Source organism: Meles meles, chromosome 4 (assembly GCF_922984935.1).
Source record: "Meles meles chromosome 4, mMelMel3.1 paternal haplotype, whole genome shotgun sequence".
NCBI lineage: Eukaryota > Metazoa > Chordata > Mammalia > Carnivora > Mustelidae > Meles > Meles meles.
Genome location: NC_060069.1, coordinates 52,529,532 through 52,817,889, shown reverse-complemented (window position 1 = coordinate 52,817,889; position 288,358 = coordinate 52,529,532). Strand labels below are relative to the sequence as shown.

General features: G+C 44.3%; 2 protein-coding genes and 1 long non-coding RNA gene across 11 annotated transcripts; 2 read left to right on the top strand and 1 right to left on the bottom strand.

Moving 5' to 3' along the window:
- Positions 1-6,068: 6,068 nt before the first annotated feature.
- Positions 6,069-16,891, top strand: ADIPOQ (adiponectin, C1Q and collagen domain containing). Its single transcript, XM_046002690.1, has 3 exons — positions 6,069-6,117; positions 13,473-13,694; positions 14,599-16,891. Exons 2-3 carry the CDS (start codon positions 13,481-13,483, stop codon positions 15,117-15,119), a joined length of 735 nt encoding a protein of 244 aa, XP_045858646.1. The 5' UTR covers positions 6,069-6,117; positions 13,473-13,480; the 3' UTR covers positions 15,120-16,891.
- A 69,082-nt stretch (positions 16,892-85,973) lies between these two features.
- On the top strand, positions 85,974-207,248 carry ST6GAL1 (ST6 beta-galactoside alpha-2,6-sialyltransferase 1). 9 transcript variants are annotated; one of them, XM_046002743.1, is made up of 9 exons: positions 85,974-85,992; positions 113,764-113,907; positions 146,321-146,385; positions 172,782-172,917; positions 177,322-177,940; positions 184,661-184,758; positions 200,355-200,453; positions 201,764-201,938; positions 204,368-207,248. In XM_046002743.1, exons 5-9 carry the CDS (start codon positions 177,355-177,357, stop codon positions 204,607-204,609), a joined length of 1,200 nt encoding a protein of 399 aa, XP_045858699.1. In that variant the 5' UTR covers positions 85,974-85,992; positions 113,764-113,907; positions 146,321-146,385; positions 172,782-172,917; positions 177,322-177,354; the 3' UTR covers positions 204,610-207,248. The 9 variants fall into 9 exon arrangements, with proteins under 9 accessions (XP_045858699.1, XP_045858700.1, XP_045858698.1 ...); XM_046002744.1 differs by lacking the exon at positions 85,974-85,992 and adding an exon at positions 86,277-86,538 and having other exon boundaries at positions 177,305-177,940; XM_046002742.1 differs by lacking the exon at positions 85,974-85,992 and adding an exon at positions 86,278-86,538.
- Positions 207,249-237,460: 30,212 nt separating this feature from the next.
- Positions 237,461-247,547, bottom strand: LOC123940203. Its single transcript, XR_006818047.1, has 3 exons — positions 247,477-247,547; positions 241,341-241,398; positions 237,461-240,543 (listed from the first exon to the last, which is right to left on the bottom strand). It is a non-coding gene; the product is annotated as an uncharacterized LOC123940203 (long non-coding RNA).
- Between the last annotated feature and the right edge of the window lie 40,811 nt (positions 247,548-288,358).

The following is a 288,358-nucleotide window of genomic DNA, read 5'->3' as shown; positions in this document are numbered from 1 at the left end:
AGAGATTCCTGAAATAGACCCCCAATGCATTTGAAAAGTGAATGTATGAAAAAGACATTTAAAATTAGAAGGGAAAAAATATGCATTAAGATGGGTGTTGGGTTCACCAAGAATGAATATATATATATATAATATATATATATATAAAATGTTTATATATATATTCTCTTTTATATATTAAATTACAATATATATTATATTTATATTAACACATATAATACATTTATGAATATATATATTATATATGAATAAGTATATATTTATAACATATATATTAATATATGTTATAGATACACATTATATATATTAATATAGAACATATAAAACATGAGGAACTGCTTACTCTAAAGCTGAGGACCATATTTTCTTCTGGTTGAAGCTGGAAAGCCCAGGTGACCCTATCCAGTCTGGAGAGCCTCCACTTATGTACCGGTTGGTAGGAACCTATCAAAGATTGACAAATGTATTTGAAAGCCAAGCATAACACTTTTCCTGCTTCCAAAAATCCCACCTTATGAGAACCAGAAAACCCCACCTTAAGACATTCTTACCGAAGGCTGTTTCAAGAGTTCCTCCTTTCAGTATATAAAGGTCACTGTCCTTTCAACCCTTTTCCAGTCTCTACTGGAATAAAAGATGATAGTAGTGACTCCCTTCGAATTGTAAGTTTTGACTAAACAGTCTCTGATTGGAAGTTGTTGAGACTAGATCTTAAGTGTTCTGAAGTGTATAGGTGGTCTTTGTTCATTTGACAAAGTAATTACAGGCTGGTCAAATAGTGAATTAAGAGAAAAAGAAATCATGAACATTCTAGCAAAAAACCCCCACCATATTTTAAAGAATAACTTTGGAATGGGAGGAATCTTTAGGCAAAACACAAAATCCAGAAACCAAAAGGAAAATGTTTAAAACTAGGTTAAACAGGAAGCAAAAGTTTTTGCATAACATATTTCTTAAAGGCAAAAAATAAATACATTTTCAAAACATATAACAAAGGACTAATTTCCTTAATATACAAAAACCTTTCAAAAGTTAATAAAAATAACTCAATAGGAAAGAACGGACAAGGGAAATAAACACAAGAGTTGAACACAACACAAATAATACACAGTAAAAGAAATACAAATAACCAATAAATATGTAAAAATATATCCTTACACATAATCAGAGAGACATAAATTAAGATAATTCTAAAAATCTATTAGGGTGTCAAATATTTACTTATCTATTTAGAATGTCATATATTTATTTTTTCATGTTTTAGTGAGGGAGAGAGAATGAGACAGAATATCTTTTTTTTTTTAGTGTGTGTTTCTTTTTTTTAAGATTTTATTTTATTTATTTATTTATTTATTTATTTGAGAGAGAGAGAGAGAGAGAATGAACAGGGGCAGGGGAGAGGGAGAAGCAGGCTCCTTTCTCAGAGCCCAACTTGGGGCTCAATCCCAGGACCCTGAGATCATGACCTGAGCCAAAGGCAGATGCTTTAACCAACTGAGCCACCCAGGTGCCCCAAGAGAGAGAATATCTTAAGCAGCCTCCATTCCCTGTGAGGAGCTGGACATGGGGTTTGGTCTCACAACCCTAAGGTTATCACCTGAGACAAAATTGAGAGTTAGATGCTTAACCGACTGAGCCGCACAGGCACCCCTGGAAAATAAAATATTTTAAATGTTTGACAGTATCTGATATTCATAAGTGGTATAGGAAACAGGTACTCATACCATATTGGGAGTATAAATCACTATTGAATTTTTGGAAGTAAGTTTACAGCGATCAGAAGTTAAGATGTGCATACATCTTGATCCTGCAATTCCACATTTTATCCCAAAAATTTACTCACACAAATAAGCAAAGATGTATATGTTCAGGGACAGACAAGTAGACAAGTTTTTAGGTATAGGTATTTTGGAGGGATGAATGCACAGGAGTGACTGCTGTTTAACTTTTTAAGAAACTGTTAAACTATTTTCCAGAGTGGCTGTACCATTTTCCATTTCTATTGGCAGATTATGAGTGATCTACTTTCATCATGTCCTTTCCCAAATTTAGTATTCTCACCATTTTTTGATCTTTAAAAAACTCTGTGCTCTTTATTTTTCTCACCTTTAAAAAAAAAGTCACCCAAAGTCCATAGTTTATATCAGAGTTCACTCTTTGTGTTGTACATTCTATGGGTTTTTACAAATGGATAATATCTATCCACCATTATAGTATTTCTTACTATTGTTAATTTTAGTCATCCTAGTTGGTGTTAGGGATATCTCATTGGTGCTTTCAATTTGCTCTTCCCTAGTAGCTAATAATGTTGAACATCTTTACAAGTGCTTATTTGTCATCCACGTATCTTGTTTTATGAAATATTTTTTCATGTCTGTTGCCCATTTTCTAATTGGATTTTTTTGGTTTAGTTTTGAGATTTCTTTATACAATCTAGATTCAAATTGTTTGTCAGATATATGGTCTGCAAATATTTTGTTTCAGTTTGTAGCTTGCTTTTTTTATCCTCTGAACAGGGTTTTTCACAGAGCAAACGTTTTGATTTTGGTAGAATCTCAATTTCCATTGTTTTCTTTAATGAATCATGTCTTTGGTGTCATCTGTGAAAACTCTTTCTCTAACTCTACTTATCCGTATTAGTTTCCTAGAGGTGCCATAACAAATCACCACAATCTTGGTGACTTAAGGAAGAGAAAATTATTTTCACCTCCTACCAAGGCAGAATATTCACAAGTTATTTTTATGTATGCCATTTCTTGTCATCTCACCAACTATAACAATTATTCTTAAGTTCTGCCCCCTTTTGCCGCTACTAGCTTTGTTTCCTTGGGTGTAAGTTCTTCTATTTGTTGAAGATGTGACCTGTGTCAGATTATGTCTGTTGGTACTTAGCTCCGTATTCACTTTTTTTTAAATTTTATTTTTTATTTCTTTATTTTCAGCGTAACAGTATTCATTGTTTTTGCACCACACCCAGTGCTCCATGCAATACGTGCCCTCTCTATTACCCTCCACCTGGTTCCCCAACCTCCCCCCCCCCCCCGCCCCTTCAAAACCCTTTGGTTGTTTTTCAGAGTTCATAGTCTCTCATGGTTCATCTCCCCTTCCAATTTCCCTCAACTCCCTTCTCCTCTCCATCTCCCCATGTCCTCCATGTTCTTTGTTCCATATTCACTTTTAAGTAATTGCCTTTATCCCTGAAGCTGTGTGTCTGAAATGACATATCCCAGACTCCCTTGCTGGAGAGGCCCCAGTGAGATTCTGCAGAGGGTAGACAGTTGGGTAAGATCGAAAGGGGTAAAAGGGAGAAGCTCTTGTGTTTCTGGCCGCGTCCCTGCCAGTGTCAGCATCCCTGGGGGCTGTTCAGTACATCCGTGAAACCTCTAGCAGTACAGACACTGAGTGTAGGCTTACAGGATATGGCCGGGTGACAGAGGCGATTCCTCATCTCTGGGCAACGCCATCTCCTTTCCTGTGCTACTCCAGCAATTCCAAAATTATTGTGGGAAATCCTTTGACTAAAACAGCATTTGTTACCAGGTGTGGTCCCAGGACACAAGTTCTCAGAGATAGGAAACTAGCATTCCTTACCAGAACTGACTTCCTTGCCAATGGAAGGGACTTACTGGTAGTCCAAAGTATGAATGGCAAAAGAGAGACTTAAATTAGTATCTGAGAAAAAAAAATTAGTATCTGAGATTGCCTTGGATAAAGTGCAATTGTAGCCAAGTCTTTTTGCTTTTACAGCCAGGAATGTTTTCCTTTCTTGTCATTTGTAGGGATTTGGGGGCTGTAGGGTGTCCTTACTCTGCTGTCTTGCTCCAATATTTTGGATTATTTTTCAAAACCTAGTGATTATGCTTCATTATTTCAATTAAGATTATGCTTTAAAAATCACAATTAAACAAAAACATATGGCAATATTTAGCCAGACTTATGGGAGACTTAGTCATGTGGCCTGCTGGTTTAATACCCCAGTTCCCCAGCTCACAGAGGATTGAACTGCAGCTGTCATACCCTGGAGGAAATGATCACATTTATTTGAATATTTCACTCTACGTAGTAAGAGCTCTGTCCTGGGAAAAAAAAGACAAGCTTCAAGGCATTCCTGGCTGAGTGCTCTTGAGTGACAGTCTCCAAGCCAGTATGCCACAGAATTGCCTCTTTCCACACAGTGACCTTTGTGGCAGATGGCAGATTTCCCTGAGGTCTCAAAAATGACAGACTTTCACAATGTTGCTGGCTGACAACCAGACCCAGCCCAGTCTTGGTGTGTTTTGGGGGCTAAAGTCATTCCACCTTGCACAACAGTTAAAGTCTGCTGTAACCATCTGTGTTCCCATAAAGTCAAGAGAAAATACTTTTTTTTTTTTTTTTTTTTTTTTTTTGGCCAACCCCAAAGCTATGCTGGAGTGCAAACATGAATCTTAGGGTCTCCTACTCCATCAGGAGAAGTGAGAGGCATGAGGTATTAGAAAGCATACTAGGTTTGTAGTCAGATCTGGGTTTGTATCTTAGATCTGTGCCTTGGACAAGTCACTTAGCCTCACTGAACTCCAGATGCTTTATTTGTAAAATAGAAGACAGCTGTAGCTATCTTCAAGGGGAGATTAAATATGATCACTTACCTATTTATTGATTCAACATTTTTTATTGCCCAGCTTATATGAGATCATATTCTAGGGGCCAGGGGATACAACACAACAATATGGTTTACCTGGTAAACTATATTAAGTCTTGTTTTCCCTGGCCTCTTGGGCCTAGGTAAGGGATTCATGACTCCAATCTCAAAGGCCTATGTGACTTCTCTAGAAAGTCTGCATGTTTCCTGAAGGCCAAGGCCTTAGACAAGACTTTTACTTTACCTTGCTCTGGCCTTCTGGGCTTCGCATGGCCAGCAGAGGTGGTGTTTGGGGGCAGACACACACTTGCCCAGCCTCTGCCTGAGAACATTCTGTTTCTGAATGTCTTATGGAAGTTGTTGCTGGGATCTTGAGCTCTTGCTGGGGTCATGATTTAATGCCTCAGAATTTGTGGCTTGCAGGAACCAGCTCTGATCCTGTGTTTCAAAAACAGAACATGGGTTTGCCAAGAAAGGGCCCAAGGTGATGAAAGTTGCCATTTCAAACCTCAGCCTTCTAGGAACACCTACGTGGGTGGCAACCACTGGTCCTCCAAGTTGCTCCAGGCCAGAGTTGGGTTCCCCACTAGGTAGAGTAGGCAATATGCTTAAGGGACTGACAAAATGAGGGCTCACATACCCACAAAAAGTTAGTTTTCAAAACCTTATTCAGAATTTTGGAATCAGAAAACCTTGAGAGATGGTGTTCTAGTATCACATTTTATGGACATTTTCTTTTATGTCGAGTTTGCATTACATAGGGTTGGGTGCTTCATAACATTTTGGAATGCAGGGGCTCTAAAGGTCTTACTCTGGCTCTGCGCCACATCACCCCAGGAACTTCCTTTCGCCTTGGTTCTCAGAATTAACACACAAAGTCCTCCTCAAATTTGGGATCCAGGCCAGAGTGTGGAGGATCTGTTCTAGTTCTTGTTTTATTGCCACTCTTCTGACTATTCCCCTTTCTAAAGTGCTCTGTCTGAACCACACAGTCTCATGCTTTGTCATGCATAGTGAGCAGGATCACAGTGGTGGTGGTCATCAGTGTCCCTGACTTATGACAGCAGATCTATGGGGGAGAGGGGGGGTCTCCTGCACCACTGGACAATTCATTTTACAGGAGAAACCTTCTCCCTCAGATGCAGAGATGGCTTGTTTTCCTTTTTCTGGGCTTCACCCTTGCCCCATCTTCTCTTGCTGTTGTAGGATGCAAACCTAAGAGCCAAGGGAATGTGGATGCTGTGACTTAGGACCCACTTGGCTTCCCAAGCCCATGGGGGGTTGCAGCGGGTTCCCCAGAGTGGAGACCTGAAGCAGTTGCCAGGGGCAGGGTGCCTGCCCACTGGCCTCTGGCCCTCACAGGGTTAGGGTTGGCCAATGGGAAGGGACAACTGTGGGGTGGGGACGGCCTGTCCCCCTGTGTATCAGGCTGCTGAGGCTGGATCATCTCATTTCCATCCTGACTGCACTTTGTGGGTCCGATTCTACACTTGAGGGTAAGAACAAGTTGATTACAGTCCCACGCTGGGGGGTGGAGGTGGCTGTCTTGCAATGGAGCCTCTGGCTGGGGTTTGCCCAGGCTCTCTTGTCATAGCTGGTACAGATGGGTACAGGCAAAACTCTGGCCAGGACAGCCCTGATGGACGTAGAGAGACCTCAGGCTTCTTCCTTGATTCTTCCACAGCTCAAAGAGAAAAGGAGCTGTTCCTCTGATCAAAATGCCTGGGGCATCTTGAATTTTGCCCAATTCACTCTGTGGCCAGATGCCTACGCAGAGAAAAAATTGGGATCGATGAGGAGGGAAAGATGGCCGAGCGATAGAGTTCAATTAAATAAGAAGAGAAGGAAATAATTCACTTCTAGCTTGACCAGGTAGGCAAAGAAAGAAGCATAGGGAAAGGCAGCTGGGGGACAGCCTGAGCTCTAACCTCAGGCTGAGTCTGGAACCCAGCTCCACCACTGGATTCCTCTCAGCAAATATTGATCGAGGAGATTCGATAAGGCCAGACACTGGGTGGAGTTAGTGAGATACAAAGATTTGAAGGAATCTGTAAATACGGGGCTATCTGCACTGATGTGAGAATATTTCACGGGATGATTGAGATACTCAAATGAGATAAACTGAGCTTGGGATATACTGAAAACTTATAAAAATCTTATTTTTAGATGACATTTTCTGTCAGAAACCAGTGGGTCTGCATGGCTTTCTGTCAGAAACCAGTGGGTCTGCTCTGTCTTGCTCACCCCGGTGAGCACTGCGCCTGAGGCATCTGATTGTTTTCAGTGTAGAGGCAGAGGTCAGAGTGGGAAGGATTTTAGAGATCAGCCCAGCACTCCTGTGTCAATGGGTGTAGGTCCCGGTCTAGAGAGGTTCTGGTTTTCAGATCAAGCTTCATAGGGGATGCAGCCATCTCACTCCTGGTGACTCCCCGCATTAGCAGAAAGGTGAGCTCCTCCAGAGAAAGTGGGGAAGCCTGGGAGCCCTGTGTGCTGGTAGAATGTGCCCCAAGGAGCACGAGGGGTCAGCTTTGTTCTTGAAGCAGAGAAAACACAAACAGCTCAACTGGTAGTCCTTGCTGGCTCCCTCCCTTAGCTCCTGAGGAGCTGTAAAGAGAGACACAGGACTTGCTCCTTGTCCTTTCTGAGGTGGGTGTGGGGACAAACTTTCCACCAACTCTTTGTCAAAACAGGAAATTAATGGCCCCACTTGGCTGAGGTCAGGAGGTAGAAGCTTTGGAGAGCAGAATTTTCAATAAGAATTTTTTCACATGAAGAGAGACTGATCCTGAAAAATGCATTGGAGGGATGTTCTGTTTTACTAGTTCCTTGAGATTTGAAGCATGCGCTTGTGTGTGTGTGTGTGTGTGTGTGTGTGTGTGTGTGTGTGTGTGTATGTGTGTGTGTTGGACATGGGGATGCTGACAGCTCTCTTAGGGTTGAGTGAAGGTTTTCAGATAATCCTCCTGAAAGCCAGACAGAATTGAGTTGATTCCTGATTCTGTCATTCATCATTAGGTTGAACCATGTGAAATTGCCAATATTCTACCATTTTTAACCTTTAAAAATGGCAGTTTCATAGAATATATACAAGAGTTGCACGATCTTTCTTTCTTTCTTTCTTTCTTTCTTTCTTTCTTTCTTTCTTTCTTTCTTTCTTTCTTCTTTCTTTTTTTCTTCCTTCCCAGCCACTCAACATTTCTAAGAGCCACATGATCTTAAATCAGCACCTTGGTCTCTTCAAGTCTCGGATTCTTCTCTATAGTGGAATCAAGAGCAGGACTATGGGGGAAATTACATGAAATAAGCATTTGAAAGTACCTTATGCAATTTCTACTCCAATGTACCTTTGCCAATTTCAGTGTTCTCATGTCCCTCATCTTGTGTGATCACATTTAGCGGGTTAGGAAGTTGAGTCTGAGGCTTTTTAGAGGCCATGTAACGTGATGGGAAGCTCACCGGGTTGGAAATCAGAACAGGAATGGCTCAGGGGTCATAGCCTTAATCTCTCGCTTTCCCCATCTCTAATGTTGGGATTATATTCCTTGCTTCATGGAGTTCTTATAAAGATTAAAATAAGTAATAGATGAAATAAATAATGGGTAAAATCTCCCAGTGTGGGAGCTGGCCTCCATGAGGATCTAATAAACACATCTTCTCCTTCTCCTTCACCTTCCATTTGTAAAGGCAGGACAGGGTTGAGATAACTTCAGGGTCCATTCTGGCTCTCAGGGACTTAGTGATCTGTGCTTTAGTGCCCTTTCCTGCTGGAAGCGTTGGCACCAGATTTTGTGGCCTTTCCCCCACCTAATGCTCTGTTTCTTGCCAGTCCCAAAGGAGACCCCATCTTGCATTTCACAAGATTCCGCTGTTGTTTCTGAAATTCCAGCAGGTCAAAGTGGAATTTCTTTTTTTTTTTTTTTTTTTTTAAAGATTTTATTTATTTATTTGACAGATAGGGATCACAAGTAGGCAGAGAGGCAGGCAGAGAGAGAGAGGAGGAAGCAGGCTCCCTGCTGACTAGAGAGCCTGATGTGGGGCTCGATTCCAGGACCCTGGGATCATGACCTGAGCCGAAGGCAGAGGCTTTAAACCACTGGGCCACCCAGGAGCCCCATCAAAGTGGAATTTCTTATATATTTTAACGCATGAAAATGAGAGATCGTAATACAGTCCTTTAGGACCCAGAGGACATCATGGGCATCTCCTCATATGATTTTAAAAATGAACGAATCCATGCCTATACCCAGTGTATCATGAAAGCCAGTTCAGTACAAAGAACTTGGGCTTTGGATTTTAAATTGTGCCTCTGCATGCTTTTCCTTGTTATGGATGGGCGGAAGTTACTAACCGGCTCTGGTCCTGGGATTTCTCTTGTGGGAGTTGGGTCCCACCTGCTGGAGTAGTAGGGGTGAAATGAGATGAAGGGCAGGTGGATGTAGAGTGGGGATCTGTAACAGGTGGTCCATAAATATTCCCTTGTTTCCCTTCTCTTCACTCACATATGTGATTTTTACTCATTTGATTCTCACAATAAGATCGTGAAATAGGCGAGGTAAGGGTTAATATTAATAATCACATTTGCAGGCAAAGAGCAGGAGATCCAGGAGATGAAGTGGAGACACTTAAGTCACCTACCGTTTTCGTGGTGGAGCCTAGACTAGAAGCCAGGACACCTGGCTCATGATCTGGAGGGCTTCTCGAGCTACTTTCCCTTATGTCCCCATCCCATGGAGTGGAACATGAAAAGACAGATGTGTGATCCTGATGCTTTTTTCCCCCCTCCTCTGAACTGTGCCTTTAAAAGTCCATTTTTGGACTTTGGAAGACTAGAATTTGATTTCCAGCTCTTTTACATTAAAAAGCTCTAGGATTGGGCACCTGGATGGCTCAGCTCTCAGCTCGCCATGATCCCGGGGTTCTGGGATCAGTCGGGCTCCTGGCTCAGTGGGGAGACTGCATCTCCCACTGCCTCTCCCCCTGCTAGTTCTCTTTCTCTCTCCCTTGCATAAATAAATAAATAAATATCTCACTAAAAAACAAAAATAAAAACGAAAACAAAAAAACCCTCTGGGATCTAGGATGAGTCACATAACTTTCCTGAAATTCACTTTCCTCCTCTCTAAATGGGTACAGTCGGGGCTAGCATTTGCTAAGCACTGACACGTGTCACGCACTGTTCTAAGTACTTATAAGGATTATGCCACTTAATCCTCTAACAAATGCATGACGGATGCATGTTACAGGTAAGAACAAATTAGTCTCCCCCAAGCACCAAGATCATAGAGCATGTGATCCTCTTCTGCTTCACACTGTCTCTCAAAATGGTTGTGAGGATTAAATGAGACATTAAGTGAGGTAAGGACTTTACAAATGGAGCTCGGCAGAAATAGAATTATGAGTGGAACTTGGGGTTTAGCTTCAGGAGCCATACAAAGGTTCTCTTTATAGCCACTGTGGAGTCTTGGATTACAGTTTCATTTAATAATGTTTTCCCATGTAGAAACAGAAGACTTTCCAAATCAAAGTGTAACAATTGCCCTATCCAAACAAAGAGCACAAATAATTTTGGAATACATTTTTTTGGTAAGTGGCGCCTCTGCGCTGACCTTCAGTTGTTATCCATTGCTGATTTTTCCACCCAGAACTGGGTTAGAAGACAAGTTTCTTCTGCAATCAGAATCTGTTCTTAGCATCAGAAACTTCTGAGGATTGTGTACCCGTCTTCTCCCCACCCCTCTTCTCAGAACCTCCACCCCATGCCACTGTCAGGGAACCCAGACTCGTTGTCCCTGTCAGTGAAGATATCCATATCCATAATACCAAAGTGCTGAGGACAGAATGCCTTCCTTTGGGCTGGGAGAAAAGAATCTTGACTTTTAAAAGAGGAGGAGGAACCACAGAACTCCAGAGACCTTTTGACTTCACAATTCCCCCAACAGTTTGGAGAAAGCCCCCAATCTCCTTCTATTTTGGGGTCCCTCTGTAGCTGTCCCCACCAATTCTTATGTTCTGGACGCTCTTCCTATCTCCCTGTGGAAAAGGGCACAGCCTCATAGATTCTGCCCTCTCCTCATTTTGGGAGAAAGCAAGCATATCTCTCAGAGGTCTTCTTGGGACTTATAATGCTAACCCTTGGAGACAGGAGCAAGGTGATAAATAGTGAGAAACTTTGGATGCATATGAAGTCTTAAAAGCCTCAGAACAAGTATTCTTCCTAAATATGAAAGGGGCGTGGCTGGTCTCTCCTTCTTGGTTTCTTTCTTTTTTTTTTTAAAGATTTTATTTATTTATTTGACAGACAGAGATCACAAGTAGGCAGAGAGGCAGGCAGAGAGAGAGAGGAGGAAGCAGGCTGTCCACAGAGCAGAGAGCCTGATGCAGGGCTCCATCCCAGAACCCTGGGATCATGACCTGAGCCGAAGGCAGAGGCTTTAACCCACTGAGCCACCCAGGCGCCCCATCCTTCTTGGTTTCTAATCTAACTCACCTCTTTCTTATTTTGGGACCAGCCAAGCCTAAGACTGTGTCTCATTTTCCCCACCTGTTGACGTCACCCGCCTGAGCCCTTGAAATCCAGTAGAGGGCGACAAAGGTACACGTAGATGGTAAGAGGCGCCTCGGCCAGCGTCACCACCAACAGGCAGTGCCTGTTGCTGTGTCCTGTCTCTCTGCCCCTTCTTGTATCAGTCTATCTCATTCTCAATTCTCACTTTACTTACAAGATCATGTTAAAACTTGGTATTTCCCAAATGATGCAGAAGCGCAATGGAAGGGAGAGATTAACTAAAGGCGTCTTTAAACAGCTAGAGAAATCATTTGAGTATTTTAGAGCACAGTTTACACCAAAACAAAATATTGAAGATGAATTGTGAAATTTAAAATATATCAAACAACAGAAGATAATAAAATAGAATATTTACCAAGACCTAGAAGGGCTAGGAACTGTTTAAAACTTAGAAGCAAAGAAAAATATCAACAGAGTTGACTATAAAAACTAAAACTTCTATCACTTAAAAATCAGGGTAAACTGGGGCGCCTGGGGGGCTCAGTGGGTTAAGTGTCTGCCTTCGGCTCAGGTCATGATCCCAGGGTCCGTGGATCGAGCCCTGTGTGGCAGGCTCCCCGCTCAGTGGGGCATTTGCTTCTGCCTCTCCCTCTATTCCTCTCCCCATCTTCCTGTTTATGCTCTCTACTCTCCCTCTCTCCACCTATCTCAAAAATAAATAAAACATTTTTTAAAAAATTAGGGTAAACAAAAGAATAGTCTACAGAATAATCACCAGAGAAAATAGTCATGGCATAGATGATAAAATGTCCGCATAAAGAGCTCACAAAAATTGATTCAAAAGTACATTGTGTGGGGCGCCTGGGTGGCTCAGTGGGTTAAAGCCTCTGCCTTCAGCTCAGGTCATGATCCCAGGGTCCTGGGATCGAGCCCCGCATCGGGCTCTCTGCTCCGCAGGGAGCCTGCTTCCTCCTCTCTCTCTGCCTGCTTCTCTGCCTAGTTGTGATTTCTCTCTGTCAAATAAATAAAATATTAAAAAAAAAAGTACATTGTGTATCTAATAAATTCAGTGACAAAACCACTAATGGATGTATCATGAAGAAATTAAGTTAGGAAATAGGCCTTTAATAAAGTGTACAACTCACTATTGATCAACGTAGCAAGGTGTCATTTCTTTTGTTCACTAAACTAACAACAGCAAAAATAGGTTTTTTAAATTTTGCTGGTGAGAGTAGCTAATAGGGTCTCTTACACACTTACAAACACACTACTAGTAACAAACTAGTAACAGTGTAATAGTGTTATACAGATTGGTAACAAACTAGACCTAGTAACAGTGTAACAAACTACAGTTTGGAAGTACACATCCAGAACTTAAAAATGTCCATACATTTGGCCCAGTAATTTTACTTCTGGGAATATGTCATAATGGAATATAATTTGGGGATAAGCTATATGACTAAGGATATTAGTTATGGATTTTAAAATAATACTTTAAAGTGGAACTAAGCTAAAAGTTCAACAAAATCGAAATGGTTAAGTATATTTTGACTACATCCACTTGATGAGTTAGCACACACACATTTAAAATGATGATTATGAGAACTAGAAAGTGACAAAGCAAAAATAGGGGAATGAAATTTCTATGCAAATTGTGTTTTTCATTATGTTTAAAAATAAACAGAGAAAGCCTTGGGACTGGGTATCCTTGTTTTCTGTAGTTTCCAAAGTGTTTATGTTACTAATGTTATTGAATACATGTGTGTGCATGTGTGTGTATTCTACATCTATATATATATACAAAAGATGAACATCTATGAATGAATGAATGGATGAATGAGTGAATGAATGGTGAGCTGGTTTTGTCCCATTGAGAGGGCACTATAAAGCCCAGGTGATGGGGCATAGAGGCGGGATTCTAGACACCATGCACATCTTGGGGGTAAAATTGCCAATCAGAGGCTTTCCTGCATCCCTCACAGAGAAGCTGTATCCTGAAGCCAAACCCAATTCTGGAGGCTTTCTATAACTCTGAAAAACAAACAAACTGATGAAAAATAGTGAGTCTTTGGAGTAAAAAAGTACATGTGGACTGTGTTTAACTTAGAATGAGGTTCATGAGATTAAGGAAATTATACACAAAGAATAATGCTAACTATTGCAAAGTGGAGGGTGGAAAGAGATCAAGGTGGGTGGAAATAGACAAGTCTTCTAGAAGAGGTGAGCGTGGAGAGAGCACGTCTCAGAAGTGGACACTGCTGAGGTGGCCCAGGTCCTGCATAGGTCTGGACAGAGTGAGCTGTGTGGGGCTGCTTGCATGGCTGACAAAGTGTATCTGGGTTTCAGGGTTCAGGATGCTGTTGCCACGAGCTGTTCTATTGCTACTGGTCCTGCCTACTCATGGCCAGAACTCTGTGACAGAAGGGCCTGGAGTCCTGCTTCCCCCACCCAAGGGGGCCTGCGCAGGCTGGGTGGCAGGTATCCCAGGGCATCCTGGTCACAATGGGACCCCAGGCCGTGATGGCAGAGATGGCACCCCTGGCGAAAAGGGTGAGAAAGGAGATCCAGGTAAGAACAGGTTTTTGGCTTCCTCCATTGTAGACTTCTCCTGGGTAGAGGAGGGCTTCTGGAACTATACAAAGGCATTAGCTATTGACAAAGGCATAGACACAGGAAGGAAGCAATTTTCTTTTTCTGTGACCCATAAGCAGCCTGAAGTGAATTTTGGGTTGGTCTTCTGGTCGTGAGGATAGGTTGTACCTGTAAAACCAGTACTTTTGATTCTGTTCTATCAACATCACGTTGCCTGTACCCCTTCCCATCCTGCCTCATCCATCACTCTTCCCAGTCCCTTCACATTCGTATTTCCCTTCATTTCCACTTAATTCCCATTCCACCCAGTGACGTTCGTACTCAACGCATCCTCATGGCTCACAGTCCTGCTCCTGGGGAACTTAAGAAGATATGTCTAAAGTACAAGGCTGTTAAGGATTACTACAAGAACGTCTATTCCAAATATGCCTAACTGTATGTGGGCAAGTGTCCAAGGTATGGAACAGAGAGAAAATGCTCTCAGCGAAGATCTAGATTAACAATGAAGACTTTAAGAAGAGGAGGGCTTGAGTTAGGCCTTGAATAATGGATAGGCAGGAAGAAGGAGGGAGGGCATCCCAGACAGAAGGGATCAAAGAGCAAAAGTATGGTTGAAAAGAGTTATAAAGGGTTGGCAGGATGGAGGGTCTAGGATGGAGACTTACAAGATATGAGGTTGGAGATGAATTTATGGGAGCCTGCTGGGGGATGTAGAAGGAGAAGGTATAACTCACCTCTTTGGGTGCTCCCTTTGGTTCCTTGCTCCATAAGTCAGGCAGGTAGGTTGTGGGTAAGGACCACAGGGACAGTGTTTTAGGTTAGAACTGACCAAGGCAGGAGGTCTGTTCCTTATGGTCACTGAGGTTTTCTCTTTCTCTAGGTCTCGTTGGTCCTAAGGGTGACACTGGTGAAGCCGGAGTCACCGGGGCTGAAGGTCCCCGAGGCTTTCCAGGAACCCCTGGCAGTAAAGGAGAACCTGGAGAAAGTGCCTATGTACACCGGTCAGCATTCAGTGTGGGACTGGAGAGCAGGGTCACTGTCCCCAATGTTCCCATTCGCTTTACCAAAATCTTCTACAATCTGCAAAACCACTATGACGGCACCACTGGCAAATTCCATTGCAACATTCCTGGGCTCTACTACTTCTCCTACCACATCACAGTCTACTTGAAAGATGTCAAAGTCAGCCTCTACAAGATGGACAAGGCGATGCTCTTCACCTATGACCAGTACCAGGAGAAGAATGTGGACCAGGCCTCTGGCTCTGTGCTCCTCCATCTGGAAGTGGGCGACCAAGTCTGGCTCCAGGTGTATGGGGATGGGAACTCTTATGGGGTCTATGCAGATAATGTCCATGACTCTACCTTTACAGGCTTCCTTCTCTACCATGACACCAACTGATCACAACTAACTTAGAGACTCCAACAGCCCAAACAACCCAAAAGTGAAAGAACAGTCCATAGATTTTGATGAAGTTAAGAGATTCATTTTGTTATCTAGTTGGAGGGCTCTGAACATTATTTGTTCATTTATTGATGCATTCATCAAGTACCTTTTCAAAAAAAATCATATACTATGTTCCCTGTCCTGAAGAAGACATTGTCCCTGGCCTCAAAAGTCTGTTACGTAGTAGCAATGAAAGGTTAATAACATTTCTTGGGGTACTTCACATATATGGTGAGGTAGCAAACTACCAGAAAGTATTTGACAGTGCTATTCTGTGTTCACTAGTTTTCCTCATGTTCGTGCTAATCCTGGGGGGTTCACAGGAAAGATTTTATTCACCTCATTTTACACTTGGGTCCTGAGCCTGAGAGAGTTAAGTGAATGCCTAAACTCACACAGGTATTAAGTGGCACAGTTTGAAGGCAAACCCTGGTCTGTAGACCTTCTCCCCAAAACTTGCTCCTTTTTAGGAGTACATGGCCTCTTGGGAGTGCTGGGTACAGGAACTATCACCCAGCTCAACTGAAGGCCTCTGAGTGGTCTTCATGGTGAGTTAAGCCTTTCCCCAGTAGAGTTCCCTCAGAGGCGATTCTGTGACTAGGTCCATCCCAGCTGGACCACTAATTACTCTGTACTTCTGCTTCTCTGTGTCTTTCTTCATGCTCTTCTCTCCAGCTCAGAAATCTACCTCCATCTCCACATGCTGAAATCCTCCCTGTTCTTCAAAACCACCTAATCAGGAAGCTTCTCTGATGTGAAAGCTCTTTCCTGCAAACCTTCCTCATACACTGTGCCTCTCTATGTATTACGGTGGATGAGAGTGCTGGGTATGAAAGACATCCTTATACCAGGCCAGCGACAACTGCCTAGAAAGGACTGTGCTTCCTTCATCTCTGAGTCCCTTGGCAGGTCCTTGATAAATGCCTCATGAAGACCAATCTCTTGAATCTCATCTCTACCCAGAATTAACTCCAGTTCAGTCTCTTCATTTAACTAATCCTTATCTACAAACACATTTTTCATTTTAGAACTCCCTGAGTTTAAGCACCTAATCCTTGTTCCACTGGATAGTTGGAATCTTTTCCACTGAGGTTTGGGATGACTGTGCTTTCCAGAATGCTTAAAGAACTTTCCCTGAAGGAGGTAGCTTGAGCCTACAGTGCAAACCCACAAAGGAACTTGGAAACCATTCTTCCCTTGAGTACCAACAGGGTCTGGAAATACCTGGACCTTCTGGATCTGTTCTTGTGCTTTAAGAATTTAAAAAAAGAAGAAGAAAAAGAAAAGAACTATCTGAGGTGATGGATATGTGAGCTAGCTTGATTGTGGTGACTATTTCACCATGTTTATCTACAGCAAACCATCACATTGTACACCTGAATATATACAATTTTTAGTTGTCACATATTTGTGAAAAACAAACCAAGCAAACAGAAGTGTAGGTGGTTGATGGTGGTAAATATCCTCCCAGGAGACAATGGCTTGAGTAACACTCTTCAAAGTTTTTAGCAAAAGCAGAGTTAATAGCATTCTGTATGAACAGAAATGGGAAACTTTTTTCTTTTGCTCTCAGTTTTAATTCTGAATGACTCTCTTTTGTATGTGTCTTGCTCGTCATTAAATGGTTGTTATTTCTTAATACCAAGCTTCATCTTTTACAACACTTGCACATCATCATTTTCTACAAGTAAAGATACTCTTCAGCATTAAAAGTAGAAGCACTTAAATCACATGCCTTTTGTTTTCATTTTTTTGGGGAAAGACATGGAGTTTAGAGAGGATTGAAGGGGTAAATTGCATGTTAGGACTCTGTTATGAATGACAGAAAACCCAGCCCCACTTGAGAGGGGGAAAAAAATAGAATTCCCTTGCATGATGGAAGCTACCAGAGCAGCTATTCCGTCATTAGTTAAGGCTTGAACCAGAGGCTTAAGGGATATCAAAGACCCTTTTCTCTCCGTCGTTCCAGTCTGCCTTCAGCTGTGTAGACTTAACACTTGGGTTCTGCACAGTAGACTTCTGGGCTTTTTGTCATGATATCAAATGGACTGGCACCTTGCCAACTGGTATCCTCCCATCACATCCTCTTTTCTGGTGGTTCCCATGGAACTTCTTTTTCCAGAAGTCTCAGCAAATATATCCTTGCATCTCACTGGCTCTCGATGGGTTGTATGCCCATCTCTGACCAATCACTTTGGTCAGGAGGACGGACTGTACTTACTGACTTGAGATGATTATGGCTCAAGCTGGAGAAAGGGTATTTTCTCTAACACAAAACTGGACACAATTACCAGAAGTGAGAGAGTGGATGATGAATGCGAAAACGAAAGAAAACACCTGTCCACCATAAACTCTTAATGTTATGTTTGAATTTTTTTAGGTTTCTTAGAGATATTGCTGGAAGATTACTACTGGTTTTCTCTAAAATCTCAACAAGTAGCTGATGTCTGGTCATATTCGCAGTCCTACATCTGGGTAGGGTTGCCTCTTCACAGCTCTGGACATGGAGTCACTCACTTTAAGCTCTCTGGAGCAGGGCCAATTCTTTGTGGAAACAGAGAGGGCCAATCTGCATAGCCCCTCTTGAGAGGAATTGTAGTCAAGATTTTAGGATTAATGGTCCCATGATATCATCGTGGTCCCATCACATCTTCAAATATAATTATGCGTTTTTTTATTTCTCTTCAGTTCTGCCAGATTTTGCTTCCTGTATTTTGGAGCTCTTCAATTAAATACATACTCATTTAATAACTATGCCTTCTCAGCAAATTTATTCTTTTATCATTATATAATGTCTTTCTTTTTCTCCAGTAATTTGCCCTATTCTGAAGTCTACTTTGTCTGAAAGTAATATAGGCACTCTAGTTTTCTTTTGATTACTGTTCACATGGTTTATCTTTTCCTATCATGTTGCTTTAACTCTTTCTATACCATTGACTCTTGAGCAATGTGGGATTTCAGGGCACCAACCCTCCACATAGTCAAAAATCTGTGCATAACTTTTGACTCTCCAAAAACTTGTCTACTGTTGACCAAAAGCGTTAACAACAACATAGTCGACTAACAAGTACTTTGTTTATTATATGTATTATATGCTATTTTATTCTCTTCCCTAACCTCTTTCTTATTATTTGACTATTATAAAATAGTTATCTTTATTTATTGAATTTTTGGCTATGTCTTGGTATTGTTTAGTAGTTGCTCTAAGAATTACAATGTGTATATCTAACTTTTCACAGTATATTTAGAATTAATATTTTACCGCTTCAAATAAGGGTAATACAAGCCTTATAATCAAATAGCGTTCTGTGTCTTGATCCCTTTATGCTGTGGTCGGTGTATATATTCCATTGAAATATTACAATATTATAATTTTTGCTTTCAACATATTTTAAAGAATTTAAGAGGCCCCCGATACTCTATTTATCTAGATATTCATTATTTCTTTTGTTCTTTCTTCCCTCATCCCAAAAAACTTTCTTTGCCATTTCTTTTAGAACAAGAATTTAAGAGGCCCCCAATACTCTATTTATCTAGATATTCATTATTTCTTTTGTTCTTTCTTCCCTCATCCCAAAAAAGTTTCTTTGCCATTTCTTTTAGAACAAGTCTGCAAGTGATAAATTCTCTTAGTTTTCCCTCATCTGAGAGTATATTTATTCTGCCTACATTCTTGAAGGATGTTTTTGTTGGCTGTAGAATTCCTAGTTGACAGTTCTTCCCTTCTAGCACTTCTTCTTCTTCTTTTTTTTTTTTTTTGAAGATTTTGTTTATTTATCTGAGAGACAGAGATCACGAGTAGGCAGAGAGGCAGGCAGAGAGAGAGAGAGAGAGAGAGAGAGAGGAGGAAGCAAGCTCCCCACTGAGCAGAGAGCCCAATGAGGGGCTCGATCCTAGAACTCTGGGATCATGACCTGAGCTGAAGGCAGAGGCTTTAACCCGTTGAGCCACCCAGGTGTCCCTCCTTCTAGCACTTCTTTTTTTTTTTTTTTTTTAAGATTATTTATTTATTTATTTGACAGACAGATATCACAAGTAGGCAGAGAGGCAGGCAGAGAGAGAGAGAGGGGGAAGCAGGCTGCCCGCTGAGCAGAGAGCCCGATGTGGGGCTCGATCCCAGGACCCTGAAATCATGACCTGAGCTGAAGGCAGAGGCTTTAACTCACTGAGCCACCCAGGCGCCCCAAGCACTTCTTATGTTTAAGTAATCTCTACACCCAACGTGGGGCTTGAACCTCGAGATCAAGTCACATGCTCTACCAACTGAGCCAGCCAGGCGTCCTTCCAGTACTTTTTATGATTATGTATTTATTAATTTTTCTTCTAGCACTTTAAAGATATTCTCTCACTGTCTTCAGGGCTCTGAGGTTTCTGATAAGAAGTAGTCATAGTTTCCCTTATGTGTAATGTGTCGTCATTTGTTTCCATGTGCTTTTAAGACATTTTCTTTACTTTTGGTTTTTACAGTTTAATTATGATATATCTGGATATATTTTTTTAACTTAACCTGATAGGATTCACTGAGCTTCTTGAAATTAAATAGATACATTTCACCAAATATGGAATGTTTTCTGTTATTATTTCTTCAAATACATATTCTGACTCAATCTCTCTCTTTTTCTGAGATTTCAATAATATGAATGTTAGGTTCACAAGCACCTAAGGTTACATTAATTTTTTCAATCTTTTTCTCTCTGTTCTTCTTATTGTATAATTTCTCTCTCTTTTAAAGGTTTTATTTATTTATTTGACAGACAGCGAAATACAGAAAGAGTAAGCAGGCAGAGGGAGCGGGAGAAGCAGGGGCCCCCCCAAACAGGGAAACTGATGCAAGGCTCGATCCCAGGACCCTGGGATTATGACCTGAGCCGAAGGCAGAGTCTTAACCAAGCCACCCAGGTGCCCCTGTATAATTTCTCTTCACCTATCTTCAGGTTTTCTTTCCTCTGTCATCTCCATTCTGCTATTGACCACATCTGGTAGAACTGTGAATTTCAGATATTGTATCTCCTAGTTTAAAAATTTCCATTTAGCTAAAAAAATTGGTTTTCTTTCTCTGCTAAGAACTTTATCCTCTTATTTATCTCAAGAATGTTCATCTTTACCTCATGGTTATAATGGTGTTATCAAGTCTGTGTCTGGTAATTCCAGTCGGGGCCATCTGTTGATTACCTTTTCTCCTGAGTGCTAGTCAGACTTTTCTTGTTCTTTGTGCATTCAGTAATTTTGAATTCTATCCAGAACATCTTGAATATTATGTTAGGAGATTCTGGAGTCTATTAAAAATCCTCTAAAGAATATTAAATTTTTTTTGCTTGTGTTAGTGGACAATCAGTTGGCTTAGGTCCAGACTGCAAGTTGTACCTCACCTTTTGGGAGTGGGGACTTCAATGTCAGTTCAGTTTTCAAACCTTTGCTATGGAATTTGGGTCAACCTGTCATATACACAGCTCTGAGTTTTGCCTGGGATGAATTCTTGAGCTCTTGAAGCCTTTGCTACATTGCTTTGGGTCTGCCATGCATGTGTACAATTGGGATATTTTAGGTATTTATTTTTTGCATTTTGTCTAGAAGTTCTGGTTGCAATCAGTGCACAAGATAGACTATTGTTGGCTCATTGCAACTTGGCTGGCACTGAACATCTTGTGTCCTGTGATACTCCTGAAGAAGGAAAAGGAGAGGAAATAGCAAGAACCCCAAGAAGGCACGGAATTTACCCTGAAGTTGATAGAGTTCGAAGAAAACAATTCCAATCTTGAGATAGACCCTTGTTAGAGAGAGAACATGGAAGGTACCAAAAACTCCTTGACCATGGGAGCCTGGGCCAAACAAGGTTTTGATTGTAATCCCAACCTCTGACTTTTACTGAGTGGTAGATGATGCATTCCAAGCTGTGCAGAGACTAAAGAAGTTAGCCTGACCCCACCAACAGGGACCAAAGCAGAAATATTTACCTCCAAATTCAGAAATCTTATTCTACTTAGTTTTTTACTAAGTAAAAAACTTTTTTACTTAGTAAAAAAACTAAGTGTTTTACTTAGGAATGTTTGGAAATATCCAGGTTTTTAAGAACGTTTAGAAGGAACTAGATTTTTTCCTTTTATCTTTTAGTTTTTACTTTTAGTTTATACTTTAGTTTTTACTCAGGTGTTTTACAGTGAGTAAACATGATTTCAAATAAAATTCACTATGTAAAAACCACATTTTCTCAAAAGGAATTGAGCCAAGATCTCTTCACTTTCTCATTTATGTGTGTTTCACAGTGTCACTGTAAGTGGAATTCCTGGGCCAAGGTTATTAATGTGCAGCTCAGTTTGTGGTTAGGATTAGGGCTGTGACAAGTTAAGGGTCAGTGTGTGGTAGGGGCTGGGTGTCCTGGACCCTGCTGCCATTTCTTCATGCAAGGTGGGCCTCCCCCTGGCTCTTTACTCCAAGCCATGAAGGTAGACCATTCTGTGGTCCGTTCTGATCCCTTTCTCCTAGAGGCCATTGAATGGAAGAGGGCAGATGCTTACTCTAAGCCAGGCAAACCAGAGCGCCTCCAGGAATATGAATTAGGATGGAGGCAAACATGTGGATTCAAGACTCAGAGGTGGCCATCTTCTGCCAAGCAGTCTCGAGAGAGAAGAGGCTCGCCTTGGAGAAACAGTTGTAGAGAAACAGAACTGAAAGTTGGAAGGAGGGGGAGAGGGAGAGAATTCTAGTTCCCAAAAGCTTTCCTTTTTTTTTTTATTCCATTCTTTCTTGACACTCAGCTATATCCCTGCCTATGTGTCCCACGAGAGAGCAGTTCCTTGATTTTTGTACAATTTCTTCTTTAACTTCAGCTAGCTTAAGTTGATTTCTGTTATTTTCACCCAAAGAGTACATGGGGTCAGGACTAGTTTGTGAATGTGCTCAGGAACCAGGCTGAGATCTAGATCTGTTAGGAAGAATACTTAGGAACAATGTAACAGAATTAGGTCACTAGATTAGAATTTAAAATAAAATTTTTTTAAAATAAAATCATTTTTAAAATAAAAATTTTTTTTTTCAGAAAAAAAGAAGAGGTTGCTCAGCCTCATGAAATCAAACCTAGAACTCAGTTTTATCTAGATTTATTTTATTAGCAATTAATTTACTCACTGGCAAATCTCTCGTGGGCATAGACTTTCTATTTCATCTCTGAATTTTTATAGAGATCTTTTATTCATTCAATAAATATTTATTATCTAAGATGTGTCAGGCACAAATTTTTTCAAAAAAATAGCAACGATAACAGTATCAATAATCATCTTGGGGTACCTGCTTGAAATGCATTTTTTTCATTTAATTCTTGCAACACCCTGTAAATTAAATATCATAGACCCAGCTGTCCCATGAGAAAATTGGTGCTTAGAGAAGCTAAGTTGTGGTTCAAAGCCACGACTAGTGAATTGCAGAGCCAGAATTTGTTCTCAGAGCTGCCTGACTCTAAAGCTTACCTTTGTAGAATGAATGAACCCCAATTTCACCAGCTTTTTCTTCTTTCTAGTTTCTAGACATTGGGAGGATGGGGCATTTATACAACCTGTAGCTCTGTGTTAGCAATCCTGTAAATACTAATAGTGGAAAAACTTGTCTTTGTAAAATGAATCATTACATTTGCTGCATGACAGAAAGTCTGGTTGTTAAAAGGAAATATGATGAAATGTCTCACTCATCATTCATGTGGACAAGTTCTGAGGACTGCACTGAAGTTCTTTGTAAGTGTGGAACAAGAAAAAAAAGGACCTTGCAAAATAGCTTGTTTATGCCAACTGAAATAGGTTGAGTCAGTGTTCAACCATTTGTCACTGAAGCGTTTTGTGAATTAGAAATAGAATGCCATTTCCTTAGCATGATAAAGAATAACAAATTCTAAATAGTGTCTCGCATTATAATAAACAATGCACACCAAATATGTCCTTATCAAAACTGGGTGCAAAACAAGAACAACTACTTTTTCCCTTCCTACTTAACAATGTTCTGAAAGTTCTGTTGCTTTATCCTCTTGTCGTTGAGCTCCCTCTTTTTTTTTTTTTTTTGGTTCCCTCTTATTTTATTCATGTTTTCATCACAGTCTTCCATTGAACACACACACTTGGGAAGTATTTTTTTTTTTTAAAGATTTTATTGATTTATTTGTGTGTGGCAGGGAGAGAGCATAAGCGGGGGGTGTAGTGGGGGGGGGCAGAGGCAGATGGAGAAGCAGACTCTCCGTTGAGCAGGGAGCGAGGCAGGGCTCCATCCCAGGACCCTAAGATCATGACCTGAGCCAAAGGCAGATGCTTAACTGACTGAGCCACCCTGGTGCCCCAGGAAGTATTTATTTTTTTTAAATTTTTGCTTGGCTTCTATTTTTTTCTCCCAGCCTGGGTTCTTGGCTCCTCTCTGCCATGTCCTTGATAACTATCTGATTAATCAGCTTGTTTGTGTTGAATGTGGGCAGCCATTTCCAGACCTTCAGCTCTCCCTGAGACAGTGAGGATGAGCTCTCCATGACTTGCATCCCCGACATGCATGTCTCCCCTTCAGACTCCAGGGTGGGGCTAAAGTCTCGAGTTCTATGGGCTCTTCTGAGACCGAGGACGGAGAGGGTAGGAAAAACACTCTGCTGGGGCTGTGTGCAGCCTTTGCTGAGTAACCTGGGTTTGAGTCTCTCTTCTGAGATCATGTTAAATATCTGGTACCAGGAATTAACCTCTCATGTTGGCCATGCATCCCGTCCTCATAGTAGAATACCTCTGGGTTCCCGAGAGTTTCCTAGGGCCTTTCCTGTGTCCACTGATTGCTGAAGTTGGGGCCTTTACTCTGATGGATGTTTTCTTGGGCTGCTTGCTTACCTCTGAGTCCGTTTTCCTCCGGGTGAGGCAGTACTAGTGAGAACGCTCAGGAATTTGTCCATCTTCTTCTCTCCTCAGGCCCATTATGGTGGGTAGGAGGCTGCAGTGGGATTAGAAGCCAGGACTTGCTCTGACAGAATCTTTCATTTCTTTCTTCAATAGCCACATTTTGAAGTTTCTGACTTGTAGTTTTACTCCTTTTCTTATTTTGTTGCGGCTGGTGAATTTTCAGAGGTGTTAGTTTTCTTCTTTTGTGGTAATCACTTGAAAGAGCAAACAGATGAGATGATATGAGAATAAAATTTTAAAAATAAAAGCTTACAAGTGGGAATGGCAGCTAGCCTCACTAGTTGTTGAAGCACGTTACAAAAACACAGCAGTTAAAGTAGGATATTCCAGGCATAAGAGGAGACAGATTAATGGAAGATAAGGTCGACCAGAATTAGACCCTAAGATATGCATAAAGAAGTTTTATGCATTTCAGTTGTTTAGAACAAAAGAAAAATCATAGGCTTTCCCTCATATATGCTTGAAAAAGATTGCACATAGATTAGATGAACTTAAAGTAGAAAGTAAAACTATTAAAAATACTCTAAAAGTATGTAAAAGTGACTGCCAAGACCCTAACTGGGAGAGAGAAGACTCTTGAGTTTAAAATGAGAGGAACAGGGGTGCCTGGCTGGCTTAGTCAGCAGAGCACTTGACTCTTAATCTCTGGGATGTCAGTTCATGTTGGGAGTAGAGATTACTTAAAAATAAGTAAATAAATACACTAAGAAAAAAAGGAGAGAGAAAGAGAGGTCAAATTGGTAAGAAAAACACAATATCCCCAATAAACATGTGGGTAGGGACAAGAAGAGACAAGCAACAAAAAGGAAAAAAACAGATGACTAATAATTTTATGCAAATGCATTTCTCTCTAATAAATACAAATTAAAACAACAAAGTTATGCCATGTCATTTTCAACCATACAATTAATGAAAGATCGTTTTAAGTGGTAATATTTAATGTAGTCATCAGTTTGGCATCTTCATACACTTTTGCTGAGGTTATTAATTATACAAAGCTTTGGATATAAAGTTGTCACATTTTATCATGGACATTAAAAATGTTCATATGTTTTGCATGGTAATTGAATTCCTGAGATTATATATAAAGGAAATAATCCTAAAGGCAGGAAAAAAATCTCTGGGTGCAAAGATATATATTGTAGTATAATTCATAATGGAGAAAAATTGGAAAGAAGTTCAATATCCAATAATGGAAGGATTATAATTACAGTATGTTTGCATGATGAGATTTCCATGAACAGTGACATTTGAAAATAATTTTGAATTACTCAAGAAATGTGTCCATAATTATGTTGTTTTTTTTTGAAAAGGATATAGAATTGTGGTATATGATTATTAGTATGCAGAGAAGAGTGGCATCAAAATGCACAAAAATCCAGTAGTTTTTTGATGGTGGAATTAACAGTACCTCTTTTATCCTTTTATACTTTTCTGTTTTATTGTCGACTCTTGGTTACAAGTAACAGAAACCCAATGCCAGCCAGTAGGAGCAAAAATAAACATTTATCAGTTGCATAACCCAAAATCCCAGGGATAGAGCACACTTCAGTCTGATCCAGGGGCTCCAATGACATGGTGATGAGTCTAATTGTCCTCTCATTTCATTTCATCCCTGTGGCTTTTAGTGTATCAGTAGCATTTTCCTTGATACAGATGGCTTCTTTTGTGAGACCGGAGATGATGGCTGAAAAAGATGTCTTCTTCTGTTATTCTCATAGCTCTGTATTCCAGAATGGAAGACTCTTCTGATGTCTGTATGTCAAACTCTCCTGAGCACAAACTGGTGGTTGCCAGAGGGAAGGGTTGATGGGCAAAATGAGGGAAAGGGAGCAGGAGGGAGAGCCTTCCAGTTATGGAATGAATAAATCGTGGGAGGAAAGGCACAGCATAGAGAATAGAGTCGATGGTATTGTAGTACTGTTGTATGATGACAGATGGGAGCAGAACTTGTAGTGAGCACAGAATAATGGAGTGTTATGGAATCACTACGCCTGACATCTCAAACCAATGAAACATTGTGTGCCAACTATATTTCAGTTAAGGCGAAAACAAAAAGCCCTGCAGTGTGTGATTACCCTTGTTAGGTCACATGGCCACCTCGTTCTAAGAAGCACACGCCCACTTCTGTTGCTAGTACTGGGGGAGGGGGAATGCTTGCATGGAGTCAGTCCCCCGAATCACTTTTGATGGGAGATCTGCAGGAAAGAATGCTTCCAAAATGAGGGGAAAGAGGAAAATACAACAATATTCTACAACAAGCAAGTATCACATATAAACGGAAAAAACAAACCTTATTTTTTCTTTTTAATTTTAGTTTTTAGAGGACAGGGTGGTAGAGGGGCAGAGGCAGAGGGAGAATCTTAAGCAGGCTCCACGCCCAGCGCAGAGCCTAAGGCAGGGCTCTATCTCACAACCCCGAGATCATGACCTGAGCCGAAATCAGAAGTCAGATGCTTAAATGACTGAGCCACCCAGGGGCTTAAACTTTATTATTTTTTTTTTTAAGTTTTATTTATTTGAGAGAGAGAGAGTGAGTGAGAGAGAATGGGGGCGGGGCAGAGGGACAGGGAGAGAGAGAATCCTCAAGCAGACTCCCTGCTGAGCACAGAGCTGGATCCCAGGACCCAAATCATGACCAGAGTCAACATCAACAACTGGACGCCCAACTGACTGAACCACCCAGGGGAGCCTCCCAGACCTTACTTTTTTTTTTTTTTTTAAGATTTTATTTATTCATTTGAGAGAGAGAGACAGAGAGCACAAGCAGGGGGGTAGGCAGAGGGAGAGGGAGAACCAGGCTCCCCACTGAGCTGGGAACCCGATGTGGGGCTCAATCCCAGGACCTGGAGATCATGACCTGTGCCAAAGGCAGGTGCTCCCCAAACCTTATTTTTTTTTCCATTTTATTTATTTTTTCAGTGTAACAGTATTCATTCTTTTTGCACAACACCCAGTGCTCCATGCAAAACGTGCCCTCCCCATTACCCACCACCTGTTTCCCCAACCTCCCACCCCTGACCCTTCAAAACCCTCAGGTTGTTTTTCAGAGTCCATAGTCTCTTATGGTTCGCCTCCCCTTCCAAATTTTTTTTTTTTTAAATAAACATATAATGTATTTTTATCCCCAGGGGTACAGGTCTGAATCGCCAGGTTTACACACTTCACAGCACTCACGATAGCACTTACCCTCCCCAATGTCCATAGCCCCCTCCCCCTATCCCAATCCCACCTCCCCCCAGCAACCCCCAGTTTGTTTTGTGAGATTAAGAGTCATTTATGGCCCAAACCTTATTTTTAAGAGTAAACTACCACCATCCACGTACCTCTCCCCAACCCTTCACCAAAAAAGGAGAAAAAAAAACAACACAAACCTCAGCATTACTCAGATTTGACTGCTAAGAGTGTGTCATTTCATTTAGAAACTAAGTGAATGAATTAAAAGAAAAAAAGAAATAATTCTTATAATTGAAAGTGACACACAGTTATAAATTATTGGAAACACTAAGCCTAGCAATGAAGTGAAAAGCTATTTTGAAGTAAAGCTCATACTATTGGAGAAACGGTATATATTAAGTCCTGAGTTATGATATAGAAAATCAAGTTTCAGGGCGTCTGGGTTGCTCATTCATTAAGCATCTGCCTTCGGCTCAGGTTGTGATCTCAGAGTCCTGGGACTGAGCCCAGCAGCGGGCTCCCTGCTCAGCAGGAGGCCTGTTTCTTCCTCCCCCCCTCCTCCGACTTATATTCCCTTCTTTGCTGTCTCTGTGAAATGAATAAATAAAATCTTAAAAAAAGAAAATAAAAGAAAATAAAATTTTGAGTTAAAAATGCTGTCCTATCCCTCGAAAGACCTCAAAAACCAAAACCAAAAAAAAGAACTCAAGTAAATAAAACCATTAAAGACATGAGAACTGGCTTCTAACCAGCAGCAAAATGTTAGAAACTCTGATGAGAATTTGGGGACCATCCCACTCACAAGGCTTCCCACATAACATTTTCTCATAAAGGGAACTATTCTCATGGGAACACAGTAGCTGAAGGCTTCATAGGTAAATAAGCAGGGGTGAGGTTAAGACTCAGGACCGTCTTACCCAACCCCAATCACTCATGTTGCCTCATGCCTTGGCAGTTTGTTTTTCACAGCTCCGTGATATTCCGTTGTGTGGATGGAGCACAATTTGTTTAGCCATTGATGAACATTTGGGGTTTTTCCAGTATTTGGCTATTATGAAAAAAAATCAGCTATGAGCAGTTTGTACAGCTCTTTTTGGGGGCATATGTTGCTATTTTTCTTGAGTAAATACCTCGAAGTAGAATTCATGGGCCAAATGGTAAGAGGAAAATTTAACTTTTAAAGAAGCTGTCAAACTCTTTTCCAAAGTAACAGTACCATTTTATATTTCCTCTGGCAGCCTATGAGAGTTCCAGATGCTTCACATCCTTGCCAACACTTATTATTTTCAGTCTGTTTAACTGTTAGTTATTTTAGTGTATGTGAAGTGAGATTTCATGTTGGTTTTGGTGTATATTTCCCTGATGACAAATGAGACCTGTTAAAAATTTTTAAATGTGCTATAATGAGTATTTCTACATACTCCTTTGTGAAGTTCCTGCTCAAATCTTTTGCTGATTAAAAAAAAAATTAGAGAGGAAGGTGCAGAGAATTCTCATGTTCTCCCCACCACAAAATTATTAACATCCTCTGGCAGAGTGGTACATTTATTACAACTGATGTACCTACATGGATACAACATTATTATGCAGGTTCATAGTTTATGTTAGGGCTCACCCTTGGTGTTTCATATTCTGTGGGTTTGGACAAATGTATAATAATATTTGTTCTTGTTCTTTTAAAAAATGTAACATTCGGGGGCACCTGGGTGGCTCAGTGGGTTAGGCCTCTGCCTTCGGCTCAGGTCATGATCTCAGGGTCCTGGGATCGAGCCCCACATCAGGCTCTCTGCTCAGCAGGGAGCCTGCTTTCTCCTCTCTCTCTGCCTGCCTCTCTGCTTACTCGTGATCTCTCTCTGTCAAATAAATAAATTAAAAAAAAAAAAGTAACATTCAGTATATATTAACTATAGTATCCCATGGAGTATTTTCACTGCCCTAAAAATCCTCTGTGCTCCACCTGTTCATCCCCTGACTCTAAATCCTGGCAATCACTGGTCTTTCTACTCTCTCCATAATTTCACAATTTCTAGAATGCCATATAGTTGGAATCATACAGTAGTAGGTAGTCTTCTCAGATTGGCTTCTTTCACTTAATAATATGCAAACTGTCAACCAGTTAATGTTTTTATCTCTTACTGCAAAATTGCCTTATGGCCAACTAGTTATGTGATGAAAAGTCTTGTAGTAATGTCTATGGCAAAGATGCTTATGGCCAAAGTACCTACAACCAAGTTTTCATTTCAACTATTGTTATTTTCCAATTTCTAGATGTTTATTTGTTTTTTACATTTTGCATTTCTGATCTCATTATGTTGTTTTCCTTTATATCATTGAGAATGTGCAGCATATTTGATAGTAGCTGTTTTCGTGGCCCTTGTCTGTCCTCTTGCTCCACCATCTCCAGCATTTCTGCATCATTTTACGTTGAGTAACTTTTCTTCTGGTTAGGAGTCATGTCTTCCTTCTTCTTCATAGACCTAGCACTGCTTGGTTGAATTCTGGACATTGTAAATTTTAGATCATTGGGCTTTGGCTTTTGTCATATGTCTTTAAAGAATAGTTTGTGTGTGTATGTGTTTTGTGTGTGTGTGTGTGTGTGTGTGTGTGTGTGTGTGTGTGTGTGTGTGTTTGGTTTTTGTTTGTTTTTGTTACGCAATTAAATTAAATTATTTCTGGATTCATCTTCTAGGGAGGGTCTAGAATAAACTATACTGTAAAGTTAATTTACCCCTACTCTTAGGCCTGGACCTTCTAGAGTCTCTTGCAAAGGTCCTGTGTTGCCTCTCTACCTAGAATAGTGGGGATTTGAACAGTTCCTGGATCTTTTTAGGATCCAGTGAATTTTTTGGTTTTCTTTCTCTAGAAGTCATTTTTTGATGTGGGATTTCACCCTACCATGTACAGACTGGTTTTTAGTGAAATATTAAAAGGAATTCTTATTCAAATTTCTGGAATTCTTTCTTGCATTATTCTCCTTTCAGGAATTATGACCCATAAATCAGCCTTTTCAGCCTTCCAGAACTCCAGTCTTCCTCTCCTCAGGTCAGTTTGCATGCCCTCATCTGTCCCACAGCTTAGACATGGTCCCTAGGTGGAAAGGTTGGGCAAGTGGAGGGCTTACCTCATTTCCCTCCCCCTTTTCTCAAGGACCATAAGCCTATACTACCTATTGTCCAATATCCAAAATTCATTTTTCCAATGTTTCCTCCAGTTGTCTACTTGCTTATGGTGGAGGGATAATTCCAAACTCCATTACTCTGGCCTGGTTGGAAACGCAACCCCAGAATTTAATGATACTGGAGAATTATCAGTTACAGTTCCAACTTATAAATTTTGGGCTCTTTTTTCTTTCAATTCTATGAACCAACAGACTTTAAAAATTAGTAGCATTATTATACATTTGATATTTCTTTGTTAATGAAATATAAAGGCACTTGCTTTTATGTAAGTTGCTAGTCATTTATCAGTGGCCAAAACATTTAATAATATATCTGGATTTTTTTCTGATTACAGAGATAATAAATTTTCATTGCAAAACAATTGGGAAGTACAAAACAGTTTAACAACAACAACAAAATTCATAATTCCAGTTCCTGGAGACTGTTACAATAGACATTTGATTCTATCAGTTCTTTTGCATATATATATATATATCTTAAGTTCCTGTATTGGGGAACAAGGTAGGGTGTCACAGGTAACCTCCAAATTATAATTTTTTTAAAAGCTTTCTTTTTTTTTTAAATTTTATTTATTTATTTTACAGGACAGAGACCACAAGTAGGCAGAGAGGCAGGCAGAGAGAGAGGAAGGGAAGCAGGCTCCCTGTCGAGCAGAGAGCTTGATGCGGGGCTAGATCCCAGGACGCTGAGATCACGACCGGAGCCGAAGGCAGAGGTTTTAACCCACTGAGCCACCCCGGTGCCCCAATAGATTTATTTATTTATTTTTAATTTTTTAAGAATTTATTTATTTATCTGACTGAGAGAGAGAGATCACAAATAGGCAGGCAGAGAGAGAGGGGGAAGCAGGCTTCCCTGCTGAGCAGAGAGCCCGATGTGGGGCCCGATGCGGGGCTCGATCCCAGGACTCTGAGATCATGACCTGAGCCAAAGGCAGAGGCTTAACCCACTGAGCCACCCAGGTGCCCCTCCAAATTGTAATTTAAACAAAAAATTGTCAGAATATTTTAGAATACAGTTTGGAGGTAAAATAATTCTGTTTAAAGCATTTTTAACATTGAAACAGCTTAGGCTACAAATACATATAGCAAATCATGCTGTACACAGGAAACTAATATAATGTTATATGTCAGCTATATTGCAATTAAAATAAAACACGGCATTAGAAGAATGAATGTTAGCTTTTATGCTAGTACAAGGGTTGATAATCTTTCCCAAGAACAGGCTGAGTTTTCATTGGTTCACTCACTCAAATACTGAAAGAATTGTGGGCATTGTTCTCAAGAAATTTAACCAAGCGTGTTGAAAAGATAGCTGATTCTTTTTATACTATTCTTGGTCCCTCTGAATAGAAGGTCAGCAAATCTAATAAAAAAAATTCACATCAAAGTGACAAAGAAACCCAACCCCACCCTAGATCTGTGTTCTCAACAGTTTTTGATTTATTGCATACATTGAATTCTAGGAGTTCTGGCAGCAGTCAAGAAGAGTTTGGTGAACAAGTTAATAATCACTCCTGCAATAACAGTGCCTCCCAGTGTGTATAAAACACCTTAGCTAACATACTAGGTATTGGGTTGCCTTACACACTGCTTCGCAGTTTGAGAACTCTGAGTTCCTTGACTTTGCTCTCATATATAGTTTCCAGTAAATGGACCTCAGGGTGGAATGAATCTTTGTTTAGGCGGTGGCATTTTCCAAAATGCATAATTTTTACAGCAGAGAAAAAGGCATTTGAAAGAAGGACAAACTTCAGGATAAGGGAGTCCAGTTAAGAATGGAATTATTCCTGCAAGGGATTCCTGTGCTGGGATTGACTTTGGGGGCTTTTGGCAAAAGTCATACTCTGAGCATTTCTTTAGGTTTGCTCTTCTTACGATGCTGTAATTTCCTTAATTTTCCTGAGCCCTTTATCATAGACTTCTGTGGTGGGGTTGGGGACAAGAAAGGAACAGGGCAATCAAATAAGGTGAGGCTTGCCTCACGTCAACCACTGATTTTGTGGAGAGGAGGGAGTGAATTGTGAGGTCAGCATTCTGTAGAGTCCGGTGGGGAACAGGTGGTCTGCGGAAAAGCTGGGAGAAGCTGCCGAGCTGCTCCACTCATGCAAGGGTCACCTGGCGTGACCTAAGACAGAACCTTTGCTTTTCCAGTATTTTTCATGGAAGAAACAAACCCTTAAAAGAGATAGGAAGAATAGGAAAGTTGGGGTACACAGCATATTTGTTAAAAAAAAATTGGGGCCATAAAGAATATCCAGCATTTGCCCTGCTTTCTCAGATAAGTTGAATGTCATATAATATGGTTTGTAAATGTGAACTTTTTGTTTGTTTGTTTGTTTGTTTGTTTGGAGACCACCAGAGCATGGGGGAAGGGGCAGAGAGAGAAGAAGAGAATCTTTTTTTAAAGATTTATTTATTTATTTATTTGACAGACAAAGATCACAAGTAGGCAGAGAGACAGGCAGAGAGAGAGGCAGAGAGAGAAGAAGGACAAGACCCTGGGATCATGACCTGAGCCAAAGGCTGAGGCTTTAACCCACTGAGACACCCAGGTGCGCCGAGAAGAAGAGAATCTTAAGCAGGGCTCCACACTGAGTGGGGTTTGATCTCACCACCCTGAGGTCATGACCTGAGCCAAAATTAAGAGTTGGTCATTTAACTGACTGAGCCACCCAGGTGCCCCCATAAACGTGATTTTTATATGGATGCATATTCTTCCATTATATGGATGTTCCATAGTCAGTCTGGTCTATTGTAATAGAATATCATAAACTGGGTGACTAACACAGTAGAAATTTATTTCCCAGTTCTCGAGGCAGGGAATTCTAAGACCAGGGTGCCAACACAGTCCAGGTCTGGTGAGGACTCTCTCCCTGGTTTGCAGACGGCCATCTTCTGACTGGGTCTTACTTGGTGGAGAGAGAGAGTGATCATCTCTCTTGGGTCTCTTCTTATAAGGGCACTGATCCCATTCACGAGGGCTCTACCCAACTACGTCGCAAAGGCTTCACCTCCAAATACCAACACATTAGTCATTAGGCTTCAATAATAAATGAAATTTGGGGAGGGGACACAAAATTTTAGTTCACAGCAGGGTGTCACAGTGATTTGTTACAATAATGTTTATACCCAGAAATGAGACATGTTGGCAGATGTGTATATAGACAGGGCAAAATGCCTGACTATTGGTTATTTTGGGGAATGGTGTGTCAGAGCACAAAAAACTTGGAAATCTCCATGCGGGGCTGTTTGGCTGAGTATTAATGACAGCTGGAGGATGGAGATGAGGAGAAGGCCTCCCAGACTCACAGATGAGTTTGGACAATGTTGTTAACAGAGTAAACTGTAAAACCCAGGCTTATGAAAGCGTAACTGTTTTCTGTAACTTGAATTTGTAGAAAACTTCCTTAATATTCTGGTCATGTGTACACACAGGTGTTGACTCGCGGAGGTCTAGCAAAGGTTGAGTCAGGGCTCAGTTAAGAGTTGAAGTAGCAAAAAAATAAAAAATAAAAATAAATTGAAGTAGCAGTTTTTTCTCAGATTCACGCATTCCTTGTAATGTATTCACAGTAAGATCTTATCTGGTTCATAGTCTTAATTACTTGGCAGGCATGTTTATTTTGGTAAACAGGAATACATTACATCTGAATCCTGAAGACAAAGATCTTACTGTCTTCCTTACTCATGACAAAATCCCAGCCACAAAAAAAGGAAGCATGACTTCTGGTATTCAAATGAAGAAAAGTTCTATTGAGTTGCTTTCCCACCCTGGAAAACTTTCTCTCAGAGAATAATTTCATGATGGGTAATTCTGTGAGGAATAATACAATGCTGCAAATGTCCTCATGCCAAACTGCTTTCAACAAGGCAGTGTTTTCTCTGGAACTGGAAATCGTGACGCAGCTCAGGCAAGAGCTTACTCCCTGTCTTCAGTCATAAAAGAGAAGGCACATTGAGTGGAACTCAGGTATAACAGAGGTTTAAGTTACTCATAAGTAGCAACTGGATCAAAGATAAGATGAAGATTTGTCCTGACTTCCCCTATTTAACAAAAGGACATATCATTACACTCCATCTTTTCCTATGATGGAGAATTCTCACACAAACAAAAAATCTGCACTTTTTGAGAGAGAGGGCTTCAAAATGTGTAGGAAATTATGGTCTCCACAGTGAACATGTGAACCTGTCATTTCCTTTGCTGTTCACTTGTCTTTCTTAAATGTGAGTTTCTCTCCTGAGGGTTAGTATTACAAAGATAGGTATTTCGCGTTTTATAAAGATAGGCATTTTGCATTCAATATAGCAAATTATGGCAACTATTTTGTGTATATTCAAAATTCTTTTTAAAAAAGATTTTATTTATTTATTTGAGAGAGTGTGAGAGAGAGCATGAGAGGGGAGAAGCAGACTCCCCATGGAGCTGGGAGTCAGAGGGAGAAGCAGACTCCCCATGGAGCTGGGAGCCCGATGTGGGACTCAATCCTGGTACTCAAGGATCATGACCTGAGCGGAAGGCAGTTGTTTAACCAACTGAGCCACCTGGGCACCTTATATTCAAAGTTCTTAGAAAGGGTGGTTAAGGGTAGTTCTAGTAGATTTGGCTATTGCCTAAAGCACTGTGACACAGAGGACTGGAACGCCCTGTTATTTGCCTTTGTATTCTTTGTATTCTTGTTGTTAGGTTGGCCCCATGACTAGGTCCGGGCAAGGGAGCAGAGACAGGGTATCCCTTCCAGGCTGAAGTAATGAAGTGTCTGTTGTGTCTTCCCACACACTGGACTCTCCTTCCACAGGGAGAGGGGAGGCCAAATGTTAATAATGAATCATGGGAGTCACAGGATGAAAGGACCCTGCTTGCCCGAGCCACCTTCGGAGGAGAGCCTCCTTAGAGAGCTCCTCAACTTACATCAGACTGCGACATGTACACGAAATAAACCTTTGTTTTGTTAAGATTTATTGTGTTACAAAAAGTCTGGGATCATTTATTATTATTGCTAGCATTTCTTATCCTTTAGAAATCATCTTCCCACCTGCACTGTCAGCTGTCAGATAAACTCAGTTCTCTATCCATGCTTTCTCAAGACAGAGCACACTAGTTCCTGGTTGCAGTCCTGGAAATAAACATGTAATTGTTGAAGAGCCCATCTGAGGTCAAGGTTTTTCATTCAAACTCTCAGCTTCAAGTTTTTCATAAATTGGTAAGAGGGTTTATCCTGCCAAGAAATGATCTTTAAAATACTTCATGTATGATTTTGGGGAGTAATATGGAAACATTTCCTGATTCTTGAATTATATAATTAAATTAAATATATCAATTTCACTGGGCTCTGAAATGAATTCTCTCATTTTCAGGTGCCTCCTAGATACATTTGGGAAAACTTCTATTCTTTCAGGCTAGATTCTAAGGCATGTATAATCACGAGATGGCCTTGAAATGTTAAACATTTATATTGTTTCCATCCATCCATTAGCCATTCAACAAAAACGTATTGATCACTTACTATTACACAGGATCTGTGGCGGGCGCGTAGAACTGTGTTGTCCAGTTTTGAAGCCACTGGCCACATGTGGCTTTTTAAAGTTAAATTCAAATTAATGTAAATAAAATAAAATAATTTGATTCTCATGTCACACTAACCACATTTCAAGTACCCAATAGCTACATATACTTTATTGGACAACACAAAAGAACATTACCTTCATCCAGAAAGTTCTACTGGACAACACTTACCTAGAGGGAAGACAGACTTTTAAACTCATAATTTCCCTTTTTCATAATAATTGCTTCCTTAAAAAATAATAAAATGTGGTTGAAAGTTAAGAAAAGAGGTGCTTTAGGCTAACATTTGAACTAGATCTTAAAAAAAATGAGAAGGAATTTACTAAACTGAGGAGCAAGGGAGGACATTCCAAAAGGAGTAAAGAGCAGATACAAAGTTAAACAGCATAAATAGGCTGAAAAGGCGAGGTGAGAAATTCAATGTGACCGGAAAGAAACATATGTAAGAGATGAAGTTGGGTATGGCAAGCTCAGGAAAAGAGACTAGTAGGGTAGAAAGTGTTCAGACTTCATCTTTGGCGAGGGGAAGCCAAGAAAAATCTTTTAAGCAGGAGCATAATACGATCAGACTGACACTGTATTAAGGTCACTTGCTGGCATAATTGCTGTTGAAAGACCAGATTAGAGGCTCCCTGTTAGGAGTCCCAGCAAGTGAAGAGAAAAGCAGTAGCGATTGAGTTGAGGCGGAAAGACCCCATTCTAGAGATACTTCTACATTAGAATTATAAATTTAAGATATAATCATAGCCTAGTTTTTGCTGTTTCATTCATTTGGAGTGTATGATGAGCCAGGTAAGAGAAGTGTGGGTGTGTCTTAGGTGAGTGTCTCAGCCCCTACTCACAGGGAACCTATATAGGATTTACACACGTCTCTATCCTATGTGTCCTTGAGAAAGTGGTATGTATATGAGTTCAACAGGGAAACTCATGTGTGACCTTCTTCACCACTGGACATTAACAGAAGCCCACTTCCTCCTATGAAATGTTTCACTGAAGGGACTCTTTGGATGTTATCTCTGTGTTGAGAATTACTACCTTTTAATGAATTTATTCCATCATCTTACATTTTCATAATGTACTTGGAGTTATTTTAACACGAGGCTGCCTATATTTCAAGGGATGAATTATGGGTAGCAGGAGGTGAAGTATTTGGAATTTATATGAGTCTTATGAAAATATCTTCTCAGCCTGACAGGTATCCTGTTTGTGAAGAGCTTTTAGGAGTTGATCAGAGTCGACAGGAGCCTGGTTCTTCAATTATGACGAGATTTCTGATTCGCTTTTTAGTCTAACCAAATAAACTTTCAGGTCACTTTTGGTTTCTCAGAAAGGAATAGGAAGTATTTATAGTGGAGCCAGTTGTCATATTAACCAGACGTACCACTTCCCTTTGTCAGTTAATCACTGAGCCCTGGTTTCCTCCTCTACTGGGTAAACATCCTTTTTATATCCCTGTTTTCCCTCGAAGTCAGCACTTGCTTAATGATTTCCTGTTTCTGAGCAAAATCTTCCTAAACTCAAACATGAAATCAAGCAGGAGAAATTCATAAGGCTGCCATGAAGAGAGAATTTGAAGTCCTAGAATTTGTTTAGATTATGAGAAGTTCAGGAATTAGAAGGTGGAATGTCAGGGGTCCTCAGCCTGTACCCATTCCCTTCCCACAGGACTGTCTGCAGTGATAGAAGGCACCAAGGGACCCAAATCTCTCCATGAAAGTTTCTTTATATAACTCTGTGGAAAAACAGCATTTAATCACCTCTTCCTCTTCTCTCTTCCTCCTCCTCCTCCTCCTCTTCCTTATTCTTTTTTTTTTTAAGACTTTATTTATTTATTTGACAGACAGAGATCACAAGTAGGCAGAGAGGCAGGCAAAGAGAGAGGAAGGGAAGCAGTTTCCCTACTGAGCAGAGAGCCCGATGTGGGGCTCAATCCCAGGACCCTGGAATCATGACCTGAGCCGAAGGCAGAGGCTTTAACCCACTGAGCCACCCAGGCGCCCCTCCTTCTGCTTTTTAAGATTTTATTTATTTGAGAGAGAGAGAAAGAGAGAGCATGTGTTGGGGGCAGAGGCATAGGGAGAAACAGACTCCCTGCTCAGCAGGGAGCCCAAGGCAGGTCTCCATCTCAGCACCCAGAGATCATGACCCAGTTAAGCAGAGGTTTAACTGACTGAGCCACCGTGGTGCCCCTTGAGCCCCTCTTCTTTAATGTAAAAGGATTAAGTGAGAAATAAATGTTTCTCACTGAAGAATGTCCAGCAGCTTCTAATCGGTGTAGGGCTTATATCTAAGATTGAAGGCTAGAAATGCTTGAAAGGGAATATATTTCTCTTGCCTCCTTTATGCTGTGGTAATTTTTCTTGAGCCAATAACAATGTTATTAGGGGAAGAAACTTCTCCTAAGTGATCATAGATTCGATAGCTTATTTTGATTATACTCAAAAAAAGCCTTTTTTGTTTCTTTTGACTGTTTTTGTTACATTGTTTATATTATTATGTCACAGCTCAGTATCTAGTAGGAAAACTGATGATGAATTCAAACTATATTCATCAAAGTAAAATGCTATGGAATAATTTTACTAATCCTTTCTTAAAGCTGCCTTGTATTAAAACCTATCAGAACTCAACCTACCATGGAGTTCAGATGAATACTTTACTTGGTCACCTTCTTCTAACAGGGGAAACAAAGTGATTCTGGTAGTTTTCCTGAATATTAAATACAATGGAAAATCTTTGCTTTGTTTAAGTTGTTTTGACAGCCCACAAACCATCCTTTCCTCAATTCCTACAAAACACACAGTAACAGCCTTGGTCTTACTTGCTGAGACAGGATTATTACAGAGGGAATGCACAAAGGCTGGCTTGCTGTGGGCACCAGAAATACTGTTTTGCAACAAGCTCCCGCGGGCATGATCTGGAAATACCCACCCTTTCTTCATGCTCTCCATCTGTTCACTGAGCTACTGTGCCCTCGTTGAGGAATCCTGGAGATGCTGCACTGCAAGCAAGACTAGCAGGTAGCAACGCAGGGGTGAAGACCAATCAGAGATTGTAGGGAGGTTTACCCCCACTCTTTAATAATCCATTCAACAATGGATGGGCCTGACATTGCATTGCTTGATAGAAATAAAAAAATGAGATTCAAAATATGACATGGTTCATGCACAGAGAGACAGTATTATAAAAATCAAAATTGTAAAAAAAAATTATTAAAAAAAAATCTCAAATTGATCTACAGAGTCAATGCGATTTCAATCCCAAAAAGGTTTTCATAGAACCTGACCGGAGGATTCTAACATCTCTATAGAAGAGCAAAGGGCTGAGAAGAGTCAAGATTGTCTGAAAAAAGATCATGGTTAGAGAATTGGTCCTTCCAGGTAATAAGACTTATTATAAAGCAAGAGTAATTAAGACAATGTGGTTTAATTCAGGAATGGACAAAGAAATGGAACCAGATATGAACCCATGCATATATGAAAATCTCATTCATCACGAAGGCTGCTTCACAGATCAATGGGAAAATAATGGGTAATTCAGTAATTGATGCTGGGATAGTTGGTTATATAGATTTTAAATACCATGAAATCGAATCTCTTCCTTGCCTCAGATGCATTAATGTATTCTAACAATAAGTTAAAGACAAATATGAAAGAGAAAACTTTAAATTTTTAGGAAAAAAATATGGATAAGAAAGGATATATAAACAAGACTCAAAAGGCATAAAAAATGAAGAAACATATTTTCAATCTTATTAGAGTAATATTAAAATCTTCTATTAATCAGAAAATGTGCCTAGAGAAAGTGAAAGGGACAAGACACAAATTGGAAGAACTTATTTACACCATATATTACCAATGACGAAGAATTAGTATTCAGAAAATATAAAAAATTAAAAAATAGTCCTGTAAAAACTGAACAAAAGTATGAAAGAATACGTAATTGGTTAATACATGAAAAGATAATTCTTTTTTTTAAGATTTTATCTATTTATTTGATGTAGAGAGAGACATTGAGAGAAGGAACACAAGCAGGGGGAGTGGGAGAGGAAGAAGCAGGAGAGGGAGAAGCAGGCTTCCTGCGGAGTAGGGAGCTGGATTCAGGGCTCCATCCCAGGACTCTGGGACCATGACCTGAGCCAAGGGCAGATGCTTAATGACTGAGCCACCCAGGCACCCCAGAAAAGAGAACTATTCTTATTAGTAATCTAGGAAGTTAAAACTAAAACCACAATGAGATGCCATTTTAAATACTATTTGTAATAATATTGAAATATTTGAAGCTTCTATGTTTAATATTATAAAACATGTTGGAGCACTTGGGTAGCTCAGTGGATTAAATATCTGACTCTTGGTTTCAGCTCAGGTCATGATGCTGTGGGTCATGTGTTCAAGCCCTGTGCTGGACCCTGCTGGGCGGGGAGGCTGCTTGAAAGGTTCCCTCCCACTGGCCCTCCCCCAACTCGTGCATGCGGATATGTGCACTCTCTTTCTAAAATAAACAAATAAATCTTTAAAATTACAAAACATGTTGGTAAATTTAAAAAAATCTAAGTAAATGGCAAGATACATCTCACTCATGGATTGGCAGTTTCAATACAGTTAAGGCGGCAGTTCTTCCCCAACTGATCTATGGACTCAATTCAGTCTCCACTGAAATCTCATCAGGCCTTTTTGCAGCATTTGACAAGCTGGCTCCAAAATATATTTGGAAATGCAAAAGACCTAGAATAGCCAAAACGATTTTGGAGTTTTATACTACTTGATATATAAAAATATATATCAATATATATTTATATATATACTATATAAATATATAAAAATATATTCTACAAATTAATATATATAATATATTTTATATACTGATATATAAAAGTTGGAGATTTATACTATTTGATTTCAAGCCTTGTTATTTGGCTATAGAAATCAAGATAGTGTGCAATGACAGAAGGATAGTCATGTAGATTCATAGATTAGAATAGAGAATCCAGAATAAGACATACACATTAGAATCCTCACAACTCAATAATAAGACAGATAGCCTTATTATTTTAGAAGGGACAAAATATGAACAGATACTTCACAAAGGTATATGAATGTGCAGTAAGCTCATGAAAATATACTCAACATCATTAACAGCAGAAAAATAGAAGTTAAAAACATGGGGGAGCCTGGGAGGCTCAGCCAGTTGAGCATCCAACTTTTGATTTCGGCTCAGGTCATGATCTCAGGGTCAAGGGATGTAGCCCCACGTCGAACCCCACATAAGTCTCTGCACTGGGCATGGAGCCTGCTTAAGATTCTCTCTTTCCTCTCCCTCTGCCTCTCCTCCCCCCCTCCCCGCTTCTCTCTAAAAAAAAAAAAGTAATAATAAGTTAAAATCATGAAGAATGCCTACTTCGTGAGCACCAGAATGGCTAAAATGAAGCAGTATGACAAGCCAAGTATTGCTGAGAACATTGGGCAAGTGGAAGCCTCTGATTTTGTTGTTAGGACTATAGAATGCTATGACCACTATAGAAAAGCAGTTCGGTAGCCTCTTTAAAAAAAAGAGAGAGTGAGATAAACGTTCATTTATACCACACCCCAGAGAAAAGGAAAAGAGCTACAAAAAGAGTTGTATGGGAACGTTGTTATGTCAGTCTCTGATGTTATGCTTTTTAATTTTAGTTTAAGTGCCTGACATTAGCTTTTGATGGCCATGGCGTCCGTTTCAAAATCCTCCATCTTGAATAAACACATCACCAGCCGCATGACACAACTACTAGCGAAACAAGCACCCATGAAGTCCTTTCTTCGGAAAGCCCTGGAGAAACTAAGTAACTGACCACTGGAGTGACCCCATTTCTCCCTTCCTATACCGGTTCCCCTCTATTCTTTAAATTAGCCAATAAAGAGTGAACCATTGAAATTCTAGACATCCCTACCCTGGGACCTCAATAAAGGCAGAACTCCAGGCCTATTCTCTCTCTCTCTCTCTCTCTCCAACCCCCAACCCCAGCTGCCACCCAATTTCCTTGCTGTGTGGACTTCGGTTGTGCTGTGTGTCGTCTAGGACCTGTGATTAGTAAATCTTGTTGCCCAGAATTCCCTGCGGGGCTCTGCTCAAGTATGTCCTGCAAGAAGAACCACAGGGCCTGGTCCAGCTGCAGCACGGGCCGGTTGGGGAGACATCTGTGGAGGCTCGCTACAAGTAATGTGGGCTCGGGAAAGTACCTCAGGGTTTTCTAGCGAAGAACACCACTATCCATAAACTGAGACCAACACGAGTGTTCGTTTCTGGTTTAGCCGTAATTCCTAATAGTCACAAACTGAAAATAACCCAAATCGTCCACTACAGATGAAAGGATAACCACGCTGTTGTACGTTCAGTCATGCAATAGACTACCACTCAGCAGTCAGAAGGAATAAATTTCGCGTTATTTGCGACAGCATAGCTTGACCTAAAATGTGTTATGTCGAGTGAATGTTATGTTGACCAGAATTGTAAATACTGTAGGATATTCCATTTATAGGGAGGTATACATCAGGCAGAACTATTTTGTAATGGTAGAAATCAAATCGGATGGTGGCAAGGGAGGAAGGACAGCAAAGGCCCCCAAGGACAATCTGTATTTTGATGCAGTGGTTGCTCCATGAGAGTACACACTTTTCAAAACTCACTCCCTCATATGCTTAAAATGTGTGCATTTTGTTGCATGTAAGTTTTACCCCAGCAAACTTGGTTAAAAAGTTTATATACCTCAGTAAACACTGTGAATGTACTTAATGCCACGTAACTGTACTCTTAAAAATGATTAAAATGGTCACTTCTAAGTTATATATATTTTACCACAATAAAAAGATACAACAAGGTATATTTTTCTTAAAATTTTAAAAGATTTTATTTATTTATTTGGCAGAGAGTTAGAGAGAGAGGGAGCACAACTAGACAGAGCAGCAGGAGGAGGGAGAGGGAGAAACAGACTCCCTGCTGAGCGGGGAGCTCAACTCGGGGCTTGATCCCAGGACCCTGGGATCATGATCTGAGCCAAAGGCAGCCAGTTAACCAACTGAGCCACCCCGGCACCCCTATGTTTTTCTTAAATTATAACATTTAAAATTTCAGACACACACACAAAATGTAAAGAAAGTGTAATCATCCCCTGTATATCCTCTGTGTATAATCAAGGTCTAACCATTATTAAAGCAAATATAGTGAATTTTAGTTACATAAACACCCTAGAATAAGCTTAACTTTGTAATTATATTATTTTGATTATTAAGTTTATTAATATTTATTGTATTTATTATACCTGAGTAAATTAACAAAAATTCATTAATATCATTTTTTATCTAGTCAAGTTTCAAATTTTCCCAAGTGTTCCAAAATTCATCCCCAAATTTCTCTTTTATAGTCTTTTGTCCCAGTTAAGATTTAATCAAGGTGTATGTTTTGTTATGTCATTTTAGTCTCACTTAGTCAAAAAACTATTTTCTTCCTCCTCCATGATATTGACTTCCTAAAGGCACCCAGCCAGATAGGGAGAGTCCCATATTCTGGATTTGTCTATTTCCTCATGGTATCCTTTCCCTTGTCATTCAATTGCTTTTACTTCTTGTGACATGGCAACTTTGCCAAACACTTGATTAGATTCAGGCTAGTATCTCTGGCAAAAACTATTTGTAGATAAATTTGTATAGTTAATGCTGCATCATATCATGGGACTCACGATATCAGATGGTACCACTGTTAGTGATGCCAAATTCAGTCACTCAACTAAGGTAGCGACAGCCAGATCTCTCTGCTGTAAAGATGCATTTTTCTTTTTGCAATTTACAAGCAATGGTTTTAGTATGTGCTAAAGATCTCTGATGATCCAGTGTTCCTTTGGGGGTAAGAAACCATTCAAATCCCAGTATATTGGCAAAAATGTAAAAATCTGGTATTGCCAATGTTTAGTGGGAGTACAAAACCCCTAGATCTCTTACTCACTGCTGATGGCAGTGTATGTTCATTCAACCACTTTAGAAATCAAGTTGGCATTATCTGGTAAAGCTGACGATGCTGATAATTTATAAACCAAATTCTTTTTCCTTTTTATCTCTTTCTTAGGAGAAATTCCATACCAGTGCACAAAGAGACATATGCAAGGCTTTTCAAAGTAGTATTGTTTTGTAAGAGCAAAACTTGGAATGATCCAAATGTTCCTTTAAAAAGAATGGATAAATAGGAGGAGTCAAGATGGCGGAGAAGTAGCAGCCTGAGACTACATCAGGTAGCAGGAGATCAGCTCGATAGCTTATCTAAACATTGCAAACACCTACAAATCCAACGGGAGATCGAACAGAAGAAGAACAGCAACTCTAGAAACAGAAAATCAACCACTTTCTGAAAGGTAGGACTGGCGGAGAAGTGAATCTAAAACGACGGGAAGATAGACCGCGGGGGGAGGGGCCGGCTCCCGGCAAGCGGCGGAGCAACGGAGCACAAAATCAGGACTTTTAAAAGTCTGTTCCACTGAGGGACATTGCTCCAGGGGCTAAACCGGGGTGAAGCCCACGCGGGGCCAGCGTGGCCCCAGGCCCCGCAGGGTCACAGAAGGATCGGGGGTGTCGGAGTGTCGGAGAGCTCGCAGGTATTAGAACGGAGAAGCCGGCTGGAGAGACAGAGCCGAGGACTAAACTCTCAGCTCGGGGTTACCTTGAACTGGTCGCGGGCTGGGTGAGCTCGGAGCGCGGCTAGAGGCTGGGGATACGGGAGTGATTGGGTGCTGTCCTCTGGGGGCGCACTGAGGAGTGGGACCCCAGGCTCTCGGCTCCTCCGGGCCGGAGACTGGGAGGCCACCATTTTCATTCCCGTCCTCCGGAACTCTACGGAAAGCGTTCAGGGAACAGAAGCTCCCAAAAGCGAACCCGAGCCGATTACTTAGTCCGGCTGCCGGTAAGGGCGGTGCAATCCCGCCTCGGGCAAAGACACTTGAGAGTCACTACAACAGGCCCCTCCCCCAGAAGATCAACAAAATATCCAGCCAGGACGAAGTTCATCTATCAAGGAGAAAGCAGATTCAATTCCTAAGACAGCAGAGCAATTCCAGAGGAGGAGAAAGCAAAGCACGGAACTCATGGCTTTCTCCCCATGATTCTTTAGTCTTGCGGCTACTTCAATTTTTTTTTCTTTTTTCAATTTTTTTTTCTTTTTTCTTCTTCTGCTAATTTTTTTTTAAACTTTTACCCTTTTCTTTTTTAACATTTTTTGACTAGTTCATCTAAATATATATATATTTTCTTTCTTTTTTATATTTTTTATTTGTTTTATTTTTTAAATTTTTTTCTTTCTTTTTTTTTTTTTCTTTTTTTTTCAGAAGCTGTTTTTATCCCCTTTCTCCCCCCCACAATTTGGGGTCTCTTCTGATTTGGTTACAGCGCATTTTTCCGGGGTCTTTGCCACCCTTTTAGTAGTTTATTTGCTCCTTCATATTCTCTTATCTGGACAAAATGACAAGGCGGAAAAAGTCACCACAAACAAAAGAACAAGAGACAGTACTGAAGGCTAGGGACCTAATCAACACAGACATGGGTAATATGTCAGATCAAGAGTTCAGAATGACGATTCTGAACATTCTAGCCAGGCTCGAAAAAGGCATGGAAGATATTAGAGAAACCCTCTCTGGAGATATTAAAGCCCTTTCTGGAGAAATTAAAGAACTAAAATCTAACCAAGTTGAAATCAAAAAAGCTATTAATGAGGTGCAATAAAAAATGGAGGCTCTCACTGCTAGGATAAATGAGGCAGAAGAAAGAATTAGTGATATAGAAGACCAAATGACAGAGAATAAGGAAGCCGAGCAAAAGAGGGACAAACAGCTACTGGACCATGAGGGGAGAATTCGAGAGATAAGTGACACCATAAGATGAAACAACATTAGAATAATTGGGATTCCAGAAGAAGAAGAAACAGAGAGGGGAGCAGAAGGTCTATTGGAGAGAATCATTGGAGAGAATTTCCCTAATATGGCAAAGGGAACAAGCATCAAAATCCAGGAGATGCAGAGAACCCCCCTCAAAGTCAACAAGAATAGGTCCACACCCCGTCACCTAATAGTAAAATTTACAAGTCTTAGTGACAAAGAGAAAATCCTGAAAGCAGCCCGAGAAAAGAAGTCTGTAACATACAATGGTAAAAATATTAGATTGGCGGCAGACTTATCCACAGAGACCTGGCAGGCCAGAAAGAGCTGGCATGATATATTCAGAGCACTCAACAAGAAAAACATGCAGCCAAGAATACTCTATCCAGCTAGGCTATCATTGAAAATAGAAGGAGAGATAAAAAGCTTCCAGGACAAACAAAAACTGAAAGAATTTGCAAACACCAAACCAGCTCTACAGGAAATATTGAAAGGGGTCCTCTAAGCAAAGAGAGAGCCTAAAAGTAGTAGATCAGAAAGGTACAGAGACAATATACAGTAACAGTCACCTTACAGGCTAATAATGGCACTAAATTCATATCTCTCAATAGTTACCCTGAATGTTAATGGGCTAAATGCCCCAATCAAAAGACACAGGGTATCAGAATGGATAAAAAAACAAAACCCATCAGTATGTTGCCTACAAGAAACCCATTTTAGACGCGAAGACACCTCCAGATTTAAAGTGAGGGGGTGGAAAACAATTTACCATGCTAATGGGCATCAGAAGAAAGCTGGGGTGGCAATCCTTATATCAGATCAATTAGATTTTAAGCCAAAGACTATAATAAGAGATGAGGAAGGACACTATATCCTACTCAAAGGGTCTGTCCAACAAGAAGATCTAACAATTTTAAATATCTATGCCCCTAACGTGGGAGCAGCCAACTATATCAACCAATTAATAACAAAATCAAAGAAACACATCAATAATAATACAATAATAGTAGGGGACTTTAACACTGCCCTCACTGAAATGGACAGATCATCCAAGCAAAAGATCAACAAGGAAATAAAGGCCTTAAATGACACACTGGACCAGATGGACATCACAGATATATTCAGAACATTTCATCCCAAAGCAACAGAATACACATTCTTCTCTAGTGCACATGGAACCTTCTCCAGAATAGATCACATCCTGGGTCACAAATCAGGTCTCAACCGGTATCAAAAGATTAGGATTATTCCCTGCATATTTTCAGACCACAATGCTCTGAAGCTAGAACTCAATCACAAGAGGAAAGCTGGAAAGAACCCAAATACATGGAGACTAAACAGCATCCTACTAAAGAATGAATGGGTTAACCAGGAAATTAAAGAAGAATTGAAAAAATTCATGGAAACAAATGATAATGAAAACACAACAGTTCAAAATCTGTGGGACACAGCAAAGGCAGTCCTGAGAGGAAAATATATAGCAGTACAAGCCTTTCTCAAGAAACAAGAAAGGTCTCAAGTACACAACCTAACCCTACACGTAAAGGAGCTGGAGAAAGAACAAGAAAGAAACCCTAAACCCAGCAGGAGAAGAGAAATCATAAAGATCAGAGCAGAAATCAATGAAATAGAAACCAAAAAAACAATAGAAAAAATCAATGAAACTAGGAGCTGGTTCTTTGAAAGAATCAATAAGATTGATAAACCCCTGGCCAGACTCATCAAAAAGAAAAGAGAAAGGACCCAAATCAATAAAATCATGAATGAAAGAGGAGAGATCACAACTAACACCAAAGAAATACAGACAATTATAAGAACATACTATGAGCAACTCTACGCCAACAAATTGGACAATATGGAAGAAATGGATGCATTCCTAGAGACATATAAACTACCACAACTGAACCAGGAAGAAACAGAAAACCTGAACAGGCCCATAACCAGTAAGGAGATTGAAACAGTCATCAAAAATCTCCAAACAAACAAAAGCCCAGGGCCAGACGGCTTCCCAGGGGAATTCTACCAAACATTTAAAGAAGAACTAATTCCTATTCTCTTGAAACTGTTCCAAAAAATAGAAACGGAAGGAAAACTTCCAAACTCATTTTATGAGGCCAGCATCACCTTGATCCCAAAACCAGACAAGGATCCCACCAAAAAAGAGAACTACAGACCAATATCCTTGATGAACACAGATGCAAAAATTCTCGCCAAAATACTAGCCAATAGGATTCAACAGTACATTAAAAGGATTATTCACCACGATCAAGTGGGATTTATCCCAGGGCTGCAGGGTTGGTTCAACATCTGCAAATCAATCAATGTGATAGAACACATTAATAAAAGAAAGAACAAGAACCATATGATACTCTCAATAGATGCTGAAAAAGCATTTGACAAAGTACAGCATCCCTTCGTGATCAAAACTCTTCAAAGTGTGGGGATAGAGGGCACATACCTCAATATTATCAAAGCCATCTATGAAAAACCCACCGCAAATATCATTCTCAATGGAGAAAAACTGAAAGCTTTTCCGTTAAGGTCAGGAACACGGCAGGGATGTCCATTATCACCACTGCTATTCAACATAGTACTAGAAGTCCTAGCCTCAGCAATCAGACAACAAAAAGAAATTAAAGGCATCCAAATTGGTAAAGAAGAAGTCAAACTATCACTCTTCGCAGATGATATGATACTATATGTGGAAAACCCAAAAGACTCCACTCCAAAACGGCTAGAACTTGTACAGGAATTCAGTAAAGTGTCAGGATATAAAATCAATGCACAGAAATCAGTTGCATTTCTGTACACCAACAACAAGACTGAAGAAAGAGAAATTAAGGAGTCAATCCCATTTACAATTGTACCCAAAACTATAAGATACCTAGGAATAAACCTAACCAAAGAGACTAAGAATCTATACACAGAAAATTATAAAGTACTCATGAAAGAAATTGAGGAAGACACAAAAAAATGGAAAAATGTTCCATGCTCCTGGATTGGAAGAATAAATATTGTGAAAATGTCTATGCTACCTAAAGCAATCTACACATTTAATGCAATCCCTATCAAAATACCATCCATTTTTTTCAAAGAAATGGAACAAATAAGCCTAAAATTTATATGGAACCAGAAAAGACCTCGAATAGCCAAAGGAATATTGAAAAAGAAAGCCAAAGTTGGTGGCATCACAATTCCGGACTTCAAGCTCTATTACAAAGCTGTCATCATCAAGACAGCATGGTACTGGCACAAAAACAGACACATAGATCAGTGGAACAGAATAGAGAGCCCAGAAATCGACCCTCAACTCTATGGTCAACTAATCTTCGACAAAGCAGGAAAGAATGTCCAATGGAAAAAAGACAGCCTCTTCAATAAATGGTGCCGGGAAAATTGGACAGCCACATGCAGAAAAATGAAATTGGACCACTTCCTTACACCACACACGAAAATAGACTCCAAATGGATGAAGGACCTCAATGTGAGAAAGGAATCCATCCAAATCCTTGAGGAGAATGCAGGCAGCAACCTCTTCGACCTCAGCCGTAGCAACATCTTCCTAGGAACAACGGCAAAGGCAAGGGAAGCAAGGGCAAAAATGAACTATTGGGATTTCATCAAGATCAAAAGCTTTTGCACAGCAAAGGAAACAGTTAACAAAACCAAAAGACAGCTGACAGAATGGGAGAAGATATTTGCAAACGACATATCAGATAAAGGGCTAGTATCCAAAATCTATAAGGAACTTAGCAAACTCAACACCCAAAGAACAAACAATCCAATCAAGAAATGGGCAGAGGACATGAACAGACATTTCTGCAAAGAAGACATCCAGATGGCCAACAGACACATGAAAAAGTGCTCCACGTCACTCGGCATCAGGGAAATACAAATCAAAACCACAATGAGATATCACCTCACACCAGTCAGAATGGCTAAAATGAACAAGTCAGGAAATGACAGATGCTGGAGAGGATGTGGAGAAAGGGGAACCCTCCTCCACTGTTGGTGGGAATGCAAGCTGGTGCAACCACTCTGGAAAACAGTATGGAGGTTCCTCAAAATGTTGAAAATAGAACTACCCTATGACCCAGCAATTGCACTACTGGGTATTTACCCTAAAGATACAAACATAGTGATCCGAAGGGGCACGTGCACCCGAATGTTTATAGCAGCAATGTCTACAATAGCCAGACTATGGAAAGAACCTAGATGTCCATCAACAGATGAATGGATAAAGAAGATGTGGTATATATACACAATGGAATACTATGCAGCCATCAAAAGAAATGAAATCATGCCATTTGCGACGACGTGGATGGAACTAGAGCGTATCATGCTTAGTGAAATAAGTCAATCGGAGAAAGACAACTATCATATGATCTCCCTGATATGAGGACATGGAGAAGCAACATGGGGGGGTAGGGGGATAGGAGAAGAGTAAATGAAACAAGATGGGATTGGGAGGGAGACAAACCATAAATGACTCTTAATCTCACAAAACAAACTGGGGGTTGCTGGGGGGAGGTGGGATTGGGAGAGGGGGAGCGGGCTATGGACACTGGGGAGGGGAGGCGAACCATAAGAGACTATGGACTCTGAAAAACAACCTGAGGGTTTTGAAGGGTCAGGGGTGGGAGGTTGGGGCAACCTGAGGGTTTTGAAGGTTCAGGGGTGGGAGGTTGGGGGAACAGGTGGTGGGCAATGGGGAGGGCACGTTTTGCATGGAGCACTGGGTATTGTGCAAAAAGAATGAATACTGTTACACTGAAAAAATAAATAAAATGAAAAAAAAAAAAAAAACCAACAGTTGGGGTACCTGGGTGGCTCAGTTGTTAAGCATCTCCCTTGGGCTCAGGTCATGATCCCAGGGTCCTGGGACTGAGCCACACATCGGGCTCCCTGCTTGGCGGGAAGCCTGCTTCTCCCTCTCCCACTCCCCCTGCTTGTGTTCCCTCTCTTGCTTGTCTCTCTGTCAGATAAATAAATTAAAAAAAAAAAAAAAGAATGGATAAATAAAGTGTTGTATAGTCAAACAATAGAGTAGCATAAAACAGTGATACTGAATCGCCTAATGCCATGAACACAGGTCTGGTGAATCTCACAATCATTACACACACACACACACACACACACACACACACACACACACACACACACACGTTTTAGGAGAAAACATGCAGTACTTTCTATTAAAGATGATGGGATTGTGTGCCTGGGTAGCTCAGTTGTTAAGCGTCTGCCTTCAGCTCAGGTCATGATCCCAGGTCCTGGGATCGAGCCCTGGTCCTGGAATTGAGCCCTGCATCTGACTCCCTGCTCAGCGGGAAGCCTGCTTCTCCTTCTCCCACTTCCCAGGCTTGTGTTTCCCTCTCTCGTTGTGTGTCTCTCTGTCAAGTAAATAAATAAAATCTTAAAAAAAAAAAAAAGATGGTGGGATTAACATGTATATCTATCTTGGCTCTTTCTCCAAATCCCACTAAAGCAAAGCAAAATTTTTTTAAAGCCATGTTTGCACAAGAACAAATAGGAGTATAGGTAGTAGGAACAAAATCTATAAGGCATACAAAGAATGGTAACTGATATATTGGACTGGAACATTTACTCTTAAGCTGTCAGGGAGAATGCAAAGGAGCTTTTAATTGTGTGCTCTGAAACACCCAATGGGTTTAGGAATTGGTGGAACCGAGTATCTTTTGAAGCCTGATGTGGTCCTGCCATGCGGTGAGGCCAGGTTCAGGCCTTCTGGTTGGTAGTCCCGGCTGAGCCTGGCTTTCCAGCTCTCCCAGCCCAGTGGCCAGAAGTAGGAGCTGAGGAACCATACTGCAAGTGCACCCTCCAACCCGATCTGTTGCAGTGCTCAGTCATTGGAGTCGCCCCCAGATGTCGGCATCAGCTCAGCTGAGGCCCTAGACATTGTGGGGCATCTTAAACTCATGATGCAGCAGAACTTGTGAGCTTAATAAAATGTCTCATGCCACTAAGTTTTGGGGTGATCTGTTACACCGCATTGGCTAACTGGAACAACCATCAGGTCTGCAAGGGACACGATACAACAAATGACAGCCAAGTTTCCAGGGTGGGAGAGCGGGTCCAGTGGGAGAGGCAGGCAGTGAACATGGATGGAAGGGTCTCCAGAGTGCAGGGAAATCAAGCCAAGGCAGAAAACACCTTTTGTTCCTTGTAGGTCAGAACTGACTCTTAGGAGCTTTGTTGAAGTGACTGAAACTTTGAGAAAGATGGCTGTACATGAAAACTTGAGAATCAGATGTTGTGAGAATCAGAATCCTATACCCTTTGGTAATTTATCACTTTTTCCTAAGTCCTCCCTCCTGAAGTCTTCGTTCGGCTATGAATGGCTATAGTACGAGGTATGGGAACATTAGTACCAACACCCACTGTCATGCTGTCTCCCCCTAGGACTGTGACAGTGCATCTTCTCGTCAGGCACTGACAAGGCTGGGTTCCTCTCTGGAACTAATACTTCTATTTATGTCTTTGCTGTATATGAAGTTCAAGGTGAACTCTATCCCAGTCAAGATGGGGAAGTCCGCTGAGTAGGGGGAAGGATGGAAAGAGACTGATAGTTCAGATATGGACAAGGTGATCTGAGGACAGGATATCCTGAAGAGAAGAGTCTGGGGAACCTGAAACCTCACAGATGTAACCAGAGACAGGACTCAGGGTAAAATTTCTTCCTTGTAAATAGGCTGAGGCTCCCCTTCCCTCACTACCTCTGACCTCATCAATATCTATCTCCTTGGAGCTCCCATCAACTGTGATTATCGTCATGATTACTCAAGATAGCCTTGGAACATCCCTGCCACAGTGGTCCTGAGCTGTTGTTGAGGTAACAAGTTGTTGCTCTGATTTCCAGCTAAATCACAAGAAGATTGCCCTCCAGTAATATGCTCATTCGTTCATTTGGCTTAGTCCATTCATCAGTACAGACTTGAGTGCAGTAAGGACTTGAGAGATCTTTTTGCCCAGCCTCCTTCTTTTACAAAAGAGGAAGCTGAGGCTCAGATTGGTGGGGTGACTTATAGGGACTTACAGTAGGATCGACAGGGGTAGATCTTGATACTTGGCAAAATGTCAGTTACGGATGACATTGAGTATACTCGATATCCTTAATGATTAGATGAAACAGTGTAAATTTTTCCAACGGCAGGAGTCTACAGGACAGCAGAGTAACCTCATGGACACACTGCAGTCAGTCATGTGGCATAGCAGATGAAAGGGGCTCTTTTGGGGCACCTGGGTGGCTCAGTGGGTTGGGCCGCTGCCTTCAGCTCGGGTCATGATCTCAGGGTCCTGGGATCGAGTCCTGCATCGGGCTCTCTGCTCAGCAGGGAGCCTGCTTCCCTCTCTCTCTCTCTGCCTGCTTCTCTGCCTACTTGTGATCTCTGCCTGTCAAATAAATAAATAAAATATTAAAAAAAAAAAGAAAGGGGCTCTTTTATAACGTACACCAAACCTAGAGGGAAGCCTGCAGCCTTTGGTGGTCTCAAGACGAAAGATTGACACTTCAAAGAAAGAGCAAAGGGAAATCTTTCAGATTCTAACTTCATAAAAACTCAGGGCAGAAAACATTACCTATGATCTTCTTAGCAACATCCCCATTTTTAAAAAAAAGATTTTATTTATTTATTTGACAGACCACAAGTAGGCAGAGAAACAGGCAGAGAGAGAGAGAGGAGGAAGCAGGCTCTCTGCCGAGCAGAGAGCCCGATGCAGGGCTCCATCCCAGGATCCCGGGATCATGACCCGAGCTGAAGGCAGAGGCCTTAACCCACTGAGCCACCCAGGCGCCCCTGCAACATCCCCATTTTTACCCACTGAGAGGGAGGTGCTGTCCAGTCTGCACCAGACAAACTGGGAGATTTGGGGATGAGGATACCATGAGGAATAACTTTCACAAATTGAAAATTATTCCAGAAAGGAGGGAGGCAAATGAATTTGGACAATGACCAGAAATTGTCCTTTCCTGAGAAGACCTGGTTAGCCTGAGGTCAGTCCAACAGCCAACTGATTAAGCAGAAAATAACATTACACCAAAAATATAATAATCTTGATGTACATAAAGAGATAAGGTTGCTCACTGTAGCAAAGTTTGTAGAATAACCCAAGTGCCCACAAAAGAGAATTAGTCAATGAATTCTGGTAGCCCTAACAGAATAAAATACCATGTAGGCAGTAATCAGGATAATGTCATTCTATGTTCACTGGCATGAAAAATTTCCATAATCATTTAATGAAAAATATTATATAATTTACATGAAATACACATTATATGTGTGTGTGAGGTGTGCGTGTGTGTGTTTGTGTCTGTATTTAGGGAGACCTTAAAAAAGATTTCCCATAAAACTTCTGAGAGTTATTATTTTTGTTCTTCAAAAAATTTTTTAAATGTACTATAATCAGAAAAAAAGACACAGCTATGTTAAAATCATGAGAACATGTTGCTTGGAGAAAGGAACCCCGGAAAGGAAAGTGGAGTGGCGTGGAATTAGAGGCACCTGTGGATGCCAGCAAGCAACCTCAACTCTAAACCACAGCAGGTGTGGTTATCCCCACTTGCAAACCTGTACAAGGGAGAGGAGGCTGTCTAACCACATTCTTCCTTTCCTTGTGGTGGATGTCCTGCTAGACTACTTGAAGTTCCAAGCATGCAGTGTTTCAAACCATATGCCTTTTTATTTGCCTAGAACGGCTTCTTACATGGCCAACTTTTCTAAGTACTTCAAGGACCACCTCCACTTTGAAGCCCTACTGGGTTCCTCCAGGTAGCTACATAGCAAATATGTGCTTATGTTTCATCTGACTGAGCTAGATTGTGGGTGTCCAGCAACAACCACGGTGCTGGTGAGCATCCTCAGTGATGTGTCCTGGGGTACTGAGAATGGTAAATGCTACAGGAAAATAGGATTTGAAATACTGCAGAGAAACAAACATCTGGGGGCAGGTTAGTGGTTATGTGCCCAGACCTCCATGCAGGGTGGGAGAAGAAAAATGCTGAAAATTTCAATTCTGAAGTTCAATAAAATATCTAAACATGTGAAAAGTCACTTAACTTTTTCTATAGTAAGTATAAGATACTGTTTTTCACCCATTATATTGGGTGAAAGCAGTTTTATGATACCACATAAGGGCTATGTTATGGATAAACAGAAGCTTTTGCTGACTGGAGGGTACATTTGTACTTTTTGGAAGATGATTTGGTAATATCTGCCAAAATTTTAAATCCATTTATTTTCAGCCAAGTGGTTCTACTTCTAAGAATCTATATCTACTTCTAAGAATCTGTATCTTTGGGATAAATACCCAGTAGTGCAACTGCAGGGTCATAGGGAAGCTCTATTTTTAATTTCTTTTTTTTTTAACTTTTTTTTTTATTCGTTTATTTGTTTATTTACAGCATAACAGTGTTCATTGTTTTGGCATCACACCCAGTGCTCCATGCAGTACGTGCCCTCCCTATTACCCACCACCTGGTTCCTCAACCTCCCACCCCCCACCCCACCCCCGCCCCTTCAAAATCCTCTGGTTGTTTTTAATTTCTTAAGGAATCTCCACACTGTTTTCCAAAGTGGCTGCACCAACTTGCATTCCCGCCAACAGTGTAAGAGCATTCCCTTTTCTCCACATCCTCTCCAACACGTGTTGTTTACTGTCTTGTTGATTTGGGCCATTCTGACTGCTGTAAGGTGATATCTCAGTGTGGTTTTGATTTGAATCTCCCTGATGGCTAGTGATGATGAACATTTTTTCATGTGTCTGTTAGCCATTTGTATGTCTTCATTGGAGAAGTGTCTGTTCATGTCTTCTGCCCATTTTTTGACATGATTATCTGTTTTGTGTGTGTTGAGTTTGAGGAGTTCTTTATAGATCCTGGATATCAGCCTTTTGTCTGTACTGCCATTTGTGAATATTTTCTCCCATTCCGTGGGTTGCCCCTTTGTTTTGTTGACTGTTTCCTTGAGCATGTGACTCTTGATCTCAGAGTTGAGAGTTCAAACCCCACATGGGGAGTAGAGCCTAGTTAAAAAAAAAAAAAAAAATCCACATGCTGAAAAACTCTGGAGTCTTTAAAAAGAATAAAGCAGCTCCACGTATACTGGCCTGGAGTGATCTCTAAGATGCAGTTTTACATTTTTTTAAGAAGATTTTATTTATTTAGAGAGACAGTGGAGTGCATGCGTGCACACACACAAATGGGGGCAGGGGAGTGGACAGAGGGGGAGCGAGGGAGAAAAATCCCAAGCAGATTCTGTGCTGAGCACACAGCCCAGTGTGGGGCTCTATCCCACAACCCCGAGATCATGACCTGGGCCGACATCAAGAGCTGGATGCTCAACTGACTGAGCCACCTTCATTTTAAAGCCACTTTCATTTTAAACTGCACTAAGATGCAGTTTAAAATGAAATAAAAGCGAAGTGCCTAACAGTATCTATAATCTGTTAAAACTGTGGGAAAAAAATACATAGTTTAGTCAATTTGGGCTGCTCTAACAGAGCACCACAGACTGGGAGGCTTACGGAAACAGAAATGAACTGCTCACAGCTCTGGAGGCCGGAAGTCTGAGGACAGGGTGCCCGCATGGTCGGGTTCTGGTGGGGACACTCTTCCAGGTTGCAGACTGCTGACTTCTCATTGTTCTCTCACATGGCTGGCAGAGGGTGAGCTAGCTCTCTGGCCTCTTTTTATAAGGATACTAATCCCACTCACGAGGGCTCCACCCTCCTTTTTGACCTAATCACCTGCGGAAGGCCCTAACTCCACGGAACACCATCACCTTCGGGGTTAGATTTCAACATGTGAATTTTGGGGAGAAAATTCGTCATAGATGTAGGTATGGGTATAGATACAGATACAGATACAGATATAGATATAGATACAGATACAGATACAGATACAGATATAGATATAGATATAGGTATAGGTATAGGCATAGGTATGTATCTCCCCAAGATATACAGAGATGTATTAGTTTGCTAGGGCTATGGTAACAGAGTACCATAGACGACCTTAAACAATAGGGGGCTTCTACTGTGAGGTCAAGTTGCCCCGGGTTTCTTCTGAGACTTTTCTTCTTGGCTTGCAGACAGGCACCTCCCCACTTTCCTGGTCTTTCCTCCTGCCCGTCTGCATCCTAATCTCCTGTTCTTATAAAGACATCAGTTTTATTATATAAGGGCTCTCCCTCATGACCTCATTTAACCTTAATTACCTCTTAAAGATCCTACCTCCAAATGCAATCATCTTCTGAGGTACTGGGGATTGGGACTTTGGCATATGAATTTGGAGCGTGTTACACAATTCAGTCCCTCACAATGAGGGGCACACGTCTTCTTGTATGTACCTTTAAGAGGCTACGCTGCCAATGGCCAACATGTTTGCTTCCATGGGAGGGGAATGCTGGACAGACAACAGGTAAAGGAAAAGACACACGTCCATCCTTTGTAACTTTGTAAGCAGCCTCTGTAGGTAGTACCTATTTTAAAATTTGATTTGGTAAAAATAAAGGAAAAAGTTTGCCTCCCAATCTTGTTTTTTTATCTTCATTTTGAACATTTCTTCTTTTCTTTGCTGAAGATGAACAGTGCATGCATGAAAATAAGCCTGAAAAGTCTGGCTCTGCCTCCTTTTGAGTTTCTCTAACAGAGGAAAGCACTTGCTTTGAGCAATGCCTGCCAGCACCTGCTGGGACTTGTTCCACATAAATTTAGTACCTATCTGTCTGGGAACAGGTTCCTTGACAATTCCTTTACATCAACTCTATAGAGCGGTGGTAGGAATTCTTCTTATGGGTCTCCCATCACAGCTGGTATAACCCTTTTAACAGTTAGATAATGTCACTCTTCTGTTCAAAACCCAGCAAAGGCTCCAGTTTCACTCAGAGCAAAAGCAAAGTCCCGAGAGCAGCTACAAAGCCAGTGTGATCCGCGTCTCATCCTTCAAAGTGGCCCCTCTGTGCTCTCTGCCGCTTGCTCACTGGCCTAGCTGCCCTGGTCCCCTGCTGTCCCTGGAGAGCCTGTTCTGGAAGCCTCCATGCTCTTCTGTAGCTACAGGACTGATCCCCACCATGCCTCCCGTGGTCCTCACCTGCTCTGGCTCACTTCCTCCCACACCCCACCTATCTTGGCCACTGTATTTACCTTCACACCTGTCTCCTTCCCTCTACCCCACATCATTCCCTCAGTCCTGATTTCCCTTCATGCTCTCTTTTTGGCCTTTCTTTTTTTCTATAACATTCATCATCTCCTCATATACTGTGTGTTTGAATTATCTGCCTTCTCCACTGGAATGAACGTAAGCTCCATAAGGGCAAAAATCTTTGCCTGTCTTGTTCACAAATGGATCCAAACCATCTAGAATCAGTCCTGGTACACAGTAGGCACTCAATAAATTATCTTAAATGAGGGGCACCTGGGTCACTCAGTGCGTTAAGCTTCTGCCTTCGGCTTGGGTCATGGTCTCGGGTTCCCAGGATTGAGCCCCACATTGGGCTCTCTGCTCAGCGGGAGCCTGCTCACTGCCTCCCACCTGCCTACTTGTGATCTCTCTCTCTCACTCTCTGTCAAATAAATAAATAAAAATCTTTAAAAAAAAAAACTATCTTAAATGAATGACTGAATAAATGACTGGTGACCACGTGCCTTTCTTTTGTGCCTGAGGAAAGGACCTCTCTGTTCCAGACTTCGCTGGCCCTTCTCTTCTGCCATTCCTCCTCTGTGGAGAAACACAAATGTCTGTTCTGATGAACAACCAGAGTCACCTCACCTCAAGTGACAGGTGGGGAGGCACTTCACTGATTACCTCAATGCTTATGACACCTGGTAATTTAGGCATAAAGAATGTGCTCATTTTGTACACTTATAAATTGTAAGTCACTCACTCAGGGTTATCCACAATTGAACAAGAGCCCAAGAGCTTTCATGCAAGACTTTCTCTCATAAAGTGAGATCAGAAGCTATCTTTCTGGAAGCACCTCTGTTCTTCTCTCGTTCTCTCTCAGTCACCGACTGGCCGCTTATCCATCTTCCTAAAAATAAAATCTGCTTTCCCCTTTAACAGGTATTTAATGAGTGAGGGCAGCAGAATGGTTGACTGAGAGCCATGTTTATGCCAGATACGTTTCATGGTAGAATCAGATTTGTGAAGAAGGTTCCTTTGACAAACATTTTTTGGGCTCCTGCTAGGTACCCTGCAACGTGCCAGTCTCTGGATTCTTTTTTTTTTTTTTATATTTTTTTTATTTGATAGTGAGAGATATCACAAGTAGGCAGAGAGGCAGGCAGAGAGACAGGGAAGAAGCAGGCTCCCTGCTGAGCAGAGAGCCCAATGCGGGTCTTGATCCCAGGACCCTGAGATCATGACCTGAGCCGAAGGCAGAGGCTTTAACCTACCGAGCCACCCAGGCGCCCCCAGTCTCTGGATTCTTAAAGTGACCTCAAAGGGACTTGCAGGTAATCATACAAGTTACTCCTCCAACCCAGCCTCTAGTTTAATGTGAATTCTCCTGGGCAAGGGCACACTTGGTCAGTGTTAGCCTCAAACCCACATGAGCCAGAGTGTGTCCAAGGCTCCAGAAGCTCCCATCTTCTTGATGGTCAGCACTCCTGATTTTAGACTAATTCAGGTGAGGGTGGAAGTCAGATATAATTTTGCACAGCAAAAAAAAAAAAAAAAAAAAAAAAAAAAAATCCCCAAAATGTCTCTTACCAGGGAATTGCTATGCTATTTCTTTAGAAGTAAATTTGCTTTCCTAATTATGGATGCCTGGGGCTATAATTACAGATAAATAGCATTTCCAAAACTTCACATTCTTCCTGCTTCCTTCTCCAAAGCCTTGCTGGCAAACTTCCTGGGCTATCAGATCCTGCCGAGGTGGGAGAGGAAGGCTGGAAGGTGCAGGCCTGACCAAAAGTCCTGAAGCTCCAAAGCTGGGGTGGGGGGGAATGGGTGGGGAGTGATGGGCAGTCATCATGCAGACCGACTGTCTACACCCACTCCAAGGGAATCCTGGCCACCCAGCTGTAGGGGGCAGTCAGCTCTGTCAGACTCTGCCTCGGCTGCACAGTGGCCTCATGGGTGATCACACCCTTCCTGCACAGCCTGTGACGAAGAACAGTGTGAAATGAGGGACCTCTGTGCCCCATCTGAGGCCCAATGAAGTCCTCACTGCAGAGCTACCCACCAGGTTCATGGAGATTTTGCATGGGGTTCTCCTTGTTCCTGGGCCTGGTCCTACCCTCCTCTGCCTTCCTTTTATAGATGTTAATCCCCAATAAACATAGCGCACCATCCAACTCCAGTAGAGTGTCCACCAGAAAACCCAAGTTGTGATGGAGGGTCAGAGGACAAGGGGTAGGCCCAGCTGCAGACACAAGGAAGAAGGTTCATGATCAGGGGAGCCCACTGTTGGCTTTAGTGCGCTTCTTGGAAGAAGGGGTGTTCTATTTTTTTTTTTAAGATTTTATTTATTTATTTGACAGAGAGAGAGAGACAGCAAGAGAGGGAACACAAGCACAGGGAGTGAGAGAGGGAGAAGCAGGCCTCCCACAGAGCAGAGATCCCGATGTGGGGCTCAATCCCAGGACCCCAAGATCATGACCTGAGCCGAAGGCTGACACTTAACCGACTGAGCCACCCAGGCGCCCCCTATTTTTTTTTTTAAGATTTTATTTTTTATTTATTTGACAGGCAGAGATCACAAGTACGCAAAGAGGCAGGCAGAGAGGGAGAAGCAGGTTCCCCGCCAAGCAGAGAGCCCGATTCCAGGCTTGATCCCAGGACCCTGGGATCATGACCTGAGCCGAAGGCAGAGGCTCAACCCATTGAGCCACCCAGGTGCCCAGAAGGGGTGTTCTAAGTGGGGAACAAGAGCCCAGACATGCCAGCAGTGCCCTGAGCCCCCGATGTCTGTCCCTCCCACAGCTTTACTCTGTAAGGGTGGCTCCTCTTACCATCACTCTGAGCGCACAGGCTTGCCCTCTCTCTCCGGATTCTTTTTGTAGGCTCCTAATTTCTCAACTCCTACCTGACAGATTGCTCTGAAACCTAGATCTGATCATACTAGTACCTTGCATACAACCCTTCAAAGGCTCTTCACCGACCTCGGCATGACAGTCATGTGAGTTAGCCGTGCCCTGAGGTCTGGCCAGGTTTGCCTCTCTGGGTGCATCTAGTATAGCTCTGAGCTCAGCCCACACCTCTCACCGGCTGAGGGGCCTTCCCTGTTGCTTCAGGCTCTAGGGCCCACAGCTGAAAACAGCAGGCTGTAGCACCCTCCCCTTGTAAAGAGGGCCACCTTCCTGGGGCTAGCTGAGAGGTGACAGAACCAGATCCACCCCTCCAGTGATCACCACACTCTTGCCCAAGCCTGAGGAGGGGGGAGGGCATGGGGAGAAGGGGGTTGGGGATTGTCAAAGGCAAACAGCAAAGCATTCTGCTCATGATGGTGAAGGTCAAGTGGACACAGCTTGCTGGCACCTGGCCTTGGAGGGCTGAGTATGGGGCCAGGTCACCCATCAGAGGGGCAGGCTCTGGGTGTGGGCAGCAGGGGTGGGAGGGTGTGGAGAAATTGAACGAGCTCCCATCTGGGGTCCCTCAGAAGAGTGCTCACGGGAGCCTGTGACTGACCCAGCCTTTAGCCATCTGTCACACAGAGGACACTGGGCCAGCCAGCCAGTATTAACCAGAGAGGCAGCTGCCACCGAGGAGAGGATTAAGACCCTGGTGGGTCAGGGAGAGCGGCATTTCCTCTTCTCCCTCTCCCTCCTGGCTGCCCATCAGTGGAAGTGCTGCCCATCGTGACAATCTCGGCTCCAGCCCGTAGAGGTGAGTTTGAAGTTTTAAACCACTTTGTAATAAACCAGAAAGGAGGATTTGAAAGACCGTGGTTGAAGACAGGGATTGAAGAAGAAAACGATTTTGTGTCTATGTCCTGCTGAATTCTATTTTAGAATTTTGCCACCCTCCTTAAACTCAGACTAGACCACCTGCTGCCTCCGAAGCACCTCCAGAAAAGAGTAGGGATATGGGGCTGGAGCCACATCTGCTCTGTCCCTCCAGCCTACGGACGTCGATGGACCAGGGACCCTGTCATTTTCCCATCCTTTCTGTTTCAGGGTAGCAGCGATTGGTTAAGTATGTTCCATCTGGCAGGCAGAATTTTAAACTCTTGAGGTGTTTTAACCTAAGCTATCTTTGTAAACAACTCTTTAAGGTATATACTATTGCTTTTACAGAAGTTAAGTAGCAGAGAAGTTAAGTAGCTTGTCGATGCCTTATTTAGGTCTCCGTTCCTGTTGCTATACCAAAATGTCATAGACTGGGTGGCTTAAACGACAGATGTTTATTTTTCATCATTCCGAGGCTAGAAATTCAGGATCAAGATATTGGAAGATTCAGTGTTTGGTGAGAACCTGCTTCGGTTTGCAGACAACTGTCTTGTCCTTGTATCTTCACATGGTGGAGGGATGGATGGGGAGAGAGAGGGAGAGAAGCAGACTCCCCGGTTCTTCATTAAAAGGCACCAATCCCATTCAAGAGGGCTCTACCTTCACTTGTGATCTAATTATCCAAATACCATCTGAGGACTGGAGGGGGTTAGAGTTTCCAGGTATAACTTTTGGGAGGTCATAAACATTCAGTGCTTAGCCCTTAAGCAAATGACAACAGTAAGATTTGAATCAGGTAGTTTGGTTCAAAAGCCCTCCCTCCTGGGCTTGCCTTCTATACCCCGCTGTCTCCTGAGCTCTGGAAAATCTTCTTCCGGACCTCCAGCTCATTACGTAAGAGCAGACCATACCAGGTGCCTCCTTGATCTCCCTTCTTCCTCTAGAACTGCTCGCAGCTCATCAGTACTGACCCTGTTGAATTTCTTTAGAGGTTTTGCTGCTACTGACCCCTTCCCTGCTCGAAAGTTCTGCTTTGCTTGTTTCTGTGACATCCTTCCCTGTAAGGTTTCTCTCCCCACTTCATACTCTTTTTCTGACTCAGACTGGTTTCCAGCCGGCTCTCCTGCTATGCCTTAACATTGGTATAACCCTAGAGTCCATCCTGAGCACTGTTTTCAGGGCAATTCTCATAGAGAATTCTCATAGAGAATTCTTCATAGAGACATATTCTAGTAGTGTTCCTCAGGTGACCTATACTCAACATTTCCCAGATTGAAACATCTTTTTTTAAGAGCCTATTCTTGACATAATCCCTATCAGGAGAGTAGTTCTGGAACAAGACCAAGACTGGTCTCTTGATCTCCACCAAACATTTGCTCAATCCTATTGTTTTTATTTTGTAAACCAGTAAAACTTTTGGTCTCTGGATTCTTGTAGACTCTTTAAAAAATATATATATATAGATATATCTATCTATCTATCTATCTATCTATCTAATTTGATGGGGGTTGGGGGATAAGCAGAAGGAGAGGGGAAAGTGGTCTCCTCATTGAGCAGGGAGCCCAACATGGCGCTTGATCCCAGAACCCTAGGATCATGACCTGACCCGAGGGCAGATGCTTAACTGACTGAGCCACCCAGGCACCCGTCTTGTAGACTCTTAAAAATCATCAATGATCCCCCAAAGCTTCTATCTCTGTGAGCTATATTTAAAGATGTTTATGTTATTAGAAATTAAAAGAAAAACGATGGAATATTCATATAAAATTATAATAGACCCATCACATATTAACATGAATAAAATATTTTATGAAAATAATTCCATTTCCAAAGCAAAAAAAAAAAAAAGAGAGAGAGAGAGAGAGGAGTTGCATTGTTTTACATCTTTTTGCAAATCTCTTTAATGACTGTCTTTAATGTCTCTTTAATGACTTCTTAATAGAAGACAGGTGGATTAGCATATCTGTTTCTGCATTCGATCTGTTGCAATATATTATTTGGTTGAACTCTGTGGAAACAATCCAGCCTTAGACTGGTAAGTAGCTGGAAGAGGGAGCGGGGTTTCAGCAGACTTTTCAACTAATTGTAGATCTTTTCCTTTGATACTATATCAAAGCACCAGTGATAGTTTCTTAAAGGTCAGCTGTGATGTGAATTCTGAGACCTCACACTGAACTCTTTGTACTGTGTTATATTACAATGTGTCAGTCTACTTTACACTTTGAACGGCTCTTACAGGCATGATTTTATAATATTATACCGTGGGCTTTTGGAAATACTGGTTCACTGCTTTATGCACATTTTTCAAATGCCGACACACTTTCCTCTACAGTATCAAATACCCACATGTGGTGTTACCATCACTGTATTAGCTTCCTAGGGTTGTTGTAATAAAGTGCCACCCACCGCATGCCTTAGAATGACAGAAACTTATTCTCTCCTATTTCTGGAGGCTAGAGGTCTGAAGTTAAGGTTTGGACAGGGTTGGTTTTTTTTCTTAAGGCAGGAGGGAGAGTCTCTTTCATGCCCATCTCCCAGCTTTGGGTAGTTGTGAGCAATCCTTGACATTTCTTGACTCGACTTGACCTCAATGTCTACCCCATCTTTACATGGCCACGTTCCCTGTGTGTGTTTGTGTTTGTGTACGCAAAACTCTTTCTCCTTATAAGAACACCTTATAAGATTGGAGTTAGGGCCCACTCTAATGTGCTGTGATCTCTTAAATTGATAACATTTGCAAAGAGCCTGTTTCCAAATAAGGTCACATTTATAACTAGCAGGCATTAGGACTTCAACATGTCTTTTGGGGGGAAACAATTCAACTCATAGCTATCACCTCATCGGAAAAATCTTTAAGAACTGGTAAATACAGGGGCAAAAAAAAAAAAATAAAATAAAAAATAAATAAATAAATAAATAAATACAGGGTCACCTGACTGACTCAGTCAGTAGAGCATGGGACTCTTGATCTCCGGGTTGTGAGATTGAGCCCCATATTGGGTGTAGACCTTAAAAAAAGAAAAAAGAATTGATGAGTACAGCCCTGGGCAAAAGTTTTCTAATTCTATTTTTTAAAAATTTTAAATTTTTTTTTAATTTTTAAAAGATTTATTCCCAGGGGAGAGGGGCAAAGGGAAAGGGATAGAGGGATAGGGAGAGAATCTCAAGCAGACTCTGTGCCGAGTGCAGAGCCAGACGTGGGGCTTGATCTCACAACCCTAAGATCATGACCTGAGTAGAAACAAAGAGTCTGATGCTTTAACCAGCTGTGCCATCCAGGCACACCCCAAATTCTAATTTTTATGAAGATTTTAGTTTTAAGGCGCCTGGGTGGCTCAGTGGGTTAAGCCTCTGCCTTCTGTTCAGGTCATGATCTCAGGTCCTGGGATCGAGCCCCATATCAGGCTCACTGCTCAGCAGGAAGCCTGCTTCCCCCTCTCTCTCTGTCAGCCTGTCTGTGTACTTGTGATCTCTCTCTCTCTCTCTGTCAAATAAATAAATAAATAAATAAATAAATAAAGTCTTTTAAAAAAAGATTTAATTTTAAGTAATCTCTACACTTAAACTGGGGCTCGAACTCATAACTCTGAAATCAAGAGTCACATGCTCTACTGATTGAGCCAGCCAGGCACCACCACCCCCATTCTAGGTTTTGCCTAAAAACTCAAATTTCATTACTGGTAACAAATACAACTAGTAACAAATAAAATAAAACCAAGAAGAAATTTTTTCCCTTCAAGTGATTGATTCAATTTGTTCATTTTCAAGAAAATGTTTCCTAAATATTCCGGGCTGAATAACCTTAATTAGTTAATCAGTTCTTTCTTATTCCCCCTTTAGGCGAAAATGGTGCGCAGGAAAAAAGTGGTCAGGGCAGCTCATAACTCACTTGCAAATGTGTTTTTCTTTGAGACAACAATTGTATTTTTCTCTGTGACTGAGATACTTTAAGTATCCCTCCTAATGCATCATACAGAGTATTATAAAGGGTGTACTTGGGGCGCCTGGGTGGCTCAGTGGATTAAGCCACTGCCTTTGGCTCAGGTCATGATCCCAGAGTCCTGGGATCGAGCCCCGCATCAGGCTCTCTGCTCAGCAGGGAGCCTGCTTCTCCCTCTCTCTCTGTCTGCCTCTCTGCCTACTTGAGATCTCTGTCTGTCAAATAAATAAAATCTTAGAAAAAAAAAAGGGGGTGTACTCAAGGCCGAGATTTAATGAAATTAATCATTGTTATTCCTTCATCGAGGACATTTTGCAGAGGAATTGACTTTTCCCCCCATGAATGGATGAAGTTAAGAGTGCAAGACTATTAGCGGATTTAGTGTCTTTCTCTTTGTGCTGAGGCAGCAGCGGTGTTGCCCATCGTCGCTCTTGCACTGTTGGTGCCTATGTCAACAGTGAAAAGGCCAAATACTGCCTTTGTATTATTACAAAATTATTTTTGACCTTGCAGCCCACCTGAAAGAGATTCAGGGACCCTAGTAGTCTATGGAGCACATTTTGAGAACCATCGTCCCAATCAGCTCTCCACTGAGACTCTGTCTTTGCCTTAGGGGCCCATCAGCTCTTACAGGGACAGTTGCAACAACCAGAACTGGTTTTCCATCTCCAGAATTGTTCCTTCCAGCCAGTTCTCCACATAGCAGCCAGGGGATCTCAGAAAAGCATATGTTCCTGGGACACTCTGCTGTTTCAAACAAATCTTTGGTGGACCCCCATTGACTTTATTTTTTATTTTTATTTTTATTTTTTTGGATATCTAGAAAGTTGAAATTTATTTATTTATTTATTTAAAATTTTTTTTATTTTTTTAGATTTCTTTTCAATGTTCCAGAATTCATTGTTTATGCACCACACCCAGTGCTCCATGCGATATGTGCCCTCCATAATACCCATCACCAGGCTCACCTAACCTCCCACCTCACACCCCTCCAAAACCCTCAGCTAGTTCCTCAGAGTCCACAGTCTCGTGGTTCATCTCCCCCTCCAATTTTCCCCAACTCCCTTCTCCTCTCCATCTCCCTATGTCCTCCACGTTATTCCTTATGCTCCACAAGTAAGTGAAACCATATGATAATTGACTCTCTCTACTTGACTTATTTTACTCAGCATAATCTCTTCCAGTCCCGTCCATGTTGCTACAAAAGTTGGGTATTCATCCTTTCTGATGGAGGCATTATACCTCATTGACTTGAAAGGGTCAACTCCTTAGCATAGTATCGCACAGGAGGTAATCTCAGATCTACCAGTGACTTACCTTTCCCACCTCTTCCCCAGCCGCATTTCCGCATGACATTCAATCCAACCACACCAGTTATTTTAATCCATCATGCTTTGTCTTGCCTGAAATGCCCTACTATTCTCCCCTCTTACCTGGCTGAGCCCTACTCTTTAAAAGTCAACTTCTGTCCTCTCTTCCAGGAAGCCTTCTTTGACTACCTTTTTGAATCAGCAGGATTTTCTCCTCTAGGTTTCCATGCCATCATGTACTTAGTTCTATTATAACATTTCTAATAACATACTATAATATCAGTGAATAATAATAATGACTATTATAATCACAAACAATTATTTTCTACTTATATTTGCTGGACCTGATGTCCGGAACTTTAAAAGAACCATAATTTCCTAGCAAATGCAGTTATTATGCACATTAAGACTTGGAGTTCTTTAACCCCACCCAGGGTGGAGGTAAGAGAACAAAGTAGGTAAGTGCATATTCTTTCTCTTTTTTTTTAAGATTTTATTTATTTATTAGAGAGAGAGAGAGAGGGAGCATGAGAGAGCAACAGGCAGGGGGAGGCAGGGCAGAGGGAGAGGGAGAAGCAAGCTTCTCGCTGAGCACAGAGCAAGACCCTGGGATCATGATCTGAGCCAAAGGCAGGCACTTAACCAGCTGAGCCAGCCAGGCACTAACTGCATGGTTCATAAAGTGTTTGAGACTTGAGTTCATATCACAGCTTCAAGTTATGTGAACATAAACAAATATCTCATTTTCTTTTCTCAAAAATCTTGTTCTTACCCAGGTGGTATATGTTATACAAAAAAGTGCAAGGAGAAAGCGATAAATGACCCCTAAATCCTACCATTCAGAAATAAAATTATTTGTAAACATGATTAGAAATATTTCCAAGTGGGGGTGCCTGGGTGGCTCAGTGGGTTAAAGCCTCTGCCTTTGGCCCAAGGTCCTGGGATCAAGCCCCGAATCAGGCTTTCTGCTCAGCAGGGAACCTGCTCCCCCCACCCCCGCCTGCCTCTCTGCCTACTTATGATCTCTGTCTGTCAAATAAATAAATAAGATCTTAAAAAAAAAATAATTCCAAGTGGATTGGAATGTTAGGGCGATACATCAATAAACCAAAAATTCTAGCCAGAGGATGATACTTCAAATTCTATTGTTTGGAAGTAGAAAAACACAACAACAACAAACTAGTGAAATTCAAGGGACTGCTGAAATTAAGATAAATGATTCTTTACTAGATGGGATATTGGGATATGGATAGTTCCTTTAAACCCCTCTGAGAGCAGGACCCTCGCCTGCGCCCATCCAACTGTGTACTGACCCACGCAGGTGCTGTGTGCTTGGATGCACGCAGTTTATTTAGACAAATAGAAGCTAGAGCATGTCGAGCTCTCATCCTTGCCACTTCACATGCTCCCTGAGCACTAAGTACGCGGGCTGGGGAGCCAGAATGTTGGGGTTTGAATTCTGACTCCGTGACTTGTTAGCTTTGGGTGATTAGCTGACTTCTTTGTGTTTTATTTCCTCTTTTATAAAATGAGGCTAGTAATAGGCTGTACTTTATGAGGTTACAGACAGGATTAAATAAATTGATCTGTAAAGAGCTTAGTGCAATAAACCTATGGTGAGCATCAATAAATGTTTGCTATTACTACTTGCTATCTGACTCCTGTACTAAGATGAGGGGCAAAAGGATGATAAACACCATTAAAAGTTGGAGTCATTATACTTCTAAAACTGTCATATTTTGATTTTAGATCTCACCAGCAGGTGGCTTGCTAGAAGATAGGAGACTAGCACCGTGGCAATTCTTCCCACCTCTTTCTGCCCTCCTATCAGTTTTTGCTTGTCAGTATTATTTCTTTGTAAAACTTACAATGGTTCTGTTCCATCACTTCTCTGTTATTTAACTTTGCCTTTGTATTTAAATGGATTTCATGTGCACCACCAGGGTTTTTGCCCCCATATTTTTATTTCACCGTTGTTTTATGCCAAGTCAACTCCTCACCAGGGAGAGCCTGCGTGTTCAAGAAGGGCTCGTGCATGCATGTGCCATTCCTTGGGTTCTTGTGTATTTGAAAATGTGTGCCTTTTGCATTTTTACTTGAATGGCATTTGGATGGGCTGTAATGTTGGGGTCACTTCTTCCCCTGGGAACTTTGCAGACATTACTCCACTGTCCTCTTCCATTGAACATTGCAGTGGAAAATCTGATTTTTTACCCTTCTAGGTGATTAGGTTTTTTTCCTTTGGATAGCTGAAGAATTCTCTTTATTTTATTTTTTTTCTAATCTTTCAACTTAAGTTAACAAGCATATATCTAAATATCTCTTTTTTCTGTCAATATTATTGGAAAACAATATATCTTTTTGATTAAAAGTCTTAATTCTTACACTTTGGAGAAATTTTTCTTTATCACATTTTTCTATATTACAGTTTCTTTCCTTAATTATTGCAAAATTTCACTTTCAAGATATCAGGGATTTTTTTTTAAAGATTTTATTTATTTATTTGACAGAGAGAGATCACAAGTAGGCAGAGAGGCAGGCAGAGAGAGAGATGAGGAAGCAGGCTCCCTGCTTGAGCAGAGAGCCTGGCGTGGGGCTAGATCCCAGGACCCTGGGATCATGACCTGAGCCGAAGGCAGAGGCTATAACCCACTGAGCCACCCAGGTGCCCCAAGATATCAGGGATTTTTATGTTAGATGTCTTTATGTCTTTCTCATCTGTTCTTTCGTTGCTTTACATTTCCTGTCCTTTCCCTCAGTATTCATTATGATTATCTCAAGTCTTCCCCAGGCTCCCCCAGAATATGTATGTCTGAAGAGTGATGAATCCACAGAGTATTCTGTTGTTTGGTTGGTTTAGGCTAGGTTTTCAACCAGACTGGGTTGATTTTTTTTTTTTTTTTTTTTTCTGTATGGAATACTTTCCGAGTTTCTGTCCTGTATCTTTTTTGTTTAGCCTGTGACTAACATGGAGTACTCAGTTTGATATAAAATATGGGTGACTTCTTGAAACCCTTCCTGTGTTATTTAAAACTCCGTTGCCTCCCCCTCAGAACTACAGCCTGTGGGCTGCGGCTGGTTGCCTGCTATCTACTTTTCGGTAGTTTTAGGAAATGGGGAGTGGTTGGGGTTGCATGCAGCCCTGGTGGAGGACCGGGGACTGGCGCTTTTCTGAGACCCAGTAAAATATCCAATTGCCACCCCGCTGGGTGTATATATCACTCCTGTGGTCTTGCCGCCAGCCTAGCTCAGTGATCCGGAAACTGTCCTGCCTGGGTGCCCTTCCTCACTCCCTCATGTTCCTGCTGTGGAGGGCAAGGGCTTCCGCTCTCAAGTGTTTCCTTGTGATTCCTCTCTAGTTGCCTTCTCATTTGCTCAGTCACATTCTCTCCAAATGGGAGCAGGGGTGGGGCAGTTCCTGAAAGTTACCAGGATTTTGCTGTTTCACCCGTTTTCCTCCATATGGCTTCTCAGGAAGGAAGGATGAGATTATGATGTATGTGGCACCATGTCAGAACTCTTTGTTCCTTTCTTCCTTTGTTCCTTCTTTTCAACATTCATGGCATAAAGTTTATGATCCTCTCTTTCATTTCTTAAATTCCACATTTCAGTAAGATCATATGATAATTGTCTTTATCCGACTGACTTATTTTGTTAGCATAATAATACCCTCTAGTTCCATCCATGTGGCTACACATGGCAAGATTTCATTTTTTTGATGGCTACCTTATACACACACACACACACACACACACACACATCTTTATTATCCATTCATCTGTTCATGGACATCTGGATTCTTTCCATAGTTCGGCTATTGTGGACATCGCTGCTATTATAAACATTTGGGTGCAGGTGCCTCTTTGAATCACTACATTTGAATCTTTGGGTCATAGGGTAGCTCTATTTTCAAATTTGGAGGAACCTTCGTACTGCTTTCCAGAATGGTTGTACCAGTTTGCATTCCTACCAAAAGTGTAAGAGGGTTCCCCTTTCTCTGCATCCTCGCCAACACCTGTCATTTCCTGACTGGTTAATTTTAGCCATTCTGACAGGTGTGAGGTGGTATCTCATTGTGGTTTTGATTTGTATTTTCCTGATGTCAAGTGGTGTGGAGCATTTTTTCAGTGTCTGTTGGCCAATTGGATGTCTTCTTTGGAGAAATGTCTGCTCCTGTCTTCTGCCCATTTCTTGATTGGATTATTTGTTCTTTAGGTGCTGAGTTCGATAAGTTCTTTATAAATTTTGGATACCAGCCCTTAATCTGATAAGACATTTGCAAGTATCTTCTCCCATTTATTAGTTGTTTTTTGGTTTTATCAACTCTTTCCTCTGTTGTGCAAAAGCTTTTTATCTTGATGAAATCCCAATAGTTCATTTTTGCCTTTGTTTCCCTTGCCTTTGGAGCTGTGTCTAGCAAGAAGTTTCTGTGGCTGAGGTCACAGAGGTTGCTGCTTGTGTTCTCCTCTAGGATTCTGATGGTCTGCTGTCTCACATTTAGGTCTTTCATCCATTTTTAGTCTATTTTTGTGTATTGTGTAAGAAAATGGTCCAGTTTCATTCTTCTGCATGTGGCTGTCCAATTTTCCCAACACCATTTGTTGAAAAGACTGCCCTTTTTCCACTAGATATTTTTTCCTGCTTTATACAAGATTAGTTGACCATATTGTTGAGGGTCCATTTCTGGGTTCTCTATTCTGTTCCATTGATCTATGTTTCTGTTTTTTTTTGCCAGTACCATACTGCCTTGATGATTACAGCTTTGTAATAGAGCTTAAAGTCTGGAATTATGATGCCTCCAGCTTCGGTTTTCAACATTCCTTTGGCTATTCAGGGTCTTTTCTGGTTCCATACAAATTTTAGGATTATTTGTTCCAGCTTTGTGAAAAAAGTTGATGGTATTTTGATAGGGATTGCATTGAATGTATAGATTGCTCTAGGAAGCTTAGACATTTTAACAATATTTGTTCTTCTAATCCATGAGCACAGAACATTTTCCCATTTTTTAGTGTCTTCCTCAATTTCTTTCAGGAGTGTTCTATAATTTTCTGAGTAGAGTATCATGTCATCTGTGAAGAGTGAGAGTTTGACTTCTTTGCTGGTTTTGATGCCTTTTATTTCTTTTTGTTTCCTGATTGCTGAGGCTAAGACTTCTAGTACTAATTTGAATAACATTGGTGATAGTGGACATCCTTGCTTTGTTCCTGACCTTAGGGCAAAAGTTCTCAGTTTTCCTCATTGAGAATGATATTCTCTGTGGGCTCTTCATAGATGGCTTTTATGATATTGAGGTATGTGCCCTCTATCCCTACACTGTAAAGATTTCATCAAGAAAGGATGCTATACTTTGTCAAATGTTTTTTTGCATCTATTGAAAGGATCATATGGTTCTTGTCCTTTCTTTTATTAATGTAGTGTATCACATTGATTGATTTGCAGATGTTGAACTTCCCTTGCAGCCCAGGAGTAAATCCCACTTGGTTGTGGTGAATAATCCTTTTAATGTACTGTTGGATCCTACTGGCTAGTATTCTGGTGAGAGTTTTTGCATCTGTGTTCATCAAGGATATTGGTCTGTAATTCTCCTTTTTGGTGGGATCTTTTTCTGGTTTTGGGATCACGGTAATGCTGGCCTCATAAGAAGAGTTCGGAAGTTTTTCTTCCATTTCTATTTTATGAAATAGCTTCAGAAGAATAGGTGTTAATTCTTCTTTAAATGTTTGGTAGAATTCCCCTCGGAAGCCATCTGGCCCTGGGCTCTAGTTTGTTGGGAGACTTTTGATGACTGCTTCAATCTCCTTGCTGATTATTATTCTGTTCAAGGTTTCTATTTCTTCCTATTTAAGTTTTGGTAGCACACTGCATATATCATCCAGTCCTTTCTGATGTGCCAGGTCTCTGTGATAGGTCTGTTGCCAGTCTAATTTTGCTACTGTTGTAGGTTACAGACCTCTTGTCCCAAGCTGCTTTCAGGATTTTCTCTTTGTTTCTGAGATTTGCAAGTTTGACTATTATATGTCAAGGTGTTGACTTATTTTTATTGATTTTGAAGGTGACTCTCTGTGCCTCCTGGGGTTGAATGCTTCTTCCCCAAATTAGGGAAGTTCTCTGCTATAAGTTGCTCCAATACATCTTCTGCTCCTCTTACCCCCCGTTCTTCTTCTTCTGGGATCCCAACTATTCTAATATTGTTTCACTTTATGGTGTCACTTATCTCTCGAATTCTCCTGCTGTGATCCAATAGTTGTTTATTTCTCTTTTGCTCAGCTCTTTGTTCTCCATCATTTGGTCTTCTATATCACTAATTCTCTCTTCTGCCTCATTCATCCTAGCAGTAGGAGCCTCCATTTCTTTTTTTTTTTTTTTTAAGGTTTTATTTATTCATTTGACAGAGAGAGAGATCACAAGTAGGCAGAGAGGCAGGCAGAGAGAGAGGAGGAAGCAGGCTCCCTGTGGAGCAGAGAGCCCGATGTGGGGCTTGATCCCTGGACCCTGGGATCATGACCTGAGCCAAAGGCAGCGGCTTAATCCACTGAGCCACCCAGGCGCCCCAGGAGCCTCCATTTCTTACTGCACCTCATTAATAGCTTTTTTTATTTCATCTTGAGTAGATTTTAGTTCTTTAATTTCTCCAGTTCTTTAATTTTCTCTAGTGTCTTCTATGCATTTTTTGAGCCCAGCTAGTACCTTTTTAATTATTATTCTGAACTCTAATTCTGACATCTTACTTATATCTATACCAGTTATGTCTCTGGCAGTCAGTACTTCCTTCTTGTTCTCTTTTTTGAGATGAGTTTTTCTGTCTTGTCATTCTCACAGAAAGTGGTCACTTTCCTATTTGTAGAGTGGCAGATATTCTTTCCTTAGATCTCCAGTTGAATTTGCAGGTGTTCAGAATGACTTGGTAGCTATCTAGCAGAATTCCTGGGACCAGACAAAATTCAGGTCGACTCCTCCACCATCTTGGACTATCTCCCACTGAACATAATTTAACAGCTGCCTTGCAATCCTTATCTAACTGCAACATCTGGATCATAGTGGGGTTGGTATCAGTTGATTGTCTTTTTATCCTGAGTTATAGTCCCTAGTTCTTTGTATGTTGACCCGTTTTGAATTCTGTCTTAGGCATTAGGAATTTGATGTTATAGAGATTCTATGTCCTTTTGTAGTTCTCTGAGAAAGTTGATGTTTTTTTGTTTAAAAAGCAAATAAACTTAGGTAGATCCAAACTTCAAAGCTGTCCTTTGGGGTACAACTCAACTCAGCTCATCTCCCCTGTCTTTGACTTGGTTACTTTGAATCTGTCTTATGCTTGATTGGTTTGGGGTCTGACAGAAACTTGGTCAGTGTTTACATACAGAATTTGGGGCTCTTTCTCTTTGGATCATTCCTTTCCCCTATTTCTCCTTTCTTCTTGCTTTCTAGCATATTCTGTCCTCTGGTTCTTTAGGACAGAAGGACTATAGACTTTTTAAAATTTAAGTTTTAGCCACCCCACATGTTGCTGACTTCAGCCTTTTTGCGGCTGAAAACTACAAAAATAGGTAACTCACCCCTTGCCATGACATTCTTCTAAGACTTGACTCCCCTCCAGATTCTGTTTGCTTCTGTTTGTTCTCTTGTGCCTTTAGGTTGTTGTTATTCATATTTTATCCAGAGTGTATAGCTATTATCTATAGCTATACTATAGATAACGTAGTTATCTATAGTATATCCCATCATGGGACAGCATGGTCTGGTAGGTGTTTGTTAGTAGAAATTACCGATAATTTCATTTGCTGTTTTGTTGTTTTTACTTTTGCTGTGTGTGTGTGTGTGTGTGTGTGTGTGTGTGTGTGTGTGTGTGTTAAATATTGGGAAAGAGAAATGTTCTAATTTTTAGAGTTATTTTACCACCTTTACCCGGAAGTGCTTCTGTGCAAGTGTCTAATTCTCCCTGAGCTTGAGCCCTGCAATCTGTGAAATGGGGATACAGTCCCTGCTTTGTGGAGTTGTTATAAGGGTTAGATGGGATAGTGCAGGTAAAGCTTTGCAGCTTGGCAGTGAAGATTATTGCTGTTATCTTTGGTGGCAATATCTCATCCCTAACATAGTCCTTGGTATATGAAAGAAGTAAATAATGATCATTGAATAAATGAATTAGACTTATGAAAACAGAAGAGGAAAAGAATGATTATAAGAAGTGGTGGAATTGTAGGGAAACTGAGGAGCCACCTCAAGATGAGCATTTTCCCCTTAGATGTGGGCACGTAGCAGACACACAGGCCCGAGGCCAGGTAGTCTTCCTTCTGGCCAGGCTTCTATTTCACAAGGTGTTCCAACTCATCAGGTGATTCATTATGCAAGCTGCAGCACGAGGACAAGCCTTCAGAAGTAGGTGAAGAGGTTCTACATCCTCACTTTGTATACTTTCCAGGAGGCACAGGGGAACTTTTTGGGATTCTGGAGCATGAGGTGGAAACTCCCCCCTTCCTGCACTCTGTCCCATTTGTGTGAGTGCTGGAGGAAATGGCGGAAAGTTGCATTTGTGTGGAGCAGAATCAGAGATAAAATGAAGAGGCCTGGGGATGGGGGAGGCCGCTCATTGTCCAGACATGACAAGCCTGTTAACACCCTGACTTCAGGGAGGAATAATTCTCCACACGGGAGGGCCAAAGTGCCAACCCTCAGCAGGCAGTTACATGCTCCAAAAGCATAATGGTGTTTTCCAGGGCAACAGCGTTGGTTGGGGTGTTGGGGCATGAGCTGTGGCCATCTTTCCGCTCAGCATCTGGGGGGCCACTCTGACAGCATGGCACTGTGAGCAAAGCCCAGGCCTGGGAATCTTGCTCACCCGAGAAAAATACAAGACTCCAAAAATATTATTAATTGAACTGGACGTGTAAAAATGGCTAAAATGGCAAATTTTGTATTTTACCACAACTAAAACCAAACACAATTATTAAAATAGTGCACACCCACTGTAGACAGTTTAAAAAACTAGGAAATATTTAAAGAAACAAAATTATCCATATTCCTTCCTTCTAACATTTTGTTGATTTCCTTGCTTTTCATATGCAAATGGTATTTTTACTTATTTGAGATTATACTATATATAAAATGTGTGGTGGGTTTTTTTTGACTCCTATAATCTGAACATACTTGTTATCTACTATTGTTTGAAAATGTCATTTTAATGGTTTAAAAGTAATATATTTTACAGATTTATCAAATTGTATTTGATTTCCTCCGTGGCTATTTAGGTTATTTCCAGTATTTTACAGAAAAAAAAATAACACTTTAATAAACATCTTTAGATGTTGAGTCTTTGTCTAAGAGATCTTCTAGAAGTGTGAATGTTTTTCTTTTCTTTCTGTTTCATCCTGCTCAGATCCTTCACTTTCTTAAATGTCTGGCTCAGGTCTGGCCTCCACTAGGACACCCTCCCTGAGCACTTCAGCCTGCAAAAATCCCTTCTTTCTCTGATTCCAATTGCATTCATTCATTTCATTCCATCATTCACTCATTTATTCATCAAATATAATTTGATAGCATATCAAGTATGCATATATATGTATATACATCTTCATCAAATACTAATTTCTTCTCTAATAATGTGGTTACTTAGAATAATCATTATGGTTAATGTCCTTTGAGGATTTTCCCATGTTGGCACTTTTAAAGTACTTTCCATGGATTCTCTCATTTCATCTTTATAGTACTATGCAGGCTTTACTATGGGAAAATTGAGGCACAGAGAGGTTAAATCACTTGCCCAAGATTGCTCAGCTATTTCTTGGGTGCCCTGGGATTCAATTCCAGCCCCTTTGGCTCCTCAGTGGAACTATTCTAAGGACTGGGGACGGAGGAGTGAACAAAACAAGTGTACTTCTTGTGCTATGGTGTTTGCTCACTTCACTCTGGATCGTAAAAAAGTCTTGAGCTGTTCCATCATGGCTATGCCTCTTGCTTCTCCCACCTGTGACCTCCTGCAGGGCTGGGGCCTTGGCCCCTGGTGCCTTGCACTCCTAAGAGATAGTGTGCAAGGAGTGCTCAGTAATGCCTTTAAACTGATGGCAGGGAGGGTGAAATAAATCAGATTTTGCTTTGGGCTCTGTCCCTGGGCAACACAGGAGAGGATTCTCTACCAGTCTGGCGCTCTTTTCCTCGTGAAGGAAATGAGATAATCTTTGACATTCAACGAATGCTGTAAAACCTCCAGTATTACCTAGTTTCTTCTCAGATGGTGAGGAGCCGTCACCAGTACAAGACCTTCCTTTGGCCTCTGGCTTTCTGATCCAGTCCAAGGCCTGTTATCTGAGGGTTAAATGTGACAGCGCCGTCTCTGTCTCGCTTCTTTTTCAATAGGGCAGATACGAGCAACACTCTTTTGGAAGCTCAAAAGCAGTCTGTTTCATAAAATAGGCTTCTTAATCTGTTCAGGCTGTTATAACCAGAGGCTAGGAGGGACCCCCACTTCCAGGGACACCAGAGGCTGGGTGGCTTATAAAGAACAGAAGTATATTTGTCACTGTTCTAGAGGCTGAGTGGTTCACAGTTAAAACACCAGCAGCCTCACTGGCTAGCAAGGGCTGGCTTCCTGACTGACAGATTGTCATCTTTTTTGCTGTGTCCTTGTGAGGTGGAAAGGGGCAAGGTAGCTTCCTCAGGCAGATTTTATAAGGGCACGAGTCCCATTCCTGAAGGTGTTAGCCAGCCTTAGGACCTCATCACCTCCCAAAGGCCCATCTCCAAACACTATCCCCTGGGGTATTAGGTTTACAACATGTAAATTGCGGAAGGACATAAACAGCGGTTACAATGTTTAATTTTTAAAGGGATTAGAAGAAGAGAGAAGGAAGAGAAGGAGACATTTTAGGCAAGACCAAAAGCATTTATGTTTTTTTCTGACTTGGTCCCGGGGAAGCGAGTTGTTTGCCTCCTTTTGATTGGGACCACATCTCATAATCGTCCTAGCTATCATCTTTTGAGTACTTATTGGATGCACATAATAGTATTATTGCTGATCCTTACTGTGATCCTTCAAACGCTATAGTGCTCCCACTTCATAGGCTTAGAGGGGTTAAAGCTCTTTCCCAAAGCCACCTGGCTGGTGAAAAGCAATGCAGGGGTCACCTCCCCTTTTGCTTGACCCCAAAGCCCGCTGAAACGCCACTACCACATAGATAGCTCCTGTCTCATTTGTTATGTAAGGAACGAGCTGTGGCACCCGGCTCCTGGAGAGGACACCTCAGAGGCATGTCCTTTCTGGAATTTTATTAGAGACCTTGGAGGGGCTCAGAGAGGAAAATGTCAATTAAGAGGAGCGAGTCTGTTTCCTGGCCATGGATAAAGCCAGGAGGGACTCCCACTTCCATACTTCTATGATTCTGGGCCCAAATCTGGGGAATGGCTCAGAAGAAGATCCTGAACTGAATCAATTCACGTCTCTGAATCTGTTAAAGGAAATTTTTGTCCTGATTTGTGGATTGATTTATATAAAGCAATGTTTCTATGTAATATCTAATGTGTATTTATTGGAAAGTGTATTTAAAAAACCCAACCTCACTTAGGGATTTATTTAAAGAATGAAAAAAAAATACAGTCCTGGGAAATTACGCAATTGTTTCTAAGACTTTCGAGAAGGAAAAATGGTTTTGGACTCAAGACTTCCTGCAGATATTCAGGGTTGAATTGGACTTTAGAGGAGGGGCTGCGTTCATGCAGGCAGAGCGAGACAAAGAGGACATTTCAGAGAAGTGAAGAAGTCCAAGCCAGAGCTAGCCGCAGAGATAGTGAGGAGGGGAGTCAGCCCAGCCTCACATTACCTCACGTTCAAGGAAAAACTGATGATGAGCACGATGGTTAAAGAGTGGCTTTGAAGTCTTGTACGCGCTGGTTCAATTCCCAGCTCTGCCAGTTACAAGGCACGTGGCCTTTGGCCAATTATTGAAACCCTTTAAGCCTCAGTTATCTCCTTTGTAAATGCTGGTAATGACGCACACACCCCGGGTCTTTGTGAGGATTAAGGACGGCATAGTTCAGTTGCCCCGGCAGTCATTTGAAGAAGTCATTATCTCTCAGATCTTTCTGGAATATCCTGATCCTAATCTTGACATGCTCCATTTCACCTCAGTAATCAATAACTGAGAATTAGGATTTCTAGCTCATGAGATCTCTGAAGCAGTAAGGCCCCCTCAAAAATGCTGTGGTGAAGGAAATGTACCATTAGGGGTCTAGGCTTACATGAAGCTATCTCAGATGAGTGACGTCCTTCTTCCCAGCAGAAACAATAACATTTCACCAGGCTTCTGGCCATTCTCTACCAGCTCCATTTATCACCTTCTATGTTTTTCTTAGCCCTTTGAAAAGACAGGCTGAAAACCAGCCTAATGATCCCTGACCATTCTGAGGAGACAGAAAGTAATGAGAGGGCCTGATTCCTCTCAGGGGTCTCCTTATGGGAGGCTGGCCCACAGCAGTTTCTGCTTTTCAAGTCTCCGGTTCTCTCTATACTTTCTGAGCTGCCCTGTAGCCCCTTATTAGCAGCTCTAACAGTCAGAAGATGTAGGTTCTAGTCCAGATTTTGCCACTTATTAGCTAGGTAATCTTTGCCGGGCCATTTGAGTCTCTAGGCCTCAGTTGATTGACCTGCAAAATAGAGATCAACCGAAAGATGTATAGCGAAGCACGTTGGGACCCGTTAAGTGAGGAACACATTTTAAAGGGGATAGATTAAAATCAAGCATCTGCACTGTGCCCCTTCCTTTTTTTTTTTTTTTAAAGATTTTTTTATTTTATTTATTTGACAGAGAGAGATCACAAGTAGACAGATAGGCAGGCAGAGAGAGAGAGAGAGGGAAGCAGGCTCCCTGCTGAGCAGAGAACCCGATGTCGGACTTGATCCCAGGACCCTGAGATCATGACCTGAGCCAAAGGCAGCGGCTTAACCCACTGAGCCACCCAGGCGCCCCAATGCCCCTTCCTTCTTAACCCAGCCATCAACTGAGGCCCAGATTCTACAAATAAAAATCTCTCCCAGGGGGTGCCTGGGTGGCAGTGGGTTAAAGCCTCTGCCTTGGGCTCAGGTCATGATCTCAGGGTCCTGGGATCGAGCCCCGCATCAGGCTCTCTGCTCTGCAGGGAGTCTGCTTCCTCCTCTCTCTCTGCCTGCCTCTCTGCCTAGTTGTGATTTCTCTCTGTCAAATAAATTAAAAAAAAAATATATATATATATGTAAAATCTCTCCCATATAGTTAGTTCCCTCTGAATGTGGACTTAGGAAGTGTGCTTCTGTTTTAGGCCAGGAAGTGAGTCTCCTACTCTCCATCTTTTCTGTGAGTTTGATAAAGGCCTCACAAAGGAACTGGCCAAAGAGGGGCAAAAGATGGAATCCTTGCTCCCTGAGATTACAGCTCATTTGCTAGGACCCCAAGCCGATTTGATACAACCCTTTAACTACAATGGTAGATATTTAACACAGGTGCCTGTACTCCCCCTCTTCCAAACCCTCAGGGACACATATAAATCTTCGGCCTCAGTGGGCCTGCCCTGGTGTCCCTGACTTCTGGATGGAGTCACTCTGAAGCCATCAGATCATGACTTTGCCGTGCTCTGAGCCATTTCGGTTGAGAGGTACAGGCTGTTATTCTCATTATAGACCACCTGCTTGCTAATTGAACCTGACAGTTGAGCTATGTTATCAGCAAAGGAAGGCTGTAATGGGTCATGTGGCATTGTTCTGAGGCTACTTCCTGCCCCGAGCTTTGTCAGTGCTCCTCAAATGCCTATCTGATTGTGGACACACTTGGACCTTAGCAGAACTGTTATGGATGAATTAAAATCTCCAATGCCCACACTGACTTCTGGCAGGATGAAGCTGCCACTGTCCTCTCAGGTTTCTCCTAGGAAGCCACCGATGGTTTTGTGTTGTACCCTATATGAGGAGGGGCTGGAAAGCTCATGCAACTTTCTGGGAGACTTTTGACCTTTAGGAGCTATGCCAGTGATGGGGAGATGTGGCCCTTTCCAAAGAGTATTGTCCACCTGTTGGTGGCCCATTAATTATTGGTGATGATGGTCATCATCATGACCATGATGATGGTCTGATGCTGAGACCATCAGCATGATGATGCTGCAGCCATATCTGCTGCTGAGGCTGCAGCCATATCTGAGGCCTTGGCAGAGGGTCCCTCACTCAGGGTGATGCTGGGAGAGAGGGCTCCCCTGGGTATGGCGTACAGCTGGTGGCTTTTTATCCTGTTGGAGGAACTTCTCTGGGACAAGTTAGAAAGAGCCTTAGGTGAAACCTTGTAGACTCATCTGCCAATCCTGCCATCGTCAACACTGCCTGGGGACCATGCTAACAATTACAGATACCCAAGCTCTGACCCCTGAACCACTGAAATGTTGGGGGGATAACAGAATTCATATTTTAAATGATTTCTGCATGTGATTTAAAAGATCCATTTGGTTGGGAAACAACTAATTTGTCCAAGTGGCCTCATTTCACAGACTAGTAAAGGGGAAGTACTTGATCTGATTTCTGCAGTCTGAATTGCGAATGCCGGGGTTAGAATTCAGACCTGCTGACTCAGAGACCGGGGCACTCTGTGTTGTGTACCTTGTCTCATGAAATGTCAGTTCTTTGGGGAGAAGCTGGTGAAGCCCAGTAAGCAAGGACATGATCCTTTGAATGTCTAACCCACCAGAATTCAACCCTGGCTGTTGGTCTGCTGTAATTCATCAGATGCCTTGGTTAAGAATCCAGCTTCAATGCTGATTCCTTGTGTGACCCTGGAGAAGTCACTTACTTCTTTGTTTCCTCAGCTGTAAAGTATGGACAATAAAATCGATCCTCTCGACCTAACGGGTGGCTGCAAGTGCTCCATGATGGAATGTTTGGAAAGTACTTTACATAGTGCCTGACACTTGGCAAGTGTTCAGTAACTATCAGTTATTTGTTTTTTGAGCCTTTTCCATGTACCAGACACTATATGAAAAGCTTCATGAATGCCATCTCTGGGGGTCACAACACTTCTGAGAAATAGGCATTTTTTAAAAAGATTTTATTTATTTGAGAGAGAGTGAGAATGAGAGAGCCATGATCCTGGGATCATGACCTGAGCTGAAGGCAGATGCTTAACCGACTGAGCCACCCAGGCGCCCCAAGAAAAAGGCATTCTTGATCCAACCTTCTCAATGAGAGTATGAAGGGAGGACTGGCTGAGTTTGTACTTTCTGCTGTATTGGTCATTTGAAATGAGGCATTTTGTAATCCCTGTCCACATAGGTGATAACGCAGAAATACATCACGGTGGAAGTTTAGTCCTGGACACAACAGCTGTGACATTTTTGTAACTGGCTGAAGGTCTTGGAGAGATTGGCCTGTCTCTTGTTCGTCTTGGTGTCCCCTGTTCGTTTCGGTGCTTCCTGATTTGGCCTAGACCCGTTCTGGCCCACAGAGCTCAACAAATGTCTGCCACGTAGAATTAAATGTCATCTTTTCAAGTTGATTGGATGTCTCCTCCAAGGTGAGTTTTTCTCCTGGGTCATTTATCCTGAATTTCTTAATTCTTAATACCTCATGTTGGCACTCAAATGTTTTCACAGCAGAGCCTCAATCTATCTTTCCTCCCCTGATGCATGCAGTCAATGGTTTATCACGGGAGGGTGAGGGAGGCTGAGGAGGCAGGTGGAGAAATGCGAGAAGGTGATGTCAGAAGTAGAACATCAGAGAAAGGGATGTTGTAAGCAGATATCTAGGAAGCCTTGCCTCTTGATGTTTGATGTGACCCCATTTTGTCTCCTTAAGAAACCTGCAGGAAAGATCTCACTTTTCCATGGTCTTGGAATGAGATTGTAGCCATCTCCTTGCCTCCCGTACATTAATGTCATGCTAAGATTGGCCTTAAGGCAAGAGCAGGAGGAGTACCCTAAGAGGATTTAGGTACACTAGGGTTCTAGAATGATAACCCCTCCTCCAAGTGAGGATTAAAAGAGAACATGCACATAGATTGCCTTGCACACAGAGATGTTCTGTACATGGCAATTATTACTATTATGAACCAAAGATACTTGGCTACAACATAAATGATTTGAGAATTAAGACTTGGTTTCTCCTTGTGTCTCCTAGGACAGGACTGGACACTGAAGTTGATTGGGCAAAGCGCAGTCGAATGACACTTGGGCCCACACTGTACGTCCATTTCTCCCACCATGCCTGCTCACACTATACCCATATCGCACTCTGAGGTCTTGGGGCTGTACTCCTTGCTGTACTAGGCATGGTCCGGCCAGCCAGTTCCCTGTCCTGTGGCTGTGGTCCTCCCATGAGGCCTGTCTCTGGTGTCCAACATCTGCCCCCTAGTGTTGTTCTCCTAGAGAAGCTGTGATTCTATTTCTATTTTCTGACGTGGGTTCCATAGACTTAGCTGTATATAGGTATCTGTATCCTTGAAGCTGAGAGCAGTGAGGCCCAGACAGAGCCTAGGGCTGTTCCTTTAACCCTGAGCCCACTCATACATTGGACGATGGGTGCTGAAGGTGTGCAGAGAAGAACCTTGGGGGCTGTTGAAGTTTCTATGTGAACATCTAGAGTGGGATGAGGAAGAAGGGTTTGGGAGGATATTTTCAATGACCTGTGCTTTTTTTATTCCCTAAAAGACTGTGTAATAACACTACCTCCAATTCAAGAGCGCTATGAAAGTACTGTCTGTGCGTGGATTGTTGCAAATTGGACACTATAAAGTAGTGCATTATTTGTATTAGCCAGTAAACTGCCTAAAATGATGACAAGAAAGGCACCGAGTTCATGAGGGGTGGGGTGCTAGAGATAGTGTCCAGAGGGAAATTAGATATCTGTACTTCAAAGAAAAATAGGCTGTCAAGGCAGGGGCCCCAGAGACAATGTGTGGGGAAGCCTCCTCAACAGGCTGGGGAGGACAGGCCTCCTGTCTCTCACTTACAGGTCAGAAAGCCCCAACTGCAACCTGGAGGGAGCAGCCCCCAAAGGGAAGGGCTCTACAGCTGCTCTCACCCTGGACATCTTCCCTGGACATCTTCCCTACCTGCCTACTCATCTGCCTCAGCCCCAGAAACGTCTTGGGCTTTTTTTTTTTTATCATCTCTGGTCATCGGAATCCAGAGTGAGCCTCTTCCTTTGTTTTTTTCCAAAATTTAGCTGTATTTCTCCTTATAAAGAGTACTGTGGAATGGAGACTGGAGTACCTTGTAGAAAAGCCTCTCCTCTGTTTCTTGTTCTTCATTTTTGTGTTTTTTAAGATTACTTATTTATTTTTAGTAATCTCTATGTTCTATACTCGTGGGGCTTGAACTCCTCACCCCCAGATCAAGAGTCCCATGCTCTTTTGACTGAGTCCCCTTCTTCTTGGTTCCTAAGTAGTGTTGACACAAAAGTGATTCGGAGGGAGCAAATGATTAAGGTTTTCCATTAATGTGGAAGGGGGCTCAAATTCTAGCTCTTCCATTTTTCTTGGTGATTTCAACTTTCTCCTCCATACAGTGGGGCTAAGGCCATCTTATGACCAGGAGAGACAATAGAATAAGGCAAAGCACTTTTGGTCCCCAAATGATAGGTATTATTTGCATGCCTCTTTTTCATTCCTGCTGTCATTGCCTCAGTTCCTATTATATCTCCATGGATGGCAGCTTGCAAGCTGGTCTCTATGCTCTATGCTCACAGTCTCTGCTCCTGCCATCCATTTTCCAGTAAGCTGTCAGAAAAATGAGTATCAAACACAAGGAAGCGTGCCATGCCCCTGCCTAAAATCTTTTAAGAGTTTCCAATTTTCCAAGAATAAAGTCTGGAATCTTCAATATGGCATCGTCCCAGAAACAGTCTTACGAATTTGCCTGCTTCCACTCTTTCACACATACATTTTATTGTTACAAGCACCTTCTATATGCCAGATACTAAGCTAAGGGCTTCATAGAGATTGTTTCACATAATCCTGAAACCAACACTGTCATTAATATCTCCACCATACAGAAGAGAAAAGAGGATCAAAGAAACTCACAGGGGTTGAGGAACTCAAACCAATACAGTTAGTTGGTCAGAGAGGTTTGAATTCACTCTGCTTGCCCCCCCCCCCCCCCCCCCCCCAGCCAACTGGAGCTCTTTGAACTGAGCAGTAATGCTCCTTCAGAGGAGTCCAGGATCTGGGAAGGGAGGAAGCAGTATTTGGAAGAAGGGTGATGGAGTTGAGATGAGGATGTGAGCTTCCCTTTCTCAAGTGGGTGGTGGGAGTGGTTACCTCAATTTGGAGACAGAGTTCTGTGTCTGGGCTTCAAGCAATGGTTGCACTTCTCCCCATTGTGTCCCCAGAGGACCCAGACTACCTTCCACTCTGCCATTCCCTCTAAGCACAGAGCCTGGTGCCAAGTGGGTGATCAAAATACATTCCAGAGATGATTATTGCTATTGGCGGTCACATCTTGTCTTTGGGGACTGGGGTGGCAGTCGAAGGCTGCTTCTGGCCCTCCTGTAGGGTGGTTTTCAGTCTAAGTGACCCTTGGGGCCTGTATTCCAAGGATACAGCTATGTTTCTTGCTTAACCTACGGTTTTCTCTCACCTCCCCATAGAAGTCCCAGATCAGCCTTGGTGAATGGAAGGAGCCTCGCTCCTACACCAACCCTTCTCAGGCCTCCTGCACCCCTCCCGCCCCACCCCCCACCCCCAGCCTGCAGACAGCTCAGGCCCACACTCCCCTTTTGTATATGCGGGGCTTGAAAGCCCTTAGTGGGCGCCCCGCCTGCCTTTGGGAGGTTTTTGTCAAACCCCCTGAAGGAGATTATGTGTTTTCATATTCTACATAAGAACAGTTCAGAGAGGTTAATTGACTTCCTCAGGGTCACGCAGCCAGTGGTAGCAGAGCTAGGATTTATAGTTCCCGCTTGAAAAGCCCGAGAGAGTGTCGGCTTAACCCTCTGGGACCTGCGGACTGGGGAGGTGAGCCAGGATTTGGGGACCCCGGCCCAGCCGCTTCGCCCCTCCCCCTGTTCCTCCGTCCGGCCTCCTCAGCCGGAAGCAGGGTCCCAGCATCCAGCGGTGCGCTCACCCGGCACCCCTCATTCGGAGACCCGCTTACTAGCGAACCCCCCGTAAGGCCACGCCAGGGGGTTTGGGGCGCCGTGTGACTGGGGACCCACCCCGTCGGCCCGACTATTTGCATAACGGAGACCGTCGCTTCCCCCGCCCCTCTGCCGCGCTCTTCTCCCCTCCTTCGCCGTCTCCTCCACCCTTCAGCCCCGGTCCCCCACTGTCCCCGGCGGACCCTCCTGCGGGGATCTGGCGCCGGGCTCCCAGCGGCCGGGCTCCCCTGCGGCGGCGGGGAGCGGAGTCGGGCAGCACCTGGGGGAGGGGAGTGCGGGGCAGGGCCGGGCTGGGGAAGACGCCTGGGGCACTGCCCGGCGCTAACAAAGGGAGCGGCTGCCGGCCCGCGAGGGCGCGGAGCGGGCGGAGCAGCCGCAGCCCGGGCAGCCGAGCGCGCAGCGAGTGAGTAGGGGTGCGCAGGGCGGCGGCGCGGCCGGGGGCCCGGGCGGAGGGGCGCGGGAGGGGCGCGGGGCGGCGGGGCGCGCGGAGCCAGTGGCCGGCGCCGCCTCAGCCTTCTCGCCTGCGGGCCGGTCACCGTTTGGGCCGGGGTGTCTGTCTGCGCGTTGGTCCTGGCCCAGGGACCGCCCTGGCTTCCCCCCGGGCTCCGCGAGCCTGCGGACCCACAACAAACCCACGTGCGCTCGGTCCCCGGGAGCCCCGCTTTCTCCCCCGCACGGTCGGTAAGGTGTGGGACGCCTGGCGGACTCCAGGGTCCTGCGTCCCCACGGCCGGATCTGCAGACCGGGAAACTGAGGCCTGCGGCGGGGGTGGGGGCTCAGGCACCATAACAAACGCACGTGCGCTCTGCCCGGGGATCCCAGTGCCTCGCGGGCCCTGGAAGGGCCGCCCTGCAGCACCCGGCCATTGTCTCCAGCCGCGGGGGAGGGAGCGGCGCTTGGGGCGCCCCTGGCCGGAGGAGGACGACTGAAACGTTGAAAAGGCACCTCTTGGTCGTCGCACCAAACTGCCAGGCTGCAGAAGGGGAAAACTAAACACGAAAGCACTTACAGAAAGCTTACCCCAGGCCAAGAGCCTGTCCCCGGCCGTGGTGCTTTACTTGATGGGACCAGGACAGCCCCTCACTTCCACCGCACGTCTTAAGAGACCCGGGCTGAATGAAGGGTCCGTGGGTTTCCCCTCCCCAAAAAGCCTGTGCCTAGCGCACCATTGTCCCTGCACTCTGGCGACCGCCCCTGCCTGGAGATCGCGAGCGCCTCCCCAGCCTGCAGAAAGAACGGTCCAATTTAAACAGCGCCCGGCGCGGTCTCAGTCTTCTTGGCCTTTGGCTTGCACTGTGCCTTGTAGGTCCTTCCCTTGTGTCTAGCCGGCCCGGGTTGTCACTGGCCCCTTTTGGCTTGGGGCTTGTTACATGTTTTTACAAGCAAGTCTTGTTCTTTTTACAAGCAAAGCCTCTTGTTCTGAGGAGGGACGGTCGTATCTTCGGTTCTATCAGTTTGGGAGAAATTCTGAGGTCCAGATAGGAGAGCACTCTCGTCTGTTTTGCTTTTTCTTTGCTTTCATATGCCCTGCTCAGCTTGGCAGATTCTAGTTAATAAGACCTGTTCCGCAGTGGTGACGTGGGTGGGAGGGTGGATTGGCCCCACAGGTGATGGTGTGGGGGCAGAAGCAAGCCCCTCAGGTTGTGAGAGTGGGTGGTTGGTGTGCGCGGGAATGGAGGCACTGCCCTCAGAGTGTGCCCGCTGAGCCATCCCACTGCCAGGACCCGTGGCAATTAAACCTGTTCCTGGGGAGAACTGGAGGGCGTTCAGCCCTAAACCACTGCTCCTGAGGATACAGAAGGGGATCTAGTGAATCCTCTTATTTTACAAGCAGGACACAGAGACCTGAAAGGTGCAGCCACTTGTCCGAGTTGAAACCAAGTGAAATCCGAAAGAGAGAGCACTTGAGGAGGGGCCTCCCAACTCCCACACTGCCCCCAGGCCTTGCCAGGAACCAGAGGCAAAACCAGGATTCTGGGGTTGGTGTAAAAGTCAGCAGCCATAGGCACAACAGAGTTAAACAAAGTAATTCCGATTGAAAACTGTACCCTTCCATTATCCCTTTCAAGAGTTCTTTATTCATTTGAGAAAAGATAGATTTAGTAATCCTTGACTCTTCTCCTACCCTTTTCCTAAGCTTAGTTATTTCTCTCTCCTCACTGCCCCTTTCCCCTCAGATTGGAATAGGGCCAACTGTGGAGACTTAGATGTTTTGCCTCTCATCCCTGTGCCAGGAGGCCTTTGTTTGGGCCTAAGCATTGGGCTGTTGACATCAGCCCCACAGGGAAGAATGTGTCTCTAAGCGGGATACTCCTGAGCCACTTGTGGGAGAACAAAGCATTGTTTTCATTGATTTTATTTAATTAAATTCTTTTTGAGAGTTCCGCGGAAGTAGCTGCCTATTTTTATATTTGGCAGAGGAAAAGTTGGAAAACCAAAAAAACACTTCAGGTCTGGGTTTCCCCAGAGTGAATGTGCTGTTTTGTCCTGTCCCTGTTATCTCCTGGCTACACTTGTTTCTTTTCTTAGGGGTTCTAGACTACTGGAGTGTAGTCTTCTTATCAGGATGCTCACCTTATAAGGAACTTCGGAAATCCCCCAGTGAGACCCTTTTTTTTCCAAATGGGAAAACTGATGCCCAGAGAGGAGAAATTTCCCGCCCAGGACACGCAGTCTCTTTTTGCGTAAAAGGGCTGTTGTTGATACCCCAGAGTAAAGTCAAAGTTATGATGGTTGTTATAACAACACCCTTTAAGTCAGAGAATGAATTCCTTAAGGACTTAAATAGGTGTTGGTTATTAAACGAAGCCGTGGATCCCAGTGGTCGCTATGGTAAGGAGTATTACAGTCATCATCAGGGATCAGTTTTCCTTAGTGTTTACTGAATGGTTTCCTTTCCCCTTGTTCTGACCTCCTCCTTGTTCCCCTGTCTCTTGCTTGCTTGTCCAGTAGGGAACTGCTCTGAGTATCTCAGAAAGCAAAAGGCAGTAAGAAGCCAGAAGACAGAGACCTCACTTAGCTTTTCGTGCTGCTTACCTTCCTAGGCTGTAGTTTCCTCCCTTGTAGAGTGAAAGTCCTTCCTGCCCAGTCTCTGCACAGGCTGTACTAGTGGGATGGAAGAGGCTTAGGCCTTGGAATCAGAGGAGTGGGTTGGAGTCAACCCTTCTCTCCTGTGTTCCTTGAGGATATGATTGTGTAATGTGAGGGGAAGGAGGGGTATGTGTCTCCTGGATTTGTTTTGGGTATCAAGTCATGTGACATGCTTAGGACTGCTCAGACCTCTTGGCAGGCTTGGGCGCTCACCAGCTTTTTAAGTGTAGAGAGTGTTGGTGGAACAGTAACCAACCCCAGAGAGTAAGCCCTCTGCTCAAACTAGGAGACCCTCTCCAGTTAGCAAAGAGGTGGGAATGTCTGCCAAATTGTAAAGGGGGCCTTGGGTAGTTGTGAAGTACTTGTGATTCTAAGGTAAATAAACCTAGCAAGAAACAAATAAAATGCAAAACCATAACGTTCATACCCAAGCTGTGCAATCTGAAGTGATTCCATTCGTTCGTCTCATATTCACTGAGGACAGGCAGGCTCGGGGTGGGGTCCCAGGCTGACCTGGAGTTACAGAGAAGCAGATCCATTGTTCGCCCTATCACCTTTGCTCAGAACACATTTGGATCTCCCTTTGGAAATTGTCCTCAGAAACCCACAGAGAATAGATTTAATTTATCTCAGTATTAACCTGCTGGGGGTGGAGGGCTCCCCTTTTCTTCATGAGTCAAACTAAGAGCAGGGAGTAAAGGAGCCAGTGGAAGAGGGAAGGCTTCAAAGAGAATGTAGCTCTCTTCTGTTGTGGGGATGTGGTTGCATTAAAAAATGTCAGGAATAGTTCATTGCTGAAATTCACACTAATCTGGAACATTGGAATACAGAGAATTTGCGTTCGACCTGGTATCAGTTATTTGTTCAGTAAATAATGAATTGGGGAAAAACACCTTTTTCTTGCTTGTATGCAGGTATACTGAGATGACATGATGGCATTCTGGTTCTAAGAGATGGACTTTTTATCGTCTTATCTGTAACAATAATGTAGTAAGCAGTGCAATTTCAAAGTCATTACTAGGGTCATGGGTAGGGTTCAGGGTACCCTTCCGAATCCATTTGGTGATTTAAATTTTATTTATTGTTCCGATTATAAAAATCAAGTATGCCCATTGAGGATAATTTGGAAAGTACAAAAAAGTTTAGAGAACTAGAAAAAGATTTCATCATTCAAAGGTAACCACCGTTAACATTTGGCAGTCCCCCCGCTTTTTAAAAAAATATTTTATTTATTTATTTGACAGACAGAGATCACAGATAGGCAGAGAGGCAGGCAGAGAGAGAGAAAGGGAAGCAGCAAATAGCCTGATTCAGGGCTCCATCCCAGGAGCCTGGGATCATGACCTGAGCCGAAGGCAGAGGCTTAAACCACTGAGCCACCCAGGCGCCCCATCCCCCGCTTTGTAAAAAAATTTTTAAAATGGATTTGTTTTCTCTAAATGGTTGAAATCCTGGTGTATGTGCAGTTATCTCTTGCCTTTCTTGTTTGACCCTCAGATAAACATGTCATGGTTTACGTCAGTATTACGGCTGCGTCTTTCATTCATCACCCATATCAGCGGCTCAGCATGTTCGAGGTCATGTGGCCCATGAGATCTGATCACTTCAGTGATATTGCAGCAAGGGCCTGTAGAGGAAGGAGCCTCCAGCATCCTCCCCCTAGCCCAAACTGTCTCAACCATTCAAACTCCAGCCATTTATTTTTTATTTTTTATTTTTAAGAGAGAGCGAGAGAGAGCGACCATGCACGCGTGAGGGTGGAGGGGCAGAGGAAGAGGGTGCGAGAGATGCTTAAGCAGACTCCAGGCCTAGCCCGGAGCCTGACACAGGGCTCCCTCTCAAGACCCTGAGATCATGACCTGAGCTGAAACCAAGAGTCTGATGCTTAACCGACTGAGCCACCCAGGTGCCCTGAATTCTAGCCATTTTTATGTAATTTTTCATTTGAGAAAAAGTTTAAAGTCTAAGGTGGAGGAGAAGGGCCCTGCATGTGACCTTGGGTTCTAGTCCTGCTCTCGTGACTTCCAACAACTTGAACAGTTTCTGTAGGTATCAAATAATCAACTCCATGGTCATTTACTAATTTAGTCCTCACATATTTGAGTGCCACTCTGAACCAAAGATATGTGAGAGGAGCTCAGCTTTAAAGAAACTCACGGTCCAGTGGAGGAGACTGGGGAACAACAGACTGGTACAGGGTGCTGTGGGAGCACAGAGGAAGGGCAAGCACCCAAAACTGGAGCATTGGGAAGGCTTCTGGGATAAGGCATAGCTCAACCACTTCTAATATGCCCTATGGTAATTGATGCTGTGATTAACATATTTGCAAATACATCTCTGTCTATATTCCAAGCTAGTTTCCATAGGATAGAATCCTAAGGTTAAAATGATTGGGTCACATTTTAAAGAATATGATCATTTAAAAACTTCGTAGAAGTGCCTGGGTGGCTCAGTCAGTTAAGCATCTGACTTCAGCTCAGGTCATGATCTCAGGGTTCTGGGATCAAAAGAGCCCTGTGCCAGGCTCCCCACTCAGTGGGAGTGCTCTCTGCCCTGCCCCCTCTAGCACTCTCTCTCTCAAATAAATAAATAAAATCTAAAAAAAGCCAAACCAAAACAAACAAAAAACCCTTACAGATTTAGTCCAATTACGTATAAGTCTTAAAGTACTGAAGTATTCCATATTGTGGGAGCAGTAGAAATTAAGAGCCTAAGTAATTCAGGATTTGATTTGTTTTTACTGAGCCATAATTGACATACAACATTATATTGGTTTCAGGTGTGCAACTTAGTGACTTGACATTTGTGTATATTGTGAAGTGATCACCACAATATGTCTAATTAAGGGGCACCTGGGTGGCTTGGTGGGTTAAGCACCTGACTCTTGGTTTTGGCTCAGGTCATGATCTTTGGGTTGTGAGATGGAGTCCCACATCAGGCTCTGTGCTAGGTGTGGAGTCTGATTGTCCTGCTCCCTCTGCTTCTCCCTCTGCTCGTGCTCTCTCTCCCTTTTTCTCACAAATAAATAAGAAAAAAATCTTGAAAAAATAATCTGTCACCATATATAGTTACAGAATTTTTTCTTGTGATGAAGGATTTGAATTCTTGCTCATCCTTTATCATGGGTAGAGACCTGGACAAACTAGCTTAAGCTCAGAACTTTAGTTTCCTTCTCTATAAAATGGGCAGCATGGACAGCCCTTACTTCCTTGGGCCATTGTAAGTATTAAATGAAACAGAACTAAAGGGTCTAGTACATTGACAGGTATACAGGTAACCCTCAGTAAGTGAAGGCTATTATTATTATAATTGCAATATTTCACAATCTGCAGAAACTTTGGCCCTAATATTTTTTCTTAACATGACAGCAGGCCATTGTGTGGCTTTCTGTGCTGAGGAAAGCAGAAAGTTCATTAAAATGAAACAACCTACCAGGTGACAAATTGAGAGGGAAGTGATCCACTTGCATGATGCATTATTTAAAAAGTCTTCTTCCTCTTCTTCTTCCCTTCTTCTTTTTTAAAGCAGGCTCCATGCCCAGTGTGGAGCCCACTGTGGGGTTTGAACTCACAACTCAGATCAAGACCCGAGCTGAGATCAAGAGTCAGATGCCTAATCGACTAAACCCCGAAAAACCTCTTCTTAAGGACAATTTCAAAGATGCAGAAGTAGAAAGAGTAGTGTAATGAATCCCTGTAAACAATCACTTATCTTCAAAAATTATCAAAATTCATAGCTGATCTGTAGCCCCACACAGTCTGGCCCAGCGAACTTGGAAGCACATCCCAGACATCTTAACAGCATGATGCATATCTGAGACATTGAGTGGTCCTGCCCTTGGACCTGTCTTTGGCGTCACTGTTATGAGACTGTGTGTGTATATGTGTGTGTGTGTGTGTGTGTGTGTGTGTGTATGTGTGTGTGAGAGAGAGAGAGAGAGACAGAGGGGGAGAGAGAGAGTGCTAGCTGGCGAACTTTTTAAGTCTTACTACTCAAGTGAGGAGGCTTTGCTGCCTCCCAAACTGACAGGATAGAAGGAGCCCCGAATTTAGAGTCAGGAGCCCCTAATTTTGCAGAATGTCCTCCACCCATTACCAGTTGTATGCTTTTGAGCACCTTTATAAGAGTTTGGCAAGTACCGAATGAGGTCATCCATGAGATAGCCCAAGCAGCTCGATGTTAGGTGGACCCGAGTCGGACTGGACTCCAGCCTTCCCTTCCTGAGAGGCAGAGTTTCCATATGGAGTCAAGGTCACAGATGCCGGCCCCACCACCCAGGATGCATTCAGGGAGTGTTGCTGCCAGTCTTGTTCTGAGACTGTGGCCCACAGAGCACCCCATGCCCCTGAATCTCGCCTTGTCCCCTCTCACTTAGCCCTTCCCTCTGATTTATCAATGAGGGCAGGAGGCCCCAAGAAGGGAGGGCCATCCAGCTGTGCCTGTATGACAGGCCCCGAGTCTGAGACCCCTTTCCCTCCAGGCTCCATGAGCTTGGTTTCTTCTCTCTGGCTCTTCATCCAAGCAGGAATTTCTAACTCAACCAAAAGAAGGAAGTTGATTTGTTTTAATAACTTCATTGAAGCCCTCTCTTTAATCCTCTGGGGGTCCCATTATGTCAGCACTATGCCTGGGCTGTGACTGTGGTCTCCGGCTGTTGCTAGCAAGCTGTGTGTTAGGCAAGAGGTAGGTCACCCTGGGCACCCCACCTCAGGGACCCAGCTCTGAGTTCTCCAGGCCCCTTCCAGCTCTGAGGCGATCAGTGACAAAGGGGCAAATGTAAACCTAAGGTCGGGGGGCTGCTTCATACACTGTAGTAAATGAAATCTGATTCGGTATTCAAACAGGATGAAAAACGAACCACCTCACCTTGTGCCATTTTCCCTGATCCCACTTCTCCCTGAAGTGACTATCTTTGCAATTCGCGGGTCCTTCAGCCCCTTTGGGATATATGTTTATGTGTGTATTCGTGGTTATATGCAGATAACGTTTTTTTAAAAATCAGTAAATAGGGGCACCCGGGCCTCTCGGTCGATGAAGCTGCTGCCTCGGGCTCTGGTCATGATCCTGAGATCAAGCCCTGCATAGGCTGCCTGCTCGGTGGGGAGTCGGCTTCTCCCTTTCCCTCCGCCTGCCACTCCCCCATGTGTGCTTGCTCTCTCACACAGGGTCTTTGCCTCTCTCTCTCCAAAAAATAAATAGAAGTTTAAAAAAAAAAAAAAAAAAAAAAAAAAAGCTCCGTAAATAGATTTCATTATAACTACCACTTTACGAACCTGCCTTTTTCACTTTACTATACACATTGGAGATCTTTTCCTATCGGTATGTACAGATATTTTTCTCATAGTTGCACTACACTCTGTATTTTGATGTTTACTTAACCATAAAAATGTTCCATAAAAATATATTTCTAAGTGTATTTAGATCCTTGACATGTGGAACAATGGTTGTAAATGTCAGTGGCTAAATGAAGCCAATCCATTAAGCTCTGGGAAGGGTGGCGAGGGAACGGACGGGCACAGGGACACTGAGAACCACACCCTGGAAAGTTGGAATGAAGGGCTCCTGGGAAATTACTAAGAGGCTGACTGTTTGGACGGGGTTATTTTTGGAGATAGCCTGCCTGCTTGGGTGCCCTAGGCTCTGCAAGGGAAGACACAGAGCTGCGTCATCACCTTCTCCTCCTCCTTGCACTGACCCTGGCACTGCCAAGTTTGTTTTTGTTCCCAGGGCCTGATACTCAGGGGGAGGTCTGTACCTGAAGGAAAGGGATGAAGGAGGGAGAAGGGAAGGGGAGGAGTATTTGATATCAGGCTTGGAGGATGAAGTGGCCCAGTGCTACTTGGCTCTGTCTGCCTGATCAGACCCATCTGGAGGGTTCTGTTTCCCTGGCTCTAAAATAATACAGATCATGGTAAAATGCAGCACACCCAGAGATGGGCTACTTGGAAGACAGAGGTTTAGGCCACCGTATTGGAGATGGGATGAATGTGGAAACTGGGCTTTCTAGCCTGTAGGAGATAAGAAGAGGCACCTCCTTCATGTGGAAGAAGGATCAGAGGCACACTGGGTGGCTGCTGTGGAGGGGAGAACCAGCATAGGTTGGGGGAGACGTGGTGGCATGGCAGATTAGGAAGAACTCACTCAGCAGAGCTGCCCAACCGTGCAACAAGCTATGTCACAGGGCAGTGAACTCCCTGTCAGGGGAGTATTTAAGCCAACGTTGCATGTGAACTTGTCTGCCATCAGAAGATTCCTGCTTTGCAGACCAGTTGACTTAAGTGCCTGCGAAGAAGGCCCTTTCCAACCTTGGGTGTCTATGGCCACCGTGGGGCGGGAAGCAGAACAAGGCAAAGTAGGACTGTGGGGTTGGGGCAAGTTACGGAGGACTGAGGTTGTAACCAGAGCAGCTCTCACCTGCTTTGTAAAGGTGGAAAAAAATGGATATGCTTTCAAAGGAGGCTTAACCATTGTTTCCCCTGGATCTTGGCAACCCTCCTCCTGTTCTGTCCTTGACTTCAGTCTGCATGACTTTATATTCATAAATTATTTCCACAGTAATAAATATATCACATACACTTTAGATGACCAGGAAATCTGGCAACTAGAAAAGAACTACATGTCCCAGGAGGATGATTGTAAATTTTTTTTCATTACAGTCTTTCCAAATCTGCATCCATCTTCTGGTTTCCCTAGCACAGAGCTGACATGTCATTCAGCTTTAAATTTAGCAACACTCTACCCTTTGCAACCTCTTGAAAGTCCTCCGGGCTTGAGTTGACAACACCCGCCATATTGAATGCTTGTCCCTTTCCCAAGAGGAAGAGCCTCTTAGACTTAAGCGTTAGTCCACGTTAGGCCACGTAGCAAGTTTACCATTTTCTGGGCTTTTGCTGTACTCCTGGCCCTGATGAGGCACTGCGTATGTTCTCTCATCCAGTTCTCATAGCCACACTCTGTTTGTGGGTATCATTAGCTCCATTTTGCAGATGAGAAAACTGAGCTTCAGAGTGAGATAGAGACTCACCCAAAGATTCACTGCTGCTAAGTACTTAGGCTGGCATGGGACATAGCTTTTTCTGTGTTACATTACTGGTATTTTCACTGCTAAGAATTCTACATCTTTTGAGTCTGAGAAGTGGTTCATTCTTAGTTTCACTGGAGGCTTGGCTGAATTTCTCCCTAGGGGTGCTGATGGAAGTTTTCTGTCTTTCCCCTGAGAACATATGAAGGAAAGAATTCATGGGAGAGTCATGTGTGGATAGCATTTGCTTATTCTCCTTTTTGGTAAGAGTTTGTGTCAAGCCTGGTTTGCCCTTTTTAAAAACTTTTTGCTTGCCCTTTAAAGCTGGGAGATCCATTGACTCATTATCTGGTTATGATTGGACATAAACACACTGGTGGTGAGTGGGGCCACAGATTGGCGGTTACCACTGCTTGGCTCCCTCGTAAGTGCGACTCAGAGGCATTGTGGAGGCCTTATCTTGCACCTGTGGTTCTAGGCTCTTAAACAGTTTCTTCTCTTTTGAAGTTTATTTGACATTAATTTATTCACCAAATATTTATTGAGTGCCTATTATGTGCTAGTCATTGTGCGCAGCATTAGGAATATTTACATAAAGATCCCATGTTGTAGATAGCGCACACATACACATTCAGTGTAATGAACAGGGCCTTGGAGGTCAGTGACTGACAGACTTCCTGTATCACCCTCTTCCTCTTCTCAGAGTCCTTGCTTTGTTCATTCAACAAACTTTGAATGTGTGCGGTAGCCTCTGTACAATGTACACTTTTAGAACAGAGACCCAAACATTCCCACAGTTCTGTTCTTCAGGAGCTTGGTTGAAGGAGGACATGAAGGTGTTAATTATAATATTGTATGATAAATATTATGAAGTGGGGAAGAAGGTATAGCGAGTCTGAGAGAGCTTTCTGGAGTAGGGGGCACCTAAGGAGGGCAGTGACCATTAACCTCCAGGGAAAGGGCATTTGAAGAAGGGGCTGAGGGAGCAAAGATGTGGGGTGAAATATGGCTCACTGGTTGTGGGGGGAACCACTAGTAGGTTGGTGATTCTGGAAAGGAGCTCATAAAGCAGAAAGTGGTGGGATGGAGCTGGACCATTTCAGGCATTATCTATAATTTTCATAACTTCCCTATGTGGGCTCTGTACCATTATCTTCATTTAGTAGGTGAGGAATCAAAGGCTGAAGGAAGTTCAGCGGCTTGCTCAAAGTCAGCCAGGGAATGAATTGAGGTGCTTGTACTTGAATGTAGGCCTAATCAGCTCCCACAACAGTACCTGCAGAGGCAGGTTGGGAAGGTCTGACTTGCTGGTAAGGTGCTTGTTCCTTCTCTTTTGATCTTTTAAGGGTAATAATCCCGCTGAATCTTCTTCCTTCCACTGGCGTCATGGTGTTTTCCAACGTAGTGAAATCGGAACTGGTGGGGCTGGTGTTGAAGGCTACCTCTGAGTATTGGTTCTAGGTTTTGCCCTCCTTTTCATTCAGAAAGTCAGTAGCCCAGAAGTCTTCAAGGAAAACCTTTATGTGCCTAGCCACGTACGAAAAGGGAGATGAAGATTCATGCCCTTTCTCAAAAGTTCCAATTTCACTTAGTAGCCCAAACATTACCTGTGAATGTTTAGTTCCAATAAACCCTTGGGGACTGGAGAAGGAGCTATCAGTCTAGGATGGAAGAGTCTGGAACAGGGGGCTCTTGTGCTGTTCCTTTAAGAATGAGTAGAATAAGGAAGGTGGATGACTCACAGATGACCTATGAGTAAAATTATTCTGTCCTAGCCAGTGAAAATGGGATCCCATTGGCCTATTCTTCCCAACTCCCAAGCTAATTTCTGGCTTGGAGTTGGCTCTTGGGTTGGAGAGACAATATCCACTCAAGCATTCAAACAAAGTTTTTTTTTTGAAAAATAATAGAGATCTCAGAGACAAGATGATCAAACTATGGAATGAGATAAAGAATAAGGAAACGAATGAGATATAGCACTGTGGAAAAGTTAATGAAGGAACAAAGCAACACACAATGAAAACTAAATTGTTTGAGAGGGAAGGCTTGAGGAGAATCACAGCGGATGCCAAGAACGATAAGGAAATTAATCAGAGACAATCAGAGATCTAAAAGTCCTCCGGAGGTGATGTCTCAGAACGGTAACTGAGGCATCCACAGAGACACACGTCACTTCTGCTCACAGCCTATTACCCAAGCGTGGACACACCTGAGTGTAAAGGAGGCTGGGAGAACACCTCCAGCTGGGGAGCTGGGCACCCACTGAAAACTCCAGTTTCAGGAAGGCGTTCTTTAACAAAAGGGAAGAGGAGGAATATGGGTATTGGGAGCCACCCATCTCTGCACAGAGCAAAAAATCCTCTTGGCCTCTGGCTTGGTCAGCAGCAGGAGAAAACTTGAGAACATGAAGAAATGTTCACAGGGTTCTGAGGGAAAGGCAGCGTGACTGAGGACTTCTGCACTGACGTAACTCACTCTGCAAGCACAAGGCAGGTGGCCAGTTCTCATGCGTGCAAGAACTCAGGGACGTAGCACATAGGCGCCCTTTGTGGGAAAACCCACTTGTGGATGGAAAGGATGAATCCGAAGCACTTAGGAAGGCATGGTTAAGGGTCATTGGGTGAGCCCCCTCCTTTTTTCTTCTTTTTTATGATTATTTATTTATTTTAAAGAAAGGGGGTGGTGAGCCCTTAATCCGCTCAGACAGAGAGAAGTGCAGCAAGGGTGGGCAGGAGGCGAAGGCGTGGGATGTGAGAAGTAGCAAGAATGTGAGGGAGGTGGAAGGCGGGGACGTGGGTGCATGCGTATGTGTTAACTTTCCCCATCTCAGACGGGCGAAAGAGAACCGTCACGGCTCCAGCCTCTCAACTCATTCTTTTCTTAAACTGGGAGGGATCTTTAAGGCAAATAATATCTGTTTTGGTGGAGAAACAGTTATGAGAAGTAAAGCTTTTTAAAAATTTTACTTTTTGGTAGAATGGAAATAAAATATAATGTAAAAATAAAAAATAGCTAGTTTTTCAAGCTCCTTCAGCCGTCCTTGTTTCATGCAATCTGTCCTCCTCCACGCTTCTATCTACGTGTAAATGTAGAGACATGCAAAGAATGATATTAATCTTTTTCTTTTCTTTTTTTATTCTGGATGGTGCGATATTGGGTGGCTTTCAGTTCTGTACAATTTTGTGTTAAGCATCAAAGGTATTGTTGGGGCGCCTGGGTGGCTCAGTCAGTTAGGGGTCCAACTCTTGGTTTCGGCCTCAGGTAGTGATCTCAGGGTCTTGAGATTGAGCCCTGCATGGGGCTCCCTGCTCAGCACAGAGTCTGCTTGTCCTCTCTGTCTACCCCTTCCCCTACTCATACTTCCTCCCTATCTCTCCCTCTCAAATAAATATAATCTTTTTTTTTTTTTAAGATTTTCTTTATTTATTTGACAGAGAGAGACACAACGAGAGAGGGAATGCAAGCAGAGGGAGCAGGAGAGAGAGAAGCAGGCTGCCTGCTGAGCAGGGAGCCCAGTGCGGGGCTCTATCCCAGGACCCTGGGATCATGACCTGAGCCCAAGGCAGACACTTAACAACTGAGCCACCCAGGTGCCCCCAAATAAATAAAATCTTAAAAAAAAAAAAAGATATTGTTAAATACTGGTGCTCAGGTTGTGGAGAGCGGGTAGGAGATACAATGCATGAGCAAGATGCTGTCTTTCCATGGGAAAGTTTGGCGAGTCAGTTACACGAACACTGAACTCTAGGCAGAATGAGACACTGTAAACCAAATGACCCAGTGGGTGGCAGGGCCCAGAGGATGAAGGAGAAGTTTTCACCAAGGAGATAGAGTTTGAACGGGATGCTGAAGAATAGGGAAAGCTCTGGTGGGGGGAGAATGGGAGAAGAGCAACCCTGGCCTAGCAGGGAGCCAGAGCACGAGCTCGGAGCAGTGAAGGTCGGGGTAGCCCTGAGTAATTGGTGGCGGTTGGAGAACAAAGGATGAACGAAAGAGTAGCCACTGTTCATTAAGTGTGCCCAGTGTGCCAGGTATGACGCACCGTATCTCTAGGCTGCCCAACAGCCCTATTATAGAATGAACATAATTATCCCTATGGTACAGATGGGGAAACTTGACGTTAAGAGAGATTTATTTGCCCAAAGTTGCACAATGGGAGACTGTGGCTTGAACCCCTCGAGCTGCCTGCATGCCCAAGCCCATGGTTTTTCTACTGCACTGTGATTTGTGGTGCACAGGAGACCAGAAGTGGCCACCTTTGGGCAACATAAAATATAGAAATACAGATAAATATAAAAAAATTTTTTTATAGATATACTTTCTAGATAACCAAACTTTATATAAATTTTACCTACATAGAGACTTATGAAATAGAAATCTCTTTTCCATTTAAGTTTTAGGCAAATATAAGAGCCAAATTGTGGTCCAGACTGCAGCTGTGCGTAGCCTCAAGCTACTTAATCCTAACCCTAATTTCCTGATCCATAAAAGGGGATAATAATTGTGGGGCTGCCTACTCTCAGATTTGCTTTTATGTTCAAATGAGATCATAGATGTGAAAAGATGACAAAGAATAAAAGAACCACACAGAAGGGTTTGTTATTGCTGGCAAGCCCCTTGCCCTTCTGAGAACTTACAGACATCTGTTAGAGCATCCACAGGTGTCCATAAAAACTCCCACAGTCACAGACCTGCTCCCTGAAGGCTTGCAACAAACTGCTTGGTCACCGGGCAAGAAACTGTGGTCTCCTGACTCAGACAAGCAGCTGGGGAGGCAGTGGACAGGGAGAGGGCAGGTCCTCTGGTTCTCTCCCATTGCCGGCGGAGAGAGGACTCCGGCCTGCCTTCCTGGTTGCTGGCAAAGTCTGGGTGAGAGCTGAGTTGGGACGGCTGAGAAAAGCGTGGGGAGCTCTCCTGGGCAGAAGAGGGTGTCCCAGACATGCTGGGCCACGGGAAGGAATGCGGGAGCTGCCAGGCAAGCAGGCCCCTGCCATGTCTGTCTGGGAGAGGCTTGTGGTCTGGAAAAGGGATAGGAGGGACAGGGCCAGGGGCCTCTGGAAGAGGCTTTACTTTTCAGGAGTGCTGATGAGAACAAGGCAGGGCCCTGTCCTTGAGAATTTGGTCTCTAACACAATCCATCAGTGTGGGCTGGCAGCCAGACTTCAGGACTGAGCTATTGTGGCCTGAGGCAACTCACATGTGCCCCAGGAAGGATTGGGATTGCTCAAGGGTCTGGACTGGGACCTACCATGCCACTGGGGTCGGGAGTGGGGTGTCCGAAAGCCCTGTTGTGTATGTTGTGTGTGGGGTGATGGGATGGTTTTAGTAAGAGCCAAGCTACTCCTAACTGCTGAAGAAACCAGTTTCTTCATCCTAGTCTCTCTGCAATGCTGCCACAGGACTTTAGCTCCGCATTAGCTCAGGATGGGCCCCTCTAGTTGCCGGCCCCTACAGCAAAGAGAAGACGTTTCATCTCAGACACCATACTCCTGTTCCACGAAGTCAGCTGTGTTAGACAGTTGCCGCTTGGATGGTAGGATGCTGACTGGGTTCCCAGCACAGCCCAGGGCCAGCACAGTGCCCAGACCTCCGTGGGCTCACCCTCTGCCTGCCGAACACGGGCACCGTCAACCCCAGCGAGCGCGAGCAGGTGCTCTCTAGGGAAGGTCAAGGTGTGAGAGCACAGTGGGAGAGGCAGGAGCTCAGGATGGGGAACACTCAGGGTAGTCCTTTTTCACTGGTCACTTCTGGGCTCGGAAGTGAGACCCAAGCAGCAAGATGAAATAGGAAATGCTCTCTGGGCTGATCCCTGGAGCTGAGCCCCCGGGCGGGTGGAGTCAGGGTTAGGATCTTGGTCTTCTTTTTCTTATCCTGTTGGAAACCAGGGTCAGAGGGATTTGTCCCAGGTGAGAGGAGGGCAGGGCAGTGAGGAAGCTCTGACAAAAGCAGTTGGGTCGGGCCTTCATTTACCCAAGCAGACAGCCTTTGTCAATTGTATGGTGTTGGGAGGATGCCGGCCCTGCCACTGCAGGGATGGTTAATGACGTTGTGAGGGATAAATCCTCTGGAGATGCTTCCCGCCAGAGAGCTTGTGGTGGTTCCTTTTTGCCCTACACAATGAACATTTTATTCTGCCCATAAATCGGGAGGAGAGGAAAGATCAGGTATGGAGGAGATGGATGAAAAGGAGTCCTCCTCTTATCTCCCAGATGGTCTGGGTGACGCCCAGAGTGGGGGCTGGGAGGCAACTCCCTGACTTGCCCATTGCCATCTGCAGGGTCCTCTTTCTCAGAAAACCTTATAATGTGAAAAACACCACATGCTTTGCAGCCAGACAAATTCAGGTTTAATTCCACATATGCCTCTACTTCTTCTTTTACTTCTTGTTCTTCTGGCCACTTACTTCCCTGTATGAACTCGGGAACTCACCTTCTCTGACCCTCGGTGTCTCATCTGTCATCTGTATTTTTTTTTTTTAAAGATTTATTTATTATTTATTTATTTGACAGAGAGAGAGAGATCACAAGTAGGCAGAGAGGCAGGCAGAGAGAGAGGAGGAAGCAGGCTCTCCTTCGAGCAGAGAGCCCGATGTGGGGCTCGATCCCAGGACCCTGGGATCATGACCTGAGCCGAAGGCAGAGGCTTTAACCCACTGAGCCACCCAGGCGCCCCCTGTCATCTGTATTAATCACTGCTACCTCGTAGCATTGGTGGGAGTCCTGTGTGGTGCCTAACCTCATCCCAGCACGTAATTAGTGATAATAAATGGTGGCTGTTTTTAATGTCTTAGTGATTTTCAGTTATTGGCTGCCTGACGGGTCTGACACTGTGTTAGACACTGTGGATAGGAAGCTCCGTGAGGTCCGGTCTTTCCCCAGAAGAGCCTCTGTCTAGGAGGAGAGGTGGGTACAGAATCAGGACACAGATGAATGAGAGCTGCACGAATTGCTGCTGGAGCAAGAGGTGAGGCGGGACGGGGCAGAGGAGCAGGTGAGATTGCCAAGTGGGATTTACCTGGGCAGTTGGGTAGGGTAGAAGGACATACACCCGAGATTTGGCATGAAATCCATTGATAAGGGTGGGTAGGAGTTGATAATGGGGAACACTGGGGGACCAGCAGGGGAGCCCCCAGGGCTTCTGCCCTCTGCTGGCATTCAAGCTCGCACAGTTTAGGCTCAGGAGAGAGTTGCAGTCTTTTTCCAGCAGTTGGGTAGACATGGACAGGGTCCTAGCCAAGAGTGGCTCGGGGACGGGGTGTTGAGATGGCATGTGTCACCACAGAGATCTCTCCAGGCCCAGGGCTAGAATCAAGGGTGGACCTCCCCAGAGGGAGCAGCACATCACCAGACAGGAGTTGCAGATATGGAACCCTAAAGTGCAGTCTTCACCCAAGTTTGGCACAGAGCTGTTGTTGTCACATTAGGACTCGGGGAGGCTGGGCGCGAGGGGTGGCCGGTGAATTCCAGTGATCCCGTATGTAGCGCTCAGTGTCACAAAGAACCAGAGGACACCTCCTTAACATTTCAGGATAGACATCTGTGATTTCAGTTCTTTGCAAATGACTTCAAAACCCTGTGGTAGATACAAATCGGGAATCATTTGGATGAGATAAGAACAGAATTCTATTTGATATTTGCTACAAGGATAGCTTATGTCACTTTGCTGGTGATAAAAATAAACAGCAGCTCCCATTTACTGGATCTTAGGATGTGCCCTTACCGGGGTCTCACGTAACCCTGGTTCCCTCCAGCTCACGGTCCCGGCCACGCCTGTGGCCCACGGCCGAATGCCACGGTAGAGAAGCCGGCGGCTGTCCTGACGGCTCCCGCTCTAATTCGCGACCACCATCCTGAAGCGGACTTGGGTGTCGTCAGGTTATCTTCACGCTGTGGATCCGGTGGTTCTCAACTCTGGCTTTCACTAGCGTTACTGGGGGAGATCATAACAGGTACTGCTGCCTGAATGCCATCTAGAATGAATGAATTCAAAGTCTTCACGGAGCGGACCTGGATCTCAGTACCCTTTTTTAAAGTTCGGCTGTTGATTCCAATGGGCAGTCTTGGCTGAGAGCCACTACCCTTTTCTCTAATCCAGGTGACTGTTCACACCTCTTTCTTGGTCTTCAAACTTTTAGTGCCTCTTCTCCCTTCCTCACTCTCAGTCAGAACCTTGTTTCCCACTTAGCTGAGGAAGTAAAGGCAGCCAGAGAACTTTCACACCTTTCCGCCACCAAATGTATGCCCATAAATTCTGCTTTCTGCCTGTGACTGTGGATGAGGAATTATTTCTGCTCCTTTAAGACCAACCCCTCTACTCATTTACTGTATCCTGTTCCCTTACTTAATTAAGGACTTGACTGTAGCAGTATTCCCTTCTCTTTCCAATGTTTCTGTCTCTCTGCTGGACCATTCCCATCTGCCCGCCCCATCTGTCTATCTGTGGCTGTTGTTTTTCTCCCACTGAAGCCCACCCACACGCATATGCACATGCACTTCCTTCCCCGATCTCATCCACCCTGCCAGCTGCTGCCTCATTTCTTTGTTCCTTGAAAGAATCATTTGCTCCCTGTAGTTCATCTCTCCTGATTTAAGCCCAGTTGAATCAGTGCTGCGCCTCTATCACTCCACAAAAAGCACACCTGTCGGGTTCACCGGTGACCTCCATATTGCCAGTCCCAATGGTTAAATCTCAGTCCTTATCTTGATTTATCAGTAAAGTTTGATATGGTTGGCTATTCCAAGAAAACGTGTTTTCTCTTGGCTTCTGGAATAGCGCACCCCTTGGTTCTCTTCTGTCACTGGCTTCTCCTCCATTTCTTTTGTCGACTCATATTCACTTGTTCACTTTGGAGCACCTCAGGGAGCAGCCCCTGGACTTGATCTCTGTGCCCTCGTCAATAACCCTCAAGTTATAGCTCCATTGCAGACCTTTCCCTGAACACCATACTCTTAAATTTACTCACCATATTTCCTTGGGTGTCAAATAAACATCAAAATGACAGCAGGTCCAACACTGAACTGCTTTTCCCTCAAAAACCACCATCCCTGGGGTGCCTGGGTGACTCATTCGGTTAAGTGTCTGCCTTCAGCTCAAGGCATGATCCCAGGGTCCTGGGATCGAGCCCTGCATCGGGCTCTCTGCTCAGCAGGGAGTCTGCTTCTCCGTCTCCCTCTACCCCTGCTCATGTGCTCTCTCTCCCTCCCTCATTCTGTCTCTCAAATAAATGAATACAATCTTAAAAAAGAAAGAAAGAAAGAAAGAAAGAAAGAACACAGCCATCCCCACTTTAGGAGACGAAAACTTCATCTTTCCAGTTGCTAGAGCTTCAGACGATGGAGTCACTCTTGACTGTCCTTTCCTCATGCTGCATTCAGGCTATCAGCAAACCACGTTAGCTGTACTTGCAAAGTAAATCAAGGAACTGACTACTTGTTTCATCCACTAAATTCACGCTTGTCCAGGAAAGTACAATCTCTGCTCTTATTTCCTGGAATAGTGTCGTAACTGTTCCTTCTATTTGCATTCCTCCTCCTATAGTCTCCTCAAAACAGCAACTAGAATGATTGTGTTGAAAGATGTAGTATCATGTCATTTTTTCCTGTTCAGAAACTGGCAGGGGCTCCCCATTTCATTCAGAGCCAAAGTTCTTAAAAAGGTCTACAAGGTTCTGCATGATTCAGTTCTCAGGTCCTCACAGACTTCAGCCTTTACAGCTTTCTGCCTCTTCATTCTGTCTTACTTCATGTCCCCTTAAACATAAAGCACTTTTTTCCCCCCCTCAGAGCCTTTGCACTGCTGTTCCACTCAGTTGGAACACCCTTCCTTCATACACTCTCATTGTGTTCTCCTTCTTTTCCTTCAGGGTTCTAACTAACCGTCATCTTATTTGAAAGGTCATTCTGACCACTTTGTATAGGATAATCTGGTGCCAGCCTCCTCCCTCACCCACTTGGCTCTCTCCCCTTTATCCTGCCTGTTGTTCTTCAGTGGTCTATGTAGTCGCCTGACTTTCTTACTCTGTGTTTCTTCTTACTGAGAAGTTGTTTCTACCAGGGCAGGGACTTTATCTCTGTCATTCGTAACTCTTTTCCAAGGACCCAGAGCAATGCCTTGGAAATGGTGGCTGAATTTAACTTAACCCTCATGAAAATGCTTCAGAATTCGTTGGAATTACCCACAATTTATAGAGGAGGACATTGAGCTTCAGGGAGGGTAAGTAACTTTTTCAAAGTAACAGAGCTTGCTAGAAGCAGGACGCACACTTCCCAAGCGACTATGCCACTAGGCGCTCTCGCTGTTGAACCCGGCCTCCCCACACCCCCACATTCCAACTTGCCTCATTTTTTCCACCTCTCGCTGCAAGCAGGCAGACCCACAGAGTGACAAAATCCCTGTGAAAATGCCCCAAGTGTGACTGGAGGTGTAGGAGGTACGTACGACACGCACACACCATCTCTGATCTGCAATTTCCAAATCCAAAAAAATCTGTGAAAACCAAGTTTTATTTTTAACCTGTTTGGTGGCAAAACCTGTCCCGGACTCATGTGAGGCTATTTATAAATCCTTAACCTACTTCGTATAAACACGTATTTATCCTGCGGCAGAAATATTAATCCGTATCATTATGAGGAGCTGGCCCACCGGCTGGCCCATCCCGGCTGCAGGTGTTAGGCCATAGGCAGCGGGGGCGCAAACCGCTTTTCCACAGTATGAAGCATTCCGAATCTCAGTTGGATAGCAGGCCTCGGATATGCCTGATAAGTGCCTGGTAAGTGATTATGAACCTATGTTAATGCTTGCCTAAAAGTCTCTCCTTTGGAACTATGCCTAGAAAACAAGCTGTTTTTTATTTTTTCTTTTCCTGGTCACTAAAACTTCTCTTGAGGATCTTTCCAGGAACAAACTCAACCTTAAGACCTGATTAAGATCAGGCTGAGCAGGCCAACCTGAGATGCGTGAGATGCCTTTCTATAAGAGGGAATGAATAAAAGCCTACATACTGAACAGTGAAACCATCTCTCCCCAACTTTGTTTTTGTCGTGGTTACCACAGTAACTGGGAGCTAGGGGTGGTTATCTCCCCTTTTCCCTAGTCACGAGCTTAGAGAGGTCTCTCTGCATAAACTTAATAGCCCAAGAGAAAAGGAAAGGGCCTATAGATATTGATTTTTAGAGTTCTTTAAATAAAATGGTGGGATTATTCTCAACCCTCCTCTGGTAAGCCACCGTCCCAGCAGTTCTGCCCGTATGTGGAGCTTCTGGTCAACCTTTAGTGTCTCACTTTTGAATTTAAAAAGACCAGTAAGTATCTCCAGATATTTGAGAAAAGTTTGAAACATAAAACACAGAAACCAAAAAGAGACAAACAACGACAACATGATAAGAGACTCTCAAGAAATAGAGACAGTGCTGGGAGAGAAGCAAACTTCACAAAAATTATGATTACTGGTGTCCTGGAGGCAAGACAAGGTAGCACAGTGATAAAATAAAGACAGTGTGCCACAAAAGGAGTATTCAGAGAATAAGAAAGAACCCTGGAAATTAAAAGTATGATAGAAATCAATGAATCAGTACAGGGTTTGGAAAGTAAAGTTGATGAAGACTTAGACAAAGGCTAGAAACCAAAAAAAGGGTGGGGGGCTATGCATGAAAAATAAGAAAGGATCATTTTAAGAAGTTCAACAAAACTTATATACAAAAAAAAAAAAAAGGAGACATACAGAGAAAAAAGAATAGAGAAAAAAGAATAGAGGACATACAAAAAAAAAGAATAGAGAAAAAATAATAGAATAGAGAAAAAAGAATGGAATGGAAGGGAAGATTTATCAAAGAAATAATGCAAGGAAAATTTTGAGAACTGAGGAACAGGTTTCTAGATGAAAAAACTCACTTGCTTGCCCAGTGCTACGAATGAAAAAAGTCGCACATCAAAGCACATCATTGTGGAAAAAACCCCACAGAAACCAGAAGCAAAGCTTGAAGACGTGAGGGAAAAAACAAATCCTAAACTGATTACATAGAAGAATAGAAATCTGATTCTACGGCAACACTGGAAGCTAGAAGGCAAAGGAGCCGTACCTTTAAAGTTCCGAGAGGGATTTATTTCCAACCAAGAATTTATATTCACAAAACGATTGAATCAGATGTGAGGGAAGAATGATGCATTCTCAGATATAAGAAACTTCAATTATTGTACCTCCTACATATCCTTTCTGAGGAAGTGACTTGAGACATGTTCCTTCAAAATTGGGGGTGGGTAAATTAAGACAGAAGAATAGGAGTCTTCCTCGAAGCCTGGAGAGCAAGCTGCTCAGGTTGGAGTAGGAGGACAGAAGATTCCAGAAGGGAGAGCTTCAAGGAAAAAAAAAAGTTGGAAACTTGAGGGCGAAATTAGTGACAGGTACGTAGAAGACGAAGCTGATAAATAAGACATGAATGGACTCCAGAAATGACAAGGAATATACATGAAAAGAATGAACCATTGCATACCACAGAGCTTGCCTGTGAACAATCATTTGTCTGGTCATAATCATGTAACATCTTAATGAAAAAAAAAAACGGTTTAACTATATTAGAAGTAGAAGAGGTACGTGGGATGGTGGTAAAAAGCAAGCTAAAAATTCTCGTTTTCCATAGTAGGAAGTAATGAATAATATCTAACATTGAACAACAACAAAAAAAGCCATGTAAGCATGCTATTTAGATACAGCGCGATCCTTCTAGAATTAGATCAAAGAGCTCAAAGTCATTGCATTTGGGCGGCAGAGGTTAGGGGTCTGCAGGACCAGGGCAGAGCCCGGAATCATGTATGTGTATGGCTCTGACTGTAGAAAAGGCTTATATGTCTCCGTGTATATCCAGGCTGGCAGCTCAGATAGGCAGATTCAAAACCGAAGGATTGTCGCCGACAACATGTTAACAACACAGTCAAAGAAATGAGCAGGAGCTCCCTTCTTTGGGTGTTTTACATACGGCGGTGGCGGAAGAGCTTCCTTTTTCTGTTTCTCTGGAAATACCTTCTTTACACCATTTCTTGTCTTGTCAGAGCCCATGTATTCAGTGTTGAACTCCTTTTTAATTTTAGCTTTTGTTGAGAGCTTGGCAGAGTTCTGTCCTAACACTGGCCGAAGAAGGCCTTGGAGAGGCAGGCCAGTATGTAGAATTCTGGCCTTGTCAATTCCCAGTTTTGGGCCCTGACTAGCTACTTAAGCCCTTTTCCTCATCTGAAAATGGAGAAAACACTCCTTGCCTCATAGGATTGTATGAGGAATAAATGAATAATTTAGTATATTAATTGCCTGACACACAGTAGTTGCCAAAAACATTTCAATTAAAAAAAAAAAATAAAGGAACACTGTGGTTAGCCCTTGGTCTGGTACAGAAGCCCTATATAATATTGGGTCTGGGCCCTACAGATGACCCTTCCAGAAGAAACAAGAGCTCTCAAGGAAAGGGAAGGCAGAAATAATCCAGGACATCTTTTGATTTTTTTTTAAAATATTTTATTTATTTGACAGAGAGAAATCACAACTAGGCAGAGAGGCAGGCAGAGAGAGAGGAGGAAGCAGGCTCCCCGCGGAGCAGAGAGCCCAATGTGGGGCTCGATCCCAGGACCCCGGGATCATGACCTGAGTCGAAGGCAGAGGCTTTAACCCACTGAGCCACCCAGGCGCCGCAGGACATCTTTTGATTTTAGCAGAAATTCTTACTGTATTTTGGTGCAGTGTTTTCTGATCTGACTATAGAGCTCAGCAAATTTATAGACACCCAGACCCTGGAAAGTTTTATGTACAGGGATCGATAAAAGCTCTTAGCCAATTTAGATTCCATATCCAAACAATCAGAGCAGTCGCTCACATTCCAGATAAGTGGAATAATGGAATCAGAGTTCACAGGGTTATCCGTTACCCCAAGGCTCCTGTGTGCCTTACAGTGATGGTTCATTTAAACCAGGGACCTGGGGCCCGAGCCCTACGCTTGGGATAGGCTGACCCATTCTCTGACTCAAAGTCAAGCCCATTGGTAATGGTCCTCGTTTGGGGGATGCTTATATCAGGGGATGCTGGGCCATGAAATTCTCCTTGTGTATGCGCTTGGCTCATTTTATGAACTTCTTTGGGTTCTTTGGGTCTTGGTGGGCTGTCTGTCCTGGCTCTGGTCTTTGATCAGCACCCACACCTTGTATATCTGAAGGAAACACCTACATGAAGCGTGAGGGAGTAAGGCGGCCTCTCATTTATCTGCTTTCTTCCTTAGAACGTTCTTCTGATGCTTCGGGGGCTGCCAGAGGGCCTTAGCTAGAAGCTGCCAGAGGCAGTCAGGTGAGGGAATAGGGCAGGAATTGATGGGGCAGAGAACAGGCCCCGAGCACACAGAAGGCATGGAGTACAACTTTGGCTGGTTAGGCCGTGGGAGACAAGTGGTGAAGCCAAAGCTAGATGTCAAGCTAGTGGCCCTGGTGGAATTGAAGCGAAGTCAGGGAGCAGAAGACACCCAGATTAAAGGGGCCATCAGTTTAGCGGGTGCTGTATGAACACTGCAAGGAAGCTCACCAGTATATAGGTGGCTCAGGGGCAAGGAAACACAAGGGTCCTCTGTGGTCAGCCGAGTGGGTCACACCGGTGGGGTGATAGGCGGAGTAAATACAAACCACTTAATAGCAAAACCGTGTTATAGAAAAATCTATGGTCTGTAATTACTGCTCTGTTATTGTTTATTTCTTATGTTTCTACAAAGTACAAGTTGTACTTGCAATCCAAGACTGTCCCATCAAGTTGCCTCATCTGTCAAAAATCCAGCTATAAACTTGGGAAGGAAGTTAAAAAAAAAAAAAAAAGAAAGAAACAAACAGGCTTTTGAGCAGCCACAATGGATGGCCAAAGCCCAACCCCAAAGCCGTGCACTGGGTGATGGTGGAAGAGCTGAGGAGCTCTCAGTCCCAGCCCTGGAAGACTTCAGTGAGCTGGAGCCAGCTGGGACCCCAGAGCTGCTCTGAGCCTAGCTCTTCTGGAAGGGATTCAGGGGATGCTTATGGGAAGAAAAAAGAGGAAGTATAGATGAGCTTTGCAGTTTCTAGAACATCACCAAGCATCTGCTCTCTCTGGGGTGCACAGTTTCCTGTGTGTCTCTCCCTGGGCCTCTGCCCTGCTCCCTTTGTAGGCCGGCTTCCTCTCCTGCAGTGCCCCGCGGCCCCATCACTTGATCTTGGGCTTGACGTTCATTTCTTCTAGCACCCCTACTACTCTCCCTTGAAGCTCGAGGCTCCCCCACTAGCTGATTGTAGTCTTTCTTCACAGTTGCAATGTTGAAAGTATCTGGTCCAGCTCCCTTATTTAGAGGAGTTGCTTTTAAGTCCAAGTTCCACACTTTTGTCCATCAGGGGAGGCCCCACGTGTGAGTATGGGTTAGGTAGCAGGGAGACAGGTAGAATGACTTGCCTATTTGAGTAATATGGGAGCTCTGCAAGCCATCTGCTAAAGGATTTTAAAAGCATAAATGGAACCTCACATTCTCTCGGTGGTCTGCAGGTTGTTGTGGCTGGAGTGTAAGGTGCCTGGGGTGGAGTGGCAGGGGTGCTGGTCAGCTGCGAGGGGCGTGAGGCTTGGCTTCCTAGCGTCTTTGCCTGGGTCACAGGGCCACAGAAATCCATGAAGTCTGTTTAGACAGATGATGTGGTGAACTATTCATGTCTCACTGGAGGTTTGGCCTGGAGCCAAAGGAGGGATGAGGAAGGCTAGCTAGAGAGAGATGGAGAGAGGGGGCCTCTCTTCTGTTACAGGGACAGGTGCATCAGCAGCTCCTAGTACCCCAGCTGTGGGAGTGCCTTGTTCCTCTTCCCTGGGGAAGGCTGGTTACGGGCAGGTTCCCAGGTGGGCACCAGCCCAGCTGCATTTCCCCTAGAGATCTCTTCCCAGCCTGCCCCAGTCGCTGCACCGTGACTGTGTTTCCTGGTGTTTTGTAGGTATCAACCTCTAGACAGCAACAAAGCACCCAAAAGCTGCTAGTGACATTTTATTTTCTTGCATCCCCTGATGCCTTTGTCCTCGGCTCTGCTCGCCCCGAATCTTTGCAAGACTTGACATTTCCATACCCTCAGTGGCTCGCTTCATCTTCGCTTTCATCTGGTGGGACTTCCTCTCAGTGTCTGCACTCTCTCATGGCCGCACTGTTGTTTCTCATGACATCCCAGGGTCTCTTCCTCCTAGACAGAACACTTGTGTGTTACTTCTCCTCTCTGTTCCGCATGGCTTTCTCACCTTTCCCCCTTCCAGTTCCTTCCTGCGCATCCCCTCCCCAAGCTTGATTAGGGAGAGCTCATTTAATCATCAGGGCTTACACTTGGGCTGAGCTGAACGTGAACAGGACAAGTGTGCTCAAGGTGCTGGCACCGGCTGCTCATTTGCACTGAATGTTACGCTCCTGCTGAAGGAGGATGTGGGGGAGGGAGGGGCCGGGTGGAGGGGTGGGAAGGGAGGTCAGGTCCCGGCACCTGCCACCAGTGCCCGGAGGGGTGTGTACGGCACCCAGATCCTGGAGGCAGCAGGCCAAGGCTGAGACATTTGGAAACTCCTTGACTGGGTCTTAAGGAAATAACCATGGATTTCCCCAAAGATTTAGTCTTAAGGACTATTTGTAATTACCAAAAAAAAAAATTGGTGACGGCCCAGGGGTGGGGTGACAGTTCTGGTCTGGCCACCGAGGGGCAGGTTCCGTGACCCCTGCGAAAGGCCGCTGACGATGTGGTGCTAAGCCTTACCTCGCTTTAGTGCATCTTGGTAAAAACTCCAGATTGCCAAAGAAAACCAGGAAGGGTGTGTTATCTGTGGTTATCTTGGAGAGAGAAGAATAGGTAATTTTTTTCCTTCTGTTGACTTAACTTTAGTTTCTAACATTTCTAGATTGTTCATAAATTTCTTTGACACTTGGAAGACTAACAGTCACTTTCAAAACAAATGGCATCCACCCAGACAGCTATAACAAGAACAGGGGTTGAAAACTCAGTTTCCGTTAAAAAATGCTCTCAAAGTAAATCAGGACTCGAATTCACGTGTGTAACGTTACACACTCTGTGCTGTCGGTCAAAGGGAGACGGGGCAAGGGTGCGGTATTTGTTGATTGAAATCAGCTATCCATAAGCCATATCTAAACATGAAACTTGGGGCCAGAACTGTAGTTTTCTTTCTTCTCTTAGTAAGAACAGCAAGTAGCAGAGGATTAAGGGGCCATGGTGGAGTTTGCTTTGCTTCACCTACAGCTCACGGAAATGGCTCAGCCCCAGAAGGGGTAGGTCTGGGCCAACAGATGGGCGGCTTGAGCCCTGGAAAAGCGGCCGGCTCTTTTCAGGTGGGGCTGTCCTTCTGGAAGCGGCTCCCAAGTGTCAGGAGTGACCAGGGCTGGGCGTGGGAGGAGGAAGGGTGCTAACCCTTCTGCATGTATTAACATTCGTGCTTCTGGAGCTCTGTCTGCAACTTTTCTTTATGTGCCTGTGGTTTTTTTTTTTTTTTTTTTCCCTCTGCAGGCAAGGTAGAGCCTGCTGTGTGGAGCTTTGAGGCCAGCAGACCAGAGAGAAGCAGTGAAATCCTGGAGCCCAGCTGAAATGAACTGGCCTCCTTGAGCGGGCTCCAGCCCCTGTGCCAGGCCAGGCCTCTGTCCCAGCACTGAGGTAAGACCACCTGAATCCCAGGTTGGGGGCAAAGAGGGTAGAAGGCCTCTTCTTCTGAGGAAACCTCTTCCTCTAAGGCTCAAGGGAAAAGGAGCAGTTGTTTCTGATACAGTCCAACCGTCTTCTTCCACCTCCGCCCGTTGGGGGGCAAGGTCATCTGATGGACGAAGAGGCTTTGATTTTTCAGAGCACGGCTCATTGACTCTTTTTTTTTTTACATATTTTTTTTAAATTAACATATGATGTATTATTTACCCTAGGGGTACAGGTCTGTGAATCGTCAGGCTTACACACAGGCTTAGCCCATACCCTCCCCAGTGTCCATAACCCCACCACCCTCTCCCTATCCCACCCCGCCCTGGCTCGCACACACAACCCTCAGTTTGTTTCGTGAGATTATGAGTCTCAGCTCATGGACTCTTAACAGGGAGTTGTAGTTTCTCGATTGCTGGTGAAATTGGAATTCCAAAGGGAGGATGAATTTGCCCTCCAGGTTAGGACTGCACCAGATTCAGGTGAACGGCTAAACTTGGGTGCACCTGCTCTGTTCTCCCAGGGAAGTTGGGCTCTTAGGAAACTCTCTCTTTCTCTCTCATGCCCAAGGGAGACAGAAGTGATGTGGGGAGGTGATTGCAAAGCATTCCACTCAGCTCACTTAAAAATGATTCATTACTCAGGTATGTTCTGATTGCAAAGGTACTATGTGCTCATAAGATATTTGGGAAAATAGCAAACGTGGAAGAAAAAGAAACATGGCTGAAACCCAACCCCTGCTAACAATCCTTCAGGTAGCTTTCATGATGGTTCCTCTTTCAGCCCCCATAGCACATCTACTCCTCCTGGCAGGAGGCAGAGAGATGAGGCAGAAAGAATACTCAACTAGGAGCCAGGAGAATTGGCTTCTAGTCCGGAGGCTCTCAGAGAGCTGATTTTTAAATATTCCGGAGTTTTGCAAACTGCTTGTTAAACATTGTTAACAGCCAGAAATTGGCCATGGTGGGGAAGTTTACAGCATGGAAATTAGCTAGTGCTACAAACCAGGGCCTTTTGGTTTTGGAGAATCACATTTCCAGCTTGCTGTACCACCAACAGGCTGGGAGGCATGAAGCAAGTGCTTCCCTGCCCCGTACATACCTCACCCTCCTCTCCTATCCCTCTCCATGAGCATTGGTTGCATGGATGAACAGGAGGGAGAGTTCTGGTCTTCTTATCCCCGAAGACAGTTGAGAGGCTCCCTGCCATGGGAGGGGGTTTAGTTGCTTGGTAAACCTTTGGTTTATCAGTGGAGAGAAGTCAGCTGCTTTTCCCCTCGCCTTGGCCCTTGTTTCTTGGGAAATCTGTGAATTACTGACGCCCTTTTATAAGGGCAGATAAAAACTCTCCTTTTACTGACAGACATCTGGGGCATATTTCCTTCCTGGAAAAATCAAGGAGTTGGTCAAAGAAGTGTGAACAGGAAGCCCCAGTGCTGCTAGATGTGAGAGCCAGGACTGAAATTAGAGCTTTTGACTCTTAAACTCCACTGGGGGGTGAGGGGGGGGTGGGATAGAGGGGGGAGGAAAAGAAGGACCACTTCCTGCCAAATGTGAAATTTAAACAAAAGCCTCTTTCTTCAAGGCCCTGCTGTGGGCAGATTAGAGCTAATTAAATTAGCATAATGAAGCCTCAGCCTCTGCCCTTCTCCCTCTACTTTCAGAAACTTTGGACTCCCTATGTCTCCCCACCCCACACCAACCCCTTCATGTATCCGAGAGAAGGGGATGGGGAGCAGGTGGGGGCATCAGTAAATACCAGTTCACCTTGTAGAATTGTAGTTGAGAAAGATTACGATGGTGGAAAGGACTAGAGGGGCCGTTTGGTCCCACACCCTCGTTCTAAGAAGCCAGGTCACACAGCTGGTGACTGTTGGTGGCTGAGGGGGAAGGCAGGAGCTCCTGGGAGGCAGAGAATGAGGCTGGTGGAATGGGGACTGCTCAGGAAGCCTCCCAATCACTGAGCCCTTGTATGTGACCAGCACGGGGACAGGGTGGACGGTCACCGGGGCCAGCCCTGCCTCCACCATTCTCAGATCCTTGTAGCTGCGGCCACAGCCCCAGCTCCCTTCATGCAGCGGGCCCCCTGGTGTGCTTGGACTTAAGACTCCTTCCCCATCAGGGATTTGCTTTTCCAGGTCAGTGAAACCAGCTGGGCAGATCTAATTCTGAGGGCTTTTAGGTGTATGAGGAAGGGCAGGGAAGGGTAGGGAAAGCGTAGTCATGACTCTAGGCACTGTGCTTTGTGCTCTCTTTAGGATCTCACTGAACTCTGCAGTGACCTAACAGGGTAGGTTTTTCTATTCTCCTGAGGCAGATGTGGAAATGGAGTCTCTCGCAGAGGTGAAGAGACTTGACCGAGACTGCAGAGCCCACAAGCAACAGAGATGTAAGCTGAGCCGGGCTGGGACTCCACAGCTTCTCAGAATTAGTGGGTGCTCCTCACAGCAAGTCGGCGCCTACATGGGTGGCGGGGTCCCAAATGCAGTTCCGACAAGCAGGGTCCCTTCCCTCGGGGTGCGCCCTTCCATCTCTGTCGCTCTGTGAACAGCTGTGGGGGAGTGTTTGGAGCTTCACAAAAGGCCACACTGTCCTTCTCAGACACTAAGGGCTCTTCAGTCTACAGTAAGATAGCGTCAGAGCTGGGAGCAACCATAGAGTTCCGTAGCATAGCCCCTCACTCATGTGACACCCTGGCAGGTGAGCTGGGGTGCTGCTGGCCCCAGGTCTCTGAGTCATCTGGAAGCAGAGGCCCTCACAAGGGAACATGCCGAGGTGGATCTGTTTGGTTTTCCTCCCTGTTTGGGTAAGTGATTATTCCTCTGGCAAGAGGGATTTAATTCAGCTTCCTAGATACTGTGTACCAAGCCACATATCCTGTTTGGGAAAAGAGAGTCTGGCTCGGCCTTGAGTGTACAGGTATGACAAGGGACAAGGGGAGGAGCGCTCCTACATCGTGACTATATATGACATATATTAGCTCATAGTCCTACATCACCTCCGAGAATTCTAACAGGAGAAATTGTGTGTCCTGGGGCTCCCAGACCCCTAAAAACAGAATTTTCAGTGCTTACCCTGCTAATGAGGGAACAAAGCAGCAAATGGTGGGTCAGGGTCTTTGGAAGATTGTTGCAGAGGAGGTAGGGCTGGGGGGAGGAGGCAGAGTGGCAGAGGGAGAGGTTTGGGTTGGCCCTAAGTGGGGCAGGTGTCTTTGTGGAGCTGGGGTTAAGGGGGAAGCAGCATGGATGGTTTCGTAGATAATCAAGAATCCTTTTCCTCTCTGGCACCCATCAACTTTAGGAGGAGGAAAAGCTCACTTCAGGGGGCCACTCGGAATATGAATCAGGGCTGAAAGTGGTCCTTGGAAAGCTGGTCGGTTGGCCTTCACATCTTCCATCTGAGGAAATGGAGGCCCAGAAAGGGGAAGGGCCTCATCTAGGACATGAGTGGAACTGGAGTCTGCTCTCCTGAGTGTCTGGCCAGGGCCCTTCCCACCAAGCTGCTCTAGCTGCACAGGGAAGATGTTCCCAGGGGCAGGTCTATCCTTCTTCCTGCCTTGGCCTGTCTGGCCCAAAACGTGTGAGGAGCTGGGTTTGGACGTTGGAGGAATTTGTGGCAATGGCAACCCAGTAGGGAGAGGGTGTCCTCTCAGTGAGGCCACAGATCCCTGCATGTCTATGATGCCAGCCCTTCACCCTCCTCTGTCCACATCCTAGACGTCTTGTGGAGCCACAGAGTATCATTTCTGGCTTCTCACTGGAAGTTCACCATTGTTGGAAGACCTCACAATACAGAGAAAAGTGCCCCAGCTTTGAGGACATTTGAACAGAGTTTAAGCTTCGCTTGACTATAGTTGGACGACTACCTGGCCTTTCTGACTGTTTCCACATACGTAAAATGGGGGCTGAAAAACCCCTACCTTGAGTGAAGATTAATATTTATATAATGCTCTTCCCACAAGTAGATGCCTAGTGAATCGTCCCCATTATTTTTTTTTCATATACTTCCATTGAGGTCTAATTGACAGACAACATATTGAAACCTTTACAGCTTGATGAGTTCTGACATATGTATACACTCTTGAAATTCTCCCTAGAGCCAAGTTAATGAACATGGCCATTATCCCCCAAGTCTCCTCCTTCATCGTATCCTTTCCTCCTCCCATCCTGCCTCCCCTGTCCTGCCTCCCATTCCTAGACAAAACCTAATCTACTTTCTATCACTATAGATTAGTTTGCATTTTCTAGGACTTTATGTAAATAGCATAATACAGCACATGCTTTTCTTACTTTCAGCATAATTTTTTAAAGTTTTTATTTTTTTATTATTTTAAAAAAGTTTTTATTTAAATTCCAGTAGTTAACCTACAGTGTAATATTAATTTCAGATGTACAATACAGTGATCAACACTTCCATACATGACCTGGTGCTCTTCACAAGAACGTTCTTTAATTATTTGACATTCATCCATGTTGTGTGTATAAATAGTTCATTATTTTATTGCTGAATAACACCCTACTATAAGGAAATAACACTATCTGGTTATCCATTTATTTATTAACAGACACTTGGGTTGTTACCAATTTTTGGCTATTAAAATAAAGCCAATGTGAGCATTAGTGAAAAAATTTTTGTGAGGACCTATGAATTCTTTTCCCTGCCTCAACACCCAAGAGTACAATGCTTGGGTCCTATGGTGGGTGTGTGTTTCCCATATTATGAAGCTGCCCAATTGTTTTCTACAGTGGCTGTACCATTTTACATTGTCCCCAGCACTCCATGAGAATTTCAATTGCTCCATTTCCTTGCCAACACTTGGTATGGTCAGTCTTGTGAATTTTAGCTATTTTGATAGGACTGTGGTGGTATTTTGTGACTTTATTTGCATTTCCTTAAAGAAATGCTCATTTAAAAAAAAATTGTTTGTCTTCTTATGATGAGTTGGGTTCTTTATATATTCTACAAACAAGTCCTTTATCGAAGTCTGAAAATACATTTTCCAATTCCGAGGCTTGCGTGTGGTGAGGGATAATGGCACATAAAGTCATAATTATAATTCAGTTGAGAAAGCATGTATAGGGAAGTACAAAGAAAGATAAGTAATCTCTTAAAAAAAGGAATTATTTATTTGAGAGAGAGAGAACGCGTGCATGAGAAATCTCACAGAGGGGCAGGCAGAGGGGAGAGAATCCCAGGAAGACTCTGTGCATGGAGCTGGATGCCGAACTCAATCTCACAACCACGAGATCACAACCTGAGCCAAAACCAAGAAGCGGATGCTCACCCAACTGTGCCACCCAGGCACGCACCCGAAGATCAGTCATCTTAGCACAGAATGTCAGGGGAGCTTCGAGGAGGTGACGGTATGCCAACTGGATTGTAAAGAGAATGAAGAGGTAGCTAGGTGGAGGGAGGGCTGTCTGGGTAGAAGTTTGTCCGTGCAGAGGCATGGCAGTATGCAATATCTTGCTGCATGTGAAATTATATGTAATCTAATCGGAGGACTCCGATTTTGGAGAACGATGTAGGCTGTAATCCCAGCTGCCCTGCTGATAGCCTATGCACCTCTTTTTTATTGTGTTTTATTTTGAAACAATTGTAGGTTCACTGGAACTTGCAAAGATAGCACAGAGACGTCCATGCATCCTTCGTTCAGTTTGTTTCAAGGGCTTCATCTTACATAATTAGAGTATAATAACAAAACCAGGAATGTGAGGTTGGTACAACGTGTGTATGTTTCTCTGTCATTTTCTCACATGGGTGGATTAGCAGAGCCGCTATTGCAATCTGGAGATAGACTGTTCCATCACCAGAAAGAGCTCCCTCTTGCCAGCCTCTCATTGTCACGCCGCTTCGGCCCCTCCCCTCTGTGTTGCATTTCTATGATTTTGTCATTTTGAGAATGTTCTGTACATAAAGACCTACAACATGCAACCTTCTGAGATTGGCTTGCTTTCAGTCATCATCACACACTTCAGGTCCATCCAGGCAGCTGAATGTATCAATAGTTTGCTCTTTATTTTTGTGGCTGAGTGGTGTTTCATGTGGTGGATGCACTAGTTTCACTATTGACCTTTCTTGAAGGATGTTTTGGCCATTTCCGGTTTTTGGCTATTACAAATAAAACCACTCTGAACAATTTTGTACAGGTTTTTGTGTAGATGTGAATTTTTGTTTTTCCAGGATAAATGCCCAGCCGTGCAATTGCTGAGTTGTATGGCAAGCATAGTTTTAATTTTTTATGAAACTGCCAAATTGTTTTTTAGAGTGGCTGTACCATTTAACATTCCGAACGAAAGTGGCAATGGGAGAGACCCACTTTGCCTACGTCCTTGCCAGCTCTGGGTAGGGTCATATTTTCATGTTAGCTGTTCGGATACGTGGGCACTGGTGTCTCATTGCCGTCTTAATTTGCATTTGTCTGATGGCTGGTTGTGTGACTCTTTCTGCACCTTCCCCTCAGCTGTACGAGTCTGGACCCCGTCCTTTTATTTTTTTTTATTTTTTTTATTTTTTTTTTTAAAGATTATTTATTTATTTATTTGACAGAGAGAGACCACAAGTAGACAGAGAGGCAGGCAGAGAGAGAGAGAGGGAAGCAGTCTCCCTGCCAAGCAGAGAGCCCGATGTGGGACTCGATCCCAGGACCCTGAGATCATGACCTGAGCCGAAGGCAGCGGCCTAACCCACTGAGGAGCTCATGCTGATAACCCCCATCCCTCATTTCTGGAGCTGCCCTGAAGTCTGACTTCTTTGTCCTTTGACCCAATTAGCAATTCCAGGAGATTTCTTCATTGTTCTGGGTGGCTCCTGGAAAGTGATATTTTCTAGAGCTGTGTATTTTTCCAGGGAAGGTTTTTTTTTTTTTTTTTCCCTTTACTACAGATGAGCAAACGACCTTGAGTGTTGATTTTTATTTTTATTTATTTATTTTTTTTACTGTGCTGTGGGTTAAGTTCCCTCTCCCCATCCTGTCCTTCCCTGATACCAGTATGCCAACATCTGTATTTACTGGCAGCCGAGATAAAGAAGCCTCTGGAATTAGGCCAGGGTGGCTATTTTCTCAGTGTTTGCAGGCCTGAAATGCCAAGGGAATCTGCATGGCCTCAGGCCTTCCCTATGCTCAGCATTTCACGTTCCTTCACTCACAAATGGAGAGGCAGCTTTAACGTGCTGGGGAAAATGTGCATGATCGCTAAATATTCCATAGCATTTATTCTGTGCCAGGCACCAAGTGCTTCTACCTAGGCACTCATTTAAGGCCCACAGCAACCCTGAGTTAAGTGCTATGAATACCCCACTTGACGAATGAGGAAACTAGGGTCCGCAAGGTCTCATAGTGAGGACGTGGTGAGTAAGTTGGGACTCGAACCCAGATGGTTTGGCACCCAAGCCTATCGTCGTCGTCACTGTGCTGTACCATCTCTGCGAGGACAGGGGGCATCTTGTGTGAAATGCACCTTGCTGTTGGAAGCTGTGGGCCTTAGGCTCTTCCCTTGGGAACAGGGTGGGGGAGAGGAGGGCATGCTATGGGCGTCCTCTGGGCTCTCAGCCCTTGGTGATGGGCAGTGGGAAACAGAATCGCTGGCAAGTGCTTTCCCAGGGGTAAAGGGGTGTTCCTTGGAGGACTGCCCCGGGCACGGGCTGCTGTCCAGGTGTGAGTGAGGCTCCGGCCCTGCGCCACAGTCTTGTGAAGACACGATTCTGTTCCATGAGCCTGCTGTGCACCCAGGCCTGGTTCACGCACACTGTGGGCAGAGGCTAGGAGAAGGATGACGTGGAGGCCCTGACCTTGCGCAAAGCACCCACTTCACTGGCCCCCCAGACTCTCAACCACCAGTCTGAGCACTGATAACCTTGAGCAGGCTTTGAAGGGACTCCCCACCCCAGAGATGACTGGGAAGGATCTTGGCCTTTCCAGCCTGACCGATCTGGGTTCTGGTTGCAAAACCTGTTTCCACCTGTAAACAGGACAATAACCAATCTAGTGTCTAGATTGCGGTGAGGCGAAGAGGGGCTCTGTTGTGAATTGCCCTAAAGAATGTTGGTTCCCTCTTCTTCTCTCCATGGGGCCCTTTCCAATCTTAAACATCCAGCTTCATGGCCGTACTGCCCTGAAAGAAAATGGGTGTGTGTCCCTTGTCCTAATTCAGTCGGCGAAGAGTGTCCATTCACTCGGTCAGTCAGCTCAGTCGGCTCTTTCGTGACCCTCTACCGCGTGCTTACTTCTGTAATAGGCCCTGGGAACCCAAAAGCTGGCTCCTTGACCTCACGTAGCATATGGGCTACAGAGAGAGACAAATATTAGTTAAATAATAACCCAGCTGAGTGTGATATTGTGAACTGTGGAATTTCTGTGGAGGAGACTCATGGGTACCGAGTGAGAGAACCACATTCTGAGGCTGGAAGATTTCCTCAGGGGAGCGATTCTGATCTGGGTCGGATTCTTTAGCCTCGATCCACTGAAGAGGCCCCTGTGGAATGTTCTGTAGGATCAGCTCACTTGACACTGTGTCCTGTTGACTGACCCGAAGCCTGGCCACCCTGGTGTTCTCTCCACCCCAGCAAGCCTCACTGTTCTGGGAGGTTCCCCAGACCCAACCATTGGCAGCTGCTGCTGACCCGTGGGGGCTAACGCGGAACTCAGAGCCACACCTTACAGGCTGGTTTGTTTTTAAGGCTGTTTGTTGTTAAGTGTGCTGGTGACTCAGGGTGTTACTCAGCCGAATGTAGTACGCCACTTTAAATCACACAGTTTTTAAAACAAATTTACTGAGGCACAATTTATATGTCATGAAATCAACTTCCTTTAAGTGTAAATTCAAGGACTTTTAGCACATGTCCCGCGTTGTGCCACTGTCATCACGGCCCAGCTTTACAACATTTTTTATTGTTGGAGGGGTCATTCATCATCACATGGAAGAGGCAAGAAAATTATTTTTTGTATGGAAATCATTCCGGAATTACTTTATCTGGAGTTAGTTCTGTGCTCCCAGCAGGAGGATCTCATTAATTAATTCAATTAGTATTTACGGAGTGGCTGCTGGAGCTGGGCTAGGTGCAAAGGGGAGGAGAGAAATGGTGGAAAGAGCAGTTTTCCTGTGGCCGGCAAGCTTCCTACCGAAGACACACTGTTCTGTGTAGCCTGCCTACAGGCGTGGGTCTCAGCAGGCCAGGTGTTTGCTTTCCTCCCTGTGGCTCGTCACTGAGGACAACACAAGGGCCTTGCTTTTGCAATATTGACATATTGAAAATACTAGTGGAGCCGAGAGAGGGAAGTGTACTCTCCGACATCTGCAAACAGCTCTAGGCTTTGCCAAGCCTGAATGCAGGACCTGCAAAGAGAGGAGAGTGGGTGTGCTGTTTACAGTGCAAAGATTCCACTGGTGGAATTGGGGTGAGCAATGAGGGTGCCTGAGGGAAGAAAGGACCAGGAGCAAAGTCAGGGCAGGGGGCTCAGGTGAATTCAGGGAGTGGTGGTGCATTAGGTCCCCTATAGCTTTGGGGCACATTTGCATATAGTAGAGTGTTGCTTGGAGGCTTGGGGGTGGAGTGGAGGTGAGGAATTTGGGCTTAGTGGAACAAACATGGAAGACGCCATTTTGTCTCCAAGGACGGGCCTAATTGTCCAGAGCTGGACTTGGAGCATAGACTTGCATGTAGAGAGAGGGGAGGCAGGTACGGTTCAAGAGGCTACTGTGAGGTCCTTAGTATCAGGTGATGTGGACCTGACTTTGGCTGGGCCAGTAGGGTGAGGAAGGAAGAAGTGGAGGGCAGAGAAGTTTCTATCAGAGGAAAGGAGAACATCTCCCCATTCCGGCTGCTTCTCTTGGGGTCCAAACGTACCTTGCCCACCTACCTCTTGCACTTCAACTAATCCCTCACTCAGCTTGTTCAACACCAGACCTGCCAGCCCCTCCCCACACTGTCTTCTCCTTGGTGGCTGTGCTTTTCTCCCTTCCACATCTCCATCCCATTCTTCTTGCCCAGGAGGAAGGAGAGGAGCCAGAATGCAGAACACTACCTGCAGAAGGCAGTGCCATAGAAGGTAATGGTGAGAGATTTCCAGAGAGGGAAGGGCCAAATGCCGAAGATGGGCACTGAAGAAGGGCCAGTAGTGGCCAGGCAAGGATGTGCCTTAGGTGCCGAATATAAGGAGGCACCAGCCCTGCGCTCACCTGACGCCGAGGGTATGGGCCTCCTTAAATTTGGCACTCCAAGTGCCTCCCTTGCCTTACCCTAGTCCTGGGCTAGGTTCCTGGAGAGAACTGGTCTTTGGGAGAACACTGGTGATCTAGGACAAAGCAATGACTTTCAACGGACTCAGGATGGAGTGTGGAACTGTTTTTTCAGAAGAAAGCCTTCTGTGGGAAGCTTCTTGAAGCTGTGTGAGGGCCTATGTGTCTCTCTCTTCCCCACCCCCAAGAAGGCCCCTCGGGGTCTCCACGGACTTTCTAGGGTTCCTGGAGCACAGTTTGAAGAGCACCGATCAGCTCCAACCCCCCTAAGGTTCTAAGACCCAGAGAAATGCACAACTTTCCAAGGCCACACAGGCAGGTAGGTGTGACCTTAGAGGTCTCCCTATACTTTCTTTTGGTTCATCATCTTCAGTTTTCCACTCTCTTTTTATTCCCCCCAATGTCCTTCCCCGCTCCATATGAATTAGAAACAATTGATACTGAGGGTCTGAAGATACTTGAAGACTGTAGTCTGAGCAGTCCATTTATTGAGTGCCTGCTACCTACCAAGCACTATTTTAGGGGCCTTTACATTCATTGTTTTAATTCTATAAGAACCTTTCTGAGTAGATGTCATAATCCCATTTACCTGATGAGGAGACTGAGGCTCAGAGAGAACAAGCACTTGCCTATATTTGCAGAGTTACCCAGGTGCTCCTGTGTCCAAAGCCCGTGTTCTTTCTCACACTACGTCTTTCTTCAGTCGTTCAGACTGACTAAGCCTTGCTACCAGGCACTGGTTTTGGTGCTACTGTAGTACAAAGGAGATGGAAACCTGTTAAGCCCCACCCTGCTTGCAAGGGGCCGTGGGCCGGCTCTTTATAAGGTCTCCTGTCGCAGGTGTCTCTGGGCTTCCTGGGATGGTTGCAGTGATTTCTGGCTGTTGTGGAGATGAAATCCATGGCCCCATTCACTCCCCAGTCAGCAAGTCATGTGGGTTCTTTTCTCCGTGCCCCTGGGATTCTGGAACATTCCACCGACACACATTCAGGCGACACAGTCAGTTTGCAAGGAGCTTGACACCCCCCCCCACCCCGTTTCCCTGCCTTTCTTGGCATTGATCACCAGTAGTTTCCTTCGGCCCCCCACCCCACCTAGCAGAGCTCTGATTCACTTCCATGATTTAGCCCTGATAAAGGCAAGTTATTTTGGCCTCTTCTGCCCTCAGCCCCGGTGAGAATTTGGACTTAGTGTTTTCACTTATCACGTCAGAATGTTTGCCAGAGTTTGCGGAAAAAGGCCTGTATTATTCATGGCCTTGCCAGGAACAGCTGCGCCCTGCCAGCTTGTCATATGAGCCCGAGGAGCTGTCCCGGGAGCACGGTCCACAGGCCCCCGGGGCCCGTCGGCTCAGGTGGAAATGCGATCCACTCGGACAGAAACAGCAAACAGTCGAGGAGGGCAGAAAGCAACTTGGAAGGGACTGATTAGGGCCTTCCTTAGGAATTCACTGCAGCCCAGCGTGTGTCTGGCGGGGGGCGGGGCGGGGAGCACTGCTTCCATCCTTTGCTCCGTGGAGCCCGTTCTACACCTTCCTCCTCCACAAGATAAAAATGAGGCTGTTAAACAGTTTGTAATATCTAGAGGTGCCCAGGACACTGTGCTGCTCACTTGAAACAAACCCTCAGAACAGTCTTTGAGGTTGGCTGATCTCCATTTAATGGATGAGAAAACAGCCTCCCGAGAGATCAAGTGCATGACCTGAGGTCACACAGGCAGTAAGGGGTGGAGGGTGGGATCTGAACCCAGGTCTGTCAGGCTCCTTTCGGGATGCTGTGAGCCTCCAGACACAAAATGACATCTCTCCCCCTCCCCGTCCCCGCCGGCTCACCTGCAGGTTGTCCCTGTAGTCTGTCCCAACTGTGTCTCTTACCTTCCTCTCTTCCCATCACTCTGTAAACATGGAAATCCAATTTCTGAAGCTTGGTGTTCCCATGGGGACTTGACTAGAGTTTAGGACCCACCAGGTCAGTGGTTGGTGGGACTGAAGGTCAGACCAGGGGTGAGGAAAGATAGTCTCTGACACCTTCTCCTTTCTCAACTGAAAGGGCTCCTCTTCACATCCCATCGAAGCCCTTTTTAGTGCCAAGAACTCAATGCTGAGTTTAGAGAAAATCGTAATATCCCTTGCTTGCTTAGAAAAACTCCACTGATTTGAGAGGCAGGGCAGGGGGTTGTGGGGGTAGGGAAGGAAAAAATGAAACAAGATGGGATCGAGAGGGAGACAAACCATAAGAGACTCAATCTCACAAACTAAGGGTTGCTGGGGGCGGGGGAGAGGGTGGTTGGGTTATGGACACTGGGGAGGGTATGTGCTATGGTGAGTGCTGTGAAATGTGTAAGCCTGATGATTCGCAGACCTGGACCCCTGGGGCAAATAATACATTATATGTTAATAAAAATAATTAAAAAAAAAAAACAAAAACCAAAAACAAACTCCACCAGTCCCAGTTTCTTTCAGGATGAATTGGGACTTGACACGCTTAGGTCTGGTGCAGATAATCCTGTTGAATCCCATCCCCCATCACTGCAGCCCTCATACCCTCACCCCTCGTAGCTTCTCACCATTCCTTGACTATAGTGGGCCTGCTTTCATGGCTAAGCCTCCGGATTACCATTCTCTCTGCTGGGTATGCCTTTTTCTGCCTGTTAAACTCCTATTCATCCTTCAGAACCCAGGATGAACATTACCTTTCCTTGCTTCCCCTAGTGGAGTTGGTACCACACAGCCTTTAGTTCTGAAGACCTTACATGGGTTTACATCCACCATTTTATGGGTCTTTCTCTTCCTTGAAGGCTCCAGGAGCAGGGGCTGGCCCCTGTTTACCCTGTAGCACCTGTCCTTAGTGCATATTTGTGTGAACAAATGAATGGGGGCTCATTAATAAACTACATGTTAATGTGTCAGTCATAGGTAACTTCACTTTAAGTACAAGGTCGAGGGACTTCAGTGAGAGGTGGTGGGTCAAGGCTGGGGTGCTGGGGTGCTGAGTTGACTGTGAGCTGGGTACGGTACTAAGAGCACTATTGCAGATGAGCCCTGCAGTGAAGAGGGGGGTCTCCCAGAGAGTGAGAAGACCTCGCAAAGCTTCGAAGTTGTGAAGCATAGCACAGCGTGCCCTGTTCCCCAGGCCAGCCTCTCCAATTCTACACCCAGCCTACCTCCCGGGAGGGGAGCTCCTTAGGGCTGGGCTGGGTGCAGACCTGGAGCAAGAGTGGGGGTTCTGGATGATCCCCCAACGACAGGGAACGGGGATATGTAGGTCATTCTGTGCCCCTAGGCCTCCTGCCCATTTAATTCCTCCTTCCCCTCCTGCTGGGTGTAGGCACTTAATGTTTTGCCCAGGGTCAGATCTGAGTTTAAATCCTGGTCTCAGACACTTTAAACACGAATGGTGCAGCACTGAGCAAAAATACTAGCATGGCTGTTTTTATTTTTAATTTTTTAAAAATTTTACTTCCAGTATTGCTAACATGCAGTGTTAATAGGTTCAGGTTTACAATACAGTGATTCAACAGTTCTCTACATGACTTGGTCCTCAACTCGACCAGTGTATTTATTTATTTATTTTTTTTAATGACTGGTGTACTCTTAATCCCCATCATCTACTTCCCCCATCCCTCCACCCACCTCCGCCCTGATAACCATCAATTTGTTCCCTGTAATTAAGACTCTGTTTCTTGGTGTGTTTCTTTTTCCTTTGTTCATTTGTTCTGTTTCTTAAATTCCACACGAGTGAAAAAAACCTATGGTATTTGTCTTTCTCCGACTGACTTATTTCACTTAGCGTAATACCCTCTAGGTCCATTAGGGTTACAATTTTTTTTAGGATTATTAGGACGAGTGATGACGCTGCTCTGGGGAGGCTGTGTGCTAAGACATCTAATTTATTCCTTTGCCTATCCTGCAGGTAGGTATACGCTGTTATCATTCCTAAATCACAGGTCCTTAACCGAGGTTCAGAGAGACTCCACAAGCTGCCCAGGGTCCCACAGTGAGAAAACGACAGAAGCATAGAGTGGACCCAGGTGTCCCACTACTTGATTCTACCTGATCTACTTACTACGTCATCAGTCTCTAATCTGATCGATCCTTGGGGCGCCTGGGTGGCTCAGTGGGTTAAAGCCTCTGCCTTCAGCTCAGGTCATGATCCCAGAGTCCTGGGATCGAGCCCCGCATCGGGCTCTCTGCTCCGCAGGGAGCCTGCTTCCTCCTCTCTCTCTCTCTCTCTCTGCCTGCTTCTCTGCCTACTTGTGATCTCTGTCTGTCAAATAAATAAATAAAATCTTAAAAAAAAAAAAATAATCTGATCGATCCTAAGAATCACCTGGAGCTCTTGTTGAAGGAGCCGTTCCCAGGCTCTGTATCAGATTTCCATGAAGCCCGCTTTGCCGGAGTTGTGGGGGGTGGGGGGGATGGGGGAAGCTGGAAAGCAGAGGCTGCAACAGATACCCAGGATGAGGTTAGGATCTGGCAAGTTTAGGAAACATGGAATTGTACTTTCCCGCCAGGAAGGTGTGGCACCTGGTTGGCTCTCAGTAAATATTGACTGGGAGTATTGTGACATGAATGGATGGAAAGGATATATTACTGTGAAAAGCTTTTCATCTTTTAAAAGCTCATTAGTCCTACAAGTAGATCTTAAAGATGGGAGTTAAGGGAAGTAAATTCTGGATCAGTCAGTCTACATTCTAAACCTCTAAACTCCAAACCGTCTGCAGATGGAATGAGCTGCCTTCAGAGGTCTTTATTGATTGTGATCAAGCAACCAGTGACCCCATGTGTCAAGTGCGCTGGTGGAGAGGTGGGCTCTTTGAGGACCCGGTGCCCGGTCAGCCTCTGCGCTGTTTGTGCACGCACTGAGGAGTTGTTCCTGGCTCTGGCATGTTAATGTTCTGGTGGAGGTGGGGTGGCACAGCTATGCAAATTCAGGAAGGATCCCGACTCCCAGAGGGAAAGCAGGGAGGCAGGGATGGCCGAGGCCAGAATGAGTTGGTATCGCGGGACCATCACTCTCTGCTTTGTGCCCAGGGAAACCTGCACTGTGGTTTTCTCTGTAGCCTCTGAGTCTCCAGATGCTCAGTCTCCGGCCGCGAGGGCACGGGATACTTCCTTTTCTTTAGGGATTGATGGTGAACTGAGGTATGTCTCCTCTTCATAGGTCTGGGTCTTGCCTCTGTTTTTAAGTTCTTAAGGCCAATCTTGTGGGCATCTAAATTATAGGACGTAGGGAGTATTGTCCCTTGAGAGCCTGGAGAATAGCTTGACCTGTATCCTATTTTCAACCTCAGCCTCATTGCCAAAACTCAGCAATGGCTTTCCTAGACACCAAGAGCATCTGTGAATCTCCACTAAAAGATGATGGAAACCTACTGAATAATTGTCTTGGATGCTTTCATTTCTAAGAGCCATGATAATAGCTGCCACTTTGAACACTGGGTGTGTGTTGGTGCTTTATGTACCTTTTTAAATCTAATCTTTGCGGCAGCCCTGTGGTACAGGTAACTCTGTCCCTTTTTACAGATGAATAAACGAGACACAGAGATTCAGCCGAGTTGCCCTAGGTGACAAAGTTAGGAAGCAATGGACTGGGACTTCAGACCTATGTTTGTGTGACTCACAAATTAGAACTTATTATGCCTACACCCTTTCGTCTCATTGGAATGATAGGAAGGTTTGCTTCTCTCCTTGAGGAGGTCAGTTAGGGATTGGTTACCCTTATTGGAGATGGAGCACAAAGATAACATTCAGAGTACATCAAAGGGATGGCCGATCCCTGCATTCAAGTTTGAAGTCAACCCAATGGTTATGAATGTGGATAACCATGACCTTCCTCTATTGTTGTTTGGTGATGGCAGCAGAGAGATTTCCGGTCCCTCATGACCCTGCTCGAGGCTCCATCCTGACCAGAGTTTTTGGGGAGTATGTGTCTGCACTCTGCTGGGCTCTGGGGCAAGGGTGTTGGGGACCAGGAGTCTGACTGCTCATGAGTGATGACAGCTGGAAGATGAGATGGGAGGCAGGGAGCATGAGCTGTGTGCACCATTGAATCAAACTGGAGTGTGCACCATTGAATCAACCTGGAGCTTGAGACCAAGGGATACCTGTGTGATCAACTTGGACAAGGAGACCATTGGAACCCCCATCTCTGTCTGCCAAACACAAGGAAACTGCATTTCTGGTATACAGATCTGATGTGTTAGAGAAACAAAAATCCCCCAAGGGAGGTGAGGGACTTTGAGGGCTCTTTCCAGTTCAAGCTCTGTTTTCCCTGAACATATTGTACTTTTTGGCTCTATATCTCATGCATATTCCTGTCAAGATGGAGGGTCTTCCCCCACACTCCCCTTTTTTACTGCCTATTGGCCATCTTTTCTTTCACCAGCTTCTTTGGCCTCCATCTTGAGGTGGGTGCTCTCATGCACTGCCCCTTTGTTCTTCTGTTATCTCGCTGAACCCTGACGAAGCCCTCCGGTGGCCGGCTTCCCTTCCCCACCTTCTGCTTAAAACCCCTGTTCCCATCTTTCCTTTTTGAAGGCTTCTGGCTATAGCCAGCCATTCCAATAATAGTTCCTGTCTTCATCTTATTCTTGGAGTTATGTAAATAAGGTTCACATTATACAGCTTGCCCTCTTATTATAGTGGTCTCATTGCATTTATTCAGCTGTTTTATTTTCTGCTTCGGTGTGTCTAAGTTTGTCTCTCAAAACCCCTCGTGGGTGGGGACTCTAGTTTTTGTGGGGGTAGTGATGATCGTATTTTAATTTCAGTGTTTGGCAGGTAATAGTAGCCAATAAAATTGTTTCTTCATTTGATCGACTGATGGTAGTTGGATACTTACCATGGCCTGTGCCCCGGACAGAAGGAACCAGGGATATGGAGCTAATTACAATTTAGTGGTTGAAATGCTTATAGTTTTAAGGGATGAGAGACACAGAAACAAACTAAAACTATTTGAATTTGATTTGAACTATAATTGAGGTTTAATAAAATTCACTGGGAGCTCAGGTGAGAAATAATGAGAAGAGAGAGATGGAGACAGACTTAAGAAGAGTTTTGAGAATAGAAATAGAATTTTGTTTCCTATTTAGATTGATTTGTATGTTTAAGGACTTGTTCTAGGGGCAGTGAGGTACCAGGATGAGCAAGTGACCCAGGAGCACTTGGGGAGAGGAATGGGTTGAATATGGGGTAAGAAAGAAGGAGAAGTCGAAGATCCTGGGCTTAGGGAGATAGTAAGAGCTGGGGGGAGTGAGGGAGAAGGTTTTAACTGCTTACGTATCTTGTGTGCTGATTACAGTGTGTGTGTGTTGGTGGGGGGTAGTTAGTTAACATGAATTGCCTCGTTTTTCACCCATAAAACCCCAGAAGAGGTAGGTTCTTTCATTTTCTCCGTTTCACAGGTGAGGAGACATGCTCAGAACAGTTGAGTATCTTGTTGAAGATCACACAGCTAGAAAGTTCTAGAGTCAGGTTTAAACCCAGGAGCTCTTGCTTCAGAGCAAACACCCTAGAACAACTCAGCCAACTGGTCCAGCACCTCCAAAGGGCCCTCGGTGCCCATCGTTCCCAAATTTGTACCTCCAGCCTGGACCTTTCTCCTGCCCTCTGACTCCACCTTGGGCTCCCTGTTTGCCCTCCACTTGATGGTGTGATCTCAAAACCACAATACCCCAAACCGAACTTCAGCTCTTCCCTCCTCCCCTTTTCTACTCAGAGCAGCACCGACCTTCCAGCTGCTTCAGCCCCAAACCTTGGCGCCACCCTTGACCTTTATCTCACACCCACATCAAATTCATCGGACTTGAGTTTCAGAGCACACCTGAAATCTGTTCCTTCTCACCACCTCCACACTCCAAGCTATGGGCATCTGGCACTGGGATCTCTCCAGGGATCTCCTGATGGTCTGCCTGCTTTTACCCTTGACCCCTCTCCCTTGACCCCTCTCCCTATCCCCACGTGGCAGCCTGAGCAGGCCTGGCAACATGGAGTCAGATCAGGTTGCTTTCTTGCCAGACCCTACAATGCCTCTCACTTTGACTTAGAATAACAGCCACAGTCCTTACCATGACCTGTAAGGCACTAGCCGATCTCTTCCACCCACCCACCCAGTTGTCTCTGTCCCTCTGGGGTCCCCTCCCTCTGTCCCCTTCCCCTTGTACCTTGTCTTCTGGCCAGCACACACCCACGCACTTCTGCCTCAAATGCTCTTCCTGAGATACTGCGGGGCTCACTCCTTCCCTACCTGTAATTCTTTGCTGGAATGTTCTCTTCTCATTGAGACCTACTCTGACCTTTTTAAAATGGAAACTTGCCTCAAGCCTGCACTTCTGCTCTTCCCCTTCCCATGCCCTGCTCTGCTTTGTTTCCCATAGCACTTAGTATCCTCTCATATACTAAATAATTTATTACATTTATGGTTTTTTTCGGTCTTTCACTCTGCCCTCTAAGTGCAGTGATCTTTATCTACTGCATGCTAAAACACTAAGGGTTTTGCTGAGGACATAGTGGCTCATGCATTTAAGAAAATGAGTAACTGTAGAGTGCAAAGCTTCTGTACAGGTGTTCAGTTCAAAAATGTTTTTTAAAAGGTGTGGTCTGGATCTGAGGGAGGTGCCAGAAGGGCTGGCCCCATGGATGTAGGAATTGTCTGTAAGGGAGTAGGGAGTGAGCAGAGCCCCTGCTGAGGCCGGACCCCTGGGGATGTGAGCATTTCAGGGCCGCTCTGGAAGCTGCTCAGCATAGGAGGCTGAGATGGGAAGGGAGGAAGGAAATGGGAAGTACGCCTGCTAGACTTTAGAAGGAAGGAGTTTGAAGAAGGAGACCTGGAGAGGCCTCATAAGGTACAACGCTGGAGAGGAACTTTCAGATTTTGCAATTAGAAATGCAGTCTCCGGGGAACGATGTGCGCCAAGTTCAATTATTTGAGGAACAAGTGGAACGAGGGGAAGTGTAAGTAACTCAGAAAGCCCTGCTATGAGGAAGGAGAGATTAGGTGGCTGTTTGAGGAAGTGATTTGTCTGAAGGACTTGTTTTTAGCTATAAAAAACACTTTTTGGGGGGTGGGTGAGTGGGTGAGGAAGTGACACACAGTGAGCTAATAGCTTATGTGGAGTTAAGCTAATAACATCCAGACTGACAGAACGTAGTGCAAATTATACCTTGTCCTTGCCAAAGAGCCGCTGCTCAGTCCAGCCCCCCAGCACCCTGCCTGGCGCACAGTAGGTCCACAATAAAGTCATTGACGACAGTATGAACTCCTGTAGACCTAAGTGACTGGTCCCTGTATCAGCAGCAACAACCACAAAATAACAAGGATGTCTAATGTAGGGAGATCGCTTTTTGACCCACTGACTGTTGGCTCCTGGCATTTCTCTCCCTGAAACTCCACCCTCCTGAGCGCTTTGAGCAGCTGTGTTTGGTTATACTTTGGGTTCCTTTGCTGCACAGGGGCTCTGTTTTTAAGAGGTAAATCTTTGGGTGACTCATTTGGATAACTAGAATGACACGTTAGTGAGCAGTTCCACATGGATGTAAAGGCTGTGTCTTCGTCCGTTCAGGCTGCTGTAACAAAATACCAGACGGGGTGGCTTAGACAACAGAAACTTATTCTTCACGGCTTTGGAGGCGGGGAGTGTGAGGTTCAGGCGCCAGCACCGTGACATTCCATCGAGAGCTCACTTCCTCCTTCTCACTGAGAGCGGAGCTCTCTGGGGCCCTTTGTTATAAGAGCCCTAATCCTATTCCTGAAGGCTCCGCCCTCATGACCTCATCACCTCCTAATACCTTCATGACCGGGGGTTAAGATTTCAACATTGAATTTGAGTGTGGGGGGAACGGGGATGCAATCACTCAAACCAAAGCTGATGGCGATTCCTGAGAAATAGGAGGAACGAAAGGACTGGCCAGGGGTGGCAGGAAGATCTGTGTGCTGTTGTTCAGAGCCTGACATTGGACCAGCTTTGTCTCCCACCAAGTTGTGCCACCTCTCTGGACGCGGGATTTCAGTGCTCCGAGTTTGCTTTCTTTGGATTTTATTAAAAAAAAAGAGTGTCAGGAAAGGAACCATAACTTGAAATATATCCAGAGCCAAAGCCTTTCTTCTTCTTCTTCTTCTCTCCCCCTCGCCCTTTTCAAAATGTGACATGCAAAGCATGCTGGGTTAATTCCCTGGTGGTGGCAATGACCTAAAGTTCAGAGATGTCTTGGGAGAGAAGAGAATGAGTTGACTCCTCTTTAACTCCTATCTTCTCTGAAAAGAGACAGATTGGTAGACTGCATAGGAAAGAGTGAAAGACAGAAATAATCACTAATATTTATTAAATATCCTATGTGCCTGAAGCTATGCTAGTCCTATATGCACCTTACCTCCATCCTCATTAGTTGATGGGCATTAAGTCAGTATTTTTTATAACCTACCCAAGGTCTCACAGCCAACAAAGGGGAGAGAGGCTGGAATAAGCCCCAGGAAAGAAAATGGGAATCTGTGGCTAAAAAGAGACTAATATAAGAAATGTAGCTGCTTGAAGTCAGCCTGAGTCCCTAGTGCCCAGCCCAGTGTCTTATTCTCAGGAATAAGTGTCTATTTCTCAGGAAAATTTTGAGAAATACTTACCAAAGGCATGGTGAGTTGACTGACTTGAATTACCAGGACCCTGAGATAACCCATAAATATTTTGCTCAAGTGCTACTGGAGGTCTTCGTTGTCTTCTGTAGAATGGAAGAAACCAAGGGAGAGAGAAATAGAATTTAAATTTTCAAAAGGTATAATTATGAACCATCAGCATCAGTCAATAACTGAAATGTCCTATGTACATGCACAGTAGATGGTAGCAATTGATAATGAGAACTATGGTACTTAAGGGAATTATTAATTATTAAATAAATCTAGCCCAACTGCGTCTTCTCACCCTGGGACACGAGACATGGAGTTCCAAGACTTAAGACTTTTCAATTTGGGGCTCATATTGAAAGGCACTGTAGTTTCTCTCTACCTATAATGTCTTGTTACAAAAGATAGTATCTTTCCCAGTTGGCAGTCCCACACAACCTCTTGTACCTTAGTTTAGTGGCTCTTTGTGGGGTCTATGCCTTAAAACTTGTGTATGGTCCCATAACCTACATTTTGAAGACCATCCTAAGTATCCCCTCAAGGGCAGACATGTGAGGTCATATCAAATGACATGTTGATTATGATGATAGTTAACTTAGAACTCTTCTATCCAACAATAAGCATCTTTATATCCTCAATAACTGAGGGTTTCTATTCTCAGGAACAAGATGGGAGATGTGGATTGCAGGGTGTTTCTGTTGGCTCAGATGTACTGCCTTTATGGCTGTCACTAACAAATGCTAGTTGGTGTCAGGAGGGTAGTTCTTGTCTTCAACTCTAACCCGTGATTTAGAGGAATACAGAGAGAGGGCTTGCTGATTTATGGATAATTTATAGCCATCATTTGTGGTAGCACATGTTGCATGTGCCACGGTCAAGGTTCTGGATAAGCTTTACAGGCTAAGAGAGGGGCAAAGTGTAGAAAGCAAGAAGGACAAACAGGATCGTGTGTGAGCTCCAAATACGGATGGCATGAATAAGGAGGCCAGCTGGGTGTGGCTGGAGAGGAGGACTTGGAAAATGAACTTGATTTCAGTGGCGCTCAACTGAGGATCATTAGCATGAGACTGTTAAAAAGTAACCAAAAATGCTTGATATTTGCATTGTAGAGCTGTAGTCAGTTTCCTGTTCTATACCAGTTGGGCCACACCTGGAAACTATGTGTAGTTCTACTCAGGGTGATGTGGACAAATGAGAGTGGGTCCCGAGGCAGGTAAGAGGAAAGGTTCAGAGTTGAGACCATGTTTTTGAAGGAATGGTTCTAAGAAGGAGAATCTTTAACCTGAATAAGAGAAGGTTTAGAGGACTGTAAAAGTCTTGAAGGATTTCCCTAAGAAAAAAAGAACAGACATGTGTTTTCCTCTAGAGAGTAGAATTAGAACGAGCAGGTGGAAGGTGAGAGGTGCAGGAGTGCAGCCCAATGTAAGTAAAAAGTTTTCCAGAATTAGTATTTCGCTCTTTGTGGCTTGGCTGCCTCGGAAGAAGAGATTATCATAATTCCAGGTATGAAAGAAGATGCTGGCTGGCTGGCCATTTTTTGTTGCTATCAAGGGGGGAGTTCGTTCATCAGGGGGCAGGTTGACCACCTGACTGTCCACTGAGGTCATTTTTTAAAAAAAGATTTTTATTTCTTATTTCTTTTATAAACATATAATGTATTTTTATCCCCAGGGGTACAGGTCTGTGAATCGCCAGGTTTACACACTTCATAGCACTCACCATAGCACATACCCTCCCCAATGTCCATAACCCCCCTCCCCTTCTCCCAACACCACCTCCCCCCAGCAATCCCCAGTTTGTTTTGTGAGATTAAGAGTCACTTATGGTTTGTCTCCCTCCCTTAAAAAAGATTTTTAGGGGCACCTGGGTGGCTCGGTGGGTTAAGCTGCTGCCTTCGGCTCAGGTCATGATCTCAGGGTCCTGGGATCGAGTCCCACATCGGGCTCTCTGCTCAGCAGGGAGCCTGCTTCCTCCTCTCTCTCTGTCTGCCTCTCTGCCTACTTGTGATCTTTGTCTGTCAAGTCAATGAATAAAATCTTTAAAAAAAAAAAAAGACTTTTATTTATTTATTTGACAGAGATCACAAGTAGGCAGAGAGAGAGGGGGAAGGAGGCTCCCTGCTGAGCAGAGAGCCCGATGTGGAACTCCATCCCAGGACCCTGGGATCATGACCTGAGCCGAAGGCAGAGGCTTAACCCAGGCGCCCCCACTGAGATCATTTTTAACTATAATACTGTGTTGTAGGGCACAGAGATCGTTTAGGCCCCATATGCTGTGTTCGTAACAGTGCTGGTGATTTGATAGGCAGAGGAAGTGTAGAGCACCTGAGCTTTTGATGAAGAGCTAATGACCGAAATCTTCCTGTACATATTTGACTTTCTCTGGGATGAATAAAAATTAGAATCCCAAAGTGCCCATTGGGTAGCATGACTGCAGAGCACTTGGATTTGAGTTTCTTCTCTCACAGGATCTCAGGGACTATCAGGATCTCCCGGATGTCCTTCCAGGACCGTTCCAGCTGTCCGCATCCTACACGTCCTTCCAGGTCCAACATTATTTCTTTACAGAAAACCTTCTCTTCTCTGCCCTTATTTGTAGGGATGGTCTTTCTTCTGTGTGCTCTAAACATGGACTTAGGAGTCGGGTTTGAATTCCAGCTTTATTCTAGCTGCATGCACGACCTTGGTCACTGGGCTTAGTCCTTCGTGTAAAGATACTCATCTATAAATGTAGGTGACTTGCATTAACCTTGCGGGATCATTGTGATGATTGGAGAGAGACAAATTGCCTTGCACAGCACCTGGCATATAATTCATGTTCAGTTAGTGGTGTTGATATTTATGATGATTTTTTTTTTAATATTTTATTTATTTGACAGAAAGAAATCACAGCTAGGCAGAGAGGCAGGCAGAGAGACAGGAGGAAGCAGGCTCCCCGTGGAGCAGAGAGCCCGATGTGGGGCTCGATCCCAGGACCCTGGGATCATGACCTGAGCCGAAGGGAGAGGCTTTAGCCAACTGAGCCACCCAGGCGCCCCTATGATGATGTATTTTTTTTAAAGACTTTTTTATGTATTTGAGAGAGAGAGAGAGAGAGAGAGACTGTGTGGGGGAGAGGGTCAGAGAGAGAGAATGAATCTCAAACAGACTCCACCTTGAGCACGGAACCCAACTTGGGGCTCTATCCCAGAGCCCTGAGATCATGACCTGAGCTGAAATCGAGTTAGCTGCCCAACCCACCGAGCCACCCAGGCACCCCTATAATGATATATGGATTGACATCAGGAAATTCACCCCTGGATTCAACTACCTGTGAGTGGCTACTTGGAATGAAGAACCAAGTCCCTCTCTCTTAAACCACTGCAGTCCTTTCCCACAACTTGGTCTTTCCTTATTGCCTCTAAAAATTCCAATTATACACACCAGGTCCTGGCTTTATCTGGAACCAGCTTAACCCAGGTACTTGACCCAGTGAGTTCTTCATCACTGCCTGTCACGGTTGCCTGCCTCCCCACATTCTCTGCCCCTGCTTTTAGGTCAGCTGCAAATAGCTGGGCACGGTTTCACAGTATTGTTATGAATTTCCACGTCACACTCCTACCCTGTGCACCTGGTGGTAACTGACTAATTCTCTTTTTTTCATGTGCTCTAGACCTTTCCATTGAAACTGTTAGTTTATAACATTGGAGAGGCAGGTGGGATCTGGTTGGTTGCCCTCTCCTGGACTCGTTTTGATTTGGCTTTTCAGTCAGGTCAGCCCTTTATTTTTTCTTGGGTAGAGTATGATTCTCCTGTAAGTACCTCGTTCACAGTTCATGCAGTCAGAGTATGCAGAAGTCATTGCCTAAGACCCAGTCTGGACTTAGCAGTGTGGTAGAAAAGTCTTGGGTGTAAGGTCACACCCTAGCAGAGAAGATGGGCACAGAAACTGTGAAAGGGGTGTTGTGGGGCTCAAGGAAGGGGCTCCTAACTCAGACTGGGAGTCAGGGAGACTTTGGCTCCTGTACTAAATTGCCTCATATTCAATATGGTCTTTACATCAGACTTACTGGTTCTTCCCACATATTAAGTCAAAGAACACCAACAACTCCTTCCTGGGTGGCCTGACAGAGACCTAGGATTATCTCCTCTGGCCTCCCCAGGTCTCACCTGTGAAGGTATGTGTTTTTGTGACCAGAGTCCCCATCTCATACTTGTCAAGGGTATGAGTTGCCCTGGTGTCTTCTGTAATGGTCCGTACTCATCTTGCTGCCTTTACTCCCATGATTCCACTGTTCCCAGGGTTGGGGGCCACTGAGTTTATGGGCAGAAATGAGTTCCACTGAGACACAGAGCTTGGCCTCTGCTCACAATAGAAGCTAGAGGGGGCTTCAATACCCAGTCACCTCCCTTCTGAGGGCAGAGGGTGGCCTGCCTTTGTTTCTTAGGATGTCAGTGGTTCCCACCCTTTGAGAGGTCTTGCGGGTATCATTCTATCATCTCCGGCTGCCCCTAAGATGGCCAAATCAATTCTGAGGGCAGGAATCTAGTTCCTCAAACAGCCTTTCAGAATCTGTCGTGGCCCCTGAGAACAGTTTCAGTATTCAACCATAAATATCTTTTAACACTGTAAATATAGTACCTGAACCTGACCGCGATCAGAAAAACCCACAACAAATATTTGGGGCCTACTTTTGTGAAAATACAAGGGCAAATTAGACATGGTCCTTGCACTTAAGGCACCCACAGTCCACTATTATTCTCTGTTGGATGGTTCTCATTGCTGGCCAGCACCCGTGAGACAGATCCTTTACTAAACTCTCCCAAACCACCCATCCCTCTAATCTCTTGGGGATGGCAAAGCATAGGCTCGTGTGACAACAGATGGCAGGCTGACCTCACACCCACACACCATGATGCCTGGAGCTACCTATGGACTGGGACTCGGACTTGAGTGTCCCTGTGCCCCACAGCCCTTAGCCAGGGACTGGCATCTCCCTTTGTAGGCACTTGATAAACTCCTACATGAAGAATTACAGTAGCAAGTTAATAAAGGGATCTGTTCTGGGGTCAAACTCCCTGGGGGTGCCTAAGTCGCTGCTTGCCTGGCCTTTGGACAGAGCATGTCCTTTGTCAGTTCACTTTCATGAATAGCCACTCTGACTTGGTTATTAAGTTGCCATGACCACCCAATGGATCTGAAAAAGGAGAGAAAAAAAAAGGAGAAAAAGGAGGAAAAAAAAGTGTCATAAGAGACATCTTTTTTTGAGGGGGGCTGGATTCTGGGATCACCTGAATTTCGATCATTACAAACAAGAGTCGTTCTCTGTTCCGTTCTCTTCAGTGTGTCAAGTGGATCCGAGCGAAGACATATGGCAGCCAGAGAAATTGGAAGTGAGACTCAACAGATGACTTCTGCACGTTCATTCTGCCACGAACGTGCAGAAGTCATCCCGTGACTCACGGTGCAGTTTTCTCTGCTTTTCAGTTTGACAACAGGATTTTGTTTGTTTTTCTTTTTTCCTTTGAGAATGTTTTAGAAAATAAAGGGGTCTAGTTAAAGACCTGTGCTCGAAGGCCCTGTGTGTCTGCAGGGGTAGCACTGTGCTAGAAAGGGCCAGGCTTGGGAGCATGACTTGAATCTTGGTTATGTCCACTTCTTGCTGTGTGGCCTTTGGGAAGTCACTCACTCACTCTGAGCTTCAGCTTCCTCACCTGTAAACCAACCCACAGAGTTTTTCGGAAGATTGAAGATAAAATGGAAAGCACCTAACACAGAATAGGGCTTCAGTGATATTCTCAGTGATGATGGTGGCAGGATCATCATGGTAATGAAGTGCGAGGCTCTTCCTTAGGTAGGCTCTCTTCCTACATAAGGAAGACATGGCTGTGCTGCTTCCCCAAGGATTGTCTGTGTCACCTGAACGCGGCATGCTCCTTACCGTCCCTGTATTTCTGTGTGTTCAGATGTGATTCTTTTCTTTTCCTAAATAGCAACTCTGGCCCCGGAAGCAACCTCAGAGAAGCAGCATACAAGCGTGTCAGTGTAACTCTAGCCACTCAGCACATTTTTAAAAAGGGCAGCGGTCAAAAAGAAAGAATAACTGAAACCATGACCTGATAGCCACTCAGTCCTATGGATCGAAGGCCCGCACAAGGGCGGGGGCGTGAGTCCGACTTGCCCTCGGTCTCTGTAGAGTGACCGTCTTTGTGCAGGGTCTGATCCCAGTGTTTGTTTTTCTCGTGCTGCGTGGAGCTAAACTCAAAAATAATTCCTCCTTCTGTTACCCAGAGAAAAAAATTGTCCTCTGCTCCGGGCCGGGATGATAACCCTGCTGTGTTGGGTTCACAGAATGAACTTGTGTGTGAGCATTCAGTGTTGTATAAGCAGACTATGTGTTTTATTTTATGGGCGATTAAAAGTAGGAGGACTTTTCATTTAATGCTCATTTACTGCCCATGATTAGCCACACAAAATAAGATCTTATTTTACCTGACTTCTAATTCAGCTGGTTGTTTTTTTTTTTATTATTTTATCTGTATAAGTCCATGTTTTAGTATATGTTTAAAAGATCCCTAAGGACCTTTTAGGAGCATCTGGCGGGCTCAGTAGGTAGAGCATGTGACTCTTGATCTCAGGGTCATGAGTTCGAGCCCCACAGATAGGTGTAGAGATTACTTTAAAAAAAAAAGTTTGTTTATTCAAATCAGGATCCAAATACCGTCCTTACATTGTAATAGGTGGATATGACTTGTAAAATTTCCAAGATGCTTGTCATCAATAGTTTCCTGAGGGAGGAGGATTTTGGGCCGTCGTGCTGATTTTGTGACTAGCCATTGGTAAGGTGTGGCTCCGCTGTCCATATAAACAGAGGCAGACACTGAGGCCACCGATGCCGTGGCCTCATGGGCCTTATCTCCTCTCATTGCTCAACTGTCCCTCTTAAAATCACCCACTTCCTGATCTCTTGTCCTTTTCTTCTTGAGTGAAAATGGGACCATATGAGATTCTTCGCTTCTTGAAATATTTGAATACCAAAGTGACATTGAGAAGCCCACCCTCCCACCCGCAGGGCGGTTAAGATTTGTGCTTTTCACACTTGTGGGCCCTGGGGGGAGGTTGATAGAGCGTAGATGGTAAGGAGGTATTTCCTGGCTAAAAACAACAACAGAATATTTTGAGACAGGGGCTTTTGCTCTTGTAAGCCTCAGTGCACAAAGCTGAAGCTTTTGCCGTTGCCACAGGTGGTAGTTCAGCTCGTAACAGCAGATGGCATATGTCCCAGTGGCCTGTGGGGTAACCTGGGGGAAGCTGAAGTAGCAAAGGAAGGACCTCTTAGTTAGGGGCCTCTCATTATGAGATTTATCTTGTTAGGCAGCCCATTGTATAGCGTATGCCAATGTTTACTTTGGATTAAATTCTATAGCTTTTCGTGCTCATTCATGCTTTCATCCCCTTCTGATTTGCGCATGTCAGAAAGAGTCCTTCCTGTTGGCCATTTCCTCATCTCCCTGCCACCATGCTTCTCTGCTTCTTCCAGGTAAGGGGCACCCAGCTCTTGGTCCCTGGTGCACTTAGGCTTCTCGATTGTTCCATTACAAGCACGGTCTGTGCTGTATTGTCAGGTTTCTTGCAAGGCCCTCCCCACCACCACGCTTCATGCCTGGTACACAGGGCACGCTCTGTTCATGGGGTCTGTCTGTAGCATGCTGCTTTCGTTACATAGGGGGACTTGTGAGAAGGGGCGGGTTTTGGGGGAGACTTGTTTTTAGAGACAGGAGACATGGAAAATAGTGAGGTGTACAAAATGGAAGGCAGGGCCGCCCACCTCCTCCTTGCCCTGCGACTTCTACTACTTGGTCCTGACCTCTACAGTCCTTGACAGTATACCGAGCACCTCCCACCCGCACTCTCCCATGCCACGAACTTGCTAGCGGTATGCTCCATTTTGTAATCGACAAAACTGTGGCTCCGTGGAGTGAAATGGCATGCTAAGGGCTCCTTGACTGGTAAGGGTAGAGCCAGGACTGGAGCTCAGTTTTCGGATATTGAATCTGATCTTCTTTCTACTCTTTGTCACCTGGCTCAGGTTGGTAACCTGGAGCCTGAACCACAGATGTGATTCATGACTTTAGGTAATGCTGGACATGAACCTCTGTGTGGCCAGTGAATGGGGAGGGGAAGTAGAGAAAGGATGAACATCAAACAGTTACCATGTTCGGTGGAAATAGAAAGCAAGCCACAGATGTGGGCCATGTGTGTAATTTTAAATTTGGTAACAATCACCTTATAAAAGTAAACATAAAAGATGAAGGTTAGTTTAATATCTTTAACCCAATATCTACAAAATATTTACTTAATTAGGCAACCAACATAGAAGTTATCAATACAACGTTCTTCCATTCTGTTTTTCCGTATAGTTCACATTGACGGCACGTCTCAGGATGGCTTGGGCACACTGCTAGGGCTCCATAGTGCGTGCGCCTAGTGACTCCGATGCCAGGTGAAGTTGTGTTTTATGTAGTTTATATATTGCAACAATCACAGTACTGCCTAATGGCTGAGGAAATGGGTGCAGAGAGGTTATATAACTTGCCTGGGGTCGCAAAGCTGGAAAGTGAGAGCTGGGTTGTGACCCAGGTCTGTCCCTCCTCTCCCCACTGCTTGATCTGAGCCTGGAAGGATGGGGGAATTGAATAGGTGGAAATGAGCAATGGCCTTGATGTGATGTTATTACCCCTGTGGGTTTGCCTTGCAGCTGGCATTGATAGTATTGTGTGCGGTGGACAAGGGGGGCCAAAGGGGCAGAGCTGGGGCAGCTGATTTCCAAACCATTGTTAGACTTGCTTCTGGGGAGGTGGCTGAGGGATCACAGGAGAGTAGAGGGAGCCCCTGTCTTCAAAGGCAAGAGCGGAACTCAGAACTTGAGGGAGTCCTTTCAGTATGTGGCGAGCCTGTTACGGGGAGGTTTGGGTTATAACGCGGAGAGAACTTAGTCCCAGCCAGGCCGTGAAGTGCCAAGCAAATGGTTTGCCCTCCCTGCGCTAAGGCAGGAGAGTCTGTGTTTTATCTGAGTTTTATGCCTTTCCTGGAAGACTGCGATAGTCGTAATGGAGGGGAAACTGGGTTAGGAGGGCCGTGTGCCTGCCTTGTGGGCGATCGAGTGGGTTCTAAGTTGTTTTTCTTGTTTTAGTCACAAATATTGCAAAAGCAGTAACGATAGACTTTTTAATTCCTGGCGTTCTGGCACATTAGTGTTCATTTCACAGTGTTCTCTTGCCGTCATCCATTTTTTCATTTGTGGAAAAGGAAAAAAAAGGTTTTTATTATAATTTTAGCATGGATGGTGTTTATTGTGTTTCTCCCTTTACCATAAACATTTTTGTATCTTTACGGTGTGTATGGTATGTTAATGGCCTCTGAGGACATCACTGAATTCTATATTTAATTTGCCTGTTTCTATGGCTGGAGATTGAGATTGTTTCAAAATTGACAAATTTAGTGCTCTAGCCTGCAACCTCATGCCTAGGTTTCTTTTCTATCTTTTGTAATTAGATTATAAAATCAGAACACTAAGATTTGTAAATATATTTATGAATTGTTTTCATTATATTGAAATATAATTTTATTACATTTAAGTGTAATATAATTAAATATAATTGTTTATAAATACTAATTATAATTATAAATTTAAAACTTTCTTTAAAAATTTACTTATTCATTTATTTATTTGTTTGAGAGAGAGAGTTTGAGTACAAGCAGGGAGGGGCAGAGGGAGAGGGAGAGAGAGAATCCCAAGCCGACTCACGCTAAGCATGGAGCACGACACGGGACTTGCTTGATCCCATGACACTGAGATCATGACCCGAGCTGGAACCAAAGCCAGACCCTTAACCGACTACACCACCACCCAGGTGCCCCTAAAACTTTTTCTTTATAATAAATACCCCAGCCTTTGAATTCTAGGCCAGAAAGCTATAAACATTTTAAAATATGTTGGTTGTTCTGAGGTCTTGCTTCCATTTTTCTCGAAATACAGCTTGTTTTTTTCTCTTTCTACCAGTTTTATTGAGATATAATTAACAGACAGCACTGTCAAAGTTTAAGGTGAACAACACGCATTTCCACTTTCCCATCAAGTGTTATGTGAGCTCACCATTTTGCCACAAAATCACGAGCGCCGAATATGAAAATTTCCTCAAAGTTTTGTGAAGTTGAAAACAATTTGGACTGACTTCCTCTTATGCCTCTTGGAACACCACTGACGTCACTGAAAAGGGGGACAGACAAGGCCACCATAGGTGCCGGGGGCCCTTCCTTGAAACAGTTTCCTGTGTGGACTGATGGTGAGGGCCAAGCCCCAGTACTCACCATCTTCAAGTCTGGACACAACACTCCCCACAATTCAGCCTCAGTTTCCCACGGGGGAACCAAAGGAGCAAGGAGCTCCATCGTGAACTGGATGTAGCCTGCAGAAAAGGGCTGAACTTCCCGTTTCCCTCTGCACCTCCTCTTGCTTGTGGATCTATCACAGGCTTTGGAAGCAAAGAGATGTGTGGGGGTGGGCATGTTATTTAATCTCTCATTGGCTCATTTTCATCTACGGTTGCCAGGAGAGTGAAACGTGTTCCTCCTTGAGAGATACTAAGAGCAGTGCTTGCCACATAACTAGTGCTCAGAGAAACTTGTAAAGGCGGATTTGAATCTCAAACCCAACACTCTCTAGATGCCTTCTTTGGGCAAATCACTTAACCTTTCTGTTCTTGCTTCTGAAAAACGGGATGATAGCTCCTGCCTCACAGAGGTGTTTGGGGGTTTGTGAGATGATGGGTAGCATAGAGCTCGGCACAGAAAAGCCCCTGCATGAAGGAAGCCAAAGGAAACACGTTGTTTTAATTTTTCTTTTCTACTCTGCAGAAGGGAGAGCTTTATTCCCGTCTACTGGTCTACGCAGCAGTTCTTTTGTAATGAGCTCCTGCCTTTTGACCACGTTTGTTGTTATGGTGCCTTTTTATGTATTACGTTGTAGGTAGGAGCAAAGCAACATTTTTCATGTCCCTGAAGCTTTTAACAGGTTTTCATTTCAAAGTCTCTTCAAAGTCTCATTTTGAAGGTCAGCAAGTACTTAATTTCACCAAGAGAGAGTGATACTTCATAGACTTACTAATTTAGTGGCCTGTCCCCACAGCTGACATCAAAAAAACCCATCAGGTTTATGGAAGGTATCAGGTGTTTCCTTACGCTCAGATGAAATTTGTCTGAATGAAAAGGTAAAAGGCACGATCTTTAGGAAATACAAAGAAATGACCAAAGGGGCACTTGAGCACGGCCCGCCCACCCCCTGCTCCTGTCTGTCCGATTCCTCCTCATCTTCTTGTCTGAGTTGAGATGTCTCCCCCAGGGCAGCCTCCCTGAGCCATTGGGACCCGGTGGCTAGACTCTGCTCATGGTCACCTACTGGGTGACTGTGATTCTTTCTTACCTGCCTTTCTCCCTTGGAGGCAGAGACTGCCGTAGTCACCCTTGTGTCATTGTTATCTTTGTTACCTAGCACTGAGCCTGAGTCACCGTTGGATCCATGTCGCCTACCACTGGGCCCGGCCAGCATAGTGCTCCGTAAGTATTTGTTGGCTGAATGGATGAACTTGCGAAAATCCACCCGTGATGCTAGAAGGTGTGTGTGTGACAATGGGAGATGGAATTGCAAAGGAAGGTAAGCAGAAGATTAAGTGCTATTTTCCCGCTTAGGTGAAGGACAAATGAATGCAGCGGTACTTCCCTTTGCTTCTGCGGCTTTATACCTTGTGAGGCATGGGTTTGTTCCTTTATCCCAGCTGTTTCTCATCTGTAAATGGCCTCTTTCTTTCAACATCTCCCCAGTTCCTGTCTGTGCCATTGACCTGTGCCGAAGATTTGGCATGACTCTAGTTCCATGGTTGTTCATGTCCAGTTTGAACTCTGGGCATATCACAGAAAGGAAGAATGTTTCCTTCTTCAATCCTCATGACTTGTGAGTTAGAGAAGAGTCAGAGCGAGCCTCACTGGCTTTCCTTGAGCAGTAGGAACTGGTGGAACAGGGTGCTAGGCAGGTATAGGACTAATCTTGGTGTGAAATGTGCTTTGCCTAGAAATGTTGCTTCTGGGGCCTTCTGCTTCATCACTGGTCATCTGGGAAGCCCAATCTAACATGACAACGGTATTCTCTACTGAACACCTATTGTATGCAGGGCAGTGTACTGAGAGTTTCGCTGATAGCCTCTCAAATCCTCATATGTAAGGACTAATGCAAATCTCCTACATCTCTCATAAAGCCTGGCCAGCTACTGAAGTCAGCAGCATGACACAGTGATAAAAGGAGAATTTGAGAGGGAGCCAAGAAATTTGAGTTTTGGTTTGGCTCTGTTGCAGACCCGTGATGTGGCCTCCTCTGTGCCAGTGGGTCTGTTTTCTCATCTCTAAAAACGGATGGCGAGAAGCCCACAAGATGCTTTCTCAGTTCCCTTCTGTTTCATATCCTCAGTGTATCTACTCCAACCCAACCTGTTCTCTTCTTTGCCCGAGCTATTGTAGCTTACAGATCAGAGTTACATGGTTTAGCAGCACCCTACGTTCTGAGTGAGGCTTATCTCCTAGCGATACTCCACCTTATCTTGTTCTCTTAAATGCTTCTTAACTCTGGGCCTACCACATTGGCGAAATATGACGCTGTTACCCTTGTGTGAGGCCCTGGAACGTCTTGGGTACATGTTGCCCTGAGACGGTTGTTTCTGGGCCTCTTCAGTCTTTTTCACGTTAAGACCTGAGGTTCGTTGTCAGATCCATTTTCGAGTAAACTGGGCTTCAAATGGGATGAACTTCCGCTTAACCGTTACTGTCCCTTTTGTTATATAGTGTCTTTTGTGCCCTAGGGCATCCTTGTCTGCTCCAGGTTCAGGAAGGTACTCTCCTATATTTGCTTCTAGAAGTGCTGTCATTGGCACTTTCACATACAGGTCTAAGATCCTTCTCAAATTAATTGTGTGGATAAAGTGAAGTAGAGATTCAAGGTCAATTTGTTTCCCCTGCATAGATATCCAGACATTTTAGAACAATTTATTAAGAAAAATTTCCTTTCTCCATTGAATTTCATTGGTAGTGTTGTGAAATGTTGTTCCCGTATATGTGTGGGCCCGTTTAGGGATTTTGTGTGTGTGTGTGTGTGTTGTTGTTGTTTTTGTTTGTTTTTCCTTATTGTAGTTGTCTGTCCTCACCCCAACAACACGTTGCCTTGATTACTGTGGTTTTATAATAAGTTTGGTAATGTAAGTTCTTTAACTTTGTTCTTCTAAGATTGCTTTTGCTCTTCTAGGTCTTTGGATTTCCTTATAAATATTAGACTTAGCTTGTCAGTGTCTACAAAATAACAGTGGGGATTTTGACTGAAAATGCATTGAGGCTGTATCAGTGTGTTTGAGTTCTACAGAGATATAGAGCTTTCTCTCTCTCTCTCTCTCTCACAACACACACAGTTTATTCTATTTTTAAAAAGCTGGTAGTGATGCTCTGAATTGATTTTGAGACCAACTCATGTAAAATACATGTTTTTGATAAACACTGGTGCAGTGAGGGAGAGGGAGCTATAAAATAAGGGATTACTTCCTACTGGGAAGTGCTACCAGGGTATACAGAGAGCTTAGGACACAAGGGAGGGAGGGCCAAACCAGGCAGTGTCTTGGAAAGTCTGGGAAAACCTCTCAGAAGTCCTTGAGGAGTTGGCATAGAAAAGGAGGCATTTAACATATTTCACAAGAGGGTAGGGAGAGGTATTTGAGCTCAAGGATGACAGCAGGGGTGCGAGTGGGAAATGGTGAGATAGGATGGGTGGAACTTCCTTAGTTTAGTCCAGCTGGAATGTGAGAGCTGTGAGGGAGTGGCGGAATATGAGGTTACAGATAACAGCAGTAGCAGTAAAAATCACAAAAACTCTGACGACAGGGGCGCCTGGGTGGCTCAGTGGGTTAAGCCGCTGCCTTCGGCTCAGGTCATGATCTCGGGGTCCTGGGATGGAGCCCCGCATCAGGCTCTCTGCTCGGCAGGGAGCCTGCTTCCCTCTCTCTCTCTGCCTGCCTCTCTGCCTACTTGTGATCTCTCTCTGTCAAATAAATAAATGAAATCTTAAAAAAAAAACAAAACAAAACTCTGACGACAGTCTAAAAAATTTAAATGTTATTATGTGTGTATCAGGAAGGCACTGGAGGGTACATTAAGAAATGATCCAATTCCGTTTGCCTTGTACAAAGGTTGACTCTCCCCGCCATGTGCAGCTACACCAGTCTCTGACCTATGTAGTCATGAATTAGAACAGAAAAGCCAGACCCAAAGGAAACCCAGTTCTGGAAGCCAGATCCTAACCCACATTAGGCAATTGTCCTTTCATTCTACCATGCAGCTTCTTAGAAGATTCACCCAGATACACAAATTGTGCTTTTTTGAGCATATACTGAAATTATTATAGTCCCTTTCAGAGCATAGTAAGAGGTGGAGATAGAGCTCATTCTCTCTGTTCTTTCTTATTCCCTGGGTAGGGTTACCTCATCTGGAGAGCAAAGTTATGGGAACCTGTGAGAGAGTGAAAATCTCTTACACCTACAACATGGCATTATTCTAGGTGCTTTCTAACTATTAACCTAATTAATCTTCACAATATTTCTCTGTGGTATAATTATTTCCATTCCATAGATGAGGAAACTGAGGTACATTGAATTAAGTGACCTGCCTCAAGTCACACATCTAGCAATTAGCAAAGCTAGGTTTTAGGTGAAATCTATTCTCCTAACCACCACGAGGCTTCTTGGTTGGGTTTGATTTCATTCCAGCCATGTCCTTGAACCCAGATCTTTGAACAAAGATGGTCATGAAAAGATTGGGCTATGAGTCTCAGTATTGCCAAATTGGAATCATCCCTAATATAGAGGAAGAGAAGAGTTTTCCTCTCTAGGAGAAAGAAGGATGGCTTCTTGGAAGGAAATGATATTTTAATGGAGCTTTTGAGAGATGAGTGAAATTTCGAGAAGTAGAAACTGCTGAGAAGGAAGGGCAGCAGTACCAGCTGAGATGATGTAATCCAACTATAACCTCCCTCTGTTTATAATTAAAAAACTGGACAGAATGCAGAAGTAACTACATGAGAGCCCTAAAAGTAATAGCAGGCAGATAGGATACTGGATCTGAAACTTGGACAATGACCTATAATGGTCCTTGTCACGTGGAATTGCATAATGGTGTGGGAGGCTAAAACTGTGAGATAGCCCCATCTTTCCAGCCAGAAGAACCCGGCAAAGGAGCCACCAGGGAGTGGGAGGAAATCGCTTAGAGGAGAGAGCTAGAAAAAGGGCCCCACTCACTCTGTACATAGACTGATATAAGTCACGGGAATGCTCCAAGGTGTTTGTGTGTGTGCATGGCATAGACCCAAAGAAGCACAGCAAAGGTCTGGAATACTTGACTATGACATTAACACTACCTGGGTCCTAGATGAACCCCGTGTTGCCTATGGGACAGGCAGACCCAATTAGCCTAGTGAATTGAAACCTGAGCTGGCATCAAAGCTACCAGTCGCAAAAGAGGGAGACAGAATTTCCAGTCTGAACCTAAGTGGGTTAATTGTCCATTAAATAAATAAAAATATCAACATTTCTTTCCAGAGAATTTTAGCAGGATTTAGTCTCATATTATTCAAAAGTCCAGGATACAATCCAAATTTTCTCAATATAAAAAGAGCCAGGAAAATCTGAATAATACTCAAGGGAAAAGACCATAATAGGTACTAACCCTGAGATGACTCAGATGGTAGAATTATGAGACAGACGTACAGTAGCTGTTATAACTGTTCTTCACTCTTGAAATGAATGAAAAGATAGAAATTATCAGCAGAAAAATAGAAACTATACAAAATAAACTGATGGAAATTTTAGAGCACGAAAGATGAGATCTGAAGTAATAAATTCATTGCATGGGCTTAGTGAAAGAAAAGAGATGACAGAGGAAAAAAATCTTTGAACTTGAAGATAGATCAATAGAAATTATGCAATATTTTATATTTGTAATATACATTTTTTTTAAAGATTTTATTTATTTATTTGACAGAGAGAGATCACAAGTAGGCAGAGAGGCAGGCAGAGAGAGTGAGAGGGAAGCAGGCTCCCTGCCGAGCAGAGAGCCCAATGCGGGACTCGATCCCAGGACCCTGAGATCATGACCTGAGCCGAAGGCAGCGGCTTAAACCACTGAGCCACTCAGGCACCCCAAATATACATTTTTTAATTGGGAAAAAATGAACAGCATCTCAGGATACCATGGACAACATCAACAAGTTGAAAATTCATGTTATTGGAGTCCCAGCCCAGAGGGTGGGGAGAAAACAAAAACAAAAACAAAAACCCTATTGGTGCAGAAAAATTTGAAGATGGAATGGCTAAAAATGTCCCAAATGTAGGGAAAGACATAAACTTACAAATTAAAGAATCTCAGTGTGGGCCACCTGGGTGGCTCAGTTGGTTAAGTATCTGACTCTTGGTTTTGGCTCAGGTCATGATCTCAGGGTCTTCAGATAAATACTTGCATTGGGTGGGGCTCCTGGGTGGCTCAGTGGGTTAAAGCCTCTGCCTTTAGTGTGGGTCATGATCTCGGGGTCCTGGGATCCCGCATCAGGCTCTCTGCTCAACAGGGAGCCTGCTTCCCCCTCTCTCTCTGCCTGCCTCTCTGCCTACTTGTGATCTGTCTGTCAAATAAATAAATAAAATCTTAAAAAAAAAAAAAAAGACTTGCATTGGGCTCTGTGCTCAGTGGGGAGTCTGCTTGAGTTTCTCTCTCTCCCTCTGCCCCTCCTCTCACTTGTGGGCACTCTTTCTCTCTCTAATAAATAAATAAATCTTAAAAAAAAAAAAGCATCTTAGTGAATCCTAAATAGGATAAACTTAGTGACAACTACTCAGCCACATCATAATCAAACTGCTGAACGTGAAAGATAAAAAATATGAGAGCAGCTAGGGAAATAAGATATATTTCCTATTTAATAGGCAAGCCTATTAAAATAACTACAGGCTTCTCATTTATAACCAGGTTGGCCAGGGCCAGGGGAATAACATCTTGAAAATACTGAAAGAAAAGACCTGTCAACTCCAAATTTTATACCTAGAAAAAAATATCCTTTGGAAGTGAAGGAAAAATAAAGATCTCAGGTAAAGGAAAAAACAAGAAACTTCATTTCTAGTAACTCTACTCTTTCTTTGTTGTTGTTAAAGATTTTATTTATTTATTTGACAGAGGGGGAGATGGTGAGAGAGGGAACACAAGCAGGGGCAGTAGGAGAGGGAGAAGCAGGCTTCCCACTGAGCAGGGAGCCCAAGGCAGGCTCGATCCCAGGACCCTGGGATCATGACGTGAGCTGAAGGCAGAGGCTTAACGACTGAGCCACCCAGGCGCCCCAAGCAGCCCTACTCTTAACTGCTAATGGAAGTTTCTCATGCTGAAGGGAAATGATGTGAGTGGGAAACTTTGAACATATATGAAAGAAAAATAAGAGAAATGATAAATAGGTATCTAACACCATAGATTGCTGTTAGTAAAACTACAGACAAAAGTACAAAAGTAGGGGTGCCTGGGTGGCTCAGTGGGTTAAGCCGCTGCCTTCAGCTCAGGTCATGATCTCAGGATCCTGGGATCGAGTCCCGCATCAGGCTCTCTGCTCAGCGGAGAGCCTGCTTCCCTTCCTCTCTCTCTTCCTGCCTCTCTTGTGATTTCTCTCTGTCAAATAAATAAAAAAAAAATCTTTAAAAAAAAAAAATTAAAAAAAAAAGTACAAAAGTAAGCAAAAATCCTAAGGCCATGACACAGAGGTAACTCTATATTACTGGCAATATTTTGGACATGGGTCCTTCAAGTTACTTTCTCTATGAATAACATTTCTTTTTCTCTCCCCCTCCCCTCGCTACACAACACTTTCTTTCAACTAAGATTATGTATATGTGGCTTTATAATATTCTTTATCAATTCACATTGTATTATAAATACTTTTTGCTTAGAAACCTTAATTACTGAAAGTTTTATTAGGTTTGATAATTTAAGTTTTGAAAATGAATGTATTTTAGAAATACATACTGATATATTTATGGATGCATTTCTATGGTGTCTGCAATTTGTTTCTAAAACCCAAGCTGGGGGACTCGTTGGATATGGATGAGATAAGATTGGCCATAAATTGGGGCACCCAGATGGCTCAGTCGGTTAAGCGTCCAACTCTTGGTTTTGGCTCAGGTCATGATCTCATTAGTGGTGAGATAGAGCCCTGTGGCAGGCTCAGTGCTCAGCAGGGTTTTGCTTGAAGATTTTCTCCCTCTGCCCTTCCCCCAACTCATGCTCATGCTCTCTCTCTCTCTCTCTCTCTCAAATAAATAAGTAAATCTTAAAAACAAACTCTGAAAAACTAGTGACCATAAATTAATCATTGCAGATGCTGGGTAATAAGTACCTGATGGTGCTTGAAACCTGAGCACCAGGTTTTACTACTTTCTGTGGTTTTCTCTATGTATGCAGTCATTCATTCAAAAGCTTTAAGAAATCTTCATGGATGTGATTTTAATTTTTTTTTATTTTTATTTTTATTTCATCATATCCCGTTTTGTGGACATTCCATAACATTTAGGTGTTCCTCTATTGTTGTAATGGTGGTTGTTTCAGGTTACCTGTGGGCTGAGATGGAACTACGGGCTTTGACAGCTTCTCTGATTATTAACTTTTTCCGATGTGACCACTGAGTTAAAAGAATGGATGTTTTGGTGCTTTGATACATTTTGCCAAATCGCCCTTCAGAAGGGATAGTGTATGTAATTTCCATACAAGAGGTGTATAAAAGTGCTCTTGTCTGCTCTCTGTTACATACATTCCCAGCCTCTATTAATTTGATAGATTAATTTACTGTTCTCTTGTGTCTTTCTTTGGTTTCTGGTGACATTGAGTTCCCCAGCCTGACACTGAATTGCTTTCCATCTTTTTAGGGAGGGAGCAGGGGAGGGGAGTAGGAAGAAAAGACCTCTGCATTCCTCACTTTGAAGATGAAAGGAGAACAGACACAGGGAGCCCCGGGTTCTAATCCTGGCTCTGTCCTTTTTTAGCTACTGACTACACACCCTCAGCCTCTCCGTGTCTCAGATGTCTTCAGTGAAGACCTAGAGCAGGCTGCCAGCCTCTGTGAGGGTGAAGTAATAGAGATTCACCGGGGTCAGCCCGGTGCGCGGTGGTCCATCAGGGGATGGTAGCTGTCGTCCTTCGGAAGCTGAGGATCAGGATACGATAAAAGGACCCTTTAAAAGGATACGATAGATGGATACGATAAAAGGACCTGAGCTGCCCAGGCTCAGAACTGGGTGTCCCCACTTCCCTGCTGCCTGCACAGGATAGGCCCCTGAGGGAATTGCTGCTCCTGTTTGTGTCCCTGTCTCTGTACCTTTTGTTCTTTGCAGTCTCCTTGGTCTTTCAGCTGTGGCTGGGAGATGGAGGCAGTGTCATAAACCAGGAAATCCTGGGAGCTGGGTGAACGAAGAGGCAGGAGTTCTAACTGACTGCTAATCATCTTTATGTGGGTCCGTGGGAATGCATGTTGCAGTGCTGGACTTAGAGGCTTGGGTGAACTTCAGGTGGGTGTATTTGGCCGTGGCTCACCTTATTTTCTGGAGTAGAATTCAGACCTGGAACATGATCTTTCCAGGGCAATCCAGCCAAGGTGTGTGTGTGGGGGGGGGGGGTCTTTGCCTCAACTCACTGCCCCCTCATCTTCCTCACCCTGTTTCTCTATACCTAAGCCCAGAGCCCTTAAATTGGACTTGTTCTTACTATACACACACACACACCCCACTTCTAGAAGGTTGAGAACAGCTGAAACAGGAAAGAGGACTGTGGCTCTAAATAACCTGTCTGCTCACAGACTAAGAGAGAATGCAACGTATTCTTTCTCCATTTACAGCTTTTAATTGGTGAGAGGTGGGGGTGGTGAGAACCCTTTGGGTTATTTCAACACCAAGTAAGAAGGCCAGAACAGCCCCCAACACTCTGCTCAGAGCAGGGATGCAGCTGACTAAGCACAGAAGCATTTCTCCTGAAATTAAAGTTGGGTGCCCAGACTTCAGTGCTCCCCGCCTACCCTGGTTTCTCTCTGGGACCACTTCACTGACTTCCTGTTTTCTTCTTAGGGGCCCAGTACAGTTGCAAGAGACCTAAGGGTAAGGTTAGGAGGGGAAATGAGTTTGGACTATTTTCTGAATCAAGGGAAAATCCAGACAAAGGACAGCAGGCTTTCTTGTGAGAATTTGGGTCTACTGGCTTTTCCTGCCCTGGGCAGGCAGTGAGCTCCCTGCTCCATGGAAATTGGGGCAGAACTTTCCAGCCCCCTCCTCCTGCCAGGACTCCTCTCCCCTATGGGGTCTGCAGAGGTCTCTGGGGCACAGACTCTGAGGGAATTGAACAGCTTTGTGTTTTCATGCATATGATCACAGAGAAGGGATTCTTCTAACAGTTGTAAGTCACCTCTATTCATAATTGAAGGAAGCTTTAAGGAGAAATCTTCAGCATCTTAAGTAGGTGTTCCTTAAACAGTATTTCTTTCTCCTCTTTGAAATGGGCAGGTGCTTTACCTACAAGCTTTATTTCCAATGGCTTTATAGAGGTGAAGAAGTTATATCATGGTCTTAGAGAAACTTAAAACAACAATAGTTTTATCTGTGTGCTGGAAAGTTCCTTCTCCCCTGTTTTCTCCCCTGGGCTTCACGATAGCCCTGTGAAGTAAGGATCGTTCAGCTCCCTTCCTTGTGAGCAAACAGAGGCTCAAGAGGATACGTGACACACAGTGATTTGAGTGGACAGCTAGGGACCACTCGCCTGGGACCTGGTTTCCAAGTTTTCCAGGAGTTCAGCTTTCCTAGAACCACTCCCTCAACTCTGACTTCCCGAGGGTCCAAATCTGGCTCTCTCGGCTGTGCCGCAGCATTTGAAGGAGTTAACACAGAAAGCAGCAGACATCGGCTTTGTGGAGGTGAACATCAAGGTCCTGTATTTAGCCAAAGACAAATATTGACTCATGACACTCCCAGAAAGTTCATCTCCTCTCGAAAATGAAGACTTCCTCCGCCCACCGCGGCGAAGCCGGGCTGCCGCCTCCCGTGCCTCCTCCCTGCTCCTGCTGGGCTCAGGTCTGCAAGCCACCAGTTAGTAAGCATGGTCCTTACTTCCAACCCTTACAGCATCCTGTGAGGTAGGTGGTTTGCATATATTTTACAAAGGAGGACACTAAGTGCTTATACCACATTGCCCAAGATCACGCAGGGATGAATAATGCAGCTGGGATCCAAGTCTAGATTCTTCTGATGGCAAAGCTGCGTTCCCACGAAATTCTGCTCCACTCTCTCAAACCGGCTCCCATCTGAGTGTCTTCCTCATCCCAGGGTTGGTCCTCCTCTTGTCTGCATGGGGGCCTGCACCCAGGTTTTCCTGGCCTGTGGGACTTGGGTCAGATCTCAGTTGAGATCCTGGCTCTGTGTCCTAAGAGTAGGGTGCTCGTATGCACGTCTCGGAGCCTCCCTGAGCCTCGGTTTCTGCGCTGCGCTGGCTTGAGGAGTTATTTGGAAGATTCGGCAGGTATCTGGCCTCAGACATGGCCTGCGGCAGGTGGCGCAGAAGCAGCAGCTGTTCTAGTTTCTTGGCCGCTTCCTTTCAGGGAGTGGAGGGGGTGTTGTGAGCTGCAGCAGTCTCGTCCCGCTGGTGCTGGGTAGTCTCTGCAGGCTCAGCACTTCCCTCCCCTGCTCTGAAGCTTTTTTTTTTTTTTTTTTTAAGATTTTATTTATTTATTTGACAGAGAGAGATCACAAGTAGGCAGAGAGGCAGGCAGAGAGAGAGGAGGAAGCAGGCTCCCCGCGGAGCAGAGAGCCCGATGCGGGGCTCGATCCCAGGACCCCGAGATCATGACCCGAGCCGAAGGCAGAGGCTTTAACCCACTGAGCCACCCAGGCGCCCTCTGAAGCTTTTTATCTGCTCTCCACTATGTGCCTGATCATCACCGGACTCGTCTGAGGCAGCGACTCACCGTGACTCAGGCCGAGGTCCCAGTCTCCCTTTTGGAGTCCCCTCACCCACCTCCGGGCTGTTTCTCTCCTGTCCTCCAGGCTTTCCCCCTCCATGGACGCTTTGATCCCAGGTTGGATGTAGGGCCCCTACTCCCGGACTATGACTCTGGAGCACCTTCTTTGCAAGAAGAGAATGTTCACTTATTTGGCATGTGAAGCCAAGCCACAGGCACTGACCTTGGCCCTGGCAACATTGATGTAACTAGCTGATTCAGGTGCTCACTGTCTGGGGCTGTGCCTTGGGGGTGTGGGGGAGGATGCAAAGTAAATAGTGCATTAGGTATTTAGGTCATTGTTTGTCTGATATCTCATGGTATTTAAGGCTGTTAGCATCATGAGTGCAGGGGAGTGGCAGTTACCTGTGGGTCTGTATAGTTCTGCGCTCAGAGTTACCAGCATCTTTGTCGAATTGATTGTTCCAAATAGATGTGGTCCGAAGGTAAGCTCACGGCTTTGCCAAGCCCAGGCCAGCAGTGATCAGGGGTGGGAAGGATGGTGGGGAACCCAGGTGCAGTTCTCTCCTTTCCCCAGTCCTCCTCCTTTCCCCTCCATCCTCCTAAGTCATATTCGTTGATTGGGTCAGCATGCAGCAGTTGACAACTTTTTTTGCTGACTTGCCAGTGGGCTGTAGGAAGGATAGCTCACGGGCTTCAGGGCCAGACATTGACTGGGCAGGGTGCATGACTCCCCAGCCTCACACTCCTCTTCTATAAAGTGTTGCAACAGCACACTTGACATTCGTGAGGGTGTTCTGTTGAGATCCTTGAGAATTCTCTTTTTTGTTTTTTAGGATTTTATTTATTTATTTATTTAGAGAGAGTGCGGGGTGGGGGGCTGTGCAGAGGGGGAGTCTGCTCAAGCAGACTCAGTGCTGAGCATGGGGTCCGACCCGGGGCTCGATCCCACCACCCTGAGATCATGCCCTGAGCTGAAGCCAAGAGTCAGATGCTCAACTGCCTGAGCCACCCAGGCATCCCAAGAGATCTCTGAGAATTCTTAATCAACCTCCTCTTCGTCATTGTGACCAAGTTCTCATTCATTGACAACAGCCCTAAGGTGAGACATTCATTCTCTTCTGACAGATACGGGACTCATGCATATGCCACCAGAGCACCAAATTTCCCCCATATATGCAGTCAGACATAATTGAACAATTAACCAATTTCTGTCTCTTATGCTTTCATGAATCATGAGTTCATGATTTCATGAATAGGGCTGTAGGCATTAATAAATCTGTTAGCAGACATTCATTATAGAGTATAAACTTTCCTTCACAAGGACTAGCAGCCTTATTTCTTTGGGAACTGTAGTTCACAAGGAGTTATTTGTATCATTTTTCCGGTGCTTGAAGGGCACAGAGCCTGCCCATTCCCCTCCACCTCCCAGTAGTGTGGTTCGTGGCCTGGGGATGAGCTCTCTCACATTCTAAGGGACTGGCTTCTGCCAGCTTTCTGTGCACACACTTCATATTCATTCACTAGCAAAATCAGCCTGTTTTATGTTTAGGACCTTTGGGGTTGTTTTCTAATAGTTACAATTTCAAATATTGACTCTATAAATGCCAAAGGTCCACCGTGATACCAGCAACCACCCGGGGCTGTTGTAAGATCCAGTTCACCATATAAAGTATCTAGCGTCCCAAGTGTGCACTAGGCTTTGATCTCAATACTGTCGGTTTCCTTATAACTGAAACCATTTGCTTCCGGGGTTAGGCGGGCATGGCTGTGGCCGAGAGAGTCACAGGTCAAACAAATGGCCACTGGAGCACACCTTTAAGACATGGTCTTCAGATTCAGACAGTGCTGGGTTCCAGTTTTGGCCCTTCCATTTACTAGTCAAAGCCCTTCAACATCTTTAAAATTCAGCTTCCTTCTCTGGGAAATGGAAGCGATAATGTTGTCAGCCTCAGCGGATGGCAGTTAGGCTTGAACGAAATCTTCTCTGTACAGGTTTAGTTCTGCGCCTGGCGTGGAGAAAGCCCCCAGAAGGAGCCACGGTGACTTCTCTCTCCCTCTCTTTTTCTCTGCAGTGATACACACCCGGTAGGGGCTTCATGTTCATTGATGATTTTGGTTCAAGTCTGAAATCATTGCCCTATTTAAAAATTAGCCACCTCTCCCCTCCCCACCCCAACATACATATTACAAGGCCTGGCAGTGGGCCCTAGTCTGCTATTGAGTACCACTTGTATACCTTGTGCTTGGCAGCACTGAAACAGCAGAATGGGTGTTAGTGAACTCTATCCCCACAGAGCCCTATCCGATTGGAAGGATAAGACCTTCACCCTTCCATAGCACCGGGAGGAGCCTATAAGAGAATGCTCACTTAGGTCGGGAGTGTGGTGCAGGTCCACACAAGAGGAGGGCTCCTCCCTGGAGACTGGGAAACTTCCTCTGTGGAGAGGGGCAGGGAATGGGTCTGCCCTGGGATTCCTGAAATGAAGGGAGGGGGATGACGAGTAGGGAGGGTAGAGGGTGTGACGAGCTAGTGAATGTTGAGATCTGTGGATCTGGCCCCCGAAGAAAACTATCCAAGCCTTCTAGTGGTCAGCACGCTCCATTGAGCACCAGCTGGGTGCCAATATAAAGTGGTCTTTGCGTATGGGTGGTGGGGAGGGATGCGAATACAGAAACTTCAGAAAACCAGCCCTTGCCTCTAGGAGAGAAGGACCATTTGCCAAGAGGGCAAGTTGAGCGCGAGCCCTTGTCTAAGACGGCGCCGGTTGCAGCACACTCTGTGCCGACAAGGTGAATCTTTGGTTACGTTGCCGCCTGTGTCATCAGCGACCAGACTCACCCTCACAACCGAGGGGAGAGAAAGGTGAAAGACGCACGTGGAGGCGAAGGGCAGTTAGCACTTTCTCTGGTAGGCCTGACTCCCCCTGACCTCATAACAGACGTGAATTGTTCACATCTCCCCTTGGAGAGGGTGGTCCAGAATTGGCAATGGTTTTGGCCTGAAATTTTCAAAGACCCAGACTGAGCCCGAGGCCCTGCTCCTTCCTCAGGAACTCTGGGCTGTGAAGGGGCAGCGGATGCCCTGGGTTGTGGAGGAGCCTGGGCTAAGCAAGGACTTCATATGCTTGAGGCCTTGTTGTTGACTCGCCACCCACGTTCACCCTAGGCTGAGCCAAAGCGGCCCCTCCCACTCTGCCTGAGGCCCCCCTCCTGTGAACGTTCCCGTTCTTCAAGGGCTCCTTGTTTATTGGTCTAGAGCAATTAGATCAGAAACTACTGAGGACAGTACTGGGCACCTCGATTTTTAGGTGCTTCCTAGGTGGTGTTAAGGCCAAGGTAATACAGAGATAGTGAGTGCCCTAGTAGTTCTTTTCACCTGCACTGACCTTGGTGGCTATGGGACTAGGGGGAGGGTCTTCTCTGAGGGTAAACTCTCTGCATTCTCTTCCCTGTTCTCTTTGTATGGGGGCCCAGCTGGCCTGGGGCCAGACCAAGGAAAGAGCTCAATTTGCTAAGGTGAGCAAGGTAAGCATTCGACACTTTGGTGGCCTTAAGGAGTGGCAGATCACGTCAGTGACTTTGACCTTTGGGAAATATCAGCAACGCTGATCTGACATCCTTCTGTCCGGTCAGGTAAAAATCAAGATGGAAGGGAGGAACCAACAGTCCTTGGCATGATCTCCGGCCCAGGAATTCCTGGGGAAAATTATGTTTAGAAAAACACTAGCGGACATCCTTGTTCTCAGTAAAGACACAGTTCAATTGGGCTTAAAGAAAGGTGTAGGTCATCAGACCCTCATTATCAGGATTTAAGAGAAAATTCTTAATCTCTGGTCTTTCAGTAGAACTCTTTCCCTTCTGTGTCGTCATTTGGTCTTCCTCTGCTCTTAAGTGAGAAATCCGGACTCCCCCAGTAACTCTGCTGGGCTGTAACAGCTCTGTTCTTCAGTCCCTGAGGGGGGTGTCTTTCTGGTGTACCAGCAGCCTGCGTCAGCTACTGAGCCCTGAGAGGATGGGCGGGGTGCCTGTATCTGTTTGATCTGTAGTCAGTAAAATACTGGCTTTATAATGGTGTGCTCCGGAGCCTTACACACTTGGGGGCCAGATTGTTCCAGATAAGAATGCCTTACTTCTGCCTAGTTGGGGGCAGTTGTGGGTAGTTTTTTTTAAGCACCCTACATATCTAGCCAACCAGTAAAACCTGTTTTTCAGGAGGCCAGCTGGGATCAGAAAGTTATGATTTTGGGGGGGGGGGGGAGGTAAGAATCGGGGCATATAAACCAGAATTCCTTGCCCAGGTTCTCCAGAGACCCACCAGAAGCTTGGAATATTTCAAACAGCCAGATGGCGGGAGCACATTTATTAAAAAAAAGAAAGAAAGAAAGAAAAGAAAAAGAAAGAAAAAAAAATCTATACAGGCCAAGGAAATTATCCAGTTTCTTTGTATCATGCTGGAATTTTACCAGCTGATCATGATAACAATGACAATCTCGTGCTGATCAGAATCTCTTATTGGCAGCAGTATCTCTGTTCATTTGATAACAAATAAGAACTCACTCTCTTAATTAAATTTGGCTGATAGCATCTTCTAAAACCTGGCAGGCGTAACAGGAGGAAACAAATACAAGAGGCACTTGGTGTGGAAGAATTTGGGAACCTCTGGCTTTGACTGCATTAAGGGACACTCCTATTGCTTCCCTGTGCTGGGGAAGTGCTGGGATGAGGAGAGATTTGTGTGGATGATGGAAAAATCTATTGCTGGGATTTTTTTTTTTTTTTTAAGGATTGTATTTATTTATTTGAGAGAGAGATATACAGCAAGAGAAGGAACACAAGCAGGGGGAGTGGGAGAGGAAGAAGCAGGCTTCCCACTGATCAGGGAGCCCGATGTGGGGCTCAATCCCAGGACCCTGGGATCATGACCTGAGGCGAAGGCAGACGCTAATGATTGGACCACCCAGGTGCCCCTGCTGCTGAGGATTCTGTTGATGTTCCTAGACCAGTAGAAATAAAAGTTCAGGAAGTCTCTACCAAGAAGCTCTGTTGGGGTAAGGCCAGCTGCACTTGGCTATTTTGCTCACCTTTCATAGTCCACTGCTCTCATCTAGATGCAGGGTATGTGTGTGTGTGTGTGTGTGTGTGTGCGCACGCGTACTTCCTGGAAAATGTAATCCTGGGCTGGGCTGCCGCTTTCAGCCACAGCTCCATCATGGTGGAAAGATCGCAGTTGGGGTGCTGCAGCCAGCCATCCTTGACATGAAAAACAGGAAGAGATGTCATGATGGGATTAAGTGGTAGCCCAGCTGACACAAGTCAAGAAAGGGGAGCCCATCACGGTGAAGGCTTCTGGAAGCCAGGACAAGTGGACTGCTTCTCAGAGGCATTGTGGTTAGCTGAGGTACCCCTCTGGGGCCAGTGGGGAGTCAGGGTCTCTAGGGACAGAAAATTTTGGTTCAGAGGAGGATGAGGTTTGCACACTGAGGAGTTGAGGAGATGGCGATCAGGGCAGAGGAAAGAGGTGTTACCGGAAGGTCCAAGACCAGCCATGGCAGCTGAAAGCAACCAGACTCTTAGGAACCCTTTGAAGGGCCCTGAGTAGAGAGACAGATGTTGGATAGCACAAGCAGTTTGGGGGATTAGAATCATCTAGTTTGACCATTGGTGATGACATCTCGAGCAAATGGCTTAAACTCTTGGAGCTTCCTTTTTGTTTATAAAAGAGTATTCTTAAATGCCCACCCCCTAGGGTGCTGGGAAGGATTTAGTTGGGTAACGTCTCTAAATTGCTAGTACCCAGGAAGGAACTTAGTAGATGGCTCATGGGCCTTTTTTGCCTGTATTTTTGCAATAAGTTTTCGAAAGGTCTTCCTTTTTTTAACCCCCTGCAACCTACTATGTACAGCACTTCAATCTCAGTGCAGCAGCCAGAGGATCTCTTTCAAACTGAAGTCAGCCAAGTCTTCTTCGGAGTGAAAACTAGAATCCTACACCAGTCAAAGGCCCTAGGTGATTTGGTTCCCAAAGCTTCCCAGCCTCACTGTCTGCTACCCTTCTCCTCGCCTGTCATGTTCCTGGGCTCGGTACTGTTCTTAAACAGGTCAGGCCTGTCTCCTGCCTAGGAATTTGCTGTTCTGTCGACCTGGAATTGCCTTCCTTCAGAAATCTGCATGACCCAGTCTTTCTCTCTCTCATCTCATTGAGCAAGGCATTTGCTCAAATGCCTTCTTCTCAGTGAGGCTTTCTGATGATCGAATTTAACACCGATTTCCCCCTCCCCTCCTACCCCTTACTGTCCCTATTCCATCTTCCCTGCTTTAATTTTCCACATGGCAGCTGTCTACTTCCAAAGCGTCACATACATATTTATTTTGTTTTACTCTTTTGCCGTTCCCCTCCCTGGAAGGCAAGTACTGGGGGGTGTGGGATTTCTGGCTGATTTCTGCACGGCCGTATCTCCGGATGGATCACGATAGGCACTAAGCATCAACAGCATGAATAGACCTCTCCCTGAGTATTTGTGCGTGTTGTTCTCATGGACTCTGGGACTGCTGCAAAGTGGAGGGGCTCAGGCCTCTCTTCTCATGTCCCTTACCCTGAAGTCCTCTGGACAACTCAGGACTTAGACCCTCCTACATACAAAAAAACAAAACAAAACAATAAAACTTGGGAGAAGCATTAAACTTGAAACCACTGAAATCTCAACAGGACTCGAAATCTAACACTCCGTTTACAGGAAACACAGGGCAGAGAGGAGTAAATTAAACAATAGGATAAGGAGGTCCTCAGCCAGATTCAGTACTAGGCACTTTCCGTGGGTCAGGTGACTTCGTTTCTCCCACAAATGTATGTCCTAAAAAAGGAAAATAAGGGCGTGGGGAATGACTCGAAATTAAAAGAGAGTTGAGAGTGATTTGTCACCCACACAAAATGTTTAGATCCTCACTTAATGAAGTTAGTGTAAAAAACACTTTGGGGAGAACTGGTAACAATTGGAACGTGGTTTGGGTTTTAATGGCACTATGGTGCTATATTTACACTCCTGAGTTCTCTGGCAGAGCCCAGGGTGTGTGCAGCGTATTATAGAGAATTAAGCTCCCTAGAAAATTATTGGAGGGCCTCTGGTCCCATGTTTCTAAGGGTGGCGCATAGCAAATACCGTCCTGGATGCCAACGAGGGAGGTTCCTTCATGACTTAAGTGGATGTCCTAGGACATTAGGACAGTAGGACATTTCTTGTGGAAGGCCAATGGAGAAGAGCTGCTGGTGGAGATGGATCTGAGGGCGAGCATTGGCTTTAAATGATTCTAGAGGAAGAAGAGGGGGAAGGGAACAGATCAAGTTGGCAAGTTGTTGGTACTCTTTGGAGCTGGGCTCTGAAAACAGGTTCACTGTGTTAGTCCCTATATCTATTTGTCTGTGTAAAAACTTCTGTCATGGAAATGTTATTCTTTTTTAAATATTATGAGGAGGTGAAACAGTCCCACTTCCTGAGGAGGAGGGAGGCCCATTTGCTTTCTGCAGTCTCTGTTTGGTGTGGGTTAAAGGAAAAGGGGTGGGCCTTTGCTTGGGAGGGGCGCAGTGCTTATTTAAACCTCTTTATAGGCCATTCTGCTCCTTTCTTGGCTCGACTCTGACTGGCTGAGTGGAGGGCACTGTGGTTCACAGTGTGGTAAGATGGGGCAAGAAGCCGGCTGGGGTTGGGGCTGTGAGCACTGGTGTGGTACGGGGCAGTGGGCAGCATCCAGAGAGGAGCCGATGGGGTGTGAAGTGTCTCCTTTCAGCCAGGTACCTGTCAAATGGGAAGGCAACTATTTCTACAAATAAACAACTGTCGAAGGCACGCAGTTGAAGACAGGAGCAAATGGCCCATGATTTCCCTTTGCTGGGGCTCTGTTCATCCTGAGTTCAAGCTCTCCTTCCCCATGGGGAGTGGCTGGCTCTGGTCAGAAACCACAGAGTGTCTGTGGTGGGGACCCAGTACCCCCCACCAAATTCTGTTCTCATGCTTTTCGAAAACCTCAGGGAAATGTACTCAGGCCTGCCTTCCCCATCAGTGCCTGCCTGGCTGGGAAAAGATGTAATCTCTGTTAAGAGACACTTTTTATGTAGCCCGGGTCTGAAACAGTTGGGGCAGGCAGGAATGAAAGCCCCTTTATCTTTAGGGCTTTGAATTGGGCAGGATGTCCCTCCCCCCACCATTAGCTGTGGGGCTAGGCTTGCCCTCAGGTAAACACCAGCAAACAAAGCTACCCAGACACCCTGTGAAATCTCTCCTGGTTTCCTTTTGCCCTCTCTGTAGATTGGTTAACTACAAGTTGGTTTCCTGTTGCTTAACATGTTTCTGACAGGCAACGTTGTGGCTTGTCAGATATAACTATTAATTTTTTAAAAAATTTTATTTATTTATTTGACAGAGATCACAAGTAGGCAGAGAGGCAGGCAGAGAGAGAGGAGGAAGCAGGCTCCCCACTGAGCAGAGAGCCCGATGCGGGACTCGATCCCAGGACCCTGGGATCATGACCTGAGCCGAAGGCAGAAGCTTTAACCCACTGAGCCACCCAGGTGCCCCTAACTATTAATTTTTTGACCTGCACTGGCACCCAATGATAGAACTCGGGCTAGGGTCTTGGGAGTGAGTCAGCAGCCTCAACCTTTGGGGACTCTCTGGGGACTGTGGAAGCGACTATTAGCACACCTGGCCTCAGCACTTGTGGCTTCAGGAATTAAAGGAGCTTCACTGAATTACAGGAGCTTTACCACACGGAAAGCACTCAGTGCACGGTAAAAGCTCGATAATTACTAGCTGCAACAAATGATAAAGTGTATCATTAAATTGTCACCACAACCCTGCAGGGGCAAATTTTAAAGTATTATTATCTATTCTTTACAGATGAAGACACCAGGCTTATAGAAGTTCACGAACTGGGCTATCCTCCTTTACTGGACAGATAGAAAAGCCAGGATTTGAATCTGGGCTTTTGAGATGACAGAGCATGAGCTCTTTCTCCAAAGCCAGGGCTTCTCAAACTATCCATGAAGAATCATGACCCCCACCCCACCCGCAACCTGTCACACATCAGTAGTTTCTAAAAGACAATGAAAAGGATTTATCGGACTAGTGAAATGAAGGACATAGAAAATACAAGCCTTGTTTTTTGTGGGTTTTTTTTTTTTTTTGAAGATTTTTGTTTATTTATTTGACAGAGAGAGAGAGATCACAAGTAGGCCGAGAGACAGGCAGAGAGAGAGGGGGAAGCAGGCTCCCTGCTGAGCAGAGAGTCTGATGCGGGCTTGATCCCAGGACCTTGGGATCATGACCTGAGCTGAAGGCAGAGGCTTTAACCCACTGAGCCACCTAGGTGCTGCTGTTGTTGTTTTTAAATTCTTAAGAAGTTCCTTTGTTTAGAAAGTCACTGACTGAACCTGGTTTCTTAGCTACCTGGTGGAGAAAAACCAGGAGAGAGAGTGTAGGTTCTGGAAGCCAGGAGGAGAAAATGACTAACTTGGTAAAACACAGCTGATGAGCTGAACAAGGTGAAGACCGAGCCCTGACCATTTACTTAGCAACACGGGAGTCAGGAAGGTCTTTGGTAACGTAGACGAGAGCAGTTTCCCAGAGATGGCAAGGCTTGCTGGGGTGCATTCAAGTGCCAGTGGCAAGGTAGACATTGGAAACACTGACCTCTCCAAGTTCTTTCAAGGAGGTTTACTGCAAAGGAAAGGAGGCAGGATCTGGGAAGTGAGATGAGGTCAAGAAGCTACCCAGGAGGGACAGGGAAATGAAGATTATTTGGAACTTGTGCCGTGGTTAAATCTGTGACTCTTATAAAGTCTTATATCTTTTTTCAATGAATTCTTTCAGTAAAACAGAAAAATTGTCTCCTATACCTTCTTTTAAACCTCTTTCAAACTCTCCCACTCCCAAATGATATTGTCTGAAAAGAGTCTGCAGCTCATTCTTATTCCTTACATAGCTTAATTTGAGCACATTTTTTTCATATGACATTGCATTTTTTTCATATTTGCTTCATCTATATTCTGGCTGAAGTGTTCTAAAGTAGATTTCATCTCTAACTACTTTACCTGCATGGGACTTCTTTAAAAAATCAACATAACTATATTATGTAATCAAAATAAGACTGATTATTATACCTAACAAAATTAACAATGATTTCTTATTATCATATAATGCCAAATCTATATGCAAATATCCCCATTTGCTCCCAGTGGTGTTTTGTTCAAATTGATTCAGGCGAAGTCTGCACATTGCGTATGATATTTTTGTCTTTGAAGCCATTTGTTTCTCCTGTCCATCGACCTGGTAAGGAACCTGGTTCAGTTGTTCTGTAGAATGCCTTGCTTTCTGGATTTGTCTGATAACGTCTCTGTGCTGTCATATAACTTATTCTTTTTTTTTTTTTTTTTAAGATTTTATTTATTTATTTGACAGACAGAGATCACAAGTAGGCAGAGAGGCAGGCAGAGAGAGAGGAAGAAGCAGACTCCCTGCTGAGCAGAGAGCCTGATGTGGGGCTCGATCTCAGGACAGCTGAAGGCAGAGACTTTAACCCACTGAGCCATCCAGATGCCCCAGCTTATTCTTCTTTTACCTGTATTTTCTAAAAACTGAGATTACATATAAAGGCTTGATTATATACAATTAAGCATTTCAGGTGAGAATTTTTCTGAGGCACATACTGCTTAGGTGTCCTGCTCTTAATGATGCTAAGACTGATCAGGGTCAGGTGGTGGCTGCCTTAATCAAGAGAGGGGTGTGTGAGAGTGTGTGTGTGTGTGTGTGTATGTGTGTGTGTGTGTGTGTTTAAGATAGGAGAAGCAGTCTGTGTGCTGATAAGCATGGTCTTTGAGAGATCTACATATGATGCAGAAGCAAAAGGGGAGATTTTGTAGAAGAATTTCCATAAGTAGATAAGACTATACAGGATCTAGTGGAACAAATGTTGATTATTCCAAGTATTGGGTGCAGCCAATTCATCTGTAGCGACAAGAGGTCATTTGGGCGTAAATTCAAGTAAGATGAGTAACTGTGGTACAAAGGTGCATTGTGTGTGTGGAAATTCTGTTCTGGTCGCTTCCTTTTTCTCTATGAATAAGTAGCAGTTCATTAAGGGTGAGGGAAGATAAGGGGACTTTTCATGGGGAGGAAGTCAGTGGTCCTCTAGGAGACAGCAGGTGAATGGACCAGAAAAGTAATATGTGATTGCCGGGAAGTGTGAAGGAGCTGCTTGCACTTAGTGATCGTGAACTTGAAGGGAAATCTGTAAGTATTATTTTGTGGTTTTCTTTAGCCATGGAGCTGCACCCCTGCAGGTGTGGAGGAAGACAGAGACTTGGATTTGACCAGGATTGAGGTTTATCCAACATTGGGTGATGAGAGAGGCCAAATGAATGACAGACCATGGAGTTGAAGCTGGGTAGGAAGGGAAGTGAGGACATGAAGGAAGTGGGAGACGGTGAGAAGGTGGTAGGAGCAACCACAGGAAGATCGTTGGAGGTCGGTACTAGCTGGACTAAGCTACAAAGATAGGAGTGGTGATTGGGGGTGATGGTGCCTGAAATCAAGACTGTGGAGTATTTTTTGAAAGTGGTAAGATCAGAGATATGATCTTGGGGGTGAGTGGCTAAAGTCACCATCTTTGGAGTAGAAGAGATCAAAGGACTGAGAGACCAGGGAGCTAGAATGATTCCCAAGGTAGCTGTTGATATCCCCAAGAGGCAGGGCAGAAAAATAGTGTGAGGAGGATGAGAGTGAACCAGCTGTGAAGATATTCAAGGGAGGAAGAAGAGTGTCCTGGTGGAGGGGAAATGACTTCACCAAGGTGGGGAGCGGGTGCCGTGCTCTGCACTGGGTTGTGTGAGAATGAAATGTGTTGGTGTATGTGAGGTTCTCGGCACTGAGCACAGGCTCGGCGTGTCTCAGTGCTTAACCCATTGGATTTATTTTTACGGGGGTGGAGGTGGTGGGGGTGATTTTTCTTCATTTTAAGACCTTCGAAGACCTTAAGACCTTTGAAGAGGCAGAGCTGTTCACTTAGCTCTATGTGGCCCTGCCAGATGGTAAATTCCCTATCACTTAGCAGATCCCGTAGATCAAATGAACATCTGCAGCACAGTGCTGGCAAGGGGCTTCGAGCAAGTGGAGGTGATGGGTGGGTGAGTGAGTCTGCATCTAGCGGCTGAAGGACGTGGGGGATGGGAAAGCGTGGTATCAGAGCCAGCTTCATTCTTTGGTTCAGACGCGACCAAGTGCGTCCCACTTCTGGCTCAGAACTGGCTAGGTGTGGAGCGGGCAGAAACAAAGCTTAAAGGAACCCTCAGTCTGGGTGGGCTATCCCATCTGCAAATGGAGAAATGTCACATAGGTTCCTCAGAGCCAGGACAGGTACAGTGGAGTCGTGTCGATCTCTGTGGGGTTAAGAGAGTTTTCAGAGTCCAGGAGCACTTGAGCTGGTGCACTTGGGGGCGGTGAGGGGCCTGAGCAGGTATGAGCCCATACGAACAGGGTAGGGCATGGTCCATTCGTCAGAAGGAACCCACCTTTCAGGGTGCAAAGGACAGAAGAGCACAGGGCACTTGGAGTGCCATCATTAAGTGTGAGAAAATCACTCCTCTTCCCTATTTCAGTTTCCCTCTTTGTAATTTGAGATGGTAGTGACACACATAGGGTAGGGCATGGTGAGAAGTCAGTGAAATTATGCATATAATCTTTGTCACCATCCCTGCTGGGATCCCTTTGGGTGTATTACCTTACTAGATTATTTAAACTCTCCCAGGAGATGGGCTCTTTTATTATTATTCCCATTTTATAGATAAAGAAGCTGAGTCTTAGAGGGTTGAATAGCTTGCTGGAGGTCATGTAACTAGTGAGGGATGGTTTGTACTCTTGCCCCATCTGTCTCATCCCAGAGCTCTGACCCTCAACCCCGAAGCTCATCAGTGCTGAGCACATAGCTAGTTCTGAATAAATGTTCTGTTACGGTCATGATTGCTAAATAAAGCTTCTTACCGGGAAGACCGAGAACTCTGACAATTTCTGCAGCTGGGCGAAGTTCACCAGGGCGGCAGTCTCCTGATCAGCAGTGACTCTGGAAGATTCTCATCACCTACGATAGATGTACATCAACAATTGTGCTGCTTGATTTCAGCTCGTTGTTTTTAGAAATCAAGGGCAGGGAGTGGTTGTTATCTCCTAGGAGGACAAGTTGTTGTGAGCAGATGATAGGGGGAGGAAGACTCGTGTTAGCTGCCCTCCTCAGCTGTTCCTGCACTGAACTCAAACCAAGGTCGCACCCCAGCAGCTTGCTTACTGGGGGGCATGGCAGCACACCAGCGTAGGCAAGCGGCGACCCCTCAAGGACAGTGGGCTGCCCATGGTGTTCCTCATGAGGGTGACAAGAAAGAGCCTTTTCCCTCAGTGATGCTTGAGAGAAGCACAGACCTCTTAAGAACTGGCGGTCCTTCATTCACTCAACAAATAATTTGCTGAGTATTTACCACGTGCTGTACCCTCGTCTAGGCACTGATGATAGTAGTGAAGAAGGCTGACAAGGTTTCTGCCGAAGGGGTTTCCATTTTTACTAGAGGCGGCAGATGGCAATCGAATAATAATATGAATGCATGCATAATTACAAACGCGTGCCACAAAGGCAACATACATGCCATGAAAAGGAGTGGGGCCTCAGAGAGGCTTTAGGACTCTCCCAGGAGTCACGGGAAGGAGCTAGTTGTGGCCACTGTGGCTTCCTCTCAGCTCAGTTAATGCTGCATCTCCTAGGACGGGAATGGAGTTGATGAACAAGGTATTTTCAATACTGTCCCTGAGAGTTTTGCCTTAATTACTCTGCTAACATAATAAGCATAATAAAGGAAGTCAAACGGAGAGATGAGAATTTTTCTCATCTCTCCGTTTGACTTCCTTTATTATGCTTGCTCCTCAACTGTTTTGGGGTCTCAATCATGTGCCTGTTTTCTAGATATTTCTTCACAATGATGCACAGATAACGTTCTCTTTTACTTTTTTCATTTTTAGTATTTGAAGAATTCTCCCCCATTGCTATATAAATTCACACACAATTTTTTATATATATTATCTGTTATTACGTATTACCTTATATATTTTAAATTAATTAATATTGTTATATGGATGTGTATATATATTCTTTCTAGCAGATACGGGTACCCTAGGTTAACTGTTTCCCTTTTGCCAAAAGCTTAGTTGTTAACCTTAGATTTTCACCATTACAAATCACTTTCAAATTGAAAATGATTTTTCTTCTTGCCTGTACATATTGCTTTATAAAACGCATTCTTTATCCCATTGTTCCTCTTCCAAACCTCACCACAGCTGTGAAAGGTAGGGAGTCATTTCTGTGCAGGGAAACCAAAATATGTTATCTTTTTCTCCTTTCAATTATTTATTGTCTTATTTCCTGCAAGTCAGAAGCTCTTAATTCTATGACTTGGTTACTTTCTAAAAAGGTTAAGTTAATTTCTACTGCTCCCTCAAAATATACCAATTCTATTACAACCAGTTCAGTAATGAGTATTATCATTTTTGAAAACTGCTGTCTAATGGAAATTCTATAAACTGGCATCTTAGCATGCCAGTTGTCCCTTTTGGGTTTCTCTCAAGATTCATCATAATTTATATGCTTGTTAATTATGTTTTCTATTTTGTGATTTGTCCATTCATGTGGAGTGCCTGTTTATTTTGAGATGCATTGACTCTCTTTACCCTTTGCACAGCTGGACTCTTTTTTTTCCTTTTAATTACAGCATTTTCTTGGAGACAAGTGGGAGTTTTCATGCAAGTGAATTTATCAAAGTTTTCTTTTATTATTTTTCTGCATTCCGTCAGAAGAAAGAGCTGACAAATATAGAATTCTGTTTTTAGCTTTCTAAAATTATATTTTTATATTTTTTACATATTATATATTTTTATAAAAATTTATATAATTTTAATTATATAAAAATAAATTTCATTTAATTTTGTATATTATATATTTTTATAATATTTTTTCCAACACTAAGAGTAATTCATATAAATTTAGAAATTTTGGAGTATACAAAATGTAAAACATGAAAACATTCCATGGTTGCCTTATTTTGTTTTGTTTCTAGTCCTTTCTCTTTTTCACATGTACATTAAAGACAATTTTTATGATTTGATTAGAATATTATATACAATTTTGCAACCTATTTTTTCTAGGTAGCGTTATACTGATTGAAATTTCACATATCATGAAGTGTTCTTTGATAATAAATCATGGTCTAGAGGGTATTTAGGGATGAATCTTCTCTCCCCAAATTACTATTTATGTAACCAGTGACTGAACAATCCTTTCTTCCTAGATTGGCCTGTGGTACCTGCTTTATCCTTCTAGCATGTTCTTATCTAGTATCAATCTAATTCTGTGCCTTCTCTGCTATTCACAATCCTGAGCACAGCACCTATAATGGGCTCTTGTCTCTGTGTTTCTTTTTCTGAGCTCTCCAGACTTTCTGGATTGCGCTGTAGTGGAGGCTAGGGGACTAGGAGAGGGGCCTATCCGGATGCCTTGTTAACCTTTAACACTGCCTCTTCTGGAAACGAGCTCTTATTTCTTCTTTGTTTTTTTGTTTGTTTGTTTGTTTGTTTTTTTAAAGATTTTATTTATTTATTTGACAGACAGAGATCACAAGTAGGCAGAGAGGCAGGCAGAGAGAGAGAGAGAGAGGAGGAAGCAGGCTCCCCACTGCGCAGAGAGCCCGATGTGGGGCTGGATCCCAAGACCCTGAGATCATGACCTGAGCCGAAGGCAGAGGCTTAACCCACTGAGCCACCCAGGCGCCCCTGTTTGTTTGTTTGTTTTTGTTTTGATTTTTTCTTTTTTGGCCTTTGCAGATGTTCTTTGATCAGCCGGAGCAAAATGAGCCTTGGCCTCCAGACCCAATAAAGCAAAGATTCCTCCCATGGAGAATAGCAGTGGTTCCTAAGGACCTGAAGGGCCTGCAGCCCCAGGGGGATTAGCCAAAAGCAGGTAAGGGACACATGGAAGCATGCACTATGGGGGCAGCAAAAGGATCCATTCTTTTTTTTTTTTAGCACAATTTTTTTTATTTAATTTCTTCTCAGTGTAACAGAATTCATTGTTTATGTGCCACACCCAGTGCTCCATGCAATACGTGCCTTCTCTATTACCCACCACCTGGTTCCCTCAACCTCCCACCCCCCAGCCCTTCAAAACCTCAGATTGTTTTTCAGAGTCCACAGTCTCTCATGGTTCATCTCCCCTTCCAATTTCCCTCAACTCCCTTCTCCTCTCCATCTCCCCATGTCCTCTGTGTTATTTCTTATGCTCCACAAATAAGTGAAACCATATGATACTTGACTCTCTCTGCTTGACTAATTTCACTCAGCATAATCTCTTCCAGTCCCGTCCATGTTGATACAAAAGGGTCCATTCTTAATTAAAAAATGGGGTAATGGAGTGTGCCGGCCACAAGTCACAGAGTCTTAAGGTCTGACTCCAGCTTTTCTCTTTTCTTCATGTATTTATTTAGTCCTGATTCAGGGAGGGCTGGGGACAGGTGGTTTGCCCATGTCCATAAACCGTAAGTGTGAGATTTGAAGTTATTCTGTGATTCAATCCACCCTTTTTGAACACCTCCTTTGTGCCAAGCCCTGCCTTTGGTACTGGGCATGTAGTGATGAGTAAACCAGGGCAGGAACCTTACTTTGAGATTTTTCTGTCTGTGGCTTCAGGGTTGGTTTGTTCTTTATAGGTGATAATGTGGGTTGTTACTGGATTCTTCTAGAAGCCCGGTGGGGGTAGTAAGGATTTATTGATATAGTCACATCTGTTCAGTAATGCTTTATTGAGTACCTGTCAATTTCAGGGACTCTGCTGGACACTGGGGTTTCAAGCATGAGCCAGGAGGAGTTCCCCTCTAGCAGGGGGTCAGCAGGAAAAGCTATCATTGCTAAACACTAGAAATGAATCGGGGAGAGGGTGGCACCTGGGTGGCTCAGTCCTTAAGTGTCTACCTTCGGCTCAGGTCATGATCCCAGGGTCCTGGGATCGAGCCCCACATTGGGCCCCCACTCTGCAGGAAGCCTGTTTCTCCTTCTCCCACTCCCGCTGCACAGTGGGAGGTTGGAAGCAGAAAGGTAACCCTGTTTGCCAGGCAAGTGGACAAGCAGCGCAAAAGCCCAGACGTTAAGACATCTGGAAAACCCAAAGCTTGATGAGTTTGCTCATAGACACAGAGCTTGACGTTGTTCTGCTCACAGACACAGAGCCAGCCAGTGGGTGCACTTGGAGCCTCAACAGAGGGTGTGTCAGGACACCTGGGGAGCTCCAAGGTAAGCTTTCAGATGAGTGTCCTGAAGCCAGGACCCTGAAGGCTAAGGCCTCTTAAAAGTGGCAGAACTCTTGTGTCTGGCTCTTTGGAGGAGCTCTTCTTCTCTGGGACCCTCAGTCTTGGACTATAGGTGCTGGCAGGAAGGTGACCACCATCCCCTTCGAGCCTTAGCTCCTAGACGGTGAATGAGGTCCCGCCTCCCTACCTCCTGTCTCATTTCACTCCTACACAGAAAAGTTAAGTCCCGACTTTCAGCTGCACTGCTTCCCAATCACTCGTGCAACTTTTGAGATCAAATAAATAAACGATAAATTGATGCGTCTAAAACCCCAGTTTTTCCAACCATAAATGGAGCCAATACAATTTGCTGTGCTTACGTGACAGGGTTTTTTCTGGCTCTTGTAAGCCCAATAACCTCGAACAGGCTGCCTGAGGGGAAAACAGTGCCCGTGGGGGAGGGCTGCAGCATGCCCAAGGCCAAGGGGCTTTTTCTGGGATTGTCTGGCCATTTGACTTGCCCCCATACAGCCCTTGATGTCTGAGTCCTGTTTGGTCAACAGTGACTTTTCACTGTCTTTTTAATACAGAGGCCTATCTTTCAGTGCAAAAACCGTGAACTTTTGGAGTGAGACAGACCTGGGTTGGAATCCCGGTTCTGGCACTACCTGTTCATTTTGGAGAAGACGTGTAACTCTGCTAAGCCTCAGTGTTTTCATTTTCTCCAGTGGGTCTGTGGATATCGATGCCATAGGGGCACAGTGAATATTAAATTAGACATTGCAGCTTAAGTGCCTGCCCCGTTGTAGACACTGCTTCAATGCTCCATTCCCTTCTTGAGTTCTTTAGCTCTCATAGCCATGGGATCAGCTGTGCAGAGTGAGGAAATGGAGTTCCTTAGTTTTCTGATCTGCCACAAGCCCTCTCCCCATCTCATGACCACACGTTTGAATTTTTCTCCTTCTGGGTACATTCTGTCACTTGCACAGCTCAAGGCAAGCACCCGTTATCCCCAGAGCCACCCATTCCTGAAATCTGGGGTGGTGGGAAGCATGGTTTGCTCAGTACTGCCCATGGATTCCGGGAATGGTTTTGATGTCACTTACATTAAAGAGTCTTAGATGAGGACGTGAGCTCGGGTTGATGAGTCATGGCCTGTGTTCCATTCTGCCATCCATCTCTCCCTGTCCCGCACGGCCTCCTCATGGCCCCCAGCCAAGGGACTGCCCTCTGGTCTCTGTTTAGAACACTTCCTGTGCCTTTGCAATGACCTGGTTCAAATACCATTTCTGCTTCTCCTCCCAGCACTCTGTGAGCACATGAGAGATGATTCTATAGAAAACCTAGGTAGAGACAGGATTGTGACTTGTCCAAAGTCACCAAGAATGGGGGGTAGGGGGGCCAGGTTTTGTGAATACCTAGTCCAGTACTCCTACCCCTTGTCCCAGATATCCTTAGCCCTGGGCTCCATAGGAAGGAACTGTGGATCCCTAGTGGGTTCGCAAAACCCCAGGGGTGACTGCTTAGACTCATTACGGTAAATAAACCCAGTTATTTAGGAAAGAATTTAATGTTTTCCAAAAGGTACAGACATTGTTTGAGTTCAAAGTACGGAACTTCCATTCAATTACACAATAAATTCTGGGAAAACAAAGTAGGGCCATACCCAGATATAAAGGGGACTGTGAGGCTCTATTTTTGTAATAAAATCCATTTGCCAGAACTTTCAGCCGTTCTGTGCATGTTTATGTTGAAAAGGACATGTATTATGGAATCAAGTGTGCTTGGATTTGAACTTCAGTGCTGCCGTTTACTTAGTTTTGTGATGCTAGGCACTTCTCTGAACCTCTCAGAGCCTCGGGCTGCTCATCTGTAGACATGGAGACTGTAACACCTTCCTGGCCAGTGACGGTCAGGCCTCGCTGCACAGCTCAGGGGCTGCCCTTCCTACCAGACTGCCATGTTCATGGTGCTGGCTGGAGCTCTACATGACGAGGGCCCTGGTCTACGGTGAAATTAGGTGAAGTAACATCTTAATGCTTGATGCCTCTTTGCTTTGATCTCCTTAATTGGTGTCTGCCATCTTACCAAAATTTCCTCTCCTTTACCACGAGCCGAGGCAGCATCCTGCCACTTGCTGGTATTTTTGGAATTTGCGTTCTGTGAAGCCAGGTGTTGTACTGTAAGCTAACTACTGGTCTTCTTCTCAAAGCAGGAGTCCAACCCTGCAGCTTCTTAGAGAGATGTGTCATGGGTCTGTGGTGCTGTCTGTGGACAGAGGTCTGGCAATTTTATTTTATTTCTTTATTTTTTTAAGATTTCATTTATTTATTTGACAGACAGAGATCACAAGTAGGCAGAGAGGCAGGCAGAGAGAGATGGGGGGGGGGGAGCAGGCTCCCCACAGAGCAGAGAGCCCGATGCGGGACTCAGTCTCAGGACCCTGGGATCATGACCCGAGCCAAAGGCAGAGGCTTTAACCCACTGAGCCACCCGGGTGCCCCAAGTCTGGCAATTTTAAAAGGATGCTGGGCACTTTAGGATTTTAGGGAGTTGGATTCTTGTGAGGTAGACCAGCCATCCTGCTCTTCTGTTTTTCTCCTAGTCTTTCAAGCATGCATGCCGTCGTTGAACAGACAGCATAAGGCCCCAGGAGCCTGTGTAAGCTGTAGTTCCCGACCTCACCGAGCTCAGGGTGCAGTCAGGGAGCTAGACCAAGCAACACAAAACTAAGAGTAAAAAGGAATAGCAGGAGAATACAGAAAGTGTTCATGGCTCGGAGAGGAAAAGGGGAATGTCTGAGGACTGCTGTCTACATTCAAAACCCAAACTGAGGTCTGATGTTTACTTCAGGTTGTTACAGGCTGCCGGCATGGTGGGAGGGAAAGCAAAGGCTGGACATGAGTCTCCTCACTCTGAATCCATTACGCAGCTCATCACCCCACCTCTTGCCAGGCACTACTTGTAGATTTTGTTCATATCGGTTTTGTTTTTTGTTTTGTTGTTGTTGTTGTTTTGTTTTTGGGTTTGTTTTTGTTTTGTTTTGCCTCATCTTACCTTTTCTAGGCTTGTTTTCTGCTCAGAACAGAGTGGCTGCCCTGAACACATCTTTCATCATGATTCACACCAACCTGAAGAAAAAGTTCAGTTGCTGCGTGCTCGCCTTTCTCCTGTTTGCAATCATCTGTGTGTGGAAGGAGAGGAAGAAAGGGAGTTACTATGATTCCTTTAAACTGCAAACCAAGGAATTCCAGCTGTTGAAAGGTCTGGAGAAACAGGCTGTAACTTCAAGCAGCACCCAGAACCCCCCCAGGATCAACCAGGCCCTCAGCAGTCCCCGGGGCCCCGCCAAGCCCAAGCCTGAGGCCTCCTTCCAGGTGTGGAACAAGGACAGCTCTTCCAAAAACCTCATCCCCCGGCTGCAGAAGATCTGGAGGAATTATCTGAATATGAACAAGTACAAAGTGTCCTATAAGGGACCAGGGCCAGGTGTCAAGTTCAGCGCAGAGGCCCTGCACTGCCACCTCCGGGACCATGTGAACGTCTCCATGGTAGAGTCCACAGATTTTCCCTTCAACACCTCTGAATGGGAGGGTTTCCTGCCCAAAGAGAACATCAGGACCAAGGCTGGGCCATGGGGCAGGTGTGCTGTGGTCTCATCAGCCGGTTCTCTGAAGTCCTCCCAGCTGGGCCGAGAAATAGGTGGGTTCTGCAGTGTTAGGGCTGCTCCGGGGGCGGGGGTTGGGGGGGCTGGGTATTTGGTCAGGGCTGGGGAGGAGCACACTGGCCCACCGCAGTGGTCTACAGCCTTCTCGTGGGCCTCAGAAGTACCCGGTGGGCAGCCAAAATGGTGGGGATCCATCCAGGCTCTTGGTATCTTTATCAGTGAGAACAGCTTTGTTTTTCTCTGTTTTAAATAGTGCTGTTCTGCAGAAGATACTGTTGGGAAAATGTGTTCTGCCTCTATCCGTACACACCACACTGTAACTGACTTTTAAAAATTACAGAAGCACTGACTTCTCCTGTCTCTTCAGGTTCTGAAACTGTAATTTCACGGCTAGTTGAGGACTAATTGTCTTTCTTGGCTTCAACTACCCGAGTACTTTTCAGCCTTTCTGTTTGAGGATCATTAATTAGAGTAGGAATTCTTAACTTTGGGACTGTGGACCAACTTTAGGGAGTCCAAAAATCCCTAAAGCTATGTGCCAAATACCTGTGAATTAGGTGTGCATAAATGTGTGTGTGTGTGTGTGTGTATGTGTATGGTAAGTCAGTCTGTACATTTTCCCAGAGAAAAAGTCCATAGCTTCCAGTCAATTATTCTTAGAGGTGTCTGTGACCCAAAAAAGGCTACAAGTCACTGTTCAGAATATAACAACTTGCTTTTTTAAAAAAAAATTCTTCACAGTTAATAAAGATAGAAAGTCTGTCCATGTTTGTAAATATGTGTACCACACAAAGCAATGGATTTGCTTAAGGCGCCCTAGTTCCCTTATTTTGAGAGAATGTGTTTTCCATTATTGTGAAATCAATCAGGCTAAAGGAAGCAAAGCACAGGAAGCCTCGCTCTTCTCGCAGGCTCTGGAAGGTACTGGAGCAGGTGAGGTCATATGTCTCCTGTTTTATTCCCTTCCTGTGACTGCCAGGAAAAATGGTCTGAAACCAAGCTCAGGCTCTCAAAGGAAGAAAAGTAGAACCAAATTGGATTCTCTGGAGCAGGAGGAAGTGGTGAGATCACATTTTATGCCTCCCCAAATAGGCAGCGCTCACTAATCCAGACTGCCAAGATAACCCGCCCCGCCCCGACTTTTGCTTTTGCCTTTTTGGTTTCTTTTGCGCTTCGTTTTCTAGAAGCGCAATGTGATTGGCTTTTGTTCATCTGTAATGGAACTAAGTTCCCTTCTTCCTCCTGATGTTGCTCTATAATCGTCATGTTTCGAGTATCCCCGGTGCTACTGGATCCTCTTCTTCGTGTTAACTCGTCCCCGACGGCCTGGCCGGAATGGGTTAAGGTTTCAGACAGCCCAGTACTTCTATGAACTGGAGCTACACTCTTGACGCACTGCGTGGAAGTTTGGAGTGATTTACATGCAGAGTAAAACAATCTTCTTCTGTAGACTACAGTTATAATTGCAAGGATGTACTTCTCTGGAAAGACTTTGCTCTTGAGACGAACAAACATTGCACGTTGGCCTTCCAGTTGTTCTGCCCTCCAACAGGGCATTCCCCTGGGCATTTAGTCTAACAAACGTTTTATCGTTCATTCTTTTATTCATTCATGGAGCTTTCAACCACACAGAGCCAGAGCTTAGAATACAAAGGGGGAAGAGACAGGGAAGGCCCTTTGCTGAAGGCCTGGGAGTACAGGCAGCGTGCCAGGCCTGTGGTCTTTCCCCTCTACCTGCAATTTGTCCCGTTTCTTGTGAACTATTGAGTGTATTGGATGGTTTCAAATTGTTTGCTCTTACAAATTGTACTGCTAACAGGGTTTTTGTGCAGATGACTTAAATGCCTCACGGGAGCTATCCACAGCTGTGGGGCTAGAAGACCAAAGGCAGATAAGTTTTGTGGCTCTTTTTGTCCACGGCAGAATTGTTTACGAGAGGGATCGTAATGATGGAGTGTGTCTCCAGCTGTCCCTCAAACCAGCCGCAGGTGGGCACGGCCGTTTTCAATTATTTTTAGTACATGTACCCATAAGATGTCTTAGATTTGTTTGTGTTTTCATTTCAAACAATAGTGTTTTTCTAAAACATAAGCAACAGGAGTCATGCTTACCGTGCACCTGCTGTGCTCCCAGCATGCCTTGCCTTTTAGTCTTCCCAGGAATCCTGTGATGTGGGGACAATTATTGTTCCCGTTGAACCGGTGACCTAAGTGTCGAGGCTCAGAGATTACACAAGGGGTAAATAGCAGACTAGGACTTGAAACCAGGTCCTTTGACTCCAAGGCCCGCACAGTCTTCCCCTCTGCTCTTGTGCCTGTCGTGGTTGTAGCATTATAATAAAATTTTGAGTGTGATGTTAAAACCTGTGATATTCTTGAATACATGCTCTCCTACGGGAAAGGAGAAGCAAGTTCTGAGTTGAGGCAAATGCAAGAAGCAAAGCTGAATGGGAACAAAGGACAGAGTATGTTGGGCTGGGATGTAGGGCCCTGCAAGGTGAAGGGGACTGAGAACTGAGGCCAGAAAGGTAGGCAGGAGTCAGCTCCTACAGAATGTTGCTGGTCACAATCAAGACTTTGGGTTTCATTCTTTTTAAGCCATAGAGTCCTAGAAGGGTTTTGAATGAGCAAGTGTTGGGATTGTGTACGTTTTGGAGAGATTTCTCATTTCTCTGAACCCCATTGCCTATGGGGACTGCTATGTCATTGTTATTAGGGATTATTGCCACTTTTGGGCGAGAAGTGCCAGGCCTGTTTGAGCAGTGATCGTGGTGGTGGAAAGAATGTGTCTGATTTGAGAAGAGACAGGAACTGGTGTCTAATTAGAAATGACCTTGATTGACAGGAAGGAGTCAGGGTTTCTAGCTTGGAAGCAGGCCATCTCGTATCACAGGGGAGCATGCTTTCGAAGGAGGACAGGTGCTGTCTCAGAGGTGCTGAATCTGAATTATTTGTGGGTTTCCCTGAGTAGTAATCTATGCAGTTGGGTGTTTGATTCCCGGGAAGGGTCAGGTCGGGGGAGATGAGATTGAGGAATCATTTGTGCCGAAGTGACAGTTGTAGGTCTGGAGAGAGGACTGAGGGGAAAGCCTAGGTAAAGTGTACGTTTAAGAGACAGGGAAAAGCACAGGAAAGGCAGAGACATTCAGAAGGCCAGCGAGAAGGACCAGGAAGAAGCAGGTGTAGGACATATGATGGAAGGCAAGGGGAGTGGAGTTGGGGCAGGTTTGGGGCAGATGGAGTTCTCGTGCAGAGTGAGGACTGAGAAGAAAGACATGTTGGGTTGTGGAACAATATGATTGTTTGTTTATATCAGGGAACAATATGATTGTTTATATCAGGGGTCTGCAGACATTTCCTGTGAAGGGCCAGACAGCAAATATTTTTGGTTTTGAGGAATATAGTGTCTCTCACAGCTCCTCAGCTCCGCTGTTGTTGTGCAAAAGCAAACTAGGCCGTCATAAATGAATGGGCCTGGCTATGTTCCAATAAAACTTTATTTACAAAAATGGAGAATGGGCCAGATTTGGCCTTCAGGTCATAATTTTCCAGCCCTAATTTCTATTATATCGAGTTTTCCTAACCAGGACCAGAATTTAGCCTTCCAAATATGATTATATGATCATTAAGCTACTTTGAAAATATTAAAAAAAAAAAAAACAAACCTTGGTCTAAATTGTGATAAAATTTCTTTCGTAACAATTTCTAGCTATTTAGAGTTACTACTGTACCCGCAGGCAGAGGATTTTGGTATACTGATGAATTTACTAAGGAGTGGATTCTGTTGAGTAGTCTAGGCATGGAATCATATCCTGTGCCTATAGTAGTGCCTTTATTTCTGCATTTTCTAATTTGTGTCTTTTCTGTCCTCTAATTCTAAGTTCATCAGAAGTGGTGGCCTCCATTTTCTGCAGCCTTCCCCTTGCAAAGGCTCACTTGCTGGGCTCCCAGGACCTCTTGATTTCTCCTGGTGATTTCCTGGGTGTCCACTTGATTTCAGAACCTCTTCAGCCATCAACAGCAAAGGACAGTTTGGCCGACAAGAATGTGCTCCTCTTTCTCTGTGAGGCCAACTTAGTGGCCTCTTTGCAAGTTTCCTTCTTTGTCTGATTTTTTTTTTTTTTTTTTCTTAAAATAAAGTCCAAACTTCACACCTGGCCTCCACAGCCTGTGTGGCCTGGTTCCTGCCAGCTTTTTTAGCGCCGTCTTGTCTTCGTCTTCCCCTCACTCACTTGTCTCCAGCCAAGTCCTTACTGCCTAGGGTGTCCCAACAGTGCTACCTCTTCTGACTGGAATGTTCTTCCCTGGACCCTTCCTGTGCTCGGCCCTCCTTTGGGTTCAGCTCCGAGGCGTGTCCTGAATCATCAGGGTCTGCAAAGGAGAGTCCCTCGGTGTCTTGGTCCCACCACTGGATTTATTTGTGCCATAACATCGGTCACGGTTTGTCATTATCTCAAGGGTAGGTGGTTGTATTTATTGGCTCCTTCCTTGCTGTAGATTGCAAGATCTCTGACAGCAGGCACTTGTCTTTCTTGTTCAGGGCCATTGTCTCCAGCATGTGGAACTATGCCTGATGGGGAGGAGAGGCTTAATCTGTATTTGTTGAGTGAACAAAAGCTTTTTCTTTTCTTATGGTCAATACGGAGGGTTGATGGTCAGACTCCTGTGCTGGGCATTCTCCATTTACCCCTCCAAGCCCAAGCTCCTTTCTCCCTTTTCTGTCGGACTCTGTGCCCTGGGAGATTGAATTTGGTGACTGTGTCATCTGGGCTTCCTGGCCCCCTGGCTTTTATTTGGCACCAGACAATAGATGTGGTGCTCCAAACCTGAGAAGGAGGAGAGTGAAGTCAGTGTCCCCCCAGCTCTCTCCTTGTAGAATACCATCAGCTGCTGCTTTCCCTTGGCTCACAGTTCAGCCCCTTTCAAGCAAACTCTCTGTCTGAGATCAGCTTTCTTTCTCTTTTCCCTAAGGCCGAGAAGTCAGAGGGAAGGAGGAAAGAGAGGATGGGGTATTCTCTTCTTTCTAGCTGGACCTTACTTAGCAGGAGCTGTGTTTCCCTTAGGGCCACCACTCCCCATGGGTGGCCATCTTCAGTTCAGGGCCCCTGCTTTTCTGGCCCTATCAGGTTTGAGGAATAGTGGTGGCCACTTTCGCAGCTGACCTTGCGATATTGGCCATTCCTCGTTGATTCTTGAAATCCTACCTACAACGTTGTAAATAGTCCTTTTATTCAGTGACTTTTATTCTCAGTGACTCCGTCTGACTTTGCCATGTTTTGTCCGGGGATGCTCACATTAATAATTTGCTCACCCGTGAAACGGGGAAGCTGACCCAGTGAAGCTTCTGATACATCTGCATTTCTGGTGTGATTATTGCTGGTCACTTTTGAAGCCAGTGACTGATATGGACTGACGTGTTGCAATCTAAGTTGTGTAAAGATGCACCTTCTGCCCTCTTTGAAGTTCAGGGTACTGGCCCTGTAAGCTGATAAAGCCTGGACTATGCACATCCCATGTGACTTTCAAACCATTTTGATGAAATTTGTCCTAGGATTGAGATAGGGTTGTTTTTATGACTAGATGATATGTCTAGAGTCCCGAGGTTTAAAACATATGTTAGAAATGAAATAAAGAGGGAGGCTTTCATCCCTTAATTCTGTGGGTACTTTTTTCCAAATCATCTTGTATTGAGCCAAATTCCACCCCCCCCCACCACCACCTTCTGCTGTCACCTTTGTGAATGAAGAACCACCCCAGATAAATTTCCCACAGGGAGGGAAATAGAACAACAGAAAATTGGGCTGACCTCCCAAACTTGGGCAAATTTCAGTGGTGAGCCCCAAACTTGCTTGATCAAGTCAGGTTGGGATGAGCTCCTAGGAGGCTGGCTGAAGGTTGAGAGAGAACCTAAAAGTCAACTTAGTTTCTCTCTCCCAGAAGATTGGTCAGTGACACAGAAAGAAACTTCTCCAAGTCTTCCAAACTCTGCTCAAACAACTACAGGGACAGGGAACAAGAGCCAGGGAGTGAATGGATTTTTAAAAAATGTGGTCTGTTTGATCTTGCCTGGATTTAGGACCTTGTTTCTGACAAAAGAGTGTTTCTTTTTCAATAGACAAATGTGGGATTCGGTTTTGATCTGTGAACTCCTTTTCCATCTCTGCCACCACCCAGGCTTGTGACCCTTCCCTGGCCTCAGGTTCCTAATGGCACACTCAGGGCGTTGTCTTGGAAACCACAGTAAATCCCTCTGATTTGCTGAGTGCTGCAAGCTTCTCAGAGGGCTGTGAGGACTTTGCACTTGTGGGTGACACTGAGCTTATGGTAGCGGCATTTTTCTGACAGGGATGGAAGTATGACCTAGTGGTTACACTAAGAAAAATATTTGCGTTGCTCCTTTGGTGACTGGGGTAGTGAGCCCATGTGAGGCAGCACGCCAGCCCAGGTCACCCCTCTGCCGTGCACAGGCTTGCTGGAGTCATGGAAGGGATTTCAGGGGTGCTTGATATGAGCCTCGTTAGCTTCTGCAGTGGCCAGGCAAGCAGGCAGTCATGCCCGGTCTACAAACTGTACCAGATTTCCCCGTACAAATATGGTCCTTTTCCCCTCTGATGGGGATCCTGATGGGATAAAGAGTGGGAAGTATGATTCTCTCGCCCCTCCCCTTCTTCCTGCCCTCTCTCCCTCCAGACCTTCCTCTGTTCCTGCATGTTGCTGGTGCTCATCACCTCTCTTCTGTTTCCTTATGGTTTATAGATGATCATGACGCAGTCCTGAGGTTTAATGGGGCGCCCACAGCCAGTTTCCAACAAGACGTGGGCACGAAAACCACCATTCGCCTGATGAACTCTCAGGTAAAATTTCTTCTGTGCAGATCTGGAGTGAGAGAATGACCACAGTGTGGGCTCTAATGTAGACCTCACCTGCTGGGGGCACATCAGAGCCACTAAGTTAATTAAGTCCCGTGACCTTGCTGAGTCCTGGAGTCCAAGACCCAACCTGGTGATGTGTTCATGAGAAAGCCCCCGTGGCATCAGGTGGCATTAACAGAGTTGTCCAGTGTCCCGAGAAAGGAGAGTTCTGCTGTCCCTGTAGCTGCCAGGTTTTTTCCCGGAAAATTGCACGAGGGACAACATAGCAGAGAATATCAGAGTGAGGGATGCTGGGAAAAGTGAGCGAAGCCATGAATGTGGGTGTGTTTGAGAAGCTGTAAAATAGTATGCAAGTATCATGAGACCTCATCACCAGATGATGCTATGTGACGTGGCACTCGAATTCACGTATTGCCTCGTGAATTCCCCTTGAGAATTAGTTCCTGAAGTACTTCCAGGTAGCATATGCTGAATTCTCAAAACTAATGGGGACTTGAGAAATACTCCTGCCACAAAGTTCTGTTAATAGATTTTCACAAACAAACAAAACAAAACTGGTTGACACATATATCAGAACTAGCGTGAGAGGTCGGCAAACCCATTCACCTCACTCACGACCATCCGTGTTTATTGTTTCCTGCATAAACATGTAAAGCTTGGGTGTTCTTCTGCCAATGTGCAGGCTCTGTACGCCGCCTAGGACTCCATGGGCATGGAGCACATGCTGGGAGTGATTGTAAGTGCCCTTTCAACACTATTCCAGTACACCCTCATTTCTCCCTCCTCGGCCACAAGGCTCTACTTCCGTTTCACTGCCTGCCCCTCAGGACCTCACCAGCTGGGAAGAAGCTGCTTCTTGCATGGCCCAATTTCCATCTGAGGCCCACAGTCCTAGGAACCCTTGTATGAAGGAACTTGGACTGATGAACTTAAACTTCTTTGCAGGTGGCTGCCATCTTGTTTTCTGTTCTTTCTCAACTCCTTGGTGATGATATCATTTTCTGTCACTGTGATATCTGACTGAGTCGACTCTCTATGCTTTCAGTTCCTATTTATTATCCAACCTTACATTTGGGGATTTTATATTACTTTTATTATAAAGTAGAAGAGGGCAGATTAAAAGAAATAGATTGGTTAGCAAGAGACTCTCTGGAGGACGTGGCACCAGAGCCAGACTTTGAAATATGGGCAGGACTTGGAGAAACAGGAAGAGGCAGACACTCTAAGAAGTGGTATTGGCAGGACAGAGATGCATAGGAAATGAGGGAGACATCCAAACGGTCTGACTGGGGTGGGGGTGGGGACGGATTTGTGTTGCCCTATAGAGGGAGATGAGGCTGGAGCTTCATGGCTGCTTGGACTCTGGCAAGTCTAGAAAATCAGACACAGGAGGTGGGAGGAACGTTCCCTACTTTCTCCTTTTCCTTCTCATGCCCCAAGAAATCCTCACGAAGTGCTACAGCGTAACCTCTACTTCCGTGTAAAGTGTTACCTGAATATCCACCTTCGCCTCCCTCCCTCCCTCCCTTTCCCCCTTTCACAAATATGGACAAGACCGAGTAGAAGGTGGTGGTCGGTACATAGATCTCCAGTCAGCCTGCCTGGGGTTGAAACCCCGGCTCTGCCTCTTAAATCTTTTTTTTTTTTTAAGATTTTATTTATTTATTTGACAGACAGAGATCACAAGTAGGCAGAGAGGCAGGCAGAGAGAGAGGAGGAAGCAGGCTCCCTGCAGAGCAGAGAGCCCGATGCGGGGCTCGATCCCAGGACCCTGAGATCATGACCCGAGCCGAAGGCAGTGGCTTAATCCACTGAGCCACCCAGGCGTCGGCTCTGCCTTTTAATAGGTAAATGGTCAGGCACAAGTTCCTTATGCCTCCATTTGTCCATGCGTGGAGAGGGAGAAGAGCAGTACCTTCTTCACAGCACAGGTTAGGAGGAGTGAGCCAGAAGACCATGCAGAGCACCGAGTACCCGGGACTTGCATCAGTGGATGATATCTGCTCTCACGTTCCTGTGGGCCAACACTCAGATGAGTTTGGGGGATACAGTGGTGAGCCCAGCGGGCTGGGCCCCTTCATGGGCCACCGCCCACAGCTACAATCAGTCATCATGCAGAGAGATAGACAGTTGTAACAGAGAACTACAAAGGACAGGATTAAGGTGCTCCCACAACCCCCAGGGGGAGATTTTCCCTGGTCAGGGATGTCAGGGGCCTTGAGGAGGTGAGACAGTCACGTAGGCATAGAGAATGAGAAGGGCTAGGGCCTCTCCTGAAGACACAACAGCCTAGTGAGGCCACGTGTGGGAGGGGGCAGGGGAGTGTGTGTGTGGGGTGGGGTGTGGTGAGCACGGAGGCTGAGGGTAAAGAGGAACCATGTCCTGGTGCTGTGGTCAGGAGATATTCTCTGTGGCATGACCAGACTCGCACTCTGCAAACGTTGCTGGCGTCCGTCTGCTCAGTGACCCTGTGTCCGTGGAGAAGCACAGTCAGGAGGCTCTTGCAAGGAAATGCTCACAGTTGCTGCACAGGAGAAATGTGGGTGAACGTGAGAATAGAATGGATTTGAGAGCTATTTGGCATGTGTGGTCCAGAGGCGTTAGTGGGTCTGTGGCTAGGGGTGAAAGGAGAGGGGCCGCCGGTACTCTTGGTTTTCTGGCTCACGTGGCTGGCTGGCTGGGGTCACTGGGATTACCAGTGCTTGGAGACATTTTGGGTTGTGTAGGCAAGGGTCAGAGAGGAGGGTGGGGTAAGAACTGTGGTGACAGATATGATCTGCGCTGCGCCGTAGATACTGTGAAGAGATGTCAAGTGGGCAGCTGATGAAATGGGGCTAGAGGAGAGAAGTTGCCAGTCGCCTTTATCTGTGAGGCAGTGGAACAGCTGGGCTGAAGAAGAGCATGAGGGAAAGGGTGTGGACAGAAATTCTACACAGGGGCTTTGGGTAACAGACAGAAAGAGGAGGTTAATCAGCACCGCCCGATGCTGCTGAGGCCCACTGAGGTGAGGACTGAGAAGCGCTGTTCTCTCTTTGGCAACAGGAAGGCCACTGGTGACCTTCGGCAGCAGCTGTTTGGGAAAGCGGTGAAGCCAGAAGCCACAGTGGAGCGCAGGGTCGGAGTGTGTGGGGGAAGGCCACTGCGGATAGTTCTTTCAAGAAGGACAGACGAGAAGTAGGGCTAGCGCTGTAGAGAGTTGAGGGTTCCAGGGCCAGTTTCTGTTCCTTTCATTTTTTTTTTTTTTTTTTTTTTTTTTAAGATTGGAGAGACTTGAGTACATTTAGAAGGCAACGGGAAGACAGTCACAAGAGGGCACACACCGTATGGCATGACAGATTCGCATGCCGATTCACAGACAGAGAGTAGAACTGTGGTTTCTGGGCTCTCGGGGTGGCGAGGAATCATCGTTTAATGGTTAGAGAGTTCCAGTTTGGCTAGAGGAGGAAGTTCTGGAGATGGAGGACGGTGATGGTTTTCTAACAGCATGAATATACTTCATGTCCCTGAGCTGTACACTTCAAAATGGTGAAAATGGTACATTTTGTTACATATATTTTACCACCATAAAAATTTTTTTTAAGTCAATGGGGAGAAACCAGCTGATAGAGGGAGAAACTGAATAAATTGAAGAGGGGACAGTGAGTGAGTGATGGGGAGGGGGGATTGACCCAAAGCCCTGCTGAGGATCAAGCCCCACTGGAGGGAGTCAGAAGGAAAGAAGGCTAAGTAGAGTGTAGCCAGAGGCCGTTTGTAGTTTGTCCTGAAGGATGAAAGTGCTGCAAAGTAGGATGCAGAGAAAGGGAGGCCTTTTATCAGGAGGCTGAGGGAGAAGGGTGTCCGTAGAGGAGGTTTGAGCAAAGAAGGCCTGGCATGGGGAGAGCAGAGGAAGGAACCAGCCAGAGGAACAGAGCAGGAACTCCAGGCCATGCTGGCCACTTTGCGGCTGGAGAGTGTGGATAAAGAATGGGTATGACCTCCAAATTGTTGGTTGGCAGCAATTAAGAGAGAACATGGAGGAGCCCTGAAAAGTCTCCTGGGTTTGGGAGGGTACCCCCTTCCTAGGCTTCTCTTCCAGGTGGTGAGTGAAGAGGGAAATCTCCATCCTGCAAAGATTTCATTTAAGGCTATGGTAGGTTTGCCTGAGAAGCTGTCTTCCAGGTTGAGGAGAGAAAGCCCACATCCCATGTGTGACAACAGGGTGTCCGAATTGGATTTTGGCGGGCACCTTCTCAGATGGCTCTCCAGGGATTATCCTGAGACTGCAGCGGGTGCCACTTGTTCCCTACTTCTTTCGTCTGAGGCCCATAGATATCTTATCTCATCTGACCTTTAGGACAATGCTGTGAGGTGTGATCACCAACCCCCATTTTCTGTGATGACACCAAGGTTCAAAGAGTCAGAGTGAGTTGCTCAGAGAGCGGCAGAAAGGATACGATAGAGGTGGGATTTGGATCGAGGTTGGTTTGCCAATTTTCTGGAAGAGTTTGTATGGAATTGGTATCCCCCCTTATTTTTTAATGTTTGGTAGAGTTTGCCAGTAAAGCCACCTGGACCTATAATTTACCTTGTAGGAAGTGTTTTTAGCTCAAAATTCAGCTATGTTAGTAGATTCAGGGCTGTTCGTGTTACCTCTTCCTTCTTGACTGAACTTTGGAAATTTGTGTCTTTCAAGGAATTTGTTCATTTCTTCTAAGTCATTGGATTTATTGGCATAAAGTTGTTCATAATATTCCCTCATTACCTTTTTGTAAAAGATCTATTTATTTCCCTCATTATCCTTTTTAATGTCTGTAGAATCTGACGTGATGTCTGATGTGACAGGAGATCCTCTGTGGTGATTCAAGCAGTATTGGATTCACAGAGCTTAAAAGGACTTTGAAGATCAACAAGTCATGAATTCATTCCAGAAGTTCTTATTTAATCACCTGCCCTGTGCCAATCTCTTTGAAGGGAGCTGGAGTTCAGCCCACAACAACAGTAAAACAGAGACAGACAGGCTCCCTGCCCTTGTGAGCCCAGGGTCTCATCGGGTATTTCATTTTCCAGAAGAGATGGCCCAGGCCTGGGAACAGAAGGTGTCCTTTACAGTGCACAGAGGGTAATGGCAGGCCCGGGACAGGATGAAGGCCTCCTCACAGCTGGGTCAGGCTCCCCCCTGGCTCTCTGCTGGCACTTTCCCCTTCCATGTCTCTCACTCCCCTCATCCTAATTGCCCATCTCACTTGTTGCCTAGTTCTGCCACCAGGACCTTGGGTCTCTGAGAGGATGCGCGTTTGTCTGTTTCGTTCACTCATAAACCCGAGTGCCAGGACCGGTGCCCATTATGTAGTAGAAGTGCAATCGATATTTTTTGGATGAAGTAGAGTCTAGAGAACCTTCCGCTCACTCAGTGGATGCCTCCAAACTTCTTCAAATTCTTTAGAAAAAATTTTTTTGAACTTATTTGGAAATACTTTGAAACTTTCAAAAAGTTGCAATAATGTCTACTACAAAGAATGCCTGTATACTCTTTATCCAGAGGCACTTACTATTTTTACCCCATTGCTGTATTATCTGCTCTATTCATTCTTTGTAATGTTTTTTTTTTTCATCTGAGAGTAAGTTGTATATATTATACATGTTAATTCCTAAATACCTACTGTGGGTAAAAAGTTAATGTTCCCCGCCCCCTGCCAGTTCGTATGTTAAAGCTCTAACCTTCAGTGTGATTGTATTTGGAAATGGGGTCTTTGGGAGATAAACACATTTAGATGAGGACTTGAGTGTGAGCCCCCCGTGATATGTCTGCCCTGTGAGGAAGGCGGCCGTCTACCAGCCAAGACGAGCACCCTCACCAGGAACCAAATGTGCTGGCACTTTGACCTTGGACTTCTCAGCCTCCAGAGCCATAGGAAGTAGTCGTCTGTTGTCTAAGCCACCCAGTCTATCGTATTTTGTCATAGCAGCCTGAGCTAAGATTTTTTGGTTCTGAGAGGAGGAGTTTTGCTATGACAAAAACCTAACAATGTGAAGTGGCTTTGAAACTGGGTAATTGGTAAAAGCTGGAGGAGTCTTGAAGGACATGCTAGAAATATAGATGTTAAGGGAAATTTTGGTGAGGGCTCAAAAAGAGTAGAGGAGAGCTGGAGAGAGAGCTTCTGTCTTTTTAGAGAATATGTAAATAATTGTGAACGGAATGTTGGCGTAACTGTGGATGATAAAGGCCCTTCTGGTGAGGTCTCAGATGGAAATGAGGAACATATTCCTGAGCAATGGAGAAAGAGTGATCCTTGTTCTAAAGTGACAAAGACTTCATCTGAACTAAGTTCTAGTGTTTTGTAGGAGGCAGAACTTGTGAGTAAAGAAACTGAATGATCTACCTAAGGTGATTCCTAAGTTGAAGGGACTGGCTTGGCTTCTTTTGTGAGGTGTGAGTAGAGAGAAATGAATTTTTAAAAAGGAATTGTTTAGCAAAAAGGAAACAGAGCTTAAAGATTTGGAAAATTCTTGGCTTATCTATATGGCAAAAAAAAAAAAAAAAAAGAGAAAGCTAGTTCTGAAGAGGAAACGAAGGGGTGGCCCCAAAAACATTTGATAAGGAGATTGGCAAGGGTGTGAACCACGGACCTACTCAAACACGCCAGCAGAAACACCGTCAACACTGTCAGCTTGAGCTGAAGGGGATGGATATGGGATGAAGTGGAGGAAGGCTGTGGGCCTCTTGGGTCCTATAGGACAGGACCGTAGAGCTCTTGGACTGTGAATGGCATTGTTCTTCATGATAAGAAAAGCATGATCCCAAAGGAGATTCAGAAATCGTCAAGGCTGCATCCTTAGTTTCAAAGACGGGAGGGAGGGCTTGGTTTTAATAGGCCTGATGGTAGCTGCTCAGAGCCACAGAGGTGGGATCGCTGCCCCCGTGAGTCCATCAGACATAGCACTGAACCAAAGAGGAATCTTCTCAAGCCTTAACATCTAGTGGTATTTACTTTGCTAGGTTTTGGACTTTCTTTGGACCTGTCAGCTCTTTCTTCCTTCCAATTTCTTCCTTTTGTAATGGGAATGTCTATCCTATGCGATCCCACCACTGTATTTTGGAAGTACATAACTTTTCTGGTTTCATAGGTTTACAGTTGGAGAAGAGTTTTGCTTTAGGATAAACTGTCTCATGCTTATCTGATTTAGATAATATTCACGTGAGACTTAAGACTTAAGATTTTAGAGTTGATGCTGGAATGAGTGGAGACATTGGGGAGGTTTGGTGGAATTAACCTGTTTTGCATGTGAGTAGGAGGTGATTTTGGGGGATCCAGGGGCAGACTGTTATGGACTGAATGTGTGTCCCCTGAATTCGTATGTTGAAGCCCTAAACTCCAGTGCAGTGGTATTTGGCAATGGAGCCTTTGGGAAATGACTAGATGTAGAAGAGGTCTCGAGGGTGGGGCCTCTATGATGGGATTAGTGCCCTCATAGGAAGAGAAAGAGACCAGAGCTCACTTTTCTCTCATGAGGACATGAAGAAGGCAGCCATCTGGAAGCCAGGAGGAGGGCTCTCATTGGGGAGCCAAGTATGCTGGTGCCTTGATCTTGGACTTCCCAGACTCCAGCACTATGAGAAATAAATGTCTGCTATTTAAAGTGCTCAGTTTCTGGCATTTTATTATAGTAGCTCCTGAATAGACTAAGTTAATACACACCTTAGGCTATATATCCTAAGAATTTCCAACAATGTTGTCTTACACAATCGAAGTATAGTTATCAACTTCATACATTTATGGTGATAACATAGTTTTTTTTTTTTTTATGGTGATAACGTACTTTAATCTTTCTGAATTCCAGACAGATCTGTTTGCTAACTGACCTAATAATGTCTTTTATGGCATATTTTTTTTCTTTAGGTCCAAGATCCAGTCCAGGATCAAGTAATATGCCCTTAGTTGTGTCTCCTTTGATCTGGAACACTTCCATAGCCTTTCTTCCTCCTTTAAGGCACTGGCATTTTTGAAGAATGAAGTCCTCCTTCAAAAAAATACATTATTTGGGTTTTGCCCTATGCTTTCTCAATATGAAATTCAGTTCATACATTGCTGGCTGGGATGTCAGGTCCTTCTAAGATTATCACAGTGGGAGGGATCCAATGTCTGTCTGCCCCTCAGCTGATTTTAATTTTGATCACCTGGATAAGGTATTGTCTGATTCGTCCACTTTCATAGTTATTTTCTTTCCCATATAGTCTGTGGGTGAACACTTTAATACAGTACCACAATTCTGCTCCTCATCAAAATTCTCTCCTATATTTAGCACTCATGGCTCACTTTTGCCTGAACCAGTCTTTACTCTGATGGTTGCAAAATGGTAGTCTTCTCACTATAGCTTTCCCTGCTCTGTGGCATTGGGTTGGAGCTCAGAATTCTACTGTGACTGAGAGCCCTTCCTTCTCCTCTATTTATATCCTCCTTCCTTCCCCTCCTTTCTTTCTCTCTTTATTATTGGTAACAATGGTTTGTAATTCATCACTGTTCTGAATTACTGTTGCATTCAGATTGTCTTGGATTTGGCCAGTGGGAGCTCCTTGAAGCTGGCTCTTGTTTCCCTGCCACGTGCATGCCCTCATCATGTTTTTTCTTTTAGCACTGGTATCTTCTGGCATAACAAGATATTCCAATTCATTTTACTCTGTCGTGTTTTAAATGCTTCCTCTTTATTAGTTTTATCCGGAGTATAGGTATACAGTGTTCTGGATCAGAGACAGATTTTTTATTTCATACTTTACAGCAGATAATGAATGTGCTCTAGTCTCTCTTTGCCCAAGCTCCTACTTCCAGGGCAATGCAATGAGAGTCAGGTCAATTATCCTACAGGACTAACCAGATACCCCACAGGCAAGGGACAAAAAGTCAGTGATCCCCCTGACACATGCACTGTTTAAAAAGGCAGGAAGTGGCTGTCCTCTACCCCCCCTCAAAGGGGTCCCTTCTTACTCCAGCCCTTTAGAATAGAAACACACTCTGATGTGAAATGAGAGATGTCTGTACATTCCTGGGCCTCTTTCCTCCTGCACCGGCCTTCCCCATCCCTTAGCATATCTCTGTACTAACATAGGGATGATATCTGGGCTATCTATCGCCACTTAGCTTCTCGGGGCGATAAGAGAAGTTTTATTAGGTTTTAAACCCGAGCAGAGCAATTAACTAGACAGACAGCTCCAGAGTTTATACTGACGGTATATGAAGAGTTCGGGAGTCTAGGGCTTTTTGGAGCAACACCAAGATATGGAGGGAAGTTTTATTTCCTCATACTAATGAGGAAATACCTTAGCTCTGGGATATGTCATTTTTCCCCAAGGAGTCTTGGCTCTTTTAAGTAAAACTGATATTAGAAACCAACATCTGGATGTTGGGTGGTTCATGGCTCCTACTGAGGTATCTTCACTTCTTGGCCCTTACAGCCGGGAGAGCTAGGAAAGAGAGCACGTATGTACACATATGTACACACATACACACACAGTCAGGTACATGTGTACCCGTGTGCCTACTATATACATACATGCACCTGCGTGTGCACATAGATTGCTCTGCATAGACACATGCGTGTACCTGCCGACATGCCTGCTTTGGCAGTGACAGACCCTGACCGAGTTCGGTCCGTCCACATAAGGTATCCCTTGCCTTTCCCCATTCTGTATTTGCACTCCCCCTCCTCCCATAGTGAGAATCCTGCTTCTAACACCTTCACCTGTTTCTTTATTTGCTCACGTGGGTGATACCCGTCAGAGAGTTTGAAAATTGCTTTGCACATCTCTCCCTCCAGCAAACGTAGCAGAGAGAGCTCAGGCTGGGTTAGCTGTATTCCCCCACACCCTGCCTGAGATTGAGGTGATGCAGTCACGTGATGGAGCCCTAAGTTACCTGGATGCGTCTTTCTGTTCCTCTTCACTGAGCTTGTGGAATTCATTTGGACCTCAGCTGTATCCATTTTGTTTCAGTTTGGGGGTTTTCTTTTCCTCCTTCTTTTTAAATCACACAGAATATTAACACGCTCCCCAGATTCAAAACTCTCTGGGAGCGTATAACCAGAGAAATGTTAACTCCCTCCTAGATCCCTGCCGCCCAGTTCCACCACCACCCGTGGTGGGCAGCCACCTGCACTGTGTTCTGATTTGTCCTTCTGTGTTAGTGTTTGTCAAGACAAACAGACGTACATATGCTTTCTTAATTCCCCTTGTTTTCACACACAGACTATAGTGTGTGTGTGTGGGGGGTTGTCTATAAGCTATTTTACACTATCCCCGCCCCCCCAAGATCTTCTCGAAATCACTTCCTGTCAGCTCATAGAGCTCTTCCTCTTTCTTTGTCATAGCTGTGTAATACTCCTTGGTGGCTTAGTTTCCTAGCTTATTCTCATAACCTCTTCTGTTTGGACATCCTTGGTGGCTTAGTTTCCTAGCTTATTCTCGTAACCTCTTCTGTTTGGACATTTAAGTACTTTCCAAATTACTACTACTACTACTACTTCTTCTTCTTCTTTTTTAAGATTTTATTTATTTATTTATTTGTCAGAGAGAGAGAGAGAGCGAGCATGCACAAGCAGGCAGAGTGGCAGGCAGAGGCAGAGAGAGAAGCAGGTTCCCCTCAGAGCAAGGAGACCAATGCGGGACTCAATCCCAGGACCCTGGGATCATGGCCCGAGCTGAAGTCAGCAGCTTAACTGATTGAGCCACCCAGGCGTCCCCAAATTACTTCTTCTTATGCTTCTTGGTTCTTTTGATGACTTCCTGGGATGCTGGGTAGAATCTGAGGCTTTCCACTTGAGGTGCCTTTCTCTCTGTCAGAGAACCTGCTTCCTATCCCAGTCCAGTTTACTGTGGTCAGGCCTTCATTTTTCATATCTACTCAGGACCTCGACCACCCCTCTGTTTGTCTTCCTATGGCACTAACTAGCTTTGTCACTCTGGCAAGGCTGCAAATCTGGCAGCTGGAACACAGACTGTTTCCTCATCCCTTACTGTTCTGAGTGAAGGTCGTCTGGTACAGTGGGAAGAGATCAGACAGGCCTTGATTTGTATCCTAGCTCCATCCCTTTCCTGTTGTGTGATCCTGGGTCAGTTATGTAACATCTCCGAGCTTCCTTTCATGCCCTGTTTGGGGCTGGGAAATATTGTGAGGGATAATACGAGAAGACTTGGACTTGGATTGTTGTGTGAGTTTAACAAAGCAGCTAAGTCTAGACTCTATAGTTACCAGTGTCTACACACACACACACACACACACACACACACACACACACGGCATATTAGTTTCTGACACCTGCCATAACAAAATGCCACAGATGGGGTGGCTTATACAACAGAGATTTATTTTCTCACAATTCTGGAGGCCAGGGGTACAAGATCAGGGTGCCATCAGGTTGGATTCTGATACAGGCTCTCTTCCTGGCTTGTGGATCCTTCTCACTGCATCTTCACACGGTCTTTCCTCTGTGGACGTGTGGAGAGAGAGATCTTCGGTGTCTCTTTTCTTATAAGGATATCAATCTTATCAGATTAGGGACCCATCCTTGTGACCACATTTAACCTTAATGATCTCCCTGAAGGCCCTGTCTCCAAAAGAGTCACATAGGGGGTTAGGGGTTCAACATAGGAATTTTGGTGGGGGAAGGGGGCACAGTGCAGCCCATAACTGAGCGAAAAAAGATTTGGGAAGAAAAAAGACCAACATATTCATACAGGTGATATCTGAAGAAAGCAATGATCGATGGTTGTTTTCTTATTCATATATATATATGAATATATATATATAATATATATATGTATATATATAATATATATATATGTATATATATGATATATATATATATACGTACAGATGTGTGTATTCTTGCCTCCTCTAACTTTCTGCAGGGAGCATGTGTTGCTTTATGACTGGAGAGAGGACTTTAAACAGGTTTCTATAACAGCACTGCCCATCTCCCTGGTGTAGCCTTTTCCTGGCAGGTGTACCTTGGGGCTCCGTTGCTGTGGCAGTGACTTACTTTCCTCATCACGAGGCTCCTGGGATCCCTGAACTCAGGTCAGACTCTGCACGAGGTCAAGCACCGGGGCATTTAAGAAGACCTTGATCTCTCCCCAGTGCCTTGTGCTGCAGCTGGGGAAAATGACAGATGGAGATGCCATCCAGGCATGACTGGCCACCTGGGCATGGCCTTGCAGGGTAGTCCTGTCCTAGAAATAAGGCACCTGAGCCTGGAGAGGGGAAACAGCCCTCCTAGGACCACAGAGTGAGTCAGACACAGAGCACCGCCCCACTTCCCCAAGCAGTTTGAGGTTCTCTTGTGTTTGAGGAAAATCTGAACATGTCATGTAAGGGCCACCAGAATGTGTATGGTAAGTTCAGAGCTGTGTCCATTTAAGCTTGAGGGGTGCTGGCTAGCTTCTCCCCTGTCCCCACGTAGGTCCTGGCTGTGGTCAGTTTCTGTTCCTCCTCAGGATAAACTAGCCCTTACATCACCCCTTCTTGGTTTCATGCTTTGTCATTTGCCTCATCAAGTAGCTCGAGTGAACACCTCCCTCTCTCCTCCTCTCCCCAACCCCCTGTATGTTGAGAATTGAGGGTGGTTCAGGCCCTGCTCAGGTGCTCACTTACTCAAATGCCCCGTGCTTTATGAATACAGCCCTGTGAGGAAAGAAAGAACACTGGGGAGGAGCCAGTCTCTAGACTCTGGTTCTGGCTCTGTCCCAAGCTCCCTTGGACGCCTGGGACAAGTCTCTCTTCTCTCTGGACCTCAGTTTACCCACCTGAAAATGACAGACTTGGGTCCAGGCCTCGAGGGTCTTCCAGCTGTGACTTACTATGACTCAGATAAGAAGCAACATTCTCGTGACATGTCTGTGTCCCTCATCAACTGCTTTCTTTGGCCTCTCCTCCCGACACCACGGCTAACCCACCCTACCTGCTTTGTGGGAGGCAGTGCAGTATGTAGGTCAGAAGTGTGGACCCTGGAGACCTCCAGTTCAGACCCCCTGCTCACTAGCTGTATGGCTTGGGTGAGTTTCTTTTTTTTTTTTTTTTTTTTTTTAATTTTTAAAAAAAATTTATTTTTTTCAGCGTAACAGTATTCATTGCTTTTGCACAACACCCAGTGCTCCATGCAATACGTGCCCTCCCTATTACCCACCACCTGGTTCCCCCAACCTCCCACCCCCGCCCCCCCAAAACCCTCAGGTTGTTTTTCAGAGTCCATAGTCCATTATGGTTCGCCTCCCCTTCCAATTTTTTTTTTTTTTATAAACATATAATGTATTTTTATGGCTTGGGTGAGTTTCTTAGCATCTCTGAGTTGACTTCCTTATTTATAAGATGGGCATTTTAATAACTACCTCCTGGGATGGTTGCAAAGATGAGCTGAGATCGTGTATGAACGTAGCTGGCTTGGAATAAACATGGTCAGATGGCATCTGTCGCTCTCACTGTTGTTCTTCATTGTCGGAAAGGAGAAGACTTGAGCAGCTCTTGGGATTTCTGTGAAGCCACAGATGCTGGCAAAGTCTTAAGGTGCCAGAACTTGCTGCCACTGGCCTCCTTCTTGTATACTAAGAAGATGACTGGAGAGGAGCAGGAGACATTTTAAAAATCCCAGTTATCTCTAATTCTCTCGAGTGCGCACACATCATCAGGCATTGGTACTCTGCAGAGAAAGAAGCGTGGCTCAAGAAAAGACTTAGGCTCTCTATGAACCAGCTGCTTTGAAGGGGATAGAGTGAGCTGGGAATCAGGAATGAAGTTGTAGAATTGTGTCTCTGAAGACAGGTATAGACTAGTGGGAGGTTGCCTGCTGCTCCCTGGGCCTCCCTGTCACCAGCTCGATCGTGTCTTTTTTGCAAAGCCCCATCTACTGGATGCCCAGCCTGCCTTTGGACCGCAGGACTGAATGCCTGTGCCGGGACTTACAATGCTCCCCATGGACAGAGGATCACGCTTAACGTCCGAGACATTCCTTGATCCTGTGGTCTCTCAGCTGTGGGCCTTGAGGCCACTTGTCTCAACCCTGAATTTCAGATCCCCACATGCACATGCCAGTTGCTTTTCTTTCCACATTCTCATTTTAGGAGATGGCCTGAAGTCTAGGAGTCACCTTTAACCCCCCTCGCTCCACTCTAAACTTCCAGTGAGTCTGGAGGTCTACAGCTGACAGTTGGAGCTCCCGGTCTTCCTTCCTTCTCCATCATTTCTTAGGCTGCAGCAGCAGCTTCTTGCTGGTCACCATTTCTTTCAAACTCTAGAGGTTCCAGAACACTGGTCAGTTTACATCCTTCTCACTTAAGAGCCTTCTCTGGTCCCATAATCTGTTGAAGAAACCTGAAGCTCCCTGGCCCGGCCCCTGCCTACATTTTTCTAACATCTTCTAACTCTCCCTTTGTATCCTAGCTGCACTAGACAACCTGTAGTTCCCAGACAAGCTCCTCATGGTACTAAGTAGAATTAGGTTTGGCTATTTGTGATAGCAACACTCTGCCCACCCCTCAACACAAGGTTAACAAGAGAAAAATGTATTTCTATCCCGTGTAAAAGAAGTCCAAGGGTGGATATCCCAGAGCTGCTATGGTGTTCCAGTGTGTCAGGAACGTGGGATCCTCCTACCTTGTGCATTTACTGTTCAGTCACATGACTTCATCCTCATGGTCCAAGATGACTGTTTCAGCTCCAGCCATCACATCCACCTTCAGCCAGCAGGAAGGAGAAATGAACAAGAAAGGACACTTCCTGGAAGTCACACTTGGCCAGAATTTTATCATGGCCAGGCTTAGCTGTAAGAGAGGCTGGGAAATTTTTATTTCAGATAATCTTTATTTTAGATGGCCATGTGTTGAGGTAAACAGAAATGTTTGTTTCCAAGGAAGAAAGAATGAATGCATATTGGGTGACTCCTAGCAGTCTCTGCCACATTTCTCACATCTGGGAATTTGCACACATTGTTTCTTTTGTCTGGGACTTCGTCCCTCTCCTCACACCTCACATCCATGGCTTGGCCCGCTGTTGTTTGTCCCTGAACGCTCACTCACCTCATGGCCATACTCATGCTGGCATTCTGTGACTCCCTGGGGACTCTTCAGCACCCAGTACAGCCACACGATCCCCAGCCAAGGTGGGCCCAGCACCAGTAGTTCTTGTCTCAAAGATACACTGAGGAAGTGGGATTATATTCTTCACGCTTCCATGCCTTTGGGAGAGGTATGAGGGGACAGGGTAGCTCAGAAGCTCGTGGCAGGTTGCTGCTCTCTGGGTTGTACCTAGTCATTCTTGAGATAATACAGTGACTCTGATTACATCTCCACGTCGTGATGGTGCGTGGTCGAGGTGGGGAGCGATGACTGTGATGCTTGCTTTCATTTTCAGGCAGTTCTTGATTTGGTTTCTGCCATTTGTTTCTCTCAATTTCCGCCTGGGCAATATGTGCTTTTTAAGGTGAATGTCTGACAGCTGATCTCCTGGATCACTGAACCGAAGTGCCTTGGGTGGCACTTGCCATCTGTCAGTCATGACTCACCACAGGACATTTACACGTGAACATCCAAGTGATCATTTGTCTTTTTCTTCCTGCAGCTGGTCACCACTGAAAGGCGCTTCCTCAAAGACAGTCTGTATAATGAGGGAATCCTAATTGTGTGGGACCCATCTGTTTACCATTCAGATATCCCAAAGGTAAGTGGGTGTCCTCGGGAATTAGGGAATGAGCCTTCTGTTTGTCCATAGGCGGTCCTGAGTTTTCCTGGGTTTTGAAAGTCATGACTGACCTGGGCCCCCCTGAGGACTGTCTCTTTCCACGTGAGGGGAATGCACTTCATCTGGACTCGCAGCGTGGAAGTATTCCTATCTGATACCAGTGCTTTCTGTGCTCCACCCCGCAGGGCCATGTTTTTCTCTCCTATGATGGTTGGCTTAGGAGTAACAGTAACAGGATGGGGTGGGGTCGTGTCCATCTAATATGGTTATTTCTGAAGCAAATCAGCAGGAAATAAACAGTAGTTACTCATTCCTAGGAGAGAAGCATCATGTTTGACCTACTTCTGGTTTCCAGAATTCTTCCCATTTCACTCATAACAACACAGGGAAGTAGATAGAGGCATGGCTGCTTCCCTTTTACAGGTGAGGAGACTAGAATGTGGAGAGAGGAAGTCGCCTGTCCCCAAACTTGGTTTACTAAGTGGAGGGCTCTCTTTTGGGAAGAGAATGAGAGTCTCGGGCCTGTTGGCTCCCCAGCCTCTCTGGAATGGCGCCCTTGCTGTTTGTCATGCGTGTCAGCTGGCCTCTCCCCGGTACGGCTGCAGTGTCGCAGGAGGATGGCGTTATGGTGGAAGGACAGAGCGCGCCATCCTGGGGACACGGGATTCTGAAGTCAGACCCACCAGGAGCTGACAGACTCTGGTGATCCCTGGCACCTTTGCCACCTCAGCCTCCACCGTTTTGCTTGGATCTCACTTAGAGCTGAAGTGTGTCTGAGGCAGGACAGGGGCTCCCAACCCGCATCTGTGGCAAGCTGTACCCCAGTTTTCAGCCCTTTAAAAATGAGAGGTGGGGGATGCCTGGGTGGCTCAGTGGATTAAAGCCTCTGCCTTAGGCTCAGGCCATGATCCCGGGGTCCTGGGATCAAGCCCCGCATAGGGCTCTCTGCTCAGCGGGCAGCCTGCTTCCTTTCCTCTCTCTCTGTCTGCCTCTCTGCCTACTTGTGATCTCTGTCTGTCAAATAAATAAACAAAATTTAAAAAAAAAAAATGAAAGGTGGGATCAGATGGTGCCAAGGACCCCTTTGAGCATTCCCAGAGTCTGTGATCCCAAAGTCTGAAGCTCTTCCAGGGTCGCCAAACTCAAAATTGCCTGGGAGCATAGGCTGTGTGCTGGGTCCCCTCTGCTAGCAGGTGAGAGCTGTGATGTGGAGAAGTCTGGAATCCACTCCGAGGAAGGGGCTCCGAGGCACCTCTCTCTCCTTAGGAGGCCATTTTCTTCTCTTTCAGTGGTACCAGAGCCCTGACTACAGCTTCTTCGAGAACTACAAGAGCTACCGCAAGCTGCATCCCGACCAGCCTTTTTATATCCTCAAGCCCCAGATGCCTTGGGAGCTGTGGGACATCATTCAAGAAATCTCCCCAGAGGAGATTCAGCCCAACCCCCCATCCTCTGGGATGCTTGGTGAGTCTGTATCTGGGGAAAGACCTCTCATGTTTGTTTCTAGAAGAGATTAGAGAATGGGGTCTCATTCATTCATTCATTCCTTTGTTCACCAAACAGTTGCCAGGTTTTTGCTGTATTTCTATGCTGGGCCAAGTTCTGGCTAAGATCCAGAGATCAGTAAGAATCCTTCTCCTTTAGGGTGTTTGGTGGGGGAGTTCGGCCAGGAGAGAGCACCCCTCCTGGGGGTGCTGTCAGAGAGCTCAGTGGAGGAGTGGCATTGGGTCAGGCCTGGGTGAGGGGTAGATTTGGCTTGAGGAGGGGGGCAGGAAAATGGGAAGAGTAGGGCTGGGATTTGGAAGATGAGGCAAGAGAGGCACTTGCCTCAGGTGTACCATTTGAGGGGATGCCAAAAAATTCAGTAACAAGCTAAATAATACAAAAACAATATCTTTTAAAAACTGTAATTAATGCAAGATTTTATCCTGAATGAAATACCAAAATTTTAAATAAAGATAGGATCAGTGATAATGTTACACTGAGCCATATTGGCATCTGAAGACAAAGCAATAGTCAATAATACTTTATTCAAAATTTAAATCTGTTGAGCCCAGTGAGTACCCTAGTGCTGGCCCTGAGAGAAGAATGAGAGGCAGAGTTTTCTTGGCTTTGAGGGTCATGAATGGAGCTGAGGGAGCTGGTGTAGGTGGACTGGGATCTGAGTCCAGAGGGTCCTGAATGCTGGCTTCAGGCTTTCTTCTTAGACACATGGAAAGGAGACTCCCTTCTCTGGGCCCTGGCAGGGTAGGGCCGCCCCCCCCACCACCACCACTGTATGATGAACCTGCCCTCTTCCTGGGATGCAAACTCCCTCAGGATGGGGACAGAGTTTAAAACATTCTTCCTTCTTTTTAAATTTTACATTTTTGTTCAAATTTTTATTGAAATTCTAGTTCGTTAATATGTGATGTAATATTGGCATCAGAAGTAGAGTTTAGTGATTCAACACTTACATACAACACCCAGTCTCATCACAAGTGCCCTCCTTAATGCCCACCCCCCATCTAGCCCATCCCCCACACACCTCCCCTCCTGCAACCCTGGTTCCCTTTTGTTAAGAGTCTCTTAGTTTGATTCCTTCTTCTGGGTGTGGCACAGGCTAGCCCTGGAGTAATGGCCTCTGAGTTCGTGAACAACTGAGTGTTTACTGTCAGAAGCACTCCTTAGAGAAAGGGATGGGGACCATCTCAGTAGCGTGTCTTTGTACAATTCTCTTCAACTTTTGTATGTGTGCATTTGGGGCTCTTCCAGGAGCCCTTTGGAGCAGGAATAGTGGGAAAAGCATCCCAGGAAACACTTTCCCATCACCCCACTGTCCCCTCCCCTTGCCCATCCCCAATGGACATGGCCCCTTCTGGGCCCCACCCAGTGTCGCCAGGAGGTTTATATGAGACCTCCCCCATAGGAAGTGCTCCCCCCTGAAATTTCCAGAAGCCACTTCTGTCATGCCTTCACAGTTTAGTTGTAGAAGTATCTTTTGTCCCCCGCTGGACCAGGGGCAGCCAGAGAGGGATCTTCCCCATCTGATTCCTCTAGAACAAAGTTGCTGCTAGCAGTTTACAGTTTTGCTCTTAGTGAGGACTATTTCATCATAAACTTCCCCTATATTTATGGTGGTCGAAAGGGGTGTGAGAGTCATGATTGTATCCTAGCAACAGCCTGTGTGGTAAGAGGCAGATGGAGAAACTGAGGCCCAGAGAGGGACGTGTCCTGCATGAGGTTATTGAGCCAGGTGGGGACAGGTGTGTGTGTCGCAGGAGTCTCCTGCCTCTTGTTGGGGTCGTGTCTCCAGCAGAGTGTTCTGTGCCTCTTCCCTGAGAGAGCCGACCTGGCCTCACCCCCTGCACTCTGTCTCCCGCCAGAACAAGTGGAGCCCATCAACACGGACCAGGCAGGCTCCTGTTCTGACCACCCTCCTCCCTGCTGGGGAAAGACAGCCTCTCTGCCCATACTATTTCTCCTAAGCACTGTAAGAATCTCCTCTCCCAGTCAGCGCCATCTGCGAGGCTCCTACAGGTTATAAAAGTGCTAGAAAGTTCTATGTACATGTGATGGTACTGTCCCCCCAGGCATCTTGTCCTCTCTCTTCATCTAGCTTATTCACACTGATTAGCTCAGTGACTGATGGATGGAACACATCCGTCCCCTGGTGTTTAGGGAGGAGCTGCCATGCACCAGCCCCTGACCTGCCGGGCGTTCAGAGGGGCTCAGCAGTCCTGCATCCCGAGGAACAGCCTGCTGGACCGGCTTACTGGTCGAGCTCAGACTGGGAATCACAGTAATACATAGAAACTCCAGATAGACCTCTCCCCAGATTTGGGTTCCTGAGCTGCTGGACTCATGGAAGGGTTGTGTTGTCAGGCCGAACTTACCTCTGCTCTCCTCTTCAGGAATCATCATCATGATGACACTGTGTGACCAGGTGGATATTTACGAGTTCCTCCCATCCAAGCGCAAGACCGATGTGTGCTACTACTACCAGAAGTTCTTTGACAGTGCCTGCACGATGGGCGCCTACCACCCACTCCTCTTTGAGAAGAATATGGTGAAACACCTCAACCAGGGCACAGACGAGGACATTTACCTGCTGGGAAAAGCTACACTGCCTGGCTTCCGGAAAATTCGCTGCTGAGCCTGGGCTACCTAGTCAGGTCCCCTCGCCCTTCTCCACCGCATCTGGGCAGGTCACGTTCCCGAACAATTACAGCCTGCATGATGGGCCTTCTGTCACCAAGAGCCTCAGGCTGTAGGAGTTCCAACAGCAGGCAGATAGGTCCAGCCTGCCCGGTAGCTGCAGAGGTGTGCGAGCCCAAAGTCTCCCGCCGCACACCTAGCATTCTGTCCATGCCGCCTTTCCCCCAAGGGCTGCCAAAGCTGAGCTGTTCCCCGCCCCCCCCCCCCCGAATGACATTATCCTCACAAACAAGTGCTCTCTGTTGCTCAACATCTGCACCTAGACACTGATTTCATGTGTTAAAGAAATTCTCCCAAATTATGATTGTGTGTGGGTACAGGGTGGCTCTGGGGAACCAGGGAGTGGTCCGAGGCATAGGAAACATGCTCAATTCCTCCAGAACAAAGCTGCTCTTGAGGTCTGTGCCCTTGGGAGATGAGGCATTCCTATCACTCTGGCTGGCTTGGTGGGTCCTTAGCCTGGGTGCTCATGCACAAAGGGTCGTGATGAACCCACATCCTCTCCGTATGGAGAAGAGGGGCACAGAAGGGCACAGTCTCCATCCTCCGTTTGCTCACAGTTCAGTGGGAGGGAGACAGAGGGTTCAGTGTGCATGCTCAGGGGGCATGCGGTCGCTGTGTCTTTGGGCCGTAGGGGGCTTCGCTGAGCTGGGCTGTGGAGATTTCAGGGGACTGGAGGAACATGTCAGCAGATGTTTGAGTCATTTGAGTTGTGTTTTCCTTTCAGCCTTTATTGCTCATATTTATTCTCTAAGGTCTGCCTGACCTTCGAGGCTCAAGTTATTTCCTGAGGAAGCTGCTTCCCCTGTCGCAGTGCAGCCTCATGGGAGACACCTGGCAAGCCAGATGCCAAAAACCCAATTTGTCCGCTCTCGGCCTGGCCTGACCCTTCGCTGCAGCTGGGGTCACACACCGTGTCCACTGCTTCCTTGTTAATGCTCGCCCCACCCCCCCACCCCGGGCTGCCATCTTGTTTTCCCCTTTAAAGTAGACTTTTTCCCTCTCTGGAATTACTTTTAAGCATTTTGTACTTTAAAAGTATCCTGATCTGATGATTTGTTTCACCTTCATGGACCTTTCACAGAATGTCTCTCAGGGAGTGGGGATGTGGTTCCCTAGAATTTAAACTTGCTCTCAGAAATGAGCACCTTAGAGACTGTAACGGATTCTCACAAGGTTTATCAGACAGCCATGCCCTCCACCCCTCCAGCAAGGGGGCGATATCGCAGTCTCCAGACAGAGGCCCTCCCACCGTGGTGTGCAAACATGCTTCCTGGGTAGTTTTACTGCAACCCCCTTCTCCAGTGGAGAACCACACTGGACTGGTCTGGCCTCTGGGGAGGAGAAGGTAAAGGACTTGCTCAGGGTCACAAAATAATGCTGTAGAGCCAGGGTTCAGGGCCTCTTAAGCTTGAGCTCTGGACCAGTCGTCTGGGAGCTGGAGTGCTCACGTGCTGCCAAACCCTTGGCTTATAGGGGCAGTCCTGGAGGACTTATAGCAGGAGTCCTGGAGGGAGAAGCTCTGGGTTTTCCAACTGATACTCCCCTATATACTAACCATGCCGCCATGAGTGAATTTTCCTGAGACTCTGTTCCCACATCTGTAAAACAGGGGTGGTGAGCCTACCTCACAAGGCTGTTGTGTTACATGAAACACCTGTCCCAGTTCTGTACTTGGCACATAGCAGGTGCTCGGTACCTGGTGGCTTCCTCCCTTCCTCCCTCCCTCCATTCCTCCCTTTACTAAGGACCTGCTCCAAACTCACACCCAGGCCTGACCTTGCTTTGAGGTAGGTCGGGGAGGGGGTCCTGTCATCAGGGAATTAACTATCCTACTGAGAGACAACAACTACCCCGCCTGGCACCCAGGAAACCATCCACACAATGGAGGGTGCAGGTATAGAAGTGTCCCTCCTCCCCCTTCTCCTTCTCGCCCCACCTTCCCCCTCCTTGCCAGCTCTGGCCTTTCTTCTTAGGGAATGGGCCTAGCATTTGGGCTGCCTCCTGCTGTGTAGAGGGAGTCTTTTCCAGCGCTTTGAGCCCATGAATTCCCAGCCTTCTTTAGGTTCCGATTTGATGCATACATTGCAATCTTTGAATCATACACAGTGTGAGGAAAGAGGCATTCCACCAGCAAGAGAGGCATTGGTGTGAGACTACACTGGGTAGATGCTAGCTTTTTATTGTTATTATTAATATAAGGGATCAGATTAATGTCCGCATGATTTGGGGTCTATAGAACTTTTAATTCTGTGTTCTCTCTATATGGAAACTAGTAAAATGCAAATCAGGTATAATTGCTGGTCTGGTGAAATGGTTTCATATTTGCGACAGATAATTTAAAAATGGTGACCGAGTGCCGCCAGAAAGTCCCCATCCTGAGGGGATCGTGTCTTTGTTAGTAGCCATCTCTTCATCCTATATCATGAGGCCCCCCCAATCCTTCAATCATATAAGCTATTTACCTTGGTTTGGAGACCTTGATCTCAGAAGTGTCTGAAACATACATGCCTAATCAAATTCTGAATTACCCAAAGATGATGTAAAATTTTAAAATAAAGGTGTTTTTAAAAAGCTTCTCCCTCTCTTCTTACTTGCTAAGGGAATGACTGCTGCTTCTCAACTTTTATCTCCAAGGAGGCACAATAGGAATCCCAAAGCCACGGATCCTCAGGAATAAGAATGGTCACTTATGTGGCAGATAGCATCTCTGAGATAGTGACTGATTGATGGTTCTTCCTTTTGGTCTTGCTTAGATTCAAATGACTAAGTTGTTTGTTCAATACCTCAGAGAAGGGGGTGCTGTAGGGCAGAAAGCAGAATGGATGGAAAGTCTTTACCTTAGTTTCCAAAAGCCTAAAACCCTTAAGGGAATGATGTCCTAAGGGAATAGCCAAAATGTGTGGATAAAAAATCCCGAAAAGCAGGAACAGGAGAGAAGGGAGAATTCCTCTTCTCTGTGAACTGCATTCCTCCCATTATGGCTTGAATATGTCCCCCGAAACCAAACCACACTACACTACACTATAGTCTATTTCAGTGTGTGCTAGCATTGTGTCTACAAAACTATGTAAATACCTTAGTCAAAAAGTATTTTATTGCTAAAAATGCTACCCATCATCTGAGCTTTCAGTGAGTCCTAAGTGGAGGGTCTTGCCTGGATGTTTCTGGCTGCTGACTGATCAGGGTGGTGGTTGCTGAAGGCTGGGGTGGCTGCGGCGATTTCTTAACATAAGACAACAGATGTGGGGCACTTGGGTGGCTCAGTTGGTTAAGTGTCTGACCGTTGATTTCAGCTCCCGTCATAATCTCAGGGTCGTGGGATCAAGCCCCGCATTGGGCTCTGCGCTCATGCTCAGCACAGAGTCTGCTTTAGATTTCCCTGTCCCCACTCGCACACTCTCTCAAAAAAGAAAGAGGAAAAAAAAGACCATGATGAAGTTTGTCACATTGATCGACTCTTCCTTTCACCAACAATTTCTCTGTAGCATGCAGTCTTGTTTGATACATTTTGCCCACAGTAGAACTGCTTTCCAGTTCGGAGTCAGTCCTCTCAAACCCGGCCACTGTTTTATCAACTAAGCTGACGTAATGTTCTAAAGGCTTGGTTGCCATTTCAACAATCTTCACAGCTCACCAGGAGTGGATTCCATCTCAAGCAACCGCTTTCCTTGCTCCTCCACGAGAAGCAACTCCTCATCCTTTCAGGTTTTATCACGAAATTGCAGCAATTCAAATATAACCATGAAAATCTTTGAAATATGGCGGGAATTACTAAAATGTGACACAGAGACAGGAAGTGAGCAAATGCTGTTGGAAAAAGTGCCAGTAGACTTGACGCAGGGTTGCCACAAACCTTCAGTTCTTAAAAAACCCGTGTCCACAACGTGCAGTGATGCGAAGCACAACCAAAGAGGGAATGCCCGTATTTCCTTCTGACACCGGCCCCCAGTGCTCGAGCGCGGTCAGCCCCCCGGAACTCAGCTGGAAGGCCTGGCCAACGAAGACTGGGTTTTTTTCTGGATCCCAGTGGAAAGGGCACTCGGAATAGAAGTGACAGAAAAATAGATTCCAGTCAGTATGGGAACTGAGATTCGCACTGGCTACATTTACAGTGGCCCTAAATCTCTGTGAGGTCCTCTCGGCTGGTGAGGTTGGTGGGCTGCGCCCCTCTCTCTGCGGCTGGAGGGAAACTTCTGCGGCCTCCTTGCGCTGCCATTCCCCTGCTTCCGACTCTAGGTAATCTGCTCCTTTTTTGTCTATGTTGGGCACGAGGGAGAGAGAATGGGGTCCTGGCTCCTCCTTACCTCACCAGCCACTTGTCAGAGCCAGGCCACAGAGGGAAATGCCATCGAGTGAGAGATTTGTCTGTCACCCCCACATCTCCCTCACCAGTAGCTCTCCTCACTGACCAAAACCCAACTCTTAGGCCCTTTCTTCTTATAGAAGACTTGGCACCCCGACGGCATGCTGAGCCCACACCCACACCAGTATCAGTCCTATAGGCAGGAGTGGGTGGGGAGAGGGGTGCACTTGGACTCCCCAACTGCCACCCCATCTATTCCTAGTTCCCGGCCTCCAGTGTGGCCTTGGTTTCCTCTTCCCTTGTGACCTCCAGGGCAGCCTTCCAGGATGTGCGGTGATGTGACAGGGGCTGTGTCATTGCCCCAGGGTCACTTTCCACTGTTCCAGCCCTGAACACTCATCTCTGTGGGCTGGGATCATGACATCAGTTGCAGGAAAGAGGAAAAGGCCTTACCAGTGCCCACAGAATCCCACCATCTGATGCACTTGGGCCACCAGCCAGTCCTTTTCAGGATTGACTGGACAACAAGTTTCTAATGGGAGGAGAGCTTCTCTTCAGTCCAGTGAGTCCACAGGGAGCACCTCCAGTGAGTGGTGCTGGGAGACAGTGACAAGAAGCCACAGAGCCTGGGGGAACGGGCCTGCCCTGCCTGTGTCATCCCCAGGAGAGAGAGCAGTGAGGCTGTTTTCTGGAGCACTAAACCTAGGTGGTATGCTTATGTTGTTAGGGATGCATTTATAACAGCACAGGAGAAAGATACCACGCAAACGCCAAAGAAGAAGAGATGGGATTGTACAAGAAAAGGAACAATCATGAAGTTACAGAAAAAAAGAGATCGATTTTGACAGGGATTTGGGTAGTCTTACTGGGTGACAGTCCTGAGGGATGGGCAGGACTGCCCCTTTTTCTTTAAAGGTTTTTTCTGATTATAATAGTAGTACATATTCACTGTCCAAAGCATAAAAGGGAAAAAGTCATCTGCATCCTATCACCCAAAAATAATCCCTGCTAGCAGTTCCCCATTCTATTTTAAAATACTATAAACACACACACACACACGCATGCACGCACGCAATATTACACAGACACATAAGATCATGTCCTGCTTTTTCTGAACTTAAAAATCCATCATAGAAGTGTCTCCAGAACAGTAAGGATCTCTTTGTAATTATGCTTTGTAATGGGTGCATGATAGTCTGTCATAAAAATGTGTTGTGATTTATACAATTTTCCTTAGACTTGGACATGTGGTTTCTTTACACTTGTTTCCCCCCAAGTGACTGCACATGTAAACATACGTCATCATCTCTGACGACATTCTGAGGTGGGCGGTAGGTGGGATAGGTAGTCTTCTCTCAGGGAATTGTCACTGGAAGACTCTCAGGATCATCTTAGAGGAACTTCTGGAACAGTCTAAGAAAGTCAGAAAAGATAGCCCAGGGAATAACCAAAGGCAGCACTGTAAGATTGCTAAAAACGTCCTGACTTTTTCTGGTTTATCGTTTTGTTATTCCTTTCTGTTTCTCCACAGAAGTTAGTAAAAATCTAAAAAATGAAGCGTGTGTTATTGGTTATATTGTTATCTAACAAATGGCTCGAAGGTTAGTAGCTTAAAACGACAGGAAACCTTTCTGCACACAGTGCCTGTGTGAGGGCTGCCGCCATCTGAGTGCTTAACTGGGTGCTGACTGGTCTCCCTCCAAGGCAGTTCTCTTACAGGGCTCTGATGTCAGGGGCGGCGCCACTGGCTGGGCTCTGCGATCACTTTGGTCGTCTCCCTGAGAGGACGCTTCTGCTGGCTTTACTCTGTGTTCAGGAAGACTCTGACAGGGCCTCAGACTGTGCTTTGTGATCAGTCAGGGCTAGAGACTAGGCCCTGTCATTTGGCAGGCTGCTGGCTGCGCTCCACTGATCCTGTAAAGGGATGAACGTGTGTGGGGGTGGGGAGGGGAGCAAGAAGGATCTGGAAGCGATGAATATATTTTGCATGTGGCAGGGGGAGGATCAATAAGGCAGACTGTCGTAGCCAGGCTTCAAAATGACCCCCAACTGCCCTCGCCTCCTGGTTCGTGTCCTTATGAAATCCCTTCCCACATGAAATAGTGCCGATCTGTGTTACCTATAGGGTACTGAAGAAATGACAGTGTATTACTTCTGTGTTAGGTCACAAAGACATGGTAGCTCCCACCTTGCCCTCATTTGGATCACTTGCTCTAGGACAAGTCAGCCCCCATGTCAGGAGGACAGTCCAGCAGTTGGAAAAGTCCTGTGAATGGAGGCCTCTTGTCAACAGCCAACAGGGACTTACCAACACTGTGAAAGCAAGGTTGCTGGGCGGATTCTGTGGTCGGGAGGGGCGTCCAGCGACATCCTGCAGCTGGGTGGGGATAGATACTGTGCTCTGCGATCAGGCAGAGTTGCTGTCTGGGTTTTCCTTCATCAGGCTGGCCTGCCGGCAATCACTCTGTGATCAAGTCAAGTCACCATCTGGGCTTCCCGCCTGTGGAAGGCCGCAGGCTGTGTTCAGCAATCAGGCAGGGCCAGAAGCTGGAGTCTGCTGCTGGGTGGGGCTGTAGGCTGGGCTGCGTGGCTTGGCAGGACCACGGGCGGGGCTCTGAGCTTGCTTGGGTCACTGTTCAGGCTCCCTGGTTATGCAGGGTCAGGGGCTACACTTAACAGCTGGACAGGTTGGCTGCCTTGGCTCCCTGCCCAAACAGGGTTGGAGGATGAGCTCCATAGTTGTTGCAGCTCCTCAGCAAGGCTTCCTGGGTAGGTGGAGCTGGAGGCTGTGGTCAGCACTTGAGTGGGACTGCACATCTGTTTCCCCACACCAGCAGAACAGAACAGGCTCCACAGTCAGTGTGGCCTTGACTGGGGACTCAAATCAGGCAGAACTGCCAACTGAGCTCCCTGGCCAAACAGGGCCACCAATTTGGTCTGAAGATATGTGGGCAGAGCCACCAGCTGGGATCTTGGCTTGAGTGCTGGTGCAAGCACAAATGAGACCCATCGAGACCAGAGCACTGGCTGTGGTAGGCTCTGTCCCCTTCTTTCCCTCTCTCTGATACCTGGTAGTTGAGCCCTGCAGATTCCCCCAGTGATCCCCTAGAGGTGAAATCCAAGTGGGCCCTCTGGGAAACATCCCATAATGCTGGGGGAGCTGGATGTCCACCTTGGGCTCTGGTTTCCCACTGGAGAAGTCAGAAGCCCAGGGGCACCCATTCAGTGTAGCATGGTGCCAGTTGGGGGAGGGGCAATGAGTTTACAGTGAAGAGTAAGGCTCTTCTTACCTATTTTTTTTAAAATTTTTTTTAAAGATTTATTTGAGAGACAGAAAGAGCGTGTGCTGGAAGGAGAGGGAGAGAGAATCTGAGGCAGACTCTGTGCTGGCCACAGAGCCTGACACAGTTCTTGATCCCATGACTGCGGGATCATGACCTGAGCTGAAGTCAATTGAACAACTCAGGCACCCCAGAATGTCAGCCTTTTAGTACGGAGATTTTCATTTAATTTAAACTCATTCTAATGTATCATAATTGTTATCTTTAACTGTCATTTTCTTCCATTCTGTTTTTATACTTCCAACTATTTCTTTTGTTTTCCCCTATTATTACATGGGTTTCTCTTTTTATCTTTTTCAGAGCTTTGTATAATATACATTGGATACTGTGTAGTATATGTCCTATGTTTCATTCTACTCAAAGTTTTACAAAAGCACTTTAACCCATATTTTACTCCTTGTCAGAGTCAGAAATGAAATGATCTTGTATTTCTATATAAACAAGATAAGTTTGACAAACTTTTATCCTCTATTCTCTATCTTTAATCTTTGTTAATATTAGAATTTTAGCCCAGCAATTGCACTACTAGGTATTTACCCCAAAGATACAACTATAGTGTTCTAAAGGGGCACCTACTCCCCAATGTTTATATGTTTATAGCAGCAATGTTCACAATAGCCAAACTATAGAAAGAGCCGAGATATCCACTGACAGATGAACAGATAAAGGAGATGTGATATATATACATATATATATATATCACAAGAGGACTGTATACATAAACATACAGTATATATGTGTATATATGTATATATGTATATCTATCACAAGAGGACTGTATATATAAATATACAGTATATATGTTTACAGTATATATATACAGTCCTCTTGCAATATATATATACATATATATCACATCTCCTTTTATCTGTATTGTGAGATATGTATCTCACAATACACACACACACACACACACATAATGGAATATTGCTCAGCCATCAGAAAATGAAGTCCTTCCATTTGCAATGATCTGGATGGAACTAGAAGGTATTATGCTAAGTGAAATAAGTCAATCAGAGGAAGACAATTATCATATGATTTCACTCATATAAAGAATTCAAGAAACAAAACAGAAGATCATGGGGAAGGAAGGGAAGAATAAAATAAGATGAAATCAGAGAGGGAGATAAACCATAAAAGACTCAACTACAGTAAACAAACTGAGGGTACGGGGGTAAAGGGATGGGGTATTAAGGAGGACATGTGATGTAGTGAGCACTGGGTTTTACATAAGACTGATGAATCATTGACCTCTACCTCAGAAACAAATAATACATTATATGCTAATTAATTGAATTTAAATAAAAATCTTAAAATTAGGATTTTAGATTCAGAATATTATTGTTTGGAGAACAATTTTTGATGACATCATTCAGTCTAAGAACCAGAGTTACAATGTATTTTAAGGAACATTTCTATTTTAAATTGATTAAATACTCAGCAACAATTATTTTATACTGTAATATCCCCAATCTTGATGCTCTTGTTTTGTTCCCTTCATTATTCTGGTGCAGTACATCTTCAAAAACTTGTTTCAAGGATACAAAAGTCCTTATATATCTGAAAATGTCTTTCTGTTTTCATGAAAAACAAATCGCCTTGGTATAAAATTTTACTAATAAAGATTATTTACTAATAAAGATACTAATAATAAATTTTCTTTCTAAAACTGCACAGCGGAATCATATTCCTATCTAGTTGTAAGGTTCAAAAGTTAGTATAGAAGGCAAAAAGCACACACAGGTAAAATTTCTCCTAAAAATTCCTTAAAGCACCCTAACCCCAGATCTGGACCTGGAAAACTCAAAAGCCCAAGATTACATTCTATGTCTTTGTCTTTTGGCTCAAGTTCCCCTTTCCCTAAAGCAGCGAAGGCCCAACATCTGCCAGCCAAACATAATTTTGAAAGTGGACTCTTGCTAGGCAAACCATGAACTACTTTATAGTAATACAGATTGCTCCCAAAGGTCCAGGCCTGGGAGAGCAGTCAGTATGTCCTTCTAGGCTTATCAGGCCTGGCTCCGGTTCAAGGGGTCATGACAGGAGAGGAAAGGGACATGGACTGTTCTGTTGCTCTGTTATGGAGTTAGGACAAGAGGACTGTGGTGTCAGCATGAGAAAGATTCAGATTCCCTGCAATACCTACAGGAAATGGAAAACTCAGTGTGGCATGTGGCAGGGAGTAGGGTGGTAAACAGAGGCAGCAAGAATGGCTGGTGCCGGGCGCCTGGGTGGCTCAGTGGGTTAAGCCGCTGCCTTCGGCTCAGGTCATGATCTCAGGGTCCTGGGATCGAGTCCCGCATCGGGCTCTCTGCTCAGCAGGGGGCCTGCTTCCCTCTCTCTCTCTCTGCCTGCCTCTCTGCCTACTTGTGATCTCTTTCTGTCAAGTAAATAAATAAAATCTTAAAAAAAAAAAAAAAAAAGAATGGCTGGTGCCTGTGTTCACAGGTACACAGTTCACAGGTTCACAGAAAAACATGAAGAGGAAAGTGCTGGCTGCCATGAAGACAACTGCACTTCAGACCAAGGCCTTGCTGTCCTTTTCGGGTCGAGATTTGAGGGAGCTGGAGCTTCAGTGAAGAGGTCAGGGTCAGGGCATGAAGCAAAGTTTGGGGAAACAAGAACGGCCTCTGATAGAGAGGTCCTCGTGGAGGGTGTGCAGGTGCATACCTGGTCAGCTGGGAAGGGGATCAGGGGCAGCAGGATGGTGGAGGCTGAGCAGGAGAGTGGTTGCTTGGAGTCACTGCATTTTTCAAGTCTTTAGCTACAGAAGTGACTCACTCTTTCCAGATATGAGATCCGGTCTGTCCTGTGGTGAGAAGGGGTGTGTGTGTGTGTGTGTGTGTGAACCTCTCTGTTCTGGGGCAGCCTACAGCTGGGTCCGTGCAGCTGAACCAACAGGGCCCGAATGGCAGCCTCAGGCCCTGGCATCACCCAAGGTTCTCCCTGTGCTGCGTCAGATGTTTGTTTTTCCCTCTTTCCAAAGAAAGACTGAAGGATCCTGAAAATGGGTGGGGAAAAGTGACATAAATTTTTTTACTGGGACACTCTGAAATCCACTTGCCAAAGGTCTGTCATCTATCGGAGACTTGACTGGTTGAATGGGAAGGCTCAGTCTCAGGCACAGATGTGAAAATGGCTGGAAGTCTTCAATTCTGCAGCTCATGTTGAGACAAAGCTGTGAGCCCCTACGAACCTCTGTGGAAGGAGATCAAGAAGGGAGTGTCTGCTAGGTCTTTACATGAATCCCTATTTTCCAAATAGGAAACCTCCTGTTCCTGGAAAATACTGCACAGGGAGTGTATGTGGCCCTGGGAACTGAGTAATAAAGTAGGATTCAACTGAGAGTTCTAGATGAAAGTAAAAACACAGAGAAACCCTGAGTAGCCACTTTTATAATAAAATAATCCAACCGCAGTTGATTCGAATGCTCTAGGCAGTGCTTACTTACCAAGAGAAGGGAGTTAGTGGTTTGGCCTGGGGTGACCATGCTGATCTCACTGTCTGCTCTACTTGGCCAGCAGTTACTAATCTCCGCTTTTTTCCCTTCAGTTTCACTCATGTGAGTTATTTCCTATCAGACCATGGTAAATTCCATCAGAAGCCACAGAGCAGTATCCCATGCTTAACAGCTGGAAGGACACCAGCACTGCCAGGCCACTCGAGAGTAGAAACACTCTCTAAGTTTATTCTTGTATTGACGTTTCCAGGCTTGCCCAGCTCAGTAATCTTCACTTAGGACAGACACTCTAGTTCAGACCTAAAGTCCTTTCCAAACTCTTTGAATGTAGTGCCCACTAATCCTGCCAGCTATCTCTTTGTACCCTCTTCTTTCAGAACTTCTAAAAAATATTTGTTTAAATTTTTCCCCATCTGTCCGCCTGTCTGTCCATCCATCATCCATCCATCTATCCATCCATCCATCCATCCACCCATTCATCCAACTGACAAATCCTGATCTATATACATAATCCCCAGTCCTGGTGTCATGTGATGAAGTAACAGTTATAATGAAAATGATGACAAGGAGAGCGACATCACCAAAATGGTGACATCACCAAAATGGTGACCCCAGCTCCTATCCCCACATAAAGATCAATAGCTAGCTGTGAAAACAAAACAAAACAAAACAAAACAGCTCTGGGGTCCACTGAAGAAAAGTTAGCAACACAGTGGAACAGAGACAACCTGAGCATAACTGCAGGAGAAGGAGGGCAGCTTCGCTCTGCCTGCATTGTCCCGCCTGGCCCGCTGCTGTGCTCAGTGCCAAGCCGGGACTCCCCAGCTAGAAAGCGGCCGTCTAGTCAGGAAAGGAAAAGCAGGCTGAACAACCAGCTTCTCCAGACTTTCATGGCACTACAGACAAGACCTGCTTCAGTTTCACCCCACTGGATGGGCAAAACTGAGCTGTATAGCAATGGCTAGGGACAAAAAGGAAAGCGGGGCTACGGACAGCAGCCACACGGCGGGAGCAAGGGTGGCTTGCAGTGACCTGCTCCACAGATAGCCCCAGCTGCTTTCACCGCCTAAGAAAGAGCCAATGGCCAGTGCAGCTGCCAGACCCCTGCACATTTCACCCGCTTCGGCCATACAGGTATTTGTGTTTGCAGATGCCAGCCACCTGAGTCCCTCCTGCTCCATCACCACCCCCTCCCTGCCCCTGCCAGAGCCCAGGAACCACATTGGCAGCCAGCCTGGGCCTCTGTGCCTGCCTCATGGCAGAGTACCAGCCTAGATCTTCACGGCTGACCTCCCCACCTGCCCCCCCCCCCCCACTGCTATGTGTGCAGTCAGGGCCAGACCCTCCAGCTGTTCCCCTGCATGCCGCTTATAGCCAGCCAGCACCAGCCTTTACCATGACGCCCATGCCCAAGGAGACTGTGCAGCCGTGGGGAAGCATGCTGGTGACCAGGAACCCTGTCGCTGGCTGATTGTGGGCCCAGATCAGGCCCCGTGTTCCGTCACTGGGCTGCACAACTCTACTAACCTATAGCTGGCCTCCATCTGCGTTATCTGCATAACCCGGCCCGACCCCTGTTACCAGCCTCCACTGAAGTGCACACATGCACATGTGTAGGGAGACTGTACAACAGAAACATGTCGGCATCCAGGGCCTCGGGAGCCACCAATGAGCCCGTGGCTGTCCCCAGCCCTGGCTGCCAGCCCTGGATCTGTATGTAGGCAGCTGGCCCCTGCTGTTACACAGGCACCTAAAGCTGAGTGTGTGCACACCACTAGCCCTGGCCCCCATCTGCTGGACCCGGAGGGGGGAACAGCTGCTGCTGCCATCATAAACACCCCACACCACCCCACCCCACCCCCCACCAAGTCCTCACCAAGGACACAAAGCTGTTGATGCCAGGGACTCTGGTGGCCTGAGCTGAAGGGATATTCTGCCTTCTTCTAGACCTCGTATTGCCACATGCTCCCACGGCCGGAGCCTTGCACCATTAGACCAGGGCTCACAGCAGACTCCAGCACACCCCCATCTGTAAGTGGAAGTCTTCCCTGACCAAAGGCCGTCCCTAAAGTCTGTGCTTATTCCACTGCACAGACACCTACATGGGGCTACAGGAATCATTAAGAATAAAGAAAGCATGACTCCACTAAAGGCATACAGTAAGCCACCAGTAACTGGTCCCAAAGCATGGAGCTTTGAGAATTATCTGGCCACGAATTCAAAATAATTGTTCTAAAAATGCTCAGAGAGCTGAAAGAGAATACAGATAAACAATTTAATGATATCAGGAAAACAATACAAAAAACAAAATAAGTTTGGCAAAGAAAAAACAAAACAAAACAAAAAAACCAAAAATCGATTTGCCAGCATGGTTCCTCACAAGAACCACAAAACAAAAACCTACAGTGGAATCACAGAAGATAAAGGGCAGAAAATCAGAGTGTACCACTACGGAAAAATCATTAATTCACAAATTAACACAGCAAGAAGTGAAGAAAGGGACAACGGAACTATAAGACAGTTAGAAAAGAATACAATGCCATTAATAAAGAATGCAATGCCATTAATAAGTCCTTATCCATCAATAATCACTCTAAGGGCAAATGGATTGAATTCTTCAATCAAAAGACATCAAGTGGTGGATGGGTACAAAGACAAGGACCAACATTATGCTGCCTAGAAGATATCCAATGGGGGAAAGGGTAGTTTCTTACAAATGGAGCAGAGAAAACTGGATAACCACAGATAGAGGAATGAAATTGGACCCCTGCCCCACCACTCACAAAAATTAACTTGAAATGGACCACAGATTCAAATTAAACATAAGAACTGAAACCAAAAAACTCACAGGAAAAAAATCCACATGAATAAGACTCTTTAACATGGGTCTTGGCAATGACTTTTTGGATATGGTACCAAAAGCACAAGTAACAAAAAACAAGGAGAACTACACTGAACCAAAAAGCTTCTGTGCAGCAAAGAAACAATCAACAAAATGAAAAGGCAACCTACAGAAGGGAGAAAATATTTGCAAATCCTGTGTCTGATAAGGAGTTAAAAATCCAAAATATATCAAGAACTCATACAACTCAATAGCAGAAGACCAATCCATGAAAACAGGGTCAGAGGGAGAATGAACTAAATAGATATTTTTCCAAAGAAGACATATAAATGGCCAACAAATCCCTAAAGAAGTGCTCGGCATCACTAATCATCAGGGAAATGCAAATCTAAGTCACAAAAGATATCACCTCACAGAAAGTTAGAAAAGCTATCATCAAAAAGACAAGAACAAACAAGGGGTGGGAACGATGTGGAGGAAAAGGAAACCTTGGTCAAAGTTTCTGGGGGAAAGCTTATGAGAGCCATGTTAATGAGAAAAGCCACAGCCCTCACTGCTGCTATTGGTCCTGAAACTGTAGGTAATACCTGTCATTTTTCTCCACTATTACATGTTCTTGACCGCCCCCCCCCCCCCCCATTGCTCTTGGCTACCATTTCCTGTAGTCTAGGTGGCTAGGCTGGTGAGATGACCCAGACCTTCAGTCTGGGGGTTCTGAGCTCCTGGTTACCATGCCTTTCTCAGGCCATGGCTCTGTAGCTCCTCATTCACACTTCATCCTGGTCATGGGAGTACCAAGGAATATCTCAGTGAGCCGCCTGAACACCAAACACATTCCTCTGCACCTTCATTATGAAGCATAGTTCTGCCTCCTCGGAGTCCATTTCCCTGAGAGTATGACAACTTATTGCTGTATCTTTTGGCTTACTGGCAATAACCAGATGGTAGCCATAGCTTTAAGTTCAATGGGATTCTTAATATATCCCCTGGTGGAAGCACACCTTCCCTGGACCTTTAGACCCACGGAGCCGAAGTTTGCTGGAACAAGAAGTACACATTCTTCAAGTGGGAATGCCGGTGCTGGGCGTCATTTCCTACTTCTACCAGCTGACTGCCGGACTCCTATGTTCTCCCCATTGTTTATGCAGACTCCAATCCTCACAGGGTATCCCCTGCCACTTTAGCCGTGCCTTTAAGAGGCCGACTCTACACTCTAGAAGGCCGGCAGCCTCTGGATGATGTGGTATGTGGTAGAACCCATGGGTCCTACAGTTTTGTGCCCATGGACACACATTCAAAGCATTGTTATGCAGTATTTCATGCTGGTAAGTCAGGTACTCTGTGGGCCCTTGGCTAGGGAACTGAGGCCTGTGTGCAGGAAAGGCAAGTCTGTTCTGGAATATATATCAATCCCAATCAGGAAAAATACTTATGTTTTCAGAGTAGACAGGGTCCAACGTAATCAACTTTTCACTAAGTGACTCATTGTTCTTGACGGCTAACACCATATTTGGACTTGGTATTGTTTCTGTTTCTGATAGGTCAGACATTCAGCAATGCCAGCAGTTAGTTCAACCTGGTTGAAAGGGAGCCATGGGCCCCCAAACAGTGTGTCTTCATCTCTGCCTTCATGGCTGCTTTGTTTATGGGCCTATTGTACAAACATGGATATGGCCAAGAAGGAGGTGAGCTGACATCCATTGGAAGAAATCACTCCATCCAGCTTGTCGCATGCCTCTTCTGTGGGGATGCTTACTGGTGGGCCAAACATGTGGTACAAAGATGCTCGCAGTTGGAGCCCTCTCTCATAGGTTCATCTGTATGCTTCCTCTCCAGGCTGCTTTATTCCTGATTTCCCCATCTTTCTCCTTCGAGGTCCCTAACCAATCAGCCGAGCCATTCAGTGCTATCCATGAATCATGTACATATCCTCACCGCAGGCCCCTTCTCTCCCCATGCAAGGTAGATGACCAGATGCAATGTCCAAACTCTGTCCAGTTGGCGAATTTCCCCTCACCACTGTCTTACTGGGCCACCGTGAGTGTGCATACATACGGTCCACGGCTGATTCAGGGCTTATACCAACATACTCAATCCATCTGTGAGTCAGATCTGGTTATTTTCCTGCTTTGTTGGTTGATCAAAGGAACTCTCCCATGAGACTGTAGTTGTTAGCAGAGAAGTTACTGGTGCATTGGGGATAAGTAATGAGTGAAAACTGAGCTGACTTTCCTCACAGATTATTTGTGTCCTCCACACCAGCTCCAGCAACATCCAGAATATACCACTCCTGTTACACAATGAGTTGTTGCTGGGCCTGCCCAACATTACGACTTGGTAATTCTGACAGCTCCCAGCTCAAGATGGGCAGCTCTGGTCCCAGAATTACTTGATTTCCCAAGATCAGATCCTCTATGTCTATCAGGGCTCAGTACCATGCTAGGAGCTGGTTTTGGTTTTGTCTTTGTTTTAATGGTATATAATTCTATGCCGCAGGCGGCAGGCTTTTCTTTGATGTATCAAGGATGCCAGCTAGCAAATTCTGTGGTAGTCATAATTATGATTTACCTTGTATCTCTCAAATGCTAACGACAGTGAATAAGCCAATACATTCCCTCCCAGCTGTGTACCGTCTGAGTTAACCCCAGCGGAAAGTTTTAGTGACTGCAATGCTGCAGGGTGTCAGGGCCTATCACCACAATGGAGTCCTTGCCTTCCGGCCAATGTCTGACCAGCTCCAGAATCTCATCCCTAGCGCCTGCTTCCTAGGACCATTTCTGGTACGAACTGTCTTAAATTGGATTCTCCCAGAACCAGATCCTGGGGTAAGGATTCCGATGCTAGTGATTATTAAGGAAGCAACTAGGAAGGAAGTGGCAGAAGCAGGAGAGGGGCGGAGAAGAGGCTAAGAAAGGCTGCATTTTCTGGTGAATTGCCAGCTTCAACGGACTTGTGGATACTCCTGGGAGTAACTGACTCCTCAGTTTGTTTCACCTGTTTGTTTCCTAACAAAGGAGCAAAGTGTGTGGGAGGGGGGAGGGGAAGGGGTTGAAAGTAGATGTAAGACACCCAGGTACCTCCAGGTCTCAATGAGGATGGGCAGCCCCATTGCCTAGGAGAGAAAGCCTATGAAGGTCACAGGTGCTGGCCGTTAACGGCAAAGCACGCAGAAGCTGGGGGATGGAGACCCACCGTGATAAAAGGGCTCTCAGGGCAACTGGGCAGGGCCCCCTTGTGTCTACTCCAAAGTGATCCAGAAAGAAATATCCTGAGTTCAGAAAATTAAGAAATCATGAGTGAGATGGGGTGGCTGGATGAGGTCAGACTTTGAGCAGATTTACGGAGAGGAAGCAAACCCGTGACTCCAATTACTGTATTAACAGGGCATCATCATTGCATTTGGTGGAGCTATCAGTAGTTACTGGCACACAGAAGGCTCTGAAGGAACGAACTGGATTAACACAGTAGCTGTATTAAAATGCTTTAGTAATTTCCTCCAGAACCCTTGTTAGGCTGGAGAAAAACACAAATATCTCATCTACTCTTGCTTACTCTTCTCTCCATGTCTGTTTGAAGGCGTCTTCTAGGAAATTTATTTTGAAGGGGGAATGCCAAACAGTTTGGTCTGAGCTCTGTGTTCCCCAGCCCTTGCCAGCCCGTTTTCTTTCCCATCCCTCACCCTACAGTAAGTAGGCAAATGAGTATAAGTAAGTATAGTAAGATACTGCTTCCTCTCTTGGATGTTTGTACCTATTAAATGTTTATTATTCCCCTGCCTCCTCTGAGGGTTCAGCATTTGCTGCAAGTTCCAAATCATTGCTTTCTAATAATATAAAATAAAATACGAGATACCAGCAAAGTAATAAATTACGTATAGGAGAGTTCAGGGCCCAAATTTGTTTAAGCAAACAGGGGTGCCTTCCAGAAGAATATGGGACCTGTTTTGACTCTTAAGAGCAGTGTGATGTAGAGAAGGTGTGGGGGAATGGCTTCAGGGGAGCTGAGGTGTGTGAGTGAAGTTATTTAGTATGGAGGACAGAGGTAGGAGAATGTGACATTAGTGCTTCCTAAGCTTGATCCTGATTTTTATTTTTTAGTTTTAGAAATTATTTTCTACAATGGAAGATGAAATCTTAGCTATCTTACAACTCACCCTTCACCCATACACACTTCTATATCCCACTCCCGATATAATCCTAATAATACCATGTTTGGTTAAATCAATATTCAATAATTGCATTTTTTGCTATACAAATGTTATTAGGTAAGCCATATTTCATGGTTACATTTTCTTTCTTTTAAAATCTTCCTATACAGAGTTAATGTATTTTGTTTGTTTTAATTAGGCTCCAGGCCCAGTATGGAGCCCAGTGCAAGGCTGGAACTCACAACTCTGAGATTAAGACCGGAGCTGAGATCAAGAGTAGGATGCTTAACCAGCTGAGCAACCCAGGCGCCCTACGTTTTTGTTGCTGCTGCTTGCTTAGTGTTCTTTTGTAATATCCCTAGTTTATCCCCCAATTCTGACAGAATTATAAAACTTTTCTTGATATATTTACTTATGAGATACTACCTTCATGTTTTGCGGGGGCTGTGGGGGAACTCTCTCTCCAGGCAATTTCTAATCCTACACTAAATAATATGGTCCTGGGACTTCATTTCATTCTCCTCTTAGGAACTCCCTCTGCTCCTCTCTGCTCTTTGAATTCTGTTCCTCTCTGCTTCCCCCAATTGGTTTCTTCTTGGTTTACATTTCCTTGTTTTTTTTTTTTTTAAAGATTTTATTATTTTTTATTTATTTGACAGGCAGAGATCACAAGTAGGCAGAGAGGCAGGCGGAGAGATATGAGGATGCAGGCTCCCTGCAGAGCAGAGAGCCCGATGCGGGGCTCCATCCCAGGATCCTGAGATCATGACCTGAGCCGAAGGCAGCGGCTTAATCCACTGAGCCACCCAGGCGCCCCCATTTCCTTGTTTTTGTGGGAAATACCAAAACAGCGGTTTCAAGAGAGAGGGAAGCAGGGAGGGAAGGTGGGGATGACCCCAAGAAAGCGTCCCATTTAAGGAAATGTGAGGTGAACACTTAGGGTAATGCAAGAATGCTGTATGCTTTGGGGAGCTCTTCCTGAGAAGGCATACGTTTCAACCACACAGAACTGGAAAGGTGAGGGCATTAAGATAAAACTTTATATTCTTCAGCGCATATCCCAGGCTTGGATTTCACATGGAAGAGAGACAATCCCTCCCTAACCACCAAAAACAAACATTAAGAAAAGCTGTACTTTGCCACAAATTGACAGAAGAGGGCACCATTAAACTCAGAATCTTGTAAACCAGCCCAAATCCACAAAAAGAATTGAAGAAAATTATGCAAACTTACTTGAAGGTAAAGAAAATCAATACATCTCAAGAGATAAAATCCTCCACCCTTTTGAGGGAGATAGAAAACAAAACAAATCCAGGGCGCCTGGGTGGCTCAGTGGGTTAAGCCTCTGCCTTCGCCTCAGGTCATGATCTCAGGGTCCTGGGATCGAGGCCCACATCGGGCTCTCTGCTCAGCAGGGAGCCTGCTTCCCCCTCTCTGTCTGCCTGCCTCTTTGCCTACTTGTGATCTCTCTGTCAAATAGATAAATAAAATCTTTTAAAAAAACAAAAACAAATCCAAACAACATAAAACAGCCATGAAGTAGAAGAAAACTGCATGACAGCATTCTAAACTGAACTAAATAACCTCAAAAAGTATTGGGAAATATAAAAAACTGCCTATAATCAGAAATTAAAAGCAAAAATGGATTTGGACAAAGAATAGGAAGAAATTAAGAGAGTTGCCCGAACTCAAGAGATAAATAGAACAAAAGAAAAATCATCTCAGGATTGAAGAGTAAATTCATTTATTTATTTATTTTCCTGAGAAAGACAGAGTGAGTGGGGAGAGGCAAAGGGAGAGGGAATCTTCAGCAGGCTTCATGCCCAGTGCAGAGCCCAGTGTGGGGCCAGATGCAGGGCTGGATCTCACAACTCTGAGTCAAAACCTGAGCCAAAATCGAGTCGGATGCTTAACGGCTGCACCACCCAGACGCCCCTGAGAGTCCATTTTAAGAAGTTAAGTGTGTTAGTTTCCTAGGGCTGTCTGAACGAATCACCACAGGCTGGGTGACTGGGAACAACAGAAATGGATTCTCTGGCAGTTCTGGAGGCTGGAAGTCTGCCATTTTGGTGTCAGCAGGGTAGGTTCCTCTGGAGGCTCTCTCCTCGCTTCTAGTGGCTGCCAGCCCTCCCTGGGCTTTCTGGTTTGTACATGCATCACTGTCATCTCTGCCTCCAACTTCACGTTCTCTTCTTTCTTTCTTTTTCTTTCCTTCATCCCCTTCTTTTCTAAGGACACTTGCCATTGGAATTAGGGCCCACCCAGGTAATCTGGGATGATTTCATCTCAACATCTACACTATAATTACAACTGTAAAAATTCCTTTCTCCCGTGAATTCACAGTGACAGTCTTTGAGTGGACATATCTTTTTGTGGGGGGGGCACCATTCGACCCACAACAACACCCAAAGCAGAAGAGGCTCAAATATAAACTTAGGAAGTGGTATGAAAGAAAGACAAGCCAACAGCCAAGACACTCAACGAGACAGCAAAATAAAAAGGGTCAGGAAGGAAATGGTTGACACAGAAGATAAGCAAAGCAACACGGGTTAACTTAAAGAAGTCTTTACGAAGAAATATAAAATGTGGGTTAGCCATCACAAGAAATAAACACCAATCTACAAACTGAAGGGATCTACCAGATAGCTGAAAAGATGAAGCTGAAATTGTCAACTCCAAAATAAGCTAATAAAACTTTCTCATTCCTGCCCTCTCCATGTCTGTTCTTTTACTGAGCCCACAGTGGCTTAATTACTGTGGGTTCCCAGTAAGTATCAAAATCAGGAAATACAAGTGCTTCAACATTGTTGTTCTTTTTCAGAATTGTCTGTGTATTCTAGGTCCTGTGCATTTCCATATAAATTTTACAATCCATTTGTCTATTTGTGCGACAAAGCCTATAATGTTTCTGATTTCAGTTGTGTTTAGCTTTTAAATCAATTCAGAGAAATGCCATTTTGGCAACAACGACTCCCATCTACGAACACAGTGTATCTCGCCATTTACTTAGGGCTTTGCGTTCTTTCATCTGTTTTGTAGGTTTCCGCATACAATCCTATACATATTTTGTTAGATTTATACTCAAGTATTTCATGTTTAGTGTATTATAAATGGTACTATTTTAGAAAATTAAATTTCCAATCACTGACTTTTACAATATAGAACTCAATAGATTTTTTTTTTTAATATTATCTTGTGGCTTCATAACTTCATTTATGAGTCTCCGTATCTGTTTTGTAGTTTGGAGGTTTTCTATATGGAAAATCATTCATCTATGAATAGAAACAGTATTTTTTAAATTTTTAATTTTTAATTAACATATAATGTATTATTAGGGCCTGGGGTACAGGTCTGTGAATTGCCAGTTTTACACACTTCACGGCACTCACCATAGCACATACCCTCCCCAATGTCCATAACCCAACCCACACTATCCCTATACCACCCCCCACAACCCTCAGTTTGTTTTATGCGATTAAGAGTCTGAATAGAAAGTTTTTTTCTTCCTTTTCAATATGTATAAAATCATCTTTTCTTATTGAACTCAGTTTGATGTTGGATGGGGTTTTGGGAGTAAACATACTTTGACTTACCAGCAAAGCAGTCCATCTTTCAGCAGTTAAGTATGATGCTGTAGGTTTTCTGTATCTTTATCACAGAAGAAATAACTTTCTTCTATTCCTAGTTGCTATATTTTTACCATAAATGTAACATTTTACCTGTTATTTCTATGTGACACTTTATAATTCCCGTCTGAGCCCGTGAGGACTTTTCTGCTACTCCCAGCCATAATCAGTCTTCACCTATCCCCTGGGGGTAAGAGGGATGCTGCCCTTGGCCCAGTGGTTACATTTCCAGACAAGGCTTCCTGCCTTTCCTGCAGCAGAGACTGCTCCCCTCCTGCAGGCCTGTACCACATGGATGCTTTCTCCTCTAGTCCCCACTCTGCTAACCAGACTTGTGAATACATTGTAGGGGGTCCATTGAGAAAAGCCTGCAAGTATGAAATCCCTTATTTCTGTGGCCCTTTGGGATCCTGTTCTCTCAGATTATCCCACATTAGCATTGAGACTTTAGCAACTAGGTAAACGTGTTAGCTGAGTCCTTCCTCCCGCTTATGATTTGACCCCATAGTCTTCCTGTGCTTTTCTACAAGTGGGTGTTTGTGTCTGGTCCCTTTTTAGAGACTCCTTTATTTCATTAGAGTCAGGATAACTGGCTGTTCTGTAACCTTATCTAATGAGTTCAAGAAAAGTTGCACATTTTATAGATTGTCTTCTGGCTTCTTTCTTTGATTTTTGTAATTTTAATATATACCCAGGTAGAGTATTTTTAAAAAATTTATCCTACTTGGTATTCTCTAGACTTTGTGGATCTGTGCTTAATGCCTGACATTTGGGGGAAATTCTGTCATTACTGTTTCATATGTTCCTTCTCTCCTCTTTTCCCCTTCTGACATGTCCATTGTAAGTATGTTACAACTTTTGTACTATCACGTAGTCTTTGGATAGTCTATTCTGCTTTTTTCAGTTTTTCTCTTTGCTCTGCAGTTTTGGGAGATTTCTACTGGTATATTCTCAAGCTCAGGGATTCCTCCTCATCTGTGTCCATCCACTAATAAGGCCACCAAAGGCATTTTTTCATTTGTTAATGTTTTTGATTTCAAGTATTTCTTTTTGGTTCTTTTTTATGATTTCCATCTCTCTGCTTACATTGCCCATCTCTTCTTGCATGTTATTTTATACCCTTTAGAGCCCTTAGCATATTAATCATAGTTGTTTTAAATTTCCCGGGCTGATGGGTTGTTCTCAGTATTGTGATTACAAATGATGCCACAGTGAATATTTTCATGACACATATGGTCATATTGGTAGAGGTATAGATTCCCACAAATGGGTACATTCCCAGAAGTGGAACTGCTGAATCGAAAGGTAAATGATTATGTTGTTTTGTTAAATACTGTCAAATTTCCTCCACAATGATTTTATTGGTTTGCATTTTTATCCACAACATATGAGGGTTAGTAGTCTTCTCATAACTTTGCATAATATTATACTACGCAATTTTTCCCAATCTGAAAGGTGAGAAATGGTATTTGTGATTTTAACCTCCATTTCTCTAAGATTGGATATCTTCTATGTTTATGGGCAATTTTTACATCGTGTGTGTGTGTGATATGTTCACATCTTTTGTGTATTTTTTGGTCAAGTGTGTGCTCTGGGCATCAGAGCAGCCTATGAAAATAAGGAACTTATCTTTTATAACTTATCTCTTACTAGACCAAGGTCTCCACAACATAGAGAAAGCAGTCATTCATAAGAATCAAAATCATTTTTGGTGTGGAGACAAAGAAACCTCCCTGTGTGTCTTCACAAAGACACTGAGAGATTTTCCTTCGGTTTGGCTTTGCTTTCAAGGATTTTTTTTTTTTTTTTTTTTTTTTTTTTTTTTTTGTAGTTTTGGTCCAGTCCTGACCTGGGGATAACCACCTTGCTACATAAACGTCCACATGCACGGTGACGTCATTAGCCTTCTGCTGTACTTGTTCATTGTGAAGGACACGTTTCCTCTCACCCGGACCACCTTTCCAGCTTGTTGACCTTTGTAGCGTCCTCACGCAAACTGAACTCAACATCCTTTTTGGCTGGGCATGGATTTTACATTATATGTCCATCTTAACAACTTGGAAAGAGGGGAAAGCAATCTTCCTATGCGTATGGGAAGTTGCACTGAAATGCCTTTTAAGGTTCTTGCTCTAGTCAGAACTTGGAGGGATTAAACTTCATTGTGGCTGCTATTGTTTTAGTAATGACCAACAAAGAGGAAAAAAAAGGCTGATATAGATGCTTTTACTTACCTTCCCCACTGTTTTCTATGATCATCACTAACTCAAAAGAGCTGTCAGAGGGAGGGCAAGTGAGGGCCTGAGCCTGAGCAGCAGTGAACCAGTTCTGTGTGGGCTGTGATGCCCAACAAGCCAGCAACCAAAGGAGGGGAGCTCTCTCATGCATCTGTTAAGGGTGGTGTTGGTACCTGAGCATTACCTTGACTTTATAGTCCCCATGAAAGGAAAAAAGATCTCAACTGACTATGGATTCCACTAGGAGACAGATGTCCTATGGTCAGAACATAATCTGTCTGAATCAGGAAGCTACCTGTTGTCTTGGGTCTGTATGACAAATTAAACCTTTTCCAATCATCAACGCTTAAGTGTAGTCAAAAACCCTTGACGCAGCCAGAAGACAGATGAGCCCAGACCCGTACTCAGAAATGGACCCCTGCAACAAGAGGTTCAGCCAACCCACACAGCTCAACCCAGCTCAAGGGCAGGCATCTAAAACTTGGAAACATGGCATTTCAAGACAAAAAGGAGGCTTTTACTTCCTTTCAGTTCACAAAGTTTTATCTCAGTATCTTTTGAGGGTTGTAACCCAGTGAGGAGCCTCCTAATTCCAGATGAAATAATGAAGACCCGGAGAGGTTTTCTCCACCTGTCCAAGATCATACAACCATTGGGAAGAGCCAGGACTCTAAGACACCTGGCTCCTCATCCTTTGCTTTATGTTTCCGGGTTTCTTCTGGCATGATTCTCCCCAGAAGCAGAACCACTCCCATGAGCTGAGAGTCTAGGCTTTCAAAACTGAGACCAAAATGTTAATATTAAGGGAGTGAAGCTTTGTTTAATTAAATTAAATTAATTTGTTAATTAACCAGGCGCAGCAAACAGAAAACAATCCGTGATTTTATAGATGACCCCTTTTCCTCTCCCACAGCTTTCCCCAGTGTGATGTGTACACAGTCCACAGTACACGACCCGCTTCCTGATGTACAGGCAGGTTATTTCCTCCACTGTCCCACCACGAGGTTGTCTTTACCCATTTGGCTTAGCTGTGTGTAACACTGCTCTAAGTCCTGCAGATGTAGGCTCTGTTCTTTAAAAATTATGTCCTTGGGGCACCTGGGTGGCTCAGTGGGTTAAAGCCTCCGCCTTCGGCTCAGGTCATGATCCCAGGGTCCTGGGATCGAGCCCCGCATCGCGTTCTCCACTCGGCAGGGAGCCTGCTTCCTCTTCTCTCTCTGCCTGCCTCTCTGCCTACTTGAGATCTCTGTCTGTCAAATAAATAAAATCTTTAAAAAAAAAATTACGTCCTTAATACCCATGTCCTATGCCTTCTTTAGACTCCATTCTTTTCTTAGCTTCCAATGGCACCCACTCATGCTATGACATTCACCTCACATGCATTTCTGTGCTCAAGGCAGCTACACGTTTATGAGCAAGAGCCTGCCATTCCATCTTGAGAATAAGGAATTCCCTTCTGAGAGGAAGAGCATGCTGATCTCTAGGACACTTTGGTACCAAAGAAAAAGGTACCTTTCTTTCCTCTAGGCAGTTGTAGCCTTGCAAAAGGGTTTGGGTTGCCAAGGGAAATTCTGGCAGAGTTTTCAATCCTGTTAGCTTCCTTAGCCAGACATCTTTGTGCCACACTCAAATTGCACAATTATACCAGGTATCCCTGGGTCTGGGAGCCATGAAGAGTGCTACCTTAAGATTTTTGTTAGTGGCTAACAAGACAAGTTGACATGATCATCTCAGTTTGTAATAACACTTGCAAGACTTAGTATTTACTCTTAGTACAGTAAGTTCCACTACAGTAGGGACTTTTTACTCACCCCATATGCCAGTGCCCGCTACAGTGCCTGGCTCGTAGTAAGCACCCATTATTTGCTTGGTCCTTTCATAACTATGGCTTCAGTACTTTGGGAAGAGCAAAGATTTTACCTGGTAACTCATACATGACCACTGTCCAAAAGTTTATCTGTGGTAAACATAGAAACCCATATGGAAAAGTGAAGATGGACATTTCAAAAGCAGAGAATGCTAACTAGTAGTCAGTCAAGGTTACAAATTGTCCATCAGATTCTGCAATTGCCTCATTTAAGTAGCTATAGAAATGACCGGCCCTTCCCTGATCATTATTCTTTCCAATACCTCTCTTGTCTCTTCCTCCAATCCATTTCCGGTACCAGAGCCGGTGTGAAAACTAACCTGATTTTTCAGCTCAAAACATTTCAATGGTGAGACTGCTTAGGAAAAAAAGGACAAAATCCTATCATAATTTACATAATTGTGTGATTTGGCCTCTACTTAACTCTGCAAACTCATCTAGCCATTCTCTCCACTTTCTCTTCCTTAGCCACTGTCCTCTCACTCCCTTCACCAGAGCAATAAGGTTCACAGCATCTTGAGGTCCTCATGCATGCTGTTTCCTCTGTGCAGAATACTAGTTCCCCTCACCGTAACTGTCCCATACCTGCTCTTTCCCCTCCTACAGTTTGCAGCTTGGGTGGGAATTCTGAACGCACAAGGCAGCGAGGGTCTCCCCACTTGTCCAGTGACTCGACCTCCTAGCAGCCTATTCTTTCACAGTCCTTTCATTTCCCTATTCTATACATCGGAATGGTCTGATTTGCATCTCTCCCCCTACTACACGCTAATTCCATGGAGGTCTGTTTGGCTTCACTGTTATGTTCCCAGCATTACTCAGGGATTGGCAAATGACCCCAATTCTAGTGTTTACTGAATAAATAAAAGCACACTTTTTAAGCATCAGAGAGACACGTTGACATGGAATGGGGCAAGGCACCATGAGGAAGCAAAGGCAGATGACAGCGACCATCTCTGGTGTCACAGTCAGGGCTCTCCGCCACTCAGGTCCCACGAGCAGCTCTGGAGTAGTTCACGAGTCTGGAGCAGCCGGGGCTGTCCACTGTGGGGTCTCTGCAGCAGAAGTGGGCAGCCCTCAGGTCCTGCTGCTCCCGAATGCTCTGCATTTCTCAGTCACATTCTGCTGTTTCTCTTCTTAAATGTCCATCAAGAGGACGTCTTTTCATTTTGAAAAAAGATTATTCTGATGTAAAAGTGGATACCAGCTCATTACAGAAAAGTAAAATAGAACACTCAGACTATATTATCTATCCCATGATCTAGGAAAAAAACAGTCACAGCTTGATATTATATATATGTGCCTACAGAAATGATCTTTCTATAAACCGGGGCATTTGTAGCTTCTATTTTGTGACCACAATTAAGTAACACATAACTTTTTGGAACTTAAAGTTGTTGCAATAACGCTCTATAGTTGTAGTCTTACGTCTGCTCCAGGGTTGTACGTCTACAAACAATACAGAGCTGCAATGACTGGCTGAAAAGAAATAGGAATCTAAAAAGAGTTTACCTCCACAAAACTTAAAATATGGATCGAGACAGTTTAAATGGGTAATGTGTTGTAAAACCATCTCATGGTACACTTATATTACTATTATTTTAATAGCTAGTTTCGGTGGATATTAATTTTTAAAATCTGTGAAAATTAACCAAGTTGCTGTCAACTCAATTGTTTTCAAACTGTATACCACGACTCTCCTGGAGGATCTTTGGCCTTCCATTCATAAGAAGTGTCAAGTTTTGAAGTTGGGGCAAAGAGGTACCAACAGCTAATTTTAAAGGACTTAGGTATAAAAAGGTCTCAGATGGTAAGAGTCGCCAGTAGCGGCACAATCTTAAGGCAAACAGTGTTAGAGATGTCGGCGTGTGGATCTGTATGACAAAGGGATGCTTTCACTACCTAAGGCGGCAGCAGAGGCAATGGTGTGCACAAACTATGCAGTGTGAGTTCACACACAGCGCCCATCTGCTCTGTTAATAACCCAGCCTTTTCAGATGTAACCCAGGCTCTTCGCTTGGCTTTTCTCACATGGTCATATTGTTGCAAGGTGCCTCTTTTATGTACGGCATCTCCTCTAAGATACAGGGAGGAAAAGGGGTGGGGGGAAGAAGAGCAAAAGGGCACATGCCCTGAAGCTATCCCCTTGTAAGGAGCTTTACTGGAAACCCCTCTCAACACATTTAGTTACCCCTCATTGACAAGAAATGTGTCACACTGTGTCATCCTTATTGGTAGCAGATGGACATCATTTTTGTTTTTTTAGCTGAGTGCATTGCAAATGTGCTCCACGCAAATCAGGGTTCTGTTAATAAAGATGAAAAGAAGAAAGAATAGATGGGTAGATAACTAGCGGTCTTTCCTATGCACGATTTTGGAAAAGATGGCTTAGGAAGACTTCTGGTATTTCAGCTCCCCAAATAACCAAAAGAAAATGGGGGAGGGGATGTAAAAAACAGGGGGGGAAAGAGATTCCAGTAGAAAGACTTACTGGTCTAGCTATGAAGACAGGTTGAAAAACAGCCCAAATTGATGAGCAAACTATTAATGGTCATGAGAAGGAAATACCAAGAGAAAGAATAGTTTGTCAACCATACTGTCTGCCCTTCAACCCTATATCCAAACTTCAGACAGTTCTGAGACACATGCCCCTAGAGGGGAGGCCCATGACCCCAAATTAGGACACTTGCTCTAATGAGAACACTTGGGAACAGGAGGCTTTATCTGCAAGTAGCAGATGTGTGGGTATGGAGGGTAGGGTACAGAGTAGGGTATGGTTGAAACACAAGAGTTTCATGAACACCAAGTCACAAGGAACCTTGCAGGAGTCTACAGGCTAACAGGGATAACAGGCCTAAAAATACTGAACAGATAATAAAAATAGGGAAGATACACTACTATCCCTCTGCCCCATCCTCTCCTTTTCTCCCCACACACAAACAAGAACGTTAAACTACCTATCACAGTTCATCCTAGGTTGACTGACTGATGACCTATAGAAAGCATCTAGCTGACCCTGTTCTACTCTCTGTATAGGACTCCGCCACTCCCTCTATAACAATTTCTGCCCTTGGCTACTTGGCTCCAACCACTTCAGAAACAAACTTGGAAAGGTGCAGGGGGAAGAACTGGACTGAGTTGTTGCCAAACCAATGAGTCTACCACCTCCTTTGTTGAGGACAGTGGTTGTATTGGCCATGTTCTGGAAGTCATCCTTATTTGAAAGTCGTCTCAAAGAAAACTTTATCGTAGTAAGACAAAGAAGTTCAGTAATACAAAGATGTGTACTGTACTATTCCAGGTATTAGTTCCCAGTGAGGAAGGGGAGTAAAGTGCTCTCTTCTGGGGACTCTCTGGCTTGGAGCACTGACCAGGCATTGCCCAACAGTTCAATGCCAGTCACAGATTGCTACAGCTGGAGGTAACTCTGCAGGGAAACTTTCTGAAAAAAACTCAAAGAGGCTCTGCTACCTGCACTGAGGACACTGAATATTAGTTATGAAAGGGCTAACTATAATGCCAAGTTAGAGAACATTACAGCCAATAAGCCAATAGTCCTCATTTGAGTACAAAAAAAATCAGGTATAGTTTTATCTCGAAGGAATGATCACAGTCATTGCCCTAGACATCTCAGGTGATTCATAACACCCGTGGTAATTGACTTTCAGGAAAATACTAACTTGCTTATTTGGCTCTATGCCAAGTTATCTATTTAGTCTAGAGGCTGCAAATACAGAATAATACATATCCCAACTGTTGGAGATAGTTTATTCTAGAACAATCGAGGGATGGGAAATCATGGTACTGAGTAAAAAGCCAGGCAGAATCCAGACCTTGGATAGCCTAAGCAAAGACTAAGCTTAAAAGTAATAATAAATGGAAGGCTCTACTGTAGTTAAGAGAGAAAGTCTATGTGGGGATGGGGAACATTAGACTTAACAAATCTCTAACAGCTGGAACAGTTGATTGTACCTTACCATTTAACTGGACCCAAGAGAGATGATCCATTCCCAAACCCTGAGACTTCCTGGCTTCGGTTGTCCTAAGGCATAGTCCCAACCCATCTAAATATGTTTTCTCTGAGTCTGAGCTAAAGGGAATAAATACCAGCACTTGTAACATCAAGGATGCTCATAACAGTCCTATATTATAGTATCCATATCAAGTGCCAAAAATTAGACTCTGGGTTTTGGCAAAAAGTGCAGGTTCACTCCTAATTCTCCCACTTACTGGATACGAGGACCACATGTACGCCAGTGACTGCCTGAGGCCTGAGGAATACAGGGGGAGATGATACTTGGAACTAACTAGACCAGCGCTGGGAGCCATTAAATGGCTCCCCCAGATCCCTATTGGGCTCAGGAACAGAATTGAGTATATAATCTCCACAGTTCACATTAACGGGGTTACTTCAAAGGTCTGAGATACAGTTATACATGAGCAGCTATGCCAACAGTAACGCTAAAGAAACTATAGCCATAAGATCTCTGATGGTCTCCAACTACATGCCCTTAAGGTTCTATTCTGGCTGGGGAGGGAGGAGCAGCATGTGCCATTGCACAGGGAAAATACCTATATCCCAGACAACTTCCTGGACACATGGGACTCAGCAAGCTATGTCCACAAGGAAGTGGTTAAACTGAGTGGGCTTCATGTGGTCCTAGTTCTCCAAAGCTTTTAGTAAAGTCAGAATTATAATAAGGGAGTTTATTATTTGTGACAGCACCATTTCTATTTTTAAGGGGTGAGTTATGTGAAAATAATAAATGATGGCATCATATTGGTCTGGAGATCAGTGTGTTGGTCCCCATAAAAGTTATCAACTAAGGGGTGGATTGTGCTGGGTCATTTTTAAGTATTGTAACGTAAGAAATCCTATGGTTGGAAAGCCCCCGTGTTATACGGAAAGCACCCTCCTCCCACCCACAGGCCCACTATTTGTAGTTCTGAACTGGAGAGTTCCTACATCCTGGGGTATAGTTTGAAAGTCTAGACTCAAAACAGAAACTTTAGGTCCAGCAACAAAGTAGCAAGAATACAGGTTTACTGATTTATATATCAATGACATCATCCTCTAAAGTGATAAAAGAAAAACACAAACTGAGGGGACTCAGTGTCCCTCTGATATGGTGGGACTCCCATCCTGCATTAGTGACAGAAGCCTATGCATAGATTTTGGGCACATCCCAGGGACAGAAAAGAAAGGTGGAGAAAGGTACTGGGGAGCAGCATGTGCTTAGTGCCTTCAGACATTCTCTGCTCTAACTAGTTGGGTTATAGCCTTTATCTGAGATATGCTAATGCCTGCTACCATCAGGATTAAATTCTGCCATTTCTCCTGACACCCAACTTAGAGAGGTTGTGTGCTCCCCACAAATAACCCTTACCATCCTGACATTTACCAAATGACGGTCAAGTATCCTAAGGCTCTACAAATAGCTCTCAGAGTTTGTTCATTCCTACCCCAAGCCTAGCCTACACGGATTGCTATGCATTGGTGAGAGTTTTCGACATAAAGTGTCTCACCGTATTACTAACAACCTCTGACATCTGGAAAGCCTACCAGTTTACCTTCCAAATGCACATGTGTACCATTAGTGTGCTTCCATCTCCAACCCCCCTCAAAAGATACCTGAAGATAAATACAACAGACTCATTCCTACCTGGAAAGATTGTGTTCTCATTTGGCAGCAATGGAATGGGAAGGGGTATTTTCTCTTCGAGAACCTTGCCTATCTCAAGGGAGTAACATGACATAGGAATCAAACAGGAGAAAAAAAAAGATGATATGACATACTTTTTGGGGAGAGAGGGAGGTGGTTAAAATATCATCTATCAAGTGCTTAGAACTTGACAGTAAACAAGGTTTGGGGCATTCCACATGCTATCCCAGACGGAAACCACCTTAGGGATAAAAGTGTAGCCATCTCTACTTCCTAAATTTGGTGTGTCCAGCCTGGTTAAAGCTACAGACAAAAATAAACCTTATAGAAAGTGCCATAAACTGCAAAATGGATCCTGTACTAGGCCCATCTCTGCATTTTGTCAGGCTTTGTCAAGTTGCGGGAAGCATTCCTTGGAACCCACCAGAAATAACGGAGCCTTTTGGGGTGGTTAAAAGTCATAAATATGCAACCCTGGAAATCTTTACACAAGGAGAGTTTTTATACCAAAACCATCTTATGTGTCCCATGTATGGGAAAAGTTGTAAGCTAAAAATAAAAGTTTTTAAAGGATCTAAATATCTATAGATTTTTAATGTTTTGAAAAACCACAGTATTTTGGGAAAAAAATTCTGCACATTAACAACTTATTTCCCAGATTTCCCTTCTGGTAAAAGTGCTTCTTGTTGTTCACATCAGTCCTGTGACTGAAAACAACGAAAAAAACTGGATAAAATATATTTAAAATAATCTTTTCAAAAGCATCAAAGAGATTACAAAATAGTAAGGAATTATTAGGCCAAAAGTGAAGAGAAGTCAAGAATCTAGAGAGGTGAACAAGCCGGAAGCCACTTTTTCCTTGAGAGTACTAGCTAATCCCAGAAACCCAGACCCTCCATTTTCATGGCCTCTCCAAGTATAGAAGGGAAAAAACGCTGGATCCAAACAAGTTGGGGAATCTGACAGGAGGCTTTCCCCTACAACGGTCTGCATTCCAGGATCTCAGAGAGAAGGGGACAAGAACTGGGATGATCTAAAGAGAATTCAAACATAGTAAGAATCCCTTGAGTTGTCCAGGAAAAATGAAACTGAACAGGCGATCGCAAACTGATAGCGCCCTCAGGCGTTTGGCAGAAGCAAATGCAAATATTCTTTGGAGCAAAGTGCTTGCATTACAGGCCTCACAGTCATTCCTGCAAAATAACGTTTCAAATGCAATGACTAGCACAGAGTCAAACATGCCCCGCACATAAGAAAATTAGAATCAGTGAATAAAACAGACAACCAGAAAGAGCTCATCAAAAACTCCAGGTGTAGGCCCCAGCACCTCTGTTTTAATAGGCCATTCAGGTCACTCCCATACACGCTAAAGCTTGAGAATCCCTGCTTTAGACTTTAATCACATAAATATTCATCCCCCACACAAAAATGTGTGGGTATGTTAGGGCTTGGGAAGGGCCCAAGAATTTGCATTTCTAACAAGTTGCCAGATGATGCTCATGCCAGATGAGGAACACCGCTACAAATGTATTACTCTACAGATCAGAATGGGGTTACCTGTGGGGAGATGGGCCATAATTTGGAAGCAATATGTGGAAGGCTGAAAATCCTCTCTTTCTTGATCTCAGTGGTGGTTACACAGTGTAATCATTAAATTTTAGGTTTTATTTTAATGCACGACAAGATCAATGGTTGTCTTTTTTCCATTCAATCATCTATGTCCAATGTCACTGCTATGTCACTAAATCCTATCCACCTCCATCCCACCACCCTCATTTATAATCAACTCCCAAAGTAAAAAGTGTAAAAGGTTGCAAAGTTCCAAGACATTACTTCCTTCACTTTAGTTCCTAATGTAATTAGCTCATGAAATTAAATGGCTTTAAAACTCAAGACAAGAAAAATTTAGTCTAAGTTTCTAAAAACCCTGTTTAAAAAGTTGTTTAAAACCCAGAGATAAGTTACTGCTTATAATCTTAGCTCTTTGTCACCAAAAATCCCTGCAAAAATAGACAACTACCTTAAACTTTTCCCCTAAGTTAAAAGAAAGGGAGGAGATGCTACCTTTTACCAGTCTGAACTTCCTACTCCAAAGAGGCAAAGATGCTTGCTTCTCTCCAAATACAACCTGAAAATAAAATACCTAGTACTGCTTATAGTAATGGTAAGATCCATCCTACTCTCTTAATTAATCCTCACCTATGGGGAAAAGTAATATTCATCAACTGGCCTTAAATCTGTGAACACTTTAAGAGAAAATATAGAAAATCTCTTTCTGGCAAGGGAACAATGAAAATAAAAAAGGCTGAGAAGCACCAAATTAAATTGACCAGTGCAGAATGTACTTTGAATTTCCCACACAGGTTTCTATATTTATACAAAATACTTTTTCCGGCGGTCACATTCTTCTGTAAACTTCAAGAAACAGTTACTACTTGCCATTTTTGATTCATAGTACCAACACCCTCTATTACCCAAGTCCTCACCATTACTCTGTGAGGAAACAATGATAACTGGAGTTTCTGACTCTGGCAACTAGCAGGGGCCTAGGCCTTGTGATATTCCAGACAGATATCTGAACAACCAAATGGTTCCCATAGCTGGGTATGGCAAACTACTGAGATCATGGGAAACAAACAAACAAACAAACAAAACATATGCAGCTGGGTTTTGTTATGCCCATAAGTACCTTGAGAGTGGTCACAAATACCTTCAACTCCTGGACATACCTTCCCATTTATGTGGTAAGAACTGGCCAAAGTGCTTTGCTAAACTCCCACTGTAACTCTGACCATTGCAGATCTGAATTCATATGCCTCTCACAGCTTCCTCTTTCTTACAACATCAAAATATGACCATGTAAGATGCCTAATCATTATTATGTTAACTGTAGACAATGTAGCAAGATAATGTTGGTAGCTTAGCAAGGATCATTCCTGGATCCTGAAGGTTAGAGGTCCAGATGATCTGGCTTGTGAAAGGCAGTTTTTGTAACCATGTAATATACTGGGATTTGGGGACAACGTAGGTGGGGATATAAGAGGCTTGGAAAGCTTCTCCAACCTGGGCAGGCAGAACCCGAGTATCACCAGCCTCAGCACCTGTCCTGGGAGAAGCTGGGTAGACCTGAGAAGCCACATTCACTTAACACTCCAACCCAATGCCCTCTGTGTCCATTATCTAACCCTAACCAAGCCTCAAACCAAGTCTTCTGTGGGATCATTTCAATTCAGAACGCAATACTCATTTAAAAAAAAAAAAAAAAGCGTAACCACCATTTTGGAGTAGAGCTGATCCTAGTAGAAAAGTGCTCCCCTTTCTGCTCGTTGCTGACAATGCCTTAAGTACTGAATTGGCCCTTCAAAAGTACATCCTCATTCAATTAAGTAGAAAACTCCAGATTATCATAATGTAGCTGAGCTTGTTATTTAAATTCTTTCACTTGTCTGGAGGACAAGTACTACAGTAAAGCAAATATCTCATCCTTTTACTAAGGGCTATCAGCTAGATGAGATTACCAACACTCTAAACATTTAAGTCCCTGGTCAAAATTAACTTTAAGAAAACATCCTACAGAATTTATGATTATACCTTTCAGTACAATCTGAGTACTTTCTTCTTACTCTCGGATTACTTTTGCCTCTGTGAGAATATCAAATTCACATGTAAATGAGTGCCTATTAAGAGCTGTTTAAAGTCATGTACGTCATCCAGTACATACAGAGAGGATTTTGGTGATTGCTCTTAAAGATTTCATCCCATCTATAGTTATAAACAATATTTTCTGATAATAATCACTTGACTTGAAAAACCAAAGCATCCTACTTTTTCAGCAAAGTCAGAGTCCCCGCCAACAGACTTCTCTGAAGTTGTGGATGTACCTGTTGACTGTCCTGCTTCCCTAGGTGTCCTCTGATTACAAGGATTGGTTTGGAGGGTTATGGAATTTTCTAATCATTTGTGAATCTCATTGTGCTTCATGTGAGTTAATAATGTCCATGTCGTCACCCTTAAGCCAAAGTTCTTTTACATACCATTCACTGGTTTTGTTCTCACTCAATCATAAATGGAACTGATAAAACTTTTCATCCTCAATTTCCTCTGTAGGGCAAGTGGCATCTAAGTCATCTTCGATTTTGAAACTGAAAGTATCCAAGTATCCCCTGAAGAGAAGTACAGCTTGTCCTGCACGTTGTTTTGCAGTATTTCCACTATTACTGAGTCATCTGTAGTACGCGAACTTTAAATCAAATATCTGACCACAACTGTCGGTGTAATTCATACTATGTTGACTTGTAGTGAGTCTGAAAATACCACTTTATCATTTTTTGAGTCCTCTTCCTTAGCATGTCCTCTTTTAGCTTTCCGTACATCTGTTTGGTACATAACCTAAAATCAAAATGTTATTTGAAAGGCTTTTTATGTTCACATATACACAACTCCCACACTACTATATACCCTCCTGAAAGTTGAAATCTTTACCTCTTTTCTTTGTCATAGTGGTTAAAAGAATTCTGGAAACAGACTACATGAGCTTAAGTCATCTTTCGTTCAGCGTCACCTGAGCACATTACCAAACTTCTTTGGTCCTCATTTTTCTAATCTGTGATATGTAGATAATAACACCTAATGTTCTAGGATTGTTATGAAGTTTCTTTTTTAAAATATTTTATTTATTTGTGAGAGAGAGCAAGAGACCACAAGCAGGGGGATTGGCTGAGGGAGAGGGAGAAGCAGATCAGGGAGCCCGATGTGGGGCTTGATCCCGGGACCCCAGGATCATGACCTAGCTGAAGGCAGGCGCTTAACCGACTGAGCCACCCAGGCGTCCCTGGATTGTTATGAAGTTTTTATGTATGAGGATTCAATATGTTAATAGATGTAAAACTCTTCGGACAATGCTTGACACATGATAAACACTCTACATCTTAGCTCTTATATCTACTGCCGTATTAAACCCCCCAGCTGTTGAGATTATACACGCTCCTGGTCTTAAGATTTCTGTGCTATATTTCTTACACTAATCAAACGACTGACAATTTTAATAGGAAGATACCATATATACAGCCTACAAGCTCATTGAACATCTTTAACTATTTCTCTTGGATACTCCAAGGCATAACTAAGCAAATGATAGAGCCTTCAGCATAACACAAAATATAAAGTATTGCCTTGAGGCTGCCTACCTTATTGCCATTAGTGTTGGCTGGAGGGGTTACAAACACTCTGAGTCTCCCTTGATATCTGAAATAAAAACCACAAAACCAGATGTAGCATAATGGCAATGTAAATCAAGCATGTTCCCAGCAGTTGATAGCAAAATTAGACACACATGTGTACACATACCTACAGCACATTTACCCAGAAGTGGTCACTGTTCTTGTTGAAAGCCTATTACTGTATTCAGCCTTCTTCCTCCTCCACAAAAGGACATTAAGATTCTTTCTTTCTTTTTTTAGTTTTACTAAAAAATCTGTTAGAGCTGCTCACTTGCTGGAAGTAAAGTCCAAATCTGGTGCTAGCCCAATGTTGAATACAGTTAAAAGAAGAATAGGTGAGAATCTACCACTTCAGTTGAAGTTTATTTAGGTAGTGAGATAAATCTGTTGTTGACAGACAAAAAGAAGGGCAGAAAATTTTGCTTATTCGCTATTTGAGGGAAGATTTCACAAAAATCTGTCTGCCTTAGTAAGAAAACAGATGTTTACCCAATATGGCTTTTTACTATCTCAAGAACCATTTTTGTTCATACTCAACATGTGTATTTCACTAATTTGGCTTCTATCTAGGATGTAGACACCTAGAATGAACATCACTCTTACTTAAACAACTAGGAAAACTAAAGAAAACCTTTTCTTGAACCTGTTGGAGATCTGAGGTTAGGGTAACCGACTGGACTTTCCCTCATTTTAGTCCTGTAAGTCTGGGAAACTCCTCAGTACCATACAAATTGGGATGGTTGGACATCCTAACAAGGGTCCAGATCTGAGGTTAGGGTAACCGACTGGACTTTCCCTCATTTTAGTCCTATTAATATTAAGTCCTGGGAAACTCCTCAGTACCACACAAATTGGGATGGTTGGACATCCTAACAAGGGTCATAGACCAAGCAACTAACCTGAGCTCCAAGGAAAAGACTGGTCCTACCAGGAAGATAGGATGTGAGCACTGAAGAAGAGACATCAAGAACTAGGAATTCAAGACATCATCAAGAAGAGACACCAAGGTGCTAGGAATTCAGCTAGAATTGTTAACAAACTGCTAAAGCCCAACAGGGGACAAGGATGCCCTGAAAGCCTCAGATTAAAAAGGACCTTGCTTCCATTTATAGCCCCTTCTCCATGTTCTCCCTGGGTGCTGATGAGAAAAACTGGGGACAAGGCAGGAGGTCAGAGAGAGCCTCTCTTGGAGGTGAAGGCCTTGGTGGAGGAGAAAAAGCTCCCACCATGGAAAGTGCAAAAGTCCTGCCATCCTCTTCCTATGAACAATAGCTTTAAGCCCCTGGGAAAGGGGCAGCAGACTCTGTTATCTCCAAGGCTCAGGTAAAGGGCCCTTGATACTGGGTAAGAATAGGAGTAAGAGAGGACAAACAAAGAGCTTCTGTCCCCGGGTAAGGAGGGACAGAAAAACAGTCTTGGGCCCAAGATCTTATGTTAATACAATTCCAGGAATCAGGAGACTCTTATCTTCTCAAGACTCATCAAAGAAGCAAGGTAGAATTCTGTCTGTCACAGAGAGAGTGAGGGGCTGAGAAAGCCCCCACTTAGAAGGCCTAAACATATAAGGCTTGCTTAAGAGAGGCTGGATCAAGATGACTGATCCTCTGGCTCCCACTACGACCAAGCTATCAAGCAGCAGGTTACAAGCAGAGGAAAAGGCAAAGGCATGGAGAGAGGCCCTTTTGGTGCAGGTTAAAAAGAAGGCTTGAAGCTGAGAGTAGAAAAGGAATATTGAAAAAATCCCTCCAGCATTCTAGCCCACCATAAGTATAAGGTAATACCAAAGGAAATTGAAACCAGTGGTGTACTGAAGGTGAAAAAAATCAAACCCAAACCCAGCTCAACTACTGACTGATTCAACACACCGCATTACTGATTTAGCATCAGAAGAAACATGCTTATTTGAGTCATACGTTATTTTAATGTCTACTGTTTTATACAAGATGCTTAGAATTGGATAGAAAATTATAAGACACATAAAAAAGAAAAGGAAAAAAACCCATTGTCGAGAGAGAGATCAATCAACAGAATGAGGTTCAGAGATAACCTAAGTGTTGGAACTATGAGGGGGATTTAAAATACCACTTATTAATATATTAATCTTACATATTAAAGGTGGATAACAGGAATGATCAGGTAGAAAATTTCAGTAGCGATAAAAACTGTGTCAAATGGAAATGCTAACAAAAAGCACAGTAACAGAGATGAAGAATACCTTGAAAAAGCCAATCAGTACACTTGATACAGCATGCACTTGGAAAGCATGAACTTGAAGCTGTATAATAAAATTACCCAACTAAAACACAAAGAGAAAAAAGTGTGAAAAAAACCTCAAATAAGTGTTCAAGTGTTGTAGGACAAAATCGAACAGTCTAATAAAAGTATATTTGGAATTCAAGAAAGAGAGAGAGCAATAATAAGAAACATTTGAAGAATGGCCAAATCTTCCAAAAATAACAAAATATACCAAACCACAGGTAACAAAAGCTCAGATTCCCAAGCAGAATAAACACCAAAAATACAAACCCCAACATATTATATTCAAACTGCTGAAAAGTCAAAGAGAAAATCTTGAAGGAAGCCACAGAGACAAAGACACAGTACCGAGAAACAGAGAATTACAGCTGACTTAGGAACTACGCAACTCAGAGTACATTGGAGTAATAACTGTAAAACACTAAAGGAAAAATACTGTTAATGCAGAATACTGTGCCCAGGGAAAATATCTTTCAGATATGATGGAAAGATAGACTTCAAAAGACAGACAAAAAGCCAAAAAACAAACAAAACCAAGAAAATTTATTATCAATAGACCTGTACAAAAATAAAGGTCAAAACGACTTCCTTCAACACAAAGAACATGATACTAAACAGAACTTGCTTCTATAGAAGGAAATGAAGATTTCCAGAAATAGTTAAAACGAAAGTAAAATACAAAAGATGTATTTGTTCTTCTTTTTTTTTTTTTAACTGCTCCAAAAGGTAGCCTAAAGCAGTGGTTCTCAACTAGGGGTAATTCTGCCTCTCAGGAGACATTTGACAATGTTGAGACATTTTGATTGTTATAGTGGGGGTGGGGGTAGAGATAGGGATAGAGGGATAGAGATGCAGTGCTACTGGCATCTAGTGGGTGTAAAGGCCAGGCATGTGCTGGACACATCCTACATCCTAGAAAAGTGAACACTGTACAATAAATAACTATTCAGCCCAAAATGTCAACAGTACCAGACTATCGTAGCTTGATTGATAAAAAAAAAAAAAAGAGAGAGAGAGAGAGAGACAAAGACATAAAACACCAAAACAATGAAATGAAAAAGGGCAATCACTACAGATCTTGGCCATTAAAAGAATATGACAATATCACAAACAACGGTATGCCCATAAATTCAAAACTTAGATGAAATACACAAACTCCTTTTAAGACACAAACGACTAAGACTCACTTAAATACATAACCTGAACAGTCCTATGTCTATTAGACATTGAATTTGTGTTTAAAAACTTCTAACAAGAAAGACTGTAGGGGCTCCTGGGTGGCTCAGTGTGTTAAGCCGCTGCCTTCAGCTCAGGTCATGATCTCAGGGCCCTGGGATCAAGTCCCACATCGGGCTCTCTGCTCAGCAGGGAGCCTGCTTCCCTCTCTCTCTTTCTGCCTGCCTCTCTGCCTACTTGTAATCTCTCTCTGTCAAATAAATAAATAAAATCTTAAAAAAAAAAAAAAAGAAAGAAAGACTGTCGGTCAAGATGCCTTCACAACCTACAGTCCAGATAATGACAAGATCAAACTAGCTCTTCTTAGGGTACCTAGATTTGATAAATGTCTTATTAGGTGCCAGGAGAAATGCTTGCGTTTCAACCTACTGGAAACTGCAGCAAGTCCAGAATTCCAAGTTATCCCCTCCAAGGCACCAGTCCTCACCTCCTACCCCTGCCCCACTCACATTCCCACACTAGGGCCACTTTCCAGGGAACTAGAGGCTCTAGGACAGTTAGGGTTAGGACTAGCTTCCAACACACACTGATGTAGAGCTGACATCTTCACTTACCACATTTTTTTTTTTTTAAGATTTTATTTATTTATTTGACAGAGATCACAAGCAGGCAGAGAGGCAGGCAGCGGGGCGGAAAGCAGGCTCCCCGCTGAGCAGAGCACCCAACGCAGGGCTCCATCCCAGGACCCTGAGATCATGACCTGAGCTGAAGGCAGAGGCCCAACCCACTAAGCCACCCAGGCGCCTTACCTTTAAAGACATTCAAAACACTGAAGATACTGGAGTCTACCCAGTATGTTGTATTTTCCATAACTGAAGGAGGCTGCTTAAGTGAGAGCTTAAATATAGATAATTTTCTGCTCCTATCTATACTTCAGACCAGTGCACCAGGCAATTTCTTCACTAAAGCTTATTACTTTCAAAGGCAGCATGACTGACAAAAAGGAGTCAGGCCATGGCTGCTGTAATACATAATTTGTAACAATAATTGAGAGCTAAGGTTGGTGCAGTGACCTTTGCTTGCTTCCTTCTTCCTTCCCTTCTCTGCATTCTCTATAGTTTACTTCTACAAAACTAGACAAAGTTCTGCCAGCATTCAAATTGGTTCTAGTGGCAAGAGTGAACAGAAGTTTGAGACTTCCTTGTATGAGTGACTATAATTTTGTAGTTCTAGACTACGCAGGAGTACTCTCTGGGAGAGAAGGGCAATGTGAGTTTTTTGGGGAAAAGCAGTTTTTCTGAACATTGTAAGTAGTTTTCAATACTCTGCAATCTTTAGAACAGGGCTCTCCAAAAGAAGCATAATGTGAACTACATATATAAAATTTCTAGTGGTCACATTAAAAAGTAAAAATGAACAAGTGAAATTAATTTTAATATATTTTATTCAACTCAATATATCCAAAATATCATTTCAGCATGTAATCAATTTAAAAGCAGAATATTTTACTTTAAAAAACAAGACATTAAAATCTGGTGATCTGGTGTACATTTTACAGCACATCTTATTTTATTTTTTATTCTTATTTTTATAAGGACTCTTGTTAACATCGATATTTTTAAGTTTTTATTTAAATTTTAGTTAATATACAGTGTAATATTAGTTTCAGGTGTATAATATAGTGACTTAACACTTCCATATATTACCTGGTGCTTGTCACAAGTGTCCTCCTTAATCCCATCACCTATGTAACCCATCCCCCTCCACCTCCCCTCTGGTAACCATCGGTTTGTTCTCCTCAGTTAAGAGTCTGTTTCTTGGTTTGCCTCTTTTTTTTTTTCCCATTGCTCATTTTCTTTAAATTCCACATGTGAGTGAAATCATATGATATTCATCTTTCTCTGACTTACTTCACTTAGCCTAATACTCTCTAGCTCCATCCATGTCATTGCAAATGGTGAAGATTTCATACCTTTTTTGGCATATATATATATATATATATATGCACACACACATCCCACATATATATATTATGTGGTATACAATATATATTTTGTGTGTGTGTGTGTGTGTGTGTGTGTATCTCACATCTTGCTTATACCTTCATCAGCTGATAGACACCTGGGCTGTTCACATAATTTGGCTATTGTAGATAATGCTGCTATAAACACTGAGGTGCATGTATCCCTTTGAGTTAGAATTTTTATACTCTTTGGGTAAATACCTAGTAGTGCAATTGCTGGGTCATAGGGTAATTCTACTTTTAACTTTTTAGGCACCTCCATACTGTTTTCCAGAGTGACTGCACCAGTTTGCATTCCCACCAACAATGCAAAAGCGTTCGCCTTTCTGCATAGCCTCACCAACACCTGTTTCTTGTGTTGTTGATTTTAGCCATTCTGACAGGTGCAATGTGGTATCTCATTGTAGTGTTGATCTGCATTTTCTTGACGATGAGTGAAGCACATCTTATTTTAGACTTGCCTCATTTTAAGTGCACAATAGCCACTTGTATTTTGTGGTTACAGTATTGGACAGCATAGCTATAGAGCCTCTCAGTTTCCTTCTTGATCTGTCCTCTCTCCCCTCCCCCCACCACCCCTGCACCAGCCCTTCCAGGGCATCTGTAAAATTAGTCCCAGAGCATTGATTAATACAGCTGATTGCTCACCTGCCTCTATCCTTGGGCAAGGAACCAAATGTCGTAGCTTTCAGAGCTTGGCATTTTCCCATTCTGCATATTCTTCAAAGGCCCTGAAATATAATGAGGGGTGGGTGAGCACTGGATCAGAAAGTTCTCATGATTCCAACAACTGTTTAGTTAATAGAATCATCCCTCCTCTGTCTCCTGATGTCTTAGTAGCTGAGTGGTCCAGAGAAGAATCCCTTTTAACGCTATTTTTATATCATTGAATTTTATCAAAGACAGCCTTCAGGAAAAGATGAGAGTTGGGGCCAGTACCAGGTTCATAATTTGCTGGGCCCAGTGGAAAAGAGAGAATAGGGAGCCTTTGGTTCAAAAATTAAGAACTTCGGACGGTGACCGCAAAGCATTAAAACAAGTGCTAGGCCCTCCTGAGCACGGAGCCTTGTGTGACTGCACAGGTTGGACCTCTGTGAAGCTGGTGCCAGTTGAGGCTTCTGTCCTTGGAGGAAGCAAGGAAATGGTGACATTACCTAGACTATCCCAGAGGACCGGACCCTTAAAGGAGACTCCAAAATTATGTGTACTAGAATTCACTGCGGAAGAGGTTTTCAGGCCGGTGAGAGCCCTTCGGAAAAGTAGTGAGGGGATCAAGGAAGTGGGTTAGATTTGGCTTTGCTGGTTAAATCACTGAGTATCCCGGGTATTCCTAAGGTCAAGCTTCTGTGACCCCAAGTGGGGTAACAAAAGATTGCCACCTGCAACGTGACTCCACGCCTGAGCAGGAGTCCCTTCGAGCCTGCTTCAGAGTCAATTTGCCTCTCTTCAAGCCACAAACGGGCGCTGCCGGTGAGGGAATCCCAGGAGCTCCTTCTGTGGGAGTCGGTGGGAGCCGAGGCCCGGCTTCTGGCCCCTGACGCTGCGAGCGCGGACCGCGTCAAGGCCGGGGAGGGGACTCGGCGTACCCGCGCCCAGCAGCGCCCCCTCCCGCGCGTGCACTTCCGCCTCTCCCCCACCGGGGTAACGCACACCTCCAGCTGTAAGGGGCTGGGGCGGGCAACGGCCGGTCGGGCCCCGGACCCCGAGGCCCGCTCGGGCTGGTGCAACCAACCCCAACCATAGTCACTGTTGCTGAAGCCCGCGGCGGCGTCGCAAAGGGCGACCAGGGACTCGCCCCTCCCCTGGTCTGGCCTAGCCGCGGCCACACTATCGCAAGGACCCTCGGTGCCCGGAACCTCACAGACCCCTTTCCTGCCACTGACGTCCGGCGGAGGCAACCCGTCAGGGCGTCCGCCAGCAGCCGCTTAACGGAAACGCCGGCTGGGAAGCGTGCGCAGCCAGCGGGTGGTTTCCCCGAGCGACAGGCCCCGCCTCCAGGCGACAGGCCCCGCCCCCGGGCGACAAGCCCCCCCCTCCTGACGACAAGCCCCGCCTCCGGCCGCGCGCGCTGCCAAGCTCCTCGCGGAGTCGCGGATGGGCTGTGGGTTTGGGCGGATTATGGGATGGCTTGTACCTGCGCCGGCTTTCGTGTCCCTACTCTTCCTAGTAGTCTGTCTGGTCGCGGTACGCTAGTGGCGCTTGGCACACAGCGTAGCGTCATGCTGGATATTGGGTAACGAGAAAAAGATTCGCTTTCCTTGGCGGGTGCAGGCTGGAGACCACTAGCTTAGACTCCAGTGGGCCAACGAGTGAGAACGGCCATGGCCTCCAGGGGGCGCCCTCTCCACGAACAACCTCCAGGCTCTCCGCCGCTGCTTGGTTTCTTCCTCGCTATCGATTTACTTACAGCCCAGAGTCAAGATGTCAATTTAATATCACAGATTTCTTACGCAACTGAACTTTAAATGACTCACTTTATTTGAAAACAGTATTGATAAATTAATAAGACCCCTATTAATGCAACATCTACGTTTAGTTCTAAATTGAAAGGAATGTCAAATCTGTTACTTATTAGTTTACCCTTGAAGTAGCTGCAACTGAAATCTGTTTCAAAACAAATACGTACCTGGAGATACTATTATAAAAATGTACCTTCTTTCCCAGTAAGTGGATACAAAAATTTGAGTTAGATCTGAAACGTTTCCTATTCACACTGATTAACTCATGCCACAGGAAAAAAGGTTATTTTACCTACCTACATTATCCTAATGCTGTTTTACATAATCAGAAATGGATTAATCTCAGAGATCTTTAAATATAACCATCATACTCAATGTCAGTGTATTTTCAAATCTGTCTTTAAGCCTTTAACTCATGCAAAGATGTAAATTTTGAAAGATGTCGTAAATGGGGTTAACATAGTACAATGTTGTTGATAAAGATCACTTTAATTTCTTTCATGTTAGAGAGATTGATTTTATTTTCTTCAATATAGCCATTGTCAGTAATTATTAACTGCTATATCCATTGCTAGTTGTCGCTTTAAGAAGGACTTTAACTTTGAAATGCATTTGAAATATATGTCGGTTTCAAAGTATTTATTTATTTTTTTACTTCTTTGATGGAAATAAGCATTCCGCCGTCATTTCAAATAGCAAACATATTCAAATAGTGACCTTTTTTTTTACTTAAAAATTTTCTTTTATTTATTTAATTTAAAGAGAGAGAGAAAGAGCATGTGAGCCAGGAGAGGAGCAGAGGGAGAGCAAATCCCAAGCAGACTCCCGGCTGAGCACTGAGCCCTTTGTGGCACTGGACCCCAGTACTCTGAGATCATGACCTGAGCTGAAATCAAGACTCAGGGCTTAGTTGACTGAGCCACCAGGTGCATCTCAAATAGTGAATATTTTAAAAACATTTTTCTTTATAGACCTATCTGATTTCTGTGTGCAAACTATAATATCCAAACTCTTATTCTTTATTAATATGAAATTTTAAAATATTATTTAAGGAAATTCATATTACTGGATTCTATAAGGCTCATTGGTTGTGATTTTTTTTAGAGTCTTGGTGACTTGAAAAATAATGCAAACAATTGATGCTACACATTACTACCCAACTGCAACGGACATTCAAGCAATGACACTGGAATATGATTTTTTAAAAAATATTTTTCTTGAATTAATGTGTGTGTCAAACATGAACAACTCTGCCATATCCATTGTCGGTAATTATTGAGGGTAATTCTGTATCAGATTTTTAAAAATTAAATTTTGGATTTTGTGATAATTGTACATTTATGAGTAGTTATAAGAAATAATGCAGAGGGGCGCCTGGGTGGCTCAGTGGGTTAAAGCCTCTGCCTTCGGCTCAGGTCATGATCCCAGGATCCTGGGATGGAGCCCCGCATTGGGCTCTCTGCTCTGCAGGGAGCCTGCTTCCTCCTCTCTCTCTGCCTGCCTCTCTGCCTACTTGTGATTTCTTTCTGTCAAATAAATAAAATATATTTTTTATAGATTTTATTTTTTGACAGAGAGAGAGAGATCACAAGTAGACAGAGAGGCAGGCAGAGAGGAGGGGGAAGCAGGCTCCCTGCTGAGCAGAGAGTCCGATGCGGGACTTGATCCCAGGACCCTGAGATCATGACCTGAGCCGAAGGCCGCAGCTTAACCCACTGAGCCACCCAGGCGCCCTCAAATAAATAAAATATTTTAAAAAATTTTTTAAAAAAGAAAGAAAGCAGAGATCTGTGCCATTTACCCAGTGTTCCCCAAAGGTCACATTTTATAAAACTATACTATAATATAACTAGGATAATGAGATTAATGTAGTCAAGATACAGAACATTTCATGGCCAGAAGAATCCCTCACATTGCCCTTAATAGTATACTCACTTTCCACCTGTCTCTACCCCATCCTTAATCCCTGATAACTATTAATCTGTTCTCTATTTCTATAATTTTGAAATTCTCACTTCAGGATTGGAATATAAGTGGAAGCGCTCGGTATGTAACCTTTTGAGATTGGCATTTTTGTACTCAGCATAATTCTCTGGAGATTCAGCCTAGTTGTTTCCTACATCAGTAGTTGGTGCCTTTTTGTTGCAGAATATTATTTCATGGTGGATATCCCACAGTTAAACTATACCACAGTATACCACAGTTAAACTATTCACCTATTGAAGGACATCTGGGCAGATTCCGGTATTGGGCTTTTATGAATAAAATTGCTGTAAACTTTTGTGTATAGGTTTCTGTGTGACTGGGCATCTTCATTTCACTGGAATAAATGTCCAGAAATGCAATTTGCTGGGTTGAATGGCAGTTGTGTGTTCAGTTTTTCAGAAACTGTCAAACTGATTTCTAGGGGCTGCACCATTGTGTATGCTCACCAGCAAGTTATGAATGAGCCAGTTTCTCCAAATTCTCTCCAGCATTTGGTATTGTCACTATTTTTTATTTTAGTTATTCTGATAGGTATTTAGTGATATCTCATTGTGGTTTTCAGTTGCTAATATTTCCCAGTTGCGTAATGACATTGAACATCTTTTCATGTGCTCATTTGCAATCCAAGTATCCTCCTCAGTGAATTGCCTCTTCATGGGCTTCTGGGGTTGTGCGTGTGTGTTTGTGTGTGTTTACTGTTTGGGCACCCCTCCCCCCACCAGCTTTACTATTGTAGAATTGACAAATTAAATTGTAGGATAAAGTGTACAATGTGATGATTTAGTATATGTATACCTTATGAAAGTTTCCCCCTTGCAATAAAGGCATCCGTCTCATATTTACCTTTTGTGTGTGTATGAACATTTCAGTGCTACTCTGAGCAAATGCCAGTGATACAACACAGTGTTATCAAATAGAGACACATGTTACACTTTACATTCTCAGACCTTATACATCTCATAACTAAAAGTTTGCATCTTATTACCAAACTCCCTATTTTAATTCTGTTGAGATTTGTTTATATATCCTGAACACCAGTTCTTTGTCAAGTACATGTTTTATAAATATTTTCTCCCTACAGAGAATTTCTCCAACAGAGAAATATTTCTCTGTAGCCCATCTTTTCGTCTTCTTAATAGTCTTTCAGAGAGCAAAAGTTTTTAACTTCATTAATGTTCAATTTACCGACTTTTTCTTTTATGGGTGGTGTTTTGTGTTAAGTCTTAAACTCTTTGCTCAGCCAAGATCTTGGAGATTCCTACTTTTTTTTTTCTAAAAGTTTTATGGTTTCCTTTACGTTTTTGACCTGTTTGAGCTAATTTTTGCTTAAGGTGTGAGACTTGGGATTCATTTTTGTTGTTTTGTTTATGGCTGTGCCATTGCTCCAGCAGCAGCTAGACTTCTATCTTCTTTTTTAAAAAAGCTTTGTTTAAGAGGAAAAATTATAAACTTGATGAAACTACAAAATTAGTTGAAGATTTGGAAATTAAATTCTATTAAGAAAATAGTATGTTAGCTATGGAAAAAGTAATACAGTACCCTTTGCATTAAGAATGACAGCAGGAGAGGGGCGCCTGTGTGGCTCAGTGGGTTCAAGCCTCTGCCTTTGGCTCAGATCATGATCTCAGGGTCCTGGGATCGAGCCCTGCATCGAGTCCTGCATCGGACTCTTTGCTCAGCGGGGAGCCTGCTTCTCCCTCTCTCTCTGCCTGCCTCTCTGCCTACTTGTGATGTCTGTCAAATAAATAAAATCTTAAAAAAAATGACAGCAGGAGAAGAAAAAACCCGAAAGAAGAATGTTCTTTATTGCATTTTTTTTAAAAAAGATTTATTTAAGAGAGAGAGAGAGAGAAACCAGGGGAGGGTCAGAGAGAGAACAAGAGAGAGAATCCCAAGCAGACTCTGCACTGAGCAAGGACGCCACTGCCAGGTTTGATCTCACAACTCTGAGATCATGACCTGAGCTGAAATCAAGAGTTGGATGCTTAACTGACGGAGCCACCCAGTCACCCCTTTACTCATGCATTTTTAATCTATTTCTCCACATAACTCATGCAATTTTTATTTGTGGATATTGACATGAAGTTACTTGGTGCACAGATATTTGTAATTATTATTTTTTCATTGTTATTTGTATGCCTTGTCATTATAAAGCACTCTTCAAGACATCTCCTTTGATACTGTTTTCCTTAAATTCATCTTATATGATATGTTAGTGATCTCTCTCCCTGTTGGTTTTTTTGTTTTGTTTTGTCTTCGCCTAGTATACATTTCCCACCATTTCACTTTCAGTTTCAAACCCCCTTTTTTTAAGATCTCCTGTATACAGGTGTTAAGCTGATTCTGCTTTGTAATGCCATATGAAAGTCTTCTTAGTTGATTGAAATTTATTGCTATCAGCTGCGGTGTGCTGGAGCCTCTCACACCAACTCATGAATTTCTAACTCCACATTAAGTGGTAGCAGCTCTGTGACTTGAAACCGGCGGTGGGAGGGTTAGATAGAGGCTAGACAAGAGTGGTGGAAGGAATGTTCTGAAGCAGAGTCTTAAGTCCTTCAAGGGGAATGAAAGGCGCCTGCGCTGGAGGTGAGGACAGTGGGGAATAGCTTACACAATAGAAGTTCAGGTGCACAACATCCAGACCTTGGGGCGCCAAGACGCTGGCACCGACAGGTCAAGAGTCACAGGTGCAGAGCATTCCTCTCCTCTTCCACTCCTGCCCCAGGGTCACCCCTAGACTCATTATAATGTATTTGCATTGCGGTTACAGCCCCATCCCCATGGAGAAGAGCTGCCATTAAAAATGGTTCAGGTACAAAGCTTATAGGGTCAAAAACACCCCTCCCAAATGACTAGAAGCAACCTCCATTAGAGACCTCCCCACTGTATGTCACAGCTCCTCTTAGCCAGAGAAACACAACAAATATCCAATCCCAATTCACTCAGAGTTCCTAGGCTGGGACCAGGGCCAGTTGCACCTCTGGCTTTCCAACCTCGAGAGTGTACTTTTGCCTTAATAAGCTCCTTTGTGATTGCCACTTTCCTTCTGGCTGTCTTTATTACAGCGTGGATCCCCATGAAAATTTTCTTCTGGGGAATCCAAGGACCCAGACCTCCATTCACACAATGTAGACTTTCCCATCTGTGATAGTAGGAGTATGCATGCACACTCTGGAAATCAGCAAAGGCTACAAGTTAAGGTGTTTTGATTTGTTTTCCCAAGGACAGTTGTTCAGTATCAGCTAGCACACCACTGGCTATCAGTGATATGTACAGCTTACTTCTGTCATACTATTTTATCTTAGGTTTCGTGTTTTAATACCTACTATGCGATGCATTTTGTACTTGTTTTTTGCGTGTGCAAGTGTGGTCTAATACTTTGGAAAGTATTTATCATTGATCTAAAAAGCACAGTTATAAACATAACTTCGGATAAAACTATCAATTTAGACAGAATCTATTAAGTCCCCACTGTGAGCAGTCACAAATTAGTACATTTCCTTTTTCTTTCCCCTCACTCCTCCGTTCAATTTTAATTGCTATCTTTCTTAGCATTTACCTTTGTATTGCTAAATAAATTTCCATTGTTTTTACTTGATTTCTCAGCTTCTAACGATATGAAAAGATATGACCCCTTTTGACCCCTTACTATAAAGGATGAGTGAATTCAATGTTCAATAGTACCTACGTATTTTCCAAATTCTTTTCTCAAATCTTCCCATACGGGAAGAATTACTGAAACCGCTATAGAAACGTGCAGATGGATGGACATTAACATGGACGCACTCGTGCTTCATCTAGGCTTGACTTTGAACACATTTTTCTCTTCCTCATTCTTGAAGCTTCCCCTTCACCTGTTTTTCTGTAGAATCCTCTGTTCCAGGAACTTGGCATTGATATCGACATCTCGCTGACTTCAATATATACTTAGGAGACTTAGATGGCCCGTGCGGGTGCTGGTCCTAAGACCCTCTTTTAAGACATGGCGGACTCAGCTGGCGGGGCTACAAGATTCCTACTGAAACCACTCAGATCCTGCATTTTCCTGGAAAACCCCTCAGCCTTTTACCCCAGGGGGACATTGCAGCCCTGGAGGCGTTAGGCTGCTGCAGCCTCCTTTGCCTGGCGAAGTAACACACTATCTTCCTTTTTTATACCCAAACTTTGTCTTCACATTACAAATTTCAGCTCAGAAGCGCAGATGTCGGTTTTCGACATGACTACATTTTCTTCCCGCATTGTTGCCATAATCCCTGCATTTGCTCTAATCTTCATCCTACAGCAAAGTAGCTTCAATCTCAGTGGTAAGCCTGTTGTTTTTTCGTTTATCTCTTGGCTGAGAGACCGTCATCTCCCAGTGTTTTGTACAAGAAGGGCTCATCAGATATTCAAAATGTTTATTTCTTGCCTTTATGCTTGAGCGGCATTTTGAGTGAGTAAAATATTCTTTGGTTACAGCTTACCTTCTTGAGGATATTATAAACATTGCTCCACTATTTGCTGGTATGGGAATTTGCCTTGGGGAAATCTGAGATCATCCTTATCCCTCCCCCCTTGTAAATGAATTAGCATTTTTGCATAGCTCCCCAAAGAGTCTTTGTCTTTGAAGTTTTGTAGCTTTGTGACAGTATGTGTCTCTCTATTCCTTTGTCCTGGATCATGGTGTGTCCTTTCAATTTTGCAAATCAAATCTTCTTTTACAAGATTCTAAAAAATTAAGTAATTTTCAAGTTGTTCAAAGCAACTTTTTTTTTCTGATAAATGTTTTCCATATTCTGTTTTTCTTTTCCTCATTTGTTTTTATAGGCTCTTTGCACAGATCTTTTGCAGTTCCTATGGGTAACCTCATTTTTGAGTCAGCGGTGAGTTTTTCCTAAGCAATATTTGCAGGAAGCTCACATGGAGCTGGGGCCACACCTGTGCTTTAAGCGAGCAGAAATTTGCTTTTGAATCTGAGCTTTAGACATGAGGTGTGTGTGTGTGTGTGTGTGTGTGTGTGTGTGTGTGTAGGTGTGAGTTTTGACAGGCTTTCCTTCTCCCCAGTAATGGAAAATGGCTGCTATAGGGCTTTCCACTTTGCAAGTCTCTCTTCTCCCCCAACCACATGGGTAGACTCTTATGTAAAATTACCTCTTGCCTGTGTAATTCAACCTTGCCTCCTCTACCTTTCACACGGAAACCGGGGCCAGGGAAGCTGCCATTGTGTGCACACTGTATTCCTGTTACTGCCAAAAGATGTTGGTTTTGCAGAGTGTGCTCTTATCCTTTGAAAACGAACTTGATGATCTCTTTCTGAGCTCTGTAGCCCCCTTTCCACTTTCTGCTGTACTCTTCACACAATTCCAGTGCTTTTCCTAACCCTTCCTGCTTTTTCCAGTTTTGTGACTAGATGCTTCAGCAATCTCTCTGTTTCTTTGAAGGAAGAGTTTGCATTTTTGCTTCCCGTTCTGCTGGTTGCTTTAGGCTGATTTCCAAGAAAAGGAAGAAATGGTAACCCCAAGCTCCATCTTCAAGCCAGAGGTCTTTTAACTAAATTCTAACTTCGCTGGAGTTTTGTCAATTGCAGTTTCCAGCTTCCAGCCATGAGAACTTGCTGGAGACTTGTTTCAATGCATGCAGAGACAGCAGAATGTGGGGGAAATGTGGTGGGTCCATACTTATCTTACTGGATATTGCCTTTTGAATATCTAATATGGCGACTCTTCTTTGACCTTTGTCCTAACAATGAGCCTTCTAACTTAATCAATCTCAGTGCTAAGCCTGTTGTTTTTTCAGTTATCTCTTGGCTGATAAATAGTCCTAGATTAATAGATAAATAGTCCTAGCCTTAGCCTAAAGAGATAAAGGATGATTTTCCCCGGGTCCCCTCTTCCCTGCATGATACATATTATCTCAACCTTTGTTGTCTCCCTAGTTCCCATCTCCTTTGTGAGCCCCCCCCCCCAAAGTCCCCTGTCCTCGGAAGAGAAATTGATACACCCTAAATCCTCTTCCAGTAATGGACTTCGACATTTCCTACCTCCTAAAAATACCTGAAATGATATAATACAAAAACCCTTTAGATTCCAACAGACGAAGCAAAACCCCACAATTCACTTGTCCTGAAGAAAGTTCTCCTTTTCAGATTCCTTCCTCAGCTGCTTCTTAGGGCAACAGATTTCTCTGTGTCATCAAACTAAGAATTCTCTTCCTCTTTCTTCCGTGTCAGATCATTTGCTTACTATGTGCTCAGGCCTTCCTCTTTGATTTATTCTTGTTTATTCTTGATTTATGCTCTTATTGTGGTGTAACAAACACCTGCAGCTCGCTAAGAATGAGGGCAGAAGAGGAAAACAGTATTTTGAGGCATTCTATGTCTGAAAATATCTCTATTCTTCCCTCATTTTAATTAGAATATTGGCTGGGTATAGACGAATAGGTTGGAAATAATTTTATCTCAGAATGTTGAAGGCCTTGCTCCATCTGCTAGCTTCTGGAGCTATTGTGGAGAAATTTGATGCCTATCTGGTTCTTGAACTTGTGTAAGTAACCTCCCTTTCCCCATCACTGGGAAATTTTATTATCTTTTCTTTATTGCAGCTGTTCTGAAATTTCACAATAATGTCTTATTGTGGTTTCTTTTATAGTTAATGAACCACAATTTGGTGGGTCACTTAAATTAAGAAATTCATGTTTTTCCGTTCTGGGAAATTATTTCTTTTTATAACTTTCTCTTTCGGGAACTTTTGTTAATTAGATATTGATTCTCTTGGATTAAATTTATTTTACTGTGGGAAGAACACTTAACATTAGAACACTTGAGCTCATTCATATTGCTTAACTGAAATTTTATGCCTTTCAATGGGGAACTCCCCATTTCCCCCTCTGCAGCTCCTGGCAACCACCATTTCACTCTTCGATTCTATGAGTTTGACTATTTTAGATACTTCGGATAAGTGGAATCATGTGGTATTTGTTTTTCTGTAACTGGCTTATTTCATTTAGCATAATGTTCTCAAAGTTCACCCATATTGTCACATATTGCAGATTTTCCATCTTCTTTTTAAGATTGAGTTGCATTTCATTGTGTGTATACACCACGTTTTCTTTATTCATTCATCCACCAGTGGACTTCAAGGTCTTCTCCATTTCGTGGCTGTTGTGAATAGTGTGGCACTGAACGTAGGAGAACTAATATGTCTCTGAGGCCCTGATTTCAATTCTTTTGCATAAAGACTCAGAAGTGGGACTGGTGGATCATATGGTAGTTAAGGGGTTACTTTTCAAAATATATGAAGAACTACTACAGTTCAGTGGGCAAAACGCCCTTACTACTCTGACTAAAAATAGCCTGAGGGCTTGAATTGATATTTTGCCAAAGAAAACATAAGAAAATATATATATTTTTAAGAAGTTTAACATCATTAATCATCAGGGAAATGCAAATTAAAAATGCAGTGTGATACTGGGGCCCCTGGGTGGCTCTAGTCGGTTACGTGTCTGCCTTCTGCTCAGGTCATGATCTCAGGGTCCTGGGATCTAGCCCTGCACTGGACTCCACATTCAGCAGGAAGTCTGTTTCTCCCTCTCCCCCTGCCCCTTCAACCTCTCTCTTTCTGTGTCTCAAATAAATAAATAAATGAAATCTTTTAAAAAATGCGATGTGATACTATCTTAAGTCTATCAGGATAGCTATTATAAAAAAAACAAAAACAAAGACAACAAGTATTAGTGAGAAATTAGAGCCCTTGCATACTGTTGGTGAGAATACCAAATAGTTATTGCTCGTATGAAAAACAGTACGGAGGTTCCTCAAGAAATTGAATCTTTTGGATTGATCCTCTGATTCCTTCGTCTTTTTTATGTTCTCTTTGCTTTTCTGTTGTTACTGTTCTGATTTCTTAGAAATCTCAACTTTACCTTTCAGTTCTTTCAATTTTCATTTCTCTTAATGACTCTTAAAATTTCTAAGAACTCTTCTTTGAAAGGATTCACCCAAGGCAGAGCAAAGGAGGTAGAAGTTTCCTGAATACATTGCAAGACATCAGTCAGCAGGACAGCGAAGGAGAGACCCTCTGCCAGGAGGCAGTGGTGGGAGGCTATAGTTAAGTGGGAGAGTGAGGTGGTGTGGGAACACATGAAATTTTCCTTTTTTGGTACCTGTGCCCGGTTGTAAGTAGCCCACTGGTCAGTCGGGGTCTATGGCTATTTTGCGGTGGGCAGCTTACTGGGCCTGTGTACATTCAGCTCAGTGGTCACTGTGGGCTCTTTGACCCTATACAGGTTTCCATGATTCAAGCCCATTGCTTAAAAGCAGCCTCTACAATAATTACAGTTTTGAGGCCATTTTTTTGTGTGTCTTTGGCATTATATTCTTTAAAATTGAAGTACCATTGACACCCAGTATTACATTATCATTATATTCTTTCTGAAATATCTTGTGATCTTTGGCTGCATCTTCACATTTAAAAGAGCACTACCATGCTGATTGGAAGTGGCTTGGTGGGGCTTGTAGGATGATGGGCTTCACTGCAGGGCAGAAGGGCTGCAAAAGACCCAGCCGTTTTTTAAGGTGGTGGGTTACCCCATCATGTCAATGTCTGTAGGCTACTCAGTTTACCTACAGACAAATTCTCCCATCTCCTGCTTGGGCGGGGAGGAAATGAGAATCTTGATTTCCAATGTTTTGGAAGCCAAGAGGCCGAAGCCTCTTTAATAGGCTCTTCTATTATCTCCCTGTTTGGACTGTAGGGACTCATTCTTACTCCTGGCCATTTCTGGTCCATCTGATTCAAGTCCACCTGCTACACCATCTTCTGAAAGAAAACCTCTTTTCTGTATGGTCATCTGGCTGCTTGAGTGGAAAGAAAAAACCTGGGGCTCTAACCCCTCTTCAAACAGACTTTCAGCTAGTTCTTTTGAGATCGAGCCTCTGAAGCCCTGTCCTCAGAGACAGCAGATGCTTACAATTCCTCAAACTCTGGGCTTTCCCACCCTGCTTAGTGCAGTGCTTTTCAGACTCAACATCTAGAAACATCACCTGAAAAACTCGTTGGATCACAGATATGAGGACTCCACCCGCAGAGACTCTTAGGTGGTGGGTCTGCGGGGGGACTAAACTATTTACTTTTCTGACAAACTTCCAGATGGTGCTGATGGCACAGGCGAGTGAGGCCTTCTGCTTTTATCTCCAGGCAGTTTCTTTCCAGTTTTACCTTCAAACAATTTAATTTCTTTTAATATTCATCCAAGTAATTCTATTTTCCAGGATTGAATTAAATTTTGACGTGGGGGTGCCTGGTTGGCTCAGTCAGTTAAACATTTGCCTTTGGCTCAGGTCATGATCCCAGGGTCCTGGGATCCAGCCCCACATGGGGCTCCCTGCTCAGTGGGATGTCTGCTTCTCCCTCCTCCTGCTCTTGCATCCTCTCTCTCTCCCTCTCAAATAAATAAAATCTTAAAAAAAAAATTCTCCTGAAGTCCATATTCTCATTTCCCATTCTGTCTGTCCTTCCGGATTTACATATTTAAAAAGTTATTTTGTCTTGTCTTCCTGTGGTGTGGGAAGGAGTAGAAATAAAAGCAAGTATTCGAACTGCTGCCATGTCACACCAGAAGTCTAATTTGATTATTTGGAAGCTTGGGGCAAGTACTGCTGGTGGCCTCCTCACCCTTTCCCAAAAGACTACCCCTCCATTACCAACAAAGATCTTTCCAAACATCATTAATTCTCCCCAAACCTCCATCCTCCCTTTTCCTAGAACTTTCTCTTCAACTTAACTCTTTTAATGTACTGCCTGCATATCTGAAACTTTGTTCTTTTTTTTTTTTTTCTTGGACAAAGAACTTGTTCTTCTGTTCAAGGAAAAAATCACTTTATCTGATACCATCATTCATTCACAGCCTTGGAATTCTGTGTTTTCAACTGCTCTCTCTCTGAGTGGTAGAAGCTGTGTATGTCTCTCTCTTATTTATAAAATAAAAAACCCCAAATTCCTACCCTCCCCCAATGAATTATCCCTGGAATGTAGGTCTCCTTCTCTTTTATTTTAGCTCTCTGTCTTTTTGGTCTGAACTATAGGGAGTCTTATGCTTGAGGTATTTTGGGGTGAGGGTAATAAATCGTCACTGACACCAACAAGGTCAGTAGCCAACAGAGAACCCAATAAAAAGAAGCATGGAGATGGGTTAGGGTTGGTGGGCTTTGAGAGAGGGTATATGTAGCAGCTATGTGTTCTAAGGTATAATTCCTTTCAGTTACTTTCAAGGGTAGAAACAGCATGTTTTTTTGTTTTTTAAATATTTTATTTATTTATTTGACAGAGAGAGAGATCACAAGCAGGCAGAGAGGCAGGCAGAGAGAGAGGGGGAAACAGGCACTGAGCAGAGAGCCCGATGTGGGGCTCGATCCCAGGACCCTGAGATCATGACCTGAGCCGAAGGCAGAGGCTTAAACCACTGAGCCACCCAGGCACCCCAGAAACAGCATGTTTTTAATTGTAACATAAATTAGTTCACCACTGGCATAAAGAAACCGGAGTTAATTTTCTCACAGAAGTCTGAAGGGAAGCCATGGCTCAGTCACACCAGGGTAAGCAGCCATCTGATGTTTTTGGCTTTTTCCTCACTGTTGTGAGTTGGCTGCTAACTTCTGACCAACACAGAGGGTGGATCTCATGGAATGATAACCATAGATGGGCCAACTAACTATGTCTCTCAAAGAGTAGGTTGTCCTCCCCGTGGCCATTTTGGGGATTCCGGTATCATTTTAACAGAGGAATCACTTCCTGACAGTCATCTCTGGGAGCTGTCAGGGCATCTGTGTTTTCCCTGCTTCTGTCCTGGTTATCCACTGTGAGGTGTTGTTCTACCTGCCAACCACGAGCTCTGCTGACACTCATCCTAGTTGTGTTCATTTCATTAAATTCATGAATCTGCATGGCCACTCTTTAGCTCACACCATCCTGATGCTGGATGCCTTTGCTACTTGCTTTCTTCTGGATACTACTGCCTTTTCTCAGGAACCCCATTTCCCATTAGGTGCCACTTTGACCGACTGGGTATTGCTGTTTTTCTCCTGGGTACCGTAGCTACCACTGGGACTGGTAATTATGACACAGTGAAGCTCTCAGGTGCCAAAGCTCTATGACATTTCATGGGGGAGAGACCCCCTCTCCTTTGTGTGTTACATTTGCTCATTGGGTACCATGACTATGATGCTGTGCCTCAGCATTTAACATGATGACTAGTGAAATATTGTTTTTATTTTCATTCCACCTCCCACTCCACCCCCATTTCCCAAGACACATGACAAGTAGTTGTACTCGGAATGGTCCTTCCCCAACTGATATCACTGGGTCATCAAGTTGTTTTGTCCAGGCTTCCCCCCATTTTCCATGCTGATTGCTTTTAATGAGCTAGTATAGCCCATTCACCATTTGTCCACATATCTACTAATTCAAAGTGTAGGTTCTGACATCAAACCCCACGTTTAATTCATCAAGGCAGTGGGCTCCCAAGGGTTCCCTTGGGAGGAGATAATGCCAGGTATACAGCAGGAAGGGTGAGAAAGGGAGTGGTTAGTTGATGCATTCATTAATCAATCCAACCTACTTGCACTATACCTTGCAGGAAACTTCTCTGTCCAATGGGATGGTTACTGAGCATTCACTAACCTTGTATTTCACAATCTTCTCAAGGGAGTTAGGGCTGAGATCTCTGAATCCCCAGTAGTATGGTGGTGTGACTATGACAAGCAGAGCTGATTGCCTAGGAATAAGGTGCTGAAATCAGATGAAGCTTGAAGAAGATAGGCTTGGCTCAGGAGGGTTTTTATTAAGTTCCCAAAGATGATAGATGGTTATGAGCTCTTCAGTCCACAACACACCCCTTTGATCCTTCTCAGAGTTGCCTCCTGCCTCAACCTGGTAGCTTATGCCTTGAGAGGTCTGTGGAGCTGCTAGTTGAGGAGCAGCTGCTGGCCTGAGTTGCTCAATTGTCACCAAGGGAAATTCTTCGCTTTCTCTTTCTCCTTCCTCCACATTGATCCCTTCCTCCATTTTCTTCTTCTTAGTTTTATTTCCTTGCTTTTGTTTCTTTCTTTTCTCCACTTCTCTTTCCCTATGTCTATCTTTTTTGCTTCCAAGAATTTCACATCTTCCTTTCTCTGACAATCTTTGTTCAGTTCATTTGAACACACACAGCAAGCCTGCTATGTGCCAGCGTGTATATTTGGTGAGAAGGATATAAACGTCTATAAAACCAGGTGAGTTTTTCTGAAACTTGGGTCATTGTTGGCATCAGAACTGTAATCTGCAAAACAACAATAAAAAAATCATTAAGTGACTACAGTACTTCAGGTGCTTTACACACATCACTGTATTTAATTGTCATAAAAAATAGTCAAGTGAGTTTTCCATTGTACAATTGAGAAAACTGAGACAGACAGGATTAGAGTTAGGCACCTGTGTCCTGTTTCAGACCCAACCCTTTCTCTCTGCTCTTGTCTTTCTTCAATTTATGTTACCCCTTCATTTCCTTCTTCTGCTTCTCATCCTCTTATCTATTTTTTGCCTCCCTCCCTAATTCTTTCTCTCTGTGCTATTGCTCTTCCCCAGCCTCTTCTCTTCCTGGTCCGATTCCCTTCCTTCTAGTTTGCTCTCTCTCATCTCCCACTCTTCTCCCCCTTTCCCTCTGCATGCTTTCTGGCCATTTTGATGTTGTCTTCCCTTATTCTTTGCTTCCTTCATCTATCTCTGCATCTCAGGGCTCTCCATCCTCTTCCTCCTATCTCTTTGTCTCTCAGTCTCTGTGTGCCCTTCCTACCTCTGCTTCCCTAGCTTCTATCTCTTTGCTGTTCTGCCTCTTGGTCTTTCTTGCCCAGTCTTTGTTCTCTTTGTTGTCCTTCCTCTGTTTTCTCCTGTTGTTCTTGTCTTTGACTCCGTTCCTTTGCTTCTCTTCCTCATTCTCTGTGGTTATTTCTATTTCACCCTGTACATGTCCCTTTGAGTCTCTGCTTAACTCCCATCCAAGTACTAACCAGGACCAACCCTGCTTAGCTTCTGAGATCAGATGAGATTAGACACATTCAGGGTGGTATGGCCTTGGACTGAGTCTCTGCTTAACTCTTTCTAAATATTCCTTTTTTCTCCCTCCTTTCTGTGTCCTTCTTCCCTCCTCTGCCCTTCACCCTTCCTTTCCCCTTCTTTCCTGCTGGCCATTTATCATTATTACATGTTTTTCTTCCTCTCCATCCACTCTAAGCTTTCCATTCTCTTTTCTTATTCTTTCCTGTGCTATGGCCTGTTTCTCTCCTCCAGTCATCAAATCCAGGAGGAGAAGCCCTATGCTTGATCGTTCCCTCTCTTTGGCTGTGCCTTGGTGAAGCTGGGGCTTCTCCCTCCCACTGCTCCCTCTGGGCAGTATGAAGAGGTCCCAGGCTAGCAGGGGCATGACCTTGGCTACCATATTCACAATGCTGAGAGAGGCCAAAGAAGTCAGAACGCCATCCCCAGGGAGAAGTGTCATTTTTTGGAGTGTCCAGAGTGGGGACTACATGCTGGGTGAGGTCACAGTGTCAATATGGAGCAGCAAACTGCTTTTCCTTGACCACTCTCTTCTTATCTTGTTCTTGTGCTCAGGACACCCCCATGAGCATCATGGTACTGGTGAATTCTGTGAGGGGCAGCTGCCCCAGTCATGCCTCTTGGGTCTCTGGAACTTCAGGTTACCTGGTCCTGGCACTGATAGGGCAGCATCTAAGAACTCTTCAGTCTGGCTTTATGAAGGCAATCAAATTTGAACCTGCCCATATGCACCTTCTGCAGTGGTCCTGAGTACACTTATCTGCACCTTCTCCTAGAGAATGGACTATGCCCATGGCCAGTGGGTCTCCTGCATTCAGAATGCATCCTCTGCTGAGGCTGGGCCGAGGCTCTGTGCTGGGTGTGTCCTCTTTCGTGTGTTCCATTTGACCATGTCTCAGCTGAGGGCTCTCCCTGGAGTATCTGCTTCTTGGGTTAGGTGCATGTTAAGCCAGGGAATCTGTTCTATGATTATTACTGTGAACCCATTGGGATGGGTACAATGGTGAGGTCTGGGTCAGATAAATGATACAAGAGCTGGGCCTGCACCTTGATCCAGCTTTCCCCAAAAGGCTCTGTGCATGCTGCTGGCATCACGGGATGCTACGCCTGTCTCCATGAAGGCTACAGGAGAAAACCATAGAGTGACCCTTGGGGTCAGAGGAGAGAGAAATTGTGACTGGGAGAATCAAGGAAAACTTCTGGAAAAGGTGGCATCTGAGGGAGGCCTTGCAGGATGGATTTGCTTTGATAGGGAACGACAGAGAGAGGAGCACTGAAGTTCTTTTGGAGATAACTTTAAAGCTGCTCAGTAGACTTTAGACTTTGGAATCGAATGTCTTAGTGGATGGAAGAATCCAGATCCCTGAAATGAAACAGATGTGCAGAATGAGAGGGGGATGAAGTACAAGGGGGTTCTCTGGGCTTATGACTTGGCTTGAGCAGTCCACAGTGCTTGCTGTTCCCTGGTGAGGCTGTGGCTTGTCCATAAGCCCTCGGAGCCCCCAGCTGCCCCCTAGCCTGGAGTGCACAGCCCTGGGGCTGACGTGTGAGAGGTGGGGCTGGCTTGGGGCACTCAGAAGACTTGGCCTGTCCCAGGGTGGAGAGCTGCCAAGGGCTCTATCACCTGACGTGCATTGTGTCCCTGCATTTTCCCTTTGACTGAGACACCAGGGAGATGCCACCAGAGGGAGTGGAGCTTTTGTCTGGGACTAGTGGATGTGAGGGTAAACGTCCCAAGGACACTTTCCTAACTGTGCTTGCATCCTGGCCCTGAAAGTCCCCGAATGGAAAATACCCAAGTGAGAATTATTTGTGATCAGGATCTCATAGCACGCTCTTGTTCATCATCAGCCATCAACTGCGAACCTTTAAAAAAGAAACACAGCGAAACAAAAACCTGTAATATCACCCTTGAAAGAATCTCCAGGAGTCAGCTTCACAAATTGAGCTGGAAGGGATTTTAAAGAACTTGTTTTCTCACCACACCATGTTTCACGTGGGAAAACCAAGAACGGTGTCACATGGCACTTTTGAGTCAGGGAGTTTATAAAACACAGATCTCCTGGCACAGGGCTCTGCCCTTGTCATCAACTCTTTAGCTTTTACTGGAATTACACCAGAGGAAACGTCTTGTAGTTATTTAAAGCCTGGGTTTCAGGGTCAGACCAGCCCGGGTCACATGTTGGTGCCATGGAGTTCTGGTCAAGTTCTCTTTAAGCTTTGGCTTCTTTATCCTTGACATGGATAGAAGTCTGGGATCTGCTGTATTGGTGTTACATCAAGATTGAATGAGATAACGCATGGAAAGCCCCTAGTGCAGTCTGTATACAGTTACTCAGTAAAGCTCGCCTGGGATTGTTAATGCAGATTATTAAATTTTTTTTGCATTGTGTGCCTTATCTCTCAAGAACTATTATACAGCCTATAGAGTTTTAGAACCGTGTTTTGCAGTGAGGAGTTCGTTGTTTGCCATGACTTTGTTCTATTTCATCTTTCCTTGCCAGACCCCAGCTGCCCAGGGCCTGCCCTTGGCCCCAGCTGCCCGCTCCCATTGGTGGCCTTGCAGAGGCTGGCGGAGCTCCTACTCACTGTTCTCTAGCATTTATGGACCCGCCTCCTCCCAATGGACTGGTTGGTCAAGGTGTTTCTCAATCTCATCTAGCCATGCCATCCCCTGGAAAAAAAAATGTCTTCAAGCTACTTCTCCACTGACAATGATGCCATTTCTTGTGGCTCAGGGCTGCTACAGATGATGACTCAATCTTTATATACTTTTCTGTATTTCTATGAAGTCTGAGTGGAAGGGGTGCTATGTGAACCCCAAAAGGCATCTTGGCCAGGACACATTGGCAGACCCAGGTCCCATCTGTAGGCATTGACGGATGGTAGTTGGGTTCAAGTTGCTCACAATTCTGGCTCCCGCAGAAGCCCCAGTTCCTGCTCAGGACATCACGTCCTCCTCTGGCTCGTCCCAAAGCTCCAGATGGCCCTAGAGAACACATGGGCTGTCTCCCTCTGGGAGCACCTATGCTTTTACTCCTTGGCCAATCTGTTCTTTCACGACTGAAGCCAAGCTTTGAATTTTAACTACAATTATAATTAGATTCCCGTAAGAGAAAGCCCTCTTGAAACAAATCAGAGTTGGGATTTGGGTCCCCAGAGTTGTGCCTTTAGTTAAATTTCCTGTGTGAAGGAAGACATGAAGACATGGTTTGGCTGAGAAGAGGAGACAGGATTAGATCGTAAGTAAAAATGGCATTTTTAGACTCCAATTCCTGATAACACTTCCAAACCACAGAAGTCTTTATTGTGAGAAACCGAGTAGTGATAAGGTGCTGAGGAGGGTAACTGAAGGTCCTTCAGACTGATCAATTTACCTACTCATGCTATAATTTTGAGTATCTTTCTCTGAGCAATAAGATGGGATGTGCCCTGGCCTGTCCCACCTCTTACCCCAACTTGGAGACCATGGGTGTCTCTCCAGGATCAGCAGTATGTCCAATGTGTTCACTGAGGCCCAGGACTCCTATAAGCAGGGCTGGGGGGAGAGAAGGAGGGAAGTTACAGACAAAACCTGAGAATAGGCCAAGAGAAAGTCCTGGTAGAGTTTACATCAAAGTCCCCAGTAAGATGGGCACTTTGAAGTCTAGAGTCCGTACTTCTGATGGATATGGAAGATTATCACTCCTTCTTGGGCCCTGGCCCTGCCTTTCACAGCTTCGTATGAGACAGATGAAGAACTCTTCCTGACAGCGAGGTCTCCTGGCATCTTTCTGGAGCGTCATGGTATTCTAGTTCCTGTCCAGGGCAAGATGGAGCCTCCCTGAAGTCCCCGGGACACCACCAGGCCCTAACCTGGCCAGACTGCGTGTCTCCTGTCCTTCTGGATTTCCTGTTTGAGTGGTTCTCCCCATAACTCTCTGTATCTTTTCCCTTTTCTGTCCATAACCCTCTTCACTGACTCTCTGTTTCTCCCTTCATCTTTGATCCCTTTCTTTATTCTTCCCTCTCCTCCTGACCTTTGTGACTTCCTTTTCTCCCCCACATGTCTTTCTTTAAACATTTCTTTCTGGACTTTCCCTGTTCTTCCTCTGTCTTCCCATTTCTCCCTCTTTCTCTCTTTCATCCACCTTCTCAGAATCTCTCTTCTCTTCCTATCTAACCAATCTTCTCTTTGCTACTTTATCTCTTAGACTCTACGGTTCTGCTCCGCCTCTGTGTATCTCTTTCTTTTCCTTCACTTTCCTAACTTTCTTTCTCTTTCCTTTTCTTGAAAACACCTTTAATATGAAATGTAAACATATGTTCAAAGAAGCCTACACCATTAAGGTAAAGCTTAGTAAATAGTTATGAATTGGGCACCAGTGTAACTCCTTCGAAGGCAAAACCAAAAACAAACAGATTATCACCTGGACCGGGAACCAGCCACCAGTGTGGCCTCTCTGACCATGGGCTCCTATCCTTGGAGTCTCACTTTTGTGACTATCATTGCCTTGATTTTCTTTACAACTGGACCGCCCATGTATGCTTTGTAGACAATATAATTTAGTTTTGCCTAGTTTTGAATGTAAAGTATGTGGAATCACACCATACATATTCTTCTGTGTCTTATATTTTCCACAAAGTTATCATGTTTATAAGATTCATCCGTGTTCTGCTGTATTTCATTCATTTTCTTTTTTTGAAGTTTTTTTATTTATTCATGTGAGAGAGATAGAGAAAATGAAAGAGAGCATGAGCAAGGGGGAAGGGTAGAAGGAGAAGCAGGCTCCCCCCTGAGCAGGGAGCCTAATGTGGGACTCCATCCCGGGACCCTGGGATCATGACCTGAGCCAAAGACAGATGCATAACCAACTGAGCCACTCAGGTGCCCAAGTTCATTTGTTTTCACTGCTGCCTAGCACCCATCTTATGCACGTGCTGACATTAATCCTATCTGTTGAACAGCAAATTGTAGTTGTCAGAACACCTGTTTCGCCTTTAAAACTATGAGCTGGATTTGCTGCCCCCTAGTGTCTAACTGTCACCATAACAACATCTTCAGTGGTATCTTTTCTTACTCCTTGTAGTTGAAACAAAGGACTCCAAAAAGCAGCTAGGGTTTCATCAGATCAGCGGCTCAAATTACACCTGGGGAGTGGGGAGACCACGCGTCTCAGCTGCAAAGAGCTCTAAGGAGGGAGAAGTTTGGGTTTTTTTGTTATTGTTTTGTTATGTTTGTTTGTTTGTTTTAAATATTTTATTTATTTATTTGAGGGAGAGAGATCACAAGCAGGCAGAGGCAGGCAGAGAAGAGTGGAGGAAGCAGGCTCCCAGCTGAGCAGAGAGCCCAATGGGGGGCCTGATCCCCGGACCCTGAGATCATGACCCGAACTGAAGGCAGAGGCTTAAACCACTGAGCCACCCCAGGTGCTCCCCCCATCCTTTTTTTTTTTTTTTTTTTTTTACCTGCACCAATGTGAGCTCTGACTTAAGGTTCGGGTCACGAGGACAGAAAGGAATTTGGTATGGATAGGTTCGTTAAGATAGGGTTGGGGGTTCAGAGGCCCAAAAGAGTGTTTTTTTTTTTTAATATATATATATTTTTTATTAATTTGACAGAGAGAAATCACAACTAGGCAGAGAGGCAGGCAGAGAGAGAGGAGGAAGCAGGCACGCTGCGGAGCAGAGAGCCCGATGTGGGGCTCAATCCCAGAACCCTGGGATCATGACCTGAGCCGAAGGCAGAGGCTTTAACCCACTGAGTCACCCAGGCGCCCCAAAAGACTGTTTTTTTTAAAGAATATCTTTTACAGTATTATTATTCAGACATCAAATCCTCCTGGGGAAACAGGCTGGGGAAGTTCATTTCAATGGGTATTTTGTTCTTTTATTTATTCGATGTTTGCTAAGTCCCAGATTATTCTAGGCACTAGATTACAAAAAAGAAACAAATCCCATAAACAAATGATGAAATAACTATTGTAATATGCTGCCATTTAGGGAGAAGTACTAAAAAGAAAACAAGTGAATGGGAAATGGCCATTGGCCGGGCGGGCCCATGGAAAGCCACTCGAAGCCAGTGACAGGCAAAGATGGGCATGAAGTACTAGAGCAAACTCTAGGAAGGTCCAGGGGAAGAGTACAGGTAATGGAAAGAGCAAGGGAGACAGTGTTGAGGTGGGGAAGAATTTGGTGTGTTTGAAGCACAGTGAGGAGGTCGGTTTGATGAGAGCAGAGGAGAAAGATGGGAGATGGAGAGATAGGTAGGACAAGGCAGGTGTAATGAGAAAATCAGACTCTCCTCTGAGATGGATGGAAATCCACTGGAGAGTTTGAGTGATATGATCTAACTTATATTTTGAAACGATCACTCTGGCTGCTGGGCAGAAAAACTGATGCAAAGGGGACAAAAATAGAAGCAAGGTGGTAAAACAGAAAACTATTGCAAAAATTCCAGCCAGAAATGGAATAGCTTTGGAATGGGTGAAATGGAGAAGATTATGAGAAGTGGTCATATTCAGGCTGTATTCTGATGACAGACCCCCCCCCCCAGGGGGTGTGGATGTGGAATGAAGGAAATAGGAGTCCAGGAGGACTCCTGCTTTGGGTTTAGCTGGTAGCGGAGGGGTGGGGGTCAGAATAGTCACGGGAGGGACCCATCTCCGGTTCTGCTGGGCACATGAACTTTGAGATGTTTATTGTACATCCAAGTGGGCATGTCCAATGGACAGTGGTACCTAAGTCTTGAAGTGAGATTGGGGCTGGAGGTATCGATGTGAGGGTCATCCTGGAAGAAATGGAACTGAACGAGAGATTGCACAAGGAGTGAGAGTAAAAGAGAAGGCTGAGGCCCAGGCTCTGGGACACTCATCATTTAGACAGCTGGAAGAAGAGGTGGGGCAGCAAAGGAAACAGCAGGGATGGCCAGTGTGGTGGAAGGGAAGTGGGTTTAGCATCTCAGAAAACTATTTTTAAAACTAGTTAAAGGGGCGGCTGGGTGGCACAGTCATTTAAGTGTCTGACTCTTGGTTTCCGGCTCAGGTCGTCCTCTCAGGATTGTGAGACTGAATCCTGTGTAGAGCTCCAAGCTCAGTGTGGAGCCTGCTTGAGATTCTCTCCTTCTGCCTCTGCTCCTCTCACTAGTGCTCGCTTATGCATGCTGGCTCTCTTTCTCAAATAAAGAAATCCTAAAAAAAAAAAAAAAAAAAAAAAGTTAAAGAAGGAAAGTGAATAAACTACCAAAAAATGCTATTGAGAAGCCAAGTAAAATGAGAATCGAGAATTGACCACGGGCTTCTCCAGATGACCTCGGCAAGAATGATCTTAGTAGGGGTGAAGCAATGGAAACTTGGTTGGGAAAGATAGCATTAAGAACGGGGAGGGAAGATGTAGAAAGAGTAAAAGCAATTAAAAAGTTTTCAAGAAATGCAATCCATGCTTATGGGAATTTGAGCTTACTAAAGATTGATTAATATTTCAGGGGGCTTCTGTGCTTTTGAATTTATATCTGCCAAATGCTAAGGGTAGGTCCCCCCCCAAAAGTTTAAAAAATGCTTCTGTGGTTTGCTGAGAGGAAATCACTGAAAAGTTTTAAAGGAATCTGTTTTGCATCTAAATGGGTAAAAGTTAAGTACAAACACAAAGCCCCCAAGATCATGCACCATTAGAAGGCAGAGTACTAACCAATATCAACCAGAGTGCTGGCTTGGCTCAGAAGAGTATACCAATGGTTGCGATTTTGAGCACGATCTCCTTTTTAAAATACAAGTTTAATAACCTTACAAATTTGTTTCATCTTTTCACTCTTAATTTCTCTTTGACCGCATTGTCTTGCCTATTTGATGTAACTTTTTTTGTTGTTTAATTATTGAATTATTGTTCTTAGAATCTGCTTTAATATGTTTTGGAATAAGGCTTAGCTGACCAGTGTAGTTATTGAAACGTTTATAGATTTTCATCCAAATGACATTCAGAGGGGCGCCTAGTTCAGTCAGTTATGTGTCACAGAAACCTCCTGAGTAATGTTTGACCAAATATTTAGATGATTAGTTAACCACCAGGGGAAGTTAACTGTCACTTAAATAATTAACAAAAATTAACTGTCCCATTAAATAGATGCCATTTTCTTTTTAGGTGTTGAAGTTGAGGATGACCAAACTGCATTTAGTTGATGCAAGGTTTTAACAGACAAGTGGCATCTGGAAATAATGCAGACTTTTTGCCCAATTCCCTGAATAAATACAACAGGCTAGGGATTTCTAAGTGTCGTTCAATTATACATGTGTAGCTGTGTCTAAAATCTGATCAGAGTGAGGATGATCTGGGATCTCACTGGGGGACTGTGGCAGAGACTGTGGATTATCCCCTGGTAGTCTGTCTCCCGGTATACGTTTTCCAGAGCCCTCAGGCAACTCTAGAGGATGGGAATGTTCTGGATTCTATGGTGGAAGCAAAGTACTAAACCCTCAGGGGCCTCAGCCTATCCATCCCAGCAGAATGTCCGTGACAGGTAGGTTCAGGATTGATATGGGAAAAAGTGGACAAGGTAGGTGACATCATTGGGTCCAATTTAGGGGGTTGGAGTAGCTTTGTGCTACTCTTCTCCCTGGCCTTTTTCCTACTCCCTCTGGGAGCATCCCTGATCCGGATCCATGGGAAATACTGGTGAGGCTTTTCACAGCTTGGGAGTTGGCAGAATATAGGCTGTCTTGTACAGCCTTTCTCCCCCTCCTGACTTTTACTACTTCTCGTGCCCTCTCTTTCCAGAACCGCCTTGGTTTCAGGCAGGGTGTTGTGTTTGGAGTTGGGGGAACAGGGTCTGACTCCCAATTCTGCCTTGGAGTGGCTCTGTGACATGGGCTGGTCCCTTTACGTGTTGGGATGCCAGTTTCCTCGTCTCAGGAAACAAGGTGTCAGAGGCATGGTGTGGGCATGGAGGTCATATTCAGGAAGTGAAGTGTTTGGATCTGGCTGCCTTCTCCAGCATCATCCTGACATACATATATCATTGTTCCCACATTGTGCTGTAATTCTGAGTGAAAACCACTGCTTTCTCTGCTGCAGTCTTTTTAGGCACAGCATGCTTTTCCAGATTTGTTCACCGTGGACTTTCATTATACTCCTGCTTCGGCCACCCTGAAGGATGACTGTTTCTTCCCCCTGTCACTCAGGGTCCTTTGTAGCTTTTAGATGTACCACTCAGCTTCTAATTCAGATCAGAAGATTCCAAACTTACCACCCAAGTTCCTTGAAAATGTGTCCATTTTGATTTGAATTCCATAGTGACAGAGAGGATCTTAATTTTATTTATTTATTTTTAAATTTTTAAAATGATTTTATTTATTTATTTGAGAGAGAGAGAGAGAGAGCATGAGAGGAGAGAGGTCAGTGGGAGAAGCAGACTCCCGAGCAGGGAGCCCGATGCGGGACCCAGTCCCAGGACCCCAGGATCACGACCTGAGCCGAAGGCAGTTGCCCAACCAACTGAGCCACCCAGGCGCCCCTCTTAATTTTATTTTTAAAGAGAGACGATCTGGCTGGACAAGTTATTTGAGATAAGGAGCATGTCCAACCTGCTTCAAACGGAGCTGAGTTTGGAAACCACTGTAACATCGCATGGAGCAGCTGAGAACTTGTTGGGGGGTCCCTGATCAGGCAGTCCTCGAATATTCATTCAGAGGACATGCAGAGGACCAGGACAGGCTCTGCGAGGACTTCCTGGTAGAGAAGCATCCCCAGGTCCAGAGCATTTCTGAGCAAACGGAGGGAAAGGAGCAGGGGATACGTCTACACTGCTTCCCTCGCCTGAGCTGTACGTGTTTCTGAGGGGCAGAGTCTCACAGAACTAAGAGAGCTCGATGGTGAGGTGCAGACCCGGGAGGTCAGTCGTGGCCCCAGGGAAGCCTTCCTGGATTTGTTTTGAACGTGTTGTTGAGGACGGTGCTTTTCAGGGCACCTCTCAGTGGCTCTCTAATGAAGACCCATAGGAGAGGTTTTGCTTGGGACTCGGCATGGGGACTGGTGCGGTACCTGAAAGTCTTGTTTGTTTTTGCTCTATAGACACGGAGAACCTTCTTGCTACTCCTCTTTCCTTTTCCACGCTGGTGGCTACCAGCCCTGTGGCCACTCCGGGAACATGTGTGTAAGAGCACATGGGATTCATCTGTGCAGAAACTCTAGTTCGAGATCCATCTGACTGAGTCTTTCTCTTCTTTACTCTCTCCTTCTGTTTTCACTGATTTAAAATGTTTAGTATGAAATGGCTAATGTACTTAAAAGTGGAGAGAACAATACAATAAGCCCCCATGTATCTATACCCCAGACTAAAGTTATCAAGATGTTGCTCCTTTTGCTCCTTTTATTTTATTTATTTCTTGTTGTTGTTCATGAGTGGGGGATTTTGAAGCAAGTCCTAAATATCATGCTGTTTCACCCTTATATACTTCAGAGTGTGTCTCTAAAAAATTGGACAAGTTCTCCTTTTTATTTATTTTTAATTTTAATTCCAGTATAGTTAACATACAGTGTTATGTTAATATGAGGTATCTAGTGATTCAACAGTTCTACACATTACTCAGTGCTCATCATGAGAAGTGTACTCTTTTTTTTTAAATTAATTAATTTATTTTTTTTCAGCATAACAGCATTCATTGTTTTTGCACAACATCCAGTGCTCCATGCAATACATGCCCTCCCTATTACCCACCACCTGGTTCCCCCAACCTCCCACCCCCGCCCCTTCAAAACCCTCAGGTTGTTTTTCAGAGTCCATAGTCTCTCATGGTTCGCCTCCCGAGAAGTGTACTCTTTAATCCCCATCACCTGTTTTACCCATCCCCCACCTTCCTCCCCCCTGGCTGGGCAAGCTCTTAAAAATCCACAATGATATTACCACACCTAAAAAAATTATCGATCATTCCTCAGAATTAGCTAAGTCAGTCTGTAATCAAAATTTCCATGTTATATTAAATACGTCTTTTTAGGGGCGCCTGGGTGGCTCAGTCAGTTAAGCATCCGATTCTTGATTTTGGCTCAGGTCCTGATCTCAACGCCCTGGGATCAAGTCCTGTGTCAGGCTCTGCACTGGTTGTGGAACTTGCTTAAGATTGTCTCTCTCCCTCTACCCTCTTCCCCCGACCCCGCTCACATGCTCACTCTCTCAAAAAAATAAAAATAAAAATAAATATGACTTTTTATAGTTTATTTGAGTCATTCAGTATCCAAAGAAGATCCACATATCACATTTGGTTGCAGATCTTAATTCTCTTTTAATTTACAATAGTCCCCACTCCTCTTATTTTTCCTTTGCCATTTATTTGTTTGGAAAAGAAAAATGTGTCTCGTTTTTCATATTTTCAAATTTTCCACATTTTGGGTTTTGCTGATAGCGTCCTTGTGGTGCTGTTTGAGATATGCCCTCGTACCCTGCATTTCTTCCTCTAAACTATCTGGAAGCCTGATCAGATTCAGGTTTAATTTTTTTGATATAAGTATTTCACAGTTAGTGTTGTACAATTCCAGTAGCATGACATCTGGATGCCCATAATGTCTTATTGCCTTTCTTTTCATGATTCATCCATTCTGTTCCTTCCTTCTTCGATAGGCAAGAACTTTCTTTGGTCTTTTTTTATTTATTGTTGCAATTTTCACTACATGCAAGTATTTATCTCTCATCCTTAGATCAAAGGCAGTAATCTCTATATGCAGTCTGCCCTTGGTTTTATTCTTTTTCTTTCCTGTTTTTAAAGTTAAGAGTAGGGGCGCCTGGGTGGCTCAGTGGGTTAAAGTTAAGAGTATTTCCTGGGGATTACTGTGCTGCAGTTTATGGAGATAATCCTTCCTTTGTTCAACATCCATCATTGGACAATGCTTCATTTTTCATTCATCTAGTATCTTACAATAGGGATTTATGTTGTTTTCAATTATTGGTAGCTACAAATGGCATTGCAAGACATAGTTTTTGTGCACTTCATTTTCAATTTTTGCCGGTATATTTAAGACATAGATTTCTAAACATGGATCTGTTGGGTCAAAGAGAAATGCATGTATTCTTTTGTCACATATTTTTGGCTACTTAAAAATAGAGAACATATTGTTATATTTTGTGCATCTCTGAAAGCTACTTTAAACTCTTTTTCTAGACAGGGCATAAATTAATTTTTATTTTCATTATTTCAATAATGGTTTATAGAGCACTGAAAAAAATAAATTTATATATATATATATATATATATAATTTATAGACATATGACCCTGTTGTGAAAATTAATATTTTTTAAAAAGATTTTATTTGTTTACTTGAGAGAGAGAGAAAGAGTGCATGAGCGGGGAGAGAGGCAGAGGAAGAGGGAGAAGGAGACTCTCCACTGAGCAGACCCTGGGATCATGACCTGAGCCAAAGGCAGACACTTAACCAATTGATTCACCCAGGAACTCCGTGAAAGTTAATATTAATCAGGGATCATCCTATTTCTCTCTTGTCCCATGAAAGAGAACATCATCCTTGCCTCTCCCCATGCTTTACCCACCCTTTACACCCTAAACTTGTCACTGCCAGATCAGTTTCTAGCCTTTTGTGAGAATGGCTCAAGAAGGATTTTAGAGCAGAGACAAGCCTCCTAGGGAGAAAATGAGAGGGATGGGAGGTGAGCAAAATGAGGCCACCGTGTCTGGAGGTGGGCGATGTGGTGGGAAGTAGAGGTAGCGGGTGAGAGGTGGCAAGTGCTAGAGGACACAGAAGGGAAGTAGGGGGAAGGAACAGAAATGTGAGGAATATGCTATAGCTTGTGACTTTGATCACTTTTGTCTTCTTTGGGAAAACCAAGTGAATAGAATTCTTCTATAATTTCTTATTTGGCTCTTGTAATGTGCGTCTTGAACATAATGCCCTGTAGAGATGGACCCATGTGGACCACAGAATTGAGTCTTTGTGATACAAATACCTACGGCATTTTCAGACAATACTGGGCTGAGATTCAAGTTGGCTGTCAGTATGAAATCTGTTATGTGAATTAATATATGTGTACCAACTTCTGTAGAAATGGAAGCCCATCCACATACCCACCATGGAGGGATACCTTTTCCTGATTATAAGCAGACCTAAAGACAAAGCTGAGTCATGCCAGATGTCCTCTTACATCCTAATGCTTGTATCCAGGTCTTCTAGAATGAAACTATATGAATCACTGGCAACATTTCCAAACAAGAAGAAAAAACAGCTACAGAAGATAAAGCGTGACCCTACACACTGCAAATGCATTAGCTGTACAGAAGAGGCTGGGTTGTCAAAGCACTGGCGGCTGGGGCTGCCTTAGGAGAAACTGAGGTCAGTCACCCAAGATTGGAGCCCAAGGAGCCACTACATCTGCCCCGCCCAGGACTCTTTCAGAGGATTGCAGCTTTCTGGGCTTGGTCCCAGACAGCCTTGAGGGCCAACTGGAAACCCATTCCCCGAGGGCAGTGCTTTGCAATCCTCTCCTCCGTCTGCCTCCCTCTGAATTCAGGATTCTTTCTCCCAGAGAGAATGTAGACTTTCATTTGCAGCAGTCTGGGGGAAGTCACAGACGTGTTGCCGCTTGCCTGCCTTCCTCTGGGAACCTGGGTCAAGTCTGCTTTCTCTCTGCCCCAAGCTGAGATCTGGACTATTGTGCTGATATTGGCATTTACCCCGAAGACAGCTCTCCCTTTTTCTACCTACCGCTGGTTTCAGTTCAAGGTTTTAAAAGCAAATATAAAGTTTCCATATGCAGTGGACCTATGAGCATCACGGGTTTGAACTGTGTGGGTCCACTTATGCACAGATTTTTTTTCTAATAAATACACTACAGTCCTGTAAATGTATTTTCTCTTCGTTATGGTTTTCTTCATAACATTTTCTTCTTTCCTCCTTACTTTGTTGTCAGGATACTGGATACATATCACATACCAAATATGTGTTAATTGACTGTTAATGTTATCGGTAAGCCTTCCAATCAATAGTAGGCTATTAGTAGTTAAGTTTTAGCAGAGTCAAAAGTTAAATGAGTTATATGTGTCCTGGAACACTGAAAAACTAAAATTAAATTAAAAAAAATCACACACAAAAAGTTATATGTGGATTTTTGACTACGTAGGCGTTGATACCTGTAACCCCTGCACTGTTCAAGGGTCTACTGTGTTAATCTCATTCATTCTCACCAGTAGCCTGAGAGATAGGAACCATCATTCCTCTCGTCCCAACCCCAAATCAGTCAAATGAGGAAACAAGGCTTTGGAGGATACAAACTTCTCCAAAGTTATACTCCTCGTAAGCGGTGGGGCCTTGATTTTAGCCTTGTCTTGGATTCCAAAGGGCATGCTCTTAACCACTGTGCTCCCTGCTGCGTCCTCCCTAGAATGGACTGTGGCCCTGACCTTCTGATGGCCACTCTGCTGTTTCTCATTTCAGCCTACCCTGCATGCTGCCAGCCAAAGGCCCCGTGTCAATATGGCTATCTATGATAGCACCAGCCTACCCTCCCTACTGCCTACCAAAATGTGCCGAAACACATGAAGGACACAACTGTCACAGCACTGGGAATTAAGGGAGGTGATGCACACCATTTGCCAATGTCCGGGAAATTTCCCATCACGGGAGATGTGAAGGGGCTTAAAATGACAAAACTTTTCACTTCAACCAGTGAAACTACCTCGAAGTGAGTCATACTGCCAGAGAGCGGATTTGACACTCCTCTACCCAATTCCTCTCTCCAGGCCATGCAAACGTCCCATCTCTAAGTCACCACATCCACCCCCATGGCAGTTCCCTAGGTGGGAGGAAAATAAGAGTCTGTGCTAATTTCTTCTGGCACAAGATATAATCAGCCAGACAGAAAATCAGAGCCTGGAGGCAGTGCTCTCGAGGGCTCGGCTTCCTGAGACAGCTCTGCTCCGCTCCTTTCTCCTACCCCTTGCCTTAGTTGTGCAATAGAAATAAAGGGTGGGGAGAATTAGTAAGTCAACAGGTTTGGGGGGTGAGAGCGTACTTAGGAAAGCCAGCAAGGGATGGGGTTCTGTGTGGTTTGGGAGAAAGGAAAAGAAAGATTTTAGAGTTATAGCTGCTATTAAGTGGGAAGTGGATGGCGGCAAAGAAGTTTAGGATGCTCTGTTTCATATTATAAAATGTAATTCTCCATCTGGCACCTCTTAGAAAGATGTCAATAAAAATGTAAAGTAAGTTTCAATGTCCTTTTCAACTGTGCTTCTTTTTACTGTGGCTCTGTTTAATGAATGATGTAAGGTAGTCCGAATTCCTCTTGTCTTCACAAGGAGGCCAGGGAAGAAGTGAAGGATTCCTTCTTAGTCTGGGCGAGTCACTCCTGATGCATGTCTGCAGGATCATCTCCTCTGTCCAGGGTGTGAACTGAATGAGGGAAATCCAGGCCACCTGCCTGCTGGAAAACATTGACCCTTCATGGATATCTGTCAAATTTAAGCAAATAGGAAAATAAATCAAATTAAGGAAAAGGAAAATATAAGCCCAGTCCTAATGGATCTATAAAAACAAGCCACAAAAAAGACAATAATATTCTAAAGATGTAAAATGAGCACAAATTTAAAAGAAGTTACAATAGCAATCAAAAGCCTGTTTTAGAAGAATCTGCTTTTTTCCTTTTCTCTTCAGTTCTTTCTTTCTTCCTGTGGCTCCCTTGACTCTCTCCTCAGTCCTTCACTATTCTACACACTCTCTCTCCTCTTTCTTCCCCTCCAGTTGCTATCCCTCCCTCTACATCTTTTTTTTTTTTAAGATTTTATTTATTTATTTGACAGACAGAGATCACAAGTAGGCAGAGAGAGAGGAGGAAGCAGGTTCCCCGCTGAGCAGAGAGCCCGATGCGGGGCTCGATCCCAGGACCCTGGGACCATGACCTGAGCCGAAGGCAGAGGCCTTAACCCACTGAGCCACCCAGGTGCCCCCCTCCCTCTACATTTTAATCTCCCTATTCCCCCTTATCCTTTCCTGTTTAGGGAGCCCCTGCTGAGGGTGACATGGTGGACTTCTCAAATCTTCTCCTTGTTCTCCATCCCGTGTCATGGAGGGACTGTTGGGGTCTGAAGTTCCAGATCCTATTAGTTTTGGAGCCTCTTGGCAGAGGGGGCAGGGAGCTCTTCCTGTAGCTCCTTTCCTTGCAGCATTTGACTTCATGTCTTACATCAGATTCCCTTGGATCTGTGTTTACTTGTTGAGGCTTGTTAAAGAAGGCGAGATGCACCAGGTGTGGGGCAGCAGTGACCCTGTGTAGAGTCTAAAGGTGCCTCAGATTGAGTTTCCTGGAAACAGGCTCAGAGATAAAGAGTTGCATGCAGAGTTTACTGGGAAGTGCTCTTGAGAGTTATGTCTATAGGGAGGCAAGGCAGGCAGGATTGGATAGACAAGATACTGTCCCACCATATGATTGCAAATGAGCTCAGCTGATCCTAAACGGAACTCAGGAACTGAGATAGCTTTTCAGAGTTGTCCTAGATCAGGCAAGGGGGCAGGACTTTGGATCATTGAATCAGCCAGTCATTGGCTGTGGGGAGTCTATTGTGAAGGGCAATTCCCAGTGAACCATCAACATTTTTAATATTCCCAGCTGAGCGATGGGAGCATCTATAGAAAGGCGAGAATCTGAGGTGGGAATTTGGAATCATATCTGATGGACATAATATGGGTGTTTTAGGGGCACCAGGGTGGCTCAGTCGGTTAAATGTCTGACTCTTGATTTCAGCTCAGATCTTAGTCTCATGAGTTCAAACCCCACATTGGGTTCTACACTTAGTGTGGTGCCTACTTAAAAAAAAAAATGGTTGTGTTAGAACCATTCACCCAATACACTCCATTCTCTAGCCACAGTGATGAATGAGACAGAGGGTCAGACGCGGATTTGTTCTTCATACAAGGTACAAAGTAATAATGACCAAAATAATGAAGGATCAAGAAAAAGTTTAAGAAGGGAGACATCCTCAGAGGAAGATTTGGGAAGTCTCATCGGGGGCGGGGGGAGGGGTTGTAGCTTAGAATTGAGCGTGGAAGAAACACCAGATTTGATAGGTAAATGTCAGCTATAGGATGGCAAGAAGGTAGACAGAGGGAGTCATTTTGAAGTATAGTTCGCCCTTGAACAACATGGGGGTTAAGTGTGCTGATCCCCTTGCCCGGTCAAAATTCGTGTATAACTTTGACTCCCCCAAAACTTAACTACTAATAAACTGCTATTGACCAGAAGCATTACTGATAACATAATCAATTAACACTTATTTTGTATGATATCTGTATTATATACTATTTCTTACAGTAAACTAGAGAAAATGTTTTAATAAAATCACAAGGAAGAAAGGATACATTTATAGTATATTTTAACTTATCAAAAAAATTTGTGGGGTGCTGGGTGGCTCAGTCACTTAAGGGCCCAACTCTTGATTCTGGCTCAAGTCATGCTCTCAGGGTGCTGAGATGGAGCCCTGCATCAGGCTTGGCACTCACTGGGGAGTCTGCTCAAGATTCTCTTTCTCCTTCTCCCTCTGCCCTACCTTTCGCCTCCCACTCAGTGTGCATGTGTGTGCTCTCTCTCCTTCAAATAAATAAAACTGTAAAAAATTTGCATGTAAATGGACCCATGCACTTTGAATCCATGTTGACAAAAGTCAACTGCACTTTAGAGGCTGTGCTGGTCTTCAAGCCCCGGATTATTGTGCATAAAGAAGTGCTGCTTTCTCAAAGTAAGTATCTCTTAAAGACTTGGGATAAAGCATAGAAGGGATAGAATGGAGTGGAAGGGAACTCGGGGGGCCTTTCCCCAGAAATGTTTTCATGAATTAATACCTCGAAGATGGCAGGAAGCTATAGGTATGGAGGTTGTTCCCTGGAGACCCCCTAACTTCAGCATCCTGTATTTAATGGAATTTTAGTCATGACATCATTTCTGAGGCTTGAGCCTTGAGATGAGGTTAAGAAAGCTCTAAGGATTGTAATAGCTGCTGCCTTGAAGTGTCCAAACAGTGCCGTGAAGTGGGTCAGTGAGCGGGGGTGGGGAGGTTGGGGGGGTTAATGTGGATCCAGAAGGCAAACCCAAGGTTACTGTATGGATGAAACAGGAAACAGATGGCTCACCTCATTGAAACCATGAGTTTAATGAAAGACATCGCTTTGTCAGAATCAAGTAGGTCAGGAAGTAGTCAGTGACTGTAGGAGAAGGAATTTAAGCAGAAGCTGAAAATGCAGGCAAGGTTGGGGGGGAAGATTCTTTCTTTGGGATTCATAGGTGATCTGGATGATCAACTCTGAGATGATATAATAATGATGAACATTGGGGCGCCTGGGTGGCTCAGTGGGTTAAGCCGCTGCCTTCGGCTCAGGTCATGATCTCAGGGTCCTGGGATCGAGTCCCGCATCGGGCTCTCTGCTCAGCGGGGAGCCTGCTTCCCTCTCTCTCTCTGCCTGCCTCTCTACCTACTTGTGATCTCTCTCTGTCAAATAAATAAATAAAATGTTTTAAAAAAATAATGATGAACATTTATTCAACATTTACTATTACAAGACTTAGTGGTTAAGAGAGCAGGCACTGCCATCAGACTGCCCAGGTTCAAATCCCTCCTTTACCACCAGCTGGCCAAGTGACCCTGGGCAAGTTGTTGAACCATTTCAAGGCCTATTTGACTCACCCATAAAAAGCAGCAAAACAAAAGCCAACTTTATAGGATTGACGTAAGGATAAAATGTAAAACTTTAGGAAGGTGTTCACTTGACCTATTGTAAGGGCTCATTAAATGCCAACAATCCTTTCAAATGCCATGGTACAGAAATGTAGGTGACTATAGAGAACCTAGGGACTCCCTGCCTGGGCTCCAGTAGAGGGGCGTAAGCATACGAAGCTGGTCAAGACAGGATTAAGTCATTACCAGTGGAAGAGGCATCAAGAACCAAGGAAGAGGTGGGATTCCAGAGTTTATTCTGGGAGAAGAGAGGAAGTTTCAGTCAGGTGGGTTGAGAAGAGGTAAGGTGGTAGGAATTATACTTGGTGACTTAGATTGAGATGAGATCATGCGGGACTTTGAGTGCCACGCTAAGCAATTAACTCAGTGGGGTGGCCTTAAAGTGTGAAAGCAGGGGTGGGTTCCCACATTTATGCCTCTTTCTTTTGTCAGCCCCGCTGAGTTTACTTGGAGCCAGAAAAAACTTGAAAGACACATTGCCAGGCAAAGATATAACCTAGAGCTGTCTGGATTGAGGGTGGTTATTTTATAGCTCTGGTCATTTAAAAAATTTGAGAAGGATTCTAGACAATCATCATTCCTTATTTATTTATTCAGAAAAATCTTTAGTAAGGAAAAATTATAGGCATTGCAATTCCCTCTTCACTGGGAAAACAGACTTGCTCCTTGAATATGTTTCTGAGGCTCAAGGGGGGGTTTTGCAGAGGGAAATCCTGCCTTTACCAGAGATATAGGTGTATCCATAATTGTGACCACAGACTGTTAGGGCAGAGATGAAACTTACAGCCTTCGCATAGCAAGTCAGTGAAAGAATGCAGACCTAACTTTTCTCTTTCTAGGTCTACCCAGTTTTTTCTACACAGTTCTTGCTAACACTATTTCTCTCCAGTAGTTTCTGAGAGTTTCTGTATGTAGATATGTACTGAGTATCCTATTTCCAGCTAAGATAGATGTGGATCTATGTGCAGAGTTGTGTGGTACCAGAGGCCAGTTGCTTCCAGAAGGAGGGGTCCCAGATGCCTGAAGTGCAATTCAGTCAAAGAATGGTGAGGAGTCTGCAGGAAATTGCAAAGGTTTCCCCTCAACTGAAAAAGGCTATGGATGACAAAGCCCTAAGACTAGCCTTGTGTGGGTGGCCGCCATGTTAAGAGGAATTGTGGGTCACTATGACCCATGAGCTCACTCTGGTGCAGACTCAGCCAGTTCTGGACCAGAGTGTTCAGGTCCTTGGGCCTTCTGCACCTCTTCTCCATGGGACTTCAGATAAGGAGCCTTAGGTCTCTTGGCTTTCTACCGGGTGTGAAAGCTGTCTCCCTTCTGGTGGGGCTTGTCAGGCTTCTTGAGCAAGGGCATTGCTCCTGGAAACTAAGAAATGCAGAGTGCCTTCTGCTGTTGGTGCCCCAGATAGCCTGGAGGCAGAGAGACCTCACACCTGCCTTGCAGTGACCAGTAAGTGACCAGTAAGTTCACTTGATTAAGAGTAAGTTGGAATGCCATAGAGCTGTTTGTCTTGGTAGAATTATTATTTTATTAGAGAAAACATTCTGCTATACAGAAGGGTATATCACATTGGCCTCTGCATTGCAAGCTCAAGTTCTAAATTAAACTTAAATTGTGCCAATGGGGATTGCATCAGCTGGTTACACACACACACACACACACACACACACACCCAACTCTGGTGATTCTTACCTTCTGTGTTCTTGTTTTTCATCATAATGTTTACTGTAGCAACAACTGCAAAATACTAATAAAGAATTCATTCCTGGTATTGGGTGATATGCCTTGGCTCCAGGGCAATAGCAGGTTTATATGCTATTTTCAGCTTCACATCCTTTCTGAGATAGCTCCAAACACACCTTAGAGGCTGGGTAAGCCCATTGACTTCTCCAGGCATCAGTTGCCTTAATTCAGAGGCAAGAATACTGACTTGAAGGATAAAGTTTAATAAGCTTAAAAATCCTTTCCAGTGTTAACATTCAGTGGCTCTGATTTAATTTCTACCCTTCTTTTAGTCCACTACAAAACTAGCACAGTGAGACCTCCCCAGAGCCCTTCAGTGGTGCAGCGGCCCCGAAGGAGACAGACCCTGACTCGGCTCTACCCACAGTGAGTATAAAGCTCCCTGGAACCATAAATGGCTATAGTCACAGGGGACTTTAGTGTTGCTATGGACTCCATTGAACAAATGGACAAACTGAGGCCAAGAGAAGTGAATTTTCCAAGGAAATAAAGCTAGCCAGGAGCAGAGCTGGGTTACACATTTCTATCTCCCTACTTCCAGTTCATCGATCTTTCCATGGAACCTGGTGCCTGTCATCAAACGATCACAATTTCACAGGAATTGTGCACCCACAAATAGCTCTGTGCACGATATTTTCTTCGGTATGATTTCAAGATGAATTTCTCTTCCAGCTTCAAACTATTTGCACTGGGGATCAGGGGCCTGTGGACACCTGCAGAGTGGCCCCTGCAATAGTAACAGGGAGATTTGCAAGTCAAATACACCTCACTCCTCTTCCAGGGTTGTGGCCTCAGGAGGGCCCAATGAACTATTTACTGGAAGGATATGAATTCCAATTCTCGGAGTCTGGAATGGCTATATTGAGTGATGAGAGGGTAGAAAGACACATTTATTTAGGAAATATCTTGTTCCAGATTCCATGCTGGGCAAAGCTGATGAAAGCTGGGGCTTTGGAGATCTTCATATGGGCTCAAATCCCAGTTCCACTAATTATTGGCTGTTGAATTTTGTTATTTAATTTCTCTGCTTTAGCTTACATATCTGCAAAATGGAGCTGGGGCTGCTGTTACCTACCTATAGAGATTGTTATTAGGATAAATAAATTAATATGTATAATTAAAATAATAATAATAATAACCATACAATTATAATAATACATAATTAATACACAATTAATATGTATAATTATATATTATATGTATACTATTATATATTATAATAATTACTATGTATAAAGCACTTCAGATACTGCCTGATATGTAGTAAGTGCTATATGGCAATTGCTGCTTCTACGCACATTAAAAATATATTCACGTAAAATACTAACAATGTTTTGCCAAAATGAAATGATACATATTAGATATATAGGAATAGCTACCCATGAGAATATGAGAGGATTACAAAAACAAATAAACAAGAACAAAAACCCAAGCAAGTGATTTCAGAGCCCTTGCTTTTAATCACTACAGATACTGTTTCCTTATCATCCCATTGTCAAGATGAATAAACTGAGGCTAAAATAAAGTAAAATGAAGGCACCAAGAATTCATGCAGAAGCAGGAGTACTTGGAAAATGGTCTCCAATACCAGATGGGAGATTTAGGCTTGCTTTTTTGTCTGTAAACTTCAGGATCAGCAGGCTGCCCACAAGTCACAGTGTTTGAAAAACTCACTCGGGTCCTTCTGGCTGTAGCAAGCTTCTGCAGGGACAGGATCGAGAGATGTGGTTTCCTAGAATGCAGGGGGCATCGTCTCTGACACCTAGAGAGCGGGACCATGAGCTTCATCATGGTCCTATACAAATAGGTAGCAACAGTGAAATTATAAAAGACTGAAAACAAATCTTAGTACCTCAACATAGAGGATTAGCTAAATGTTTTATGCCCAACCAGATTACAGAATATGGGCCGGCGCTAAGATGGAATAATTTCTTAGAAAGATATTCCTGATATATTATTGTTTAGAAGACAAATCACGGTGGGGTATGTATGTATGTGTGTGTATATGTATTATATATGTGTATATATGTGTGTATACACATATACACACATGTACAGATAACTGGCAGTCAGTGTGTGTACATCATAATATTAACAGTGAGTGTTCTGAACATGGTACTAGGAAGAGTAGTACTTTTGCTTTATTTTATCTGTATTGTCCAGTTTTTCTAAATAAACATGTATGACTTCTTTTTGGAGATTTTATTTACTTATTTGAGAGAGAGAGAGAGAGGTGGCAAGAGAGAGCATGAGTGGGGGGAGGGGCAGAAGGAGAGGGAGAAGCAGGCTCTCCATTGAGCAGGGAGTCTGTTGCAGGGCTCCATCCCAGGACCCTGGGATCACGACCTGAGCCCAGGGTGGACGCTTGACTCACTGAGCCACCCAGGATCTCCAAACCTGTATGACTTTTATAAAGGAAAAATAATTTATTAAAAAGTAGAAGAACAGGCACCTAGAATAAAGTCTGTTTTCCCCATGAATACTGCCCTCCTCTTTATAATCATGTTGAAAATCATCATTTCTGCTCCTGTCAGGCTGATGCAATGGCTCCCTTCTTCGTGCACAGGCGGTGCTCCCGTATAAGGCTGTCAAAGCACAGACCCCATTGCATTCTGGGCTACAGATCCCATTGCATTATTGGGTATTTACCCCCTTACAACCACCTGGCATAGAGCCTGGTACATAGGAATGTTTGAAATGGATGATTTATTGAATTATTGTGGGCTCAGTAGCTTGGAATCAGATATGAGCTCTGCTACCCACCCACTCTGGGTTGGGCCAGACTCCTGACAGGGTCTGGCAATCCAACCTGACTAATCACTGGGGGGAGGGAAACTGAGGCAGGAGGCAGCTACCTGGGCTTGCAGAGGGATAGGTTTAGTCCAGTTCACAAACACCCCTACCCCCAGCTGTCAAGGTGTGTGGGTGAGCAGGAGCCAAGCTTCCATGCCCATGCCATGCCCATGCCCCTTCCGGGGTGTTGCTCCCTTCCGCTGGGTTGTGAGGATCCCTCCACCTAGGAGCTTGTTCTTTGAAGGGTGCTGGGCCCAAAGTGGGCATAGTCAAGTACTCCTACCCCACCGGCCTGATTACAGGCTCTTTACTTGGAGGAAGGGAAACATGCCCCACCTCCTTTCCCATCCCTCTGGATTTGTCACCATTCTGCACTCTTAACACCTGCCAATAAAGATTGTCTACACTAAAAAAATAAAAAACAAAACAAACACACAAACAAACAAAAACTAACAGGGACACCTGGGTGGCTCAGCTGGCGTATAAGCTAGATGAGTCCCAATCTCCTGATCCGTATAGTGACGATAATAGTCATGGGTCAAGAGACTTCCAGTAGGTTTTGTAAATGGCTTGGTGCCAGTCACAAATGGTGGGAGTGCAGAGAGTTTATTCTTATTGCTGCATCTATTAACAGGTCCACATCTTCCCATCCCTTATGTCTCTTTGGCTCCCTAAGGCATCATGGTTACCATAGCAACCAGATGCTGATGATGCCTCCAGGGGCAGCAAGGTGAAGCCCAGCCAGCTCCCAGGTCCTCCCTCTGTGCGCCCTTCACAGGCCAGAGTGAGATG

Bases quoted from the DNA above. Each gene is read 5' to 3' on its own strand.
- ADIPOQ (XM_046002690.1), top strand. From the start codon at position 13,481: ATGCTGTTGCCACGAGCTGTTCTATTGCTACTGGTCCTGCCTACTCAT. The intron at 13,695-14,598 runs GTAAGAACAGGT...CTCTTTCTCTAG, and splicing joins GGGTGAGAAAGGAGATCCAG to GTCTCGTTGGTCCTAAGGGT.
- ST6GAL1 (XM_046002743.1), top strand. From the start codon at position 177,355: ATGATTCACACCAACCTGAAGAAAAAGTTCAGTTGCTGCGTGCTCGCC. The intron at 177,941-184,660 runs GTGGGTTCTGCA...TATGGTTTATAG, and splicing joins CCAGCTGGGCCGAGAAATAG to ATGATCATGACGCAGTCCTG. The intron at 201,939-204,367 runs GTGAGTCTGTAT...TCTCCTCTTCAG, and splicing joins CCCATCCTCTGGGATGCTTG to GAATCATCATCATGATGACA.